The 257832-nt window shown below is 42.8% G+C and overlaps 11 protein-coding genes across 17 annotated transcripts; 4 read left to right on the forward strand and 7 right to left on the reverse strand.

Annotated features, from left to right (window-relative positions):
- Positions 1 to 347: 347 nt before the first annotated feature.
- On the reverse strand, positions 348 to 23272 carry api5 (apoptosis inhibitor 5). Of its 2 annotated transcripts, none has more exons than XM_084334271.1 (14): positions 22960 to 23272; positions 21733 to 21894; positions 20769 to 20862; positions 20576 to 20641; positions 19379 to 19530; positions 17202 to 17408; positions 15823 to 15927; positions 15372 to 15461; positions 14881 to 15065; positions 12996 to 13089; positions 7450 to 7506; positions 6602 to 6681; positions 6209 to 6318; positions 348 to 1046 (listed from the first exon to the last, which is right to left on the reverse strand). In XM_084334271.1, exons 1-14 carry the CDS (start codon positions 23032 to 23034, stop codon positions 967 to 969), a joined length of 1557 nt encoding a protein of 518 aa, XP_084190397.1. In that variant the 5' UTR covers positions 23035 to 23272; the 3' UTR covers positions 348 to 966. The 2 variants fall into 2 exon arrangements, with proteins under 2 accessions (XP_084190397.1, XP_084190396.1); XM_084334270.1 differs by having other exon boundaries at positions 6179 to 6318.
- A 2081-nt stretch (positions 23273 to 25353) lies between these two features.
- Positions 25354 to 54885, reverse strand: samm50 (SAMM50 sorting and assembly machinery component). Of its 2 annotated transcripts, none has more exons than XM_084334879.1 (15): positions 54746 to 54885; positions 53804 to 53914; positions 52912 to 53013; positions 49913 to 50000; positions 49090 to 49196; positions 46859 to 46989; positions 46426 to 46513; positions 42484 to 42612; positions 41385 to 41456; positions 41195 to 41281; positions 39974 to 40044; positions 39251 to 39318; positions 38191 to 38337; positions 26869 to 27010; positions 25354 to 25694 (listed from the first exon to the last, which is right to left on the reverse strand). In XM_084334879.1, the coding sequence occupies exons 1-15, from the start codon at positions 54764 to 54766 to the stop codon at positions 25649 to 25651; spliced, it is 1410 nt and encodes a 469-aa protein (XP_084191005.1). In that variant the 5' UTR covers positions 54767 to 54885; the 3' UTR covers positions 25354 to 25648. The 2 variants fall into 2 exon arrangements, with proteins under 2 accessions (XP_084191005.1, XP_084191004.1); XM_084334878.1 differs by having other exon boundaries at positions 38191 to 38344; positions 39249 to 39318.
- Positions 54886 to 66850: 11965 nt separating this feature from the next.
- On the reverse strand, positions 66851 to 71730 carry uqcc6 (ubiquinol-cytochrome c reductase complex assembly factor 6). Its single transcript, XM_084334434.1, has 3 exons — positions 71592 to 71730; positions 70762 to 70897; positions 66851 to 67377 (listed from the first exon to the last, which is right to left on the reverse strand). Exons 2-3 carry the CDS (start codon positions 70867 to 70869, stop codon positions 67258 to 67260), a joined length of 228 nt encoding a protein of 75 aa, XP_084190560.1. The 5' UTR covers positions 70870 to 70897; positions 71592 to 71730; the 3' UTR covers positions 66851 to 67257.
- Positions 71731 to 72052: 322 nt separating this feature from the next.
- tdg.2 (thymine DNA glycosylase, tandem duplicate 2) lies at positions 72053 to 86632 on the forward strand. Of its 3 annotated transcripts, XM_084335434.1 has the most exons (11): positions 72066 to 72150; positions 72283 to 72489; positions 73522 to 73862; positions 78008 to 78207; positions 78382 to 78451; positions 78962 to 79097; positions 80391 to 80473; positions 80596 to 80690; positions 80792 to 80966; positions 81493 to 81618; positions 86160 to 86632. In XM_084335434.1, the coding sequence occupies exons 2-11, from the start codon at positions 72434 to 72436 to the stop codon at positions 86252 to 86254; spliced, it is 1377 nt and encodes a 458-aa protein (XP_084191560.1). In that variant the 5' UTR covers positions 72066 to 72150; positions 72283 to 72433; the 3' UTR covers positions 86255 to 86632. The 3 variants fall into 3 exon arrangements, with proteins under 3 accessions (XP_084191561.1, XP_084191562.1, XP_084191560.1); XM_084335435.1 differs by lacking the exon at positions 86160 to 86632 and adding an exon at positions 84462 to 85769 and having other exon boundaries at positions 72053 to 72489; XM_084335436.1 differs by lacking the exon at positions 86160 to 86632 and adding an exon at positions 83949 to 84022 and having other exon boundaries at positions 72053 to 72489.
- Positions 86633 to 88335: 1703 nt separating this feature from the next.
- tdg.1 (thymine DNA glycosylase, tandem duplicate 1) lies at positions 88336 to 110944 on the forward strand. Of its 2 annotated transcripts, XM_084335432.1 has the most exons (11): positions 88336 to 88473; positions 89132 to 89203; positions 91521 to 91687; positions 92739 to 93103; positions 95415 to 95484; positions 101101 to 101236; positions 101941 to 102023; positions 102131 to 102225; positions 102682 to 102853; positions 103750 to 103920; positions 109943 to 110944. In XM_084335432.1, the coding sequence occupies exons 2-11, from the start codon at positions 89148 to 89150 to the stop codon at positions 110074 to 110076; spliced, it is 1449 nt and encodes a 482-aa protein (XP_084191558.1). In that variant the 5' UTR covers positions 88336 to 88473; positions 89132 to 89147; the 3' UTR covers positions 110077 to 110944. The 2 variants fall into 2 exon arrangements, with proteins under 2 accessions (XP_084191558.1, XP_084191559.1); XM_084335433.1 differs by lacking the exon at positions 89132 to 89203.
- A 6631-nt stretch (positions 110945 to 117575) lies between these two features.
- Positions 117576 to 119458, forward strand: LOC311245153 (tripartite motif-containing protein 16-like). Its single transcript, XM_084334953.1, has one exon. It carries the CDS (start codon positions 117613 to 117615, stop codon positions 118837 to 118839), a length of 1227 nt encoding a protein of 408 aa, XP_084191079.1. The 5' UTR covers positions 117576 to 117612; the 3' UTR covers positions 118840 to 119458.
- A 3765-nt stretch (positions 119459 to 123223) lies between these two features.
- Positions 123224 to 176812, reverse strand: LOC311245189 (patatin-like phospholipase domain-containing protein 2). The gene is made up of 10 exons (XM_084335000.1): positions 176511 to 176812; positions 155984 to 156216; positions 145323 to 145388; positions 143195 to 143407; positions 140831 to 140891; positions 136833 to 137030; positions 135234 to 135372; positions 129958 to 130059; positions 129125 to 129226; positions 123224 to 125165 (listed from the first exon to the last, which is right to left on the reverse strand). The coding sequence occupies exons 1-10, from the start codon at positions 176686 to 176688 to the stop codon at positions 124793 to 124795; spliced, it is 1665 nt and encodes a 554-aa protein (XP_084191126.1). The 5' UTR covers positions 176689 to 176812; the 3' UTR covers positions 123224 to 124792.
- A 917-nt stretch (positions 176813 to 177729) lies between these two features.
- Positions 177730 to 198818, forward strand: LOC311244643 (uncharacterized protein). Its single transcript, XM_084334265.1, has 7 exons — positions 177730 to 177951; positions 185009 to 185133; positions 187680 to 187746; positions 188974 to 189130; positions 190659 to 190804; positions 194247 to 194357; positions 197045 to 198818. The coding sequence occupies exons 1-7, from the start codon at positions 177799 to 177801 to the stop codon at positions 197213 to 197215; spliced, it is 930 nt and encodes a 309-aa protein (XP_084190391.1). The 5' UTR covers positions 177730 to 177798; the 3' UTR covers positions 197216 to 198818.
- A 766-nt stretch (positions 198819 to 199584) lies between these two features.
- On the reverse strand, positions 199585 to 206477 carry LOC311244641 (sulfide:quinone oxidoreductase, mitochondrial-like). Of its 2 annotated transcripts, XM_084334263.1 has the most exons (10): positions 206365 to 206477; positions 205840 to 206051; positions 204729 to 204899; positions 204484 to 204537; positions 203939 to 204133; positions 203603 to 203812; positions 202512 to 202695; positions 201375 to 201442; positions 200883 to 201061; positions 199585 to 199679 (listed from the first exon to the last, which is right to left on the reverse strand). In XM_084334263.1, the coding sequence occupies exons 2-10, from the start codon at positions 206035 to 206037 to the stop codon at positions 199622 to 199624; spliced, it is 1317 nt and encodes a 438-aa protein (XP_084190389.1). In that variant the 5' UTR covers positions 206038 to 206051; positions 206365 to 206477; the 3' UTR covers positions 199585 to 199621. The 2 variants fall into 2 exon arrangements, with proteins under 2 accessions (XP_084190389.1, XP_084190388.1); XM_084334262.1 differs by lacking the exon at positions 199585 to 199679 and having other exon boundaries at positions 200791 to 201061.
- Positions 206478 to 209250: 2773 nt separating this feature from the next.
- On the reverse strand, positions 209251 to 214695 carry LOC311245266 (uncharacterized protein; the record flags this gene model as incomplete). Its single annotated transcript, XM_084335102.1, has 2 exons — positions 209251 to 209341; positions 213618 to 214695. One exon carries the CDS (start codon positions 214693 to 214695, stop codon positions 214045 to 214047), a length of 651 nt encoding a protein of 216 aa, XP_084191228.1. The 3' UTR covers positions 209251 to 209341; positions 213618 to 214044.
- Positions 214696 to 221627: 6932 nt separating this feature from the next.
- On the reverse strand, positions 221628 to 226812 carry pclaf (PCNA clamp associated factor). Its single transcript, XM_084334609.1, has 4 exons — positions 226694 to 226812; positions 225667 to 225750; positions 224546 to 224753; positions 221628 to 222017 (listed from the first exon to the last, which is right to left on the reverse strand). Exons 1-4 carry the CDS (start codon positions 226737 to 226739, stop codon positions 221978 to 221980), a joined length of 378 nt encoding a protein of 125 aa, XP_084190735.1. The 5' UTR covers positions 226740 to 226812; the 3' UTR covers positions 221628 to 221977.
- Positions 226813 to 257832: the final 31020 nt, after the last annotated feature.

Raw genomic sequence — 257832 nt, forward strand, 5'->3', positions numbered from 1 at the left:
TAACACATTTAAACAAATATTTTAAATAATATATATATACACATCACTTGACAGCCATAGGCTTGCATTCTTTTAGCATTTGATGGTAAAAAATGTATAATATATTTGTAAATGTATAAATTTATGTATATTTGGTATCTTTTAGTGAATACATCTATAAAATCTGAAATGCTAACATGTAAAAGACCAGGAACGATTCCAGGTGATTATCATGATATGCAAAGGCCTTATGTGCCACTAGGCACGAAGTGGATAGGTAACAGCATTTCATATCGCCCTGTCCTATTAAAGAAAAACAAAGAATCACCAATGCCACTGTAGTTGAACTATTAAACACACAACAAAGCTGAGACTTCCATACAAGTTTATGATAAAAATTCAATGAAAACAGCATCATTAATTCGTACAAAGTAGCAAGATTCAGCTGATCCAATTAAAGCTCTAAAAAAATGAAGATTAAATAAAAAGGTAGAAAGAATGCATTCATAACCATGTTGCAAAACAAGTTTTTTTTCTTTTAAACCTACAACAATCAAAAATATTGATCAAGTACAACTTGGCAGTCCTTTGTTCCACAAAAATACTCAATAATAATAATATAAAACAAAAAACAAACAAACAAGGATTTCCTATCGCCTTGGCCGAGTAGAACGGGGGGGGAGGGGGGTCGCTGAAACACCAGGTAGAAAAGTCCCGAGCCCGTTTTCCGTGAAGCAGGTTCCTACAGGGGTGGTAGTGTGTGTGTGTGTGTGTGGGGGGGGGGACACAAAAAATCTACTTCTTGGACAAATGTGTTTGGAAGGCGAAAGGAGGGAGATATGTGGACACATGTTAAAAGAGAAGAACGAGCCGGGGGGGGGGGGGGGGGGGGGGGTAACCTTGGAACGGCAAAGATCCTGATGTGCTGCAGTTCAGTGAGTGTATTTGTGTGTGTGTGTGTGTGCATGCATGCGTGATAATGAGGGCTCAGTATAGCCGTCCTCGGCTCCTGCTGCCCCGGCCTCCGAAGCCTCGTCCCCGACCGCCTCTGAAGCCTCCGCGCTGCTCTGGAATGAACACATGAACACAGCAGTTCAGCACAACCTATACTGCTACTGTGTCCATCATCAAGTCAGTTCAGCACAACCTATACTGCTACTGTGTCTATCATCAAGTCAGTTCAGCACAACCTATACTGCTACTGTGTCCATCATCAAGTCAGTTCAGCACAACCTATACTGCTACTGTGTCTATCATCAAGTCAGTTCAGCACAACCTATACTGCTACTGTGTCTATCATCAAGTCAGTTCAGCACAACCTATACTGCTACTGTGTCTATCATCAAGTCAGTTCAGCACAACCATCTATACTGCTACTGTGTCTATCATCAAGTCAGTTCAGCACAACCTATACTGCTACTGTGTCTATCATCAAGTCAGTTCAGCACAACCTATACTGCTACTGTGTCCATCATCAAGTCAGTTCAGCACAACCTATACTGCTACTGTGTCCATCATCAAGTCAGTTCAGCCCAACCATCTATACTGCTACTGTATAATCAAGTCCAAAATCCTGAGTCTACTGATAATTGATTACAACAGCACGCATGGCGATAAATAGGCCTTGTGTACATGTGCGAGGCTTGTGGCTAGCTAATATATGCTTAGTGGCTCGCCCATGTGCTTTGGATGCATCGCGATTCGGACGTGGACGATTCTGCATCGATTCTGTGACCGAACATAATAGATTATTATAGCCTACTAACGCTGATGTGTGACTTTAGGCACATAGCGCACATTTATGCATATAATATAACGTAGAACAATTAGCGCAAAATTGCTGTGGTGGAAAAAAAAATTAGTAAAAGTTAGACGTTACCTACTTATTGGTCACAGGAGTCTTCAATAACGTTTGTATGCTAATCGATTTTGTGAATCCATTTGTTGAAACAACATGCTGCTATCTTAACTCAATCTGCGCCAACAATGAGTTTACTCGTTATTGGGCACCATGCGTTGAACACCAACAACGGGTAAACTCGTTATTAGATCGTTTGATCTTTTTCCTTTGATCCCCAGTCTACAGACTTGCCCGGAGCGCTCGGAATCATTTTGGCACAGCCACATACGCTGGAACGGCAATGCCGATCGAATATCACCAGATGGCAGTATCGTCTACCATTTGAACTCGGATAGGAAGGCTATGAGGGGTATAAGTCTCATTGGCAATGAATGCACGAGACAGAGGCTCGCTATGTGGGGGAATAGCTCTTCCAAAGCAATCGCAAGCAGATCCGCTCGCCTCAAAACCTAGTGTCCAGTAAACAACGTGTAATTACATTCTGGCTAAGGTAAGAACCCCCTATGTCTATTTTACCGAACGTGGAACATGTTTATGTAACGGATCGCAGTGGCTTGCTGTACAGGTCATAACAAGGCTTTTTCTAACGATCGGATTTTTGGGGTAAGACTACACCCCCCCTTGTGAAGGTACATATGTACATGTTATATACCTTTGATTTGGGAGTATTTGGGGGTTCAGGGAATCAACCAGAATGAGTCGGGCTTATTACACATAAAGCGTCCTATCTCGCTATCTATGGAAAAAGACTGGATTCTTTCGGAAATGAGCTATGTTCAGCGTGTAATAAACTACAAACTACAGTGTGTAGAAACGAACGCCTCTTTACATGTTGTACTGCAAATAGTGTCTGTCAAATGAGCCATACAATTTTCCCCATAGCTATAATATAGAATATTACAAATAGCTCCACAAAGATCATGAATTATCGTGAAAACGGTCACAAAAAGCTGGCCTACTGACCGCGTGGCAGATAAAGAGTTAACGTTAAGCTAAGCATGCATAACGTGACCTTTGTAACGTTAATTAACTTGTGTTCTGCTGGGAAAGACCGTTCATCACTGCATACAACTTGGTTTAATCCAAACGTTTTTTTAAATAATTTCTTTTAATCCACTTTTTCTCCCCATTTTTCTCCCATCCCAATTTCGTATTTCCAATTCTTCCCTCCCCTGTCTTGAACGTTGCTAGACTATGCCTCCCACTGGTCGGCTGTAGTGAGGATAGAAGCCTTGCATCACGTGTCCCCTCCGGTACATGAGGAGGCAGCCTGTCGCATCTTTTCACCGCAGCAGCTCGAACTCTGTGGCGAGGAGTAACACGTGGGAGGCTCACGCTGCCCCCGATACGTCCTGTTTTCGCTGCACCGGCGTCACCCAACCAACCTGTAGGAGTCGCTGTCCACAACGTCCAATCCCCACCCACCGGCTTTCCCCACCCTCTAACACTGCCAATTGTGTTGGTATGACGGCTGGCCAAGCCGGTAGCAACGCTGAGAACTGGGCTCGATACCAGCATCTCCTGCGTTAGTGGCGAGCGCCTTGCCCACTGCGCATTAGAGATTAGACATTAGAGGTTGAGTAAATATCTAAAGATAAGTTAGATGTCAATGTTTTGGTTTGTTGTTTGTCTCACTATGCAATTAAATGATACACTGAAATCTACACTCTCTCATCCTGCTTTCCGCAACTCCTATACTTCCTGAGTAACTTGCCCAACACTGCTTAATGGTTGTTTAAATACTTTACATGGGGCACGTATAATCCACAGGGCACATTTACGCACACTGTGACACTGACATAATATGAGAAAGTAAACATTACAGTTCTACTTTATAAAATGCTAATTGTAAATATGTTTGTCAATGTTAATAATATGCGAAAGTCCACATTACAGTTCTACTTTTGTTTTGATGTGAAAAGTGATGCTGCATAAGATGACTGCACTTAGCACTGACTGAGAAAGTAAATTCATTAATTGTACTGCCCATGAAATTGGCATTCATAGTCCTCTAGACTCAGAGAGGTGCAGCTGAGAGCGTCGTTTCTTGACTCTCAGCTGAGAGCGTAGTTTCTTAAAATTGTCAAGCTACGGGCGCCCAAGTGGCGAACCATGTAACGCGCTGTGTCGCGGCACGGCCGACCCGGGTTCGATTCCCGGTCCCGGCATCATTTGCCGAATGTCTTCCCCCCCCACTCTGTCTCCCGTTCTTCCTCTCTCTCTCTACTGGACTGCCCAGTAGTAAAAAGCGATAAACGCTAAAAAAAAAAATCTTAAAAAAAAAAAAAAAAAAATTGTCAAGCTACAATATTATAAAATACAATTTATTATAAAATCCTGTCAGGAATTGTGCCTCAAAGCATGAATGAACCGGCATTTATCGGCATTTCTAAGCACTTTAAACTTACGTGAACTATAGCGCACATAAAGTCACGGAAACAGCTGTTAAACAGCTGTTCTTGGAGGCGAACTTGGGTAGATAACTGGCGTAGATAAGGGGGGCGTACTAGCGTAGGTCAGTGGCCAATCAGAGCGCAAAACGCGAACGCGGAAGCACGAACCGGTTGGTATTCAATGACAATGACAATGGACACATAGCAATAATATAAAATGTAGATTTAGCTCTACAAACAACCTCACGCACAGTGAAACGTTATGAGAAGAGTGAGATTAGACTGAATGTGTTAAGTAAAAAACGAAATCGTATGGTAGGGGGGGGGGGGGGGGGCAGAGTGCATTTGTTAGCATTGCTCTATGGTAGACAACCTGGACCCGGTGTGTTTGTGTTAGCATTGCTCTACAGTAGACAACCTGGACCCAGTGTGTTTGTGTTAGCATTGCTCTACAGTAAGGCTGAGCCCGAATGTTGGAACGTTTGTTTGTTACGTTAACATTCAAATTCTAAATCAAATAAAAAAAAGAAAAAAAAGAAAATTCATTTCTTTTATGAGTCTATTCATTCTGTTTAAACCAATGGGGGTTTTCTTCACAGTTGCAGATAAAGATTAGGCTACACTAATATGATAGTATTAAAAAGAAAAGATTATTATTATTATATTCATTAAAGAAAGTTTATTTAATAAAAAATAAATACTAATTTAATCAGATTAATCACTTTATTCAAATTGGGGATTTAGTTTGAGGATATTTATAAAAAAAAGAATAAAAATATTTCGATAATTTTTTTACATTTAAAAAAATAAAATTAATTCAAAAACGAAGGTTCGCGGTCAGGTGGCGTAGCGGAGATTGTGCTCGTCACCAATGCAAGAGGCTGCGGTCTCGACTCCCGGAGAGTCAGCATTGCCTTGGCTTGGGCTGATCGCTATACTAACTCGTTTGGCTGAGTTAGGGGGAGGGAAGCCGTGGGTGGGTCCTGGGCATTGTGGACAGCTCGGTCGGGGCGCCTGCACAGCGAGGGTAGGATCTGGAGAAAGGTAGTGTGACCTTCCACACGTTACACTCTCCCGGTGAGAATCTGCGCGGCCAGGCTGGCTGCACATGCGTCGGAGGAAAGCATGTGACAGTCTCCGGCCTCCCGGACCAACAGTAGGGGGGGGTGCGCAACAACCAGGAAGGGGGTTGGGAATTGGCATAACGACTAACAGTGGGATGGGAGAAAAATCGGAAAAAAGGAGGGGAAAAAGATAATAAAAAAAACGAAGGTTCCAGCGTTCGTTCGAAAATCCCTGACGAAGTTCGAATCCCAAAAACAGGCTTCGGGGACAGCCTTACGGCTCGGCTCGGGCACATACAACGCGCACAAATTTCACGCACGGGTTCCTAGCGGGATCGCGCGCCTGGCCAGACACACAGAGTCCGACTTCAGAGCACGCTGCAGCGCGGAGCCCTCCATAGAACCAGCAGCAGCACGAGCTCTCTCTCTCTCCCTCTCTCTCCCTCTCCCTCTCTCTCCCTCTCCCTCTCTCTCCCTCCCTCTCCCTCCCTCTCTCTCTAGAGAGAAAACAAGAAAGAAAGAGAGGGGGAGAAAGAGACTGGAGAGAGGGAGAGAGAGAAAGAGAAAGAAAGAAAGGCAGGGAGAATAAAGAGAGAAAAAGAGAGCTGTACTGTACCCATTCTGCAATCTGTTAATAAAATTTTCAATCAATCAGTCGCGTGGCGCACGCCTCCCGCGCCGCCTCGAATCCAACCAGAGCGGAAAAGATAGCTTGCCACCCGCGATGCGCGCTCCCGCTTGCGGCCAGTGTGCACAGTAGCGTCCGTTAACATGGGAGCAGAAGTGAAGCGGCAGCCGCCCGCCCGTCCGTGTTCATTCGTGTGCTGTGTGCCTTGGGCGTTACTCTACAGTGGACGACGTGCCACCCCAGTGCCGCTCACCATAGTTGCCGATGGTGGCGCTGTACTTGCCGCTGGGGGGGTTGTAGATCTGCCGCGCGTCCCTCCTGGGCAGGACGGGGAGCTGCTTCTTCATGGCGCCACCTGAGCCCGGCAGCCCCTCACTCGACGGGCGCTTTGGTCTGCATGAGAGAACATAATGGTTAGAGAGAGACACGCCACAGAGCAATGGTGGCATTCAACAAGACGACTGTCAATGGCGAGGTGTTATGATTATAGCTACACACCGACAACAATGAACCCACCTGAAACAATTTCACCTAAAAAAAAACTAGTCTAATCCTAATTTCTAGTGTTTCCAGGCCTCTTTCCACCGGACCCACTCACACATGGATATAAAGTGAACTTCAGGTATCTAATAGAAGTCCATTCAGTGTGCTTTGAGGTAGTGAGGAAATGACTCACGCTACTGCCTCTGCCTTCTGGACAGGCTTCCAGGACAGGGTCACCGTGCTCTTGTATGATGGAGGATTGTGGAACAGATCCTGAAAGGAAAGATATAGGTAGAAATATTGGTATGATGCAATAAAGATCCTCTCTTTAAACTGAATACTTTTTAACCCCAAAACTGTTAACCCTTTCACTGCGACAATTCACAGAAGGTTAACCCTTTCACTGCCACACAACAGCTGGTTAACCCTTTACTATCACACAACCGACGGCGACCGGTTCCGTCGTGTGGCAGTGAAAGGGTTAATGTCCCCGCCGCCAGCGAGCACTTGTTACATAAAAGGGAAAGAATGAATACAATTCTCCTCGAGTTTCCCCTGAACGGCATGTAGTCAGCATTCCTCATTGGCGTCAACAGAGAACGCCAATAATGCTATGATACCATTTTAGGGCAATTGAATGACATGTGTAAATACTGTACTGGTTCGAATATAAGACAACCCTGATTATAAGATGACCCCTTTTCTTAAAAGGCAAATATTTGGGAAAATACATTTTTATTAAGACCAAACACATCATTATATTTGATGTAGGCTGTTATTTTCATAATATTTTGGTAAAATCCTCTTTTATAAAAAAGAAAGGGGGCTTGTGGGACAGTCCCAGCTCCAACCTCTGTGACACTTGTTCTCAACCTCCCACCAAGGTGTGGCACCGCACGGCCAAGAAGGCGGCATCATTAATGATTGTATAATGACATTTAAAGTCTAGACCCCAAAAACAAGACGGCGGCCCGTTTTCAGATTTATTTTGTTGTCTTATATTCACCACAAAACGGTAAGAGAGTTCTAGGCTCCGTCTACCTTGATGAGAACGTTGATGTTGTTGGTGATCTTCAGAGCCACCACTTTGATCTTGTTCTGAAAGCAGACAAAAGAGAACACATTTTTAGCACACCAGAAGATAGTACACCCAACAAGCTACCAGAAGATAGTACACCCAACAAGCTACCAGAAGGGATAGTACACCCAACAAGCTACCAGAAGGGATAGTACACCCAACAAGCTACCAGAAGGGATAGTACACCCAACAAGCTACCAGAAGAGATAGTACACCAAACATTATCGTCCAATATCCAACCTACCATTCATTAGTAAAGTACTTAAGATAGTTTCAGTTCAAATAAATTCCTTTCTTGAAGAAAACAACATCTTAGAAGAATTTCAGTCAGGATTCAGAAAATATCATAGCACTGAAACTGCCCTCACCAAAATGATCAGTGACCTCAGGCTAAACTCTGATGAGAATAAGATCTCCATCCTTATCTTGCTAGATCTCAGTGCAGCATTTGATACAATCGATCACGATATTCTAATCGATCGTCTTGAAAACCATGTCGGTTTCTCAGACCATGTGCTGGGCTGGTTTAAAACATACATCAGAGGGAGGAAATTCTATGTTAAACTAGGAGATCACATGTCTGATATATACGACAACAACTATGGAGTTGCACAAGGGAGTTGCTTAGGTCCTTTACTCTTCTCCCTTTACACGTTACCGCTGGGTGATATCATCAGAGAACATAATGTAGATTTCCATAGCTATGCGGATGATACACAACTGTACATATCTGCTGAACCAAATGATAAAGCGATTAGCTCCATTACAGACTGCTTACTGGCAATAAATAAATGGATGAGTAAGAACTTCCTGAAACTAAACGAGAACAAAACTGAAATTCTAATTATCGGCCCCAAAACTAAAAGAAACATTAATAAAGAACCTGGGAGGACTAACCCCTTGGATCAAATCTGAGGTTACTAGTCTCTGGATTATCATAGATTCAGAACTGAACTTCAATTCTCATATTAGCAAAGTGACGAAAACATCGTTCTTCCATCTCAGAAATATAGCAAAAGTACGACCATTTATTAATCAGAACGATGCTGAGAAGCTAATTCATGCATTCATATCTAGCCGGTTAGACTACTGTAATGCAGTTTTCACAGGTCTCCCTAAGAAAACCACAGAGAGGCTTCAGCTAATCCAAAACTCTGCAGCCCGACTGCTAACTAGAACCAAAAGGAGAGAGCACATTAGTCCAGTCTTAGCTGCTTTACACTGGCTTCCTGTAACATTTAGAATTGACTTTAAGGTCCTTCTCCTTACATACAAAGCTCTAAATGGACAGGGACCTAGCTACATCGCCAACACTCCCAGAAACAGTCAAAAGAGGATCGGTAATGCAGCCTTTATCAACTATGCCCCAAAACTGTGGAACAAACTACCCCAAAACATCAGAGAAGCCAACTCGCTGGACATCTTTAAAAGACAGCTTAAAACCTATCTCTTTGCTCAGGCATTTCACTGTGGGGTAATGCAGGCAAATATCTGAAGATAGATATCTGCTACCACCTAGTGGCAAGGGGAAATATTATTATAGAAACATCAGGGATATCCTGACACAAATTGTACTTACCTGCACTATTCTTACCCTGCCTACTTTTATACACTGCCTATCAAATTCATGTGTCGGTTATCACACTTTTTACTTCTTACTGATGACTATTTTTAAACTGAATCATTTTAAACTATTTATTATTTGTATTACTGAATCAAACTGTAAACAGAGCTATATTTAAACTATTTATTATTTGTATTACTGAATCAAACTGTAAACAGAGCTATATTCTTACCCTACCTACTTTCATACACGTCCAATGAAATTCATATGTATGTTAGAGTGATGCTCTGTTGTGAGGAGAAGATGACTTTTGACCTAAATCTAGCAAAGTTGTTTACCATTCCAGTTAGGTACATCGTGCCAAGGTTGATTCTCCTAACTGGGCCATTTTCATCTGCTTGAACAATCTTATCACACTTTTCACTGTAACCTTGCTATTTAATTTTTTTTATTTTTATGCTCGCTTATGCAAGTATTTTTTACTGTTGTATGTCCGTTCTATTTTATAATTTTTAGACTATTTTTAAACTTAATCATTTTAAACTATTTTATTATTTGTATTACTGAATAGAGAGCCTATTAGGATGTTAGATCCTAATGTTAAACACTGATTTACCATACCTTGCTATGCTCGCTCATGCCTGTATTTTTTTCTGTTGTGAAGCACTTTGAACTGCAACCTCTGTATGAAAAGTGCTATACAAATAACGTTATTATTATTAAACAAGCTACCAGAAGAGATAGTACACCAAACAAGCTACCAGAAGGGATAGTACACCCAACAAGCTACCAGAAGAGATAGTACACGCAACAAGCTACCAGAGGGGATAGTACACCCAACAAGCTACCAGAAGAGATAGTACACCCAACAAGCTACCAGAGGGGATAGTACACCCAACAAGCTACCAGAAGAGATAGTACACCAAACAAGCTACCAGAAGGGATAGTACACCCAACAAGCTACCAGAAGAGATAGTACACCCAACAAGCTACCAGAAGGGATAGTACACCCAACAAGCTACCAGAAGATAGTACACCCAACAAGCTACCAGAAGGGATAGTACACCAAACAAGCTACCAGAAGATAGTACACCCAACAAGCTACCAGAAGAGATAGTACACCCAACAAGCTACCAGAAGAGATAGTACACCAAACAAGCTACCAGAAGGGATAGTACACCCAACAAGCTACCAGAAGAGATAGTACACCCAACAAGCTACCAGAAGAGATAGTACACCAAACAAGCTACCAGAAGGGATAGTACACCCAACAAGCTACCAGAAGAGATAGTACACCCAACAAGCTACCAGAAGGGATAGTACACCCAACAAGCTACCAGAAGGGATAGTACACCCAACAAGCTACCAGAAGGGATAGTACACCAAACAAGCTACCAGAAGATAGTACACCCAACAAGCTACCAGAAGAGATAGTACACCCAACAAGCTACCAGAAGAGATAGTACACCAAACAAGCTACCAGAAGGGATAGTACACCCAACAAGCTACCAGAAGAGATAGTACACCCAACAAGCTACCAGAAGAGATAGTACACCCAACCAGCGTTTCCGTTAGCCGGTAATTACCGTTATTTGACCGGCAAAATATGTTGAAGTCCGAATATTTAAATCTCTCCGGTCATAATGTCCGGTGAAAATAATTCCTCTAAGCACAATTTTATTATTTGAATTGTATTAAAATAGGCTAAAATTAAATAGCCTATGCGATGAACGAAACAATCATTACATTTGTTTCATTGTTGCTTCACTCTGATAAAGCGCGGATGGCGCCGCTCGGATGTGAATCTTTTTTTCTTTCTTTTTTTGAGCCTGCCTGGCCACCATAACGACAAACAGGTATACGAGCGAGAGAGAGAGATGGCCAAACAAGCTAAGCTTAACAAATATTTCATGAAACCAAGCACAAGCACTACTGCCCGGAGAAACTGGACTGCTAAATAAAGATTAAAGATCTAGTGTTGATGCTATGATGCTTCCTCCTCATCGTTGATTGCCTGTAGTAGCTGCATCTAACGTTAGTAGCTAACGTTAAAACTAACCTAAAGTTAGTTGTTCACCAACAATCTCAACATTTGTTTTATCATTAGCTCAAAAACACAGAACCGGACAACACAAGTTGTCCGCTCATAGGTTCTGCTAGGATAATAACAACAATACTTCCGGTCGGTGGGTTTCAAAATAAAAGAGCAAAGTCTAAAACACCGGAAAAGACGTTTATTTTGTACAGCGTTTTCCTCCACGAGTACTCAAGTACATCATGTGATCAATCGATCTGTTTTTTTTTGCCCATCCCTAGTTTATCCTGTGCTGAAAAGTCTCCATTCCAATAGAGATAGTATATATTTGTGTTTATTTGATTATTGTTGAGCTATATTTTAATCGAGAGTAACTGGTAGTGTAGCTTACTACATTTTCCAAGTAGCTTGCCCATCACATAATCCGCGAGCCACAGTAAACAAACGCGAGCCACAGTTAGGGTGACCAGGTGTCCCGCTTTTGGTTGTATACTGCACAGCCATTTTACCTAATGTCCCACGTCCCGCATATTGAGAGGATGTCCCTCTTTTCGAAGCAAAAAATAAAAACATGGGTCTAAAAGCCCCTTCCTACAGTAAACGTAGCAACCCGCCTCTTGTCCACACACATTGCTCTGCTCGTTTTATCATTGCTCTCACGGAGATAAAACTGGGAACAAGGTTACTCTGCTTCTGACGCTACCTCATATCTGATTGGTTAGGTAGTAATTTAGGATATTTAAAATGTCTTCCAATGTTAAATAAAGGTTTATTGCACTTTGAAACGGTTTCCTTGCATTATTATGCTATTATCATTATATTAGTAAAAAAAAAAGTTGATTGAAAACTTTTGGGAAATACATTTCTCAAAAAAATTATTTCTCTCAAAACCGCAATAATATCACTTATCGCAATAATTTCTGGGACAATTAATCGCCCAGCAAAATGTGTTATCGTGACAGGCCTAGGTGATATGTTGATCGGAGCAGTGTGTATGTTTAATAATAATCAAACACGCTGAAACTCACCGCAGCTTCCTCTGACCGCTGGGTGATCAGCGTGGAGCAGAAATATCGCTATTATGGGATGTTGTTATATGCGATCCATTTCCAGGTTGTATAATGCTATATACGTCCAAATCATGTTGTTTATCGAGTTATTGGCAACGGATCGCTATCCAGTGTGTCGAGCTGGAGTCCCGCTAGCGATAGCGAGTGGCCGGACGGAATATGGGTGAGCACCACTTCCGGCGCGTCACTTCCGGTTTTGGCGATTCGCCGATCGGCCACCAGATGGCGGTCTGGAACCGTTGGAGAGTTGAGGAGATCCACAGCAAGTCTCAAGTCTCCGTGGGTGAAATATGATTGCCATGACAGATTTTTTAAATATTGATCTCAAAGACGCTGTAAGACGTCATTGGCAGATTACGCATGGCGGAGAATGACGTGTTAAGTCGTCCTTGGCGATTAAAGGGTTAAGGGGGACATACTAGGGGTGTAACGATGCATCGATTAATCGAAATGCATCGATTCTAATGTGACGATTCAACTGCATCGATTTGAAAATGTTAGAATAGATTATAATCTAAATTAATCGAAATAAAACATCTTGTATGTTTTTTTTTGGTGCGTATCGTTTTTATTGACCTATAGTCCATTCATGCCGAGTGAATCATTTCCCCCAGCCACATTTGTGTATTGAAATTTTTTTGGGTAATTAACTGATCGAAAATTAATCTACCGGTAATCGTTCACTCAACCAAATACACAAAGACATCGCAAAACCCATTTTCCATAATATGTCCCTTTTAAATGGAAGTCCACTCAAGTCTGCATTTCCCCCTTGTATGTCTCACAAGCACCAGCGATGGATCTGTGTCATGAGTTATAAGTGGGGAGAAGTTAAGTTACCTCGTCCGTCTTCAGTGCGTCTCCCGTCTTGCCCTGCAGTGTAACTCTGAGCTGCCTGATGTAAACCTGCAGGCCACGGGCGAAGTACTGTAACCTGTAGCACCATGGAAACAAAGACAAACACCTTGTCACACACAACGCCAGTTCATGCTGTCCCGATTCACATAAGGTATTTCTCAAAGAGATTAAAGCTAGCGTGTGCACTCCCTCTAAATAATCTATTAAAATATTGATTAATAAAAAACCAGATCAATATTTAAAATATATATATGCTATATTGTGTCGAGTGTGTTGGTCATGTTAAATAAAAATTACATGAATGTAACTGCTTTGTGGTCAATTCTTAAATGTAATGTAAATGTAATATTTTTGAATAATGCACCATGTTAGAGTTCCTTGTACAATTTACAGCATTAATTCCGATAATCTTTCATATCCAAGCAAATTGGTATTGTAACTGGAATATCCCTAACCAAATGATGATAGTGATACACCTCTGGTGGTCAAAGGGTATGGTCTTGTTTGTCTAACAGTGATACACCTCTGGTGGTCAAAGGGTAAATGGTCTTGTTTGTCTAACAGGGATACACCTCTGGTGGTCAAAGGGTAAATGGTCTTGTTTGTCTAACAGGGATACACCTCTGGTGGTCAAAGGGTAAATGGTCTTGTTTGTCTAACAGTGATACACCTCTGGTGGTCAAAGGGTAAATGGTCTTGTTTGTCTAACAGTGATACACCTCTGGTGGTCAAAGGGTAAATGGTCTTGTTTGTCTAACAGTGATACACCTCTGGTGGTCAAAGGGTAAATGGTCTTGTTTGTCTAACAGTGATACACCTCTGGTGGTCAAAGGGTATGGTCTTGTTTGTCTAACAGTGATACACCTCTGGTGGTCAAAGGGTAAATGGTCTTGTTTGTCTAACAGTGATACACCTCTGGTGGTCAAAGGGTAAATGGTCTTGTTTGTCTAACAGTGATACACCTTTGGTGGTCAAAGGGTAAATGGTCTTGTTTGTCCAACAGTGATACACCTCTGGTGGTCAAAGGGTAAATGGTCTTGTTTGTCTAACAGGGATACACCTCTGGTGGTCAAAGGGTAAATGGTCTTGTTTGTCTAACAGTGATACACCTCTGGTGGTCAAAGGGTAAATGGTCTTGTTTGTCTAACAGTGATACACCTCTGGTGGTCAAAGGGTAAATGGTCTTGTTTGTCTAACAGTGATACACCTCTGGTGGTCAAAGGGTAAATGGTCTTGTTTGTCTAACAGTGATACACCTCTGGTGGTCAAAGGGTAAATGGTCTTGTTTGTCTAACAGTGATACACCTCTGGTGGTCAAAGGGTAAATGGTCTTGTTTGTCTAACAGTGATACACCTCTGGTGGTCAAAGGGTAAATGGTCTTGTTTGTCTAACAGTGATACACCTCTGGTGGTCAAAGGGTAAATGGTATTGCCAAAGTGCATAGTAGGGGTGTAACGATGCGACCCGATTTATTTCGATTGCGATTATTCAGGCAACGATTCAATGCATCATGAAATCTCTTCATTTGACCACGATTCGATTCGATTAATTTCCCATCAGTTAATTCCCCAAAAAAATTTAAATACACAAATGTGGCTGGGGGAACTGATCACTCAGCATGAATGGACTATAGGTCAATAAAAACAATACACAAAAATAAACATTTTTTTTCTCGATTATAATCTATTAACATTTTCAAGTCGATGCAGTTGAATCGTCACATTAGAATCGATGCATTTCGATTAATCGATGCATCGTTACACCCCTAGTGCATAGTATAGACCATAAGAAGAGTTAGTATCCAACAGAGTTCCGTGTTTTTAGGTTGAGAACCACTGTCCCTTGAGAATCCCGCCCCCAACACACCTGATCTTGAAGTCTTTGACGCGCTCTGCGTCCACCTTGTCGATGAGGAAGTCCGGTAGCTTTTTGCCCAGCTGGTGGAAGCCGAAGAGAAGACACTCCACATAGCTGAACTGCAACTTGGGCTCCTCCATGGGAGTGTTCTCCCCATTCTCTCCTTCCTCTGCTGGAGGCAGGGGCATGAACTCCTACTCACCCAGTGAGTGAGAGAGAGGAAAGAGATAAGACAGAAAGAGAGAAAGAAAGAGTGAGGGAAACAAAGACAAATACAGATAAAGAAATGGAATGTTACACATGTACTTAATGCAGGTCTGGTACATACAAATACATACTGATAATATAACTATCAAACCCTTGCAATACACGTAATAGCAATCATTCTGAAGTATCTTATGCGTTTGTGATTATCTAAATTCATAGACCACAGGACAGCAGCTTCTGTTGGCAGGCAGCATTATAAACTAGAGCAGAAAGACAAGCCTGTGTTTTCTCACCAGTAGCTTGGTAAACAGCATGGTGAGATTGGCCTCCAGCTTCTCCATGTCCCCACAGTATGGACTCATCTCAGCCAGCAGCTTCAGTACCTGCACACGCACACACCACGTTTGGAGACATTGCATATTCATTCCCAAGCCCCTAAATTCTCCTAAACTATAAGAATTCCACGGCAAACATTAAACATATTTACCAGATTGAGGCATACCCGATTAAATCTCTATGTGGCTGGCCAAAGCGTTCTCGCTCAGAAATATCGGCAGTAGAAAGGTGCTAATTTAGTTTTGAAGAACTACAACAATGGAGTTTCCTGATCGTCGTCTCTCAACAAACTTCTCACTCTCTCTTTCACCAGATAACAGAGTAACCAGAAGTAAAAGCCCCCCCCCCCCCCTGGAACTCCCTCAACCCCCAGATCCCAGGTTGAGAAGCAGCAAGAAAAGCACTGACCTCCAGCTGGATGTCCAGTTCAGCCACAGGACTGGCCAGGGAGCTGAGGTTGGGCAGGACGTGTTCACAGAAGTAGGTGACAAAACGCGTGGAATGGACATTTTTCTAGAGGGTGGTAGAAAGAAAAAGGGTCAACAAAGTTATCTCATTTCCAACACTGGTTAAATGTATTGTTACACGCTGGGGGGGGGGGGGGGGGTACATGTTTATGGGTGTTTCAGTGATGTTTAACTATGAAATGGGTCAGTTCTGACCCTAAAAACATAAAAGCACTGCAGGGTTAAATGCATTATAAAAATAGGTGAGGTTTGGAATGATAATACAATTAGGAATTAGTTAACACGAACCTAAACTAACGTTACAACTAACCTAAAGTTAGTTTAGGTTCGTGTTAACGTTAGATAATGTACAAAATAAACTTATTTCCACTGCTATAGACGTCGCTCTTTTATTTTGGAACCCCCCGACCGGAAGTTATTACCCTCATTATCTGCTCGAGTGTCCGGTTGTTGGTTTTCGTTAGCTACAGTAGCAGCATATCAACACCAGCCATGGGAATACTGTTTTCTAAAATGGGGAGGCTTTTAATCGTCAACGTAAGAGGATTTTAAGTCATGGTATCCATAAACTTCAATCGGTTCGGATCCTTTGAATGAAATGAGAATGTAAACAAACACAGCGTCACGTTAGTACTGACTGCGCCCCAAGAGGAGTGGTTAGGCAAAAAATTGTTCTGAGTATATTTGCTTAGAAAACGTAATTGTCGAATTCAATTATTTTTTATTTCTCCACGTGGTAAATACACAGGTCACAACATGTTTACAGGAACGTTTTGGAGTTGTATTTAGAGTGTATTTCGTGACTGTAGGGAACAGGTCTGGCCCACTTCCAGTGATGAAGCTAAGCTACGCTAACAGAGCGGCTGTTCCCTAAGCCTAATGCACGCACAGAGAAGAAAAAGGTATGTATCTTCTTGTCTAACTCCAGGGAAGATGGCAAATAAGCTAATTTCCCAAAATGTTGGCGTTTTCCTTTAAGTGAAGATAGGTGAAAGTTAGGTTTGCACTTCAATCCCAATAGGGAAATTCATCTTGGTTTGATACTTTTGTGTAAAATAAAAACAAAGCTTAATTGAATGATTTCCTTGGCGTTTCTAGTTTTTAAGAGAAAAAAATCGATTAAAATCGTAAATCGGATGTGGTATGAAAAAATCTGAAATTTTATTTTTTGGCCATATCGCCCAGCCCTAATATACGTATATATATTATTATTATATATTTTTTGCATTCGACTAAGAGGTTGGCAGTCGACTACGGCTCCTTTCGATTCATTAGCCGACTAGTCGGGGTCAGCCCTAGTGTTGTTGAGCCTTCACTCACAGAGAAGAGGGGCAGGCACTGTCGCGTGCACTGCAGCAGGCGGTCCACTATGTCGGGGTCAGCCGGGTTGAGCGCCTGCTCCAGGAAGGCCTGTTCCACCACCAGCTCCACCAGCTGCTGCCGTCCGCTCACCGTCTGCAGCGCCCGCAGGCCCGACACCACTCGCATCAGCAACACAAACTCCTCGCCGGTCACGTCCTCCAGCACCTGGTGGTTCAGAGGGGTCAGTTGGTGACATTGCTTTTCTTTCACCTCCTCGGGAGGCGTGGTGTCAACCTACTATATGGGTCAGTGGCTTTCAAACAATGGGTTGGGACCTACTTCTGGGTGCCTGCATTTAGACAGGTGAGTGACCCCCCCATCCCCCCAAAAAACTTTGAAAAAAGTTATGATAATTTATGTCATTTATGTTACAACTTTTCTAGAACGCAAAGTTGCTTTACACTAAGGGGTGGTGGTAGTGAGACAAAAACAGACAAACACAAAAATGATTGGAGAGGGGGGGGGCTAAGAGATGAGGCAGTAAAGAGATGGGTCTTGAGGCAGGATTGGAAAACTGCATGAAACAATCAAGATGTGTTTTAAGTGCAGACGTTCAGCTTTAATTTGAGGGTCAAGAGTAGGGGAATGTTACAATACTGGACTTTGCAAAGGAGATTCAATTCTCAGCAGTGAATGGTTTATATTGCCTAGAAAACCTGAATACCACAAACTAGTAACTACACATAGAGGTGACTTCCCAGGCTCCGCACACAGCCAGATTCAAACGTTGATAAAGTAACCGCTGGGCCTCTTTGGAGGCAACACAGCAGCATGGCTGCACGGCACAAAAGAAATTAGCCAATGATTGAGACCCTTAAAAGTTTTAGCTCTTGTGGTGTGCAAGTTTACACTTTGGTCTTACATTTTCCCCATTCAGCTAACATTACTTACAAACAAACTTTAAAACAATGTTTTTCTCATTTTGTGATTCACTGATCTGGTACCGTCACCATCTGGGGGGGGGGCTGGTTTCGACTCATTTCTATGGTCCGCGTTACGCTATGATTATTTGATTGGTTGAATCAGAATTCTTGCCTTCCATTTATTTTGGGACCATTTTGGGCTATGAAGCTTCAGCAGTAATCATCATGGAATAATGGTGACCAAGTGATGCAACTATGCACAACGTGCTGGGCCAAACATGAAGACAGAGAACCAGTGTTAGATCATACGGAGGCGTCTGCGACGAAAACGGCAAACTGGTGCTAGATCAGACACATGTTGAAGATGACCAACTGGTGTAACGGGCAACACTAGATTCACGTGAGCGGTGACGCCGTGACGTAGCCTCAAACTCGCCAGAGAATAATTGGAAATGCCGCCACGCGTTAAAGTGATAGAACTGGTGCTAAATTGGACACCTCAGGCAACACTGGATTTACATAGCCTCAAATTCTGACAATGTTTGGAAGTTAAGAGATAACGCTACCGGTTCTGTGTTGTTGGACGAAGTAAAGATGCAAATAAAAGAAACCAGCAAAGTCGACAATTAATATATATACATGTATGAGTGCGCACGCCTGTGTTTCAGAATAATGTGGCCTGTCTGTGTTAAATGGCCCCACAAATTCAAAATAGATGTTTTTAATTTCCTGGAAAACAACAAACTAAACGATATACATTTGTGAATGCGCATGCTTATCTTACAGAATTTCACAGTAGCAGCTCAAAAGGTTAAGCTATGCTGAAGCCATTGGCGAGCAACATAATTGAGCAGTGTTTCTACAAGGCAGGGCCTGACGGTTCGCAAAGCTTGTGGTACATTCGTGTGTATGATGTCATACGAGACTAATGCATCAGAAATATTTTTCTATGGAAGTCACAACTGCAAACAATTGCCTGGCTTGTTTTGAGGAGGTCAGCTAAATGCAATACCATTTTTCTCCTGTAAAACCACGGTAGGGTGCGTTGCACGCCATGAAGACCTGCAACAGCCTGCATCAGACATCAACACAAGAGTGTGTTTCCAGACAGTGAATGGGCTTTGACTTCATTGAGACCATAAAATGTTTGCGTGAGCTTTTGCACCCAAATGACGGGTATACTCAACACAGAGCACAGACCCCTTTGCGCTGATCTCGACACATGATCCCTCCAGCGAGAACCACAAAACTACTTCTCCGCCGGCAACGCACCTTCTTAGTCTCTGTGAAGACGTAGTCGTCCACCTCCTTCGTCATGACGTCCTCCGGCAGGCTCTTCAGTTTGGCCGCCAGGAACTTGATGGCCCTCTCCCTGACAATGTCCTCCCCCTGCAGGATCTGCGAGAATAGACCTCCGAGAGTTCCTGGGAGAGGGAGGGGACGCAAGTTAGTGCAGAAGAGACACGGGTTGACCTGGATCACAATCACTAGTACACAACTGGCTGGGGCGACAGTGGCTCAGGAGGTGGAGCGGTCGGTCATATGGTAATCAGAAGGTTCCTGGTTCGATTCCGGCTCCTCCTGGCAGCGTGTCGAAGTGTCCTTGAGGAAGACTATGTCAAGACTACAGTGTCCTACACTTACATCAATATACAATATGTCACAGTAGTGGGTCTAAATTAGAAAGCCGTATGAAGAGAGGATTGCATTGAAATGGTGCATGATGAAAACATTGTTGAGGTTATCGCTTAATAGAGTTGAAATCCTGGCATAAAAGTTAAACACGCACCAGCCAGGCAATCTTTTCTACCTGGGTTGACATGCTACATGGTAGCCCTCTAGTTTTAGAGTTTAAACCAACTTTCAATATCAGGGTTCAAAACTAATAAATTGCACAACTTTGTTATTTAGAATAAGTCTGTGAGTGTCACTCTGAGAGTCAAAGCCAACATTAGCAGGCTAGCTAGTTATCACGGCTTGGTTTATTCTTTGATGTCAGCTTGTAATCTGGCTCCAAACATGCACTATGGTTGCAAGTATATTTGCTTGGGCATGAGAAATAGATAAATGCAGTCAGAATCATCATAAGATCATCATCATGATTTTAAATATGACTAGATGTTTAAGCCTTCGCTCGCCAATAGCTAAAAGATTCTCAGTGGTCCCGTCTCTGATTGTAATGGCATGGAGATCCAACCCTATGTGATGGATATTGTGAGAGTAATACTTTCATTTACCTGTACATTATTGAAATGTTGACAATTTGCGCCATGGCGGCTGGCTGCAGTGCATTATGCCGACATGATCCTTTTTTACAATATGGTGCCGACTGAAACCTAGGCCCAAACTAAATTGGCCACGGTGGACGAGTTTCACATCGTCCTATCACAGCACTGGTCAAGATGAACCAGTTTCACATCATCCTATCAGAGCACAGCTCTATTTGGTTGAAGAGTGTGAAACACCTACCCCTGGCGTCAATCTTGAAGATGGAGATGAGCGCCGTGTTCACTTGGTTGAATTCTGCAGTGTCGTCTGAAAGCACACAAATTGTAAAAGATTATTTTAATAACATGAAGTTATCAATGAAAGCTCAGGAAATCAGGTGTCCAAATCGGCCCACAAGAAATCTCTCAAATGACTGAGCAGAGAAATGCATCACCTGTTTGTAGGAGCTGGGTGAGAATATCTGCCACCCTGAGGATGTTCTCGCCAGTTGCAAATCGCGGGAGCTCCTTGATGGCCTGCCGCCGAATCTATACAGTGAAGAGCAGAGGAACAAGCAATCATCAGTAGATTCAACCACAGCCTTAACCATTCATCATGTAAACATATAGTGGCCACTTGTAGTGCTTGCAGGGCTGCTCCTGAGGGGAGGGAACAGAACCCCCAACCCTGGCAGTGTTGGTGCCATGCTATATAAATTTAACTACATGGGGAAATTGAACCCTAGCCTTGTATAGGGTGCTTACTCCCATAAGCAGCCTAGAACGCTCAAATGTTTGTGCCATTAACCTATTTCTCTCTAGCCAAACTGTAGTGACTGGTTTGTTTGTTTGTGTGTGTTGGGGGATCAACGTCTCCATTTAAAACTATCCTCAGAGTCTGACCGGCGAGTGTGCATATAATTCCTTTTTGGACAGCCGTTTCCACGGTTTGAACGTGGATGAAGAATTTTACATATACATGCACCTCTCTGAGAAACTTTTAAGGAGACGTTGGATGAATTGCTCAAAGTTTGCCTTTTCATTTGGAACCTGGCAAAGTGCCATGCTCTACTTGAGCTACCGGGGGTATGGACCTGCTATAAATGGCTGCATTTATATAGCGCTTTTATCCAAAGCGCTTTACAATTTGTTCCTCACATTTTTACCCATTCACTCACAAACCGATGGCAGAGGCAACCATGCAAGGTGCCAACATGCTCATCGGGAGCAATTAGGGGTTAAGTGTCTTGCTCAAGGACACTTCGACACGCTGCCCAGGAGGAGCGGGAATCAAACCAGGAACCTCCGGATTACCAGAAGACTGCTCTACCTCCTGATCCACTGTCGCCCCCACACACGTTACTTCCACACACCATCCACTGAGAGCAAGCGGCCACACACCAGAGCGTTACCACTTACCGACACGTCTTCATCTTCACAGAGGTCCAGCTGGGCGTTAATGGCTGCGTCAGCCAGTTCAGGGAAGCTACTGAAGAATTTGGGGATGAACTGTGCTGCCAAGCGCTTCTCCTTAGCTCCCCCCTTCACCCCATCCAGGATCACCTGATAGGCGTCTTTGTGCTACAGACAAAGGAAGGAACCCATCAGTATACAAACATTAGTGCTCCGTCAGCTATGCAATACTGTTTTAATTGGACTGAAAATATCGCATTTTGTTAGGGTGCCAATGCCATTGAGTGAACCTTGTGATGACCTTAGGATGGTCATAAGGAAAAGGGTTCTGTTCCTACTCAATTCGTATTGGCCAATATATGATATTTTTACACTGCCTACTTGCCCATATGTGCATGTCCAGAGTTAATTATATTGTTATATATATATTGTTTACACTGCCTATTTTTACTTCTCCACTGTACTGTACTATAATTATATGACCTGCATCATGTCTTCTACCTGTGCCTCCCCCTCCCCCATGCTGCCTCAATTTCCCCAAGTGGGTCAATAAAGGAATATCTTATCGAATGAATGAAAACTTTCTTTAACAGATTGCAGAATGGGTACAATACAGTACGGCTCAATACACACAATTGTTAAGGGGATGCAGATCAGAGAAAGACGTTTGTCTTGTTTACATCAGGGTCCCCCATTTTCAATTCATAGTGAGTTTCTGTATATTCTATTCATCTTAAGTTTCTGTTCACATATCATTTTGATTGGCTGAGAGTAGACCTCAAATAGAGAAGGACTGGCGTTTTAGTTACTAGTTATCCTGTGATAAGTTAACAGTAAGATCAAAAGAGACTATCATCAACTCAAAAAATGAAAAGCAAGAGACATGTTTGAGTTTGCTCTTCAGTATGATCGGTAGCTAAGGCTAAGCTAGCTTGCTAGCTAACACTACTAGCTTAGCATGTCCAGAGAGTTAGCCGTTATGTAAGGCAAGCTAGCGACAGCTGCGGTAACGTTTGAGTAGGGTATATCTGCAGAGCCGCAAGCCCAACATTCAAACCTAGTCCAAGCCACCAAGCCCCGCCCAGACGTTGGGCTTGCGGCTCTGCAGATATCCCCTATTGTACCGTGTACCTACCTCAGCCTCTACCTTAGCAGGCCATGTAGACACTAGCTAACGCAACAGAAATGAACTGGGTCTGAATTTGGTTAGAAAACAAGACTGTGTTTATTTACCTGGCTAAGGTTCTCCTTACTAGCATCAGCAAGGATCCCATAGTTGCGATACAGCTCCTCGATGGTGACCGCCATCAGCGTGCGTCGGGCTGCGTGCTAAGATAACAAACAACGCTAAATATATTCCGCAGATATACCTTCTTCACGGGGGTCACTTCTTTCTTCGTTTTAAATGACTGCAACACGCAAACAATATTATATTAACGCTACGGCAAACCTGTAATTTGGAAAAGGGGGACGGGGGAAAGGAAATGTCGAGAAAGCTGTGAATAAAAACCCCGCTGTCCGCTCCGGCGACGTTCACTAGCCTGGCTCGCTACGGAAGGACTGTTAACGACGCATGCGCACGTTTCATGAAGCGCGCCGCTTGTACCACAATAGTATCCAGCTGCAGAGCCGCAGAGCGACGCTCTCAGGACCGGCGGCGTCTATTCGAAAGGCAACCGGTTTATGCTTCCGCGTTCGCGTTTTGCGCTCTGATTGGCCACTGCTGTTTCTGGTCGCACCAATCGTGTTACGGCAAGTTCTTTCACTGGTTAAGCTTAGGCACTCTTTCGAAGTTGGTTAAGGTTAGAGTTAGTCTTAGAGCAGGGCGATAGAACGCCAGCCCTGATTCCAAACTCTAACCAACTTCGAAAGAGTCGCCTAAGCTTAACCAGTGATAAACTAGGCGTTAGGTAGTTTGCTGCTGGTCGAGGCGGAAATGGGCGTCACGCGATTGGGGCGCACATGTCACACGACCAGAAACATCAGTGGCCAATCAGATTCGCAAAACGCATAAACCGGTTGCCTTTCGAATAGACGCGGACCGGCGCTCTGAGGACCCCTTCACACTGAATGAATGAATGAATGAATGAAAACTTTATTTAACAGATTGCAGAATGGGTACAATACAGTACGGCTCAATACACACAATTGTTAAGGGGATGCAGACCAGAGAAAGACGTTTGTCTTGGTTACATCAGGGTCCCCTGAACATAGATGCAAGTGTGAGTCTTTCACCTTTTACATATCTAGATTTGGCATGGATTGCTTGTTTAGATCACTAGCATGGCTAACAAATGCAAATATATTGTAGTCTATATGCTAAACTAATGTATGTACAGTATTATATAAACAGTAGTACAAGTATGAATACACTACAATAAACCAATAGTCAGTGGCTTAAATCCCATCCCAATGTTAGTCGTATGCCAATTCCCAATCCCCTTCCTGGTCGCTGCGCACCTACCCGCCACAGTCAGATCATCTGGGAGAGTGGAGGCTATCACGTGCTTCCTCCGACACACGTCCAGCCAATCAACCGCTTCTTTTCACCTGGCAGCGCGGATCCTCCCTGAGAGGGCGTAGCGTGTGGAAGGATCACACTATCCCACTCGGGTCCTATCCGCGCTTAGCAGGCGCCCCGACCGAACTGTAGGAGTCGCTGTTTACAACGACCCGGACCCACCCCGCCAGCTTCTCCCACCCTCTAATACTGCCAATTGTATTAGTGTGAGCGGCCAGCCAAGCTGGTGACAACCCCGGAGCTGTGAGCTGGATTCGAACAGGCGAATCCAGCTCACAGCTCCGGGGTTGGTGACGAACGCAATCTCCGCTACGCCACCTAACCGCCCTAGGGTCCCCCATTTTCAATGCATCATAACATTTGACATACACGACATACAGATAGACAGTGGTTACATCCAGACATTTATGACATACAAGATATACAAATACAGTACTGTTTAAGAGAGTTTCTAAAAGAGAGTATATACATTTGAGGGGGAAGAAACTGTACATTGGAGGGGGTTTGGACATTTGCTATTATAGTATATTCAAGGCCTTTGAAATAGTTTTATACCCATTTCCTGAGTTCTTTAGTTTAGACGGTTCCTTGTTGCTCATATTGGATTCTTACCCAGCATTGGAATCCTGTATTTCAGTATTCTGAAATAATTACAATGACTACAATTGGTGATTGGTTACCCAGATAGTTTGCAATATCTATTATAAACAGGGTTTACCCACAAACCTCCCTGCTTCAGCACATAACTGTTTTAAAATCAGATTTCTTTATTTTAGTTGTCATATTTATTCAATGTCTGTCTCAAATAATTGTTCCCGCTTTACTTTTACGAGTGTTTTGACCCGTTTTAACTTGCCTGTAACCTCGACATCATTGCAAATGAGGGAAAACCTTGTCGATTATTTCTAGAGTAAATAATGGTTTTAAATTAAATTAAAAGTAGCCTACCTCAAAACTGTACTTAAGTACACCGCTTTGAGTAGTAAAGCTTAAGTTTCTTTACACCCCTATAATTTCATGTCTGTGATACATCAAGACGGGCAGAATGGCTGAAAAACAACAGAGATCGTGCATAAGAGACAAAAGCACACAAACGTCAGGGGGAACATAATTTATTATTGTACATTATAGTTCAGATCACATTTACATTCGACTCCAATAAGGGCACTAACGGTGGTCTCCCCTGCTCTCCTTCTATATGGTGTATCTATTTCTATTGCTTCAGTCCTGCATTGTTTGTACATGTATATCGTTTTTTCTCTCCAGTTTTTCTTTTTTCAAATACAAAAGTTTGGTCGTAGTGGTCCCACTCCCAGCGATGTTATGGTAAGTACGTGCAGGAAGCGATTCCCTTTTCCGACCAAAATGTCCCTCACAATGAAAATTCAATAAAATTAGGTATCACAGGAATCGGATTCCCGCTCCAAACTGGACTCCATCGCATATCCTGCAACGAGAGGGGAAAAAGTGATACTTAAGTTAGTTGTTGTATGCATTATAATGCATAATAGATTCCATTCCATAATAATTCTCCACAGTGTAGTAGTATGGACGTGGCGGAACTGCTTTTTCAAAGTAATGCTAGTTTGACAAACTACATTTTTGTGAGAGTAGTTAAGATGTCATTTAACTTCTTTCATTGTGAAGTAGTTAGTAGTTTGGTTAACTACAGTTTTAGAATCGCTTCCCCAACAGTGGAAATATATAATACTGTACTTCTGGATCCATGTACAACTTCTACTATTAATTTCCATCCATGTCTCCTACAACTACAAGCCATTAAAATCTCCACGTTGAACTTTATTCAATATTGTTATTAAATCCTGACTGATTTTAATGGCTTGTAGTAGAGTAATACCGTAATGTTAGCAAAAATTATAATAATAATGATTTTCACAAAGGTGAATTACTTATGCCTAGTGACTTTCAAACTACTTTCAAGTAGTTTCCACCCCTTTTCAACATCAATAGCAGTGTGACAGGTATTTAGTAAGGTAGGGTGAATTCTGCAAAAACACACCATAATACACCTACGAACACAACACGAGTTAAACACTGGGACAATCTCCAGTAATGGAGAGAAGTAAAAATTAGACTGGTATGGTCATTTACATTTAGTCATTTAGCTGCTGCTTTTGAACAAATCTGGCCCACTGCCTGATATGAGTCTGACATCCCTGCTTTAATATTGAACCCTTTCAGGTATAGGCTTTTTTTTGTCATGTTTTCACTGAATTCTGTCTTGTAGAACTCCATAGGTTTCGATGACCAGCGGCCATTGGTTCATCATCTTTAGAATGTTCAGTTCTCAGAATTCCATCTCATGTGCGGAATCGTACACCCTTGATGTAGCGAGGGCTTCCCTCACCAGCCCCTCCCCTACCTGTCTCCCCTCTGGACTCAGCAGCCCCTCCCCCTACCTGTCTCGACTCTGGACTCACCAGCCCCCCCCTAGCTGTCTCCACTCTGGACTCACCAGCCCCCCCCCCCCCCCCCCCCCCCCTACCTGTCTCCCCTCTCGACTCACCAGCCCCCCCCCCCCCTACCTGTCTCCGCTCTGGACTCACCAGCCCCCCCCCCCCTACCTGTCTCCGCTCTGGACTCACCAGCCCCCCCCCTACCTGTCTCCACTCTGGACTCCCATAGGGATGCAGTAGTTGATCTCCAGCCTGGCGATGTTCCCGAGCCGCAGCACGACACCCGCTCCATACGACCAGCGGATGCACTCCGCCAGTCTCTTCAGGTGCGCTCGCGGGCCCTCACCTGGGGGAACAAACACACAAATAAAGGCTCAACCTCAACAATTAATCTAATCTATTTAGTATTCTAGTTTTAAAAGAGTTTTGTTTGTTTTTAACCTATTCATTTGAAAGGTGCTATAGACTAGAACATTTTTACGTAGACTAATCATTATTTAAGAAAAAAAAAACTTTTATAAAAGGAATAAAAGCATTGCTTTTGTAACAAATAAATGATTGATTGTTGGCGGGTACAAAGTGAATGTTGTTTACATGTTGTGTGCATAAACCCCTCCCTACTTCCCATTACCCCACATGGAACGCACCTGGTTGGATAAATGTGCTGCTAGTTGAGACATGCTGACATGCTGGTGCTCTAGTGCAGGGGTTTCCAATAGGCGGCCCGTGAGGAATTTTAATTTGGCCCGGCAAAGTTCTATTAACACATTGGACGCCAGACCCGAGATAAGTCGGGTTAACTCGCCATCGCTTGAGCGCCAAACCTGAGAAAAGTCGGGTTTTGGTCCTTATTTATTTTATTCGCTGAGCCTGATATTATCATTGGGAATGGGTCTGAGATCGCAAACGTCTAATACTGCCGCCTAACGCCTTGCGGCCGGTATTGCACATCCTTGGAATCTCTCTGGCTCCGCCTGTACGGAGATCTAAAAAGTCCGGTCCAGGTTTTCCTAGTCGGGCAGTAGTAACGTTTATAACACATGGATTGGGGATAATCAAGCACCGCCGATTCATGTACTTTGGTGGATTATGTTGGCAACACGATCGACATCAATACTTGGAATGGCGATCAGATAATTGGAATATTCTTTTTGCAGTACATCCTAGTCAAGGTAAGTGCTATATGGTATCAATCTTGCGTTGATCCGAGCATGCCTTCGTTGTGATCCTGTAGTGTTATGTAACGTTACTCCACAACGTATGCCGTTGGTGACGATCGAAGCATAGAAACCCCCCCCCCCTTTCATGCATGCATGATGAAACATAATACCGATAATATAGCGTTGATTTCAGATTGATTGTTGATCCAAGCGAGGAATGGCACGGTTTCTAGTGACATGCACTAAACGCTGTTTAGCGGCGTTTCCTGGGATTACACAGAATTACTCTAAACTATACTCTTATTCACCATGGTATAAAGAAATTATCAGTTTTTTGCATCTTGACCGGAAGAAACTCAATGACAATCGACTATATTATTAGATCCATAGCTATAATATTTAATATAGTTTTAGCACTGCAAACACCGGCATGTATCCCCATTCATTAAAGCTCTGGCACACACGGCCATACGGCCCACAGCGACCTCTGGCGCTGAAAGAGTTAATCAAAGACTTGTTTTGAATTTTTTTTTATTATCTTTTCCCCCTTTCTTTTTCCGTTTTTCTCCCCTCCCAATGTTAGTCGTTATGCCAATTCCCAATCCCCTTCCTGGTCGTTGCGCACTCTACCCCCTACCGTCGGTCCGGGAGGGCGGAGACTATCACATGCTTCCTCCGACACATGTGTACCCAGCCCACCGCTTCTTTTCACCTGGCAGCGCGGACTCTCACTGGGAGAGTGTAACGTGTGGAAGGTCACACTACCTCTCCCAGATCCTTCCCTTGCTGTGCAGGCGCCCCGACCAAACTGTAGGAGTCACTGTTTACAACGACCAGGACCCACCCTCGCCAAGTTTCCCACCCGCTAACACTGCCAATTGTGTTAGTATGGACGGTCGGCCAACCCGGAAGCACCACAGCTGGATTCGATCTCACTGTCTCTGCGGTGGTAGACAGACGCTTAGTCCGCTGCGCTACCCGGCCGCCTGTTTTGACATTTTCAAAAGGTGTTTGAAATGTATGCTAATTGTTACGTTCGAAGCGGTCCTGCGTATCTAGTTCCCATTTGGTTAATAGCCTGTTTTTATTTGTGTTAAACAAACGAGTGTTGTGCTTCTCTGCCATGGACAATTACATTTTTTATTTCATAAAAGTCTAGACCTGCGTTACAGTGTTTCCAGCAGTTGGCTATAATTGTGCAAATTTGATGCTCCTTCATATAACAAATTTTTTTATTTATTGAATGTTACATTTGGACTTGCATTTCATGCAACTGAAATGACAAGCTGTTCTTCTCACGTAGCCTATGTCTGCATTTTGAGTAGGGAGAGGTGAGGGGGTCGGGGGTGGCCCGCCAAGTAATTTGAATCCTAGAAAGTGGACCGGGCAGAAAATGTATTGGGAACCCCTGCTATAGTGGGTTCATCTAGCATCTAGTGGCTCAATGTTATCTATAGCACCGTTAACTTGTCTGTAACACGACATCATTGCAAACAAGGGCAACCTTGATGATTCTTCCGAGTGTAAATAATGTATTGAAATTAAATTAAATTTGTTCTATGATACAGTGTCGATATTCATTAGTGTTTCTGTTGATCCTTTTTCATTCTTTTTACATTTATTTTATTGTAGAACAGAAAGCATTCCGATCCCAAAGGATTCGTCTGGATCAAAACGTTGTCTGTTTTTAGTAGCCGAGTTCTATTTGCAAGGTCAGAAAAGTGAGTGGGATCTTTTCCTTTTATCTTTAGTCTAATTTAACCCTTGCACTGAAGAACCATATACAGTAAGTCCATTTAGAAATCTTTTGGACAGCCGGTTCAGAGGTTAATCTAAATTACTTGGAGTGTGGATGTGATATATCACAAGAAACGACTCAACATCGACTGTCTGTCTGATAATATGAGTGAACACAACTTACCATCGTTAGATATTAAAGTTTGAAAATGTAAAGTGTCACAGCCAACTAAGTGACACTGGGTATGACATCCTGATCTTATATATGATTATGGGGAAATGTCTGTAGATTCTTCCTGGACAATGGAATAGAAACACGTTATGTGTAAACACATGTTAAAATGCCACAAGTCAACGAGTGACACTTTGTATAATATTCTTATGTTTATTATATATGATTGGAGCTATGTATATGACCTGTATACTATTTATACACTTATAAATCTATGTTACAGTTAATGTGCAGTCGGAGTAAAGAGCAGGCCTGAGCTGAGAGCAAGTCGGCACAGTTTAAACCTGTCCTGTCTGCATAGAATAAAACCAATGATTGGTACAGGTGTATTGTATATTTATATATATATATATACAATATATACAATGCAATATACAATAGTATATTGATGTATTACAGGTATGTAGTATGCAGTACAGATATATGTGTATTGTAGGAACACAGGCCAGTTATTCCCTCTCAATACTGACTACAGCCCAGAGGAATGTACAGGGGCCTCTCTGCTCAAGAAGGGACTTTCCACAGCAGAGAACAAAGGGAGTCTGTTCCGGCGAAAACGTTACAATTACTTTCGAGTTACGACCTAGTGGAGTAAAATGGGAGGAGAGCCAGTCCCCACGAGCCGTGCATTGACTGGCTGGTGAAATGACATCACGGTGACAGCGCTGTATTTGGACCAATAAGCAGAAGAGATCTGGGGATTTATAAGGGCCAACTGGCGAGATCACAGTGGGATTTTTACACGGAGAAGGAGAGAGAAGAAGAATGGTGCCTACAGACTTCTTTGAGAGATTTTGAAGTTTTTACCAGTGTGTGACTTGGAAGACCAAGATGCAGATGACATGTTTTGTTTTTATATAATCTTTTAAACTGTAATGGATATTTTTTATTTAGTCTTTTTCTGTAACTTCATTGAAATAAAGATGACTTTTTATAATCCATTGAGTTCTTGGACTGATCCCTGCCAGCAAATACCAGCCGCGCCCTGATTTCCTCTGAGGTGACTATGTCCTGAAATACAGATTGAATCAATTGACTGGTTAATGCTTTTCAGCTAAAATATATAGATTTATATATGTATATGCTATGTACTGATAAGAAATACTAAGCATATAGATGAGTGTTGTTTGCGGGTTCCGTTGACGGAGGAGGAGGAGGACAGGAGGGGCCAGGGAGTGCAAACAATGATTACGTGTTAGTACAGTGGTAATACTTATTAAAAAAGTAGTAATACAACCAAGCTTTCAAATGAGCAGTATTACAAGCCCTTTCGTAAAATGATGATAATGATAATAATAATATTATTTTTATTACATGATATAATAGTTCTCCTAAACAAAATATTCGGTTTATTTCAAACAAGAAGAGATTAACAACTCTTCATGATTACATTTCATATCAACTGGATATCACAAGACCAGTGACTTGAAGTAATCTAGACAGAAATAGTAAATTGACTCGAGAACTTGGCGAGTTTAGCACCTCGCCGGGGGATATCGAGCGGCCGCAGGTTTATATCTCGAGTAGGTGATTGAGATGTATAGAGGCGACCTGTAGGATTCAACATGGCGTCCCTGGGTTAGGGCTGAGATCGGTAAGATAACAGCCAAAATAAAATAAACTAGAAATATTGAAAAAGAAAAAAACGGAGAACCGAGTTTTAGAATACACCAGTCAAAGGATATTGATCTGTAGGGCCCTCGATGGAGAGCAGTGGCAAATTAAAGGCATCTGCATAGTGGGGGCATTGCTGGTGGAGCGGTTGAGCCCGCAAAATTGGATTAAAAAAAAAAAAAAAAAAGGGGGTAAAGAAAACCCTCTCTCTAAAATGTCTGGCAGTTTAGAGAGACAGAAGCGCAGTCAAACGACCGTTCACAGAAAGGCGAGCTGGATGGCTACCTAGCCCAAAGATACCGTATGTGAGCATGGGAGACTGGATGTGAAGCGCAGTCAAAACGACCGTTCACAGAAAGGCGAGCTGGATGGCTACCTAGCCCAAAGATACCGTATGTGAGTATGGGAGACTGGATGTGAAGCGCAGTCAAAACGACCGTTCACAGAAAGGCGAGCTGGATGGCTACCTAGCCCAAAGATACCGTATGTGAGTATGGGAGACTGGATGTGAAGCGAAGTCAAAACGACCGTTCACAGAAAGGCGAAGCTAACTAGCACTACATCGGCTAACAAGCCAGTGCTAACACCAAGAGGAGCTAGCACGAGAGAAGCTAGCTCAGGAGGAGCTAGCACGAGAGAAGCTAGCTCAAGAGGAGCTAGCACGAGAGAAGCTAGCTCAAGAGGAGCTAGCACGAGAGAAGCTAGCTCAGGAGGAGCTAGCACGAGAGAAGCTAGCTCAAGAGGAGCTAGCACGAGAGAAGCTAGCTCAAGAGGAGCTAGCACGAGAGAAGCTAGCTCAGGAGGAGCTAGCACGAGAGAAGCTAGCTCAAGAGGAGCCAGCACGAGAGAAGCTAGCTCAGGAGGAGCTAGCACGAGAGAAGCTAGCTCAGGAGGAGCTAGCACGAGAGAAGCTAGCTCAGGAGGAGCTAGCACGAGAGAAGCTAGCTCAAGAGAAGCTAGCACGAGAGAAGCTAGCTCAAGAGGAGCTAGCACGAGAGAAGCTAGCTCAGGAGGAGCTAGCACGAGAGAAGCTAGCTCAAGAGGAGCTAGCACGAGAGAAGCTAGCTCAGGAGGAGCTAGCACGAGAGAAGCTAGCTCAAGAGGAGCTAGCACGAGAGAAGCTAGCTCAAGAGGAGCTAGCACGAGAGAAGCTAGCTCAAGAGGAGCTAGCACGAGAGAAGCTAGCTCAGGAGGAGCTAGCACGAGAGAAGCTAGCTCAAGAGGAGCCAGCACGAGAGAAGCTAGCTCAAGAGGAGCTAGCACGAGAGAAGCTAGCTCAGGAGGAGCTAGCACGAGAGAAGCTAGCTCAAGAGGAGCCAGCACGAGAGAAGCTAACTCAGGAGGAGCTAGCACGAGAGAAGCTAGCTCAGGAGGAGCTAGCACGAGAGAAGCTAGCTCAAGAGGAGCTAGCACGCCAGAAGCTAGCTCAGGAGGAGCTAGCACGAGAGATGCTAGCTCAGGAGGAGCTGGCACACCAGAAGCTAGCTCAGGAGGAGCTAGCACAAGAGAAGCCAGCCCAGGAGATGCTAGCCCAGGAGAAGCTGGCACGGGTAGCTCAGGAGAGGCTGGCGCGGCAGATGCTAGCCCAGGAGAAGCTGGCACGGGTAGCTCAGAAGAAACTGGCGCAGCAGATGCTAGCTCATGAGAAGCTGGCGCAGCAGATGCTCGCTCAGGAGATACAAGCACACGAGACGCTAGCTCGCATGTTGAGACATCTCAAAGGACTAGAGATCCCCGAAAGGGCCTCAATGGACCAACTGATGGAAAGAGAAGTAAGGACCCCCGGTCAAGATCCAGGGTATAAGATGGTGGAGAAACTAATCGCACAGGTGCGAGGCGGGAGCATGTCTCTCAATGATGCAGCAGAATCAGTCATGAATGGAACACCTATGCAAGGATCATGCTCACTGCTTGAAAAGCTACTCAGAGGAGTCCCAGGGGGTAACCCACTGGCAGCCCGATGCGCAGCATGGTCACAAGACCAGCTACGTATCGAATGTATGCTGTATGACCAAGTTAAAATGCTATCTGACAAAAGGGGGGCCTCCCAGGAGTTCCCCCCGAAAACAACCAAGGACAGAACAGGGAAAAAGAAGTACCAATACCTACCTGCAGACGAGTGGGCCGCACTAACCCCAGAACAGCAAGCAGAGGTGAGGACAACAAGGGAGGAATTCAAAGCCCGGAAGGAGAATCAATAGTATCCTTACCCTCTGGGGCCCTGACACAAGTGACTCAAGCAAGTGCAAACTGCACTTGACATACAGCTCATCTGTCAAGAGGAATAATATAAAGTGTTATTGTCATTTAGGAAGAAACATGACATAGAATACTACAAAAGTTTTGTATATATTCTAAGTATAATATATAAAGATGTCCGTCCTTGCTCTAAACCCAGAGTAAAGTAAAGTGAATTTGTAATCTATTTCATTCGGAAGGGATTTCCTGACAGCAACCATTTGGTGGGTTAGCACCCTACCAGCCATATCAGCTGCATGAGATGTACACTCACCAGCACCTATGGGTAAAAAATTGAGACTCTGCAAACTCCCATCAAGCTTAGCACCTTGACGCGGGGGGACAGAGCGAGCATCAGGGTCTCTGTATCCGACGGGCCTATCAGATTTGTGGGGACTTGGAAGCCTCAGCATACAGGACGCTGTGGTGCTTGGGCGGCCAAGTCACTGGTTTATAGGTCTGTCAAAACGGATTGGAGGTTCCGGGGCTAAGGACATAAGTTCAAGTGAGTTGGGCTTTATACTATTTAAATAGGTATCAAAAACCGAAAGAATATGAACCGAAATGACTGCTGTCGGGTGCCTCTGGAGTAGAATTAATTACAGATTTGAAAAAAACCAAACGTAGAAGGTTCTACTCAAAGAAAGAATCACACTTAAAGTATATTTCTGTGATAGCAGTAAAAGTTTACTCACGACTAAAAAGTTACGTAATGTTTTCTTACAGTCAAAAGACGTAGAAGGTTCTACTCAAAGAAAGAATCACACTTAAAGTATATTTCTGTGATAGCAGTAAAAGTTTACTCACGACTAAAAAGTTACGTAATGTTTTCTTACAGTCAAAAAACGTAGAAGGTTCTACTCAAAGAAAGAATCACACTTAAAGTATATTTCTGTGATAGCAGTAAAAGTTTACTCACGACTAAAAAGTTACGTAATGTTTTCTTACAGTCAAAAAACGTAGAAGGTTCTACTCAAGGAAAGAATCACACTTAAAGTATATTTCTGTGATAGCAGTAAAAGTTTACTCACGACTAAAAAGTTACGTAATGTTTTCTTACAGTCAAAAGACGTAGAAGGTTCTACTCAAAGAAAGAATCACACTTAAAGTATATTTCTGTGATAGCAGTAAAAGTTTACTCACGACTAAAAAGTTACGTAATGTTTTCTTACAGTCAAAAGACGTAGAAGGTTCTACTCAAAGAAAGAATCACACTTAAAGTATATTTCTGTGATAGCAGTAAGAGTTTACTCACGACTAAAAAGTTACGTAATGTTTTCTTACAGTCAAAAGACGTAGAAGGTTCTACTCAAAGAAAGAATCACACTTAAAGTATATTTCTGTGATAGCAGTAAAAGTTTACTCACGACTAAAAAGTTACGTAATGTTTTCTTACAGTCAAAAAACGTAGAAGGTTCTACTCAAGGAAATAATCACACTTAAAGTATATTTCTGTGATAGCAGTAAAAGTTTACTCACGACTAAAAAGTTACGTAATGTTTTCTTACAGTCAAAAGACGTAGAAGGTTCTACTCAAAGAAAGAATCACACTTAAAGTATATTTCTGTGATAGCAGTAAAAGTTTACTCACGACTAAAAAGTAACGTAATTACAGTCGAAACCTAAGTAGAAAAAATAGGTACCAGGTCACCTCAACCAGAAGTAACCTAATGTTTACTTAAAATCAGAATAAGTCCTGCTACTAGGACGGAAATGGAACCGGCGTAATAATACAGGCTGGTGTTATCAGCAGGAGCTGAGTCTATAAGAGGCTACATAGCCTGAATCTACAAGCTGGCTAACTAGCCGGAACTAATACCAGACATAAACAGTAACTAACTACCCAGTCTGGACAGAGACAAGCACAACACAGGGTAGACCCCCTGTGCAAGAAGGAAGTGGACGGAAACAACAGTCCGAAAGATCTGTGAACAATGTGCGCTGGTAAAGGTGCGCTGGTAAAGGGACAAAACCTGAATCAGTGCCACACTCCTAGACGGGGGGGCGGTCCCCCGGAATCAGCGAACGACGCAGCGGATGGCAAGAAGGAATATACTGACTCAGGTCAGAAATCGGAACTGGAGGAAGACCGGGATAGGTCAAGCTCCAGAGCATCCTCAAGGTCCTCATCTAGACCTCCTAGACCTCCCAGACCTCCCAGACCTCCTAGACCTCCCAGACCTCCCAGACCTCCCAGACCTCCCAGACCTCCTAGACCTCCCAGACCGGACAGAGAGACATCGGCCTGGACCCAGGTTACAGGGCGACGAGAGCCCTGAATGGACCTGAAAGAGAGAAGAGAAATTAGTCCTCTGTGGACTGTATCTGTGATGTCCTGCGAGACCTACGGACAGGGTCACATGACCAGGCCAACCACACGTCAATAGAGGACTGCTGCTACAATTCTCGGGGACCCGTGGGGGTCGCCCGAGAAGTGACAAATCAACCTACCTCAAACTATGGGAGAGATCCAAGAGGTCAGAGGGGGCGACCCCAAGATGACCAAGGTGACCAAGATGACCAAGATGACCAAGGTGACCAAGATGACCAAGACGACAACAGCCTGGGTGCATCGGCCGGGAACAACAGATGCAAGTCTTCCCGCCGGATACCAAGCAACAACGTGACCCCTATCCTGTCGAGCCGTCCTGCCAGGGAACAACAGATGCAAGTCTTCCCGCCGGCTACCAGGGTAACAAGGCACCAAGATGGCAGAGGGGGTGTGGAGAGTCACAGCCACGTGACCCCACAATCGCCATCTCGTTCCCCAGTACAGACGCTATTAAGACAATGGAAAATGACCGACCAGGATGACAGAGGGGGTGTAAAGTGTCACAGCCAACTAAGTGACACTGGGTATGACATCCTGATCTTATATATGATTATGGGGAAATGTCTGTAGATTCTTCCTGGACAATGGAATAGAAACACGTTATGTGTAAACACATGTTAAAATGCCACAAGTCAACGAGTGACACTTTGTATAATATTCTTATGTTTATTATATATGATTGGAGCTATGTATATGACCTGTATACTATTTATACACTTATAAATCTATGTTACAGTTAATGTGCAGTCGGAGTAAAGAGCAGGCCTGAGCTGAGAGCAAGTCGGCACAGTTTAAACCTGTCCTGTCTGCATAGAATAAAACCAATGATTGGTACAGGTGTATTGTATATTTATATATATATATATACAATATATACAATGCAATATACAATAGTATATTGATGTATTACAGGTATGTAGTATGCAGTACAGATATATGTGTATTGTAGGAACACAGGCCAGTTATTCCCTCTCAATACTGACTACAGCCCAGAGGAATGTACAGGGGCCTCTCTGCTCAAGAAGGGACTTTCCACAGCAGAGAACAAAGGGAGTCTGTTCCGGCGAAAACGTTACAATTACTTTCGAGTTACGACCTAGTGGAGTAAAATGGGAGGAGAGCCAGTCCCCACGAGCCGTGCATTGACTGGCTGGTGAAATGACATCACGGTGACAGCGCTGTATTTGGACCAATAAGCAGAAGAGATCTGGGGATTTATAAGGGCCAACTGGCGAGATCACAGTGGGATTTTTACACGGAGAAGGAGAGAGAAGAAGAATGGTGCCTACAGACTTCTTTGAGAGATTTTGAAGTTTTTACCAGTGTGTGACTTGGAAGACCAAGATGCAGATGACATGTTTTGTTTTTATATAATCTTTTAAACTGTAATGGATATTTTTTATTTAGTCTTTTTCTGTAACTTCATTGAAATAAAGATGACTTTTTATAATCCATTGAGTTCTTGGACTGATCCCTGCCAGCAAATACCAGCCGCGCCCTGATTTCCTCTGAGGTGACTATGTCCTGAAATACAGATTGAATCAATTGACTGGTTAATGCTTTTCAGCTAAAATATATAGATTTATATATGTATATGCTATGTACTGATAAGAAATACTAAGCATATAGATGAGTGTTGTTTGCGGGTTCCGTTGACGGAGGAGGAGGAGGACAGGAGGGGCCAGGGAGTGCAAACAATGATTACGTGTTAGTACAGTGGTAATACTTATTAAAAAAGTAGTAATACAACCAAGCTTTCAAATGAGCAGTATTACAAGCCCTTTCGTAAAATGATGATAATGATAATAATAATATTATTTTTATTACATGATATAATAGTTCTCCTAAACAAAATATTCGGTTTATTTCAAACAAGAAGAGATTAACAACTCTTCATGATTACATTTCATATCAACTGGATATCACAAGACCAGTGACTTGAAGTAATCTAGACAGAAATAGTAAATTGACTCGAGAACTTGGCGAGTTTAGCACCTCGCCGGGGGATATCGAGCGGCCGCAGGTTTATATCTCGAGTAGGTGATTGAGATGTATAGAGGCGACCTGTAGGATTCAACAGAAAACATTGTTCCTCTGAAAACGTAAAAACAGACGTACCTGTACAGTATATGATTCTTCGTCTGAGGTACTTGATTTTAACCACCATATACTGTAGGTAATAGGTATTCAATGGAAGCGAACTAGGAACCTACCGTAGTTCAGGTTACACAGGTTCCCGGCATTGAGGAAGAAGTGGGTTCTGAAGAGGTCACCGAAGCCCCCTCTGCCAGGCCGGAATGGCAGCGGGGTGTAGAGGTGGAGGCCACCCGCCCAGTATGCTTCTCCTCCGAGGTAGTCACCTGCCATACCAGTAATACCACCACACAACATCACACACGTGAACATGCTAGGGACACGCCCATAACTACTTCCTCACTGCCGATACCCTTTCTGAGTACTGACTCCATCTAATATACTCTTACTGAGCAGTATAAACTTCAGTAGTAAAATACACGCCCATAACTACTTCCTCACTGCCGATACCCTTTCTGAGTACTGACTCCATCTAATATACTCTTACTGAGCAGTATAAACTTCAGTAGTAAAATGTCATTCGACAAAATGTATTCAGATGTCACTTAATACAATTTACCAGAAGAAGCATTTCACTACCATTGTACTTCTTCTTTGCCATTTTCATGCCTCATGACCCCCATTGACTTCCGCTACTAGTAAGAACATATGATAGAACTCTTTGCAGAGGACTTATATGTGACTGATTACTACATTGATTTATATGGGATTACTACATTGACTTATAATAGTATTGCTAACAAATGCTAACAAAAGGCTGATGGTTATTTCTCATGTTTCATGGTTATTTCATCAATAAGGTAGGCCCAGAGCTTGGTATTAAGTATACAAATGTCATTATCTATACCGTAATCATAGAGGCAGTTCAGCAAAAAACAATGCTGATTTATTTTGCACATAATCTCACACACATCCCTAAAAGACAAGGGGCTAGATCCACAAAGAATGGATTGCACGGAGCAAGTTGCACCCTTACTTAAAATTCATTATGAATTGAAAATGGGGGACCCTGATGTAAACAAGACGAAAGTCTTTCTCTGGTCTGCATCCCCTTAACAATTGTGTGTATTGAGCCGTACTGTATTGTACCCATTCTGCAATCTGTTAATACAATTTTCATTCAATCAATCACCGTGCAGATTGATTGATTGAATGAAAAATGTTCATAGAAGGTCTCACCTTCACTCTGTGGGCCCATGCTGTACATACTGAATCCTCTGATGCTGGTGGGACCGCCAAGATAGAACCTAGGACACACACACATAGAACTACTCACACGCTATACAAAACACATAACAGTATTGAAAGAAGAAAGCTACATCCCATGATGTCTGTATTCACATGTACCATGCCGTCTGTATTCACATGTACCATGATGTCTGTATTCACATGTACCATGATGTCTGTATTCACATGTACCATGCCGTCTGTATTCACATGTACCATGATGTCTGTATTCACATGTACCATGATGTCTGTATTCACATGTACCATGCCGTCTGTATTCACATGTACCATGATGTTTGTATTCTATTCACATGTACCATGATGTCTGTATTCACATGTACCATGATGTCTGTATTCACATGTACCATGCCGTCTGTATTCACATGTACCATGATGTCTGTATTCTATTCACATGTACCATGATGTCTGTATTCACATGTACCATGCCGTCTGTATTCACATGTACCATGATGTCTGTATTCACATGTACCATGATGTCTGTATTCACATGTCACATGCTATTCTCGCATTAAAAACTCAAGACAATATAAACTTCAATCCAATAAATGACCAATAAACAAAGCCAGTAGTGGGGCAACAGTGTTCCAACAGAGGGGGCCATAGTGGGCTTGTGCATTTAAGTGAAACGAGAGGTCCACTGTGTGTGTCATGTACCTGTCCGCTATAGAGGTTGGCTTGTCGCCGACGGGCAGGAGCATTCCACCCCACATAGAGGCAGACAGCACCTGGAGGGAGACAGAGAAGCAGAGGAAAGGCTGTCGTCAGCATGTGGAAATCAGTGCAGCCATAAATATCTGGCTTGTTAAAACGTAGTTTGCATCGAGTGTTGCTGTGCCTCGTTACTTCCAACACCATGTTGTTTACTGTGTTCAGCTATTGTGTTTGTAGCAGCCATGGTCCTCTGGTCTCTGCATTTCTCAATGCACCCCTCCACACACAGCTGCATACTGTATGGCACTCCATTAAAAGGAACACAGCAACATTATGGGAAATGTGCTTTCGGTCTTCTCCAGAGTCAGACAAGAAAATAGATACCCATTTCCGATTAAATGAATGGAAGAGGATACGGAGCCGCGGCTACACGTGGTTTTGGCCAACAGCTAGGCTAGCTGGTCCGTATCCGCTGCCGTTAATTTGTGCTAAGCTAGGCTAGCTTGCAGCCTAGATAGCTTTCTACTGAACGCACAGAGAGGAAATTTGTATCCATCCTCTTGTGACTCAAGAGAAGATGGTAAGTGCATTTCCCATAGTTACCATGTTGCTTTAACCCTTTCACTGCCACACGACAGAAGGTTAACCCTTTACTATCACACAACCGACTGCAATGCTCCATCATTAGCATCATTAGCTCCGCATCCGCGGCGCTAATGATGGAGCATCGCCGTCGGTTGTGTGATAGTAAAGGGCTAACCTTCTGTCGTGTGGCAGTGAAAGGGCTAACCTTCTGTCGTGTGGCAGTGAAAGGGCTAACCTTCTGTCATGTGGCAGTGAAAGGGCTAACCTTCTGTCGTGTGGCAGTGAAAGGGCTAACCTTCTGTCGTGTGGCAGTGAAAGGGCTAACCTTCTGTCGTGTGGCAGTGAAAGGGTTAACAGTGCTGTACTGCAGGACTAAATGTTTAAGTGGAGTGATACGCCTACCATCTATTCGTTGTCATGCTGTCATGTGTCTGTGGTAACGTCACTGTGAAACCTTGTAAGTTGTTGATATGCCTTCCATCGTCACAATAAGAAATTCCTGTACATTTGTTCGATTTAGCCAATAAAGTGTTGCAGATTCAGTTATTTTTTTATCTTCTGTCGTTTTTTTATAGGTCTATTGTTGCGACTGTTCCATTTTGAATGAGCACATTTTAATGCACAAAAGACAAAACTCACCGAGTCCCAGAAAAGACTCTTGTTCATCTGGATCTCAAAGTCCTCCTTGAGGAAGCTGGCGTCTCCCCCGGTGTAACCAGCCAGCTCCTTCACAATGAACCACAACACATGTTAGCCTGATGCACACGCACACGCGGTTGATTTGGTCTGGGGGGGAAAGCTTTGGTGTTGTTGGTGGATCACCACAGACCTGGTGGATCTTTAGGAGAGCACCTCTCCTGGGCAGGATGGAGGAGTTTCTGGTGTCAATGACCATGGCATGCTAGGAGAAGACAGGTTGATTAGAAAGATCAATACGGTAAAAGGACCACAGGTTATCTCAGGTAGCCCTCTGTCTATCTGGCCCTGGCCCTCTCCAAGGTTTAGATGTTGATGTTGTTTCCTTGACAACAATGTGGAAATCTGGCGCCCACAGGGCAGTGCCACTGCAGCGCTGGGACCTGGGCTGCATTCGGTTCCAGGTTAATGCTTTCTTCTCGTCATTGTCTTCCCTCGAGTCGAGGAGGGAATCCCCATTTTACATTCCCTTGATCCCCAATTTTCCCTGTATAAAGTATAAAGTGCATCCCATAATCCAACGCTCCACACGGCCAAAGAGCAGTATGATGGCTAGCAATTGTGCATATTAATGAGTAGGATAGCATTATGGCAACTTTCAGTTTTGACACTGCTTTATTTAAAGTTAATTCCTTGTCTGTTCGTATGCTGCACCACTTAAAGGCGATCAGGTTGTAATTTTTTTTTAAGCGTAATATTGCAAATATTGTAATAAGATCTAAGGGCTGTTCAGTTTCCACTAGTGTTCCCTTGTCCCTCTTCCTTTGCAGAGAAGCACATGGGTTTACTTGTTGTATGTTAGAAATATCGTCACCAGAGGGCTCTCTAAAGGGAAGACAACAAGGGGAGGGAGTGTGCCAACTTGGATTAGAATGCAGCCCAGGATTCTATTGAAGTGAATGAGACATTTAGAACCCCTCAGTGGTCGTTTACTTCAGTGACCAAACATTCATCTTATAAGAACCTTGCCTGGTTCTCCCCATTTAAGAAAATGAATGCTACTTTCTATGTTGGGGGTATGTGAATTTGAGCTTACTCTACTGTTGTTTCCCATGTTGTAAGTGGCTCTGGATATGAGCTTCTGCTAATTGCCTAAGATTTATACTACGCTTAATTGACACTTAATAAATAAAGTTTTTATAACGTAAAAACATAAATTCAGTGTCTGATAGTAATTAGTTAAAAACAAATGGGTGAAAGCTAGCCGGCCAGTGAACTCTGAGGCCAAATACCGAGAGCGAGGACTTGAGCGTGTGTCCACTCTCCTCCCGAACAGCGAAGGAGGCTGTGCGAGCCAGGCAGCTCAGCTCTCTCCACACGCCCTCCCACTTCAGCGTCTGGCTGGTCTTCCACACAGGGAACTGTTGGTGCACAAAGCAGATGGAACAGGTCAACATGGGTTAGTGCAATAGGGCTAAACCATTAATAATAATAAAAGAAAATATTATTATATAAAAAAAACGCATCGCACGTCGCAGCACTTTGCTCTTGTCTGTCGGCTACGGGCTGCGTTTTCGCCGATCAACCAATACATGAAAGTTGAATTTGCCGCCTTTCGATCGTCACCGCACTCAACCTATTGCGTGCTTCGGGTCTCGAGTTAGAAGAAACATCCGGCAAGCGTCATTTGACAAGCCTTTCGGACGAGTGACGTCCGGTTGTGAACAGTCCTGAACTGACCAGTGACCAGTCACCGCTGATGGCGAAAATGATTGACCACCGTTGTAGCCAAGGAGCGTCTGCTCCGAACGCGATCCCAGACGGGCGCTCAGAGTGGGGGAAGGTGACACAAGAAGTCGAAGAAGTCCTTTGTTTTGACTCAAGAGGCGAAATAAAAGGCACTGGACGGCCATTTTGGATAATCACGCTGAATTATTGCGGTACACACATTACAAAAACCTTTGTGAAATACTAATTTTCCGTGGGATTTTTATAAACTTTGGACCTGTATGACTATAAGACTTCAGGCTATGGAACAGTTATGTTTTCCAGCTCCTACCTCTCAGCTGGAACTTAAAAACAGGCATCTGGCAACCAGTAAAAATAAATGTGAGTACACAAAACTTTTACTTCAAACCTCTGTTACTCTATTTCATTAGCACTCAGTGATTTTTCTTTATTGTGTAAGAAACTTTGGAATGTTACCTTTCAAAAGAGAAAAGGTCCTTTGCGCTATACATACCGGTATATATTATTCCTAAAATTGCCAAATAACTGTTGGTCTGGTGTAGTAGCTAATAACCTTTAACCTTTGACCTTTGACAGCCAGGTAATCCCCCTCTCCCCCTCAGTCACAAATCTGGGGGTTCGATTTGACCCCCACCTGACCTTCAACATCCACATAAAACACCTCTGCAAGACCTCATTCTATCACCTAAAAAAATATATCAAAACTCCGTCCCACTCTATGTCCATGCCTTTATCTCCTCAAGACTGGACTACTGTAACGGACTCTTCATCGGGATTCCTGGCAAGAGCATCCAAAAGCTGCAATACATCCAGAACAGCGCTGCCAGGATCCTGATGAGTCCGTAAACACGATCACATAACACCCATCCTCCACTCACTACACTGGCTCCCCGTCTCATCCCGGATCAATTACAAAATCCTGATGCTCTCACCCATAACTGCATAAACGGACATGCACCCCTCTACCTTCAGGAACTCATCACTCCACAATCCTCCACCCGCACCCTCAGATCCGCAGGTAGCCTGCTCCTTCAGGTCCCCAATACCCGGCTCTGCACCATGGGTGACCGAGCCTTCTGCACGGCTGCACCACGCCTGTGGAACAGCCTCCCCATCCAGCTGAGGGCACCACAGAGCCTGGACTCTTTTAAAGCAGGCCTGAAAACCTACCTGTTCAAAAAGGCCTTTGACTGTTAGCTTTTTATTTTTATTTTCTTGTGCTGCTGTTTTTTTATTTTCTGTTCATACTATGTTTTTAATTAACTATGTTCTATTTTTATCTTATTTTTATTCTGTATTTTATTTGTTTTACTAATAACTATTTAATTTTTTTTAACTGTTTTTAACCCTGTAGTGTAGCACTTTGGATCCCAGCGAACAAAAAGTGCATTACAAATTCAATCTATTATTATTTATTATTATTATAATAAACAACATTTAGCTGCTTAAACGTATGTATAATTATTCATTGATTCACTCATATACCAAAATCCATTTGAATTGAAAATGTTTGCTTTTCGCATCAAATATTGATATGCGTTTAAAATGCATTTAATTTAGATTAACTACAAACTCTCAAATGAATTAGATTAATTAGTCCCACCACTAATATATATATGAAATAATATAAATATATATTTTTATATATACATATGGTGTATAATATTTAGACTCTCAAAATCTGCTGTACTGTATATTACAATATAGACTACTGCAAATTTCCAAAAGGTTATAATTGTATATCAGAGAAAAAGCCTCTTTCACCCTCTCTTTGGGATGTTTCAGAATCTTCTACAACACTGAAACAAGTCTGAAACACTAACACGTTTTCATTCTAAAATGCATAACTTTTGCTATGTTTACGCCTAGGTCCACACTACTCTACATACTACACACTACTAAGCGTTTTTGAGTCCCTAACACCAAGACATTTGAAGATGCTGCTGGCCCGTTTCGTTTCAGACTTTTTGAAATGATGAAGCAGACACTCGCATTCGCTTCTAATGCCTTCAAAACATTATAGCCAGGCCACAACATTATAGCCAGGCCAAAACATTATAGCCAGGCCAAAACATTATAGCCAGGCCAAAACATTATAGCCCGTGCTTGATTTGTAATTCAGGAAGTGTTGGAACAGACAGGGTGGTGATCCGGCGGGTCATGGGGAGAAAGAAAGTTCAGCTGTGCTGAAGCTAAACAAGAATGACATAATAAACAACGCCATGTGCAGCGCACCAACAAGACATGACAATGGAGCCAAGTAAACACTATATGCCCACAATGATGGCATTTGTAATTGGCCATACTCCACCGGCCTGGCCGTGTGGCAATAAAAGGAACTTGAACTTGAACTTGATACTCATTTCACCGCACAAGTGCCCACTAGCTGTGGGGCTTACAGTGATGTGCTCGTCATCAATCATCCTTCTTATCATTCATCAGCACTACTCGGAGGATGGCAGTGAAAAGCATGCATACCTGGGGGCGGCTGAGTGGCGCAGTGGGCAAGGCGCTCGCCACTAACGCAGGAGATGCTGGTATCGAGCCCAGCTCTCGGCGTTGCTACCGGCTTGGCCGGCCGTCATACTAACACAATTGGCAGTGTTAGAGGGTGGGAAAGCCGGTGGGTGGGGATTGGACGTTGTGGACAGCGACTCCTACAGGTCGGTTGGGTGACGCCGGTGCAGCGGAAACAGGACGTATCGGGGGCAGCGTGAGCCTCCCACGCGTTACTCCTCGCCACTGAGAGTTCGAGCTGCTGCGATGAAAAGATGCGACAGGCTGCCTCCTTGTGTACCGGAGGGGATACGTGATGCAAGGCTTCTATCCTCACTACAGCCGACCAGTGGGAGGCATAGTCTAGCAACCTTCAAGACAGGGGAGGGAAGGATTGGAAAAATATACGAAATTGGGATGGGAGAAATGAGGAGAAAAAGTGGATAAAAAAAAGCATGCGTACCTTTCTGTTAATTTGTCCAAAATAGCCCAAAAAACAGCCATGGAGCCATCAGCCTCTTTCTGCTTTGTAACGTTATTCCCAGGGTTCCTTTGATAATCCATGACATTTGATAATCCATGACCTTTGATAATCCATGACATTTGATAATCCATGACAATTGATAATCCATGACCTTTGATAATTCATGACCCATCACCAGCCTGTTGATTCTACTACTTTGGCCTGCAAGGGTGCGACTGGTTTGAAAAGCTCAACAAATGCGACTCTTTTACATTCCACCAGTTTTCCACCGTGTTGCCTATTCCACACAGTTTCCAGTAGGCATGAAACTCATGTAGTATTATAATTTTACCACTCAATAGCTTTCAATTGTCAATAACGTTGGGGAATAGTCATTAGAATGTTTCGTTTGCTAAATTAAAATCTAATATGAGAGATTGTGCACCTGAAAGAGTTAAAGGAGTTACACAGGAATTTACTTTTAGGTTGTGATTCTGTCAAACGTTTCCCTCAAAAAAGCTCTTACACTAATTTCTGTAGAGACGCCCCGATCCGTCTCCCTCACTGAACTCCATGGGAATTGGCCTGTGACTTTGTACAAGTTGACTGAGAAACTGTGTGTGAGAGAGAGAGAGAGAGAGAGAGAGAGAGAGAGAGAGAGAGAGAGAGAGAGAGAGAGAGAGAGAGAGAGAGAGAGAGAGAGAGAGAGAGAGAGAGAGAGAGAGACATTTCATTACCTCAAAAGATCCTGAATACCTTCCTAATAAAACAACATTTCCTTACCTCAAAATATCCTGAATACCTTCCTAATAAAACAACATTGTATTACCTCAAAAGATCCTGAATACCTTCCTAATAAAACAACATTACATTACCTCAAAATAACCCAATGCCAGATATTGACTAACTGTAAAACTGCAAAAACAAAAGTATTACTTTTGACTAGAGTCCTATCTTACTTGCGTTCAAAGCGTCCTGGCTGAGGCTTGAAGAAGGACAGACCATAGGAAGTCTCTTTGGTACCGTAGGAGAACTGGAAGGTAAGTTTTTCTGCCCGACCCAAAACATTGGGCAGCTTGAGGCCCAGCACCTGTAATGGGAGAGGTGAGCTAAGTCAGTGACTGAATGGCTGGGAATAGCTCAGATTCTTCTGTGTTTGACATGTTTCCAAATTAAACAGAAGGGGCTTGACTTTGATATTTACTTAAAAGGAACACGCCAACATTATGGGAAATGCGCGTACTGTCTTCTCCAGGGTCAGAAAAGAAAGGTCCTGGGCGCGTCTATTTTTTTACCAAACGGTTCGTGCCTTTTGCGAATCCGATTGGCCATGCACGTTTCTGGTCATGTGACATGTGCGCCCAATCGCATGACGAGCAGTGTCTTAGCCCATTTCCGCGTCGAACAGCCTGCAAACGACCTAACGCCTAGTTTATCACTGGTGTTAAGCTTAGGCGACTCTTTCGCAGTTGGTTAAGGTTAGAGTTTGGAATCAGGGCTGGCGTTCTATCGCCATGCTCCAAGACAAACTCTAACCATAACCAACTTCGAAAGAGCGCCTAAGCTTAACCGTCCAAAGAACTTGCCCTCACACGATTGGGCGCACATGTCACATGACCAGAAACGTCAGTGGCCAATCAGATTAGCAAAACGCACGAACCGTTTGGTAAAAGTAATGCCGCGTCCTGGGCGGCTAGGTGGCGCAGTGGGCAAGGCGCTCGCCACTAACGCAGGAAATGCTGGGTTCGAGCCCAGCTCTCTGCGTTGCTCCCGGCTTGGCTGGTCGTTCATACTAATACAATTGGCAGTATTAGGGGGTGGGTAAGCCGGTGGGTGGAAGTATCGGGGGCAGCGTGAGCCTCCCACACGTTACTCCTCGCCACTGAGATCGCGCTGTACAGGTGAAAAGATGCGGCAGGCTGCCTCCTCGTGTACCGGAGGGGACACGTGATGCAAGGCTTCGTCCACATTGCAGCCGACCAGTGGGAGGCATGGTCTAGCAACGTTTGAGACATGGGAGGGAAGAATTGTATAATATGAAATTGGGATGGGAGAAAAATAGAAAAATGGGGAGAAAAAAGTAGATAAAAAAATAAAAGAAAAGAAAGGTCCTTTTTTGAAAGTAAAGTAAACATTGAATTTCTAAACATCTTAAACATGAGGACAAGAGCTAAACCTACAATTCCTCTTCCTAATCTCTGGTTTTAAGGAAAACATACAACTTCATTACTTACACATATATATATATTTAAATGCTCAAAATTGTATCATTGTGAACATGAGTGCCATGGGTTCTTATGTTCACATGCACGTCATGATGTCAGTTACATGTCATGACAAACTAATAAAAAAATCGCGATTTACCCGGTGGCTACAACAACACATAGTGACTTGCAAACCGCAGTCACGTAAGGGGCTAGTAGTCACTGTGTGTTGTTGTAGCCATCGGGTAAATCGCAATTTTTTATTAGTTTGTCATGACAAACCAATTACATAATCCAACATATGTGTAAAGGCACAACATATTCCAGTTAACGGTATATTTTTTTAATGATTTGTTACGGCGCAATCAATACTTCCATGCGTTCGGGACCTCCATGTTTTGGGGGTATTCATCAGAAAAATCGGATCCGGGATTCGGCTCCCATCAGTCGGGCAAGAACTGCGGGTTTTCAGCCTCTCTCCTCTCTCCTAGAGCTTAAGGGGGAGCCGCGCTCGGCCAATCAGAGAAACGCGGAAGGCGCTCGGCCAATCAGAGAAACGCGGAAGCGCATGTTGGTTGCCTAAAGTGTTCACGCGTCCAGGCGAGCAACGCGAATGCCTTTAGCAAAATTCACATATCGCTCCATAACGCAGTTACCAGGAATTAGCCAGGATCACTCTGAAACTATACAATATTCACCATGGTATAACACGCGAACGTATACATGAAAACATTTATTATTTTATACATGTTGGACGAGGGATAGTTACTGTCAAATGAGCCATAGTATTGTCTCCATAGCTATAATATAGAATATAGATATAGCCCTGCAAACACATGTGACGCACAGTGAAAATCCCTATCTTTTAAAGCGTTGAGTACAAGGATGGATAAAACGGCTGGCCGTGAATAAATTCCATTCGATTCAAATTAAATGGTTTCAATATAATTAAAAAGAAAAAAGGTCCAGCCATCAGTAGGCCTCACCATGCTTCCTTCGTTATTTCCAACCATAGTGTTGTAGCTGCCAGTCATCCGTCTCAGCTCAGTCACTTCAAACGTCACGTCCAGACCATTAGGAAGGGCATCATCACCTGCAAAAAGACCAACTCTTTGTTTGGGGGGGGGGTCCCTAGTGAAAACCACTCCCTTACTCAAAGGTAGAATCTGTAATGTCGTCAAACAGTGACGTCTGGGACAAAGAGCCCCGCTTGGTATCGCACTTTGCATGTTTTGTTTTGGTCTGATGTGTGGGTTGGAGTTTAGTAACTTATTATTATACTGTGGATTTCTCCAGACCTCTTTTGATAGACCCTGATGGCCAGCAATAACAACCCCTCCCCTATTCACACTCAACTCCAACCCACACATCAGACCAAAACTAAACATTTAACCAAACTGCAGTACCAAGCGGGGCTTTTTTGCCTAAAGGTCTACCTTTAATGTGTGGTACAAAATGACTATGTTGTAAGTAACATTATTAAAAAGACACCTTGGCTTGGTGAAAAGGTTGCTGCATCAGCACCTAAGTTTAACTAGACAAAAAATAAACGTTTAGCATTTCACAATGTAATCAATGGGTGCTGCTAGCAGCAAGCTAGCTTGTTATGTTACAATGTCCAGTACCCACTGGGTTCAATGAAAAATACTAACAATTCTACAATGCTGTTTTAGGGCAGTTGAATGGCATAAATATATGTTTTAGCCAGAACATTTTTAAATAAGACTACAAATTTAAAATGTTAAGATTGATAAAGAAAAAATACACTTCTATAGCCATATGACATATAGCATGTCTGATAGACAGTACCTTGTGAGGTATCGATGACAACTTCTACTTTTCTGAAGATACCAAGATGTAACAGCTTCTGTCTGGCTTCGTGGGATTTCTTCATCACCTAAAACGACAATGTTGAACCAAACCTTATTTCTCCTGATGGCTCTGCACATTGGAACAAGAATAACAGAGTTATATAAAATGTAATGAACATGTTATTCTCCCAGAGATGGTGTAGTGGTTAAAGTTAATCATCTAAAAGACAAGCGTGTCACAGGCAATAATTATGACTGACATACTGAAATAGTTTTAAGCAATCGCAAAGATAGTGAGATTGTGACGAATCTGTAGATACCAACCACGCCATGCTAGCTTACTGGGAAAGAGGGTAAATATGTGTGAGATTGTAGGTAGTTTAGTTTAGTTTATTTGACAATTATTAAAATACATTACAACAAGTCATGCATCCTAAAATCATCAAGGATAGCACAAAAAAGTCAGACTTATTTCCATTGTGGTCCTTGGTCTCAGCAGCACATAGTATTTACATAAACATGTATTACACATATTATCATCAGCCTACAGTATATTGCTAAAAATAGAATTTTAAAGTAAAATACATTATTAATATAATATATACAAAATGTACAGACACACTACAACTACACTACATTAAAACAGGAAGCTTCCTGAGTTACTCAGGGACATTTTCTAGAAGCCATTTCCTAACGTTCACCTTGAAACTATACAGGTTCAAGCCCTGTTTGGTGGTCAAAGGCAACTCATTCCACTCCTGTGTGAGCAAATGGGCACTGTCCCATCTTTGTTCTACACCTTGGAGGATGCAGGTTTGCTAAGATAGATCTCGTTCTGTGGCTGTGTGATTCCCTAACACTAGGAAAATAGTTGCTAAAATATTTGGGGGCCCTGAGGCCTGTTATTGATTATTTTGTGTACCATGTTGAGCCTAAGCTTGGCTACTCTGGCCTCAACTGGTAGCCAGTTGAGCTCCTGAAAATGACTCCGCCCAACGTGATCACGAGGGCCTAGGCCCATCACAACCCTGATCAGCTTATTCTGCGACACCTGTAGTTTCTTCTTTAATGAAACTGACAGTCCCCCAAACCAGGATACACTAGCATAATCAAAATGACACTGCACCAGGCTGTTGGCTAGTAGTCTAAGGCTTTCCCTGTTAAGCAGATTGGCCTTTCTAGCCCAAAACATGGTGCAGGCATTTACTTTACCCAGCACCTGTAAGGCCATTCCCTCCCCCCACAGACTGTCATCCAGCCCAGGTACTTCACTGCTGTTCTTGCTGCTATAACTTCTGACCCTAATTCTACCTTGAGTTCAGGATCCTTTTTTAATCTGGGCTTAGATCCGAACAAAATAGACTCTGTTTTGCCTAAGTGAAGTGAGAGCCTATTGTCAGAGAGCCAACTGCTGACCTTAGAGAGTTTCTCTCCTAGCATTATTTGGAGTGTACTCAGATCCTTATGGGAGATGAGCAAAGCTGAATCATCTGCAAATAAGAATAAATTACAAGAACATGCATCTCTCCTATCATTTATGTACATTGTACAATAAAAATAGCAATGGTCCTAAAACACTTCCTTGCGGCACCCCACAAACTATTGGTTTGGCATTCGACATAAATCCATTGACCTCTACCCTCTGGTCCCGGTCTGTCAGATATGAAGCAATCCACTTTACAGCTGTATCATTCAGGCCCAGAGCTTTCAGCTTATTAAGCAGGAGTATACCATGATTTAGTGCCAAATACATGTATATTAGAAGGCTTTGTTCATGGGACCACAGCTGCATGGACCACAGACGAAGCTAGGAGCGATCTATTAATAGTCCCTTCATTTTCCTATAGCATTAGCAGCAGCAAAGACCGAAGACTCGGGAGCAGCCAGAAGAGGTCACCCGTGTGAGGTGAGGTCTATGAATCAGCTTTTGTTAATTGATTGATTTTTTTTTATTGAATAGTTTATTGATTTAGAATGGAAAATCACACATATACATTTGATCACAATTATGAACAGGTATACATTTCTCCATTTACCAATAGGATTCGAATAAACACAATAAAGCCATAGGCTTGTTTCCATTGTGGTCCTTCATCATTGGTGTCAGTGGATTTATGTACTGGTGTGTGGACGTGGGTGTTTGTAGTGTCTGTATGTCAGGATGTGTGGTATAAAAACAAAAAATACATACAATAATATTCCATTTTATAGACATTAAAAGAATAAAAAGGAATAACACTTATTAAAAACCCTTTGTTCACTACTCCCAGCTTCTGCTACTTATGATCCACCTCTTTATAGCTAATTTAAAAGTGGAGAAGGGGCTTAGTTATGGGCTTCAACTCCATTGGTAGGCTATTGCATTGTACTGCTGCTGAATATAGGAATGAGTTTTGGCCTATTTTTCTATTGCATCTCACTGGGACGATGTCTGTAGGGCTCCCCCTGGTGGCGTGTCCATGTACATCCCTTACCATGTTAAAATATCCTCTAAGATGGAGTGTTCCTTTACAGGGAATGAGGGAACTATGGCCATTTTCACAATTCAAACATGTAATTCCTATGGGCTTAGTAGACAGTCCAAAAAAACAACAACTCCCAAATCCAGTGCTTAAACTCAAATGTGTGATGTCATCAGGTAAAGAGTCTGAAGCTGCTCCATAGACAGTGGGGAAAGTCAGAACTAAGAACACTACAAAATAAAGCTCATTTGGATACAAAAAAAGAAAACAAATATTCTGTGGGTCCACAAAATCTCCAATTCATTGTCAACAGAGCAGCTCCAGAATTGATACCCGATGACATCACACATTTGGTTCCGACTTCTCTGGTTTCCTGCCTTGGAGAGAGAGTAGCTCATGTTCACAAATATTGATTGAACTTTCCCAGGCCGTAGAAATAACATATTGGAATTATTGATTTGGGTGGCATTCCCCTTTAAAAGAAAACTAAATACAAATCGTCTGCTCCACAACTGTGCTTTCCGGACACACTCACGTCAATTAAGTTCTTAGCTCGGAAGACTCCGGCGATCTCGTAAGTCAAGAGGTCCTCCTTGGTTCTCCCAAGTCCGTCTATGTGGACACGTTGAACTATGACCTGAAAAACAGTATGAATTTACAAATCACTGCATTTACTGACACTGGAAGCGCTTTATAATGCAGAGCGGAGATGGCCTCCTCCACCATCCTAGAGATAGTCCATAGACCATATCAAAGACCAATACTTATTTGTGAAAACGGTTGTGATGCCAAAGTAGTCCCTTTAATTTTCATGAACTGGTAAAAAAAAAACAAGAAACATCATAAATTAATGTTAACAGGCGGCTGGGTGGCGCAGTGGGCAAGGCGCTCGCCACTATCGCAGGATATGCTGGTATCGAGCCCAGCTCTCTGCGTTGCTTCCGGCTTGGCCGGCCGTCATACTAACACAATTGGCAGTGTTAGAGGGTGGGAAAGCCGGTGGGTGGGGATCGGACGTTGTGGACAGTGACTCCTACAGGTCGGTTGGGTGACGCCTGTACAGCAGAAACAGGAAGTAGCGGGGGCAGCGTGAGCCTCCCACGCGTTACTCCTCGCCACTGAGTTCGAGCTGTCTGGTGAAAAGATGCGACAGGCTGCCTCCTCTCGTGTGGTGACACGTGATGCAAGGCTTCTATCCTCACTACAGCCGACCAGTGGGAGGCATAGTCTAGCAACGTTCAAGACAGGGGAGGGGAGAATTGGAATTACTAAATTGGGATGGGAGAAAAATAGAAAAATAAGGAGAAAAAGTGGATAGAAAAGAAAAAGAAATGAATCTTAACATCTTGATCGCTCGAGACCTTAGAAACTGAATAGTCGACTATTAATCAACCATGATGGAAAGGCCTGAGCGCGGAACAACTTACATCTTTGTTTTCAAGAACCTCCTGCTTTGACTCCTGCTCAATCTCTGGTGTCTCGATGTCATCTGCATGAACTCCCAGCTCAGGCCCCCGCATGGGGAGGGGGTCGAGGCTCTGCAATACAAGACAACATACTGCTCAACAAATGCTTACTGTGCCAGGCTGGATTCCCATCTGGACCAACATTATATAAAAATGGGGTGCATAGCAGAATTCCTTATTAAACTAAAACAACTGTAATAATATCCGATTGTTATTTGGGGGCAAAATACACAGGGCATTTGGACTTGCACATAAGCGAAAGCTATTCAGCTTGCAACTAAGTCACTGTTGATTGATTGATTGAAAACTTTATAACAGATTGCAGAATGGCTACAATACAGTACGGCTCAATACACACAATTGTTGTTAAGGGGATGCAGACCAGAGAAAGACTTTCGTCTTGTTTACATCTTGTTTTTAATTCATAATGAAATGTCTGACCAGATCACATGGATCCCTTTGGGACAAATCAAATATTTGGATTTGAAGCATAATGCACTTAATCCAATGTATAAACTAATCTCTGCACGATCTGAACGCATAGGGTCACGGATTTTTGTTTACCTCAATATGGGGTCACTTGCCATAACATAGTGAGAAGAACCCCTGTACTCTGCAGTAAATGCTACGTTTTTATCAAAGTACAACTGTTAATTTCATAAGTATGTTGACCACAGCAAGGTATTAGCATCCATACCCACTGCGAATGAAGTTTAAAGTGTCACTTTAGCTGTCAACTATTTCGCTGCCTTGTTGCAGAAATAGAAATGAATTGACTGACTCGTCAATGTTGACCAAACAGGCCTGTTTGACAGCAATAGCTACAGTAGTGTTGCGAAACTGTACTACTGTACACAGTAAAGGTCATGCTTTCATTTTCATATTTAAAGTACTTATTCTTACCCTGGCATGAACGGTGCCCATTCTTGGCTTTAGGGGGTGGTGTACTTCGAAATGTATGGAATATATTCGCTGAAAATTAGGAGTTTAATTCAAAATCGGTCGGATGGAAGAATAGCTTTGTAAATCGGGGACGCCATGACACCTTGTGGCCACGCCTTCACTGGATGTGTTCAAGACCTGAATGCTGCACAACAGGTTGCATTTTCTAAATTAAACCAAGGAAACTTGAATTAACTTTGAATTAAACACAGTAGCCTCTATGCATAATTATTCTTATTTTATTTGTCACATACACAATTACATTTTCAACGTGGGGTTCTCAGGACTTTCAAAACAGTAAGATTTTTACAGACAAGAAACAAAACTAAAATTGGCATTTTAACAACTGAGGGAGGGAGAGTGACAGAACAACTTAGAGGGTTCCCTTTTTCCATTCAAATGCATGCAGATTTATATGTGTTGCAGTTAATAATAAATTAAACTATCAATATAGAAATATAATTTAGATTCGAGGAGCCATAAATGAGTATATTGCAACAATACAAAACATCTTATCACAATATAGATATATCAATAAGTGAAAGAAAACAAAATAGTTTTTTTTTTTGTTAGATATTTGCCCAGCTTCTTTCTTGGCCTTCCTTCCTGTAGTCAGAGAGAGAGAGAGAGAGAGAGTGAGAGTGAGAGTGAGAGTGAGAGTGAGAGTGAGAGTGAGAGTGAGAGTGAGAGTGAGAGTGAGAGTGAGAGAGAGAGAGAGAGAGAGAGAGAGAGAGAGAGAGAGAGAGAGATCCCATTAGGTGAAAACCTATAATGCAAGTGAATAAATTCTTGGTTCCATCATAATGATCCACTTACGCCGCTATTTTGAAAGTAGCACAGGATATCCTGTTGTCCTCCACCCCACTAGGACTCTCATTAATGTCGCTGATCCCCATTGCGGTTAATGCTGCAGGTAAAAAATACATATTATAGTATATATCCAAATAGACCACCCATACAACTAAAATAAAGGCTAGGCAGCCTATGTATCCACCATGCTGTATTATGGCATTTTTTTCCCCTGCATCCACTACTGAACAAAGGGGATTAAGGAAATGCATGGATCAAAATAGTGAAAACTGTAGGACAATGATGAATTATATACTTTGACATACTAATTTGAAGCCAACACTCTCACCCCTACACACGCTCACACACACACACACACACACACACACACATCCATGTACACACCAAAGAGTTATATTATTAAAACACACACACACACACACACACACACACACACACACACACACACACACACACACACACATACATGTACATACATACACACAGGGTCACCCATGAGGGTGGGGAAAAGTAGGACACTTTCTTGGCCCCCCTGAAGGCCAGCAATAACCATGTAAATATGATATTATGAGTTAAGCCGGTTTGGGGAGAGGCCCATTCACTGAACTTTTTCAGGAATCCGGCCATTTATGTGTTTGGGCCTGACACACACACACACACACACACACACAGAGGGAAATCCTTGTGCTCACCCTCTTTGTACTGGGTATAAGTGATGTGTCCTTGCTCGATGGGGTCCAGTATCCCAAAGATAGCATCCAGGTTGGAGTCATTGAAGAGAGCTTGGCACCCCAGAGACTGATCCCGTCTATACTGCTGCAGCTGCTCCAATTGCGTGATGAGAAACTCCCTAGGATTCTCTGCAAAAACAGCAGTTAAAGATGTAACTTCCCCCGAAATAATTGTGGTTTAAATAACAATGTGCGCAAAATTATTGTTCTATGCTCTATGAAATTAACTCTGACCTGGTCTGGAAAACAACAGCATGCTCGTTAAATGATCCACGAGTTGAATAATTTTATGTTTTTTTAGATAATCTGCAGCTTCTTTCTCTCTTTGCCTCGCCATGTTTGCAAATTTGCCTAGATTGGTTGCTAGGATACGCTGTCAACGCTCCCGTTGTCCCCGTATTCCCCCGTGTTTCCCGGGATTATCCCGTATTTAAACCTTTCCTCCCGCCGTCCTCCCGTTAAAATAACTTCCCGTTTTCTTTTATTTCTGAAAAGCTGTCAGGCAAAGTGGGGTTGTTCCCAGAGAGCTCACTCTCGGCCGTGGTTTCTCAGTGTATAATGTATGGTGCTCTCTCCCTCAACATGCGAGTAGGGTGAGACAACACCATTCTTTAGTCCAAATAATACCCTACTTTATACTATATTATTGTCATTAGTTTAATGTAAAGTCAGTCTTACATTGGCACTGCTTTAATGTTGCATTTACCCATAATCCATTGCTGTATTAGATGTCAAAGTCAACTTTGTCATTTTTCAATTTGTGCAAGACATACAGACAATTCAATTACGTACCCCCCTTCCCACGGTGTATATAGAAAGAGACAATAAACACAAAAGTAACATAGGACAATATACAACACACAGGACTATGTACAATATAAACAGTACTTACAATTTAATTAATTAATTAATTAAATAAGATGTAAAAGAGAACTTACCGGTAGTGTAAATATTCCTTCATTTGTGTCAACGTTATAAAAATCCTATTGTATTCAACAAATTAATTATGATACACCACAATGTGCCCTTTCTATCTATTCTAAATCTATGGCCTTGCGATTCCACGGCTGCGCAGTGCCGACAAGAGCAGGCGTTCCATCTCCTCTACAGAAACACTGACACACTTCCATTCATTTAATGCAGGGATGTACACAGCATTTCACTTTCAACCAGGTATCTGATTCATTTAATGTAGCAATTAGTAGTAGTGTGAGAAGGATGTGCAACACAAGTAATAAGACAGGAATGAGAATAGGACATTTGTGCAATAATACAATGCAATAATACAAGTAATAATAATAACAGGTATATTATGTACATAAAGTTTACAAGAGCATGGTAGACATGCTAAGGTCCTGCGATAGTGCAATACACAGTTAGCTACGGATTAGGCACTGGGTCTTATGTACACTACTATACAATGCTATGCTATACAATCTACAGTTATACTATGTGTCCTTATGCTAGCTTGCTATATCCTTCTGTTTACTATACAAGAACCACTCCCGTTCGTATTTTTTAAAGTGACCTTTTCATTGTGTAAGGTGACCGTTGAGTGTGGGCGTGTGCAGCATGTGTGTGTGTGTGTGTGTGTGTTCATGCTAAAGTGACTGTTAGTGTGTGAGCGTATACAGTGTGTGTGTTGTGTGTGTGCTCATGTGTGCTTGTGTGTGGAGAGTTCAGTGTTCAAGACTCTGATGGCCTGGGGGAAGAAGCTGAGCCGAAGTCTCTCTGTCCTAGTTGCTGGTGTTCGCAGGCGTTTGCCTGACCGCAGCAGCATGAACAGGCTGTTGTTGGGGTGATGAGGGTCTTTCCTTATTCTGCAGGCTCTGGATTTGCACCTCTTGTTATATAATGCCTGCAGGGGTGGTAGTGCAATGCCCGTGGTACGCTCGGCTGAGCGCACCACTCTCTGTAGGGCCTTCTTGTCCTGTGCCGTGCTGTTTCCATACCAGGCAGTGATGTTTCCAGTCAAGATGCTCTCTACAGCTCCGGAGTAGAAGGACTAAGTATATCTTTCCCGATACTCTGAACTTCCTTAACTGTCTCAAGTGGTAGAGGCGCTGCTTCGCCTTCTTTACGACTGAGTCTATGTGTGTTGTCCATGTCAGGTCTTCTGAGATGTGGACCCCCACGTACTTGAAGCTGCTCACCCTGTCCACGATAGCCCCGTTTATCCTCAGTGGTGTGTGTGTCCCCTGCTGTGTTCTCCTAAAATCCACGATCAGCTCCTTGGTTTTACCAATGTTCAGGAGCAGGCTGTTGTCCTGGCACCAGCGTTCCAGTACCTCAACCTCCTCCCGGTAGGCCTTCTCGTCGTTGTCAGAGATCAGCCCCACCACCACTGTGTCGTCCGCAAACTTCACTATGGAGTTGGAGCTGAACTTGGCCACACAATCATGTGTGTATAGTGAATACAGCAGGGGGCTCAGAACACAGCCCTGGGGGGACCCGATACTCAGGGTGATGGTGTTGGAGGTCTGACCCCCCACCCTGACCGCCTGGGGCCTTTCACTCAGAAAGTCCAGTATCCAGGCGCTCAGAGCGGGGCTTAGACCCAGCTCGATCAGCTTGTCCACCAGTCTGATGGGGACTATGGTGTTGAACGCTGAGCTATAGTCAATGAACAACAGTCTCACATAGCCCCCCTTCTGGCAGTCTAGGTGAGAGAGGGTGCTGTGCAGTACTTGGGAGACCGCATCGTCAGTGGACCTGTTTGGCCTGTGTGCAAATTGCATAGGGTCCATATCACTGGGGAGGGTGAATCATGTTTTGAAACTGAGCAGATTCTGAAAAAGTGGGAAACCGATTATAGTAGCCTATATGCTTGTAGTAGTCTATTAAAATAGTAGAAACTATTAAAGAAACTAGTCACCCTTTATTTGATGATGGTTTCCTGATAGAAATATGTAAGTTAAAATGTGAGGCCGAACTTGGGATGAGCAATAGCCCTACAGGTTGTGAATTATTAAATAGTGACATTACGTTAGACGAGGTACAGAGTGTAGTGGACAGAGCGAAACTGAAGAAAGCCATGGGTATTGAGGAGTTGTCTAACGAGGTCCTTAAAACTCCCTATCTGCTGAATGTATTAGTGTTTATATCAAACTTGTTTTCACACTGGCACCATCCCCTCGATATGGAACAAGTCCATTATTAAGCCCATCCCCAAATCTGCAAAAGCTGACCCTAGAGTATACTCAAGTGTTCGTATAATCTTTAATTAAAATAAATCTTTAAGATTAAATAAATACTTAGAATATAATGAAATGTTGGTGGATGAGCAGAATGGGTTTGATTGACATGATTGATCATGTTTTTGTTTTATCATCGGTGGTGAGAGCCAGATTGGACGAGGGCAAGAATACATTTGTTTGTTTTGTTGACTTTAAAAAAAAACTTTGACTGGATTAATAGAGAGCTTTTGGATTATAAGTAAATTTGTTCTGGTATTGATGGTCTATTTTATAAGGCTATCAAAAGCCTGTATAAGGCCCCATCTGCCTGTCTGCAGCTGAATGATGTTAGGACCGGCTGGTTCCCCACTCCATTCGGTGTAAAACAGGGAGATGTGCTTTCTCCCACTTTATTCACCCTTTATGTTAATGACCTGGCACAAGAAATTAAGCAAGCCAATCTTGGTATTCCAATATATAATATAATCCTAAATATTTTATTGTATGCTGATGATATTGTTCTGTTTGCAGAAAATGAAGCAAATTTACAAAACATGTTGAATATTATGAGTTCTTGGTGCATGAAATGGAGACTTGCAATTAACAGTGAAAAAACACAGATTATGCACTTCAGGAAAAAACATGAACAACAGAGTAACCATCAATTTGGACCAACGCCCCTGATTTACACACGTTCTTATAAATATCTTGGTTTCACCTTTAATGAGTATACATGAGCTTCATAGAAGGAAGGAAAATAATGTCTGAGTCAGCAGGAAGGGTGCTAGGGGGTGTGTTGAGTAAAATGAAAGTGTGCACTGACCTTGGGGTTTCAACATTTACACAATTATTTGATTCAATGGTGGGTTCTGTTTTATTTTATGCTGCTGGAGTATGGGGTTTTGATGATGCACCTGAATGTAATGCTATCCAGAACCGGGCCATAAGATACTTTTTAGGAGTCCATAAATACACACCAAAAGGGGCTATAGAAGGGGACATGGGGTGGGACTCTTGCTTGGTCAAGCAAAAAGGGAAATGGTGAGGTTATGGAACTGCCTGGTCCAGCTGCCAAATGACAAGGTGACAAAAAAGATTTTTAACTGGGACAGAGCACACGGTCATCCCTGGTCAAGAGAGATGTCCATGATATTTTCTTCTACTGACTTAAGTATGATTTTTATGAACAATCTGCAGTGTAAGGTTCACATAATTAAAACAAAATTATCAACAATCCATCAGGATAAGGGGAAGGTGGAGATATGGAAAAAACCTAAACTTAGAAAATATGTTGTAATTAAAAATGAGTATTTTACTGAACCTTATGTAATGTTAAACTTAAAGAGAAGACGGAGGTCTCTGTGTGCCCAGTTGAGGTCTGGCACCCTGCCATTGGCTGTGGAAGTGGGTAGATTCCAAGGTAAACCTGAGGAGGAGCGGTTGTGTGTTCCATGTGATCTGGGAGTGGTGGAGGATGAATATAATTTTGTTTTTTTATTGCCCTTTGTACACCGCTTTGAGGAGGGCTTTATTTGAGAAAATTCAAATTGTAAATCCGGATTTGTTTTGGCAGTCTGAGAGTTGTATGTTGAGTTGTTTTTTTGTGGAGGACATCTTCAGTTTTGCAGGATTTTTGGAGAAAGCATGGCACTTGAGACAAAACACACTATATCCTATATAATTGTATTTGAATTCCTCTTGTTTCTTTGTTTATATACATTGCGTACAGCTTGTGTTATATTACGTTTTATTGTATTTTCTTGATCTTGTGGCCATCTTGGTCAATGTCATTTGTCAAGTAATTGGTCAAGTATATTATTATATACTTATTGTTATGTGTCTTGTAAGCCCATATGGGCTGGGCATACACCTGTATGTAAGACACGAAAATAAAAAACATCAAATCAAATCAGTAGTTCACCCAGTCCTTGGGTACATACAGGTTTTGACCAGCAGATGGCAGCAATGAGGCAGCTCAGCAGAGAGCAGCTGTCAACAAACATCCTAACAGAAAATATATACATACGAGGGGGAGGAGACTACATTGGGAGGGGGCGGGGGAGGGGGGCGGGGCGAAATCTCCTGTTTTTTCAAATCCCAATGTTGACAGCTATGGATACACCACTGCGTGCACTTCAGCAGACAGGTGATAAACAGGGCATCATTCTGTCAAAAGCAAACACTCTAAACTAAACAGATATTGGTAGTATCGTGTGCCAGTTAATAATCTATAGATCGAACCGGTGCGAGTTTCAAACCAACGTTTTTCAAGATTTGGTCAAACGAAAGGCTACAATTTAGGTTATCCTATAACCCTAGTTATATGAATACTGGCTGAGCTTTTCGCTCTACCTTTGGGATTATATTCGTTGCCCATAGCACCTAATGTGCTTGATGAAAAAAACGTCCACTTGCACCTTTACATCTACCACGGCCACGCCCGCCCCGGGTCCCATAAATCCCGGGGCGGGGCCCATACTTCCTTCTTCCGAGTCTGAATTTCACGTGAGAAAAAACAGCCAAGGGTCCTCAGGGCACAACGTGAGTGGGACCGGCCGGCTGTCACAAAACAGTCACATCTAGGGACCTCAAAACCTACTCTAGAGAGGCCTTTAACCTAGAACTGGAAAGCATGGACTGGTCAGATGCGCTCAGTGGTACACAGGTTGAAGAAACATGGCTTGGATTCAAAACCAAATTCACAACAATACTTAACAACATGGCACCCCTAAGAACCACCAGGGTTAAAAATCACGCTGAGCCATGGATGCACACTGAAATACTGACCGCTATGAAAGCCAGAGACAAAAAATGCTCTGAACTTCATAAAAGTCAGACAAAGCTTACCAAAAGCTCAAACAGTGAACCACGTGGTTGAACTAAACATTCAAAGAAACAGACTAAGAAATGACGTAAACACCATGATCAAAACCGCAAAAAAAAAAATCATCAATGACAAAACTGAGGAAAACAAAAACAAACCCTGCAAACTTTGGAAATTACTCAACAACCAACTATGGCTGCAGCAAAAAACTAAAAACCAGATTTACAAACATAAACATAAAGACAGAAAACACTCTAATCACAGACAAACTGGATGTGGCCAAATACCTAAACATATTCTTTACAAACATAGCCACAACACTGGTTAATAAACTAACACATAATAGCATACTACAAAAACCTAGGGGTCCGCAGAGACGACTTCAAACTGGAAATGGTAACAACAGATGAGGTACTCAAGAAACTGAGCGCCCTCCAACCTAACAAGGCCACTGGCCATGACAACATCCCCTCCAAATTCCTCAGAGACTCAGCAGCCGCCATCACCCCAGTCATCACACACATAATAAACCTCTCCATAAAACAGGGACACGTCCCCAAGGACTTCAAAATTGCGAGAGTGACCCCCCTGCACAAAAAGGGAAGCAAATTAGACCCAGACAACTACCGCCCTGTTTCTATTCTTACCTCCATCTCGAAAGTCATGGAAAAAATTGTTCTCGAACAGGTCGAAAAGTACCTAGCGTAAGAAAATCTAATCTACGAATTCCAATCTGGCTTCAGAACATCCCACTCCAGGCGGGTAAGTGGCGCAGTGGGCAAGGCGCTCGCCACTAATGCAGGAGATGCTGGGTTCGAGCCCAGCTCTCGGCATTGCTACCAGCTTGGCTGGTCGTTCATACTAACGCAATTGGCAGTGTTAGGGGTGGGAAGCTGGTGGGTGGGGATCGGACGTTGTGGACAGCGACTCCTACAGGTCGGTTGCTGCGCCTGCGCAGCAGAATCAGGAAGCTACGGGGGCGGTGTGTCCCTCCCACCCAGACCCTCGCCGCTGAGAGATCGCGCTGTGCAGGTGAAAAGATGCGACGGCTGCCTCCTCGAGTACCGGAGGGGAGGCATGGCCTAACAGCGTTCGAGACAGGGGAGGGTAGAATTGGACAATACAAAATTGGGATTGGAGAAAAATAGAAAATGGAAGAAAAAGTAGATAAAAAAAAGAACATCCCACTCCACTGACACATTCCTTCTCTATTCTCTATTTGACCACTCTGGTGGCGGGATACAGGAGAAGTCCCGGTACTCAGGACTGCATGGGAGACAGATCTCCCAGTCATGTCCATGAGGTAAAACCTGACAAAGGGGCCCAGGGAGGACCAAGAGGCCGCAGCACAGATGTCCTCCATGAGACCCCCCCAAGCAGGGCAGCAGAGGCTGCCACTCCACGGGTGGAGTGTGCCCTGACGCCTGCGGGGGGAACCTGTCCGGCCAAGGTGTAGCAGAGGGCAATGCCCTCGCACAACCAATGTGACAGGCATCGTTTGGACAGCACCTTACCCGTGTTAGGGCCACCGTAACAGACAAATAGTTGACTGGTAGCCCTGAGGTCCTGTGTGCGTCTAAACTATACCGCAAGCGCACAAACAGGACACAACAGGTGAAGGCTCCTCTCCACCTCACCTGTGTGAGGGGGAGGGTGAAAAGCCTGTTGCACAATATCCCTGGAGCGATAAGGACTCCGGATATTTTTTGGCACAAAGGCTGGATTGGGCCTCAGAGTAACGCTGCTATTATCTCCCTGTATAGACAAGACACTCGGGCTGAACCGAAAGAGCGCATAACTCACCCACTCGTTTAGCGGAGGTGATGGCCAGAAAAAATGCCGTCTTGAAAGACAGCCGATCCAACAGCGCCGGTTCAAGAGGTTCAAACGGGGGCCCCCAACAGCCTTACCAGGACTAGTTGGAGGTGCCAGTTTGGAGACAGAGCACGTTTAACAGGCTTGAGGCGCCCAGCCGGACACGTCTCACGAGAGGGTGGCTGAATAATGGTTTGCCCTCAAAGCCTATATGACATGAAGATATAGCTGCAGCATATACCTTCACTGTCGAGGCCACGAGCCTATCAAGGATAGACTTGAGGAAGGACAAAACCGAGTTCAGGGGACATGACACCGGGTCCAGACCCTCAGCCTCAACCCTAAACCGCGGTAGTGGACGGAGCGCACGCGTTCTGGATGGTGTTAATCACATTAGTGCCAAGACGCATCCTCTCCAAATTCAACCTCTCAGCAGCCAAGCCATTAGACTAGAGGCTGCCCCAGGACAGGTGGTTGAAACGCCGAGCCGTGTGCCTGAGAGAGGGCCTGCGGCGACCATGGGATAGGCCACGGCAGGGCCACTAGGAGTTGAATTAGGGCTGGGAACCACAAGGCTGCGCCCCGGTCCGGCGCAACCAGGATCAAAGTCCTGCGCTCCTGACGTATCCGCTCCAACAGCAGGTTTATCAGATGTATGGGGGGAAACGCATATAGAATCCCGGGCGGCCACGGGTATGTCGAGAAGGCATCCACTCCCAGAGGGGGGTTGTCCTTCCGACTGACTGAGAACCACAGGGGGCACTGGTGGGACTGACTGCTTGCAAATAGGTCCACAGCGGCCTCCCCGAATCGGTTCCAGATCCGTCTGACTACGTCTGGGTCCAGTCCCCACTCGTCTGGGTGGAGACCTCCTCGTAACATAAAATCTGCACCCACATTCTCCTTGCCGGGAATGTAGAGAGCCCTCAGGCTGAGCAGATTGTGGGACGCCCATAGCCAGAGTCTGACAGCCGCCTGGTGGAGACGGGAGTTGATATACGCCGCTGGCGCTGTGCGGTCTGTCCTGACCAGAACGTGCCTGCACATCACATGAGGGCAGAGCCGTTTGAGGACTAGAAGCACTGCCTCCAATTCCAACACATTGATATGTAGGGTAGGCAGAGCAGGCCAACTGCCTCCTCCTACCGCATCGGCCCGACATGTCCCCCCCCATCCTGTGAGGGAGGCATCGGAGAAGACCGTCACGTGCGACGTGCTGCTGCCCATGGGGACACCGCCGGTAAGGGTCCCCGGCTTCCTCCAGTGGTTGAGGTCCCCTACCACTGAAGTGGGGACTAGAGTATAAAGAAAAAAACATTTTGAACTCAGTTTGTTTATTCAAAATCATGTCTTGACTCATTAGCTACAACATATAATGTTATATGTTGGAAATGATCAAACCAACAACATTTCTTCCTAAAATACATTCATAATTAACTATTTCCTCAATCACTGGACAAAACCATGCAAAAAGTCAACATTTGCAGAGCTTCACTGGCCATTTAGCTTTGGAGGATTTTGAAATGATGATTTTTTTTTTTTTTTTTTGTTATTTCTATAAATGAAAATGCAACACGTTTCTTGAAAGCAACGGTGAAATTGGGGTGGTTGGTTTTTAATTCGTAAGAGAAAGAAATGAGGACAACATGGAGACAATATATACATAATATATATTGAATATCTCTGGAATCACTGTCAAATTAACTTAGTTATCAGGATGTCATAATACATGTTTACTATATACATTAAGCCTTTCATCACTTGCTCTTTTGACAATGCTGTGTCTTGATTGTCCCGACATAACAGGATATGTCACATGCTTCAGCACTTCCACAAGCCTGGTGCTCTCAGAGTAGAACCAACCAGTAGCAAGGAGTCTCTGGGGCTGCTCATCTATTACCAACAGACTTAAACACCATATGAACTTGTATCATATGAAGTCAGTGAACTACAGCCCCCTCAGCATCGACGGGGCACCGGTTGAGAGAGTGAACAGTTTCAAGTACCTCGGAGCCCACATATCCGAGGACTTGACATGGACCACACACATTGACAGTGTTGTGAAGAAGGCACGACAACGCCTCTACTTCCTCAGGCGCCTAAGGAAGTTCCAAGTCAGTCAGAAGATCCTTAGGAACTTCTACTCATGTACAATAGAGAGCATCCTGACCGGCAACATCACCTCCTGGTTTGGGAATAGCACTGCACAAGACCGTAGCAGACTACAAAGAGTGACACGTTCAGCCGAACGCACAATTGGAGGGGGGCTTCCCACCCTCCAGAACATTTACAACAAGCGGTGCAAGGGGAAGGCTAAGAGAATTATTAAGGACTCGAGCCACCCGAACAACTGCCTCTTTGAACTGCTGCGGTCAGGCAAGCGATACCGGAGTCTTAAGGCGAGCACAGAAAGACTCAGAAGAAGCTTCTATCCCCAGGCCATCAGGCTGCTAAACGAACAATAAACACTATGCAACAACCATCAAATGCACACAGCACACACACCCACATGCACACACTCACTCAAACAAACAACACACTGCAGCACCCACTCTCCACACTTTAGATCACACAAACACACTTTACACTTTATATTTATTGATAAAGGATTTGCACTACAACTCGTACACCTACTGTGAATTGTACCTAAATTGCACCTCGTCCCATTTCTGCCTTGCACTATATAGTATTGTATATTAGTACACTGCACAGTATTGTATATTGTATGGTAACTACGTCTATTCTGCATCGAACATTGTACATATGTCTAAACTGAACACTGTGACCTCATTTTTTTACTTCTAATTTTACTATGTTATTTTATTTCATACTTATCTTGTCTTGCACAGTCTCTGGAGCGTAACAGTAAGAAGCATTTTGTATAAAAGTATTCTGTACTTCTGTATGACAAATATTAAAGAAACTTGAACTTGAAACTCTGGTAAAACAGCATCAAAGTCCTTATCCTTGAACAGATGAATGCCAACCAAGCTGCAAGTTACTCCATTTCTGTGGGTTCCATCAGAGAACGCTAACAAAACAATGCCCCCCCCCCCTCAATGTACAGTATAGTCCATTTGATTCAGTGTCCTTCACTGAGGTCACATGAATTATAAATCAGTCCAATTTCTGTTCAGATTTCAGCTGCTCCATGGCAGCGGCGGCCTCTTCTCTGGCTTTATACCCCAGCAGTTCTGTCCTCAGCTCCCCAGGCCTGGGTGGAACATCTGGTATACTCTGACAGAGAGAAAACACAACAGCAAACGTTTACGATGTGTAGACCAGTGAAACTCCATGTCGGCATCGCCTGACAACATTTTACATTTCCTTAGCTAACATTTTTCTGTAAATTATTTGGCATCAGCTGCACATCTCCACCAATTTGACGTTCGAGTATAAATTTAACTTAATACTCATCATGTATGGCACAAACTCTACATAGTTGTGGATGACTTGTTCGCATTCCGTAGAAATATTGTTTTGATCAACATATGGTGAACATTTGAGACAGTCCTCCACACAGTGCGTTCAGAAGATAAGAGTAGGAGAATGGATGTAGCACTTGGGTCCCGTTTGTATCTACAAGTGGTCTTTAGAACAAGCACAAATTTGCAATAGCTGCGATACATGCAGGTATATGCATGCTTGCATTAAGAGTTAACACACACATAAGGGCGGCTACGTGGCGTAGTGGGCAAGGCGCTCGCCACGAAATCTGGAGACGCTGGGCTTGCCTGTTCGAGCCCAGCGCTCCATATTTGCTTTCAGTTTAGCTGGTCGTCCGTACTAATACACATTGGCCGTATTAGGGGGTGGGAAACTGATGGGTGGGGATCGGGCGTTGTGGACAGCGACTCCTACAGGTCGGTTGGTGCGCCTGCGCAGTAGAATCAGGAAGTGTCGGGGGCAGCGTTACTCCTCGCCACTGAGAGATCGAGCTGCGCAGGTGAAAAGATGCGACTGCTGTTACCTCAAGTACCGGAGGGGACTTGTGCTATGTATGACTTAGTCCACATTGCAGCCGGCTTGTGGGAGGCAAGAAACAGCGTTCGTGACAGGGGAGGGTTGTGCGCCGGCTCTAGTCTTCCTGAAGTCCAGGATGAGCTCCTTGGTTTTCTTGGTGTCGAGGGCCAGGTTGTTGTTGTCACACCACGCCGCCAGGTGCTGGACCTCCTCCCTGTAGGCCGACTCATCGCTGTGTTGTCTGCAAAGTTGATAATGGTTCAGGGGTGGAGGAGGTGAGATTGTCTATCCTAACAAACTGGGGTCTGTTAGTTAGGAAATCGAGTATCCAGTTGCAGACAGATGGGTTAATGTCGAGGTCCTTGGTTCCCACGAGGTCACCAAGTTTGGAGATGAGTTTGGAGGGGATGATGGTGTTGAATGCTGAGCTGAAATCGATGAACAGTGTTCTCACATGGGTGTTACTCTCCTCCAGGTGGGAGAGGGAGGAGTGTAGCACTGAGGAGTAGCATCCTCTGTGATCCTGTTCTCACGGTAGACAAATTGGTGACTGGCCAGTGAGGGTGAGAGACCAGATTTGAGGTGAGCCAGGACCAGCCTCTCAAAGCGCTTCATGATAATGGGGGTGAGTGCAACAGGGCGGAAGTCATTGAGGCATGTAGCAGAGGAGTGTGGTTTTAAAGCATGCTGGGACAACTGCCTGAGCTAGTGAAGGTTGGCGGTTAGCAGGGAGGGCAGCCTTGGTGAGGGAGAGAGTGGGGGGTTGGCGGTTAGCAGGGAGGGCAGCCTTGGTGGGGGAGAGAGTGGGGGGTTGGCGGTTAGCAGGGAGGGCAGCCTTGGTGGGGGAGAGAGTGAGGGGTTGGCGGTTAGCAGGGAGGGCAGCCTTGGTGGAGGAGAGAGTGAGGGGTTGGCGGTTAGCAGGGAGGGCAGCCTTGGTGGGGGAGAGAGTGAGGGGTTGGCGGTTAGCAGGGAGGGCAGCCTTGGTGGGGGAGAGAGTGAGGGGTTGGCGGTTAGCAGGGAGGGCAGCCTTGGTGGGGGAGAGAGTGAGGGGTTGGCGGTTAGCAGGGAGGGCAGCCTTGGTGGGGGAGAGAGTGAGGGGTTGGCGGTTAGCAGGGAGGGCAGCCTTGGTGGGGGAGAGAGTGAGGGGTTGGCGGTTAGCAGGGAGGGCAGCCTTGGTGGGGGAGAGACTGTGAGGGGTTGGCGGTTAGCAGGGAGGGCAGCCTTGGTGGGGGAGAGAGTGAGGGGTTGGCGGTTAGCAGGGAGGGCAGCCTTGGTGGGGGAGAGAGTGAGGGGTTGGCGGTTAGCAGGGAGGGCAGCCTTGGTGGGGGAGAGAGTGAGGGGTTGGCGGTTAGCAGGGAGGGCAGCCTTGGTGGGGGAGAGAGTGAGGGGTTGGCGGTTAGCAGGGAGGGCAGCCTTGGTGGGGGAGAGAGTGAGGGGTTGGCGGTTAGCAGGGAGGGCAGCCTTGGTGGGGGAGAGAGTGAGGGGTTGGCGGTTAGCAGGGAGGGCAGCCTTGGTGGGGGAGAGAGTGAGGGGTTGGAGGTTAGCAGGGAGGGCAGCCTTAATGGGGGAGAGAGTGAGGGGTTGGCGGTTAGCAGGGAGGGCAGCCTTGGTGGGGGAGAGACTGTGAGGGGTTGGCGGTTAGCAGGGAGGGCAGCCTTGGTGGGGGAGAGAGTGAGGGGTTGGCGGTTAGCAGGGAGGGCAGCCTTGGTGGGGGAGAGAGTGAGGGGTTGGAGGTTAGCAGGGAGGGCAGCCTTGGTGGGGGAGAGAGTGAGGGGTTGGAGGTTAGCAGGGAGGGCAGCCTTGGTGGGGGAGAGAGTGAGGGGTTGGAGGTTAGCAGGGAGGGCAGCCTTGGTGGGGGAGAGAGTGAGGGGTTGGCGGTTAGCAGGGAGGGCAGCCTTGGTGGGGGAGAGAGTGAGGGGTTGGCGGTTAGCAGGGAGGGCAGCCTTGGTGGGGGAGAGAGTGAGGGGTTGGCGGTCAGCAGGGAGGGCAGCCTTGGTGGGGGAGAGAGTGAGGGGTTGGCGGTCAGCAGGGAGGGCAGCCTTGGTGGGCGCCTCCTGGTTGTCCCTGTCAAATCGGGCATAAAAGTTATTGAGCTCATCAGGGAGGGAGGGGTCAGTGGTTGGGGGGGAGAGTTGTTGGTGGGTTTATAGTTTATAGTTAACCGGCTGTCCTTTGGGTTATGACCAACCTTTCCACAAAATCTTGTGCAAGTCTGTGAATCCATTTGGAAGTTATGTGCCTTTTTGTGATAGGCCACTCCCGTTGCAACGCCCCCTTTCAGCCAATTGGCATAAACACACACAGGGCTTTCCCTAAACAATGGTATAGACAGTGCGCCATGTGTTTTGTTTAAAAAAAAAAAAAAATTGTGTAACGACCAACCAACTGACAGAGCGACCTATGGCCGGAGCTGATGGCCGCAGCTATACATTCAGGTTTGAAGTCAATAAAGAATATTGATAAGATGAGTGGCTCAGTACTAGTGAAGGGTTTCCACCCAGAGTGCCTTGGAGTTCTTTTAAAATGACTCACCTTTACAGAGTGAAAAAACCTTTACTAGTTCTGAGACACTCTGATAGTTGTAGTTCTTAATTTGGGTGGTGTTCCCCTTTAAACTGCAGGCAAAATAGATCACTTTTGGACTGTAGGCGGCCTCACCAGATCAGGTCTGTAGTACTGGTGGACAGCCTGTGCCCCTGCAAACATAGCCAGGATACTGGCCCCCAGCATCCTCAGGTAGCGAGGCCACGACACGCCGGCTGGCATCTCCACAGACGGATGGGTTCCACTGAGCCTAGAGGAAGAGAGGTCATGATTAATAATTACCCAATAAGTACAACTATAGTCCAATTAGTAGCCTTGGGACACTAGCTTGTAGCAGAGGTGGTGTATTAGCTTTTTTAATTTTTACATAACATAACATATTCCATTTGGTGGATGCCTGTATCCAAAGCAGCATCAGTCCCCAGTTGGCCCCCAGAACCCCTTAGTCTAGTCATGGAGCCGTGTTCTAACAATGGAGCTCCAAAGGTCATGGAACCCCTTACCCACTGAGCTCCACACAGGACACATCTTTGTGTGTGATTTTATTTATTTGAGACCTATTAAACTAACTGTCTACTACAGTCAAATGGGAAAAGTAACTCAAAACAGCAACCTATAATCAAATCTATGCACGTGATTTCAGAATCAGTGCACCTTTAATAAAGCAAACACCTCCAGACATTTTAACATGGTAGGTTACATGGGAGGATGAGCAGATTACCATCTCCTCAGTCATGCACATCTAAGGTTTAATGTATAGAACCTACACATTAAGTGGGTTGAGCAAGACTTTTAGTTAACATGTCTGAGCAAAATCACAACAACACTGCCTGGTTGTTGTACATCACAACAAGCTAGCTAGCTTAATCTGGCTAATACTAGTTATTGCCAGTTTATGACCCACAGATCATTATTGGCAGTCAATTAATAAATAGCTGTGTTACCTTGCTTTCTTTTCAGACAGGGAAGAAACAAATCCAATACATTTCAAGTCGTTCACCAACAGAAACCCATATGATGAGAGTATGTCATTGGAGCACAGCACACACTAACAGGTCACTGTCCTTACAGCCTGCTTGTCTTGGTTTTCTTCTATGGATAGTATGTTGTTGGATCTGCCGTGAAATCATACTCTGTCGCCATCTAGTGTTCATTTTCTTCTGTATGAGTTCGAACCAAAAAGACTCATTGTTGGTATTAATTGCGTTTATTTAGCTACTCGTATACTTTACTGAAGAATAAATGGTTATTTGTTTTCATTGAAATGAGAATGAGGTTTTGTGTTTAAGACGTCAAAAACCCCTATTTATTCTTAGTACGAGCAGTTCACACTCCAGCCCGTGGGTGGCGACACTCAAACCCGTCGCTCACAAGCGGCATATCACAGACGAGCCGATGTGATGAATCGATGTTTAAATGGTCTTTGTTTTGGGAGCCATTGTAGCCCCTCTGTCTCTCCATTTGAAATAAACAAAAAAAGAGGAACATGTATAACAGTAACAGGTACGTCTTATCATAAATAAATTCCTTTATTTATACGTTCGATTGCCTCCCCCTGCAATTTAAAACCAGGTTCTACTCGGGACTGTGTAGCCTAATGTTTTGTTTGTGGTTGGTAATCAATCCTTCCTGTAGTAGCTCCTACCATCACCAGTCTTTGTGCTGGGGTGGTGATAGCAATCATCAAATAGACAGACAGTCTTCCTCCCGTCTATGCCGTCGATGACAAAGAAAGGCACATACTCACTGTGACAGCTGGACGAATAGTAATCGATCCACGTAAACCATGGAAGAGAAGCAATACACGTCAATGACAGCTCCTACGGATTATCTCCAGCAGTGGTGAGTTGTTGTCCATCCCAGGGAAACTTTCCTTCCTTCCGTGTGACGTTTTCATCTTAAATCATGCATGGAATTAAATTAATAAATGTCATTGCAGCAACTGTTATACATACATAGGCCTACACAACGGCTCATAGCCTTTTCCAAAATGTATACAGAAAGCATGCCCCCCTTTGCCTGCAGGCCTATGATAGAGTCGACTTCATATTAGGAATCACAATGCATTGTGAACTTTGTCTGTCAACATAGTTATCCTAATAATTTTACCCATTTGTTTAAGTATGCCTCTTTGTTCCATTCTAAATGGCATTACAGGTTAATTGATGCTTGAAAGAACAACTTTTAACTATTATTATTGCTGGTGCACAGGTTATGTGCTGCTCACACTAAAGCCCTTGTGAAACTGCTTAAACCTAGCCGGATTAAGCCTGGCTGGTTCCCGGCTGCATAATCGACCTGTATATGTATTATGTGCTCGCTTCATATCACAGCCGGGCAAATGAACACAGACTGAAATTAACTTTTGATCTCCCGGGCGACAGTATGTCATGTGATTTCATTTGACTTACTCGGAAGCATTTTGTATTACCTAAACATAAAATCCGGACCACATATTGGTCAAAAGCTTACCCCAATGTTGTCGGTCCAACTTCTCAAAATCTCAATAGAATTTACTGGGCGCGGCCTGGGTTTGATCATGTTCCGGTAATATAAAATTCTTCTGAGTAAGTAAAAGGAAATTACATGACATACTGTCGCCTGGGAGATCAAAAGTTCATCTGAGTCTATGTTAATTTGCCCGGCCTGTGATATGAAGCAGGCATACTAGGGTAGTTGTACATATACAGCCGGGAACCATCGAGGTTAAGTGGAGTTTCACTTATGGTGCAACAAATGCAATGCAATGCAGAGAGAATACAATGCCGTGTTAAGAGTAGCTACAAGCAGGTAGGCATGGACAGGCCTACTGTGTGACCCCTACGTTCCAATTGAAAAAAACACATTGTGATGTCTCTCCGTTTCTCTCTCCAGGTACCAGTCGTACCAGCAGCGGCCCCAGGCTCAGCATGTGATGCAGTACCACAACATGGGCCAGTATGAAGGGTCCAGAGAAGAACCGGTGATGACCGAGCTCTCTGTCCACCAGGAGCAGCCTCATCACCCAGGCTTCGTTTCACACCAGAACCACCCCACGCAGCAAAACTACCATCACCAACACCAACAACACCACCACCACCAGGAGCTGGACTTCCAGCCGGACTTCAGGGGCCACCAGGAGCCCCCCGCTGTCCAACATGATCCTCTTCGCGAGTTCACAGAGCTCCAGGAACCCCGCTTTCACAACCAGCCTCAGTCCGACCATCCAGCCCAAGGTACTAGTGTAGCTTCGGAATCCCCAAAGCCCTTTTTTATTTTCATCAAAAACAATGAATGTACAGGAATTTGTAGGGCGGCTACGTGGCGTAGTGGGCAAGGCGCTCGCCACGAAATGCTGGAGACGCTGGGCTCGTCAGTTCGAGCCCAGCGCTCCACATTTGCTTTCAGTTTAGCTGGTCGTCCGTACTAATACACATTGGCCGTATTAGGGGGTGGGAAACTGATGGGTGGGGATCGGGCGTTGTGGACAGCGACTCCTACAGGTCGGTTGGTGCGCCTGCGCAGTAGAATCAGGAAGTGTCGGGGGCAGCGTGAGCCTCCCACGCGTTACTCCTCGCCACTGAGAGATCGAGCTGCGCAGGTGAAAAGATGCGACTGCTGTTACCTCAAGTACCGGAGGGGACTTGTGCTATGTATGACTTAGTCCACATTGCAGCCGGCTTGTGGGAGTTTCAAGTTTCAAGTTTCTTTAATAGTTGTCATACAGAAGTACAGAATACTTTCATACAAAATGCTTCTTACTGTTACGCTCCAGAGACTGTGCTAGACAAGATAGTATCAAATAACATAGTATAGCATGTAATTTAGAAGTAGAAAAGTAGAAAATGAGGTCACAGTGTTCAGTATAGACATATGTACAATGTTCGATGCAGAATAGACGTAACTGAGTTACCATATAATATACAATACTATGCAGTGTACTAATGTACAGTACTATATAGTGCAAAGCAGAAATGGGATGAGGTACAATTTAGGTACAATTTACAGTAAGGTGTACGAGTTGTAGTGCAATCCTTCATCAATAAATATAAAGTGTGGGGAGTGGGTGCTACAGTGTGTTTGTTTAAAGTGAGTGTGTGCTATAAAGTGTGTGGGGTGGGTGCTACAGTGTGTTTGTTTAAAGTGAGTGTGTGCGTGTGGATGTGTGTGCTATGTGCGTTTGATGGTTGTTGTTGTGTAGTGTTCATTGTTCGTTTAGCAGCCTGATGGCCTGGGGATAGAAGCTTCTTCTGAGTCTTTCTGTGCTCGCCTTGAGACTCCGGTATCGCTTGCCTGACCGCAGCAGTTCAAAGAGGCAGTTGTTCGGGTGACTGGAGTCTTTAATGATTCTCTTAGCCTTGCCCCTGCAACGCTTGTTGTAAATGTTCTGGAGGGTGGGGAGCCCCCCTCCAATTGTGCGGAGGCAAGAAACAGCGTCCGTGACAGGGGAGGGTTGAATTGGATGATACGAAATTGGGATGGGAGAAAATATAGAAAATGGGAGAAAAAGTGGATAAAAAAAAAAAGAATGTACAGGAATTTGTCTCTGTGACGATACAGAAAAGAGATAGCGACAGTTGACAGAGTTTCACAGTATGAGAATGTAGTCACACATAGTACACTGACAGCAGGACATCAGCGCACACAGATCAAGGGGCAGGGGTCGTGTAGCCCTGCAAGTGTTTTCAGATGCTGACTCGAAACGTAAAAGACTTAAGTTTCTGTAGTGATATGTATATTTTTACGGCATTGGCGTATGTGATACATATATATCAGTATATTTGGTTTTTGAACTTGTCATAACACCTTTCATAACACCTTTTATAACACATTTCATAACACCTTTTATAACACATTTCATAACACCTTTCATAACACCTTTCATAACACCTTTCATAACACCTTTCCCTTTGAGGAAATGCACTGAATCGCATGTCGCTCTTTTCTTTCTCACTTTTCTCCAGACACGCACCTTTCCAAGAATTATTATTACAACTAGAAAAAAATGTATGATGGTCGTGTGTGGCCTTTTCTCTCCAGACGCGCACCGTTCCAAAAATTCCAGTTCCACTACATTTCGGTTCAAATTAAGAAAATAATAATTGTAGGCAGTAGGCACAGAATTAACATAATCTCAAAATAAGATGTAAATAAAGTGCTGTGTTTTATACATACAATAAATACGTTGGTTGGCCTATCACTAGTATATGTAACTACACTGTACGTTAAGTTTCTAGGCCCTGCAAAAAAAACAAATAAGCTGATGGGTACTCGTATTACTACAGAAATATGTTAGTCCTTTACATTATTTTACTACTGATGACGTAACAAGGGGTGTCCCATTTTCTAGGTAAAGATTTCAACCCCTTCCCCTTGTGTCTCAGTTCTAAAGTGCCACTATCCAGTCGAGGACACTCCAAAACTAGGAGTAGGGGGAAGGGAATTGGGATTGGGCCTATGTATCACTCTCTATGTGGTGTCTATATTAGACAGTTGGACTATATGTATCACTCTCTATGTGGTGTCTATATTAGACAGTTGGACTATATGTATCACTCTATGTGGTGTCTATATTAGACAGTTGGACTATATGTATCACTCTATGTGGTGTCTATATTAGACAGTTGGACTACTATATGTATCACTCTATGTGGTGTCTATATTAGACATTTGGAGTATATGTATGTGGTGTCTATATTCGACAGTTGGACAGGACTACTATATGTATCACTATGTGGTGTCTACATTCGACAGTTGGACAATATGTGTATCACTCTGTGTGGTGTATATTAGACAGTTGGACAATATGTATCACTCTGTGGTGTATATTAGACAGTTGGACAATATGTATCACTCTGTGTGGTGTATATTAGACAGTTGGACTATAGGTCTCACTCTCTATGTGGTGTCTATATTCGACAGTTGGACTACTATATGTATCACTCTATGTGGTGTCTACATTCAACAGTTGGACTATATGTATCACTCTCTGTGTAGTGTATATTAGACAGTTGGACAATATGTATCACTCTCTGTGGTGTCTATATTAGACAGTTGGACTATGTATCACTCTATGTGGTGTCTATATTAGACAGTTGGACTATGTATCACTATGTGGTGTCTATATTAAGACAGTTGGACTATATGTATCACTCGCTGTGTGGTGGATATATTACAGTTGGACTATATGTCTCAGTCTCTAGTGAGATTAAGGTAAGGGTCATTTTAGGTTAGGGTTAGTTGTGGCGTCTCTAGTGAGGTTAAGGTAAAGGTAAGGATTCGTTTTTTATAAACAAAATGTGTATAAAGATGTGAATTGAATCCGATTATGATATAAACCATCAAGTGTTCACTGTATTAGAGCCTTATTAAAAGATTATTGGCCACACAACTGACTGGGAATGTGCAAATATCCGGGGAAATATGCAAAATCACACTTTTCCCACATTTACCATAATATGCAGTATATACTTTAGTACTGTTTACACCAGTGTCAGCAGTATAACATACAGTATATAGAGTGTCCAGTAGTGATATACTGTAGTACTGAGGTGATATACTGTAGTACTGAGGTGATTTACTGTTGTACTGAGGTGATATACTGTAGTACTGAGGTGGTTTACAAAAGAGAACAAAGCTAATGGTCAAGTCCTGTCTCTAAAGCTAACTATCATGTTCTGTCTCTAAAGCTAACTGGCATGTCCTGTCTCTAAAGCTAACTGTCATGTCCTGTCTCTAAAGCTAACTGTCATGTCCTGTCTCTAAAGCTAACTGTCATGTCCTGTCTCTAAAGCTAACTGTCCTGTCTCTAAAGCTAACTGTCCTGTCTCTAAAGCTAACTGTCCTGTCTCTAAAGCTAACTGTCATGTCTTGTCTCTAAAGCTAACTGTCCTGTCCTGTCTCTAAAGCTAACTGTCATGTCCTGTCTCTAAAGCTAACTGTCCTGTCTCTAAAGCTAACTGTCCTGTCTCTAAAGCTAACTGTCCTGTCTCTAAAGCTAACTGTCATGTCTTGTCTCTAAAGCTAACTGTCCTGTCCTGTCTCTAAAGCTAACTGTCATGTCCTGTCTCTAAAGCTAACTGTCCTGTCTCTAAAGCTAACTGTCCTGTCTCTAAAGCTAACTGTCCTGTCTCTAAAGCTAACTGTCCTGTCTCTAAAGCTAACTGTCATGTCCTGTCTCTAAAGCTTATTGTCAAAAAAAAGAAAATGTGTGACATTTCTCCTCTTCTCTTCTCCTCTCCTCTCCTCTCTCTCCTCTCTCCTCTCTCCTCTCTCCTCTCTCCTCTTCTCTCCTCTCCTCTCCTCTCCTCTCCTCTCCTCTCCTCTCCTCTCCTCTCCTCTCCTCTCCTCTCCTCTCCTCTCCTCTCCTCTCCTCTCCTAGCTGCGACACCAGGGAAGAGGAAGCGAGGGAGGCCCCCAAAGCAGAAGTTGGAGGAGGGGGAGGCGCAGGAGGAACACGACCAGAACGAGGCCCAGAAGAAGGCCAAGAGGGCTCTCAACCGCTTCAACGGCATGTCAGTGGCTGAGGTCATGGCCAAAACCCTGCCCGACGTGATTACCTACAATCTTGACATTTTGATAGTGAGTTACCTATTGAGGATTGGCAAATACATTTTGATTCAGCGAGGTGAAATGATGCAGCTCTGAGGGAATTCTAGTTGTACACACGTGCATCTCAGAGTCTCTTAGTCGCAGGGAGGGGGAAAAAGGTATTTGTCTCTGTTGCTATGGTAACGGCTTCATGTTTCTCCTCAGGTTGGAATCAACCCAGGACTGTTATCAGCCTTCAAAGGACGCCATTATCCCAACCCAGGAAACCATTTCTGTACGGTGCAGTGCAATTTCATTGCATTTAATTGACTGCGCTATGCTATTATGTACAGCATATTAATGGTAGATCCCTGAGTGCAATTACCAACATGAATCTTGAATGTCATTTCCACGTAGCATTTTTGCTAGATATGTTTTTTAAAGTCTGAGGGCATTAACAACAGCTGTGTGCTGTTGAAAGTGTGGAAAGTCCACATGGACTTGTAGTTATATGCCTGCATGAGTTGCCGATTTAGATTTTCACATCACTCAGCATATCAAGGCTTGAGTTCCCGAAAGCATCTCCTCACTTTTAATGTATATTAATGGTAGATTACCAAGAATCCATCCATCCATGAATCATGAATGTAGGTAAGGGAGGCACTAGCTAGAGTGTGAAACTCAGTCAAACGTCTCTGGATCAATAAAGGTTACAAGAACAGAATGCCAGGTCCTCCCTTTTCAGTTTGATGAAAGTGAAAATTAATGTTTTTTGCCATTTGACATATTTTTTTTTTGTCACCAGGGAAGTGTTTGTTTCTTTCTGGTTTGACTGCTGAACAGCTCAACTTCATGCACGACCAGAGCCTTCCTGAGAGCTACGGCATCGGCTTCACCAACATGGTGGAGAGAACCACGCCTGGCAGCAAGGACCTCTCCAGGTAAATCTGTATAAACGGTTATTTGTCCTGTCTCTAAAGCTAATAGTCATGTCCTGTCTCTAAAGCTAATTGTCATGTCTTGTCTCTAAAGCTTATTGTCATGTCCTGTCTCTAAAGCTAAGTCATGTGCTGTCTCTAAAGCTAACTGTCATGTCTCTAAAGCTTATTGTCATGTCCTGTCTCTAAAGCTTATTGTCATGTCCTGTCTCTAAAGCTAAGTCATGTCATGTCTCTAAAGCTTATTGTCATGTCATGTCTCTAAAGCTAACTGTCATGTCTCTAAAGCTTATTGTCATGTCCTGTCTCTAAAGCTAACTGTCATGTCCTGTCTCTAAAGCTAACTGTCCTGTCTCTAAAGCTTATTGTCATGTCCTGTCTCTGAAGCTTATTGTCAAGTCCTGTCTCTAAAGCTAACTGTCATGTCCTGTCTCTAAAGCTTATTGTCCTGTCTCTGAAGCTTATTGTCATGTCCTGTCTCTAAAGCTTATTGTCATGTCCTGTCTCTAAAGCTAAGTCATGTGCTGTCTCTAAAGCTAATTGTCATGTCCTGTCTCTAAAGCTAACTGTCATGTCTCTAAAGCTTATTGTCATGTCCTGTCTCTAAAGCTTATTGTCATGTCTTGTCTCTAAAGCTAAGTCATGTCCTGTCTCTAAAGCTTATTGTCATGTCCTGTCTCTAAAGCTAACTGTCATGTCCTGTCTCTAAAGCTAACTGTCCTGTCTCTAAAGCTTATTGTCATGTCCTGTCTCTGAAGCTTATTGTCAAGTCCTGTCTCTAAAGCTAACTGTCATGTCCTGTCTCTAAAGCTTATTGTCCTGTCTCTGAAGCTTATTGTCATGTCCTGTCTCTAAAGCTAACTGTCATGTCCTGTCTCTGAAGCTTATTGTCATGTCCTGCCTCTAAAGCTTATTGTCATGTCCTGTCTCTGAAGCTTATTGTCATGTCTTGTCTCTGAAGCTTATTGTCATGTCCTGTCTCTGAAGCTTATTGTCATGTCCTGCCTCTAAAGCTTATTGTCATGTCCTGTCTCTAAAGCTTATTGTCATGTCCTGTCTCTAAAGCTTATTGTCATGTCTTGTCTCTAAAGCTTATTGTCATGTCCTGTCTCTAAAGCTTATTGTCATGTCCTGTCTCTAAAGCTTATTGTCATGTCCTGTCTCTAAAGCTAATTGTCATGTCTTGTCTCTAAAGCTTATTGTCATGTCCTGTCTCTAAAGCTTATTGTCATGTCCTGTCTCTGAAGCTTATTGTCATGTCTTGTATCTATATCTAAGCATTTTTTTTTGTCACAGCAAAGAGATCCGTGAAGGGGGCCGGCAGTTACTCGAGAAGTTGCAGAAATACAAGCCACTTATAGCAGCTTTCAACGGGAAATGTAAACACGGCACATTAAACCTTATTTTACCATTTGTTTGATTTGAAATAGAAATATTGGGTATTTTAGTTTGTGAAACTTAAAAAGTATCATAAACATTCTTCTCGTTGTTTTTTTGGCAGGCATTTATGAAATCTTCTGCAAAGAGGTCTTCGGTGTGAAGGCAAAGAATCTCGAGTTTGGCGTACAGCCATACAAAATTCCAGAAACTGGAACGGTAAGGTACCTCTGCTGCCGCCAAGAGTCGAGTAATCCTGAAGACGGATTGATCACACAAACGTACCTAGAATCTTTGACGCCATTGCATTGTCTGTACAGGTGTGCTACCTGATGCCATCGTCAAGCCCGCGGTGTGCCCAGTTTCCCCGTGCTCAGGACAAGGTGCATTTCTACATCCGTCTGAAGGAGCTACGGGACGAGATCAAAGGCGTGGTGAAACCCACCAAGGAAGTGGAAGAGACAGAGTACTCCTTCGACCTGCAGCTGGCAAAAGGTAAACGATCAAGAGTTCAAGACCGACATGCAGTTGTTTAGACAGCGCTGAACAGTGTCTGGGTCGTTACACATTTGTAACAAAGTGTAATGAATTAAAAGAAGTAACAAATTATTTTACTTATATTACTCCCTGAGAGAAATAATTAGTGACACTACTTTTGCGTTGCACCCTAAAACGTTATGCAATGCATAGGCAGCCACGCTTAGCCTGTTGGAGTATCACAACACTGCAACTATATTAATATTCTCATCAGGTAGCACACCTATAAATACTAAATCATGAAGATTTGGTTTGTAATGTATCATCTTTTACAAATGTGGTTACATCTCTTTAAGATGATGTCTCCTTCATTTTTCCCTTCCTTCCTTCCTTCCTTCCTTCCTTCCTTCCTTCCTTCCTTCCTTCCTTCCTTCCTTCCTTCCTTCCTTCCTTCCTTCCTTCCTTCCTTCCTTCCTTCCTTCCTTCCTTCCTTCCTTCCTTACTCCCTTCCCACCCACAATTTGTATTTGCTCTGTTGCAACAGAGGATGCTAAGAGGCTCGCTATCAAGGAGGAGCAGACGGACCCAGAGTATGAGAACTGTGGCGGGGCGCACGGGGAGGCCAGGCAAGGCACCAGCCACTGCACCATTCCCCCCACCAAAGACACAGGTGAGAGCTATGATTACAGAGTCACTATGGTGGGAACGTCACAAAGCTGCCTTCTATATAGACAATCACTCCGGTTGACTGTGTGTGTTGGGCGGAATTCTTTTTTTTTTTATAAAAGATGGTCTAGAAGTCCTGTTGTGTGAAAAGCTGCTACGAAGAATACCACGACCATCATGAGAGAAACCTTCTCCCTTCTGTTTCTACATCCCATCCTCCCTTTTTGTACATTTAGCCGTTTTAGTCATTTCTCAGTACAAATTGATCGAAGTAACCCACCAAAAATAGTGACCGGCATCCGTAGCAACACATAGTAACCATTTCCCCACCGACTCCCCAAGCCCTATACCCTTGACATCATCATCACAACTCATTTTATTGCCTATATTTATATATTTCTACTATTACCCTGCCCATACCTGTACTTCCCCTCCCCCTTCCCCTATGCTGCTATGACGCCTGAATTTCCCCAAGATCAATGAAGGAATATCTTATCTTAACTATGTCTGTATACAAGGGGCGTGTTAAGTAACTGAGTGCTCGCAGTGAGGATGCTCATCATGAGTGCATTTTGGAATCACTGAGCACTGAGCAACTGCCTTTAATGACCCATCCGCATTTGACAGATGTAAGTGCATCTGTGTAGGATCCATTTCTTCCATATACTGAGCCTAGTCAGAAAGTGCTCCGCAACGGTCTCAGAGTGAGCGGAACTGAGCAACCCCGTTAAGTGAGTGAAGCTGAGCCGCTCGGTTACTTAACGCACCCAATGTCTTCCTGAAACCTTCCTGACTTTTGGTGGGTATGGACGCACAGTCGCACGCACACACACACACACCCCGTTGCACTTTTCATGCTGTTGTGAAAATTGTGTTTCTTATCTTGAGGTTGTTGTTGTTTTGGACCAACCAAATATGGGTGATATACCGATATATGGTATCCTTTGAACTATTTATCTGGTGTTGTATTTGTAGCTCGCTCGCAGACAGACACTTTCTGAAATGTACACACTGATTTTGAAAGGGGGGGGATTACAACTTTCTAACAATACCTTTACCATTTCCCTCCTCCTAATGTCTAGTGAGCTACAGTATGTTCTGCTGAAGATCAAGTGTTGCCAAACTGTTTCTTAGATGTTTTTGGACATGTATTTGACACCCCTCGTTTGCGGCCAAAATGTTGTTGTTGTTTTAGTCAAATATGACTTTAGGCCAGTATTTACATTTTTACTGAAAACATCAACATATTGCAACATATGCAAATGATCCATTGTGACTTCTGACTGAAAATGACAGAACACGTAGATAAGTGTCTACAGTATATGTGTGTATACAGTGTATACAGTATATCTAGGCTACTAGAGCTGGTCTATATTATGGCCAAAATATATCACAATATTTTTTTTTTTTTTTTTGACAGTATAATGGTTTTTGTATAATATACAGTATAATGGTATTTTCCAGTACAAATTACAATGATATGACATCTTTATTACGTCGTTATCTTGTAATACAATTGTCATGGTGCCATTTCATTCAAAATGGTCTATTTTCTTTAACTATTTTAATACAAGGAAACAGGGGTGGGAATCACGAGAGGCCCCATGATAGGATATCATCACAATACTTATACTCATCAGCCGGCACGGTGTGTCGTTCCACTGCTATGCTGACGACACCCAGCTGTACATCCAGATTTTACCATCTTCACCTTCATCACCCCCCACACTGACCGCTTACAACACACACACTGTATACGCTCACACACTAACAGTCACTTTAGCATGAACACACACACACACTGCACACGCTCACACTCAACGGTCACTTTACACAATGAAAAGGTCACTTTAAAAAATAAAAAAGAACGGGAGTGGTGCGACTGCTGTTACCTCATGTACCGGAGGGGACTTGTGCTATGTATGACTTAGTCCACATTGCAGCCGGCTTGTGGGAGGCAAGAAACAGCGTTCGTGACAGGGGAGGGTTGAATTGGATGATACGAAATTGGGATGGGAGAAAATATAGAAAATGGGAGAAAAAGTGGATGATAAAAAAAACTGTAGATTGTATAGTATTGTATAGTAGTGTACATAAGACCCAGTGCCTCATCCGTAGCTAACATTGTACTGCACTATCGCCTGACCTTAGCATGTCTTATCATGCTTTTTGTAAACTGTATGTACATTATACCTGTTATGTCTTATTCTTATTACTTGTATTATTGCACAAATGTCTTTTTTTTTTATCCACTTTTTCTCCCCATTTTCTATTTTTCTCTCATCCCAATTTCGTATATCCAATTCTTCCCTCCCCTGTCTTGAACGTTGCTAGACTATGCCTCCCACAGGTCGGTGTAGTGAGGACAGAAGCCTTGCATCACGTGTCCCCTCCGGTACACGAGGAGGCAGCCTGTCGCATCTTTTCACCGCAGCAGCTCGAACTCACAGTGGCGAAGAGTAACGCGTGGGAGGCTCACGCTGCCCCCCGTCACTTCCTGCTTCCGTCGCACCGGCGTCACCAAACCGACCTGTAGGAGTCGCTGTCCACAACGTCAAATCCCCACCCACCGGCTCTCCAACCCTCTAACACTTGCCAATTGTGTTAGTATGAACGACCGGCCAGCCGGTAGCAACGCCGAGTGCTGGGCTCGAACCCAGCGTCTCCTGCGTTAGAGGCGAGCGCCTTGCCCACTGCGCCAATCAGCCGCCCTTGCACAAATGTCTTATTCTCATTCCTATTCTTATTACTTGTATTATTGCACAATCGCTGCGGGCATGACCTCCCGCATTTCACTGTATGCTTGTATGCCGTGACAAATAAAACTCTTGACTTGATTTGACTAAGGCGTGGAAGAACCACAGGTTTCTACAGGTCAACGGCTCCAAAACTGAAGCCATGCTGGTCGGTACCCCACACCAGGTCCGGTCATCCACCATCACCACCACCACCTCCTTCTCCGGCCAGGACATTCCTCTCTCCACCCTTGTCACTAACTTGGGCGTGAAAATGGACCCCCACCTCACATACGAGACCCACATCAAACACCTCTGCAAGACCTCTTTCTTTCACCTCAGGAACATCACAAAACTCCGCTCCTCACTCACTCTGGCAGATTCAGAGAAACTCGTCCACGCCTTCGTCTCCTCCAGGCTGGACTATTGTAATGCACTCATCATCGGGATCCCTAGTAAAAATTTAAAAATTGCAATCCATCCAGAATAGCGCTGCTAGGATCCTGATGAGGGTGCGCAAACATGACCACATCACCCCCCCCATCCTCAGATCACTACACTGGCTCCCCATGGAACACAAGGTCTCCCTCCTCACTCACCAGTGTGTACACGGTGGTGCCCCTGCCTACCTCAAGGACTCCTCACCCCCCAGTCCTCCTCACGCTCCCTCCGCTCCGGCACAGCCTACCTCCTCAAAGCCCCCAGGACTAAGCTATTCACAGAATGGCTTTCTGTCTACAGCCTGCCGGCTGTGGAACTCTCTGCCCAGGGCCATCCAAAACTCCCCCACTATTGCTGTCTTCAAGAGGGGTGTGAAGCGACATCTGCAACAATAGGTTGCAGAGGGAGCTTGGCCACCACTCTTGAAGAACAGGAACATGACATGCTGTAATGAGGCTCTTTCAGAAAATTGTGTTGTCTATTTTATCTAGTATCTATCTTATCTTCTTAACCCTTTCTTTGTGATTTATTGTATTCTTCTTGGGACCATGTTGGAAACAACATGTTATCCTTGTACCCCTTGTTTTTATACTATTGTATAAATTGTATGTACTAAATAAAAATCAAATCAAATCAATCAAGCTGCACACCATGGGCGATCGAGCCTTCTGCTCGGCCGCACCCAGACTGTGGAATGCTGTCCCCAACTACCTGAGAACAATTTTAAACGTGGACTCAAGACCTACCTTTTTAGAAAGGCCTTTTTTGTTTTTATGTCTTATCATTATGTTGTTCTGCTATGTGTTTTTTTTTTTTTTATATATCTATATTTTTATTTTATTCTTTTAACTCTGAGATTTTCAGGAATGTAGGGTGCATTACAAATGAAATGTATTATTATTATTATTACTAGTCACAGTATTGTAATATGACTATATTGTGATTTATTACCCTTTATCAATTGTAAGATGTCCCCAACTGAAATCTGCAATAAAAACATATATACATCATCTGTTTTATCTAATAAGATAACATTTTCAGTCTGTTCACCTCATTCCAATAATTTTTATTGCAGTAAAATGGGATTGTCAAGCAATTTTTTTCAATAAAAATTATATATATATATATACTCATCATTTATTTATTTTTAAATATCAATACTTGTCATCACTATCCATATATCGGCATGCAAAATATAGCTGTAGTTTTCCTGCTCCCCTACAAGGAAGTATTTATTTTCTTAGAAATATACAGTATGCATATGTTTTTACAATATGTTTCTATAATATATATATATTTCATGGATGATGGTATTGTAAAAAATCCACACTCGACATAACTAGCTCATCTTTCTTCTGCTATTTCTCAGGATTGGACGTTAAAGACCATGTTGTTGGCCAGGTGGCGTGTGACCAGTGGATGGCCCAGTCGTTTGCTGAACAGATACCGGACATCAACTGTTAACAGTAGCAACGTACCTCAACCTCAGCTCGGAGCTGAAGCCTTCTGACACACCACAGAAGAAGAAAACATAATAAACCCCATTGGGTGAAAGGGTTCCTGATGAAGCATCATTATTCATGCATGTTACAAAGAGGGAAAACTGGCCCACCGTAAATTTGACTTCCATTTCGGAAAGTCACTGAAAAATACAGTTAATGTTTTCTGTGTTTTTTTTGTTTTTTTAAATAACTATTTATTACATTTCATACAGTATGTCCGGTGTGACTTATTTTTATAATTTGAGCGAATGGGATTTTGTGGTTTATCACTTGTATAAGCGTAATTGTACTCTGGAATTTCCAATTTGTTATTACAGAGCTATTAAATCAACTGGCGTAAGCACTTGTGTGATTTGTATTGCACTTGGTTTACATTTTTTTCTTTAGATCTGATGTGTTGGTATAGGGGAGAGGTTGCATTGCTGGAACCTCAGGTTCTGCCAAGCGAGGTCTGGACTAATTCACAGTATAAGTTACAATATAGCTATATATATACTGTATATATATATGAATATTATATAATATACGACATTCTAGCTGTATAGTAACTTATTATACTGTGCATTTCTACAGACCTCTGTTGGCAGCACCTGAGGCCAGCAATAGCAACCCATAGCTGTCGATCTGAAATGATGGATGTACTAGTAGTTAGACAATGTTCAAATAAGGCCTGGGTTCAGGGAAACTGTCTTTTAAGGTAGTGAGTTTTGTGTGATGTTGGGGAGTTTCAGTGGGAACCCAGTGTTATAGCTGGAAATGACAACCACTCTGCTGGTTTCAGGCCTTGGTGTGGGCCTTCTGACCTGCCTGAAACATTTGATTGATTCAACATTGAACCCTTAATAGTTAACAGAACACACCAACATTATGGGAAATCTCTGTGCATTCAGTAGAAAGCTATCTGGCTGCAAACTAGCCTAGCTTAGCACAATGACCTCCCCTGGAGTTTTAAAGTAGACTACTGGTAGAGGGGTAATGTAGCTCATTGGTTCTCAAAGTGGCGTCATTGATGGGCTTTCCAGGAGGTCCCTAGAAAAATTAAGAATAGACAAATGTCCTCGATAAGGAACACAATGTGTATGACTATTCTGGTCATAGGTTTCACTCCTGTTATCTCCCCACTGACATAAAACGTATGTAAAAACAAAAAAGAAAATACATATTTAAAAGCAAAAATCTTATCAGATGGGGACCCTGAGACAAAATATTATCAAATGGGGGGCCATAGTATTATTTGGGTCGATTTAGGGGTTCTTGAAAAAAAAAGTTTGTCAAATAAGTATATAATTGATTGATTGATTGATTGAAAACTGTATTAACAGATTGCAGAATGTACAATACAGTACAGCTCAATACATACAATCGTTAAGGGGATGCAGACCGGAGAAGACTTTCGTCTTGTTTACATCAGGGTCCCCCATTTTCAATTCATCATAACATATATGACATACACGACATACAGATAGACAGTACTGCTACATCTATACATTTATGACAGTACTGTTTGTGATTGTGATACAAAAAGAGTCCAGAAAAGAGAGTATATAGTTATATACATTTGACTTAGAAACTGTACATTGGAGGTTGGGTAGGTAGGTGGGGTGGGGTTGGGTGGTCACTGCTAATGACTACGGGATAAGTATCCCTGGAGAAGATAAGGTCCTAGTGCCTTGCTCAATGGTTTCTTATCGACACACACACAAGCGCATAAATTGCCACGACTGCGCAAAACCGCAAACATGACCTACGTCAACGTGCTAGACTGAGAGCCAATGGGAAGCAACCTCGCGGAGTTTAAACGTCTACACAGATCATACCAGTACTAAACTAGGGGTGTACACCTTTTGACTGTTTTCAGTTTTGTAGTAGAAATCACGCATGGTATATTGCAATTACAGATACTTACAGGTTATTACGATATGACGGTTTGGCACCGTTTTTAAACATGTACTTATAATGCGACTTTCGCCTTGAAAACGAAAGATGTATTTGTTTTAACTCCCCTAAATATCTCACTTGGTATCTCCCGGTGTCAAAGTTGACGTCAGCTACGCCGCTGTCATGTCTCCTCTTTGTTGCTCGCTGCGCCTCTAGTCTCGTAACTAATCGTTAAGCGCGGGTTTGATTAAATATAATCAAGTTTCCGCACAGAAGACTTGAATTGAACGACAACTGTATCAGGTAACGTTATGTGTAAATTTTCAAAAATGGGACGATTTCTACGTCCTTTTTGTGGCGGCGCCGAATCTCCTCCGCGGAAGCGGAACGATTCGACTCCGCTCGGCTGCCTGTGTGTTAGCCAGCCAGCTAGCAGCCGGTGCTAATGTTAGAGCTAACACCATTATGCGTTTTAGTAAGTCAACCAGACGACATCACCCGTTAACTGCTACAGTCAGAATTAACAATACAATTTATTTTACATTTGATTCAAACTGCAGCCAGTGTGTGTACACAACAGAAGCCTGGTATAAAATAGTAGGCACCTAACTAGCCTTTAGCTTGTTAGCCTCACGTTAGCCATGCTGCAGGAGCCATAACAGGCCATTGATTGTTGTTATAGATCCCTTTTTATTGTCAACGATTATTTGTCATCACTCTTTTGTTTCGTTCTTTTTATCTTTTAGCATTCTATTTTAGTCTTTGAATGAATCACTTTTGTTGCTTTTTGCCTTTCTTTTGTATTGGTACATGATTTGGTTTTTAAATGTAGTTTTCTTCTTAGTTTTGCCCTGGCACATGCATTCAGTTTCATACACTGCCAGACTCTTTGATTTGCCAGTATATATATATCACCCAGCGATGTGTCCTCAACGTGAATATATTGATCTATTTAATAAAGTTAACCCGCCCTAAAGATGGAAGAAAGGCTGTATGGATCACTGCCTGTCCCCTCGGAATATCTCCAGCAGTGGTGAGTCCCTCTCCCACCCCCACCACGACGTGGCCCCTGCAGGCTCCAAGGCTCCACTCTGAGTGGCCCCAAGTGTTATGAAAATGAAATGAAAGCATGTGCTCCCAATAATTGCCCATTTAACTTTTGTTTTGCCATTTTTTTTACTCTGTGCCTGCAGAGTATACCATCTCCACTACTTTGTGTTTATACTAACTACAGGAGAAGATCATTTTTTTTATTTTATTTTTTTACCAGATTGGGATTTTGCATCATGTAATTTTCACATTTTGATTGATCAGAATAATTTAATACATTAATTATTTGCAACATTTTTTTATGGTGCTAAGCTAACTATTGTCAAGAGTCGACTTAAGAATGTGGCTGGCTGGCAATGAATCTGGTTGGCACTTTAAATGGCATGAATATGAAAGAGTGCCTTTTTCTGGTTGCTGTGTTCCACTCAGTTGAGAACTAAAGATTTGTTGGAGAGGTTGATTGATTGATTGATTGAAAACTTTATTAACAGATTGCAGAATGGGTACAGACCGTACAGTACAGCTCAATACATACAATTGTTAAGGGGATGCAGACCAGAGAAAGACTTTCGTCTTGTTTACATCAGGGTCCCCCATTTTCAATTCATCATAACATGTATGACATACACGACATACAGATAGACAGTAGGTGTGTAGCAAGCAATGGCCATAACAACATATATCCCATTTTAAGGAGATTGCAAGACGCTCTGCTGTACTCTGAAAGGGAAGCAGGTTGGGTGAAAATACCATAGCCCAGAAAACTAGCTACACAATCTGACACGTTATTGCATTTGCAGGTGACTGGCCATGCACAAATTAAGTGACCAGCGGGTAACTTAAATTATGGAAACTCATAAGATCCCTAATTTTGGCATGGCAGGTCACCTGAAAATGCAGCTAAAATATTATAAACATTGCAGTTTCCAAGCAATCAACTAGTCAATATTGCAACTTTGCGCCGTCGGCACAACCAAGGTAGTGTAATAACAAAGTAATTTCACGTCTCTTTACTTTACGTCGCACCCAATTTGCGAGCAATTTGTTTTCTGGCCTATGGTATTTTGACCCAGAACAAGTTGTGTTGACTTGGAGGAGAGGAACAGAGCTGTGTCTAATGATAATGTTGGGAAACATTGATGGGAAATTTCAAATTGTCCTCTGGATTTGACCCATCTTAACTATTTTGAGCAGTGGGCGGCCACATAGTGCGGCGCCTGGGGACCAACTCCAGTTGTAATGCCAGTACCTTGGTCAAGGGCAATGGCAGGAGTATATACCTACTCCTCATACATGTCTTTTTATGGTGTGGGGGAAACCCACGCAAACACGAGGAGAACATGCAAACTCTACACAGAAAGGCCCCCTGCTGGGGTTTGAACCCAGGACCTTTTTGCTGTGAGGCAACTACAAGTCATCAACACTGCGCCACCGTAATGAACAGTCCCTCTGGGAAACATTTAAAATAAAAGTTCTTATCAGTAGTCCACTGAGCTGAAACCAACTACAGGACAGAAACAAACTACAGCCAGACAGTATATTACAATTATAGGATTTTCTTTAGGTGTTCTTGTCACTTTTGACGCAATGTACTGTCCTCCCTCTTTGGCAAATTCACCCTACAAATGTGGGCCCTGCTCTAATTCAAAGCGAATGGCTGCTGTGGATCCTCTTCCCCGTGTGAGACATGTTACAAAAGCTGTATCTGCTTTTATCACACATTCATACTGGGATATTCAACAAATGCAACAAATATTGAGGAGCACTAGTGGAAAATTGAATGTATGGGATTTGTCAGCAGGTCCCACACTGCAGTCTCGCTCATTATGTGGTTGGTTAGTATTTACCACCTTCAAAAGAAAAAGTCAACTCTCGCTCACACTCTATCACCTGCATTGACTTATTAAAATGAATGTTGACGTTTCAGTCACATGGACCTTTCTCATGTAAACTTTCACTTGAATAAATCAATGCAGGGGTAATATTTAGTGTGGGGGAGTTGACCGTTGCAAGGTCCTATAGTTAACATTTTTGCGTACATGTACCCTACTTCCCATTTCCCCCTGTGGAATGCACCCGATTGAATAAGTACATTCTAGTGTGACATCTAGTGGCTGAATGTTATCTATAAACCAATGCAGAGGTGATATTGTCTGTGTGCGGAAGTTGGCTTTCTTCTTTTGGATTTGGATCTTCAGGGGAATTGTGTCCCTGCACCACAGAAGTGCTGCTTTCTGTTCATCTAGCTTTATTTATCACCGCCTGCCTTCTCATGGCCTCTCTGCCACCCTCCTCCTCAGGATCCGGTCCACCCAGCAGCTCCAGGCTCTCCAGGCCCAGTATTCAGGCTTCAGACCCCACCTTCAGCCTCACTACCCAGAAGGCCCGGTGCAGGAGAGGGCTGTAGCACCCACGGCTGCCCATCAAGAAGAACCCATGGAGCAGGAGGCTGTCAACCCAGTGAAACGTACGTATGGCTGCATCTTTTAATGCCAGTGTTTCTCAAACTCTTCTCGAACACCCAGGGTTTATTATTAAGTCCCTGTGTTGGTTATCTAGTATATGAAAAGGCTTCTCCCTAGTATTGGGTTAAATGGAAGTGATATGTGAAGGTCACAGTGTTTGCGTGTTGGTATCCAAGACAGAGAGACAACTGTTTGCTGGTCCCCAGGCTCAAACGGGCTCGGAAACACTGCTTTAATACTGCATTTAGCTGTGTATGCCTTTCAACTAGGGATGTCCGATATTATCGGCCGACCGATATTATCGGCCGATATCGGCAGTAAAATGTGATATCGGAAAATATCGGTATCGGTTTAAAAAAAATAACAATATTTGTTATATGTATCCAGTGAAATGATTAGTTACCTGAAATTCAGTTTTTTGGACGGGGAAACCCTGCATATATCGGTATCGGTTGATATCGGTATCGGAAATTAAGAGTTGGACAATATCGGAATATCGGTATCGGTAAAAAAGCCAATATCGAGCATCCCTACTTTCAACCTTAGCTGGATTTTTGATTAACAAGATTTGCATTCGACATGAGATCAGTGTGCTAGCTAGCTTGTTTGAATGATGTTCTGTGTGACTCAGTCATGTTAAACATATGTGCCTCTCTTTTTCCTGACTTTGCATTGGCCTCTAGATAGTTGGGATCTAGGGCTGCCCCTCACTAAAGAAATTACATTTTATTGACAAAGCTGTGAAATCTTAAATTGTGAAAATGATTGTCCTTCTGTGACTGAGTGCAGTCAAGCAGAATAACCTCTTTAAATGTTTCGTGTTTATTAAAGATCAACGCATGTGGGATGCCAGAGATGTGATTATCATTATACAGGAAATTACAACGGATTTAACAGACTAAGATCCTAAACTGATTAGTGGATTCATGGACTTTCATTCAATCTTTATTCATACTCGATAATACACTGAGTAATTAAACTAATTTACAGTGCCGTCGAGAAGGGACAGCCTTTGAACGTTCCCCTTCTTACAAATCTTTTCCCCCCCAACAGCCCCAGCCAAAAAGAGAGGCAGAGCAGCACAACCCAAGGAGCCAAAACCTCCAAAAATACCCAAGGAGCCAAAACCTCCAAAAATACCCAAGGAGCCAAAACCTCCAAAAATACCCAAGGAGCCAAAACCTCCCAAAATACCCAAGGAGCCCAAACCACCCAAGGATCCCAATGCGCCCAAGGCCAAGCCAGGTCCTAAGCCCAAGAAGGGCAAGGAGGGAGAGGCAGACGGCAAACAGCAGAAGATAGACGAGAGCTTCAAGAAGGTGAAGAGGAAATTTGACCGCTTCAAGGGAATGTCTGAGGAGGAGGTCATGACCAGAACCCTCCCGGACCTGCTGGACTACAACCTGGACTACGTCATAGTAAGATTACCCATCATCAATTCACCTGGGCTCAGACGGCAGGCTGGTTTCAGTTGGGGCTGGGCGATATAACGATAACGATAATTATCGCGATATATTTTAATAATCGATATCGAAAAGAAAAAAAATCGAAGAAAGAAACTGGACAGACTTGTCTTTCTTGCCTGCAACTTAAAGTAATGGCTTTGCTTGTCCAAATGACAATACTGACCAAATTGAGATTTATTTTTCTCTTGTCCATTTATTTTGTTTGCTTTCTAATTTAAAATACAGTTTGAAACCGTCTGTACACAGTAGGCTATGTGTGCTAGCAGAGCTAGTCTCCAGTCATGAGTCACGGTGCACATGTGTGGTGGTTTGTCCACCAAAAAAGTGCCAAAAGATAGAAAAGAAACTAGCAGAGCCAGAACTGTTCAACTCCCCTGGAGCCACAGCCAGCAGAGAAGCCGGTTTACTTTCGCTTTCAACCCAGCTGCAGCCTGAGAACTGGAGTGTGAGGGGATGTAACACTAAAGATGGCGGCAACAACAAAGAATTGCTGCAAAATAAACATACATAATGTTGTTAAAAAAAAAAAAAGCTCTTATTTTTTTTATCGAGTGATATGATATTGTTATCGATATCGTAGGGCTGGGCGATATAACGATAACGATAAATATCGCGATATATTTTAATAATCGATATCTAATATCGGATTTTTTTTTTTTTTTTTTTTTTTGTGACCTGCAACAGGGCAGTTTTAAAACCAGAGACAGTGGACAGACTTGTCTTTCTTGCCTGCAACTTAAAGTAATGGCTTTGCTTGTCAAAATGACAATACTGACCAAATTGAGATTTATTTTTCTCTTGTCCATTTATTTTGTTTGCTTTCTAATTTAAAATACAGTTTGAAACCGTCTGTACACAATAGGCTATGTGTGCTAGCAGAACTAGACTCCAGTCACGAGTCACGGTGCACATGTGCAGTGGTTTGTCCACCAAAAAAGCGCCAAAAGATCGAAAATAAACTAGCAGAGCCAGAACTGTTCAACTCCCCTGGAGCCACAGCCAGCAGAGAAGCCGGTTTACTTTAGCTTTTAAACCAGCTGCAGCCTGAGAACTGGAGTGTGAGGGGATGTAACACTAAAGATGGCTGCAATGACAAAGAATTGCTGCAAAATAAACATACATCTGTTGTTACATTTTTTTTTTATATAAATACTTATAACAATTCGATAATTATCGATATCGAGAAATATAACATTATCATATCGTTATCGCGATATGATTTTTTTCCATATCGCCCAGCCCTACGTTATCGCGATATAATTTTTGGCCATATCGCCCAGCCCTAGTTTCAGTGCAATTTTGTTGCTAGGGAACAGGTTGAACCCTAGTTTATTTCATATAGGGAGGTTCTGTCTGACATCACTTTAGTTTCCCGCGCGGTCCACCCGTATAGGGATTTATCATTGGGAAAATGTATTATTGCCTATCGTAATAATTCTGCCTGTTGAACATTGGCAAGCTTTCCATTTTTGCACAAAATGAGTTCCCTTCTATCACTAACATTATTGTTTAGGCATTTTTGGTTGAAATAAAGTTAGTTATAAGGTTTTGAATTTGTCGTTAAAAAATAACTACACTTACCAGTAGAATGCCTGTCGCCAGGAGTCTATGCTGTGGTGACGTCAGTCAGCAGCGCCAAAGTGAAGTGTAGTTCCTCAGTGAACGAAAATGTAAACATTGTTATTTAGCTACTTTTAGGATTAATTGCGAGTTTTTTTTCATGTTGAGCTATAGATTGTGGATGAATATACACAGAAAGGTACATCAACATGCCAATGTTCATGCTTTATTTGTTTTAAACGAGACGATTTAGAAATGGGTCCACTGGAAATACATTGCCATTTCACGGAGGGTGGATCGCGCAGGGAAACACAAATGATGTAACCACTACACCTCCCTATTGGCTTTGATATTAGCACTACGACTATAAACGTTGGTCCATTTAGAATGTTTATGTTGTCTATAAACCTTTTCAAACTTAATCATCATTCTAATATTTATTTCCTGTTAGTGTTTGCTAATACAACCGCTGACAGGAAGTGAACATGGGTCCAAGCTATTGCCTAGCAGCAACAGACTTCCATTGAAAAAAGTTTGATTAATCAGAATCATGTTTACTGTGTCGAGTACATTGCACATACAACAAGGAATTTGGCTTGGTGCTTGCTCACACAAAGACTAAAACAATACATCTAGAATTATGTGGAAAATAATTATTGTCATTGAAATGTTAAGATATTAACTCTGTTGTTGCGGTTTTTAGATTGGGATCAACCCAGGCTTGTTGGCAGCTTACATGGGAAAGTGGTTCCCGGGCGGCGGAAATCATTTTTGTAAGTTGATGCTGTCCTGACTGCTCCAGATCCACAAACTTCACCTTTCCCTGTCTGTCATGCATTTGGATTAAGCCCAGTATGCCAACACCACTGGCAGCAGGAAATACTATCTTGTTGGGTAGAGCAATTCATGACTGGCTAGGCTAGTGAATTTTCTTCTTTATACTTTGTTTTATTTTCATATTTCATGTCAATAACCCTCTCATTGATACACATTCAGGCTGTGGACACCCACTTGATAGGATTCAAGGACTTGATAGAGTCAGTCACTCTTATTCTCTCTAGTGAATGAGTGAGGTTATATGGTACTGCTTACAGTATCTATCCATTGGTTTGGGGTGAGGTCTACTTCCTGGTATACTCTTCATACAGTACTGCTTACAGTATCTATCCATTGGTTCAGGATGGTTGTATTGGTTGATGTATTTCCTGAGATAGCTGCTATATTTTGAATTCTAATACAGGCTTCAATAGAACTGAACGTGATGATTTGTTTTTTTAGTTTCCTTGGTATACACTACTGTGTTTACAGTATCTATCCATTGGTTCTGGGTGGGGCCTACTTCCTTGTATACAGCACTATTTACACTATCCATTGCTTCGGGGTGGCAGCTACTTCCTGGTATACAGTTTTGTTTATACTAGTAGTATATCAAGTTGTTTGGGGTAGTGGTTAGTTCCTGGTATACTTTCTTAACTCAATGAGCGCCTAGGGGTCGCTGTTTACCTTCTGGTTAGAAGGCCATCGCTGTAATGAAATGGGGAGAATGCCGTTTTTGCGAGTGCTAAAACTATATAAAATATTATAGCTATGGATCTAATAATTGTCAGTGAGTTTCATCCAGTCAACATGCAAAAAACAGATAATTTTTTCATACATACATTTCCGTTTTATACCGTGGTGAATATGAGTATACAGTGTTTCCCACAGGATTTTCAGAGACAACCTCCGACCCTCTAGGGGTCCGGGGGCATGCCCCCCCCCCCCCCCCCCCATAACTTCTTTTTTGTTGTGCATTTTAAAGTTAAATGCATCAATCTGGTGCACTTTGAGAGCAAAATAAAGAGGCTAGATCTATGATGAACTTTTTTTTTTTTATATATTTTTTTTATTATTGCAAAACAAAAAATTATTAAAAGTCAGTACTCAACACACAATGCATAATGAAACTTTCAGTAAAGGTGGTTATAATATATGCAAGTACAGAAACAGGATAAAACAAAAATAGTCTATAATAACATTTTAGCCGTATACAGTGTATATCCAGCGAAATTACAATTATATAAATGTTAGTATATAATATACCCCTAATACCTATTTTCTAAAACCCTACACACATATGCTCCAGCTCAAACCCCCCCTCCCAGACCCCCTCTTGGATAGTACCTCCATTATCCCTCACTCCTAACCAGACACCACCATTATAAGCTAGCTTTTATTCTCTCCACCACTTCTAACCACATTGACATTTTGGATTCATTGAGCCCCAGAATTCTTGCTGTAGATATTTCTTGATATATCACATCAAGATATGTAAGAAACCACACTTTTCGGCAAATTTTTTCCGGTTGAAACCAACGTGATGCGATCAGTTTTTTTAGCTACTGTGATACCCGATAAAACCAATCTTTTTAGTTGTGGATTCACTGCAAACTCAAAAACATCATTCAATAGTAATACCGCGGGGTGTACAGGTATATTCCAAAATACGAGTGTTGATCTATGATGAACTTTGTGCTCAAAACACAAAATCGACTAGACTAGTGCTTCCCAATCCTCTCCTCGAAGCACCCCAGCCGGACAATGTATTTGTTAAATTCCACCACCAGCACACCTGATTCAACTTAACTAGCCCTTTATTAGTTGAATCAGGGCCCTATTCCCCGTACCTGGTTCAACTAAGTCGATCAAAAGTCCCATTATCCAGATTCAATTAACCCGATGTTTGAATCCGGGATTTTCCTGTTCCTCGAACGCTGATTCAGTCTTGTTCATTCGAACCAGACTTGAGACTCAGGATAATTGCGCGCGGCCGCCTCAGCTGAAAAGACAGCAGGTGTCGATCGCAGAAATCCTGATTTTCTAACGGCATTGATTGATTGATTGATTTAAAACTTTATTAACAGATTGCAGAATGGGTACAATGCAGTACGGCTCAATAGCCTCGCCGACGAGTTAAATGCATAATCTATAGGCTAATTTTAAGTCCCTTATTACCCCAATCAATCAGATTATATTTCTTTAAACGTGCCTGCTGGCAGTAGGCTTATGGAATGAATAATCAAATGAGATCTTGCTAGCGAAAATAATTAGTTCAACTCTTTCAGAATAAGGATACGGCTCTCTTGTCCATTGATGGATGTATATGGTGGATGTTTTATTTGTCTGGCACCGTGGTGTGATGGTTGGTCCTTATGCCTCACGCGGACGACCCGCGTTCGAATCCCCCCTTTTTCTATTTTTTGTTTTTCTTTTTGCAATGTAAATGCTTCAATTTGGTGCACTTTGAGAGCTATATAAAGAATGACATCCTCAATGCATGTAGATTTATAATATTTTAACTTAAAACTAGGCTACTTTTGCGTATAGTCATTAATATTATATTCCAAAAAAATTATATTGGAAACGCGGGGTTTCGAACTAGGGTCGTCCGCTTGACAGGAGTGAGCACTAGCCGTTGCACCACTGTGCCAGACGGGATATATCCATTGTGTATCCATCAATGGACAAGAGACCCGTGTTTCGAATATTTTTCTTTTGAATGAAGTTTTATCTCTTTATTCTCAAATGCATTAATGTGACGTCAACGGCTCATTCAATTGCTCAAATCCGTCAAACAGCGCATCTCATCAGACATTTTAATCCCAGTTACAATATCACAATAACGTGTGAGTGATGATACAATTCAACAATCCTCAGATTCCTCGTAATTCATAATCCACAAATACCACAATCCACGCATTGACACTTAAATTTTATGCTTGAATGAAACACAATCCGGGCGCTCCGTTAAGCAAATCTACAGCGGAGAATATATGAAACTAATCAGAGCCAAACGGCCGATAGGTTTCATTCATTAAAAATATCCCTGCGGGATTCACATTTGCAATGCGCCGTTATTAAAGTAACCACATGCAGCGTGTATCGCGACTCCGAGCGCCGTATATGACGTGCATTATTTTATTTAGGACAAAGTAAATCTATAGGCTGAATATGATTTATTATCAGCATTTAGTTCTATTATTATACATTTCAAAAGCCCCCTCTAGGAAAACGAAGCACAAAAACATAATTCAGAATGGTATAATGGGATCTAGACTGTGAGAAATATTTCAGGAAGCGAGCTGGCATTTCTTTGCGAGGGCGTGGCCATGGTTCATCCAGCTAACTGAACTTAACCCTGCTCCGGACCAGGTTCAAACTTTCTGATCTGTTACCATGGTGATTTAGAAAATCCGACTTCGGGGAACGGAAAGGTCCGGCTTAAGTCAAGCTATGCTGAAAATTATCCGGCTAACTCAGTTAGCCAGGTACGGGGAACGGGGCCCAGGTGTGCTGGTGGTGGAATTGAACAAATACATGGAACGGCTGGGGTGTCTCGAGGAGAGGTTTGGGAACCACGGGACTAGAGCATACATTTGAGCCATCAAAGAAATGAAGCAAAAGTGGTTACCTGTGTTGAACTGGTTTATTTTTTAGAAAATAAAAAAAATATAGTGGATTACTATTACGACTACTACCACTGCCAATACTACTGATACATCCCTATTGGCAAACTTTATATATAAAAAAAAAAAAAATCTTTTTTGTTTTATATTTTTTTTTTTTTTGGTTCATTATACAACTGTGGCAGGACTAATTGGACTGTGCAGGCCGCCACAGTCTAGGTCATTAATGGGAAACCCTGGTATAGTTCCAGAGCGATTCTGTCTAATCTCAAGAAACTAGAGCAAACCGCGCTTCAATGCATTTCCTTAGAAATCGTGCCATTTGTCGCTTGATTTATGAATCGTTCTGAAATAAATGCCAGATTATCGGTATTATGTGTCCTCATGCACGAACAGAAGCGGGGGAGGAAAAGTCGCTCCTCCGTGTCTTGGTCGGCGCCAACGGCACGCACGCGCACACACACACACACACACACACATGTTGTTATCGTTACGAAAGAAACATCGGATTAACCCAAGATTGGTAACATAGAGTCCTTACCTCACATCTGATGTCCTGCAAAAAGAATAATCCAATTCCTGATCACCATTCCAAATATTGATCGCGTTTATTGATCCAACGTTTCTCCACAAACGCATGAATTCACGGCTCCAGTGTCCCCCAAACTCTGTTATAACGTTACTGCATGCCCGAGAAGGAAAACCTTCTAATACCGCACAGCCCCAGCCAGAGGGATTCCAATGATTTGCAATACCGGCCGGAAGGCGTTAGGCGGCGGTATTGGCCTTTTGCGAGCTCGGACCCATTCCCAATGATAACGTCAGGCTGGATGGATGAAAAATGAATGGATATAGCGAATAAAATAAATAACGATTAAAACCCGACTTTTCTCGTGATTGGCGCTCAAGCGATGGCGAGTTAACCCGACTTTTTTTTGTGAATGGCGCCCAATGAGTTAATACAGTACTTTTTACAGTATATCTTTTTGTTTGGGGTATGGCTACTTCCTGGTATACTCTCTTCATACTTCGCCGTAGACTAAAAACACACTACTTCAATCAATATCTCAAATGAAAAAAGAAAAAAAACACTAACCTTCTTACTGTCCTGTACTACCATGCTCTCCTCCTACTATACTATGTCTTATGTCTATGCACTCACTCAACACTGCAGCACCCAAGTTTCAGCACTGTTTGATAAACATTGTTACTCAGCTGTAAGAGTTGTACCCTTCCTGCTGACTTGTCGTACAGAACTTCTAAGTCGCTTTGGATAAAAGTGTCAGCTAAATCAGGGGTTCCCAAACTTTTCAGGCCGGGACCCAGAAAATAAGGCGTTAGAGAGCCGCGGCCCAATGCACATCGCAGGGCTTTTTTTTTATAAAATAATTTGCCAGGCGAACGATTTTTTAAGCCAAATATCACTTCAATCCTATTAAGTTAGTTCAAGTTAGTTATTCATTTATATGTGCTATTTATGAGAGGGCTAACTTGTTGCAAAATGATAATAATAATAGCCTCATTAAAATACTATTGTTGCTTCGGTTGTTTTCAGCGTTTTATGTGCATAATCTGTTATTTAGTTTGAAATGTTTGTTGAAATAAGTAGATTTTCCGTTTTTATTTATTAAGTTAATATAAAACCATATAGTCACATTTTAGAATACAATAGAATAGAATTTTAGAATACAACTAGAAACACTGTCCTGCTTCTAAGTTCAGTGGCCTGCCAACATTTTTTTTCTTTTTTTTTTCTTTTTTTAAATCATCTCATGGCCCTCACGTGGCTGCTCGCGGCCCACCTTTGGGTTGCGACCCCGACTTTGGGAACCACTGAGCTAAATGACCAAATGTAAATTCATACAGTACTTTACAGTATCTATCCATTGGTTTGGTGGTGGGGGCTACTTCCTGACTTTCTTCTTATTCTTCTTCTTCTTCTAGGGAAGTGTCTGTTCCTGTCTGGTTTCACAGAAGTGCAGCTGAATCACACCCACGACACCACTCTGCCAGTCAAGTACAAGATAGGCTTCACCAACATGGTGGCCAGGGCAACACCGGGCAGCAAAGACCTCTCAACGTAATTAAATAGAAACAACTAGGCCATTCATATCCTGCGGCTGCCCACTGTCTGATTGTTCAGGAATGTGGTGTTTGATGTGAATGAGAATTTTCCATTTGTTTCCTCATCATTGAAATGCCAGCAAGTCAGCTGTACAGTCGGCTGTACTGCCATGATGTAAATTATGTTACGACTCGACTACGTGTGATGATGAAGTACAGTATTGTAGCAGAATTGTTATTGCTAAAGTATCTCTTTATTATAAGAGACATTTTGTGAAAATGGCTACACAGGAAGCTGTGTGTATATATATATATTAAACTGTATGTGTGATATTTCGTATTTTATATGAATTGGTTAAAGCTACTATAGATAACATTAGGCCACTAGATGTCACACTAGAGCACCAGCATGTCATTTATCCAATCGAGTGTATTCCATGTGGGGAAATGGGAAGTAGGGAGGAGATGCATGCCTGCGACATGTAAACAACAACATACATTTTGGACTCCATCTTTTTAAATGATAAATTCATTAATCGGTCGTTTTTGAGGGGGAAAGGCAATACTTTAATTCAGCAGTTTAAAAGAAATATATCAAATATATTTATATTGCATACAAATGTTATCTATATCACATTTAATAATATATATATATATTTAAATGTAGCTATATTATAAGCATCTTGAATATTAACTTTTCTTTTTCTTTCCTGTCATAAGCAAAGAGCTACGCGAAGGAGGCAAAATCCTTACAGAGAAATTGAAGCAATACAAGCCTCTCATAGCAGTTTTCAATGGAAAATGTAAGTAGTTCTCACCCTCGGGGGGGGGGGGGGGGGGGGAAGTTTTATCACAAAGTTGTCAAAAAAATACTCAAACCTTTTCTGATTTTTTTTTCTTCCTTTTGCAGGCATCTATGAAATGTTCTGCAGAGAGATGTTTGGCAAAAAGCCAAAGACTCTTACGTTTGGTTTGCAGCCACACAAGATAGAAGACTGTGATGTGGTAAGTGGCACGGTCCTTTAACACATGGGGATATTGTAATCGTGTGTTTATGTTTCTAACTGAGATAACTTGCACATTTCTTATCCTATTTGGCTGAATCCTGCTGGGTAGGTCAGTCAAATTGATCGAACAAGGTTGAGGTGGAATAAGATAAGATAAGATTATCCTCTAGTCTATTATACACACTAATTATAATATTGTGTAGACTCATTGTTATATTGTATAGTCTGAGTAGACTCATTATAATATATTCTAGTCCGAGTAAAGAAAACATACATTATTTAAGACAAACTTATTCCAAAGGAACGTGGGAACACATTGCTGTGGTTGTGAATGTAGAGTCTGTACAATCAAGCAGGTGAGTTACTGGAAGCGGCTGTGTAGAGTGTTGGGGTATAGAATGCTGTGGGATTGTGGGTACTGTAGTTTTGCCTGACGGTGTCTCTGCCTACGCAGGCTCTGTACCTGATGCCCTCCTCCAGTGCCCGCTGTGCTCAGTTCCCTCGTGCCCAGGACAAAGTGCACTTCTACATCAAGCTGAGGGAGCTGCGCGACCAACTGAAGGGGGTCAAGAGAACTAATGAAATCGAAGAGCTGGAATACTCCTTTGACCTGGGACTGGCCAAGCGTAAGAACCAGCAGCTCCTTGAGCTACATCAGAATTCGCTCATCACCATCACCTTGGGGTGTAGCCATATCCCATTCCATACACATTTCGAGGTTGCAATTAGACTCCTTACGCGTTAAATGTATTGATACTTTTTCAGAGCTTCTTCTCTTCAACTGTGTGTTTCCTACTCTATGCTGATGAAACGCAGGCAGATGCCTAGTTTATTTTACAGAGGAAAAATTAGGCCTAGGGAAGAGAATGAGAACCGTCAACAGTTTTAAATTTCAAAACACTATTGAACATGCATTTGTCCTGTATTGAGATGGTTACACCCCTACTACCACCTGACCAGGAGATGAGGGGAGGGAAGCTAAAGTGAATGTTTAGTTGAATCAAAGGCGTAGGTTAATTTTGGTTAAGGTTAAGTAAAGGGTATGTGAGCATTTAAGTGCTCTAGGAGAAGCGATCCGATTGGAGAATGTGAATGAGTGATTGATTGAAGCCTTTTTGATATACTTGGCCTGACAGGTGGCTCATCCATCCCTACTGGGAGTTTGGCACTAAGGAGGAGAGTCATTTCAGTAGTAAAACCTTCGCATGTGTTGTGCTACTACCTCTGCAATACAAAGCTACCGGTAAACACCCTGTCCTGATGAACCTGCCCATCTCTCCATCAGCCAAATAAATAAACAAGTATCCAAAATCGGGGCTTAGGCCACTGTGGCAGTTTGTTTAAATGGTCGTCTGGTAACCTGAAGGTTCCCGGTTCGATCCCAACTCCTCCCCGGTAGCGTGTCGAAAGTGTTTAGTCGCTTGTGACAGCCCACTGCCCCTCTGTGGTTAGGAGGGTTAAAATGCAGAGAAATCATTTCCCCTCCGAGACCATAAAGTACTAATTACAATTCCGTCACCAGAGGATGCCAAGAGGATGGCAATAAAGGAGGAGGCGTACGACCCTGGTTACGAGGACGCCTTTGGAGGAGCGTACGTAGAGGGAGGACCCGGGGGAAGCCAGGCTCAGGACCAGGCCCAGCCCCAGCCTCAGACCAACGGTCACTGTACATTCTCATCTGCTGAAAAAACAGGTAACCATACACACTATTCTGATTACTACATTCTGCACCAACTGACTGTATGGTGCCTATGCCAAGTCTGCATAGTCTGTGATGCCAGAGATGCTGTGATTAGTGCTTGGAGGTGTACTGTGTTTTTACAATCCAAACAATTATTTTCAATGGTACTGTATATTCTTTATATTTATAGCACATTGCAGCAGTGTTTATAAAGAATCTACAACGGAAATCGCATGAAAATGAATACAATTAACCTCCTAAGTCCGATGGGTCCGGTACTGGACCCACAATGACATCACGCCATAAATCCATCTCTACAGACTGTATGAATTAATATAGCGTTTTTTTCTTCTTCAAATGTAGCCAAGAGTAAAGACCCTAACCCTGTCATAACGGCAGTCAAAATTTATATTTTCATCATTACGTTTGTTTACCAATGAGTTTAACTGTTATTAGTGAAATATACGATTATAGAAATCGCAGGGCATTCGGTCGGAGACCGGCGCATATTGATGGGAGGAAGTGGCACAGCCAAAAGTGAGTGTAGTCTTTTGAAGCAAGAGACCGAGGGCTTTCGATGGGCTTTCAAATTTAGAAAAACTACACTACCCAGCTCATGCCAGCCCCTGTCAATCATCTGACTTCTGGATTAACTTTTTTATTTCTGTTATTTTTCGGGATAATCTCCCACAAACCTGAATGTTATTGCCATAAAACAGAACGCAGTTCGTTTGTCTAACTTTCTGTGGACGTCGAGCTAAAAACGGCATTGCAATCTGATGAAAAATGTTGGAGACATTTACATTATAAAAAGGTAACTGTACTTACAGTAGATTTCATTCACATTTTCTTCTGCACACCTGCCCGATCCATAGATGTGCGACTTGGCCACAATAAGGTCATTTATAGGCCTGATCTTCTATATTCTATGATCATATTTATAGAATATACAAAATTCAAGACTACAAAAACCCCTGTAAATCATCTGCCCTTTATTAATTTGCTTAGATTTTTTGTACACGTGATCCCAAGAAGGTGCTGAACGAGCTCAGTGGCAGTTTTAGTATGGTGTTATTCACCGTCAAAGATTTAAAAAAAAATCTATTAAAAAAAATTTTATAAAATATTTGATATTCTCCTTTTGGTTCATTACAATTTACTCAAGCCTAGTAACAGACGCAATATATTTCTGACACTGGGAAGTGGGAATACATTCCCTGAGATCCATAGATGTCCCTAGATACCAAGAACATGCAAATTACCTTGTAGAAGTGGAGCAATCTTCCATTTACTTAGGTATGTAATTTTAGGCAGACTTTCAGAAAATAGGGCTAGGGCTCAAGAGGTTAAGCCCTAGCGATATTTTCAAAAAAGTACATACTAATACTAACATACTAGTAAATGGAAGATTGCTCTACTTCTACAAGGCCATTTGCATGTTCTTGGTATCTAGGGACATCAATGGATCTCGGGGTATGTATTCCCAGTGTCGGAACTATTGTCTGTTACTATGCTTGAGTAAATTGTAATGAACCAAAGGAGAATATCAATTATAATTTTTTTCCCATCTTTGACGGTGAATAACGCCATGCTAACATTGACCAGACATGAAAAATTGGAATATGCTATTTGAAATATGAATATAGAATTTCAGGCCAATAAATTACCTTATTATGGCCAAGTCATACATCTATGGATCTCCTCTTTCCAATGGCAAAATCTGGATTTAATACCACCAGGCGCTCGTTACAGGGCAGCAAAGACCACGAATGAAATCTACTGTAAGTACGGTTACTTTTCTATGAGAAAGGATTCTACCGATCAACAAATTGAGTTTTTTTTTTTTTGCAGACATTCACAGAAAGATAAAGAAACGATATACGTTATATTTTATGGCAATAAAGTTCAGGTTTATTCGACCAGTGAGATATAATCACAAAAATTACTTTTTAAATTAAAATTTTAGAATTTAACGTCAGACGGCTCCAAGTTTGACATGGGCTGGTGTGAGCTGGGTAGTGTAGTTTTATGGAATTTCGATGTCTATCCAAAGCCCTGGGTCTCCTTTCTAATTTCCTCGCGTCTATCATCCGGTTTCCGATGCAATGCGTGGAGAATTCTATAAACTCATATTTCGCTAATAAAACTTAAAATCATTGGTAAACAAATGTGCTGAAAACATACACTTTGACTGCTGTTTTTTTTTATATTATTATTATTATTATTTATTGATCTTTTTCCCCCTCCTTTTTCCTCCCGATTTTCTCCCATCCCAATGTTGCCAATTCCCAATCCCCTTCCTGGTCGCTGCGCACTTAACCCCCACCGTCGGTCTGGGAGAGTGGAGGCTATCGCATGCTTCCTCCGACACGCGTCTAGCCAATCAACCGCTTCTTTTCACCTGGCAGCGTGGACTCTCACTGAGAGGGTGTAACGTGTGGAAGGATCACACTACCCCCCTTAGATCCTATCCACGCTGAGCAGGCGCCCCGACCGAACTGTAGAAGTCGCTGTTTACAACGACCCGGACCCACCCCGCCAGCTTTCCCACCCTCTAATACTGCCAATTGTATAAGTGTGAACGGCCAGCCAAGCTGGTGACAACGCCGGGAGCTGGATTCGAACAGGCGAATCCAGCGTCTCCGGCGTTGGTGACGAACGCAATCTCCGCTACGCCACCTGACCGCCCTTGACTGCTGTTTTGATAGGGTACAGGGGTGTCAAACTCATTTTCACAGAGGGCCACATCAGCATTATGGTTGCCCTCAAAGGGCCAAAGACCGTATATAAATGTTAATGTAATGTAAAATAAATGTAGCTACTCATTTACATATTGTTAAACATGTTGTTTCTGTATTTATTACTTATTCAAGTTATACATATTGCTTATGCATTTGCATAGATGTAAAAATATATGTTAGCTTATGTTATTTTAACAAATAATTTTAGTTTATCAGAACCCCATATTACTCCATCAATCAATGATCAAACCATTCAAGTAAATAACAAAGAAGAATATCATCAAATACAAGCTATGACATTAAGTTTGTTCAAAACCTTTTTGTCAGTCAAGAGGGGCAGAACTAACAACTGTGAGCTGCAAAGAACACGTGGGACAGATGTAGCAGATGTTACAAAAACAAATGGCTGCACACAACCTTGCAGAGGCCATACATCCAACTAATGGAAGATAGTTTAATTAACTTTAATTAACAGATTGCAGAATGGGTACAGTACATCTCAATACACACAATTGTTAAGGGGATGCAGACCATTGTATTTTGGGCTGTAAAATTGTCAAAGAATGTCTGAGGAGTAAGTGCTTTTGGCTTTTTTCCTTTGTTACTTCATCAATACCTCAGATGTTCAACATACATGTATGTGTAAGAATGTGTAATAACTAAGGCTGTCGAAGTTAAAGCTTTATTAACTCATTAACCCACAATTATTTTAACGTCGCTATTTTTTAACCCAAGATTAATGTTTAAAAAAAAGAAAGAAAAAAAATCTTTTTTTACCAGAGCTCTTGGGGGCCACATCAAATGACTTGGCGGGCCACATTTGGCCCACGGGCCGTGAGTTTGACACCTATGGGTTAGAGTCTTTACTCTTGGCTAAATTTAAAGAAACTCAACATTAATTAATACGGACTATATTTATCTATTTATGGCGTGAAATTAATCCATGCCCAGTACCGGGCTTAACACTTTGTCCGCCAACAACGTCGTAAATCGTTATTGCCCGCCATGTGTTGAACGCCAACAACGTCGTACACCGTTTTTGGGATCAATATTTCATTTTTTCGCCATGGCATTCATAATTCATCCAGCCAACCTCCAGACTCCAGCGGGACCCTGTATGAGATTGCAACGCCTCAATACCGCCGCCTGGTGGATGGTCGGGCGAGTTACACTCTCGCAAAAACCGGAAGTGCCGCTTGGTGCGTCGAGGAATTCCCTCCGGCAGTCACATCTTGTTACAGGACTACAGACAAACACTGGCGTGCATTTGGATCGCTTCCATAACGCAATAATCAATATGATTTCGGCGTTTATTGCGCCATACAAACCGGAAATGGATCTAGGCGATCGGCGTCAAATAATTGGGATCTTTTTCTTCCAGTCTCATCGGCGAACGGTAAGAGGACAGTAACGTTATTTTCAGCCCGATTGTGCGTTTCTTTGTTTGCAAACAGTCTGATCAATATATCAAACCCATACTACATAAAGCCGTTACTGACGATAAAGGAATAGACGACCCCCGCCCCCCCTTTCCTCCACGCATGATGAAGCATAATGTATACCGATAATATACATTTGAATTTATTAATATAGCGTGTATAGGAAAGAAACGGCAATCGATAATCTATCAAATGCGTTTGGGCCTATAACTAGCGTTTTTGGAATTACAGCAGAAAAGCTTATAAACACTTATATTCAAGACGGTATTAACACTAGGGATGCACGATAATTATCGGGCCGATATCAGCAATTATGACGTCATCCCGATAAACCCGATAACGTTATTGATAGCTCCGATAATATATAATTAATTTTTTGGTTAAAAGAAATCCGGTGTGGGTGAATTGGGATGAAGGGCGCTTGTTTTTATTATAGCCTCCTCCCGTTTTGCCAGTACTGTGGTACGACTGATAGCGTGTGGTTTAGGAAGAGGGAGTTTTTCACAAATCCAGCGCTCCTTTTCTTGGCTGTGACGTCACGTGACATTCAGAGGCAGCAGATAGTCAACAAAGATGGCGTCGTCGGACTTTTTCAAAGTTTCAGAGGAAAACAGTTTGCTTGCTATTTGTAACAAATGCAGAAGTTCCACGAGGAGGGAAAGGGGCAACAAGCTATAACACATCCAACCTAATAAGTCACCTGAAACATCACCACCGCTACAATGGTGTATTAAAATCTGACTACGCCGAGCAACTAAAGGCTAAGCTAATCCAAAACCAGCTGCAGACCGGCGCGGCTTGTACCTAGGCTATTGACGAGGCGTTTGCAAAATTAAAGACGTTTGACAGAGATGATTTGTCTGGTTTATTTAATTCTTTTTGAGGCGTGCTGTCTTATAAATGCCAAGTAATAGTTGTTTAATGGACCAAGACCACAACAGTCTCCTCTCCTATAGCGTCAAATGTTTTATCTGCTGACAAAGCACAATACCTGTTGGTTTTTAGTTCACTCATTGTTCAGGGATTGATTGATTGATTGAAAACTTTATTAACAGATTGCAGAATGGGTACAGTACAGCTCAATACACACAATTGTTAAGGGGATGCAGACCAGAGAAAGACTTTCGTCTTGTTTACATCATGGTCCCCCATTTTCAATTAATCAGGGAAACGCATTGTTAATGACATTCACGGATTGTGAATTTTGTGATTGACTCAAATTATATTTATTTGGAAAAATAAATATAGTCACTTTATTGGAAGACTCAAAACTGTTCTCTTGGCTTTGTTTTGTTCATAGTAGTAACGCTCATGTCATGATAAATCTGGTTAGGTCAAAACTACAGGAATATACATTTAAAAAAAGAATGTATAATACAATAAATATCGGTTATCAGTATCGGCTTGAGGAGCATAAAGTTATTGGTATCGGGGTCAAAAAATCAATATCGTGCACCCCTAATTAACACAACAATGTATGAATGAAAAAGTTAAACGTTCCTACATCCGGAACGATAGATAATCGATGTTGAATGGGCCATAGTAATGTCAATATAGCAATAAAATTTAAAAAGTTATAGCCCTGCAAAGAAGGTAAACATCTCCATAGGCTTTCAACGGTGGCAGACTGGGTACTTTGATGGGTACAATGGCTGGCAGTCAATGTGTTAAGGGGTTAAATACCATTGTCAAAATAAGAAAATATTTTGGCTGAATCACCGAGCCCTAGTAAGTGTCATATCCACCCTAGGGAGTATGCACATCCACCCTAGGGAGTATGCAGTCAGTTCAGTCAGCTAACTCGGGTGGATCAGCACAGTGTCTCAGTCTACTGTTGTCCCCTCCCTGTTCCAGACACGGAGGACAAGGCAGCCTCGTCTCAGACGGCCCCCACCGCAGAGGGCCAGCTCCCGGATGGACAGTGGATGACCCAGTCTTTTGCGGATCAAATCCCGGACATTGGTGGACCTGCAGCGGCCAGTGTATAAGGAGAGGGCGGGACTTAAAAGCCCTGTGTGGGCGTTGCAAAGAACCTCAACAACCTTTTGTTTCCTCGACCCCCTCCTCGCAAGAAGCTGCACCTCACTCTGAAGACTATTCTCAAGTTATAGATGCCCCCCCTTTTAATTAGTGATTTTAGTGGAATATATACACATAATAGATGAACTTGTAAAAATTTCTAGAGATTTTTTGCAGAATATTGTCTGCATTTCTTTTACTCTATTTTATTTTTGGGGGGTGGGGTCTTGTACATGCGTGATTGCCCATCACGGCAGTCTTTTTTTAAATATGTGAAATCAGGGACTTTAAACTGATACATGATTGTCATTGGAAGAACTCATGTATTTGAAACATTTCTGTTGCTTTTGTACTGGACTGTACTGCACTGTGATGCAGTAGGTGAAACACATTCATGTCTACTGTTCTGACAGTAGAAACCGTTCTGGCAGTAGAAACGATAGAAACCGTTCTGGCAGTAGAAACGGCCCGAGATAGAACTTCTCCCGACGAAAACATCTGGTGAAACGTGTCAAAGCATGATGCTGTAGGTACGGCTTGGCGGCGAGGCCTACGACTAACTAGTGTTGTAGTTCTTCTAAATTCTCAGTGCCTTGAACTTGAACTCTGGGCCAGGCATTGAGAGATGACTTGACGGCACTACTAGACGCATCGTGGTCACGAGTGACTCAACGGAAGGCATTTCTCAGCCTCATGGAATATCAACACTCGAAATGGGTGCTATTTTAATATTTTTTGGAATTCTAGAATTGTGTTTTGTCGTTTATGAAAATGTCATTCACATGAGGTTTATGATGAAACTTGTTTGTTAATTAAAAAATGTTGTGATTTTCTACATGATTTGTTTACCCTGGCTATTCATTTGCATTCTTGTTTTCACAAGAGTTGTAAAATTAGTTTTAGTTATAGCGATTTGTCGTTGAGATTTGGATTACTTAAAGATTTAAAAGGATGGATTCTGGGCAAAATCACCAGGAATTTGTCCCTTGTTCCCCATATTAATTCATATCCTTTAGTACAGGGTGTCCGCGGATCCTTAAAAAGTCTTAAAAAGTCTTAAATTGGTTTATCAATAATTAAGGCCTTAGTTTGTCTTAAAATGTCTTAAATCCATTTTCAGAGGTCTTAAAAATGCCATAGAAAGGAAAGATAAAATGCCATGTCATGTTTTATTATGAAATCTGGGGAAGTACGGTTAACGGGAGATAAAGTCGGGAGTTTTTATTGACCGCGTTGTAGCATCACCCAGACCGGAATGGGGCGGAACCAACACGGGTCCTTATGTTGGCCGGGAACAATTTCAGTGGAGTCTAGCTAACGTTAGCAAGGCGAAGCGGAAGCGATAACGTTACGTTTAGTTTAGCATTTGCACTCGTTAATATGGGAAAGTGCCAATTTAACGAGAACTGGCTGCGCCATGGTTGGTCCCAGTCAAAGACCATTACGAGGCCTGCTGCAACAACAAAAAAAGAGCAGTCGAGTCGCACATGCTGAGCAGCGCTAAGCGTACCTCTGCAAAAACGGCGCCTGCAAACTACTATTTCGAATTTCTTTTCGGCCCCGCCATCTCAGGTAGGACTATAACATCTGCACCAACAGAAGTCTGGATAACATGCGGCTCCACGCCAACACTTGAAGCTGAGGTCTTAACTTGAAAATAATCTATTCACGGATGTAAACAAGGACACGTTTGTGTTTATGTTCGATGAGTCACCCACTATGTATTTTTTCCTCCCACCCACCCCCTCCTAATGTACAGTATCCTCCCATCATATGTATGTTAGGATCTATGGGTAACAGTACTGTATATTTGCATATCTTATATGTCACAAATGTAACAGTACTATATACCTGTATGTCCCTATGCCATAAATGTCATGTATGTTGAGTGTCATAAATGTCACTATGAATTGAAAATGGGGGACCCTGATGTAAACAAGACTAAAGTCTTTCTCTGGTCTGCATCATCTTAACAATTGTGTGTATTGAGCCGTACTGTATTGTACCCATTCTGCAATCTGTTAAACAAAGTTTTCATTCATTCAACCAAACCACAAAAACAAAACGACTGGATGAATAAATGAAAAACTTTATTAACAGATAACAGATCAATACACACAATTGTTAAGGGGATGCAGACCAGAGAGACTTTCGTCTTGTTTACATCAGGGTCCCCCATTTTCAATTCATAGTAACTGTACTGTTACATTTGTGACATATGCAAATATACAGTACTGTTACCCAGAGATCCTAACAGAAAATATATACATATGATGGGGAGGAGACTGTACATTAGGGGGGGGGGGGGGGCGTTGGACATTTACGGTGCCCAGTTTCTAATTGCAGCCTCCCGTAGGTGCTCTTTAAGAGCGGTTTTGAATGTGGGCAGGGGTAAAGTGGGTTTTAGGAGTGAGGTTAAGCAGTAGTCTGACCAGTTTGTTTTGTGATGTTTGTAATCTTGTTTTTAGGGCCTTTGAGGTGCTTTGGTACCATGAGGTGCAAGCATAGTCGTAGTACCCTTGAATGAGTGCTCCTGTTAGAGTCTTCAGGGTATTCTTGTTTACCAGAGAGGAGATCCGGCACAAGAATCTAGTTTGTTGGTTGACTTTTTTGATACCCTGGGGAGGGTGGTAATAGTTATGTGTTCTGACAGGTATCAGTCCTATGGTGATAATCATGTGTTCTTACAGGTATCAGTCCTATGGTAGTATGTGTTCTGACGGAAATGTGGCTGTTGCACTTGCTGCTTGGCCCCTGGTATATTTTGTATAGCTATATTTGCTATTTATGTTTGGTCACCCCTTTGTTGAAATTCATCCAATCCAGTTACTCCTTTGAGTTCAAGATTTTTAAGTTTCAAAGTAATTTTTTAATAAACATCTTTGGACCAACGTGTCCCTAAACTTAAACTAATTGGTGTCGTTGCATGATTTTTGCCATTTTGTTATTGTGAAATTGGTATTAAATTTAATTCTGAGTGGCATTAAAAAGTCTTAAAAAGCCTTAAATCTGACTGGGCTAAACCTGCAGATACCCTGTAGTAAGTCTTCATAAATGTTTTTTGTGTTGTCATTCTATAACACTTATTCATTTTTTATTAGCTCAGGAAAGTACTTTCAATTATTTCCCCCACATGTTCCTTTACACTTTGAGCAGAATCTGTTTAGCATCTGTAGATTATTCCATACAACTATTCCCCATGAATCAATACTTGGGCCTACAGTAAAATAGAAACATTTGATTGAATACAATGCTTTGGTCAAACACCCTCAGACACACTGCAACCTAAATGATGTAGAATAGTCCCAATTTCAGTTGACTGATTCGTAATCTGTGCTGTTACCTTACAGATCAAATGTTAACAATAGAGGGGGAAATGGACCCTATTCATTCTTTCCATATAACATGCAGCTACAGATCAGCCCTTATTTCTGTGGTGTGAAAGATATAACTGGTTTTCATTATGGTTATAACAAAAATACAAAATATGTAAAGTACGTAGGTAAACACCTTTTAATTCTGGCAAAGTGGTGTTTATATTAGTCTTTTAGACCGAATCTGTATTAGACAGAGCTAGCCGATAACTAGACCGAGTTGAACAGCGGCCTGGCTAAGACAGATGCAGCACCAAGGCCACATTCCTTAATAGAAACATCGAGAGAGAGAGAGAGACGGGTAGAAAATAAATGACAGACAGTGGTAGATCGCTTATTAGTTTCTCGCTACCAGAACAGACAGACACACAGAAGAAGAGCAGAGCCCCCTCCTATTTGGAGGGGGGGGAGCGGACCATGAGAAGAGAGCTAGCAAGCTAAGAGATAGGCCGCACAACCAAGAGAGATAGAACTTATTCATTTAGATTCTTAACCTTTTAAAGACTTTCAATTTGTTTCATGTTTCATTCATTTTATGATGAATTGAAAATGGGGGACCCTGATGTAAACAAGACGAAAGTCTTTCTCTGGTCTGCATCCCCTTAAAAATTGTTTGTAGTGTGTGTGTGTTAGGATGCCTTTTGGCTGTGTGATCCATCCTGGGTCTTACCTTTTTGCTAGTAGCAAATCAATGTGAGCTCCACTGGCAGAATACAGGGGATCAACAGGTAGGAGGCCATTGTGTCACCTGGAACAGCAGACTGCCACCAGCATGCCTTTCCCTGCAGGCCTCAGTCACACAGCACTGCCACTGACACACATACACAGATGTTTATTTAGGCCAACATTGGTGGCACTGCATTGACTTGAAATGAATCCCCCCCCTAACCCTAAAATCCAAATTTTCCAATTGAGGGGAGCCTGTGTTTTTTGTCCCCCATTGGAAAAGGGAAATAAATCATTTGGTTGGGGAGATATGTGTCCCCAATTGTATAGTTTAAGTCAGGAAGACACACATTGGAAAAACTAATCAAACGTTGACCTCTGTGATGTAATGGACCTCTCCATCCCTAGCATCCACTATATAGACAAAGTTATTCATAGTATTCAATTGCCGATATCTTGGTCACAATCAACAGGTGATTGTAATCAAATAGCAGGTGATTATCATTAAATGACAATCGTGGCCAATGAGCTGTGGCATTGTGCTATATTGTATGGCACGTCATGGGAATACTAATATAAAAGATACATCTTCCTACAGCCTACATCTTTATACAGACATTTATACACACTATCTGTGTCAAGAATATAAAGAATATATACAGTAAGTGTACTTTTACACATTGTGTGGTATAAAAAGGATGCATCTTGGAGGCATGACTCCATTGCGATGTATCTGTAATGAAATTACATTTCTTTGTCTCTATAAAAGTATGTTTTAAAACTCATTGATCTGAGTTTTAAAACCTCTAGTTAGATTTTGTTAAATAATTAAAGGTGCTTTTTAATTCATAATTATTTAATGTAGAGTAACCATTAAAAGAAAGTATAGGTGTAGGTTGTGGAATAAAAGTATAGGTTAATGAATTTACCATTTAAAAAAAATGTGCGGATCCAAAATGAATGTTGTTGTTTACATGTTACATGCATGTCTCCCCTCCCTATATTTTCCCATGTGGAATGCACCTGATTGGATAAATTACATGCTGTGCTCTAGTGCGACATCTAGGGGCTGAACGTTATCTATAGCACCTTTAACTCCAAACTTGGCACACCCTCCAATAAAACAACACAACCATCTTGTTGAATCTCATTCCATACCCCTTTTAATGCTGACTGGGTTTTCTATGACACGTGGACCCAGCCACCGGTGATGTTCAGCAGGAAGACCCTGTCGACTGCAGTGCGTTCTGGGGGGATGATCCAGTCTCTTCAGCTGCACTCACCTCGTCCTCCAGCTCACAACAAGCAGTGGTGGTCGGGTCGGGTCTCTACCACAGCCACCAAACAGGAGGAGAGGTATTCTACTCTGAGGAGATCTGTGGTAGAAATGCCAGTGATATTTGAATTTAAGTTGCACTACGGGAGGGACTACAACTACATTACAGTATATTACACTACACTACATTTGGGGGGGGGGGGATTTGAACTTCAGAAAAGTAACAACTAGAAGAATGCACTGTCTTGTTATTATTATTATTACAATACTATTAGTATTGTGTTTGTCTTGTTTTGTGTATAATAACTAGAAGAATGCACTCAGTGGAGTGCAGATCTCCGCCAAGCACTATTGAGCTTTGTATGTATGTATGTGAAGCTCTATAACGAAGCACTATTGAGCTTTGTATGTATGTATGTGAAGCTCTATAACGAAGCACTATTGAGCTTTGTATGTATGTATGTGAAGCTCTATAACGAAGCACTATTGAGCTTTGTATGTATGTATGTGAAGCTCTATAACGAAGCACTATTGAGCTTTTTTTTTTTTTTTTTTAGCTACTTTTTCTCCCCATTTTCTATTTTTCTCCCATCCCAATTTCGTATTATCCAATTCTACCCTCCCCTGTCTCGAACGTTGTTAGACCATGCCTCCCACTGGTCGGCTGCAATGTGGACCAAGCCTTGCATCACGTGTCCCCTCCGGTACACAAGGAGGCAGCCGTCGCATCTTTTCACCTGCACAGCGTGATCTCTCAGTGGCGAGGAGTAACGCGTGGGAGGCTCACGCTGCCCCCGATACTTCCTGATTCTGCTGTACAGGCGCACCAACCGACCTGTAGGAGTCGCTGTCCACAACGTCCGATCCCCACCCACCGGCTTACCCACCCCCTAATACTGCCAATTGTATTAGTATGAACGACCAGCCAAGCCGGAAGCAACGGCGAGAGCTGGGCTTGAACCCAGCATCTCCTGCGTCAGTGGCGAGCGCCTTGCCCACTGCGCCACTTAGCCGCCCAGCACTATTGAGCTTTGTATGTATGTATGTAAAGCTCTTATAACGAACCGCCACGGATTCTGAGGGTTAAGTCAAAACTCGTCCTAACTAATTATTGCAAGTTTGCATTGTGTTTTCGAAGAGATCAACAGAAAGCTAAAAGAGTCTTGACAAAGGCTGGGGGTGAAAAAACAAGCCGCTGGTGGAATACAGTATAAAATTACCCCTTTCTCTCCGAAGTCTTTCAAATCCTCCAGCCGAGGTGTGTGTGTGTGTGTGCGTGTGTGTGCGTGTGTGTGGTCCAATCTCTCTCTGTCTCTCTTGAATGAATGAATGAAAACTTTATTTAACAGATTGCAGAATGGGTACAATACAGTACGGCTCAATACACACAATTGTTAAGGGGATGCAGACCAGAGAAAGACGTTTGTCTTGTTTACATGGGAGCATGTCTATGTTCCCCGGGTCCTATGTTCCCCGATTGATTGATTGATTGAACATTTTAGACCACCAGCCCTGATTCCAAACTCTAACCTTAACCAACTTCGAAAGAGGGCCTAAGCTTAACCAGTTCGAAACAAGGCGGACATTAATAATTAATAAAATAATACAAATTAATACAAATTTCAATCAATTAATCAATCAATCGGGGAACATAGGACCCAGGGAACATAGGGATGATCCCGTTTACATCAGGGTCCCCCATTTTCAATTCATAGTTAATCAACAGCCTGTTTGAGCTCTTTGAGTTCCTTCTCTAGTCTCGACTCTCTGCTGGACTTTCTGCTGACTCATACCAAGCTCTTTCTGTCTCTCAGTCCTCTCTGCTGCAGCTGAGACTGTATCATGGCCTTTGTGCTCATCTACAGTACATGATGCTGCATATTGTATTATGTCTAGTCTAGTTATGCGTATCTTGAGACGTGTTTCTTGGGGCTTTGCTGGAACTTCCTATAAAAAATAATTGGAGGTAGACTGATGACAATAGAGAGGTATGATGACGAGCAAATGGGAAAATGTCTTCTAATCTATGAATCCCAGCAAACTAGACACTGCCTCTTTAAAGCCACTCCTCCTCTGAACACAACTGTAACCAGGAAGCACCCCCCCCCCCTTCCACATGAGGCTCTTGTTCTGAGGAAACGAAACTAACTCGAGTGTCAGTAAGTTTACTCTGTCTGAGTGAAAGTAAAATGGCGCAGCACCTCAAAAAGAAGAAGAATAAGAAAATGGCACAGCATGGAGTTCAGTTGGACCAGGAGCAGTTCTGCTGTTCTATCTGTCTGGATCTACTGAAGGAGCCAGTGGCTATTCCCTGTGGACACAGCTACTGTATGGGCTGTATTACAGACTGCTGGGATCGGGATGATCAAGGAATCTATAGCTGTCCTCAGTGTAGAATGACCTTTATCCCGAGGCCTGTTCTGAAGAAAAACAACATGCTGGCGGAAGTGATAGAACAACTAAAGAAGACAGGACTCCAAGCTGCTCCTACGGATCACTGTTATGCTGGACCTGGAGATGTGGCCTGTGATTTCTGCACGGGGAGGAAGCAGAAAGCAGTCAAGTCCTGCCTGGTATGTCTGACCTCTTTCTGTGAAACTCACCTCCAGCCTCATTATACTGTAGCTCCATTAAAGAAACACGAGCTGGTCAAAGCCTCCACACAGCTTCAGGAGAACATCTGCTCTCATCACCATGAAGCCACGAAGGTTTTCTGTCGTACCGATCAGCAGTGCATCTGTTATTTGTGTTCCATGGATGAGCACAAAGGCCATGACACAGTCTCAGCTGCAGCAGAGAGGACTGAGAGACAGAAAGAGCTTGGCATGAGTCAGCAGAAAGTATTGTCACCGGAGCCCAAGACCAGAGCTGACTTCTTACAATATTCCTGTCAGATCACACTGGACCCAAACACAGCACACAGACACCTGTATTTGTCTGAGGGGAACAGAAAAATAACATGTAAGTTGGCAGAACAGTCATATCCTAATCACCCAGAAAGATTCACCGACTGCTGTCAGATTATGGGTAGAGAGGGTCTGACTGGACGCTGTTACTGGGAAGTGGAGAGTAATTATCCACAGGTTTCTGTAGCAGTCTCATATAAAGACATCAGCAGAACAGGGAATACAAACGATTGCAAATTAGGATATAATCCCAAATCCTGGGTTTTAGAGAAGATCAAGCAAAGTGATTACAGATTCATACACAATAACATTGAAACTAAAGTATCAGGGCCCTGTTTCTCCAGAATAGGAGTGTACCTGGATCACAGTGCAGGTACTCTGTCCTTCTATGGCGTCTCTGACACGATGACCCTCCTCCACACAGTCCACACCACGTTCACTCAGCCTCTCTATGCTGGACTCAGGTTTTACTTTGTCGGACGTATTGTTGAGCTGTGTGAACTTAAGTAGGACTGAAGTTAAATTGGGACTTTTCTCTGGTGATTCTGGAATTTGTCACATATATATTTTTTAATACATTTATTTCTAAGTCAGAATCTAGCTAATTATCTAGGAAAGTAAATTAAACTTTTTTTTGTGATTTCCCTATTAGAATATATTATATATTTGAAGGATTAGGGAGTTGTTAAGGGTTAGTAAATGTTGATTATGGAGTTAGTTGTTAAGGGTTAGTAAATGATGTGCACCCTTTTTTTCATGAAAGAGGATCAAATAAAGTTTTTTTTATTTTATTTAGAAATTACCAGTATACAAAAGGCTTGCATCTCGTCATGATCTGAATTGTAATCGGGTGAGATCAAAAGTCTCATTGTAGGAGCCATTAATTATGTATTTTTATAATGATGTCTGTGTATTATGTCTGTTTTATAATTTGTAGCCTATATCAAGTTTACCACTGAGCAGTGTAGATTAATGTGGTAGGTGGAATCTATAAGGGTACAGGTGCAACAGGTCTCAACAGCTTGCACACGAGAAAGCCAGGCCAGCCATCATATCACTGCATAGGTTTCATTTGCAATATACATTTATTAATTTGTAAGGATTATTCAACTGAGTAACTTTGTTGTAAACTGACTGAAATCTTCATTAAAGATTCATTAAACTCAACAGTGAATACCGCCTGGACATCTACTCATTGAAGCGCCCCACACCCAGCAAGTGGCTAATTGCTGTTCAGGATTTCACTACAGTCAGTGTTTATAAATGCATAGCAACTGATTATGTTACTGTACAGCCTACTTCACTCTCAATTTACTAGAGGCTTTATTTGACCTCTGATACATAAATTAATACAGAATATAGACAGTTTCAGAGTGACAACAATAACGTTCTATAAGGACCCTAATGCAATAGTTGACAGGAAATACATTTGGGGCCAAACTGTTCCCTAGCAACATAATTCCAGTGAAACCATCTAGGTTGAATCAAAATGTTGGAAAAGGTGGGATTATATTAATAAATTAATTAGGTTGTTTATACATTTATTTACAGATTTGAAGTAATGCTGTATTTAGTTATCAATTAATTAGACATCCACATGCAGTGAGGTAAGCAATAACATAATTATATCTATATATATATATAAGTCTTCAAAATTCATGCTAGTTATTTGGGAAATAACATTTTTATATGACCGTGAGCAATGCATTGGTGAGAGGCACAGCGAAGAGCATCAACGTAGCTGTATATCAGCCACCTGTTCATTACAAAAATGCCAACATTGTTTGATTTGCTTTCTCTTGCCCATGTCTAGTGGAATATAAACTGCTTTCAGATCAGTGTCGGAGGTACAGTACAGGCTGCCCTCAACTAAAGACATTATAGTAGTCAGGATTTGCCTGATTAGAATTTTGAGAACGGAGGGAAAGTTCAAAAATAAAATAAAAAAAGTATATACTGTCCCCCTACATTCTCTAAAATGATATACCACAACATTCTGTAAAATTATATACCCCTACATTCTTTAAAATGATATACCCCTACATTCTCTAAAACGATATACCCCTACATTCTCTAAAACAATATACCCCTACATTCTGTGAAATTATATACCCCTACATTCTGTAAAATGATATACCCCTACATTCTGTAAAATGATATACCCCTACATTCTGTAAAATGATATACCCCTACATTCTGTGAAATTATACACCTACATTCTGTAAAATTATATACCCCTACATTCTGCCACTACATCTGACAACATTTAGGCCAAACGTTGAGTGCCCTCCTTGGCTCCTTTTCCCTCTTGGCCTTGACAGGATCAGAAGTGGTATCAACTCAGTCACTGGCTCTGTGATGCTGTCCTCTTATCACCCCTCTTGCTGCTTCACTATCTTTATGGTGAATGGTGGTTCAGGAGGTAGAGCAGTCGTTTGTTAATCCAGAGGTTCCTGGTTCGATTCCCGTTCCTCCCAGGCAGCGTGTCGATGTGTCCTTGAACAAGACACTTAACCCCTAATTGCTGCCAATGAGCAGGTTGGCACCTTGCATGGTTGCCTCTGCCGTCAGTGTGTGAGTGAATGGGTAAAATATGAGGAACAAATTGTAAAGTGCTATAGATAAAAGTGCTATATAAATGCACCATTTACCATTTATTTGACCATTTATGGAAGAGAGTGAGCGAGAGAGAGGGAGGGGTGAATAAAAAGTAGCTACATTTGTCAGGATCAAGGAGGTAAAGAACTGATTTTTGTCTGGCTTCTCCCCCTTAATTATTGCACAAGTCCGCTGAGTAAAAAGGAACCCAAGATGGAACATGTGAGATGTGTTTTTGATTTGTTTTGTTCCCTTTATGTCATATCATGCTGATATGTCAAGTCAAATTACTGTCAAATTCAAGTACAAATTGTATTCAGATTCTAATTCTGATGTGCTGCACCTGGCGCCACCAAGGCTGGGTGCCACACAGTGGTTGCTGAAAGAACCAACCTCCACCCCACACCACAAGGCACCCAGAGTCCCTGAGAGACTCATGGTTTGTCAGGACCGGGGTTTAGCCCGGGGCTTCCGCATTTCCCTCCAAACCCCTCAACGGGCACTTGAGTGGCTTTTCCGGACAGGGCCCTATAGCGGGGCTTCCTTCCAAACCTCCCCAAGGAACACGTCTACGAAGGACCTAAAGCTCCCTACAAGTGCAGAGAGGAACTGGTCCCACACACTGTACTGTTGTGGCTGTGCATGGTTCTTCCACACGCTACTGAGGCTTCTGACTGTTTATTAAATTAATAAATTGTAAAATTGGCAATATGTCTCGTTTTTTTTCCTTGTTACTGATAGACTTCAATCATCCAATCCACCAAACAAGAGTCAATAACAACTGCAGAATAAGCTGTTTGAATAAGATTTTTCACATTTTTCAAGGGAGTAACCCACATACTCCGCTGTGCTGCTCATCCCACAAATGCATGTTCCTTACAAATGGGGCACCATTTATAAGGTAAATAAACAGGCTTTCCAACGATATAAAATGTATTGCCAAGAAGCATTGTTACAACAGAAATAATCTACCAACCACAAATTTCCAAACTTTATGTTTATAATACTTCTGAATTATTATGATGGAAGTGTATGGTGGCCATTCCCATGCATATTCAATTATGTCTCATAAGTTCTTGCAGTAATTTGGGGGTTGATTTTGTTACACATACTGTATTTGGTGTAAAATCTTAGTTATTTCTTTACCAGTTGAGAATTGATCAAAAATTGTCAACCCCCCCCCCCCCCCCCCACACACACATTAAGACACCAAGAGCTTGAGGAGCATCAAACCCATACATTCCCTGAATGCCCTACTGTAGGTCTCTAGTTTGCGGTTGTAAAGTGTCATGAGGCTATGATTATCCTAAAGGTCACAAATAGCTAATTGTATAGTGAGGTCAAGTTTCAAAGAAATGTCTCAAATATCACACATGCATACAATTGTCTCAGTTTTCCAGTCTTATCCAACCTATGCAATTCCAAGACTGTTTAGGAACCCCAGTATGCAGACATATTCAAATAGACTTATATACACACATTTATACTACATGCAAAGAGCTGCATACCCATAGAACCCATTTTTATTACGAAATTGCAGCTGTATATTATCCTATTATCAATCATTCCAAGTTCTCATCACAAGATTAGATACCCGAAGGGTGCGGCTGGGTACTGTAGCACAGTGGACTAAGCACTCGCCTACCACCGCAGAGACTCTGGGAACTAATCCAGCTGTCAGTGGTGGTTCCTCCGGCTTGGTCAGTCATTAGTAGCGTTACGTTCCCCCAGTGAAACTCCTCGCTTGTCAGGTGAAAAGAAGCGACTCCACATGTATCGGAGGAGGCCAGGGGTGTAAAAAGTACCCAGAAATTATACTTAAGTGAAAGTATGGGTACCGTCTCAAAATATGACTCAAGTAAAAGTCAAAGTATCTGGCTAAAAACACACTTGAGTAAAAGTAAAAAAGTCCTACTTTTAAATGTACTTAAGTACTAAAAAGTAAAAGTACATTTTTCTTTTTAAAGGGATAGACCAGGGGTCTCAAACTCATTCCATCGTGGGCCAAGTTTTCATTTTAATTATACATTGCACCAGGTGAGTTAGTTGAAGAGGTGAGCCAATTAGTGAAATCATCAGCTGGTGTTTAGGCAAGGTTGGAATGAAACCAAGCATACACTCTGCCCACAATGAGATAGACAATGCTGAAATGAAAGAACAGAGGACACTTTTTTTGCATTACAATTATTTAATGCACTTCTCCATTGAAGGTAAACTAACATGGACGGCATTCACATCACAGCATGAATAATATCACAATATTAAAAACAGAATGGTGTATCCTGAATAATATCACAATATTAACCACAGCATACTGGAGTACCCTGAATAATATCACAATATTAAAGATAGAATACTGGAGTAAACAGTATTCTGGAGTGTCCTCCCTCAAATCATATGATCTTACATCATCGACAAAGGTCGTTGGGCCTTTAATGTTCTGGGTTATGTCATCATGTCCTGCTTTTGTAAACATTCTACCTTGAATATTGTTTGATGAAGATAAACACAACCTTTCCCACAGAGGTCTGTTAATGTTAATATGTTACAGAGCTCGAAGGGAAGCTGATATCACTGATTTGTAGATCAATAGTAATTATGTAATTATGATCTTATGGTATAGAAACTATACATTTTCTACTACAGTACCCTGAATAATATCACAATATTAACCACAGCATAATGCAGATCTGACTGTCTATTCTTCTGATAGCAGGTGTTTAATCAAAGATCCCCGCTTTCTAGTGTTGCACAAGGACCAATCAACATGGGTATGGGCGGGTTCATTTTCCATTGATGGGGATTTGATTGGCTGTTTACCTACGGTCACAGGATTAATAACGTTAACGTTAGTTCGGCCAGATAAACAATTTAAATATACTAATTAAAATGGTTGGACCTGTGAGATTTGTACTTTGTAGGTCTGCATTTTAAATGTAAGGAGTAAAAAGTATGTTTTTTTTCTCTGAAATGTAATGGAGTAAAAGTACAAAGTATACAAACCTAATAATACTAGAGTAAAGTACAAATCTCCCAAAACAGTACTTAAGTATTGTAACGAAGTACAATTACTCAAGTACTTTACACCCCTGGAGGAGGCATATACCAAGAGGTGAATTCACTTCTAAGTAATGGGTCTGGATGCCTTTTAAGGGGAGTGAGTTTACTTGCAGTACCGCTACGTGCCACAGTCACTTCACAACACATGAAGTCCATCGTGACTGTGGATATATACTCACGGACCTCCGTTACATTAGTAGCGTTACGTTCCCCCAGTGAAACTCCTCCCTTGTCAGGTGAAAAGAAGCGACTCCACATGTATCGGAGGAGGCATGTGGTCATTCTACACCCTCCCCAGGCCGACAGTGGGGCAATGCGTGCAACGACCAGGAAGGGAATTGGCATAACGACTAAATTGGGATGGGTGAAAAATACAGAAAGCCCAAAAAGAAATAGAATAAAAAAATAAATAAAGATTAGATACTCATCAGATATTTCTAAGTCCTTATTATTATCATACAGTGTCATAACATGTGTGCATTTGTTCAGGTCCCTTATCAGTCTAGTGGGGAAGGGGAGTAAGATGATGCAGGATGGAGGAACAATGTTCATCTGACCAAAAGAGACATGAAATCTCATTTGATTGAGACAGAAACCGATTGGAGATCTGGAAGGCAGATGGCATCTTAGTCCCTTGATCAAATTAATTAATTAAGCAGATAGCTTCATACAAATATGTTTTTGATATGGCAACATACAAAAAACAGACTGCTGATTCTTATATAGTACATGGCAAAAGATTTCATGACACAGCCCAGTGATGGCAAAACACTGCAAATTCAAAACATGCTTTTTATTTGACCAATTATTGACAGAACACATCACCGTCCTTGAACAAAGAACCGTCGTCGGCTGGGTCGTCCGAGGGCCCCGGGCTCGAGCTTTGCTCAGATATGGTGTTTCGTATCCAGCCCACGGCCCTGCCCAGGTGGCCCCAGCCCCCACCGTCGGCCTTGGCGGCGTCACACTCTGACTCTGGCTTAGGGCAGAGCCATGGCTCTGGCTTAGGGGTAGTAGGTGTAGAGGGCGGAGTCATGACAACCGAGCCGCTGTGCACATCCCAGTGGAAATTGTCGATGGAGGTGGCTGCAGGGGTCAAAGGTTGGAGGTTTGGATCCTCCTCTCCCGTCCGCTCGAGCCCAGAGGGGAGGCTCGCACATCTCCGCAGCGGAGGCTCGCTGGAAACGGAACAATAGTATAGATCTGTAAGATCCACTAAAAGACACACTTGTCGGCACTGCTAGACTAATACTTATTATCCTTAGCTGCCAGAGGTGTGCCATTCCTGCTGACTTGTTGTACACACAATTTTTTATTTTTTTTATTTTTTATTATTGGTTTATTTTTTGCTACCGAGCAGTCCGGTAGAGAGAGAGAGAGGAAGAATGGGAGATAGACGGGGGAAGACATTCGGCAAAGGTCGCCGGGTCCAGGTGGCCGTGTTGCACTGCAGCGCTATGAATGAATGACTTTTATTTATATAGCACCCTTCACAGCACGAATGCACAGGGTGCTTTACACTACAGCTTAATATAAAAAACACAATAAAACAAAATCAGAAATAAATGACAACAACAACAGACAGTAGTTAAAAAAACAGTGAAACCAGATAGAAAAAGTAGAATAAAAGAATTTGGATAAAATCATGAGTCACTAATTAAAACAAAACTATAGGAACAGTGAGGACAAGAAAAAGAAAAAGTGCCTATGTATGACCAAAGGCCTGTCTGAACAAATGTGTTTTTAGTTGTTTTTTTAAAAGAGTTTTCAGAGGGGGCAGTTCGCAGGTCCAGGGGGAGAGAGCGTTCCAGAGCCTTGGTGCTGTCACCTCGAAGGCTCGATCACCGAGATGCATCCAGCTGCAGAACCACAGCACCAGCAGGCTGGGGTCCCGCAGGCTGAGGTCCCGCTCGCTTCCATTGGCTGATTTGGATCACGTGACCATCCCACCCAATGGCTGAATTGGAGTGTTGCACTGCGGGCATTGGCTGATTTGGGTCACGTTGCACTGCGGGATTGATTGATTGAAAACTTTATTAACAGATTGCAGAATGGGTACACGTGACCGCCACAGGCCCTGATTGATTGATTGAAAACTTTATTAACAGATTGTAGAATGGGTACAGTGACCGATTGATTGATTGTTTGATTGATTGATTGAAAACTTTATTAACAGATTGCAGAATGGGTACAGTGACGTCACAGGCCCGGATTGATTGATTGATTGAAAACTTTATTAACAGATTGCAGAATGGGTACAGTGACGTCACAGGCCCGGATTGCTTGATTGATTGATTGAAAACTTTATTAACAGATTGCAGAATGGGTACAGTGACGTCACAGGCCCGGATTGATTGATTGATTGAAAACTTTATTAACAGATTGCAGAATGGGTATAGAGGTGTGATAGGTGTGAGAGGTGTGAGAGGTGTGATAGGTGTGAGAGGTGTGATAGGTGTGATATCTATCACACCTATCACACCTATCACACCTATCACACCTCTCACACCTATCACACCGATCCCACCTATCACACCTATCACGCCTATCACACCTATCACACCTATCACACCTCTCACACCTATCACACCTCACACCTATCCCACCTCTCACACCTATCACACCTATCACACCGATCCCACCTATCACACCTATCACACCTCTCACACCTATCACACCCCTCACACCTATCACACCTATCACACCTATCACACCTCTATACCCATTCTGCAATCTGTTAATAAAGTTTTCAATCAATCAATCAATCAATCCGGGCCTGTGACGTCACTGTACCCATTCTGAAATCTGTTAATAAAGTTTTCAATCAATCAATCAATCAATCAATCAATCCGGGCCTGTGACGTCACTGTACCCATTCTGCAATCTGTTAATAAAGTTTTCAATCAATCAATCAATCAATCTTTTTCAATCAATCAGTCTAACAGGACCAGAACAGAGCATTCACCAGAGCTATACGTGGTTCGCCACCCTGGCGCCCTGTTGTATACAACTTTTAAGTCGCTTTGGATGAAAGCGCCAGCTAAATGACTAAATGTAATGTAAATGTAAGATCAACTCTCTAAATACTGACTGCAACTAAATGCCACAAATAAAATCCATTGAGAGACTGCCATCTAATGGTAAAATGCACGCTATTGCTATCTGCGTTTGGCTGATCTTGGTTTCACAAGTACCTACATCACCTGGCACCAAGATAGCAATAGCATGCATTAGATGGCAGTCTCTCAATAGAATTATTTGTAGTGTATGTGCCAAATAAGGGCTTGATAAATGTCTTTATTCTTGAAGTTGTTCAATGGGCAGGTACAGTTCGGGTAGTTGTTTAATGGGATGGTTTGTTGTCAGAGTCACATTAGCAGCAATAACTTCACCATGACATGGTATTCATCTTTAGCCTAACCGGCATGGTTTATTTCACATATGCACCACATGACCTGCTCTCCGTGAGAGCTAGAGTACAGAGAGAGAGAAAGGGGGGGGGGGAACATCCCCTTATATTAATTACTTGACGTCAGTCATTAGACCGCGTCTCATCCTGCCGACAGCGCCCTCTCGCCGTGGACAAGTATAGTGCAGTTACATGCAAACATACATCAATACTTTACTTAACATGGTTTCACTGGTGGTGCCTCCCTCAAACCTGTCCAGTTGAGCCAGTGTGTCCCTCTGCCTTTTCATGGACAATCTAGCCTGATTGACAAGGTACACATCCCAATTTCGTATCGTCCAATTCAACCATCCCCTGTCTCGAACGCTGTTTCTTGCCTCCCACAAGCCGGCTGCAATGTGGACTAAGCCATACATAGCACGAGTCCCCTCCGATACCCGAGGTAGCAGCAGTCGCATCTTTTCACCTGCGCGGCGCGATCTTTCAGCGTCAGGGGTCTGCGCTTTGGAGGGGCGCCGCCCCCATCGCCTCCTGATTCTACTGCGCAGGCGCACCAACCGACCTGTAGGAGTCGCTGTCCACAACGCCCGATCCCCACCCATCAGTTTCCCACCCCCTAATGCGTGTATGCTTTTACCAACCCAGTTGTGTTTCCGGGTTCCTCTGATTGGCCACTGACCTATGCTATTATGCCCCCCTTTACACTCTCGCCTGAGACTCGCTGTGAAGCACCAGCGGGGCAAGGCGGTGGTTTCTCCCCAGCTCCGTGCGCCGCGCTGCTGCCGGCTTGTCTCATGACTCGGTCCAGCTCCAGCAGCAGCGGCCGTCTTTCGCCTGCGGTATCCTCCCTCCAGGCCCCCGAGGCGGCTCGTTCTTATTATTATCCCCCATTGTTCAGGTCGACATGGTCGCACAAACACGTAGGTCTGTTGTTGTGTGTCTTCGGTTCGACTACTGTACATGGAGTAGTGGGGGAGAAGTAGAGGAATATTTTTAAATAGCAAGAATTATCGACTGGCAACTCTGTGCTCGTCAGACCTGCAGCTGCTGGTACTGTATGGAGAGAGAGGCGGGGGGTCTCATTAATTCTTGCTATTTAAAAATATTCCTCTTCTTCTCCCCCACACTACTCCATGTACAGTAGCCGAACCGAAGACACACAACAACAGACCTACGTGTTTGTGCGACCATGTCGACCTGAACAATGGGGGATAATAACAAGAACGAGCCGCCTCGGGGGCCTGGAGGGAGGATACCGCAGGCGGAAGACGGCCGCTGCTGCTGGAGCTGGACCTCATGCCGGCGGTAGCGCGGCGCATGGAGCCGGGGAGAAACCACCGCCTCGCCCCGCTGGTGCTTCACAGCGAGTCTCAGCGAGAGTGTAAAGGGGGGCGTAATAGCATAGGTCAGTGGCCAATCAGAGGAACCCGGAAACACAACTGGGTTGGTAAAAGCATACACTCCCCCCTAATACTGCCAATGTGTATTAGTACGGACGACCAGCTGAACTGAAGGCAATGTGGAGCACTGGGATCGAACCCAGCGTCTACAGCATTCGAGGTGAGCGCCTTGCCCACTGCACCACGTAGCCGCCCTAATACAGTGTGTCTTTTGTACTGCCGTCAGCAAGGCAAACTCCTGTACATTCATTCCATTTGGCAAATAAGGGTTTCCGATTTCAATGTTGAATTCTTTAGTAAAACTGCAATAGCATTGCGGTTCACATACCTCTCAGGCTCCTTGCCCTTCCAGGCTTGTTTGTAGATGAGCCCCCCTCCCGGATGCTCGAGCCCAGAGGGGAGGCTCGCACATCTCCGCAGCGGAGGCTCACTGGAAATGGAACAATAGTATAGATCTGTAAGATCCACTAAAAGACACACTTGTCGGCACTGCTAGATTAATACTTATCCTTAGCTGCCAGAGGTGTGCCATTCCTGCTGACTTGTTGTAAACAACTTATAAGTCGCTTAGGATGAAAGCACCAGTTAAATGACTAAATGTAATGTAAATGTAAGATCTGACTGCAAACTAAATGCCACAAATAAAATCCATTGAGAGACTGCCATCTAATGGTAAAATGCATGCTATTGCTATCTGCTTTTGGCTGATCTTGGTTTCACAAGTACCTACATCACCTGGCACCAAGATAGCAATAGCATGCATTAGATGGCAGTCTCTCAATAGAATTATTTGTAGTGTATGGCTGGCTATGTGCCAAATAAGGGCTTGATAAAAACGTTTTTATTCTTGAAGTTGTTCAATGGGCAGGTACAGTTCGGGCAGTTGGTTTAATGGGATGGTTTCACTGGTGCCTCCCTCAAACCTGTCCAGTTGAGCCAGTGTGTCCCTCTGCCTTTTCATGGACAATCTAGCCTGATTGACAAGGTACACTCTAGGTCGTACCGTGGATTGGAACCTTGTACATTGTTAATACAGTGTGTCTTTTGTACTGCCGTCAGCAAGGCAAACTCCTGTACATTCATTCCATTTGGCAAATAAGGGTTTCCGATTTCAATTTTGAATTCTTTAGTAAAACTGCAATAGCATTGCGGGTCACATACCGCTCAGGCTCCTTGCCCTTCCAGGCTTGTTTGTAGATGTCTCCTGCCATGCGATACAGCCAGCGCATGTCCCCCGACGCACCAGGGATCCAGTCCACCAGTCTAGAGGGCATCATCATATGTCATCATAACATCACACTAGGGCTGTCCCCGACTAAGGATTTGGATAGTCGACTATGATTGGACGAAATTTGCCGAAAAAATAAAATAAAATAAAAGTATAATATTTTTTATTTATTTATTATTTTTTTTTTTTTTATCATTCCATTTGGGCTGTGGGGGTGCTTAATGACTGAAGGAGTCGACTGAAGGCTTCTTGTCCTCTGCAAAAGCATGCAATTGGTCTGATGGATACATCTTGATATTTGTCTAGTCTAGTGTGTTGTGTTCATTAGATGGGTGAAATCCTCTTTCAGTGCCTCTGTGCCTGTTTTCTTAGGCAGTTAGCCTCTGGTATGCGTGCCATTAGCGTTAGCCACGCTTCTAGGCCTCTTTTCTTTTGGAAAGAATGATAAAAAAAAAGAATACAAAAAAAAGAGAAAATTATAATTTTTTATTTTTTTTGTATTCGACTGAGAGGTTGGCAGTCGACTACGGCTCCTTTCGACCGATTAGTCAACTATTCGACTAATAGGGGTCAGCCCTACATCACACCACATCTGGGTTAGGCTAAATTACAGCAATACCTCAACAAATTAACACTATATGTCTGTTTAGCTGTATGTCTATAGGGAATGCCATGACCGCCTAAATGAAACAAAGTATAGGTTAAAGGAACGTGCCAACATAATGGGAAATGCGCTTACCATCTTCTCCAGAGTCAGTCAAAAAGATAAGATACCAATTTCCTCTCTGCGAGTTCAGTAGAAAGCAATCCGGCTGCAATCAATCAATCAATCAATTGTGATTGTCATATCTCATGTATTGTTATGTTTTGTGTTGTCTTTCTGTGTGGACCCCAGGAAGACTATAGCTCGCCACTTAGGTGGCAGCTAATGGGGATCCTTTTAAACAATAAACAATAATGATATCTGCATTGCGTGGGGAAAAAAAGCACTCACAAAGGTATGGAACGTACTAAACAGAACACAGTATTTATTGTTTATTTACAATTATTTCTACAAAAATAAGAGAATCGATGAGAAATTATCCAGCCGTGTATGCACAGTCAATTTCGCAGAGTATATTTTACTCAAACTGAGTATACATTTGACTCAGTTTGAGTGAAATGTACTGTGTGTTGAGGGGAAGCAACGTCTGTCTTGCTTTGACACAGACAATTTAAACAGACAAGACACATATATCCCTATTATAGCTTAGAGCTGTAGTACATTGCGCTGAGCATACCATTGCACTATATTCTGTTTACATAGCCCACTGCACCTCACTGTATATCCTGTGTATATAGCCCATAGCTTGTGTAGATTGTTCTTACCATTGCACATTGTTTGCACTTTACAGTACATATTGCTCTATATATACTGTGTTTCATTGCAACTAATTGTTGATTCTAAGCCTACAGCACATACTACCCCTAAGGCTGCTATCCTTATATACTTTTTTTTAGTTTTTTTTATCAACTTTTTCTCCCATTTTCTATTTTCTCCCATCCCAATTTCGTATCGTCCAATTGCACGTGTCCCCTCCGGTACTCGAGGTAGCAGCCGTCACATCTTTTCACCTGCACAGCGCGATCTTTCAGCGTCGGGGGTCTGCACTACTTTCCGTAGCTGCATTTCTGCAGACCCCTCTCTGATTGGTTGAGCCCATTTCTGCAGACCCCTCTCTGATTGGTTGAGCGAAGCCCCTCTCTGATCGCTATAGTTTGTCACAAACAGCCTGTCACAAGCAGTAGAGATGTGTCGTAGCAATCCGAAGTGACATTGACCACCAGACTCTTTCTCTTAAGGCATTAACTGGGTTAATTAATATAAATGTTATATTGTAACTGTCTAGTTACACATTGGTTCCGAAACATGTATGTTCCAGGCTGCAATTAAAACTTTGAATCTGAGAGTGCTGGACCGGCTTCCTGCTTTCGTCTAGTTAGGCATTAACTGTGTTAATCTAAATGTTACATTGTAACTGTCTAGTTAAGGCATTAACTGTGTTAATCTAAATGTTACATTGTAACTGTCTAGTTAAGGCATTAACTGTGTTAATCTAAATGTTACATTGTAACTGTCTAGTTAAGGCATTAACTGTGTTAATCTAAATGTTACATTGTAACTGTCTAGTTAAGGCATTAACTGTGTTAATCTAAATGTTACATTGTAACTGTCTAGTTAAGGCATTAACTGTGTTAATCTAAAGTTACATTGTAACTGTCTAGTTAAGGCATTAACTGTGTTAATCTAAATGTTACATTGTAACTGTCTAGTTAAGGCATTAACTGGGTTCATCTAAATGTTAGGTATTGTCACACCAGGATCAGTTGGTATGATGAAACACATGTTATTATATGTTTGATTGAAATGTTGTGTCTTACTAATAATAACTAATTCCTTGGTCAATAGAAGTCTCTGTGATACTTTCTGAATATGATTTGGGAACATCAAATGGGCAGGGTTATAATAGAAGAAAGACAGTGTAAACAATATAATTAACTCTGAATATAATAATGAGGAAAAAGAAACAGGATACACAACAAGCAAGGTGCATGAGATGAGGTTATATGTAGAACATGGTACAGTTACAGTAAGTTGGGAGTGCGTCATGGTACAGTTACAGTAAGTGGGGAGTGTAAACACTAAACAGTGATTCAAACCCCCTCAATGTACAGTTTCTGACAGCTGGGCTGTGTTGAACTTGTCACGTGAAATAACGTTATGTGTTGTCACGCGAAATGTGCATAACGTTATGAATAAACCGCGAAATAACATAACGTTATGTTACGTACAGTTTCTGACAGCTGGCTGTGTTGTGAAATGTGCATAACGTTATGAATAAACCGCGAAGTCACGCGAAATAACGTTATACGCGAATCTGGTAGTACATTTCTTTTTATCTTCTTGATATGATAACATTACGTCCGCCTTTTGCTCAACCAATCAGAGAGGGGTCTGCAGAAATGGGTTCAACCAATCAGAGAGGGGTCTGCAGAAATGAAAGTAGAGACGCTGGAGGGACGCCGCCCCCGTCGCTTCCTGATTCTACTGCGCAGGCGCACCAACCGACCGTCGCTGTCCACAACGTCTGATCCCCACCCATCAGCTTCCCACCCCCTAATACTGCCAAATGTATTAGTATGAACGACCAGCAAAGCTGAATGCAATGTGGTGAGCGCCTTGCCCACTGCACCACCTAGCCGCACCTATCCTTATATACCTAAAGATATAAACGTTATACGATATGCAAAGAGACAATGATAATATGTGGTGTATTGTGTAATAAATAAATTAGTTGACCTCGCATTGTGCCAATATCTCTCCGAACTCCTCCACTTTGTTTACCTTACCTGTATATAAATGCCTGTATATAAGTACATTAACACTTTGAGCGCCAGAGGTTAATTCCGTATTAGTCCCTTGAATGCCCAAATCCGCTCCAATGTTAACGTTAATATCGCCTAATCTATGTTTTAAATTATGGCTATGTGTCTAATCTGCCCGTCGCTTATCAAAGACTAATTTTCCAGTCAACATTGTCAAGGCAGATAATTTTTTTATCGCTTCATTTCCATTTGATAGCATTTTGAAAATCACTCGTTTTCGTGGAAAAAACAACCCATTCTATGATAATCGTCTTTTACTGGAATATTCCAGAACGTTGTCATTTGTCGGCCTATTTATGAATCGTTTTCAAATAAACGCTAGATGATCGATAGTATATGTGTGCGCACGCACGCTCGTGCCGCGCACTGATAATCGCTGCTCCTATTTCCTGATGGCTTTTACAGTGAAACAGCAATATCACATATAGTGGAAACGCTTATATCTCCGTGAAAACTAGTCTGATTATCCTAAGACTGATAACATATATTCCTTACCTGACATCAGATGGTATCCAAATGGTATATTCCAATTCCTGATCACCATTCGGAAAAAATCGATAATTGTATTGATCCACCGTGTGTACAGTAGAACACATGATCCGCGCGGCTCAGCGGCTCCAGAATGAACTCTGGTAACCCCGGCTGCATCAGTGAGACGTAAAATGTGGAGTCAGAAATCCGTTAACCCATTCAATTTCATTGAGTCCAGTCCAAAATGGTGATTTACCATCTGGGAGACGATAGGGGGCGCTTTTTTCACATCTGAGAGCCTGGGGTGACTGGAATATCCAACGGTAGGCTCGCTTGATCGAATATGATTTGAGATCGCTAATAAAAAATAAAAAATACGAGAATTCTCGTGAGTGGGCATTCAACCAGCGGGGGGTAAACCCGAGAAAACTCGGGTTGGGCAATCAAAGTGTTAATATGAAACGGTACATTAATATGAAACTGTGTTACACCGTACAATCAATAACACTTACTCGAGTGACTGACGGACATTTCCTGATAGCGTTGTTTTCCCCCCGGGATATATAGGAGGGGCACCGGAAGTTATGTTGTTGTCATGGTTACACGCGAGAGAACAGCTGTGTGGACATAACAAGCATTTTGGACCTGTATGTAACGGTTGAGTCTGGAATTAAATGACACAAAAGAAACATAAAACTCTCCTCATTCTTCAATGGCGGTATGACAGAACGCTACAATATTATCTTTGATAGGCCTACGTGCGAATCTGTTGTACGGTCTATCTGTATGTCATGTAAGTTATGTCATATATGTTATGATGAATTGAAAATGGGGGACCCTGATGTAAACAAGACGAAAGTCTTTCTCTGGTCTGCATCCCCTTAACAATTGTGTGTATTGAGCTGTACTGTATTGTACCCATTCGGCGGGACCGGGGAACATAGAACCTTTATTTCGGGAGTGGGGAACATAGGACCCTTTCTTTGAAAAAAAGCGGGGAACATAGAACCCGGGGAACATAGGACCCGGGGAACATAGGGATGACCCCATTAACTTGTGCTAAGCTAGGCTAGCTTGCAGCCGGATAGCTTTGTACTGAACGTCTTCTTGTCCGACTCTGGAAAAGATCTATAGGCTAACGTGCATTTCCCATCATTTTGGTGTGTTCCTTTAAGTAAACAGAGCATGTTTCAATACAGTTGAGTAACATAGTCCTTCACAAACGAAAATCTAAATAAAAACCTCTGGGCGAACTCTAGCATGGCATTACCTCTGAGCTAGTTCTAGTATGGTCTCTCTAGTATGGTATTACCTCTGAATTAGTAAGCAGGCCGATTCCAATGGCAGGGTACAGGGCATCAGCAGGTAGGAGGCCATTTTAATCGGCAGGAACTCCGTCATCTTGGACAGCAGCCCACCAGCATGCCTTTCCCTGCAGGCCTCGCACAGCACTGACAGACAGACAGACAGACAGACAGACAGACAGACAGACAGACAGACAGACAGACAGACAGACAGACAGACAGACAGACAGACAGACAGACAGACACACACACGTTATAGACCTGATTGAAGCATACTACATCCTATAAAGAGGATTCACACCTCAAACATCCAACTAATAGTCTAACACTACGTCATTGGCACTTTCACGCAAAATATTGGAATTTGTCTTTCTGCATATCAAGATACACACAAACATTATGCATATGAATTAGTCCAGATGAGTCAGCACCGGGTGGCCTGCACTGCAACAGCTCTGGAGCAGTTTGGGGTTTAGTGCCTTGCTCAGGGGCACTCCAGCAGTGATAACAGGCACTGTGGATGTAATACCAGCCACGCTCCAGTCATCAGCTCTCAGCTATATGACATTATATAAATCATATTACAGTAACAGAGTGACCATTGGTTGTTAGGGTTTCAAAGTCCTTTTAAATTAGTTTCAAAATCCTTTTAAAAATGGGTTTCATACCCTCCTCGCTAGGAGACTTATTCTCTTTAAATGGATACACCCTTCCCCAACTACTCACAACAGATGGATACATGAGATACTACATTGCGTTACGCTTGAGCGAATCACATTCTCCCTAAAGGGCTCCCTTGAAACATTCCATGTGACCTGGCAACCATTTCTGCAACACATCGATACCCTGACTATCAATGAAGAGACTTAGAAAGGATAGAGCTTTACACTTCTAACTGCACTTCCTTATTTTTTATTATTATTTTATTCCTATTTTCTAATCCTCCCCCCCCCCCCCCCCCCTCCCTTCCCTGTCCTGGTATGTATGGGTGTGAATGAGACCCCCAGGGGCTGGGTGGGTAACTGGGGGAGGGAGAGGGGAACGGGAGACGCAGCTGCAGAAGGTCGAACTACCCAAGAATTACCACAATACTATAGGCAGGGGTGGGGGAAAGAGTGAAATAATCTCATTGATTACTTTCTTCCACAGCCACAGCCGTGCTAGATAGTTTTCGTTCTGTGTTTTTAGTTCCTTCTTTACTTCTTTTTATCTAAATGTTTGTGCATAATACAGATGGGTCTGATTGATATTATTATTGTTTTTTGTTTTTCTTTCCCAGTAGCATCTATGCTGTATGTTTAGAGGTTTTGCAGATGTGTTTTCAACAACTCCGGTGTGGGGGGGATGGGGTGGGTATGATGGAGGGGAAGGGGAAATGAAAGGGGAAGAAAAGAAAAAAAGATGGAAAATGAATGATGTTGTTGTCAATTGTAAATGTACAAATAACTTTTCCTTTTTAAGAAATTTATATAAAAAAAAGAAAATGGGTCCAAAGTCCTTTTAAATCACAGTTTCCTGGTTTCAATCTCTGAGGCCAGAGAGAAAATGTCCCCGGAGGCAGAGAGGGGTCGGGGCCGGAGGAGCTCTGTTCTGCGACGTGTTCTCACCTTTTTTAATGATGACTGGGAGGTTTTCTATGAGACGTGGATCCAGCCACTGGTGATGTTCAGGAGGACGATTCTGCGGTGTGTTCTGGGGGGATGATTCAGTCTCTTCAGCTGCACTCGCCTCGTCTTCCAGCTCACAACAAGCAGCTCTGAGGTTGTCGTCCACCTCACTGGTAGAGGGACCTTCGCTTGGGAGATCTGCAAAAGTCATGTTTAATAATGAAGAACGAAGGGCGATAAGTGTTTTAGAGTAGACAGCGATACATTGCTTGATGTGTTGGCTCCATACTCTCATTACTCTGAGTGTAAGATCATGAGTCAGGACTCTTCACATGACAGAGGTGGGGGCAGCGGTGGCCGAAAGGTTAAAGAAGCAGGCTAAAAAAATAAAATAAAATAAACCTGTGAAAAAAAACTTCTTTCCATCCCTAGTAGAGAGGTTTTCTGCAGAGTTCTCCAATGGATTGAATCAGCAATTGACAACAAACTGAGGGAAGAGCAGGCGGGATTCAGGAAAGGTAGAGAGGATGCATTGATCAGATCTTTGCACTGAGAAACATAAATCGCCTCGAGTGGAATGTCCCGTTGTACATCAATTTCGTAGACTTTAGAAAGGCTTTTGACAGAGTGCACAGGGAGACCCTCTCTAGAAGTTGTTGAGGTCATATGGAATCCCTGAAAAGATTGTCACCTTGAGAAGTCTGTTCTATGACCATTTTGAATGCAGTGGGATCATTGACAACACTGGATGGCCGAGGAAGATCTGCTGCATCTTCTGGCCCAACAAGATTCAAGATTCAAGAGTGCAAGATTCAAGCGTGCATTCAAGATTTATTCATCACATACATACCAGGGCATACAGTTAAATGCGGTTGGCCATGCCCGCTACGATTGTGCAATAAAACAATAATAATAATAATAATAATAATAATAATAATAATAATAATAATAATAATAATAATAATAATAATAATAATAATAATAATAATAATAATAATAATATAATAAGATAACTAGAATATACATGGTAAATAGACATGTTAAAGGGGAACTATCTTATAAATAGCCTTTTCCAGTGTTTAGCATTGTTTTCTAGCAATGTGGGGTTGTACCAACACTGTCTATGTCTCAAATTCTTATTTTGGCGGATTGCTCCAGTTCAGATGAGACAAGATCCTCCCCCACTGAACCAAGCCATTCTGAATTTTGGTCCCCTGTGACGGAAGCAGTATTATTTGCATAATGTTATGCGTACCTCCGCCCCTTCTGTGGTTTAGTTCCACCACTCACAATCAACAATTCACTCAACAACAGAGTGAGTGGGAATAATGTGGAAGCGGTTTCCCTGTCACTGACACTTCCTCAAAAGAGAGAAAAATAGAGAGAGAGAGAGGGAGAGAGAGGGGGAGAGACAGATAGAGAGAGGGAGAGAGAGGCTCTCATACGGTGCGACTCGTCTCGGAGCGATCTCTCCTCTGTCTCTCCCGCTGCATTTACACACTCGCGAGTCGAGCCGCTCGCACACGCGCGCGCTCTCGGAGCGATCACTCCTCTCTCTCTCCCTCGTTCTCTCTCTCGCATGTATCACGCTGTATCACGTCAACCTGTTGCAAAATATCCGTGCAATAATATTCACGGTGGTATATATTGTCATTTAAAACAAGTTACCAATGCATTGTCACGTGGGATTATGCCCCCCCCCCCCCGCTGCGAAATTAATTAGTCCCTCTCTATCTCTCTCTCTCCCCCAAAAGGTATCTGCCAGTGCAGTGCAGTGGGTGACTGTCACTCAAAGCGCATTGCGAGTATGGGCGGAGCCCAGCCAAAAACAGCTTGGAATCTTGAAGGGCAGAAACTGCTGCTCTACAGTACTTGAATAGAAATACGAAACAATGAATTTTTTTTTGAAAAAAACCTTACAGATGTGGTTTGTATAAAATTGCCTAAATAGCGAAAGAAATAGTATATATACAGATAGTTCCCCTTTAATTGTGCCTTGTTAAGTAACTGACAGAGTTGTCACGTTAGTGCATGAAAATATTGCATCACGTTCAAGGTCATAAAAAACGTAATTTGTAATATTTCGTTCCAATTCTTTTTTTATGAATACCACTATGAACCTAACTCATTATCTATCAAAGATTCAAAATATTTCCGTTTGTAGGGTTATGGTTAGGGTTAGGGTTGGGGTTAGGGTTAGGGTTGGGGTTGGGGTTAGGGTTAGGGTTAGGGGACTGTTGAGCAAGTGTTGGGGTGGGCACGGGCACAGGGATGGGATTTTACCTTTTCCTAATCTTTCTGTCTGGGTAACCCTAACCCTAACCCTAACCCCCTAATGGCAAGAAATAAACCACTATGGACGGTTTGAAAGCTAATATTGTTAACTTTTGTGTTAGAGGGTTTCAAAATCTAATCTTTTCAAATTCTGTGAATATATGGAAAATAGGCAAACGGACACAATTTCATGACATAATAATCAACACAGCCATCGTTGTACACAGAAACACAAAAAATATAGGCAAAAAACACAAAATAGTCGCTAAGGGGGCAGAAGAGTTAATAAATCGCTTAAAGGCACTGGATCCTATGTACACTCCTACACAATGTGCAGTTTTAAATTCTATGTCCCTATTAGGGGTGTAACGATGCATCGATTCTAATGTGACTATTCAACTGCATCGATTTGAAAATGTTAGAATCGATTATAATAGAAATTAATGGCAATTTTTTTTTTTTTGTGTATTGTTTTTATTTACCTATAGTCCATTCATGCTGAGTGAATCAGTTCCCCCAGCCACATTTGTGTATTAAATTTTTTTGGGGAATTAACTGATAGAAAATGTATCGAAAATGTATCGTATTGAATCGTGGTCAAATGAAGAGATTTCATGATGCAATGAATCGTTGCCTGAATAATCGTAATCCAAATTAATCGTTGTGAGGTTGCATCGTTACACCCCTAGTCCCTATGCTATACTTGCTGTTACTAACTATACTATGCAACAATCACAACAAGTTATTTTCTTAAAGTGTCCTTTTTCCTTCCTTTAAAGTGTCCTTTTCTTGTGTGTTTAAAGTGACCTATGGTGCGTTTGTGTGTGTGCGAGTGCAGAATGTTGTGTTGTGTGTGTGTATGTGTGTGTTCATGTGTGCTTGTGTGTGGAGAGATCAGTGTTCAGTGTTCTGATGGCCTGAGGGAAGAAGTTGAGCCTTAGTCTCTCTGTTCTTGTTGCGTGTATACGGAGGTGCTTGTCTGACCGCAGCAGCTTGAACAGGCTGTTGTTGGGGTGGTGACAACATACCCAAATAAGGAGCTGCGCTGCAAAACTGGCTGCGATAGTGTGGTCCTAGAAATCAAACGCTGGCGGCTCAGATGGCTATAGGCCACACACTCAGAATGGAGTAGGGCTGACCCCTATTAGTCGAATAGTCGACTAATCGGTCGAAAGGAGCCGTAGTCGACTGCCAACCTCTTAGTCGAATACAAAAAAAATATATAAAAAAAAATATAAAAAAAAAATATATATATATATTTTTATCATTCTTTCCAAAAGAAAAGAGGCCTAACGCTAAGGCTAACGCTAATGGCACGCATACCAGAGGCTAACTGCTTAAGAAAACAGGCACAGAGGCACTGAAAGAGGATTTCACCCATCTAATGAACACACTAGACTAGACAAATATCAAGATGTATCCATCAGTGGACCAATTGCATGCTTTTGCAGAGGACAAGAAGCCTTCAGTCGACTCCTTCAGACATTAAGCACCCCCCACAGCCCAAATGTAATGACAAAAAAATATATATATATATATATATATATTTTTTTTTTTTATAGTCGACTAATAGTCGACTAACGGCAAATTTTTGCCAATCATAGTCGACTATCCAAATCCTTAGTCGGGGACAGCCCTAGAATGGAGCATCACAGAGTACTAGCGTTCTGAACATTTATCATGGAAGGTTTAGCGACGATGTCGGTACGGAGACGCAAGCTTACCAATCTGCTGGAGGAAGCGAAGAGCATCTATATAGCCGTTGTTGCAGATTTCAGCCATTTTCTGTCAAATACAAAGCAATATTATCTCAATGGCAGCAGATAACTGATTCAGCAGGCTGTATAAATCAGATTGGCACATCCAGGTACTTTCGCGGCTGCGCCTACTTTTGGAGGGAAAACAGACACTGTTCCTATATTGACACCATTGTATTTGGCCTGTATGAAAACTGTTGGCAGAACGCCTACATTGTTTGAAACAGCTCTGAACCTACTGTATGTCGACGATGCCCAGGGCCAGCTCTGATCCTACTGTATATCGACGATGCCCAGGGCCAGCTCTGAACCTACTGTATGTCGACGATGCCCAGGGCCAGCTCTGAACCTACTGTATGTCGACGATGCCCAGGGCCAGCTCTGATCCTACTGTATGTCGACGATGCCCAGGGCCAGCTCTGATCCTACTGTATATCGACGATGCCCAGGGCCAGCTCTGAACCTACTGTATGTCTACGATGCCCAGGGCCAGCTCTGATCCTACTGTATGTCGACGATGCCCAGGGCCAGCTCTGATCCTACTGTATGTCGACGATGCACAGGGCCAGCTCTGATCCTACTGTATGTCGACGATGCCCAGGGCCAGCTCTGAACCTACTGTATGTCAACGATGCACAGGGCCAGCTCTGAACCTACTGTATGTCGACGATGCCCAGGGCCAGCTCTGATCCTACTGTATGTCGACGATGCCCAGGGCCAGCTCTGAACCTACTGTATGTCGACGATGCCCAGGGCCAGCTCTGATCCTACTGTATGTCGACGATGCCCAGGGCCAGCTCTGAACCTACTGTATGTCGACGATGCCCAGGGCCAGCTCTGAACCTACTGTATATCGACGATGCCCAGGGCCAGCTCTGATCCTATTGTATGTCGACGATGCACAGGGCCAGCTCTGATCCTATTGTATGTCGACGATGCCCAGGGCCAGCTCTGAACCTACTGTATATCGACGATGCACAGGGCCAGCTCTGATCCTACTGTATGTCGACGATGCCCAGGGCCAGCTCTGAACCTACTGTATGTCGACGATGCCCAGGGCCAGCTCTGAACCTACTGTATGTCGACGATGCCCAGGGCCAGCTCTGAACCTACTGTATGTCGACGATGCACAGGGCCAGCTCTGAACCTACTGTATGTCGCCCTAACCCTAACCCTAACCCTCGACATATATATACGTTATTTGATCGTTGTTTCTTTTATTCGAGCCTGTGTCCATAGGGAATGAGTCTGAGATCGCAAAAGTCCAATACTGCCGTCTTGTGGTATGTGGCCAATGTTGCACTCCCTTTGAGACTCTGTGTATGACTGTGTGTCGATGAAATTCATCCGGGCGGACTTTTCTAGTAAGCTGGACCAAGGGCTTTACCAGATCGCATTGAATAGTTTTCGGGACCCCCGATTCATTATGCTGTGGTGGGTTATGTCGTGGCCCAAATGGACATACGATCTAACAGATGGCAATCAAATAATTGGAATATTCTTTTTGGATTCTCACCGGCCACAGGTAAGAGCAATTTAACGCCAATTACAGCTTGATTGTGCCTCGTTTTCATAGCCATCGCCCTGATCAGCGTATGCTGTTGTACTAACGAATGCCGTTATTGACAATCAATTAATCAGAAACGACACCACCCCCCCCCCCCCCCTTTCATGCATTCATGATGGAACATAATATACCGATCATATGCATTTGAATTTTTAATTGTATCGTGTATAGGGACGAAATGCCAATGGATTAAGTATAATATGCGTTGCGGCCTATTACTAGCCTCCCAGGAATTACCCTAAACCGCTCTAAAACCATACTTTTTATTCACCATATAAAAACAGATTTCTTTTTCTTTTTCACATCTTGAACGATAGATACTCTATGCCAAATGGGCCATAGTATTGCATCCATAGCTATAATATATATATAGTTATAGCCCAGCAAACAAGGTGAGCGACTCCATAGGTTTAATGCGTGGCAGCACATAGTCATATCCCGTTCCCAGCGTGGCGATCAATGAGTTAACTGAATGTTGTTGTTAAAGCGCTTCTGTGGCTGACCATGGCTATCTCGTCCCTATAGCCCTGCTACAGAGAAATATCCGTCTTAGAGTTTAACACACACAGGGTCCTTTAAACTCCAGTCTATTACTATTACACTCCAGATATTTACATACATGCCGTTATAACCATATGAAAACCAGTAACATCCTTCAGTGGTTTATATTTACAAAGTATACTTTCAGAAAACATAATTAGGTATAATATTTTAATAGATTTTAATTTGGGATCACCCGACTGTTGCCCCGGTCAGTGTCTCACCTCGGTCTCTGGGGGGAAGAAGGTGCTGGCGACTCTGTACATGTTGTCCACGTTGACCTGGACGCTGACGTTGTTGAAACGAATCTCGTGGAAGTTGAGCGTGCTGCTCGCACGGGGACACACGTCACTCTCCCCGGAGTACGGGGAGAAAGTCACCGTGTTCTTGAGGTTGCAGCGTGGCAGGTTGTCGCTGATGGCTCCGTCCACGTAGCGCTGACGGGGAAGACGTCGTGAACCTCAAGACTTTCACAGTGATACAAATCTACATTGTGTGACCCATTTCTGCTTTAGTTTTGCTACGAAACATATCTTAACACGGACACACTCATTGGGCCTCATTCAACAATACTCTCTTATTATTTTTCTTATATTCTTGCTTACCTGTCTGTTAAGAGAACAATAAGAAAAGCCACTGCCACATTCATCAAGCCGTTCTTAACGTCGAAATCTGTGCGTACCCAGGAGATTTGCATGATGAATCCCACTCATTCTTAAACTCAAAAGCGTGTTTGCGCTAAATTCATTTGCATACAGACACGCCCACCATTCCCTTATAAGGCGAATGAGGCGTGTGTAAAACAGCCGTGGTTCGCCATCTGATCCCTGTCTGATATATTCAACAGGAAGCGCTTTGCGATCTCAAAATGACACACACACACACGTCTCACGACTTGCGACTCAGTGCATGTGTGTGTGTGTGTGTGTGTGTGTGTGTGTGTGTTCCTGTGGGTCGCTCATCGCATGTGTGTGTGTTAATCTGATGACAAATAAAGACTTATACTTGTACTTATACGTACTGTATAGTGCAAAATAAATCGTTCCAGCAAAGTAGGCTTTGTCAATACTGAACGACTCGTCAAGAACCAATCGCGACGCGCAGTATACTGATATATATATGCCGCTGATCCATATGCTCTCTCTGAAATGTCCGTGGCTAAAACTCAGAGTGCGCTCAGAACTTTAGGTGTGGAGCAGAGTTGTGATTGATTGATTGAACATTTTATTAACAGATTGCAGAATGGGTACAATACAGTACAGCTCAATACACACAATTGTTAAGGGGATGCAGACCAGAGAAAGACTTTCGTCTTGTTTACATCAGGGTCCCCCATTTTCAATTCATCATAACATATATGACATACATGACATACAGATAGACAGTACTGCTACATCTATACAGAGAAGAGAAGAGAGGAGAGGAGAGGAGAGGTTGTAAATATGCGTTATATGCGTACAGCCTGGGCAGCCAGCATCTAACTGTTCTAACAGCAATATATAATCCATTTCAGAAGCAGAACGCACGCAATAAGTTATAATAATAATAATAATAATAATTGAAAAGTTCTGAGTTTATAAAGTCATATTTGGGGGTACTGTATTTGGGGGCAATTGACCAATGGTTTGCTTTCAACCCATGAACTCCTTCCTCTCTCACCATTTTATATATATTTTTTTATTTTATCTACTAAAACTGTATTGTATTATATTGTTTGTTTTGTAAAGTGTCTTTGAGAATTAGGAAAAGTGCTATATAAATCTTATGTATTATTATTATTATTATTATTATTATTATTATTATTATTATTATTATGAATGGTAGGCTTTTTTAAATGTTTCTCATCTGGGTAAGAGTTTCTTATCTGGGTAAGAGTGCTCTCTTTGGTCTTGCCTGAGAGAAAAGCAACAATAAGAAAACATTGCTGAATCCCAGGTAAGAACAAAATAAGAGGAAATGCTAGTTAAGAACGAAATCTGTTCTTATATCGCTTCATGAATGAGGCCCAATTTGAGTGTAGTAGCAGCAGTGCAGAGAAATTCCATCATGAAGTTACATTGCAAGGCTCCTCCTTCTAACCAATCAGAGAAGCTCAAAGGAAATTTAGTCAAAACTGAGTGATTATCTGCTTAGATTCCACCACTAAAAAGTATTATATTGACGAAATTCCCTATGAGCTTCTCTGATTGGTTAGAAGGAGGAGCCTCTCTGTGAAACACTCTGTGTCACTCACAGTAGACTGACTCAAGGTGTCCATGTTAAGATATTACAAAGATATATGTTTTGGTGAATCTTTTTTAAGGAAAATAAATGGTTAAACCTAATAAAAGTGCAAAGGTGTTATCAACTCACCACTCCGCGAAAAACGGGAGGAATCACACCACAGTAGAAAGGGATGAAGCAGCTACATATGATAGCCTGAGAAGGAACACATCACTATTAGATAAACTAAGAAAAATAGTAGACACTTTTTATTAATTTTGTTAGTTTGTTTCTCAGATCTGGGTCGGACATAGTTACCACGGGTCTTTGTCTCAGGTAAGCACATTTAAAAATCACAAAGTCTAACCAAATAAGATCAAAATCTGAAATTATTACTATTACTAGAGAGGTGCGCTCAGCAGAGAGAAAATCTCCACCAGGCGGCAGCCATCAATTAACTTTCTAGTGGCATACATGTTAGGCGGGGGCTTAAGTGTAGGGGGCGGAGCAAACATAGACCAATGAAAGCAGATCTCCTTGCAGTACTCTTATTACACTAGTACACACTATTACACAAATCTTTAAAGGTCCCATGTTTTGCTATTCCTTTCACTATTTGGGCCATTTTAAACAATTCCTGTGAGTCTATGGAACACATCTGTAAGGTTTTTTTCAAAAAAGTCACCCACACAGCGTGATATATACGAGAGAGAGCGAGAGAGAGAGAGAATGAGCGAGCGAGAAAGAGAGGGAGAGAGAGAGAGAGGATAGATCGCTCCATGCGTGCGTGTGCACTGTGTGAGCGGCTCCTCGCGATTGTGTGTAAAATGCAGGTGGAGAGAGAGATGGAGAGAGAGAGAGGATAGATCGATAGATCGCTCCGTGCGCGCGTGCGCTGTGTGAGCGGCTCCTCGCGATTGTGTGTAAAATGCAGGTGGAGAGAGAGAGGGAGGGAGAGAGAGAGGATAGATCGCTCCGTGCACGCTGTGTGAGCGGCTCCTCGCGATTGTGTGTAAAATGCAGGTGGAGGGAGAGAGAGAGAGAGAGGGAGAGAGAGAGGATAGATCGCTCCGTGCGCGCGTGTGCGCTGTGTGAGCGGCTCCTCGCGATTGTGTGTAAAATGCAGGTGGGGAGAGAGAGAGAGGATAGATCGCTCAGTGCGCGCGTGTGCGTGTGCGCTGTGTGAGCGGCTCCTCGCGATTGTGTGTAAAATGCAGGTGGAGAGAGAGAGGGAGGGAGAGAGAGAGGATAGATCGCTCCGTGCGCGCTGTGTGAGCGGCTCCTCGCGATTGTGTGTAAAATGCAGGTGGAGGGAGAGAGAGGATAGATCGCTCCGTGCGCGCGTGTTTACTGTGTGAGCAGCTCCTCGCGATTGTGTGTAAAATGCAGGTGGAGGGAGAGAGGGAGAGAGAGGATAGATCGCTCTGTGCGCGCGTGTGCGTGTTCACTGTGTGAGCGGCTCCTCGCGATTGTGTGTAAAATGCAGGTGGAGAGAGAGAGAGGGAGAGTCTGGAATAGGGAGACCGCTTCCGCATTATTCCCACTGCTCCATTGTTGAGCGAATTGTTGATTGTGGGCGGTGACTACAACCAGATCAGTGCCTTGCTACGTAGGATAGCGAGTAAATTCTGAATGGCTTGGTTCAGTGGGGGAGGTTCTTGTCTGAGCTGAACTGAAGAAACGGGAGTAGCTAGAGATTTCACATCTAGTCAGTGTTGGTACAACCCCACATTGCTAGAAAACAATGCTAAACACTGGAAAAGGCTATTTATAAGACAGGGAACCTTTAAAACGATTTGGGTTGAATAAACCTTTAAAACTAAGTCAATTGACACCTCCCACAAGTCTCTACGACTAATGGTGGATTTCCAAAAAATTTGGAAATCAATTAATAATTTGTTTACAACAGTAGGTTCATTATGGCATGTTGTAATCAGGTGCCAGAGAGCTGATTACCAGCAAACCTGTGTAGTGTCGCCAAATACCAACATGAAACAAAGCCTGAGTGGTCCGGTACGAGATTGATATCACGCCATAAATCCATCTCTACAGAAGGTATGAATTAATGTTGCGTTTTTTTATGTAGCCAAGAGTAAAGACACTAACCCTGTCAAAACAGCAGTCAAAGTGTATACTACGATTGTTTACCAATGATTTTTAACTGGTTCTGCGCCAAAAACGAGTATACTCGTTATTGCCGTCCAAACGTAAAGCGCCAACCACGAGTATACTCGTTATTGGATCCTTTTTTCTTTTATTCGCTATTGCCATTCATAATTCATCGGGGCAGCCTGTGCATGCTGTTCTGAATGTGTCTGAGCTGGCAGACGGTCAATACCGCCCTATTGCACTCCATTTGAAACTATGTAGTTTGTTTTCTGGGCTGAGCTGAGCCGTGCAGGCAGGGTCTAAATACTCCGGCAAGGCAGGCGCTTCGAACGATACATGGACTAGGCCCCCCCCCCGTTCATATGCAATGCTGGATAACATGGGAAGGACTACCGCGACCAGGATTTGGAATGGCGATCAGATAATTGGATTATTCTTTTTGCATTACATCAGAGACAAGGTAAGGACTCTATATATCCAATCTTGCATTGATCCGATATTTCGTTCTCCCGCGATTGAAGCCGTCTGTGTGGAATGTGTGTGTGGTGTGTCCCGTTGGTCACAGCACGGCACGAATGGGCGCCCCGCTCCTAACCAGCTTTCATGCAGGCGAAAAATGACAATGTGATAAGTGAATTCCAATAAAACGCCTTTTTCTCGTCTTTTCCTGGAATTACTCAGAATCACTCAAACTATACTCATATTCACCACGGTATAAAACGGAAATGTACGGATGAAAAAATAATCAGTTTTTTGCATGTTGACCAGAAGAAACTCACTGACAATCGACAACGTCATTAGATCCATAGCTATAATATTTAATATAGTTTTAGCACTTGCAAACACTGCATTCTCTCCATTGAATAAAGCACTGGCACTGACGGCCCACAGTGCCCCCTGCTGACTGGCAGTCAATGTGTTAAGTCTTGAGTGAAATACAGTAGGAGTTTATAGAAATCTCAGCGCATCGAGTGTGAAAAAGGCGCTAATTGACACGAGGACTTGGCGCAACCTAACATGAGTGTAGTCTTTTTTATTTTTTAAGATTTATTTTTTAGCATTTATTGCTTTTTTCCTGGTCAGACATGACCGACAGATGAGGAGAGGGTGAACGGGAGAAGAGGCGGGGAAGACATGCGACAAATGTCACCGGGAGCAGGAAGCGAACCCGGGACGGCCGCATAGGTGTGCGATGCACTAACGTGGTGCGCCACGAGGGCGCCCCCTGAGTGTAGTCTTTTGAGAGAAGAGACCCATGGCTTTCGATGGGCTTTCGAATAAAAAAGAAACTACACCTCCCAGCTCATGCCATCATCATCAACCTTTATTTGTATAGGCAGGTTAGTTAAAGGGGAACTATTTTACTATTTCCTTCACTATTTGGGCACTTTTACACAATTCCTGTGAGTCTATGGAACACCTCTGTAAGGTTTAAAAAAAAATTCATTGTTTTGTATTTCTAATCAAGTACTCAAAAACAGCATTTTTCTACCTCAAGATCTTAAGCCGTTTTGAGGCTGGGCTCCAACCACTGTGTGGCCTGGTGGCTGGTGCCAACTGCCACACCAACTGCCACATTATTATGCAGCTGAGAAATCTCTGACATCACAGATATGTACATTTTCAGATGACTCAGTTCAGTGAGGGTGAATATTGTGAGAGGAGAATTGGAAGTGCCAATATGAGAATTAGAGACATAGATCCTATTAATATAAGTCCACATAGCTAGGAAACAATGCTAAACACTGAAAAAGGCCATTTATAAGATAGTTCCCCTTTAAGAACAAGTTCTTATTTTCAATAACGGCCTATTTGGGGGTAAAAAGCCCCCTAGGGGAAAGGGGATGGGGGATAAAATTAAAATAAAACACAAAAAGGCAGGACATACATACAGAGCAACAACTGAACTGAACAACAACAACTGACAGGCAACAGAACAATAGTGGCAGCATGGTGTTAGCTCACAGAGAAGCAGCTACATGAGTGCTCTAGGGCAGTGGTCACCAACCTTTTTAAGCCCAAGATAACTTTTTTTTTGGTGAAGGCAAGATCTACCTATTGAAGCTAAGTGCAGCATCACTTTTCACATCAAAACAAAAGTAGAACTGTAATGTGTACTTTCTCAGTCAGTGCTAAGTGTAGCATCACTTTTCACATCAAAACAAAAGTAGAACTGTAATGTGGACTCTCAGGGAAAGATCAACATTTTAATTTTCAGGGAAAGATCTACAGGGAAAGTATCAAAGATCGACCAGTCGATCGCGATCGACGGGTTGGTGACCACTGCTCTAGGGAGTTTGTTAAAGTTTCCTTAAACAATCGAATTGAAATAAACGTTTCCATATTTAAGGTTTTTTGTAGTGTGTTCCAGCTATCAGCTGCCGCGTACTGAAAGGAGGAACAGCCTTGTGAGGAGTTGGCATGGGGGGCGTTTACCAGGATATGTGTGGCTGACCGGGTGTGGTAATTCGGGAGTGGACGAGGGTGGACTAGGCGAGTAAGGTAAGGGGGAGTACGGCCTATAGGGATGGGCGTGACCGATTACTCGTAGCTATGAGAAAAATCCAAAAAAAAATCGAAATTATAAATATTTATGATTTTTTTTTTACATATCTTTTCACATGTATGTGTAAGATTATAACTGTTTGTTGGTTTCCTTAAACATATATACGTGAATGAACAAAAATAAGTTAAAAAAAAAAGAATAAATATTTTTTTTCCCTTTTCGAGTAATACACGATCAATCGAGTATAGCATGCGATCAATCGATCTGGATTTTTCTTTAAAATGCCCATCCCTACGGCCTAGAAGTGTTTTATATACAAAGGCCAGCCAGTGGATGTTGCGTCTAATTTCCAGGGAGGGCCAGTTTACTAGGGAGTATAGCTCGCAGTGGTGGGTCCTGTAGGGGGCATTGGTAGCAAAGTGATATAGGATATCTAAGCGCTCTAGATCTCCTTTACGGGCCAAGCGGTAGATTACATCGCTAAAGTCAAATATCGGCAGGACAGTCATCTGGACCAGGTGAGTTTAGCAGATGTAGTGAAGGAGGAACAGTTCCTATACAGAAAGCTAAGCCTTGCTTTGACTTTGACCTGCAGTTTAGTTGATTTGATTTGATTGATTTGATTTTTATTTAGTACATACAATTTATACAATAGTATAAAAACAAGGGGTACAAGGATAACATGTGAAAGTCTGTCGACTTGTTTCCCAAGAAAAATACAATAAATCACAAAGAAAGAGTTAAGAAGATAAAATAGATACAACAAGTAGATAAAATAGACAACACAATTTTCTGAAAGAGCCTCATTTCAGCATGTCATGTTCCTGTTCTTCAAGAGTGGTGGCCAAGCACCCTCTGCAACCTATTGTTGCAGATGTCGCTTCACACCCCTCTTGAAGACAGCAATAGTGGGGGAGTTTTGGATGGCCCTGGGCAGAGAGTTCCACAGCCGGCAGGCTGTAGACAGAAAGCCATTCTGTGAATAGGAACCCTTTCTAGGCTCATAAACTGAGAGCTGTCCAGACCGTAACTGTCGTCCGTGGACCTGGCCACGCAGGACAATACGAGAGCATAAGTTAGGTTAGGTGTTCAGAGAAGGAGAGTTTGGTATCGATCCACACTCCCAGGTATTTATAGGAGGTGACCAGTTCAAGCTTTTTGCCATTGGCGGCTACAATGGTGTCAGTCTGGGAGGCACCCTTGTGGCCGAACCACATGACTTTGGTCTTGCTGGTGTTTAGGACCAGGCAAAGGGCGGAGAAACCAGCTTGGATTTTTAGAAAGCTCTCCTGGAGAGTTTTCAGGACAGCATCCGGGGAGGGACCAGAGGTGTACAGAACTGTGTCATCAGAGACGGTATCCCACCAGAAATGTACCTCTCTTGTTGGGACATAATTGGACCCTTATTACTAAATATGATTTTATACTCAGTCAAGGAGGGGAACTTCCATAAGAATGACAATATTGCACTCATAACAGTCCTCCTCAAAAAAGACAAAGACCCCACCGAGTGCGGTAGTTACAGACCTTTAAGCCTCCTCGGAACCGATATCAAACTGTACTCTAAGGTATTAGCCATCAGACTACAAAAGCATAGGACGTCTTTAATTCATCCGGACCAAACAGGCTTCATAAGAGGCCGCCTGATCACTGATAACATAAGACGATTACTACACGTACTAGATGCTAACAAGGAAGACAACACACCTAAGGCGATGCTGTCCCTGGATGCAATGAAAGCTTTTGACAGGTTGGAATGGTCGTATCTATGGGCAGTATTAGAAAGGATGGGGTTAGGAAAAGGATTCATTGATATGATTAAAGTATTATACAAAGACCCATCGGCCATGATTACAACAGGTACAATCACCTCCGAAATCTTTCCAGTATCACGGTCTTCCAGACAGGGTTGCCCCCTTAGTCCCGGACTATTCGATCTATCATTAGAGCCTTTAGCACAATATATAAGACAATCCCAATCCATAGAACCAATCGTAATCAAGGGCACACAACACAAAATTAGTTTATATGTGGACGACGTAATACTGTTCATGCAAAACCCCAACACCGCACTGCCTCATCTTCTCAAGTTGATTGAGGACTTTGGAGATTTATCGGGATTTAGGATAAATTGGCCGAAGTCGGCCTTCCTCCCACTTAACGCCCCTGCAAAAAGAAATATAACCCTCCCAGAAGAGATACCGATGGTAAAACACTTTAGATGTTTGGGAGTTGAAATATTCCCTACCATAAGCCAAACGGTGAAGCACAATTACATAAAAATCCAAAACAAAATCAAATACGACCTTGTCAGGTGGTCAAAACTTAAAAACTCAGTACAAGCACGGATATCAATAATTAAGATGGACGTCCTACCTAGAATCAACTTCTTCAGCTCAATGCTACCGTTACCCCCTACAAAGGGTTACTGGAAAGAATTACACTCCTCCACATCCAAATTTATTTGGAATAACAAACCACCACGTATAAAAAGATCCACCGCACAGAGAAACAAAGCAGACGGTGGTATGGCATTTCCAGATTTCCACCACTATTTTAAGGCATACACTTTAAGACCACTGACAACATGGTTTGATCCCCAAGCATCAGTATCCTGGAGAAATTTAGAAGAAAATATAGTAGCTCCACATAGGCTGAAGGACATAGTGTACACCAAATTATCAATTAAGCAATGCGAATGGAAATTTGGCCCCATAATCACTCATGCAATCCGGATATGGCGTGAAACACAAAAAAAAGACTCTCCCACATAAATGGCATAATCATACTCCCTTATTCAATAACAATGCACTCTTGATTGGAAAACAACCTATAAGATTCCCTAGATGGGAAAAGCAAGGCATACACACATTAGGAGATGTTTTCAACAAACAGGGTTTTTGTAGTTTTGATGAGATATGCAAAAAATTTAATCTCACCAAGTCCTCATATTATTTTTACGCACAGTTATTGGCATGTTTGAAGGCTCACAGTGTTCCATTAAGGATACCAATTGTACACCACAGATACCACAAATTCTTCTATGAAAGAGAGACATCGAGAGGTTTTGTTTCAGATTTTTATCATCAATTACTAACGGCCTCGTATGAAACCCTACATCTAGACTCAGTCTGGAGGAGGGATATACCAGACCTGGAGATAGACTTTGACTGGCAAGAAGCCTGGGCAAATGTACGCCTTGCATCAAGGAACCCGGACCATCAACAAATCAATCTTAACTATATTCACAGGACATACTTAACTCCTATAAGACTGAACAAAATGGGTCTTAAACAAGACTCCAAATGCTCCTTATGTACAAATGGGGACGAAGGGACATTTATGCACATGTACTGGGACTGCCCACCAGTTAAGATATTTTGGAAAGAAGTGACCCAGCAATTGTCAAATCTCTTAACTCTGGATATACCTGTACACCCCTCTGTATTACTGGTGAATGATGTCTTTGAGCATGCAGTACCTCCACAGCTAAAGAGATTGGTTTTATCCGGTATCACAGTGGCTAAAAAGCTGATAGCATCACGATGGTTTCAACCGGAAAAAATGTGCCGTAAGGTCTGGATTCTTACATATCTCGATGTGATTTATCAAGAAATATCAACAGCTAGAATTTTGGGTCTCAATGAATCCAAAATGGCAATGTGGTTAGAAGTGGTGGAGAGAATAAAAGCCAGCATATAATGGTAGTGTCTGGTTAGGAACAAATTATAATGGTTGGATTATCCAATGGGGGGTCCGGGAGAGGGGGGTACGAGCTGGAGCATATGTGTATTTGTATATCCTATTGTGTGTTGTCATGTTTGTTTATGTGTTTGTTTAAAAAATAATAAAAAAATAAAATACAAAAAAAAGAACTGTGTCATCAGCATAGAGGTGAATTATATATTATTGTTGAATTATATATATATATCGTTTATATAGATGGAGAAGAGGATTGGAGCTAGTAAGGAGCCTTATTGACGCCAGCCCCTGTCAATAATCGGACTTCTAGCGTGAACTTTTATTTTCTCTTTATTTTTGGGATCATATCTCACAGGTGGAACAAACCTGGATATTATTGCCATAAAACAGAGTTAGTTTCTCTTCCTTTCTGTGAATGCAATCTGATGAAAAATAGCGGAGCAATTTACATTATAAAAAAGTAACTGTACTTACAGTAGATTTCATTCACGGTTTTTGCTGCCCTGTCAGGGGCGCCTGGTGGTACTAAATCCAGATTGAAAGGGGAGATTTGGCCCGATCCATAGATGTGTGACTTGGCCATAATAAGGTAATTTATAGGCCTGATATTCTATAATCATATTTCAAATTGCACGTTTCCGGATGGCAGAATTCAGTACTGCATTTACAAAACCTCCTGTTAATCATCTGTCCTTTATTCATTTGCTTAGATTATTTGTACACATGATCTCAAGAAGGTGCTGAATGAGCTCAGTGGTAATTCCTCAAGGCCAGGTCAATTTTAGCATGGTGTTATTCACCGTCAAAGATGAAAAAAGAAAATTTATATTCACCTTTGGTTCATTACAATTTACTCAAGCCTAGTAACAGACACAGTATTTCTGACAGGGAATACATTCCCTGAGATCCATAGATGTCCCTAGACACCAAGAACATGCAAATGGGCCTTGTAGAAGTTGAGCAATGTTCCATTTACTTAGGTATGTATTTTTAGGCAAATTTTCTGAAAATATGGTTAGGGCTTAAGAGGTTAAGAGATAAGTTAGAGAGAGAGGTGTGTTGTTATCAACAGCACTAAATAGCATGGTTGGAAGAGAGAGTACAAAGGTATACAAGAAGATGAAGATAAAAACTATAATAATAAAATAAAGATAAGAAAAACAAGATTCTGTTTAATCAATAGAACATAAGAGGGAGTGTTCTAGTGAATAACAGCACATTGTAGATCACCAAAGCTGTGATGTTATTAACTTGAACTACCATCTATTATGCTTTTATACAACAAGTTACAAGTTAATTCCACTCTGTATATATGCGTTGCTAAGCAACTCGTAACGTTATAGCAAATAACACATGGCTCTCGGCCAATCAGATTGCTTGATCAGAACCAACTGTTGTATAAGTTACATATTGATACTGCCACATTGCCAGGTCAGCTGGGTCAGTGGGCAAAAAGGACGGGCAGAAGAATGACATTGTGTGCAGAACATGGAGATACAGACTCAGAAACCTCCGACTTTATGAGTTGACGAGGACCGACCAAACAAGATTCTTCTACAAGTTCCAACCACCACTGAATCTCAAATGAGGAAGACGCAGTGTTGTCTTCTGGGTTGAAAATGGGTGGAGTTTTTCCGAATTTGCCTCTAATGGCACAGTAGCACTGGCAACACTTTGGTTGTATAGACCTTTCCTGCCTAGTATGGCAGAAATCAACGGTCTTTTCCTTTACCCTTTACCAATAACTTTGTCCTTGGTGTGCATGTGCATCATGTCCTTGCATGTGGGGTTAATGGGAAAATTGCGTTTCACCAAAAGATTTTGGGCTAGATCCACAAAGAATGGATTGCACGGAGCAAGTTGCACCCTTACTTACAATTCATTATGAATTGAAAATGGGGGACTCTGATGTAAACAAGATGGAAGTCTTTCTCTGGTCTGCATCTCCTTAACAATTGTGTGTATTGAGCCGTACTGTATTGTACCCATTCTGCAATCTGTTAATAAAATTTTCATTCAATCAATCACTGTGCAGATTGATTGATTGAATGAAAGTTTTATTAACAGATTGCAGAATGGGTACAATACAGTACGGCTCAATACACACAATTGTTAGGGGGATGCAGACCAGAGAAAGACTTTCGTCTTGTTTACATCAGAGTCCCCCATTTTCAATTCATAATGAATTGTAAGTAAGGGTGCAACTTGCTCCGTACAATCAATTCTTTGTGTTTTGAGCTGCCCGAAAATACTTCACCCCTGAGAGAGCGATAGGGGTGTGTAGGTAGGGACTGCTCACTCCATGCATCTCTATGGTGCAGAATCAAACACATTAGCAAGCTAGCTACCGTTTTGTTTTTGTTTTAGTCAAGGGTGGGTGGAGGTGGAGGGCTTTAGAGCCCCAGGGACAGGAGTCCTTAGATTCATAATCCGACACACTGAATAAAGCCATTATCTTCCCAGAACAGAATATTCAACTTCTTATCCCCCGTACCTGAATGAGCTCCTCTCTGGTGTCGAACTCTGACACTATGACGTTCTTCCCATCAGACACTCTGGTGAGGGACACACACAGCCGTCCAGAGACGCGGACGTGAGCGTCTTCTGGCAGGGTGCTGATCATAATGTCCCGTACCAACTGCAGCAGGTTGAAGGCAGGGTGCAGGGGACCCAGCTTACGCCGTCTGGCCTCTTTGCACAGGGACATACATTTTACAGCACCTATTTCTGCACAGAGAAAAAACAGTCCTCAAGTTATAAAGAGCAGACAAGTTTGCACGGTGGAAACCACTTGTTTTCTAAACCGAACAATTGGAAGCCTTGTGACAAAAAAAAATATGAACAATTTGAGCCGATATCTCACATTCATTCACACATAATTGCATTTGGATTGACTTGACGACTGCATTTAATGGGCTGTCCAAAATGTTTTCAAAACATACATTCAATTGTTCTAAAGTAATGTCACATTAGCATTTCCCACACAGCTCTTAAAAAAGGACCATACTGTTCTAATTCTGTTTCCTACATGGTCTCCGTAAGAACCCGTACAATAATGTTAATTAGTTGCATTAGTTGTTTGTGGACTAGTTAGCGGATATCCTTTACAACTGACTAACCCGAGTAGATTATACAGTATAATGTTTTCAGGAAAGCAGATTGGATATCTGAAATTATTTGATTATGTTGGTATCCAGGGGGATGGTTTTAGTCATCATTTTCACAACAACAACAACAGTTCCAAGTTATTTTACATCAACATACCTTCTGTAAAAAAATAAAATACAATGACATTGAAAAACACAATTTTCATTTTGTACCGAATTTGAAAAATAAGGTTTCCCACAGGTTGGAGTTTAGTAATACTGTGAATTTCTCCAGACCTTGGCAGAGCCAGAGGTGTGGGCAGTAATAACAACCACTCCCCTATCCCCACTTATTTGGACACATCAGTCCAAATAAATTTAAATAAACAAAGTGCAATACCAAGCAGGGCCTATAGAGGTCGCTTTTTGACTGCATTACAGATCAACTTGTTCATATTCACAAATCGAAACTATGCAGTACAATGTCATAGAAATAACATGTGAATTATATTTTAGGATGGATTTCCCCTTTAAGTCTTTTAAGGAAGGTACAAAAACAGAGGCCTATTTTTCATTAGTATCACTATTTTACTATTGTTGGCTTGTTGCAGGACTAGTTTTAAGGGCTTAACACCAGAGGTTCCACTGTAAAATAGCTCTTGCATAAACAAAGGTCCAGCACTCAAACTGGATGTTGCATGGAAGTTGCATTTAACATTATCTTCGGTTCAAATAACAAACTCAGCAAGACCGACGGCTTCTCAGTTACAGTGGGTGACAATATTGTCACAAGGAAAGATGAAATTACCTACCTGGGTTCCATCCTAGAGGCTAATCTTTCCTGTGACAAAATGGCATCCAATGTAATAAAAAAGGTCAACCAACGAACTCGATTCTTGTACCGGATCTCCTCTCTGGTAAACAAGAATACCCTGAAGACTCTGGCAGGAGCACTCATTCAAGGGTACTACGACTATGCTTGCACCTCATGGTACCAAAGCACCTCAAAGGCACTAAAAACCAAATTACAAACATCTCAAAACAAACTAGTCAGACTACTGCTTGACCTGACTCCTAGAACCCACCTCACCCCTGCCCACTTTGCCAACCTAGGATGGCTTAGAGTAGACGACAGAGTACAGCAACTTGCAATGAGCCTGGTCTACAAGATACACTACACGACCAATGTACCCATGTACATGTCAAAATACTTCCCAAAGGTCAGTGAATACCACGATCACAACACCAGAGGGAGCTCCACAAATCATGTTAAACCCAGATTCGGCTCAAACAAGGGACTAAACACGTTTCACAATTATGCCACATCAATGTGGAACGCCATACCCAAAGCTGTAAAGGAATGTGAATCACTACCCACTTTCAAAAACACTCTCAAAGAACACCTACGGGAGACTGCAATTCGAAACTGGCCCCTACAAATGTCCTAACCCAGTTGTACAGTAAAGACCAAGTATGGCCTTGTCAGTATTCCAATGTACAGTGCCCCCCCCCACCTCCAATGTACAGCCCCACCCAACCCCACCTACCCAACCTCCTCCAATGTACAGTTTCTATGTCAAATGTATGTCAGTATTCCAATGTACAGTGTACAGTGTGTGTCCCCCCCCCCACCGCCAATGTACAGCCCCACCCAACCAACCTCCTCCAATGTACAGCTTCTATGTCAAATGTATATACACTCTTTCTGGATTTTTTAGTATCACAAACAGTACTGTATTTGCAAATCTGGTATGTCATAAATGTATAGATGTAGCAGTACTGTCTATCTGTATGTCGTGTATGTCATATGATGAATTGAAAATGGGGGACCCTGATGTAAACAAGACGAAAGTCTTTCTCTGGTCTGCATCCCCTTAACAATTGTATGTTTTGAGCTGTACTGTAGTGTACCCATTCTGCAATCTGTTAATAAACTTTTCAATCAATCAATCAAAACAGTTTGACATATTATGTGAAACGAGGAGGGGAAATGGAGGATATGTCACTATACTGTCATTTTGCATCATCATGCACTCCACCAGTGCAACCCGAGCATGTGCCGTGCCCCCATCTCCCATTGAGTGTCTTACTGGTGACTCAAGTCTCCAATATAATTTGCCTTGTATAAATAGATATAAATAAATAAACTTCCGACCCATTTAGAATGTATATTGTCAAATTAGAAAATATCTATAGGCCTCTATATGTAGCCTGGTCCTAGAACTCCTAACCCTGTTACCCTATTAAACCCTGTTTAAATAATTAAACAATGAATGCAATATTACACTGAGAACTTTTGTGTACATGCAAGATAGTTGCATGATGTGAATTAGGATGTAAACAAACAAAGTGGACTGACTGTCCTATCAGCAACTTTGTTTTAGAGTGAATTGCCTCGGTACATTTTTGGTAATAGCCTTCCTGACAAAATAACTCACTCACCTGGGTATAAAAAAATAACTCACTCACCTACGGGTATTCCACTGGTAAGCATAACAGCTATGAGCGCACCTGCCGATGCGCCATATACTTTGGAGGCGCCTTGAATGAGGTGAGGGGCCCGTTCAAAGATGCAACTCAAGGCACCGATATAGTAAATTCCCATGAACCCACAACCTGCGAAAGAGATACTCCACCCCTTCTCCCAGTCAAACATCTTCTCATGTGTAGGCCGCCTAATTAAACACCTGCGATCCAAGTGCCACCTGTCAAGAGATTATGCCAAACTCTTGAGATATCTCCAAAGTTATGGAGGCATTACTACTTCACCGAGTGAATATCAAGCGACCCTCTCTCACATCACTAACAATTAGCATCCAAAGGTGAAAGAATATGACAATAAAATATTGTGTAATTTTCTCCAAGAAATGCTTCTTCTCCTATTGGCTGAAATGTCACATGGCTCAAAAGGGCAACCAGAGCGTGATAACAGAGCATGGGGTCTTTTTGTTTTATTTTCTGGGCTTTGTTAGGAAACCGTGAGGAGAGAGACAGGATCATACGGTAGCGTAGCCTATGGCTACACAGGGAAGGCTGGGGGGAGTGAGGGAATTGAGGAAGGAGAAAAAGTGGGAAAGGCAGGTAGAAAGAGAGCACTTTCCTTAGAAGGTGACCGGTCAGCAGAGGGGGAAGGGTGGACTAAAATATTCAAAATGGGTAGTAGTGAAGGGTTTGTCGTTTTGTTTAAACTAAAAAGTCAGAAATCGGAGGACACCGCTGGATTTAGAGCATTTAATCCAATAGCACTATCTAAAAGTTTGGAGGGACTGATAAAAGGAGGCTTCGAGACTAAGATTTTGTCAAACGGCATATTGAGAGTTTGTTGCAAGAATAAGGAGCAGTTCGATTTAGCTACGAAGGTGACAAAGGTGGGTGTGGAGACAATTATGAATTATCCCTAGAGAGAGACAGCAGGGGCTTAAAGGAGTGATTTATGGGATTCATGGTGCGTTGTCTAATGAGGAAATAAAGGATAATATCAAGGGAGGAAATGTCACCGACGCCTTCAGATTCAAGGCTTGCAATGCAGAGGTTCCTAAATGCTGTAACTGTGGAGGGGAACATGTAGCAGCGTTTCGTGGGTGTGAGCATGTTGTCCGGGCCAAGCGAGTCCAAACTGTGAGGGATCAGAGCAAGGTGTCATATGCCGAGGCAGTTAAGAAAGTTACGAGTGAGAGAGAAAGGAGAAATGTGGGGGTGAAGTTGAACAGTGTAGTGCAGCCTGTGCAGGCGAGTCAGCACTCTGATCTTATTCTGCCTGACATGTTTAAGCATTACATCACACGCAGGAGTGTGTTATGAGAATTAGAGCATGCCTAGGGATGGTTGTTAGGCCCGAGGCGCAGCTCGGAGGTGCAGCTCGGAGGTGCGCTGTTTCAAAGCATGCCATCTAAGAATGAAGTGAGCGTGTGTTATTGGAATGATTGATTGATTGTTTGACATTTTTATTAATGTCTGCCTTGTTTCGAACTGGTTATAGGGCTGGACGGTATGGTCTAAAATTTATATCACGGTATAATTTGAAGCATAGACGGTAACGGTATATATCGCGGTATATACATTTATCTTAAAATGGCTAACGTTGCCCCGTTGCTGCGCTAAAGCAAGTCTCCTCTTAGCCTCCTTAGCCAAATTGAAATGCCCAAACTATATGACAAGGTCCGTGAGCAAGTGGAGAAAAGCTCAGTACAATTAAACACTATGCAACGACCACTGCAAACGTTGAGTGAATCGTCAAGTAACGTTAACATCATTGCTACTGCTGTGACTAGTTGCTCTAGTCTACCGGTCACAAGGTATGAAGGTATAATCAAAATCCATACCGTAGCGCAAATTCATATTGTTTATACCGTATACCGTTTATACCGTCCACCCCTATTTGGCCCTCTTTCAAAGTCGGTTATGCTTAGAGTTTGGAATCAGGGCTGGTGGTCTATCGCCCTGCTCTAAAGATAAACTCTAAGTATAACCGACTTCGAAAGAGGGCCAAACCAAAGCATAACCAGTTCGAAACAACAAGGCTTTAAAGCATGCCGTCTAACAGTGAAGTGAGCGTGTGTTATTGGAATGATTGATTGATTGATTGAACATTTTATTAATGTCCGCCTTGTTTCGAACTGGTTATGCTTTGGCCCTCTTTCGAAGTCGGTTATGCTTAGAGTTTGGAATCAGGGCTGGTGGTCTATCGCCCTGCTCTAAAGATAAACTCTAAGCATAACCGACTTCGAAAGAGGGCCAAAGCATAACCAGTTCGAAACGACAAGGCTTCAAAGCATGCCGTCTAACAGTGAAGTGAGCGTGTGTTATTGGATTGATTGAACATTTTATTAACAGTGAAATGAGTGTCCTTTTGACGAATGGTATCTAACAACACACTTCGCACGATTTATATTTAGTTTAACAATGAGTCATGACCAACCAATTACATAATCCAACATTGTGTAAGTGTGATGCCCACTAGAAGTGGTATCACGTTAATATCATTAGATTGTGTCAAAACGTTGTGAACATACTGGTACAGTATTACTTCCATCAGAAATAAGGTAGAACAGTCATGTCATACTTAATGGACAACATTAATATAATTTGGTCAATAGGTGGCAGTATAGGACTTGTGTTCAGTAACTTCGCCTTCTAGGGAACCTTACCTCCTAGAACCCACCTCACCCCTGCCCACTTTGACAACCTAGGATGGCTTAGAGTAGACGACAGAGTACAGCAACTTGCAATGGGCCTGGTCTACAAGATATACTACACGACCAAGGTACCCATGTACATGTCAAAATACTTCCCAAAGGTCAGTGAATACCACGATCACAACACCAGAGGGAGCTCCACAAATCATGTTAAACCCAGATTCGGCTCAAATAAGGGACTAAACACGTTTCGCAATTATGCCACATCAATGTGGAACGCCCTACCCAAAGCTGTAAAGGAATGTGGATCACTACCCACTTTCAAAACCTCTCTCAAGGGACACCTACGGGAGACTGCAATTCAACACTGGCCCCTGTAAATATCCTAACCCAACCCCCTCCAATGTACAGTCATTTACCTAGTATGGTTTTGTCAATAGTCCAATGTACAATTTTGTTTGTTTGTACAGTGTCTCCCCCCCCCCCCTCAATGTACAGTTTTGCTTGTATATACAGTGTGCCCCCCCCCCCCAACCACCTCCAATGTAGATTACCCAGTATGGTTGTCAATATCCCAGTGTACCCAACCCCCCCCCACCCAACCTCCTCCAATGTACAGTTTCTACGTCAAATGTATATACTCCCTTTTCCTGACTCCTTCTGTATCACAAACAGTACTGTATTTGCAAATCTGGTATGTCATAAATGTATAGATGTAGCAGTACTGACTATCTGTATGTCATGTATGTCATATATGTCCTGATGAATTGAAAATGGGGGACCCTGATGTAAACAAGACGAAAGTCTTTCTCTGGTCTGCATCCCCTTAACAATTGTGTGTATTGAGCTGTACTGTATTGTACCCATTCTGCAATCTGTTAATAAAGTTTTCAATCAATCAATCAAAACCCTGCTACCTACGGGCGCACGAGGCGAGCTGATTCTCACAACTGAGAGGATTCAGAACCAGTAACATCATGTCCGCGCCTCCTTTTGTCCATGACTAACTACAACCTGTTTTATAGGTGGGTAATACATTACAAAACACACATAAAGGTTAACAATGATGCATGCAATGTCGAGAGCCCAATGAGGTGATGTTTGAGTCAAGTTTAAGAAGTTTAAGACGACGAGTAAAGTGGTTTAGAAGTTGACCGCCAATTGATGACGCCGTGTCTCGTGGCACGTTAAATAGAGTGTTGAAATACAATTCCCCATTCATCATTAAAGTGTCGGAGCTAAGTATCTCCAAGGGGGTTATACAGGTTATGTTTGGGAAATATGTACTGTTTGAGTTGAAATGCTGTTTGGTAAATGAATATTGACATATTTAGTATAAGTGTTAAAAGCGGGTTTAGAGGACTAGAATTAGCCAACGCTAGCTAGAAGTTAGCTAGGTACTAGAGCCGCCCCTTGTGTTCTCTCTCTCTCTCTCTCTCCCTCCCTCCCTCTATCCCGCTCTCAGTTAAATGTAAATATAAATCTATTCCTTTGGGTTTCACCATGGTCACGGTTTAGCAACTCCTAGTAAGGCTGAGATCAGCCATATACATATATATAAATGCACTTTCGATGCACATTGATTAAAGGTTCAAACAAACTTGAGTTGGAACGCAAATGAGTGCCACAGAGGTGGTGAGGTTATTCCTGTGCACTATAGAACAGTGGATATGACTGATGATAAACGAATGATGATAAAGGTAATAGCTATTGATGATGTAAGGAATTGTTTGAGACAATTAGAATGACAGTGTTTTATTAAAAGAAGACGGATATGATGTTCTCTTCCAATATGCCTAGACTGAGATTAACAGGAGAATGCTCCCTTTTCACGTGCTTATATTTAAGACACCAAATATGCATAAAGACATAATTAATTACAATGTACAGTATATAATGCTGGATGACTACATTTGAAAGTAAAATGCTACTGAAGTGAACCAGGGTATCCTAAAAGGGTAGAATCTGTACTGTAATGATGAATATGCCTTTGAATTGATGACGAGAAAGAAAATATAATTGAATGTATTAAAAAGTAATGTAAGATAATTGAAATAATTGATTGTATGATATTATAATGATTGATTGAAGATTCTTATGAATAAATGAGTGCTGTTGTAATAAACAACTGAGAGGATTCAGAACCAGTAACATCATGTCCGCGCCTCCTTTTGTCCATGACTAACTACAACCTGTTTTATAGGTTGAACATATATCTGCTATCAGGTGCCATATCCTGGTACCTGTAACATAAGCAACTAACACATTCCAGGTTTGATATCAGAACAGGGAGGGTGTCATGTATAGATTTAGTTATAGCATCGCCAGAGTTAGCAGGGAAAGGGGGGTGGGAAACCATTGAAGAGAATACATTAGGAAGTGACCACTTTCTGATAGTGGTGGGTTTTGGGCATGCCTTGTTAGTGGAGGAAGATATGAGGCCAAGGCCACTAGATTATAGGAAAGCTAGATGGGATGAATTTGCTGAGGGGTGTATAAGGGGACTGGACAGTGTTGAAGGGGACGGGACAATAGATGAGTGGAACAATAGCCTATGTGGAATGATAAGGGATAATGTGAATCACTGTATCCCTAGGAAAAAAGCTGTAAAACGAAAGAGTGTTCCATGGTGGAATAAAGGGTGTGATGAGGCAGTGAGGGAAAGAAATAGAGCCTATAGGGTGCTAAGGAAGTATCCAGGGCCGGAGAATGCTATAGAGTACAAGCGGTTGAGAGCAGTGGCCAGGAGAACCATACAATCAGCTAAGAGAGAGTGTTGGAGGCGATACTGTGGAAGGAAGGCTGGGGGAGGATACAACAGTAGGGGAGGTGTGGGCAGTAGTCCGGCGAATGTCGATTGATTGATTGATTGAAAACTTTATTAACAGATTGCAGAATGGGTACAATACAGTACAGCTCAATACACACAATTGTTAAGGGGATGCAGACCAGAGAAAGACTTTCGTCTTGTTTACATCAGGGTCCCCCATTTTCAATTCATCAGGACATATATGACATACATGACATACAGATAGTCAGTACTGCTACATCTATACATTTATGACATACCAGATTTGCAAATACAGTACTGTTTGTGATACAGAAGGAGTCAAGAAAAGGGAGTATATACATTTGACGTAGAAACTGTACATCGGAGGAGGTTGGGTGGGGGGGGTTGGGTACATTGGGATATTGACAACCATACTGGGTAATTTACATTGGAGGTGGTTGGGGGGGGGGGGGCACACTGTATAAACAAGTAAAACTGTACATTGAGGGGGGGGGGGGAGGAGACACTGTTCAATCAAACAAAATTGTACATTGGACTATTGACAAAACCATACTAGGTAAATGACTGTACATTGGAGGGGGTTGGGTTAGGATATTTACAGGGGCCAGTGTTGAATTGCAGTCTCCCGTGCAGTCTCCCGTGTCAGGGGTTGTTAAGTGGAGAAGCGTCCCAGTTCTAGAAGAAGGGGGAGTGATTGCTACAAGTGATGTGGAAAAAGCCAGTATGTGTGTAAAAAAGTTTCAGGAAGTTCATAGCGGGGTTAATATTGGGGAGGAGGGTATTAGGATGAGGAACGAGGTAGTAAGAGAGCAAATGTACAAGCTTGAGGTGAGCCAGGATAATGTGGATGCCAGTAATTTGTTCTTTTCATTGGATGAGCAATACAGAGAGTGGGGTCAAACAGTGCCAGGGAAAGATGGCCTAGCCATATGAGGTGATAAAAAAATTGGATGATGTAATGTTGGAAGAGATACTAGCGCTCATAAATACAGTGTGGGAGGAAGGTGTTATCCCGGTGGAATGGAAGCATGCTGTAGTCATCGCTATCCTTAAACCAGGAAAGGTAGTCACTAAACCAGGTTCCTATAGGCCAATTGCACTCATGGCTGTTTTGTGTAAAATTATGGAGCTTACATATAAGCTGGAGAAGCAGGGAAGGTTCAGACCATTCCAGAGTGGATTTAGGGTAGGGAGGGGTACACTGGACGCTGTGCTGTAAGATGTTCGAAGATGTCACTGCAGCGCGCCAACAAAGGTGTAAACAAAGATGGCGGCGGATGCTTTCCATGCACAGTTTGAATTGCTGGCCCATGCAGGGGGTTGGTCAATTGAACACAAAGCACTGTTTGGTCATTGTTACTCAGCTGAAAGAGTCGTACCCTTCCTGCTGACTTGTCGTACAGTCCAGAACTTGTAAGTCACTTTGGATAAAAGCGTCAGCTAAATGTCTAAATGTAAATGTATGCCCTAGGTCAGATGCAGCATGCAGGTGTTATTCAACCTTCCACCAGTGCATGGGCCTCGCCTGTAGTCATGGTCCCCAAGCAAAGGCCGGATGAATGGAGGTTCTGTGTGAACTACAGGCCCCTCAACACTCACTAAAAGGACTCCTACCCCCCAAAAAAACAACAAAGTATATTGTTTTAAGGAAAGCAGATTGGATATCTGAAATTATTTGATTATGTTGGTATCCAGGGGGGTGGACATCAACAGGGTTTAGTCATCATTTTCACAACAACAACAACAGTTCCAAGTTATTTTACATCAACATACCTTCTGTAAAAAAAATACAATGACATTGAAAAACACAATTTTCATTTTGTACCGAATTTGAAAAATAAGGTTTCCCACCGGTTGGAGTTTAGTAATACTGTGCATTTCTCCAGACCTTGGCAGAGCCAGATGTGTGGGCAGTAATAACAACCACTCCCCTATCCCCACTCATCACACATCAGTCCAAATTAATTTAAATAAACAAGGTGCAATACCAAGCAGGGCCTATAGAGGTCGCTTTTCTTTTTACTGCATTACAGATCAACTTGTTCATATTCACAAATCGAAACTGAAACATAGAAATAACATGTGAATTCTATTTTAAGATGGCTTTCCCCTTTAAGTCTTTTAAGGAAGGTACAAAAACAGAGGCCTATTTTTCATTAGTATCACTATTTTACTATTGTTGCAGGACTAGTTTTAAGGGCTTAACACCAGAGGTTCCACTGTAAAATAGGCATAGTTCTTGCATAAACAAAGGTCCAGCACTCAAACTGGATGTTGCATGGAAGTTGCATCTAACAGTTTGACATATTATGTGAAACGAGGAGGGGAAATGGAGGATATGTCACTACTGTCATTTTGCATCATCATGCACTCCACCAGTGCAACCCGAGCATGTTCCATGCCCCCATCTCCCATTGAGTGTCTTACTGGTGACTCAAGTCTCCAATATAATTTGCCTTGTATAAATAAATATAAATAAATAAACTTCCGACCCATTTAGAATGTATATTGTCAAATTAGAAAATATCTATAAGTAGGCCTCTATATGTAGCCTGGTCCTAGAACTCCTAACCCTGTTACCCTATTAAACCCTGTTTAAATAATTAAACAATGAATGCAATATTACACTGAGAACTTTTTTTGTGTACATGCAAGATAGTTGCATGATGTGAATTAGGATGTAAACAAACAAAGTGGACTGACTGTCCTATCAGCAACTTTGTTTTAGAGTGAATTGCCTCGGTACATTTTTGGTAATAGCCTTCCTGACAAAAAATGACTCACTCACCTGGGTATAAAAAAATAACTCACTCACCCATGGGCATTCCACTGGTAAGAACAGCGGCTATGAGCGCACCTGCCGATGCGCCATATATTTTGGAGGCGCCTTGAATGAGGTGAGGGGCCCGTTCAAGGATGCAACTCAAGGCACCGATATAGTAAATTCCCATGAACCCACAACCTGCCATAGAGATGCTCCATCCCTTCTCCCAGTCAAACATCTTCTCATGTGTAGGCCGCCTAATTAAACACCTGCGATCCAAGTGCCACCTGTCAAGAGATTATGCCAAACTCTTGAGATATCTCCAAAGTTATGGAGGCATATTACTACTTCACCCGAGTTAATATCAAGCTACCCTCTCTCACATCAACGACAATTAGCATCCAAAGGTGAAAGAATATGACAATAAAATATTGTGTAATTTTCTCCAAGAAATGCTTCTTCTCCTATTGGCTGAAATGTCACATGGCTCAAAAGGGCAACCAGAGCGTGATAACAGAGCATGGCTGTCAGAGGGCGAGTGACACTGACAGCAGACGGTCGCTCGAGCTCCTAGCGGCGTCTCGGCGGAGTTGTGTGGTCACTGGTCACTGGTCACTGGTGGTTTTTCAGCTTTCTTTATGCTCTGTTGTGTTGTTTTGTTGGGTCTTTTTGTTTTGTTTTCTGGGCTTTGTTAGGAAACCGCGAGGAGAGAGACAGGATCATACGGTAGCGTAGCCTATGGCTACACAGGGAAGGCTGGGGGGAGTGAGGGAATTGAGGAAGGAGAAAAAGTGGGAAAGGCAGGTAGAAAGAGAGCACTTTCCTTAGAAGGTGACCGGTCAGCAGAGGGGGAAGGGGGGACTAAAAATATTCAAAATGGGTAGTAGTGAAGGGTTTGTCGTTTTGTTTAAACTAAAAAGTCAGAAATCGGAGGACACCGCTGGATTTAGAGCATTTAATCCAATAGCACTATCTAAAAGTTTGGAGGGACTGATAAAAGGAGGCTTCGAGACTAAGATTTTGTCAAACGGCATATTGAGAGTTTGTTGCAAGAATAAGGAGCAGTTCGATTTAGCTACGAAGGTGACAAAGGTGGGTGTGGAGACAATTATCCCTAGAGAGAGACAGCAGGGGCTTAAAGGAGTGATTTATGGGGTTCATGGTGCGTTGTCTAATGAGGAAATAAAGGATAATATCAAGGGAGGAAATGTCACCGACGTCTTCAGATTCAAGGCTAGGGGGAGGGAAACTTAGCAGATGCACCAGTCCTGTTAACATTTGCAGACAGTGTGTTACCAATCAGGGTGTTTATAGGGAGCATGTCGTATATCGTGCGAGAATATATAAGACCTCCGCTGCGCTGTTATAAGTGCCCGAGGTTTGGTCATATTGCTGGAGTTTGCAGGGGGAAACGGAGGTGTGCTAAATGTGGCGAGGATCACGATATTCAGGCTTGCAATGCAGAGGTTCCTAAATGCTGTAACTGTGGAGGGGAACATGTAGCAGCGTTTCGTGGGTGTGAGCATGTTATCCAGGCCAAGCGAGTCCAAACTGTGAGGGATCAGAGCAAGGTGTCATATGCCGAGGCAGTTAAGAAAGTTACGAGTGAGAGAGAAAGGAGAAATGTGGGGGTGAAGTTCAACAGTGTAGTGCAGCCTGTACAGGGGAGTCAGCACTCTGATCTTATTCTGCCCGCCACGTCTCAGTCTGACATGTTTACATCGCGTGCAGGAGTGTGTTATGAGAATTAGAGCATGCCTAGGGGTGGTAAAGTTGCTGATAGGACAGTCAGTCCACTTTGTTTGTTTACATCCTAATTCACATCATGCAACTATCTTGCATGTACACAAAAAAAGTTCTCAGTGTAATATTGCACTCATTGTTTAATTATTTAAACAGGGTTTAATAGGGTACAGGGTTAGGAGTTCTAGGACCAGGCTACATATAGAGGCCTACTTATAGATATTTTCTAATTTGACAATATACATTCTAAATGGGTCGGAAGTTTATTTATTTATATTTATTTATACAAGGCAAATTATATTAGAGACTTGAGTCACCAGTAAGACACTGAATGGGAGATGGGGGCATGGAACATGCTCGGGTTGCACTGGTGGAGTGCATGATGATGCAAAATGACAATAGTGACATATCCTCCATTTCCCCTCCTCGTTTCACATAATATGTCAAACTGTTAGATGCAACTTCCATGCAACATCCAGTTTGAGTGCTGGACCTTTGTTTATGCAAGAGCTACAGTATGCCTATTTTACAGTTTCAAGTTTCTTTAATAGTTGTCATACAGAAGTACAGAATACTTTCATACAAAATGCTTCTTACTGTTACGCTCCAGAGACTGTGCTAGACAAGATAGTATCAAATAACATAGTATAGCATGTAATTTAGAAGTAGAAAATGAGGTCACAGTGTTCAGTATAGACATATGTACAATGTTCGATGCAGAATAGACGTAACTGAGTTACCATATAATATACAATACTATGCAGTGTACTAATGTACAGTACTTTATAGTGCAAAGCAGAAATGGGATGAGGTACAATTTAGGTACAATTTACAGTAAGGTGTACGAGTTGTAGTGCAATCCTTCATCAATAAATATAAAGTGTGGGGAGTGGGTGCTACAGTGTGTTTGTTTAAAGTGGGTGTGTGCTATAAAGTGTGTGGAGTGGGTGCTACAGTGTGTTTGTTTAAAGTGAGTGTGTGCGTGTGGATGTGTGTGCTATGTGCGTTTGGTGGTTGTTGTTGTGTAGTGTTCATTGTTCGTTTAGCAGCCTGATGGCCTGGGGATAGAAGCTTCTTCTGAGTCTTTCTGTGCTCGCCTTGAGACTCCGGTATCGCTTGCCTGACCGCAGCAGTTCAAAGAGGCAGTTGTTCGGGTGACTGGAGTCTTTAATGATTCTCTTAGCCTTGCCCTTGCAACGCTTGTTGTAAATGTTTTGGAGGGTGGGGAGCCCCCCTCCAATTGTGCGTTCGGCTGAACGTGTCACTCTTTGTAGTCTGCTTCGGTCTTGTGCAGTGCTATTCCCAAACCAGGAGGTGATGTTGCCAGTCAAGATGCTCTCTATTGTACATGAGTAGAAGTTCTTAAGGATCTTCTGACTGACTTGGAACTTCCTTAGGCGCCTGAGGAAGTAGAGGCGTTGTCGTGCCTTCTTCACAACACTGTCAATGTGTGTGGTCCATGTCAAGTCCTCGGATATGTAGGCTCCGAGGTACTTAAAGCTGTTGACTCTCTCAACCGGTGCCCCGTCGATGCTGAGGGGGCTGTAGTCCTTGACCCCCGACCTCCTGAGGGGACTCAGAACACAGCCCTGGGGGGCCCCTATGTTGAGGGTGATGGATGAGGAGGTGCAGTTGCCTGCTCTCACCACCTGGGGTCTGCCAGTCAGGAAGTCCAAGACCCACTGGCAGAGGTCATAGTTCAAGCCCAGGTCCCTGAGCTTGGCTATGAGTATGGAGGGGACTATGGTATTGAATGCCGAGCTGTAGGCGATGAATAGCATTCTCACATAGTTCCCCTGCCTCTTGTCCAGGTGTGAATGATGCTGCTGTGTGCAGCACATGGGCTATGGCGTCCTCCGTGGACCTGTTGGGGCGGTATGCAAATTGCAGGGGGTCCATGTTGATGGGGAGGGAGGAGCAGATGTAGCCCTTTACTAGCTTCTCAAAGCACTTCATGGCTATGGAGGTGAGAGCTACAGGGCGGTAGTCGTTGAGGCAAGCAGGCTTGGATTTTTTGGGTACAGGGATAATAGTGGACTTCTTCAGGCAGGTGGGGATGACAGCCTGTTCTAAGGACAGGTTAAATATGTCAGTGAATACCGGGGCCAGTTGGTCGGCACAGACTTTTAGGACGCGGCCGGGGATGCTGTCCGGACCTGCTGCCTTCCTGATATTCACTTTTTTAAAGGTCCGCCTCACCTCATGCTCTGTTACCCTGAACACTGAGTCTCCATCAGCAGCAGACCCCCCCCCCCCCCATTGCCGTGGCTTGTGGGCTGGTGTTGTTATTACCAGCATCAAACCTTGCATAGAAGGTATTGAGGTCATTTGCTAAGGAGATGTCACTGTCAGTTTGAGGGAGGCGCCTTTGTAGTCTGTCATCGTTTTGAGCCCCTGCCACATAGCTCTAGAGTCAGCCTGTTCAAACTGGAGTTCAATTTTATCCTTGTAGCGCCGTTTGGCCTCTGTCACTGTCCTCCTTACGTTGTATCGCGCCACCTTGTGGTCATTCATGTTGCCTGCCACTAGGCCGTCGTTGTATGCTTTGGTGCGCGCTCTCAGAGCTTCACGGACGGATTTGTCTACCCAGGGTTTTTGATTTGGGTAAACTCTCATTTTGGTAGTGGGGATTGTTTCTTCCACCATAGTACGAACATAGTCCAGCACTGTCTCCGTGTAGACATGAATGTTATCTGTGTCGCGGAACACGCTCCAGTCTGTGCAGTCAAACGCAGCCTGGATCGTTTCCTCTGACGTCAAATCCCATTTCTGCACCTCTCGCGAGACTACGGGAGTGCTTTTGATTCTCTGTTTGTACTTTGGTGAAAGGAAAATGGACGCGTGATCTGACTTACCAAAGCCACTAGCAGAATGAGCCTCTGGTGTTAAGCCCTTAAAACTAGTCCTGCAACAATAGTAAAATAGTGATACTAATGAAAAATAGGCCTCTGTTTTTGTACCTTCCTTAAAAGACTTAAAGGGGAAAGCCATCTTAAAATAGAATTCACATGTTATTTCTATGACATTGTGCTGCAGTTTCGATTTGTGAATATGAACAAGTTGATCTGTAATGCAGTAAAAAGAAAAGCGACCTCTATAGGCCCTGCTTGGTATTGCACCTTGTTTATTTAAATTAATTTGGACTGATGTGTGATGAGTGGGGATAGGGGAGTGGTTGTTTTTTTTTGATCCACTTTTTCTCCCATTTTTTCTATATTTTTCTCCCATCCCAATTTCGTATCATCCAATTCAACCCTCCCCTGTCACGAACGCTGTTTCTTGCCTCCCACAAGCCGGCTGCAATGTGGACTAAGTCATACATAGCACAAGTCCCCTCCGGTACTTGAGGTAACAGCAGTCGCATCTTTTCACCTGCGCAGCTCGATCTCTCAGTGTCGAGGAGTAACGCGTGGGAGGCTCACGCTGCCCCCGACACTTCCTGATTTTACTGCGCAGGCGCACCAACCGACTTGTAGGAGTCGCTTGTTCACAACGTTCGATCCCCACCCTTCAGTTTTCCCTCCCCGTAATACGGCCAATGTGTATTACTGCGGACGACCAGCCAAACTGAAAAACAATGTGGAGAGCTGGATTCGAACACGCGAATCCTAGCGTCTCCACACTGGTGGCGAGTGCCTTAGACCACTACACCACCTAGCCGCCCTAGGGGAGTGGTTGTTATTACTGCCCACACATCTGGCTCTGCCAAGGTCTGGAGAAATTCACAGTATTACTAAACTCCAACCGGTGGGAAACCTTATTTTTCAAATTCGGTACAAAATGAAAATTGTGTTTTTCAATGTCATTGTATTTTTTTTACAGAAGGTATGTTGATGTAAAATAACTTGGAACTGTTGTTGTTGTTGTTGTTGTTGTGAAAATGATGACTAAACCCTGTTGATGTCCACCCCCCTGGATACCAACATAATCAAATAATTTCAGATATCCAATCTGCTTTCCTTAAAACAATATACTTTGTTGTTTTTTTGGGGGGTAGGAGTCCTTTTAGTGAGTGTTGAGGGTCCTGTAGTTCACACAGAACCTCCATTCATCCGGCCTTTGCTTGGGGACCATGACTACAGGCGAGGCCCATGCACTGGTGGAAGGTTGGATAACACCTGCATGCTGCATCTGACCTAGGGCATACATTTACATTTAGTCATTTAGCTGACGCTTTTATCCAAAGTGACTTACAAGTTCTGGACTGTACGACAAGTCAGCAGGAAGGGTACAACTCTTTCAGCTGAGTAACAATGACCAAACAGTGCTTTGTGTTCAATTGACCAACCCCCTGCATGGGCCAGCAATTCAAACTGTGCATGGAAAGCATCCGCTGCCATCTTTGTTTACACCTTCGTTGGCGCGCTGCAGTGACATCTTCGAACATCTTACAGCACAGCGTCCAGTGTACCCCTCCCTACCCTAAATCCACTCTGGAATGGTCTGAACCTTCCCTGCTTCTCCAGCTTATATGTAAGCCGATCTGTCACCATCCTCTCCATAATTTTACACAAAACAGCCGTGAGTGCAATTGGCCTATAGGAACCTGGTTTAGTGGCTACCTTTCCTGGTTTAAGGATAGGGATGACTACAGCATGCTTCCATTCCACCGGGATAACACCTTCCTCCCACACTGTATTTATGAGCGCTAGTATCTCTTCCAACATTACATCATCCAATTTTTTTATCACCTCATACGGCTAGGCCATCTTTCCCTGGCACTGTTTGACCCCACTCTCTGTATTGCTCTGCGTAGTTCATCCAATGAAAATAACAAATTACTGGCATCCACATTATCCTGGCTCACCTCAAGCTTGTACATTTGCTCTCTTACTACCTCGTTCCTTATCCTAATACCCTCCTCCCCAATATTAACCCCGCTATGAACTTCCTGAAACTTTTTTACACACATACTGGCTTTTTCCACATCACTTGTAGCAATCACTCCCCCTTCTAGCTATGAAAGCCAGAGACAAAAAATGCTCTGAATTTCGTAAAAGTCAGTCAAAGCTTACCAAAAGCACAAGCAGTGAACTCCAAGCCCACGTGACTGAACTCAAACTAGTAAGAAACAGACTAAGAAATGACGTAAACTCCATGATAAAAACTGCAAAAAAAAATTTCATCAATGACAAAACTGAGGAAAACAAAAATAAACCATGTGAACTTTGGAAATTACTCAATAATCAACTAGGCTGCAGTAAAAAACTTAAAACCAGGTTCTCAAACATAAACATAAAGACGGACAACACGCTCATCACAGACAAACTGGATGTAGCCAATTACTTAAACACTTTCTTCACAAACATAGCCACAACACTGGTAAACAAACTACCCTCCCACTCAGGGCAGTATGGGGTAGAACACATAGTAGCATACTACAAGAACCTAGGCGTCCACAAAGACGATTTCAAACTGGAAATGGTAACTACAGATGAGGTACTCAATAAACTGAGCGCCCTCCAACCGAACAAGGCCACTGGCCATGACAACATCCCCTCCAAATTCCTCAGAGACTCAGCAGCCGCCATCACCCCAGTCATCACACACATAATAAACCTCTCCATAAAACAGGGACACGTCCCCAAGGACTTCAAAATAGCGAGAGTAACACCCCTGCACAAAAAGGGCAGCAAATTAGACCCAGGCAACTACCGCCCTGTTTCTATCCTTACATCCATCTCGAAAGTCATGGAAAAAATAGTATACGAACAGGTCGAAAAGTACCTTGCGGATAAAAATCTAATCTACGAATTCCAATCTGGCTTCAGAACATCCCACTCCACTGACACATGCCTTCTCTATTTGAACAACCACATCAAGCAAGAGGTGGACGCGGGCAAATACTGCGGCATGGTCATGCTAGACCTACAAAAGGCCTTCGACACTGTCAATCACACCATTCTGATTGACAAGCTAAAAGCAATTGGTTTTGATAGTTTATCAGTGAGCTGGATACAATCCTACCTGGAGGGGAGAGAACAGATGGTGGAGGTAAACGGTACCCTATCCCCCCCCCTCACAGTGAACTGTGGTGTTCCACAAGGAAGCATACTAGGACCACTACTGTTCCTAATTTATGCAAATGACATGTCGTCAGCTTGTGACTGCAACTTGTTCCTGTTTGCGGACGACTCAGCCCTGCTGGTCTCTGACAAGAACAAGTTACAGGTTGAAAAAACCCTCAACTCGGAACTAGGCAAAATCTGCATATGGCTCGCCGACAACAAACTATCATTACACATGGGTAAAACAGAGTCCATTCTCTTCGGTTCAAATAACAAACTCAGCAAGACCGACGGCTTCTCAGTTACAGTGGGTGACAATATTGTCACAAGGAAAGATGAAATTACCTACCTGGGTTCCATCCTAGAGGCTAATCTTTCCTGTGACAAAATGGCATCCAATGTAATAAAAAAAAGTCAACCAACGAACTCGATTCTTGTACCGGATCTCCTCTCTGGTAAACAAGAATACCCTGAAGACTCTGGCAGGAGCACTCATTCAAGGGTACTACGATTATGCTTGCACCTCATGGTACCAAAGCACCTCAAAGGCACTAAAAACTAAATTACAAACATCTCAAAACAAACTGGTCAGACTACTGCTTGACCTGACTCCTAGAACCCACCTCACCCCTGCCCACTTTGACAACCTAGGATGGCTTAGAGTAGACGACAGAGTACAGCAACTTGCAATGGGCCTGGTCTACAAGATACACTACATGACCAAGGTACCCATGTACATGTCAAAATACTTCCCAAAGGTCAGTGAATACCACGATCACAACACCAGAGGGAGCTCCACAAATCATGTTAAACCCAGATTCGGCTCAAACAAGGGACTAAACACATTTCGCTATTATGCCACATCAATGTGGAACGCCCTACCTACAGCTGTAAAGGAATGTGAATCACTACCCACTTTCAAAAACACTCTCAAAGAACACCGTCCTACGGGAGACTGCAATTCGAAACTGACCCCTACAAATGTCCTAACCCAGTTGTACAGTAAATTACCAAGTATGGCTTTGTCAATATTCCAATGTACAGTGTACAGTGTCACCCACCCCCTACCCAACCCCCCCCCCCCCCAACCACCTCCAATGTGCAGTCCCCCCCCCACCCCCCCACCCAACCCCACCCCACCTACCCAACCTCCTCCAATGTACAGTTTCTACGTCCAAATATACTCTCTTTTCTGGACTCTTTTTGTATCACAAACAGTACTGTATTTGCAAATCTGGTATGTCATAAATGTATAGATGTAGCAGTACTGTCTATCTGTATGTTGTATGATGAATTGAAAATGGGGGACCCTGATGTAAACAAGACGAAAGTCTCTCTGGTCTGCATCCCCTTAACAATTGTATTGAGCTGTACTGTACTGTACCCATTCTGCAATCTGTTAATAAAGTTTTCAATCAATCAATCAATCAATCAATCAATCAATCAATCAATCAAACTCACTCACCTATGGGTATTAAAAAATAACTCACTCACCTATGGGTATTCCACTGGTAACAAGACCAGCTATGAGCGCACCGGCCGACGCGCCATATACTTTGGAGGCGCCTTGAATGAGGTGAGGGGCCCGTTCAAGGATGCAACTCAAGGCACCGATATAGTAAACTCCCATGAACCCACAACCTGCTAAAGAGATACTCCACCCCTCAAACATCTTCTCGTGTGTAGACCGCTGTCCGCCTAAGTAAACACCTGTGATCCAAGTGCCAACTGTCAAGAGATTACGCCAAACTCTTGAGATATCTCCAAAGTTATGGAGGCATTACTACTTCACCCGAGTGAATATGCCAAGATATACCCATCTACTGTACATGTCGAAATACTTCCCAAATGTCAGTGAATACCACGCCCACAACACCAGAGGGAGTTCCACGAATCATGTGCAACCAAGATTCGGCTCAAACTAACAAGGGACTAATTAAACACATTTCGCAATTATGCCACAACATTGTGGAACGCCCTACCCACAGCCGAAAAAAGATGTGAATCCATACCCACATTCAAAACCGCTCTCAAAGAGCACCTACGGGAGGCTGCTATTCGAAACTGGCCATATGTTATGATGAATTGAAAATGGGGGGCCCTGATGTAAACAAGACGAAAGTCTTTCTCTGGTCTGCATGGCCCTTAACAATTACACGTATATTGAGCCGTACTGTACTGTACCCATTCTGCAATCTGTTAATAACGTTTTCAATCAATCAATCAAAACCGTAAATGTCCCCCCCCCCCCCCCCCCCCGCGCTAATGTACAGTCTCCTCCCCATCATATGTATTCTCTGTTAGGATCTATCTATGGGTAACAGTACTGAATATTTGCATATCGTATATGTCACAATTAATGTAACAGTACTATATACCTGTATGTCATGTATGTCCCTATGCCATAAATGTCATGATGTCATTATGTTGTGTATGTCATAAATGTCACTATGAATTGAAAATGGGGGACCCTGATGTAAACAAGACACGTCTTTCTCTGGTCTGCATCCCCTTAACAATTGTGTGTATTGAGCTGTACTGTATTGTACTATTCTGCAATCTGTTAAATAAAGTTTTCATTCATTCATTCTCACATCACCGACAAAGGTAAAAGAATAATGACAATAAATGCTTCTTCTCCTATTGGCTGCAATGTCACATGACTCAAAAGAGCAACAGAGCGTGGTAACAGAGCAAACCCTAATTAGACGTTCTATGTTCAGGTCTGACTGCACACTTCACTCACACAACAACAGTCTTGTGTGTGTCCCCCTCCAAAAAAATGAAGATACCAGTGGTGGATTTTGGCGCATACAACCTAAACGTAAAGGATGTTTTGAACGACCAGCTTGATGCTATAAGTAAGGAATTAAAAACAGCTTTTACAGAAGTTGGTTTTGTCTATCTGAAGAACACTGGAATTTCTCAACAAGAGGTAAGCAGTTACGTGGATTAACCACCGCCGTGCCATTCTTGATAATGTAGTAGAACACTAGCCCCTTTCGTGACTGTGACGCACCGAGTGAATCCGCAGTCACTTGCTCCTCAATAGGAAACCAACGTATGTTGACCATGAAGGACTGATTCTGTACACCTGTACAAACAAACACTGTACATTGGATTATTGACAAGACCATACTTGGTAATTTACTGTACATTGGAGGGGGTTGTGTTCGGACATTTACAGGGGCCAGTTTCGAGTTGCAGTCTCCCTTAGGTGTTTTTTGAGAGTGTTTTTGAAAGTGGGTAGTGATTCACATTCCTTTACAGCTTTGGGTAGGGCGTTCCACATTGATGTGGCATAATTGCGAAACGTGTTTAGTCCCTTGTTTGAGCCGAATCTGGGTTTAACATGATTTGTGGAGCTCCCTCTGGTGTTGTGATCGTGGTATTCACTGACCTTTGGGAAGTATTTTGTCATGTACATGGGTACCTTGGTCGTGTAGTGTATCTTGTAGACCAGGCCCATTGCAAGTTGCTGTACTCTGTCGTCTACTCTAAGCCATCCTAGGTTGTCAAAGTGGGCAGGGGTGAGGTGGGTTCTAGGAGTAAGGTCAAGCAGTAGTCTGACCAGTTTGTTTTGAGATGTTTGTAATTTTGTTTTTAGCGCCTTTGAGGTGCTTTGGTACCATGAGGTGCAAGCATAGTCGTAGTACCCTTGAATGAGTGCTCCTGCTAGAGTCTTCAGGGTATTCTTGTTTACCAGTGAGGAGATCCGGTACAAGAATCGAGTTCGTTGGTTGACTTTTTTTATTACATTGGATGCCATTTTGTCACAGGAAAGATTTGCCTCTAGGATGGAACCCAGGTAGGTAATATCTTCTTTCCTTGTGACAATATTGTCACCCACTGTAACTGAGAAGCCGTCGGTCTTGCTGAGTTTGTTATTTGAACCGAAGAGAATGGACTCTGTTTTGCCCATGTGTAATGATAGTTTGTTTACTTTGTTATCAGCGAGCCATATGCAGATGTTATGCAGAAGTGACTGTGGATTCACTCGGTGCATCACAGTCACGAAAGGGGCTAGTAGAACACCTAGTTAAGAGGAACAATATATATATGGCTGATATACGAGCTGGTTGCTATGATCTAGTTGTGATTGTGATGACGGTCAAGTATGTGGTTACTGGTGGGATGTCAAGGTCATATGGGCCCGTAGGAGTAAAAGTTTTTTTTTAAATTTATGGTCCACTAAGCTTGGGGCTCCTTGTAGGAGACAGGGTCGGGAGAAGGAGTAAACAAGTGGCTTGATTGATTGAAAACTTTATTAACAGATTGCAGAATGGGTACAATACGGTACAGCTCAATACATACAATTGTTAAGGGGATGCAGACCAGAGAAAGACTTTCGTCTTGTTTACATCAGGGTCCCCCGTTTTCAATTCATCAGGACATATATGACATACATGACATATACAGTAGGCCTACTGCTGATACATTTATGACATACCAGATTAGCAAATACAGTACTGTTTGTGATACAAAAATAGTCCAGAAAAGAGTATATACATTTTAGGACATTTACATGGGCCAGTTTCGAATTGCAGTCTCCAGTATGTTCTTTGAGAGTGTTTTTGAAAGTGGGTAGTGATTCACATTCCTTTACAGCTTTGGGTAGGGCGTTCCACATTGATGTGGCATAATTGCGAAACGTGTGTAGTCCCTTGTTTGAGCCAAATCTGGGTTTAACATGATTTGTGGAGCTTTGATTGATTGATTGAAAACTTTATTAACAGATTGCAGAATGGGTACAATACAGTACAGCTCAATACACACAATTGTTAAGGGGATGCAGACCAGAGAAAGATGTTCGTCTTTGTTTACATCAGGGTCCCCCATTTTCAATTAATCAGGACATATATGACATACATGACATACAGATATACAGTACTGCTACATCTATACATTTATGACATACCAGATTTGCTACAGTACTGTTTGTGATACAAAAAGAGTCCAGAAAAGAGTATATACATTTGATGTAAAAACTGTACATTGGGGGAGGTTGGGTAGGTGGGGTTGGGGGGCTGTACATTGGAGGTGGTTCGGTGGGTGGGGTGGGGGGGGGGACACTGTACAACTGTACGAGCAAAACTGTACATTGGAATATTGACAACCATACTTGGTCATTTACTGTACATTGGAGGGGGTTGGGTTGGGACATTTACATGGGCCAGTTTCGAATTGCAGTCTCCCGTAGGTGTTCTTTGAGAGTGTTTTTGAAAGTGGGTAGTGATTCACATTCCTTTACAGCTTTGGGTAGGGTGTTCCACATTGATGTGGCATAATTGCGAAACGTGTTTAGTCCCTTGTTTGAGCCGAATCTGGGTTTAACATGATTTGTGGAGCTCCCTCTGGTGTTGTGATCGTGCTATTCACTGACCTTTGGGAAGTATTTTGACATGTACATGGGTACCTTGGTCGTGTAGTGTATCTTGTAGACCAGGCCCATTGCAAGTTGCTGTACTCTGTCGTCTACTCTAAGCCATCCTAGGTTGTCAAAGTGGGCAGGGGTGAGGTGGGTTCTAGGAGTAAGGTCAAGCAGTAGTCTGACCAGTTTGTTTTGAGATGTTTGTAATTTTGTTTTTAGTGCCTTTGAGGTGCTTTGGTACCATGAGGTGCAAGCATATTCGTAGTACCCTTGAATGAGTGCTCCTGCCAGAGTCTTCAGGGTATTCTTGTTTACCAGAGAGGAGATCCGGTACAAGAATCGAGTTCCTTGGTTGACTTTTTTGATTACATTGGATGCCATTTTGTCACAGGAAAGATTAGCCTCTAGGATGGAGCCCAGGTAGGTAATTTCATCTTTCCTTGTGACAATATTGTCACCCACTGTAACTGAGAAGCCGTCGGTCTTGCTGAGTTTGTTATTTGAACCGAAGAGAATGGACTCTGTTTTGCCCATGTGTAATGATAGTTTGTTATCAGGGACCGAAACTAAAGCCCGCCGCCCGCCAGGGGCGGTCTGTTTTTACCTTTGGCGCATGACACTTCGAGGGCTGCCCGCCGTGTGGCGTGTAGACGTGTAGTTCATAACGATACTCTTGTGCGAGTACAGATTATAGCCGCTCTCGTCTTTTTTTCTCCGCCGCGAGATCGTTAAAAACTACAAGTCCCACATTGCACTCAAGTCAACGGTCCAATCACAGTAGAGTGACGTGACTGGTTTCATGAGAAAGAACGCAAATGACCAATCGGAAGCTCTCATTTGGCTTGTTTACTTCCGTCTGCTCTAGTCTATATCGGACCTCCATGAGCTAACGTTACTGTTTAAACAATGACCCAGTCAACTATTCACTTTTAGTTTAATACATGACGAGGCATTGTCTAACGGTATCTAGCTGGCTAGCTACTGATAGCTGCTGATATCAACAAATGCTCCAGCAATAGTCTACTCGAGTGCATAATACCTCCGTTCCCTCGTTAGCTAGCTTAGCTAGCTCACGTTAGATGCATCTGTCCCAGTAAACTAAATTGTCTTAACGTTATCTACCGGGCTAGCAGTAGCTACAGATAGCTCCTGATATCAATGTCTTATAACATTGATTGAATGCGTATTCTAGCTGAGGGCATGTTGAATGTGATTTGACAAAAGAACCGTAACGTTAAATAGGGTCCAGCTGCATCGCCGGAGAATCCTTGCATGCTGAATGTAGGGTCTAGCTGAATATAGGGTCTAACTGCAGGGCCGGAGAATCCTTGCTGGAGCTGGAGGCTACTCAAGTATACACACAGACAGTGGAGCTGTTTGCAGATAGCAAGCATTTTGACTTATTGCGTGGTGGCGATGTCTCGCAGATAATACAACTACAAGTATGATTATATAATATATATTTTATTTAAAAATTTTTTTTTATATAAAATATATATATATTTTTTTTTAATCAAAAAAATGTTGGCAGGTAAGAAATATGCTTGGCGGGTAGACTCTTCCCATCTACCCGCCACTGGCCGGTGAGTCAAAAAGTTAATTTCGCTCCCTGTTTGTTATCAGCTAGCCATATGCAGATTCTGCCTAGTTCTGAGCTGAGGTTTCTTTCAACCTGTAACTTGTTCTTGTCAGTGACCAGCAGGGCTGAGTCGTCTGCGAACAAGAACAAGTTGCAGTCACAAGCTGACGACATGTCATTTGCATAAATTAGGAACAGTAGCGGTCCTAATATGCTTCCTTGTGGAACACCACAGCTCACTGTGAGGGGGGGGGGGGGGGGGTAGGGTACCGTTTACCTCCACCATCTGTTCTCTCCCCTCTAGGTAGGATTGCATCCATCTCACTGATAGATGATCAAAACCCATTGCTCTATCAGAATGGAGTGATTGACAGTGTCAAGGGCTTTTTGTAGGTCAGCATGACCATGCCGCAGTATTTGCCCGCGTCCACCTCTTGTTTGATGTGGTCGTTCAAATAGAGAAGGCATGTGTCAGTGGAGTGGGATGTTCTGAAGCCAGATTGGAATTCGTAGATTCGATTTTTTTCCGCTAGGTACTTTTCAATCTGTTCGTAGACAATTTTTTCCATGACTTACGAGATGGAGGTAAGAATAGAAACAGGGCGGTAGTTGCCTGGGTCTAATTTACTGCCCTTTTTTTGCAGAGGGGTCACTCTCGCAATTTTGAAGTCCTTGGGGATGTGTCCCTGTTTTATGGAGAGGTTTATTTGAAGGGACTGTGGACAGAGTTTGAGGCTCTGCGCCTCTGTAACGGGGTGCTACAGAGCGGGTGGAAAGAGCCTGCGACGGTAGACTGTAGGTGGTGATTGCTGAAGCACCTGCGGGAGGCAGTACTACAGGCTGTACATGGGGCCTCAGGAACCGGACACTTTGGGGTAGGGCTGGGTGATATAACGATAAATATCACGATATATTTTAATAATCGATATCGAATATCGAAATTAAAAAAATCGAAAAATCGTTTTATTTTTTTTATTTTTTATATATATATATATATATATATATATATTTTTTTTTTGTGACCTGCAACAGGGCAGTGGACAGACTTGTCTTTCTTGCCTGCAACTTAAAGTAATGGCTTTGCTTGTCCAAATGACAATACTGACCAAATTGAGATTTTTTCTCTTGTCCATTTATTTTGTTTGCTTTCTAATTTAAAATACAGTTTGAAACCGTCTGTACACAGTAGGCTATGTGTGCTAGCAGAGCTAGACTCTAGAGCCATATGAAATCCGTTTTATTATTTTCCAAATTCCATTTTATTTTTTCCCAAATTCCATTTTTTCCGTTTTAATATTTCAGAATTCTGTATTTTGCCTTTTATGCTCATTTTACCATCAGAAATAGTGTCTAATAAGTGGGAATGAATAAATGTCCACAATTGAATAAGATATAACAGTCCATTTAATGTTTTTAAGTGCTTCAACTCAGAAATACAGTTCAATTTTACACAATATTTTTCAATTAATATTGTGACAAAATAAAAATACATATTTCAAGTGTAAACAATAGATACAGCTAGCTACTACTGATATTATCACAATGACAATGTCAGTAACCTAGCTATATCTATTATATTGTGATGAAATATAGTAATGCATAATCTAGGCACCTTTAGTTTCGTTTATTTTGTTTATAAAGGACAGTGTATAATGGCAATCGTTTGCATTAAACAAATGGATGAGTGCACCAGATTTAGCAAGAAGCTATCATTTCCATCTATAGTCCTATGTACTGTAACGTTTCATAGCTATTTAAGTTTATTTAGATTATAAAGGGCAGTGTATAATGACAATCGTTTGCATTAAACAAATTGATGGGTGCACCAGATTTAGCTAGAACTTCTAGAAGCTATCATTTCCATAGATAGTCCTATAACGTTACATAGCTATTTAAGTGTATTTAGTTTATAAAGGGCAGTCGTTTGCATTAAACAAATGGATGGGTGCACTAGATTTAGTATTAAGTAGTAAGTCACAATAGTGTCGCAAGTGTTTTTGCGGGTCCAGTCCACGGAACGTTGACAGAATTAGCAAAACACCTTATCACCGGAGGCATAAAAGTCATTAGGATACTGTTCTGCTCTGAATTGAGGGCTTATTGTGGAATTGTTTAGCTTCTTGACGAACAATCTGAACAATCTTCTGAAGCAGCCAGACGCTTGAGCACCGCGGCTGTGTTGTGTGTAACACGCTGTAGCGTCCCCGCCTCCCCGGTCGCGTGTGCACCAAACGTTCCACCCAAAAACGAAATTTCAGTCCAGATTAGGCCAAATTCTGCAATATTCCACGTTTTGCAGTTGATTCCATTTTTATTGGTTAATTCCGCGATTCCGTCCGCGATTCCGTGAACGCGGATTTCATATGGCTCTACTAGACTCCAGTCACGAGTCACGGTGCACATGTGTGCGGTGGTTCGTCCACCAAAAAAGCGCCAAAAGATCGAAAATAAACTAGCAGAGCCAGAACTGTTCAACTCCCCTGGAGCCACAGCCAGCAGAGAAGCCGGTTTGCTTTAGCTTTTAAACCAGCTGCAGCCTAAGAACTGGAGTGTGAGGGGATGTAACACTAAAGATGGCGGCAACGACAAAGAATTGCTGCAAAATAAACATACATCTGAAAATGTTTTACTTATAACAATTTAGATAATTATCGATATCGAGAAATATGATAACATTATCATATCGTTATCGCGATATGATTTTTTGCCATATCGCCCAGCCCTACTTTGGGGACACAAAGACTCACTGTCACCTCCACCAGGGCTTTTACCGGGGGCAACGCAAGTGAGATGTAGAGGACTTCTGCTGGCGACAGGCCCCCCAGAAAGGTCCCACACCCTACCATCAACAATTACCTGTTTGCTCACCAATGGAGAGGGTGGGAGTTGATGTAATGGGCCCCTTTCCATGCTCAGACAAGGGAAATGGGTATGTATGTACTCACGGTTACAAAATGGCCGGAGGGTATAGGGTATAGGCTAGTATGCTGGTTGACATGGTATTCACAATCGCGCATTGTCTTTCTCTTGCCCCTTCACCAGGTGGACCGTGTTATGGACATATCCAAGAAATTCTTTCTGCAGCCAGATGAAATGAAACTGCCCTTCAGTAGGCAGACTTTTGCCAATAGCCCAAACCACGGATGGGTGTCCTCAGAGACCGAAAGGCATGTATATGCACTCCACTTAGAGCAGTGGTTCTCACCCGGGGGGCCCCAGGCGTCGTTGATAGGGTGATACCGATATTTTCCGATATCACATTTTAATGCCGATATCTGCCGATAATATCGGACATCCCTACCATTTTACCATTAGGATAGGTTCGTCCTTTTAAAACATTAGTATATAACATAAAGGAAAGAAAATTAATAAATATATATGCACATATAACACCACACCATACATATAAACATACATAGGCCTACCTTCCCTTTACCTGGCATATCGTGCAGCGAAGGGAACGGCTCCCTCCTACCTCCGGTCAATGGTCTCTAACTACACACTCTCAAGACCCCTCCGCTCTATGTCTTCTGGCCGCCTCAGACCCACTCCTATCTGAGCCTTGGGGGGGGGGGGGTCATCAAAGAGAAGCGGGCTATTCTCAGTCCTTGCTCCAATGGTGCAATGGTGGAATGAACTTCTCACCACAGTTAGGACAGCCGAAACCCGAACAATTTTCCGCCGTCGACTAAAAACACACTACTTCAATCAATATCTCAAATAAAAAACCTCCGTACTGTCTTTTACTATCATGCACTTTGCTACTAAATAATCTTCCTTGCCTATATTACTACCTACTATGCTAATGTCTTTACTACTATTCACTCCAGACTGTAGCACCTAAGTTCAACACTGGTTGATGAACATTGTTACTTAGCTGAAAGAGTTGTACCCTTCCTGCTGACCTGTTTGGATAAAAGCGTTGGCTAAATGTAATGTAAATGTAATATGTCACGCCGGTCTGCCATCATTACAAAAATAACCAACATGGCATTTCTTAAAAAACAACATAGTGCCTCCATCATTTCCCTGCCACCATGGAGGAAGTGGTAAATCCATACCTAAATACAAAACGGGCACAATGGCCGATACCATGGCAAAACAAACATTTCTATCAAACTACCATAATACCTCTTTGTAATATTGGTTCCATTATAAACATAGCGGAACACATAACGCACACCACACAAAGGAATGTATCTATTCCCACTTTGTAAATGCAATATACAATTTTTAAAGGGATATTTCACTTTAGTATGTGTTAAAACATCATTTATCTACAAGTAAACTAGCAACCACTGCTGTCCCTGTCATCCTCTGTCAACACCACTATTCCTCCCAGGTGTCAGGCTCCTCATTCACTTCCATACATTTTGGGGAGCTAGTCTACTGTAAATATTGTACTTTTGAACTATAAACAAATGACTGCTGTGCAAATTTCAGTACACATGACCAGTCAAAGGTACATGTTTGTTTTTGGCATTTGATGTGTGTGTACATATTTATTATCTTTGAAAAATAAAAGTGAAATATCCCTTTAACCATACCCATATATACTGTAGGTTTACCAACAAATGTCTTGATGACTTATTTGAACATTTTCCACAGCATTGATAAGCATTTCTATGGATTGCTTTTTAGCACCATTTGCTCTTGCAATTGACTATTCTAAGCCTGCAACATTGAAAAAGGATATTTTCCATTTATTAACACGTTTGTGTGGAGGTTTTGTTGGATAAATTTTTTTCAAACTTGATCTGACAACTCAACAAAGTATCAAACTTCTGGATCTAGATCTCCAAAAACACTTAGGCTGTTGAAGTGTTGGGTTCTCTGAAGAAGAAAACACTTTTTTCAGACAGAATCTGATGCAAAAAGGTTTATTTGTGCTTCACAAAAGTTTCACAGCAAATGAGACCCGAGTCAACCCCGGTGCTGAATGTTTGCTGTCTGAATGTCTCTTTTTATGCTCAAAAACTGCCACTCCTTTTGGGAAGACCACAACCTATTTTTCTTTTTTTAATGCACCAATCATACTTTTGGAAATAAGGGTGTCAAGGCACAACTCTCATGTTTGTACAATATAGTCTGTACCTGCAGAATATTGGACCATAAATCTGAGTTGTTTGACACACTTATTTCCTAGACCGTTCAGCTGGTTGTTACTGCCTGGCTGTTCCCTCCCCAGACCAACACTAGGGCAGCACAACGACCAGGATTTCATTTGCATAATGAAAAAATTGGGGGATGGGAGCAAAGGCAAAAAAGGAAACTAAAGAAAAGAGATATCTGCCATAGAGATGTCTGCCGTCATTCCAATACAATGTAATTGCATGGCACTTGTTGTGTGGCACAATTTATTTATATTATATATAATAATAAATGAATCTGGAAAAAATCCAGAAATCATGACCGGACTCAAGATAATCCAAAAACCTTCATTTAAGAACTACTTTCTACCGAAGTTCACCCACCATACATTATTAATGATCTTTTTAATAATAAAGACTATGGAGGTTGAGGCCTATGGTATATTCTTGGGAGTCACTCTCAGAGATTTCGTATCCTGTCGATGTTGAGTTGGAAAAAGCCAATGGATACTGATTACAGTTTGATGTGGGTAATGAGTAGCTATACATTTACCAACCCTGTGTATATAACAAGATAAAACAGTGATATATTCTGCATTTTAAGAGAATCTCTGCATTGACAGGTTAAACCCACGTCGGCCAGGAGACCTAAAGGAGTCTTTCAACACAGTGTCTCTTAATCCAGACATGGTAAGGATGTTGCCTCTCATACAGTGACTTTCATTACATTACATAGTCATTTTAGCTGATGCTTTTATCCAAAGCAATTTACAAATTGTATACAACAGTGGCGGCCGGGTAGCACTGCGGACTAAGCGTCTGTCTACCACCGCAGAGACACTGGTATCGAATCCGGCTGTCAGCAGGCCGGTCGTCATACTGACACAATTGGCAGTGTCAGTGGGTGGGAAGCCGGTGGGTTGTATCCTGGTCGTTGTAAACGGTGACTCCTACAGGTCGGTCAGGGCGCCTGCACAGCGAGGGAGGGAATTGGGGAAGGTAGTGTGAGCCTCCCACGCGTTACACTTCCCCAGTGAGAGTCCTCGCTGTCGGGTGAAAAGAGGCTGCTGGCTGTCTCCACACATGTATCGGAGGACGCATGTGATAGACTTTAGGGCTCCCTAGACTGGCAAATACAGGCAACGACCGTCGACCAGGAAGGGGAGGGGGGAATTGGCATAACGACTAAATTGGGATGGGAGAAAAATGGAAAAGAAAAAGTAGATTAAAACAAATTGTATACAAGTCAGCAGGAGGGGTACACCTCTACCACCAAGTGCATAGTAGTATAGACATTGGCACAGTGATTTTAGTAGTTTAGTATTTTCAGTAGGGCTGTCCCCGACTAAGGATTTGAATAGTCGACTTTGATTGGCCGAAATTAGCCGATAGTCGACTATTAGTAGACTATGAAATTTTTTATTTTTTATTTTTTATCCCATTTGGGCTGTGGGGGTGCTTAATGTCTGAAGGAGTCGACTGAAGGCTTCTTGTCCTCTGCAAAAGCATGCAATTGGTCCACTGATGGATACATCTTGATATTTGTCTAGTCTAGTGTGTTCATTAGACGGGTGAAATCCTCCTTTCAGTGCCTCTGTGCCTGTTTTCTTAGGCAGTTAGCCTCTGGTATGCGTGCCATTAGCGTTAGCCGCGCTTCTAGGCCTCTTTTCTTTTGGAATTAATGATACTTTTTTTTTTTTTTTGCATTCGACTAAGGGTTGGCAGTCGACTACGGCTCCTTTCGATCGTTTAGTCGACTATTAGACTAATGGGGGTCAGCCCTAATTTTCAGGCATAGGTGACTACTGAAGCTACATAATGAACATTATCATTATTATCAAGTTCTTCAGCTGCATTTGACCCATCCTAACCACTTTATTCTAATCTACTCTACTGTTTCATTTGGTTCTGTTCTAGAAATGGCCGTTGGTGGCTGGTGTGACGGAGTTCCGCGAGGTCCAGACGGCGACCTTCCTGCGCTGTAAAGAGCTGTCACTGCGGGTGCTGAGGGTGATGGCCCACAGTCTGGGAATAGAGCCAGACGTCTTCCTCAGTGCACATCGCTTCGTAGGGAGTACGTCCCCAGCAAACATTTAATGGTCAATGGGGGACTGTATTAAACATGGCTGCTCCATAATGATGCCATCACTACAAATCATCTTTTTCTGTTAGCCAATGTTAGTAGTCAGCGACTATATGTTGCAGCTAAGGTTATTCATGGCTGTACGAAATAATCGGTCTGTGCGATGAATGAGTTTACTGCGGCAGCACTCGTGTGAGAAAAAAGAGAAGGAAAAAAAAACAGTTTTCTTTTGCATGTGAAGTGAGAGTTTGTGTGAAGTGAATGTGCCTTGCTATTCTACTCTATAGTGCGATTAGAAACCGTGTCCATACATCTGACACCAAATCCCACAATTTCTAGCAAACAATCCCCTAGCTCCTCAAAGCCGAGCGAGCTATCTATCTATCTGGGACAGTCACAGTGGGATTTGATGATTTGATGATGCTATCGATCACGACATCCTAATCAATCGTCTCGAAAAGCTTATTGGGTTCTCTGATTGTGTATTGAACTGGCTTAAAACAGAGGAAGGGAGTTTTATGTTCGCCTAGGAGGAGGCCATATGTCTGAGAAATATGAAAACTGCTACAGGGTTGCACAAGGGAGCTGCTTAGGTCCATTACTTTTCTCTCTATATGCTACCACTCTGTGACATCATCAGTATAGTGTTGACTTCCACAGCTATGCGGAGGATACACAATTATACATGTCCGCCGAACCAAATGATTGAGTGACGGGCCATAAACTCCATTACCAACTGCTTGTTGGCAATAAACAAATGGATGATGAACGATAACTTTCTTAAATTAAACAAAGACATATTAACCGAAGTCCTACTAGTTGGCCCCAAATCTAAAAGAGAGATGCTAACCAAAAAACTAGGTTTAACTCCTTGGATTATGTCATTATTATGTAAAGCACTTTGAACTGCAATCCTTGTCTGAAAGGTGCTATATAAATAACTTTTATTATTATTAAGGGGTGGATTTTGTGTGCCCTGTATGCAACATCCATGTCCTTTGCCAGTCACATGCTGTACCTGTTTAAGTGATGAACTGCACTACTCGTGGTGGTTTTTAGAGATTTTACACATTTTCTACTCTTGCTACAAGTTTTTGGCCTGTGCTTCAAAACGATCAACCTCTGTAGAACCACTGATTTAAAAAAAAGTTATAAATCTTTTTAAATATACTATTTGGTCGCAAATGTTAGCACCAATGGTTGCTAACAGCAAAAGAGGATGTTAGACTCTTGGTCAAATCTAAATGTGGTGGACTCGCGGGCTCACAGACTTCAAAGCACGTTCTCGTTGAGGTCGAGGAGGGCATAGGGTCAAAATAAGTGAGTCCATGAGGGTTCAAACTTCTGATTCGGAATCTATTTCATAACATCATCCAGCATCATAGGATGCTGACGCTGTACCACACAGTTGATGTTGACTCTGTTGATTGAGAGGAGTGGCGCTGTTGTTCCAAATGCTCTTCTTACTCCGAATTGTCACTCAGTGACGAGGATGTTCTGTGTCTCTGGTGTAACCTAGGCGATGAGAATGGCTCCACGCTCCGCTGTCTGTACTACCCCCCAGTAAGGAGTGATGGTGTGAAGAAGGAGCAGCTGCGCTGTGGGGAGCATTCGGACTACGGCAGCGTCACTTTGGTCTTCCAGGGCCCAGAGGGAGGCCTGCAGGTACACACACACGCACACACACACACACACACACACACACACACACACACACACACACACACACACACACACACACACACACACACACAACCCCCTCCAATGTACAGTTTCTTCCCCCTCAAATGTATATATTCTCTTTTAGAAACTCTTGTCTGTAAATAAACAGTATGGTATATTTGTATATCTTGTATGTCATAAATGTTATGATGAATTGAAAATGGGGGACCCTGATGTAAACGAGACGAAAGTCTTTCTCTGGTCTGCATCCCCTTAACAAGTGTGTGTATTGAGCCGTACTGTATTGTACCCATTCTGCAATCTGTTAATAAAATTTTCAATCAATCAATCAAACACACACATACGCACACAAACACACACACACACACACACACACACACACCTTTGATTGTATACCTGAAGACTGGTCAAAAGGCTTCAAACACTAACCCTATATACCTACCCTAACCCTCTCAATAATGATAGAAAAACCAAACTCCTTTACACTTTTTGTTAGGATATCTTTAAAGCATGTAGCTGGCTTATTCTTCCAACAGTCTCTAAGCAAAACGAATGAACATACTCAGGCCTACAGCAGATGATGAAAGTAGAGCGTTGGGTCGCTTTCACATAAATAGTTTGGTGGAATTCGGGGGGTGAAGTTGCAACATTGTTGCATTCTTCATTTGGTTCGGTTTGCTTAACACTGCAATTTGTCAAGCGCACCAAACTTTCTGAACAATGTCACCCGGTCGAAAAGGGCGCTCGTCTATTGGATAAATATAGAATCCCAAAAACGGGCCTCGGGGACGGCTCTACAGCGCACACACACACATACACACACCACATTATTCTGAGGAGCAGCCCAGCGCACATACATACACACACCACATTATTCTGAGGAGCAGCCCAGCGCACACACACATACACACACCACACTATTCTGAGGAGCAGCCCAGCGCACACACACATACACACACCACATTATTCTGAGGAGCAGCCCAGCGCACATACATACACACACCACATTATTCTGAGGAGCAGCCCAGCGCACATACATACACACACCACATTATTCTGAGGAGCAGCCCAGCGCACACACACATACACACACCACACTATTCTCAGGAGCAGCCCAGCGCACACACACACACACACACCACATTCGAACACATCGAAAGAATAGAGAGTGGAAAACCCCTCCCCTTCAGGAGTGAAATCCGCGAAACACAAACATGCAGCAACATCACATTGTGAAAGGTTGTGGAATTTCTGCTCTCCTGGAGAGAAGAGATGGAAGAGAGCCAAGTCGGATGATTGGAGAGAAAAAAAACTAAAACACTTTTCCTTTGCCCTTTCTTCCCGTGTCCTCCGTCTGTGACTTCACTGGGTCCTAGTTAACAAAGGCCTCCACTCACGTCTCTCTCACACACACACACGCACGCGCACACGGCACACTCCGCTGACAGCAGGGACTCTCTCTCTCTCTCTGTTTCACAGTGAAGTAGAGCAGGCGGGACAGCGCAGCGGTGTTTGTTTTGTTTCCTTCTCCCCAAGATGCACAGTTTATCGGGTCACTTCCTATATTTGGTCGATTGCGTTTGGTCCGATGAGCATTCACACCACAAAAGTACACGCACCAGGGTTCACTTGGAAGTGAATCGAGACCTACGTTTTCAGGCGGACCAGAGTTCGCTTTTTTTGGTCCGCACCAGAGTTCGACTGAGCTTTCACAACACCCCAAACCAAGCGGACTATCGGAGGAAACAAACTGGTGCGTTTAAAGCGGACCAGACAGCTCTGGTGTGAATGCGACCTTAAACTCAAGTAGTTCTTAGAAATTGCTTTAAAATAGGGCGGCTACGTGGCGTAGTGGGCAAGGCGCTCGCCACGAATGACGGAGACGCTGGGCTTGCCTGTTCGAGCCCAGCGCTCCACATTGCTTTCAGTTTAGCTGGCCGTCCGTACTAATACACATTGGCCGTATTAGGGGGTGGGAAACTGATGGGTGGGGATCGGGCTTTGTGGACAGCGACTCCTACAGGTCGGTTGGTGCGCCTGCGCAATAGAATCAGGAAGTGTCGGGGGCAGCGTGAGCCTCCCACGCGTTACTCCTCGCCACTGAGAGATCGAGCTGCGCAGGTGAAAAGATGCGACTGCTGTTACCTCAAGTACCGGAGGGGACTTGTGCTATGTATGACTTAGTCCACATTGCAGCCGGCTTGTGGGAGGAAAGAAACAGCGTTTGTGACAGGGGAGGGTTGAATTGGATGATACGAAATTGGGATGGGAGAAAAATATAGAAAATGGGAGAAAAAGTGGATAAAAAAAAAGAAATTGCTTTAGAATATATTTTGCCCAGATTAATGCAAAACATGGTGTGATATAAATGCACATATGCTGCATCTCTGAACTGAAGTTTGCCAGGCTGAAAGCTCTGTACTTTACTCTTAGCATGCGCCGTCCCGCATATGGGACGTTTTTAGGACTATTTGCCCACCGGCACTTTGGCGACCCCTAGTGGCTTGGGTGTGCATATTTTGTAATACAATATATATATATATATCGAATTGAAGGCTTATTTGTTGCCTGTCTATAGCGACAAAATCCGTTCAGCGGTTCTCGAGTTACATGCCGGTATTTGAGGCTTGTGCAAAGTACACGGTACTGCGCAAAGTACCACTCCCGACTCTTGGCGCAGTAGTTTCATCAATCTAGATCCGATCTCGAAAATGATTGTGGAGGGTTGTAGCCAATGAGTGTGGCTTTCCAATGATACTCCACCTGGGGATGTATGAATCAGGTGAAAAACTAACGAGCGAAAGCAGGAAGAGAAAAACAGCCGAATGAATTGAAGTCTATGAGAAAACTTTGATTGATTGATTGATTGAAAAACTCCTGAGATGACTGAGTACACAGTTTACCAAAATCACTCCGAATCACTCATTTCTGAATCGATCTTTATGAAATATGGACATGTACTACATAAGGCTTCAGGCTATGGATCTCAGGAGTTTTTTTTAAGCCATACCACCTTCTGGGGAAATACTACTAACTACTACAGAAAAACTTGAGTAATATGTTTTTCTACAACTCAAGTTCAGACCTATGTTACTCTTTCATTAGCACTAAAAGTGAATTTTCTTTCTGGAATCAGAAACTTCAGAATGCCATCTTTCAAAAGAGACCAGGCTCATGCATGTGCTATAAGTATAAAGTATGTTGTTTTGGTTTGCAAAAAAAGTATGCAGTCCTCAAAAACGAAAACTAAAATGGCCAATTTTTGGGGCGCAGGTTAAGAGGTTGACTTTTGTCATTGTTGTAGAGGAGAAATCTTCATGTCGTAGCAAAAGGCCTGTTGTCATTCTGAAAAAGGTTCCATTTTTCTTCCATATTTCTTTAATTGAATGTCTTTGTGTCTTTTTGCTGGCGTGTTCTCCTTCAGGTCCTCAATCGGTCAGGAGACTACATCTCGGCTCCCAGCATCCCAGGTACAGCCCTGGTCAACATTGGTGACCTGATGCAGCGCTGGACCAGCGACACCTTCATCTCCGTTGTGAGTTTAACTCTAAACACTAGGGGTGTAACGATGCATCGAAATACAGTAAGAATCGGTACAATAATGATGGTTCACAATCGGAAAGTAGATTCTCCAAACCTTTTATGCTCTCACTGATTTGATAAAATTCTTCATGCATGCAGAGGAAACATTCACAAACGTTTTGGCTCGTGCCTTCTTCAGTGTGCAAGCTCAATACTTGACATTGTCAAGTGTCATTGTGTCGTATTTATAAACGGGTTGGCCCAGCTGCAGTTCAGGGTTAAAAGAACACGCCAACATTTTGGGAAATTAGCTTATCTTCTTCTCCAGAGAGAGACAAGAAGATAGATACCAGTTTCCTCTCTGTGTGTTCAGTAGAAAGCTATCTAACTGCATGTCAGCCTAGCTTAGCACAATGAATGGAAGCGGACATGGCCGGTTAGCCTTCGGGAGAGGTGTTAGTTGGACAATGCCTAGGCTAACCGACACTGTCCGCTTCCATTCATTGTGCTAAGCTAGGCTAACATGCAGTCAGATAGCTTTCTACTGAACGCACAGAGAGGAAACTGGCATCTATCTTCTTGTCTCTCTCTGGAGAAGACGGTAAGCTAATTTCACAAAATGTTGGCGTGTTCCTTTAAGTGTTGGAATCTAACCAGGAACCTTCCGATGACCAGATGACCACTCTTATCTCCTGAGCCACTGCCCCCCATATTGTCTCCATGTTTGGATTGAGGATTGGACCTTTAAAAGTACATTAAATGGATAATTCAGATTTTTTTAACCATAGCCCTATTTCTTACTTACCGTACCAATAATGTTGTTGACTGGTAGAGTCCATTCTCAACACAATCTATGCTGTTCCTCGTACTAGCTCAGGATAGTTGGCCGCAAAGTCAATGGGGTCAAGCTCCTGTCTGCCGCTTGTTCAGACTAGACCTTTACCCCCTTGACTTTGCATTGCACTTTGCATTGGTTTCATCATCATCATCAAACCTTTATTTGAATAGGCAGGTTAATTAAGAACAAGTTCTTATTTTCAATAACGGCCTATTTGGGGGTAAAAAGCCCCCTAGGGGAAAGGGGATGGGGGATCAAATAAAATAAATAAAAATAAAACACAAAGGAACATTATTAAAAAGGCAGGACATACATACAGAGCAACAACTGAACTAAACAACAACTGGCGGACAACAGAACAATAGTGGCAGCATGGTGTTAGCACACGGAGAAACATCTACATGAGTGCTTTAGGGAGTTTGTTAAAGTTTCCTTAAACAATCTAATTGAAATAAACGTTTCCATATTTAAGGTTTTTTGTAGTGTGTTCCAGCTATCAGCTGCTGCATACTGAAAGGAGGAACGGCCTTGTGAGGAGTTGGCATGGGGGGCGTTTACCAGGATATGGTTTGTGGCAACAAATCAATAACATTTATTTGTATAGCACATTTAAACATGACACTTGTCAACCAAAGTGCTTCACAGTGAGTCGTGTAGCTAAAGAAAAGAAAGTATTCCTAAAGTATAAATGAAAAATATAAACAACCAACAGACAAACAAAAAAAACAGAACAACACGTCAAAGCAAACAAGGCAAGAGTCAGAGTGAGTCAGGGAAGGCTAGGGAATATAGATGAGTTTTGAGCTTAGATTTAAAAGACTCTGTATTGATACGGTAAATAAGAAATAGGGCAATGCTTTAAAAAAAATCTGAATAGCATGTTAATGCAGAAACGGGGAAACAGGAAGTGAGTGACAAAGAGGCTTAGGGAGAATCGTTCTTTGTAGTTATTAGCATGCTAATGCTAGGTGGTAAGAATGATTCTGCTAATGCGGAAAACAGGAAGTGACAGACGAAGAGGCAGAATCGCACCTCCTATAAGTCTCTACAACAAACGGTTCATGAGATATGAAAGGGGACAGGGCTTATTTCAATGGACAATGATGGAAATTAATTCATGCATAAATGTTTTTAATGCATAGTTATAGCAATATGTTCACTATGGCATGTCCATGCTGTAAACAGGGGCCGGAGAGCAGATTTCCTGAGGCTCTGAGCATGTGTAATGCCGGCGGCTGGGTGGCGCAGCGGACATTGCGCTCGTCACCAATGCAAGAGACACCGGGTTCGAATCCGGCTGTCGGCGTTGCCTCCGGCTTGGGCCAGCCGTCATACTAACTCAATTGGCAGAGTTAGCCGGTGGGAAGTCGAATGGCGGGGGCAGTGTGAGCCTCCTACACGTTACTCCTCGCCAAATGACAGTCCACGCTGGCAGGTGAAAAGATGAGACTGGCTGCCTGCACATGTATCGGAGGGGACATGTGACGGGCTTCTATCCTCCCTACAACCGGCCAGTGGGGGGCACATGCGAGCAACGTTCAAGACAGGGGAGAATTGACACGCCTAAATTGGGATGGGAGAAACATTGTAAAAAAGGAGGAGAAAAAGTGGATAAAAAAAAAAGTAACGCCATACTGAATCTACTGTATCAATGGCCAATGATGGAAATTCATATAAAAAAAGGGTTGTCATTGACCTATCTGCTAAATATTCCAGGATTTCAGGTCCCTGGCCTGCTGTCAGCCTATGTGCAAGGTTTCATACTCCTCTGACTTTTAGTTGGTGAGATATGCTGTCGGAGACACACACACACTGCAACCAATCGCTTAATCGTTAATGATTTATCTTCTCCTCGCTCTCAGGTCCACAAGGTTTTGCTGCCTCCTGCTGGTGACTCCAGCACACGACAGTCTCTGGCTTTCTTCCTCCAGCCAGATGACGAGGCACTGGTCACCTGCTTAGACGGCTCCGACAAGTACCCACCGGTCACGGGAGGCGCCTACCTCATCGAACGCTTCACTCAGTCTTACTGAAAACATTTAACGCTGTCCATCAAATCCATCAGTATAGTTCCATGTATTTTAATCATATTGGGTTTTTAGATCACCTGCGAAGGCTTTTAATATAGACAAATCTGCGCTTTGCACCTTTTTAACATTTGTACGATGAATATATCTGTTGTTTTGACAGCAATTGAGTGTAATGTGAATTCAAACCTATGTACACAATACAGACACTCCAGAACATGCAAGCTTCAATCACTTTAATGTTCTCATTCAAATCATGTACAGAAATATGGGTGTATCACCCACAACATTAGGGACATATCATGTAGGCCGCCATTCATTGGGGTGGGGGGGGGGAGGAGTGATGAACCAGCACAATGGAAGTATATCAATATGTGTAACCTTGTCTCTCCCCATCAGTTCACAGTGAACGTCACACACATATTAAGACATTTGAGATGGGATAGATGTGTCCTGTTTTGGCCCTGTCCATTTCGGAGAGGAGACAAAGGATCACAGTCAGACTCTGTATGAACTGCAGTTCTTAACGTGGTGTGGAGAATGCAACTGATGGACCATTCCATATTCAATTATAGAAGAATTACTGTTAAATAATATTTGGACGCACACACATTCACAACCCAATATCCTTACAACCACTGGTTTGAAACCAAAGTGCTAACATTAAATTAAAACATTTAAATAATACTATGCTTGTTTGATAATGCATATATCTTACAATATAGACTTTAAAGCAGGCAACGACACACAATAGTGGCAATAGAACGTAGAGTGGTATTGGTTCATGTTTTTAACTAAGCCTGCTGTTTATGATTAATATGTTCTATCATTATTTAGTCTGTCCACTCAGTGTTTCGGTTTATTGCAGATGGACATTTATTTTTAACATTTGTTAGCAATGCTAGTGCAAGTTGATGGAGCTAAAAGAAAAAAGAGGAATAAATAAAAATCACATGCAGTGCATATTTTATTACATAGAATAAAAAGAAATTATAGACCGGGGGGCAGCAGCAGCGAAGGCTCTATCACCCCTAGTTTTGAGCCTGGTCCTAGGCACCTCCAGCAGCAGCTGGTCAGCGGACCGTATGGCTCTGGATGGGGTGGGGTGATGCAGGAGCTCAGCTAAATACAGTGGAGCCAGCCCATGTAGTGCTTTAAAAACGGTCAGTAATAGTTTAAAATCGATACGGAAACGGACTGGGAGCCAGTGGAGTGAAGCCAGGACTGGTGTGATGTGGTCACGTTTTCTGGTACCAGAGAGAAGACGGGCAGCCGCATTTTGTACCAGTTGCAGGCGACGGAGCAGCGACTGGTCAATGCTAGGGATGCTCGATATTGGCTTTTTTACCGATACCGATATTCCGATATTGTCCAACTCTTAATTTCGATACCGATACCGATATCAACCGATACCGATATATGCAGGGTTTCCCCCCAAAAAAACTGAATAATTTCAGGTAATTAATAATTTCACTGGATGCATTCAAAAGGCTTTCTAAATGTAAGCATTATCTGTGCAAAATATGATAATTAAAAAAGTAAAAATTAACATTACATATCTCTTGTTGTTGAATTAAACCAACATGCATACTTTTGACAATAAATAAAATAAGAATTGGTTCTTACTTGCTTGCCTGGGTAAATAAAGGTTAAATAAATGTAAAAAAAAAAATATTGTTTTTTTTTCTTTCTTTTTTTCGATACCGATATTTTCCGATATCACATTTTACTGCCGATATCGGCCGATAATATCGGTCGGCCGATAATATCGGACATCCCTAGTCAATGCCAACATACAGCGCATTGCAGTAATCCAGCCGGGTCGAGATAAAGGCATGGATCACCCTCTCCAGATCCTTCTGAGAGAGGTATGGTTTGGTCTTGGCCAGGAGTCTGAGGTGGAAAAGGCTGTTTTAACCACAGAGCTAACCTGTTTATCAAATAAAAAATGTCTGTCAAAGATTACTCCAAGGTTTCTGACAGAGGAGCGGATATTAGAGCCCAATAAAATAAATAAATAAAATGATCTCTGTTTTGCGCTCAATTAAGTTGAGAAAATTTGCATTGCCTTGCCTTTTGCAGGGTAACCAACCAACAATCATTGGAATGGGTTTGAAGATATATCATATATTTATCTATCCTGCTCACAACCTTCAACCAGCATATATGTCTTAAAATTAAGATGTTAAACATTTATTTTTATTAAAAGAAAAACACAACATAAAAGCTATTTATCAAAAAGACTTCTATTTCTTACACTGATTGGACGTTTAAGTAAATAAATTGAATAGTTGTGGCTGTTCGTGTGTTCAGGGAACGCAGTGCTGTTAATATGGGGAACACAAGTAAAATGTGTGTAAAGCCACACGTGTACAGTTGTTGTTGTTGTTGTTTTTGTTGTTGTTGTTGTTATTATTTCATTCCAAGATGAAAGAGTTTCCTGTATGGTGCCGGTCCACCCCATACGCCCCTGAAGCAAAGGAGGAGAAGAAGAAAAAGTAGTCAAAACTAGTCAAGGGTCTAAATTAGGGGTGTGCAGAGACGTCTGTATCTGTATCTGTGCAAACAACTAAATTATCTGCATTCGGATTCGGAAATGGGTGTGGTTTATACCAGATAATCTTTTTAATGTATAACAATTATTGCACAATACAAAATGGGAACAGATGCAATCAAATTAACAAATTAACATTAGATTAAAGGAAGTCACGTTAAATACAGCAAATGTATTTTCCAACCAAATATTCATTGGAAATGCAATTGTTGTGCCTTAAAAGCATCAAATTGATTTAATATGGACATATAATTCATTATGAATATATATTTATACCTCCTCATACTATACTTGTCATCTGTACTTGTGCTCTCTGGCGTGAGTAAAGGCTGCTCTTAGTGTCGTAATGGAAATGAGAGGCGGGGAGTGCGCTGTGCATCTCGGGTTGGTTCTGAAATAGCGCACACTCCAGCGCACGCGCAATAAATATAATTAATTTCATATGCATAACTCATGAGGACGATTTAAGACAAGCTTTCTCTAGGCTTTTGAAAATGTAGGGGAGCCCTTGCTCTCATGGAGCAGCAGAGATATTAAGAGAAAACGCCTGCCTTTTTCTTTCTCTCATTTGACGCACGACTTTAAAAATATGATTACTGATATTTCCGTGGATCCAAAACGAAGAAACGGGGCAGTCCTACAGGTCCTACAGGTAGTTTTGATGGCAGTCCTACAGGTCCTACAGGTAGTTTTGACGGCAGTCCTACAGGTCCTAAAGGTAGTTTTGACAGCAGTCCTACAGGTAGTTTTTGACGGCAAACAGATGGTGCTCTTAGGCGCGCTGCATCAATGGAGCTCATAACGTAACATAAAACATTTAACTGAATAATAATAATATTAATATCTACAATAAAAAGATTTGTGTCCATCTCATTATCTGTGCTTTCCCGAATTCATATTCTGACTCATCCCTAGTCTAAATAGATTATTTCACTGTATTATGAGGACTAGATGTATACCTCCACAGGTCCAGGAGCAGTTATGTACATACCTCCACAGGTCTAGGAGCAGTCATGTACATACCTCCACAGGTCTAGGAGCAGTCATGTACATACCTCCACAGGTCTAGGAACAGTCATGTACATACCTCCACATGCCCAGGAACAGTCATGTACATACCTGAGAAACCCATGCCAGTAGAGGTGAGGCATCACATCGGCCTTCATATGGTACATGATTCTTCTCTCCTTGCTCTGGTCAATTGGGAATGTCTCTAGCGGTTGGCCACTGTAATCAAACTCAGCCAGAATAACTGTGTTGTAGCTTGTGACCAGTGGACATGAAGTGTAGCCATCATACTACAAACAAGAGAGAGGATTATGTGGTAGCAGCAATAATAACTTCACAATAATAATACAATAATACCTTCACAATAGAATGTTTTACATTCTTCAAGATTGAATAGTGTGAATTATTGTTAAAGGAACACGCCAACATTATGGGAAATGCGCTTGCAGTCTTCTCCACAGTCAGACAAGACGATAGATACCAATTTCCTCTCTGTGTGTTCAGTAGAAAGCTCTTGGGGCTGACAGCTAGCCTAGCTTAGCACATTATGGCCAATTTCCCATAATCTTGGTGTGTTCCTTTTAAGTGTAATGTGCCACTCACCACCTTATCTGGCTTGTCGCCTTTCAATACTTGGGTGATAGTTCTGTGTAAGACAGCAGACTGTGCAGCTGAAAAATAAAATGTCATGTTCCCCCTTGAAATGTTTCCATTTCCTTAAAATGGAATGACTAAATGTAAAATGCTTTTTTTCCTTTCTTTTTCCCCCCTTCAGAGGCAATTAAGAGACATAAAAAGTCAATACATCCGACACACAAAATGGGGAAACATGGCAACAGTATACCATCATTCCATTTATATTGAAAACCAAAATAGTAAAACGTTATGGTGCAGTGAAGAAGGTAGGCCTACAGTCATCAGATTGTGATGTCAGGTGTTGCCTGGCTGATCTAGTCGGCAAATCATAGAACGTAACTAGAAGAACACACTATGGAGACCCCACAAAGACTTACCAATCTCACCACTTTGCCATTACTTTAACGCTCAAACCTATACTGGGTAGATGACAGAGGCGAGAGTTGCCCATATTGTCAATCTCAACAGACGCTGGAAATCCATGTTTTATGTATCAGCAATGGTGAGTCGTACAACGAAACATATTTGTCAAGTTTGGTGCAAAAAAACATTAATGAATAATGTGACATTCACATTTCCACAACAGAGGCGCTTCGCTCGCCAATTTGTATAGTGCATTGCTTGAGCACAAAATAAATTAAAAAAATCTCAAAACTGACTCAAAACACCACTAATTTTTAAATGTATTTGAGTAGGCTAATATATCATGTAATGTAAACTATCATGAATTCATCAAGCAGTCAATTAGTTTGAACACATTTCAATCAATCCAGTAATCACCTTTCAAGATATCCTGTTTACCGACACACAAACGGAAGCCAAAAACATAATCTCCTAATGTACATAATGTATCCACAGCAAACAGACATGGAATAAAGCCAATTTAAGCATCACCCCAGATTTGATGGATGGGGGGGGATATTTGATTGTTCCATCAGCATTTTGTGTGCTTAACATATTGTGCAATAGTGTGGCTGCACACAGTATTCCTTCATAATCAAAAATAAGACAAAAACACAATGGGAACATCAAGAGTGAATCGATGCCGTATGATTGCACTACTTTGCAACAATTTAAAAATGTATGAGTATGAAAATCACGTACCCACAGCTGCACCTGTTCTCGGTGTGGGCAGGTTGGTACAGTCTCCGATCCCAAACACATTAGGGTATTTCTTGTGTTGCAGTGTCTCTTTGTTGACATCCAACCAGCCAGCCTCATCAGCCAATGAGCTGCCTTTAATCGCCAAACTGGGACCCATTGGCGGCGTGACATGAAGCATCTCGTACTGATAAGAATTTTATAAAGACAAAAGCTTGATATATTTTAGCTTGTAAAAATTATCTTGTAGAATTCAAAGCTGCAATAATAATTTTCTGACCACACTTTTCCCATTTTCAAAACTTCTTGTGAAGTATGTTGTTATTCCATAATTTATTTTCTTCGCTAACAAAATCCAGACCATACTTCAGCTCTGCCTATTGCAGTTGATAAAACATTGCATTGAAAAAAAATGTTGTGCTGTCAGAAGAGTAATATATATATATACAGTATATAGTAATTCATAGGTTAAGTATTTAATATTCACTATTGGCCAGTAACCGTGTTCAAATCCAGAAAATGCCCAAGATAAAGTCGTATTGAAGTTGATAAATGTAGTAATCTATGCATCTTTTTTTAATGAATCCTGATCTCTTAAACAAGAGCACAGATTGTGCTAGCAAGGCAGTGTTATGTATGTATATGATGTATTTACAATGATTACTATTCGGCAAAACAAGACAAGTCTTGCTGCCCTCTAGTAGTCAGAAAACAATTATTGCTTTAACTTAATGCTGCACTGGGGAAATCATATACTAATATGCTTAAATAATCTATGCCACAAATCAGTATTGTCCCCCATTTGCTCATCACAGCATCCAGTTGTTTAGGTTCAGTTGTTTAGGTGCTACTAGGTAATCCACCTTGCCTATATTACTACCTACTATGCTAATCTGTTTATACTACTATGCACGCAAGACTGTAGCACTCAAGTTCAACACAATTTGATTAACACTGTTACTTACTTAGCTGCCAGAGTTGTACCCTTCCTGCTGACCTGTTGTACAGAACTTGTAAGTCGCTTTGGATAAAAGCGTCAGCTAAATGACTAAATGTAAATGTAGGTATACAATTTATGAGAAATAACAAAATACCTCCAACACTTTGGTTTCTCCTGGATTGTCAAGATTTTCAAACACAGCTTCGCGCTTGTCCGCGCGGACCTCAACAAGGTTGTGCCTGAGATTCACCTGTAGGTCACGACTCTTCACTATTTCCCACAGTGAGTCAGCATATTTCTTGACCCCAAACAGCACAGGAAGTGATGTGTTGTACACTATATTAGCCTTTGCCCTCCTTCCCGTCTTAAACCGAAAGAAACACAAGAGCAAATCACCATAGGGCTACGTTAACCAATTACATATAAAATTGGTTAAACATTTAAACCCAATTATTAGAGATGAAAAGACATCTCTAATTTTACGATGTACCTTCCTCAGATAAGCATCCGTCAGGTACATGATCTTCTGTGGCGCTCCAGGACACTTCACAGGAGTGTTTGGGAAAGTGAACACAGCGTTACCCTCTCGGAAGTCCTGCAGCGCTCTCCACGTCTTTTCCACAGTTTCGACTGAGTAATTTGATCCGATCTTTGGGTGTCCAAACCCATCTGGCAGACCTTTGATCTATACATTAAAAGAATATTGCTCAAATCTGATGGTTGAGACGGCTGTGTGTAGACAACTAGACGACAGTCCATCTGACAATTGAGTACCTCAGACAAAGATCCATGTAAGTCTGTTTGATGTTTTCAGAAGAACAATGTTTTCAAACTTTATTATCTTAAAGATGTATGAGTATTGTGTCCATTGATAATTAAGGACAGTAGAGGCCAAATACTTTCTGGTGATATATCACATTCACACTCCAAGTGATTTGGATTGATTTTACAACTGCAAATACATGGGCTGTCCAAAAATTTAATTTTGTTTAATTATTGGGGAAAGAAAGTGCTTCCAATAAAATGGTACATTACCCTCTCATAATGGAGTTGCAGACCAAGAGCCACAATCAAATACTCATAGGAGATCTGTTTAGAGGACAAAAGTGTTTCGTAAGGCAAAAGATAAGAGGATAAGGAAAAAACTGATTTAGAGGAAAGGTGCATGGTGTCTTGGTCATCATACTGATAAAGGACATTTTATAATTGATAAAGAAGATAATTTATAACATCATTATAAATCCAATCAGAAAACAGAAATCAATCAAGAGTAAACACACCTCCAACCCATCGTCTGTGCGGACAGTGTTTGTGTCTGGGTTGATCTCCTGGACTCTGGATTTCACCCACTTCACTCCAGACGGCACAAGGCTGGCAGTGGGACGGCCCGATGAAGCCAGAGTTTTCGCTCCAGCACCAACCAGTGTCCATATTGGCTGATAGTAGTGCATCTATAGGAAGGTCGTGTAACATCATCAAGATGACCATGATATTGATATATTGAGATGTAGTAAATAACATCTAAATAATGTCTTGTATTCCCAGACAGCTAAAAAGCAACGTAGTAAAGCAACGTAAGAAGACAAAACTAATGTTGAAGATTAGGTTAGATCCTTCTGTTATTTGTATTTCAGATTTATTTTGGTCAGGACAGAATGAATGAATGAAAACTTTATTTAACAGATTGCAGAATGGGTACAATACAGTACGGCTCAATACACACAATTGTTAAGGGGATGAATGAATGAATGAATGAAAACTTTATTTAACAGATTGCAGAATGGGTACAATACAGTACGGCTCAATACATACAATTGTTAAGGGGATGCAGACCTGAGAAAGACGTTTGTCTTGTTTCCATCAGGGTCCCCCATTTTCAATTCATATAGACATATATGACATACATGACATACAGATAGTCAGTACTGCTACATCTATACATTTATGACATACCAGATTTGCAAATACAGTACTGTTTGTGATACAGAAGGAGTCAAGAAAAGGGAGTATATACATTTGACGTAGAAACTGTACATTGGAGGAGGTTGGGTGGGGGGGGTTGGGTACATTGGGATATTGACAACCATACTGGGTAATTTACATTGGAGGTGGTTGGGGGGGGGGGGGGGATGCAGACCAGAGAAAGACGTTTGTCTTGTTTACATCAGGGTCCCCCATTTTCAATGCATAGTGACATTTATGACATACACAACATACATGACATCCTGACAGATACAAACAACATTGACATAACACCCCAATGCCTTGTATTGCACAGTAGGCATATGGATAGATTCACACTCATTTACAATACCAGTTGGATTTTTAATTTATATCAAAAATACAAATAGGTATATATACGTAGATTAACAATTAAAAAGTACAACTTGCCTCACTAGGCTCCACAATAGCCACATTCTCGGCTCCCAGCTTTCTCTTCATTCTGGCACTCATTGCTATTCCACCACTTCCTCCTCCAAGCACAAGCATTTTATAATGCTCTTTGGCAAAAGCATGGCTGGTAGTGTGAAGATGACAAACGCTGATGCCCTTTGAGTGGACTTGCTTCATTCGATGCAATGCAGCCATTCTGTGTCAGTGCTCTAATGACAAATACATTTGTTATTACGGTATGTTTGTTGATTAGCTAGGCTATTCAGTAATAACTCATGAGTCATGATAAACAGGACAAGAAAAGACAAGATATACATTAGAGAATTTGCTCAAAGGGGATTCCTTTAGCCCCAAAAGTACAGTACTTCCTGTTGTTAGTGCTACGAATAGTGACCCGAATAGTGCAAGTAATCATAATAATATTTTTGTGTCACACAATTCACATTTTGAATTATAGTTCAGGAAACAAAAACAATTGAGCTTTTATGGCTATATCAATTTGTTGAAGCTACCCCAAATTACCTAATTCATTGACCTGGACAAGTTAGTTCCGTTCTAGCCGCTTCCGTTGTAGTTGTGGGCAACGCGTCTCTGGCGTGGTCATTATAGACGGTCACGCAATCGGTGCGTCCAAGGTCCTGCTGCCGCCACCTTAGTAATGAATAACAAGTTCAGAAGTGTACAGCTGCAGTACTCTCTTTGACCACAATATGTCATTTGTCATTTACTCACAGTCCCTCACGTGGCGCATCAGGTTATGTTTCGACTGTTCAAATCAAAAAATTACAATGGACAAGTTTTACTTGAAACTACACAATCCTGCTTTGTTATCGAATGCAATGAGTAAACACTGTTCACCGCTACATTTTTAGAAATGGAAGATACAGGTGTGTAATCTCATTGACTAATAAAATTATTAAAAATAATAATAATAATAATAAATTATGTATATATATAAATGGTAAATGGTGCATTTATCCAAAGTGCTTTCCCATTTATTTTACCCATTCACTCAGACATTCACACACGAAGGGCAGAGGCAACCATGCCAGGTGCCAACCTGCTCATCGTTTCTCAGTTTCGACTGAGTAATTTGATCCGATCTTTGGGTGTCCAAACCCATCTGGCAGACCTTTGATCTATACATTAAAAGAATATTGCTCAAATCTGATGGTTGAGACGGCTGTGTGTAGACAACTAGACGACAGTCCATCTGACACTTGAGTACCTCAGACAAAGATCCATGTAAGTCTGTTTGATGTTTTCAGAAGAACAATGTTTTCAAACTTTATTATCTTAAAGATGTATGAGTATTGTGTCCATTGATAATTAAGGACAGTAGAGGCCAAATACTTTCTGGTGATATATCACATTCACACTCCAAGTGATTTGGATTGATTTTACAACTGCAAATACATGGGCTGTCCAAAAATTTAATTTTGTTTAATTATTGGGGAAAGAAAGTGCTTCCAATAAAATGGTACATTACCCTCTCATAATGGAGTTGCAGACCAAGAGCCACAATCAAATACTCATAGGAGATCTGTTTAGAGGACAAAAGTGTTTCGTAAGGCAAAAGATAAGAGGATAAGGAAAAAACTGATTTAGAGGAAAGGTGCATGGTGTCTTGGTCATCATACTGATAAAGGACATTTTATAATTGATAAAGAAGATAATTTATAACATCATTATAAATCCAATCAGAAAACAGAAATCAATCAAGAGTAAACACACCTCCAACCCATCGTCTGTGCGGACAGTGTTTGTGTCTGGGTTGATCTCCTGGACTCTGGATTTCACCCACTTCACTCCAGACGGCACAAGGCTGGCAGTGGGACGGCCCGATGAAGCCAGAGTTTTCGCTCCAGCACCAACCAGTGTCCATATTGGCTGATAGTAGTGCATCTATAGGAAGGTCGTGTAACATCATCAAGATGACCATGATATTGATATATTGAGATGTAGTAAATAACATCTAAATAATGTCTTGTATTCCCAGACAGCTAAAAAGCAACGTAGTAAAGCAACGTAAGAAGACAAAACTAATGTTGAAGATTAGGTTAGATCCTTCTGTTATTTGTATTTCAGATTTATTTTGGTCAGGACAGAATGAATGAATGAAAACTTTATTTAACAGATTGCAGAATGGGTACAATACAGTACGGCTCAATACACACAATTGTTAAGGGGATGAATGAATGAATGAATGAAAACTTTATTTAACAGATTGCAGAATGGGTACAATACAGTACGGCTCAATACATACAATTGTTAAGGGGATGCAGACCTGAGAAAGACGTTTGTCTTGTTTCCATCAGGGTCCCCCATTTTCAATTCATATAGACATATATGACATACATGACATACAGATAGTCAGTACTGCTACATCTATACATTTATGACATACCAGATTTGCAAATACAGTACTGTTTGTGATACAGAAGGAGTCAAGAAAAGGGAGTATATACATTTGACGTAGAAACTGTACATTGGAGGAGGTTGGGTGGGGGGGGTTGGGTACATTGGGATATTGACAACCATACTGGGTAATTTACATTGGAGGTGGTTGGGGGGGGGGGGGGGATGCAGACCAGAGAAAGACGTTTGTCTTGTTTACATCAGGGTCCCCCATTTTCAATGCATAGTGACATTTATGACATACACAACATACATGACATCCTGACAGATACAAACAACATTGACATAACACCCCAATGCCTTGTATTGCACAGTAGGCATATGGATAGATTCACACTCATTTACAATACCAGTTGGATTTTTAATTTATATCAAAAATACAAATAGGTATATATACGTAGATTAACAATTAAAAAGTACAACTTGCCTCACTAGGCTCCACAATAGCCACATTCTCGGCTCCCAGCTTTCTCTTCATTCTGGCACTCATTGCTATTCCACCACTTCCTCCTCCAAGCACAAGCATTTTATAATGCTCTTTGGCAAAAGCATGGCTGGTAGTGTGAAGATGACAAACGCTGATGCCCTTTGAGTGGACTTGCTTCATTCGATGCAATGCAGCCATTCTGTGTCAGTGCTCTAATGACAAATACATTTGTTATTACGGTATGTTTGTTGATTAGCTAGGCTATTCAGTAATAACTCATGAGTCATGATAAACAGGACAAGAAAAGACAAGATATACATTAGAGAATTTGCTCAAAGGGGATTCCTTTAGCCCCAAAAGTACAGTACTTCCTGTTGTTAGTGCTACGAATAGTGACCCGAATAGTGCAAGTAATCATAATAATATTTTTGTGTCACACAATTCACATTTTGAATTATAGTTCAGGAAACAAAAACAATTGAGCTTTTATGGCTATATCAATTTGTTGAAGCTACCCCAAATTACCTAATTCATTGACCTGGACAAGTTAGTTCCGTTCTAGCCGCTTCCGTTGTAGTTGTGGGCAACGCGTCTCTGGCGTGGTCATTATAGACGGTCACGCAATCGGTGCGTCCAAGGTCCTGCTGCCGCCACCTTAGTAATGAATAACAAGTTCAGAAGTGTACAGCTGCAGTACTCTCTTTGACCACAATATGTCATTTGTCATTTACTCACAGTCCCTCACGTGGCGCATCAGGTTATGTTTCGACTGTTCAAATCAAAAAATTACAATGGACAAGTTTTACTTGAAACTACACAATCCTGCTTTGTTATCGAATGCAATGAGTAAACACTGTTCACCGCTACATTTTTAGAAATGGAAGATACAGGTGTGTAATCTCATTGACTAATAAAATTATTAAAAATAATAATAATAATAATAATAAATTATGTATATATATAAATGGTAAATGGTGCATTTATCCAAAGTGCTTTCCCATTTATTTTACCCATTCACTCAGACATTCACACACGAAGGGCAGAGGCAACCATGCCAGGTGCCAACCTGCTCATCGGGAGCAGTTGGCAATGGGTAAATGGGTAAATGGCAATGGGTAAACCCCATTTTTGGGTTTTTTTTTTTGCAATGGGTCTGTTTGATTTAGTTGTGCCAGTTTGTCAGCATTCACACTTACTATTGACAATCAATAGACCACTGCACTTCCGTGTTAAATTGAGCTCATGGGAGAGAGAGCGGGGGGGAGAAAATGAATGAGTGTGGATGAGAGCCTTGACATTAAGTGGTCGTAGCTACGGCTGTGGGGGGTGCTGGAGTCATGATCCAATAGACTTTTATACGCCGGAGTCTCCTGAACAGGGAGAGACCAGTCCCAAGTCGATCAGCACTTTCTCGGCCGAGCTGTAGACATTTTTCCGCACCTACTCCCGAACTCCGCATGCGCTGTCTGACTGTACGTGGGGAAGAGGAAGAGTTCTGAGGACCAGCACTGGAGCCTGATGATGCGATCGGTCCGCCAACCAGTTGCAGAGTGGCATCACCTGTTGATCTGAGCTCTAGCTCAGGAGTGAAGCTAGATATTCTATTGACCATAATGTAACAGATGGTACCGTGAAGCGCGGTCACGAAGGGCTGGGGTGAGTAGCAGTGCTATGGGTTAAACTCACTCTCATCCTCAAAAGACAGATAGACACGTTGCGAAGCAGTGAGTTCACCTCTTGGTATAGCGGTCTGTGCTGTTGCATGCGGCGTGGGAGACCCGTGTTCGAAACTCCCTCGGGGCATCGAAGTTTAAGGTGACGATGTCACAACCGTTACATATATACACAACGGCCATTTTGCTCTTATGTCATGCTCAGGTTGGGATTCCTTTCCACCCATCTCATGTCACCACGTACAGCATCCTCAAATAACAAATGTAGTCCCTTGACATCAGATAGTCCACTCAAAGGCACAAGGGGGGTATGTGAGATAGGTAAACACCCCAATGTGGTTTTCTTACCATATCCTTATATACAGGGTAAACTTTGAACTTTTGTGCCTTTGAGGTGAACTTTGTGCTCAAAACACAAAATCGACTAGACTAGTGCTTCCCAATCCTCTCCTCGAAGCACCCCAGCCGTTCAATGTATTTGTTAAATTCCACCACCAGCACACCTGATTCAACTTAACTAGCCCTTTATTAGTTGAATCAAGGTGTGCTGGTGGTGGAATTTAACAACTACATGGAACGGCTGGGGTGTCTTGAGGAGAGGTTTGAGAACCACGGGACGAGCATACATTTGAGCCATCAAAGAAATTAAGCAAAAGTGGTTACCTGTGTTGAACTGGTTTATTTTTTAGAAAATAAATAAATATAGTGGATTACTATTACGACTACTACCACTGCCAATACCACTGATAGATCCCTATTGGCAAACTTTATATTTAAAAAAATTGTTCCATTATTATACAACTGTGGCAGGACTAATTAGAGGGCCGCCACACAGTCTAGGTCATTAATGGGAAACCCTGTGACATGTTTGTTTTGTGATGTTTGTAATTTTGTTTTTAGCGCCTTTGAGGTGCTTTGGTACCATGAGGTGCAAGCATATAGTCGTAGTACCCTTGAATGAGTGCTCCTGCTAGAGTCTTCAGGGTATTCTTGTTTACCAGAGAGGAGATCCGGTACAAGAATCTATTTTTTTTTTTTTTTTTATTACATTGGATGCCATTGTCACAGGAAAGATTTGCCTCTAGGATGGAACCCAGGTATGTAATTTCATCTTTCCTTGTGACAATATTGTCACCCACTGTAACCGAGAAGCTGTCGGCCTTGCTGAGTTTGTTATTTGAACCGAAGAGAATGGACTCTGTTTTGCCCATGTGTAATGATAGTTTGTTATCAGCGAGCCATATGCATATTCTGCCGAGTTCAGAGCTGAGGGTTTTGTTCAACCTGTAACTTGTTCTGGTCAGAGACCAGCAGGACTGAGTCGTCCGCGAACAGGAACAAGTTGCAGTCACAAGCTGACGACATGTCATTTGCATAAATTAGGAACAGTAGCGGTCCTAGTATGCTTCCTTGTGGAACACCACAGCTCACTGGGAGGGGGGGGGGGGATATGGTACAGTTTACCTCCACCATGAAGTGAAAGATTAACCTTCTGTAGTGTGGTAGTAAAAGGGTTAAATGTATTCAACAGAGTTTTCCTGTAAACAGTTATTTTGTTTATATTCACATTTCCACCCAAGTAGATGTTTCTGTCGTGGTTTATATGGCAACCGGTTTGATACGAGGCGCCATTTTTAAATAGTTCGTTAATAATCAATGTGCCATATCAACATTCAGGTTAACGTTAAGTTTAATTATGACACCAAACTTCAACATTTTCTCCCAACAGATATGTCGTTTTATTCCATCCATATAGGCAACGTGCATAGCAACAGTTTTAATAAACATCTCTCACATACATTATACACGAGCGCTGTACAAGAAATGCTGCCGTCCTCGTGAAAAGCTTGGACACATTCAGCCTCGTCTGCCTCATCCTGGAAATTCTTACTGCGTTTGGTCTCAAACACCATTTAACACTCGACGTTCTCAAATACCCTTTAACCCTTTCACTGCGACAATACAGAAGGTTAACCCTTTAACGACCACACTACAGAAGGTTAACCCTTTCACTACCACACTACAGACGGTTAACCGTCTGTAGTGTGGTAGTGAAAGGTTAACCTTCTGTAGTGTGGTAGTGAAAGGGTTAAACACTCGACGTTTGGCTAACAGCATTTTCAAGACATAAAGTCCAGACAGTGCGCTCCTTCTGAAACACAAAACCCCACTCCTCTGTCCATGAGGAACACCTGATCCTTTACTTTATATTTGATTAGAACCTTGACATGAAAGTGGTTGTAGCTACGGCTGTGGGGGTGCTGGAGACATGATCCAATAGACTTTTTTATATACGCCCGAGTCTCCCGAGAGAGACCAACCCTGCAGATTCGTGTTCAGGAGACTCGGGCGTATAATAATAAAAAGTCTATTGGATCATGTCTCCAGCACCCCCACAGCCATAGCTACAACTAGGGATGCACCGATCCGATATTGGTATCGGCCGCCGATATCAGTAAAATAGCTGGATCGGGTATCGATCAAAAAAAATAAAAAAATTTTTAATAATAAATAAAATAAGAAATAACCATTCAGTACATTTATATCTATGCGTTAATTTGTTACATTTAGTTTCACTAAGTTAGGAAAGTAATGTTTTAAGTCAAGCCTGATGTTGCCTTGCACAATGATCCCAGTCTCTTCCACACAGTGACAGTGAGGCATACAGTTTATTAATTGAATGAATGAAGTTTATTTTCTGTCTTTGTTTACAACAAATCAAAAACACACTTGTGATCCTTTACAATTAAAAAAAAATATATATATGTGGATAAATATATATATATGTTTTTACTTTTTTGAAGAAAAAAAATTGGACAATGGGTATCGGATCGGTATCGTTATTGGCCGATACCCAAACCCAGGTATCGGTATCGGGACTGAAAAAGTCGGATCGGTGCATCCCTAGCTACAACCACTTACATCAAAGCTCTAATCAGTAGGCATTCTGTAGAAATGTGTGCATTGAAATGTCTGTAAAGTCTCGACTACATTGAAAATGAGGGTGACCTCAATTGTAATTTCGAGAATAAATAAAGGTTGATGATGATTCATTTTATGCCCCCCGCGCTCTCACATGAGCTGAAAATACTGTGAAGTGTTGCATGGTCTATTCTCTGATTGGCTCTGACCCTGATATAAATAACAGACCAATGGCTGTGAAAGAGGTAATAATTTGGCACGTGGATGAGAGGGCACTTCAACATATATATATTATATATATATAAAAAATTCAATACAAAAAAAAGCTCTCTTACACACTTATTGCTGGCGTGCCATTGGTTAAGCTACCGCGTGCCTAAGGTCGCTGACCCCTGTTCTGTAGCCCATGAGCTGAATAAACGTCCGTCCTCCTCATAGCTTTCCTTTGCTCTCAGAACATTCACACCCGTGTCAGGTTTCACTTTCCCTAACCGACAGGCAGTTAGTTAGCTGGTTAGATTTCGAGGAAGATCATATATATTGACCAATTCATTTGAAGCACGAGGGCGCGTTGACGTACACCACGCCTCCGGAGCACCCTCTCCGTGTTCCACCTCACCCGGCGCTCGTAGCGCGTCGGAAAAACACGCGACGCACAATTCCCGGGAGACCCCTTCCCTCCCGCCGTGCGCCATAGTGTGCAGTGCAGTAGTTCATCAAACCAGCCATCATCAACATCCCCAGTGGACACGTCTAAAACGACTAGATGGTCTTGTCCTCCAGGTGGCTCCTCATCAGGTGCCTCATCAGGTGGCCCTTCTGTCCAAAGCCCTTCCCGCAGACGGAGCAGCTGAAGGGCCTCTCGCCCGTGTGGACCCTCATGTGTATCTTCAGGTACCCCTTCTGCCGGAAGGCCTCGCTGCACACCGAGCAGCTGAAGGGCTTCTCCCCCGTGTGCGTCTTGATGTGCCTCTCCAGCGCCGCGATGGAGGTGGACCTCTTGCCGCAGAAGCTGCAGGTGCTGTGCGCCTGGAAGTGGATCTTCAGGTTCTCCGCGGGCTCCAGGTGCTTCCCGCACAGGCCGCAGTCGCTCGGGTGGACCTTGACGTGGCTCATCAGCGACTTCTTGTTGGGGTACGACTTGCCGCACACCTGGCAACACGACGACGACGGGATTTGATTCTGATTATTCTGCAGGCCGTGGAACAGGTCCAGGGACGTCTCCAAGTTGCCCATGAGCGACAGGCTCTGTCCCGCCAGCGGCGCCGTCGTCGTGTTGTTCAGCGTGTTTAAACGAGACTCCCCCCCCGCCGCCGTCTCCCGCCACACGTCCTCGTCGTTGTCCTCGTCGGCGTCCGTCTCGGAGCCGTCCGAAATGACAAGCAGGTCGGCGTCGTCGTCGTCGTTAGTCATCTCCGAGTCACCGGCCGGTTCCGATGAGCCGCGGTCCTCTCCGGCCGGTTCTGTCTTAACGGTGGAGGTACCGGCCAGAGGCTGGGCCGCGTAGCGCTCCTTGGGCCACCACGGGCGAGGCTTCTTCTCCTCCTCCCGCTCGCTCTTCACCGGCACCGGGGTGAAGGTGAACTTGATGACGTCGGCCCCCTCCTCCTCTCCCTCCTGCTGCAGACCCGGAAGCTGCTCTCCTCCCCGGTGGGTCCAGAGTTCCCGCTGCTCCTCTTCGATCTGTGGATGCTCTGGCTCCTCCTGGCCCCGACCAGGGCTCCACTCCTCCTGGGGCTCGAGAGGAACCTCCTCCACACAGACATCTAGAGGAGGAGCAGAACATCAATACAACAGACATCTAGAAGAGGAGAACATCAATACAACAGAACAGACATCTAGAGCAGAACATCAATACAACAGACATCTAGAGGAGAACATCAACACAACAGACATCTAGAGGAGAACATCAACACAACAGACATCTAGAGGAGAACATCAATACAACAGACATCTAGAAGAGAACATCAATACAACAGACATCTAGAGAAGAACATCAATACAACAGACATCTAGAGAAGAACATCAATACAACAGACATCTAGAGGAGAACATCAATACAACAGACATCTAGAGGAGAACATCAATACAACAGACATCTAGAGGAGAACATCAACACAACAGACATCTAGAGGAGAACATCAATACAGACATCTAGAGGAGAACATCAATACAACAGACATCTAGAGGAGAACATCAATACAACAGACATCTAGAGGAGAACATCAATACAACAGACATCTAGAGGAGAACATCAATACAACAGACATCTAGAGGAGAACATCAACACAACAGACATCTAGAGGAGAACATCAATACAACAGACATCTAGAGGAGAACATCAATACAGACATCTAGAGGAGAACATCAATACAACAGACATCTAGAGGAGAACATCAACACAACAGACATCTAGAGCAGAACATCAATACAACAGACATCTAGAGGAGAACATCAACACAACAGACATCTAGAGCAGAACATCAATACAACAGACATCTAGAGAAGAACATCAATACAACAGACATCTAGAGAAGAACATCAATACAACAGACATCTAGAGAAGAACATCAATACAACAGACATCTAGAGAAGAACATCAATACAACAGACATCTAGAGAAGAACATCAATACAACAGACATCTAGAGGAGAACATCAATACAGACATCTAGAGGAGAACATCAATACAGACATCTAGAGAAGAACATCAATACAGACATCTAGAGAAGAACATCAATACAACAGACATCTAGAGGAGAACATCAATACAACAGACATCTAGAGGAGAACATCAATACAACAGACATCTAGAGGAGAACATCAATACAACAGACATCTAGAGGAGAACATCAATACAACAGACATCTAGAGGAGAACATCAATACAACAGACATCTAGAGGAGAACATCAATACAGACATCTAGAGGAGAACATCAATACAACAGACATCTAGAGCAGAACATCAATACAACAGACATCTAGAGCAGAACATCAATACAACAGACATCTAGAGAAGAACATCAACACAACAGACATCTAGAGAAGAACATCAATACAGACATCTAGAGGAGAACATCAATACAACAGACATCTAGAGGAGAACATCAACACAACAGACATCTAGAGAAGAACATCAATACAACAGACATCTAGAGGAGAACATCAATACAACAGACATCTAGAGGAGAACATCAATACAACAGACATCTAGAGGCGAACATCAATACAACAGACATCTAGAGCAGAACATCAATACAACAGACATCTAGAGCAGAACATCAATACAACAGACATCTAGAGGAGAACATCAATACAACAGACATCTAGAGCAGAACATCAATACAACAGACATCTAGAGGAGAACATCAATACAGACATCTAGAGGAGAACATCAATACAACAGACATCTAGAGGAGAACATCAATACAACAGACATCTAGAGGAGAACATCAATACAACAGACACCTAGAGGAGAACATCAATACAACAGACATCTAGAGGAGAACATCAATTACCACAGACATCTAAAGGAGAACATTAATACCACAGACATCTAGAGGAAGGGCAGAACTACTAGTTAAACTGGTTCCAGAGTCCAGACTAACCTTTACCACTGATTAAACTGGTTCGAGAGTCCAGACTAGCCTTAACTGGTTAAATTGGTTCCAGACTAACCTTTGCCACTGGTTAAACTGGTTCCATAGTCCAGACTAACCTTTACCACAGGTTAAACTGGATAATGGCAGCATCACAACATGTAGCAGCTAGCCTAGCCCCAATATTTGCCATGATACAATACAGTAATGTAACAGCCTATTTGACTACAACATGTCAGATGTTATGGTTATCCAGTATTGTAAACGGTACATGTGATCTGTAGATAAAAACATGCTGGTTGGACACCCAGACATATTTAGTGATGTTACCGGCCAAGGCGGCCAGTATGTCAGTGATTACAATGCAAACGATGAACAAAGTCATAATCCTCTATTGAACGTTTTCTATCAGATGTGCAGCGGTTTCGAGCTAGTTTACCCAAATAACAACTAACTAGTTCAGCTGCCTTCTGTTAACTAGCAGTCTATGTTACAGATTTGGGATAAAATAACCATTTTGGTAAAATGTGAGATTATTAAATAGGTTTTCAATGTAATTGTGCTGCCTTGGACCAGTTTGTTTCCTGATGTTGCTACAATATCTATCAAAACAGCGAACATTAAATGTCACGTCAGTGCGTTTAGAAAGTTAATTCATTTCTGCTGCTGAATGGTAAACAATCGAAAATAGCACGACGGTGGTCTGCCGTTGCCATGGTAACCAGGGAGCGCGGCCGCGTAGCACAGCACACAGCGGGGAAACCCAACGGGTAACGATAGCAACTAGGCCCGGTCTGAATGAATGAAAACTTTATTTAACAGATTGCAGAATGGGTACAATACAGTACAGCTCAATGCACACAATTGTTAAGGGGATGCAGACCAGAGGAAGACGTTCGTCTTGTTTACATCAGGGTCCCCCATTTTCAATTCATAGTGAACTGCGTGTACTCGTCGTGCTCTAACGGTCGAATGTGACACAAATAAAGCAGAACCAGATATTGAACAACTCACCTGCTTTGCGAGACTTTAGTTGAGTTGGTTTCAAGGCGAGCAGATCCAGAAGTGTCCTCTGCCGGTGGATCTCCTCCTCGTACCGTGAGACGGTCCGTTCAAACACACAGAAGATCTCCTCCGCGGCTTCGCGGAGTCGCTCGTTGACTAAAGCTTTCAGCATGTTGATGGTCGCCATGCCAACCGAGAGGAGGCGATGAGATGAAACGCGACAGCGACGAGAAGAAAACACCAGCTTTATGCCACCATGGAGTTATAATATAGAAGGCTGTCTGGCACTGCAGCAACAACAAAACAAAACATTAATGGCGAGTCGACCCCGAACGAATTGCGCAGGGGTTTGACGTCACGTGGCCTGCATGACGTCAAACTCCTGCGCCAGTTTGACTTCTGCTTTGAAGCACAGCAACTTTGCACCATTAGTGTTGCATTACTGCCCCCTGCTGGGGTTAATTAACTCCTACACTGTTCAGTCAGTCAAATAGGTTAAACAATCTATCCCGATTATAAACGTGTCATCTAATATCACCACAAACCATGTAATGTGATTTAAAACAGTTATATTACCACAAACCTTGGAATCTCTCCTGATTTAATGCCATTGTCACAGCATCATTAAAAACCTGCAAAGTCTCCCGATTTAAAAGTGTGCACTATAGCCAGGCTATACTACAGTAACTGCATTGTTGAATGAATGAATGAATGAATGAATGAATGAATGAATGAATGAATGAATGAAAACTTTATTTAACAGATTGCAGAATGGGTACAATACAGTACGGCTCAATACATACAATTGTTAAGGGGATGCAGACCTGAGAAAGACGTTTGTCTTGTTTCCATCAGGGTCCCCCATTTTCAATTCATATAGACATTTATGACATACACAACATACATGACATTTATGGCATAGGGACATATAGGTATTTAGTACTGATACATTTGTGACATAGGCGGTATTCAAATATACAGTACTGTTACCCCTAGATCCTGACAGAGTATATACATATGATGGGGAGGGGACTGTACATTAGGAGGGAGTGGGTGGGTGGGAGGGAAATATACATACGGCGGGGAGGGAATATATACATGCGGTGGGGAGGAGACTGTCTATTAGGAGGTGGTGGGGGTTTTGGGCATTTACGGTGGCCAGTTTCGAATTGCAGCCTCCCGTAGGTGCTCTTTAAGAGCGGTTTTGAATGTGGGCAGGGATTCACATTCCTTTACAGCTTTGGGTAGGGCGTTCCACATTGTTGTGGCATAATTGCGAAACGTGTTTAGTCCCTTGTTTGAGCCGAATCTGGGTTTAACATGATTTGTTGAGCTTCCTCTGGTGTAGTGGTTGTGGTATTCACTGACCTTTGGGAAGTATTTTGACATGTACATGGGCACCCCGGTCGTATAGTGTATCTTGTAGACCAGGCCCATTGCAAGTTGCTGTACTCTGTCGTCTACTCTAAGCCATCCTAGGTTGGCAAAGTGGGCAGGGGTGAGGTGGGTTCTGGGGTTCAGGTCAAGTAGTAGTCTGACCAGTTTGTTTTGTGATGTTTGTAATTTTGTTTTAAGCGCCTTTGAGGTGCTTTGGTACCATGAGGTGCACGCATAGTCATAGTACCCTTGAATGAGTGCTCCTGCCAGAGTCTTCAGGGTATTCTTGTTTACCAGAGAGGAGATCCGGTACAAGAATCTAGTTCGTTGGTTGACTTTTTTTATTACATTGGATGCCATTTTGTCACAGGAAAGATTTGCCTCTAGGATGGAACCCAGGTAGGTAATTTCGTCTTTCCTTGTGACAATATTGTCACCCACTGTAACTGAGAATCCGTCGGTCTTGCTGAGTTTGTTATTTGAACCGAAGAGAATGGACTCTGTTTTGCCTATGTGTAATGATAGTTTGTTATCAGCGAGCCATATGCAGATTTTGCCTAGTTCCGTGCTGAGGGTTTTTTCAACCTGCAATTTGTTCTTGTCAGAGACCAGCAGGGCTGAGTCGTCCGCAAACAGGAACAAGTTGCAGTCACAGGCTGACGACATGTCATTTGCATAAATTAGGAAGAGTAGCGGTCCTAGTATGCTTCCTTGTGGAACACCACAGCTCACTGTGAGGGGGGGGGGTAGAGTACCGTTTACCTCTACCATCTGTTCTCTCCCCTCCAGGTAGGATTGCATCCAGCTCACTGATAGGCTATCAAAACCAATTGCTTTTAGCTTGTCCATTAGAATGGAGTGATTGACAGTGTCGAAGGCCTTTTGTAGGTCCATTATGACCATGCCGCAGTATTTGCCCGCGTCCACCTCTTGTTTGATGTGGTCGTTCAAATAGAGGAGGCATGTGTCAGTGGAGTGGGACGTTCTGAAGCCAGATTGGAATTCGTAGATTAGGTTTTTTTCCGCCAGGTACTTTTCGACCTGTTCGTAGACTATTTTCTCCATGACTTTCGAGATGGAGGTAAGAATAGAAACAGGGCGGTAGTTGCCTGGGTCTAATTTGCTGCCCTTTTTGTGTAGAGGGGTCACTCTCGCAATTTTGAAGTCCTTGGGGACGTGCCCCTGTCTTATAGAGAGGTTTATTATGTGTGTGATGACTGGGGTGATGGCGGCTGCTGCGTCTCTGAGGAATTTGGAGGGGATGTTGTCATGGCCAGTGGCCTTGTTAGGTTGGAGGGCGCTCAATTTTTTGAGTACCTCATCGGTTGTTACCATTTCAAGTTTGAAGTCGTCTTTGTGGACCCCTAGGTTTTTGTAGTATGCTACTATGTGTTCTACCCCATAATGCCCTGAGTGGGAGGGTAGTTTGTTTACCAGTGTTGTGGCTATGTTTGTGAAGAAGATGTTTAAGTAATTGCCTACATCCAGCTTGTCTGTGATGAGCGTGTTGTCAGTCTTTATGTTTATGTTTGAGAATCTGGTTTTAAGTTTTTTACTGCAGCCTAGTTGATTATTGAGTAATTTCCAAAGTTCGCGGGGTTTGTTTTTGTTTTCCTCAGTTGTCGTTGATGAAATTTCTTTTTGCGGTTCTGATCATGGTGTTTACGTCATTTCTTAGTCTGTTTCTAAGAACAGGACTGACCATTAGGGTTTAAGAATAGAGGATTAAGACATATGTGATCAAACCATGGGTTTTCTTGTCTACAACTCAAGACCCTGCTGGGATGTAAAACTGAACAGCTCTGAATCAGATAACAGACCCATATCCTAATCAAATCACCATGGCTACCGTTGAGTTGTTTCACTATTCAGTCTTTGGAGCAACTGCAGGAGTCGCCTCTTGATGACATCATCACTCTGGTCTCTGGAGTTAATCTTCACAAATGGAAACTGAACAGTATTCTAGAAATAACATGATGCACAATATCAGGGTATCTACAGGTTTCTCAAAGTTACATTAAAGACTTTTAATATCCATTTAAGAGCTAAATTTAATACAAATTTCAATATTACTAGCAAAAAAAAAGTGCCACTGAACTGGCGGCTGCACTCACCCCAATTTGAATCCTCACACATTCCATAAGAGCTGTCACCAGACGCACCAAGCTCCCGGTAGCCCCACACAAAACAACAACCACTTGAATACCCCCCCCCCTCCCCAAAATAAATGTAATACCTGGACTTCAATACCTTTAAGAAACTATGAATTTAATACCCCACAGATAACCCCAAGTGGATTTTTCCTTTAAAAACAAGATGGCCACCACATTGAATAGCAGCGGTTACAGAAGAAAGTGCTACAGAATTCAAACATAAAAGTTTATTGAACAACAAGCATTATTTATATACAAGGATGTACATTAAAAGCCCATTCAGCCGCTGGCGAACTGCAAACTGGGACATTCATTTAGTTAAATTCAGCAATGACAGCATTTCCCCCACAGTCTGCTTAGAGAACTTGAAACAAAGATAATCCCCATTTTAAATTAGGGTGGGGACGTGAGGTCTCTACTAAGGTTAAGGTAAGGGGTTTAACTTTTAAGGTTAGGTAACCTTTCAGGTGAAGATTATGACGAGGTCCTTTGATGCCAACGCCAAATTCACCAAAACCACAGCGCGGGGGGGAAAAAAACTACTGTACATCAGTCATGAAACTCATTCAGCGTCTTCATCTTCAATCGCCAACGGTCTGGATCTGAAAAGGAACATAAATGACATCAGACACACAGCAAGAAAAATTAAGTAAATACTTTACTCGTTAAAGCCTTTCACTACCACACTACAGACTGTTAACAGGCTGTAGTGTGGTAGTGAAAGGGTTAACCGTCTGTAGTGTGGTAGTGAAAGGGTTAACAGTCTGTAGTGTGGTAGTGAAAGGGTTAACCGTCTGTAGTGTGGTAGTGAAAGGGTTAACCATTTGGTAGTGTGGTAGTGAAAGGGTTAAAGCCTTATACTTAAATGAATGGAAGCGAATGAGCCTCAATGAGGAGCCAGACAGCTGGGAGGGAATGATGGCGTCGACAGCAGTGGTCACTAATTTACTAGTACATTACTTTAGATATTAAAAGATGCAAGACTGCCGATTTGTCACATGTTCTACAATAGTGCAATATCCCTTTAACTACCGTAGTTTATGATTTGAACATAACATGATTGAATTGAACCCATCCGATAAATGCAGGCATTCATAAAGCCGATAGTGACTCCAAGAGACCACAGCTCTCCCATTGGCCAGAGGCAGCACAGAGCGCTGCTCTCCCATTGGCCAGAGGCAGCACAGAATGCCTTCTAGCCGTGACCGACTAGCGTGAGCACAGCTTAGCTAGCAATATATATCCTGGCGATGTGGCAGTCCTTGACAATCAGCATTTTTCTCCATACAAGATTCCAACTTCCCTACATACCAGAAACAATACTGGTGCAACAAGCAGACTTCAGAAGTGACGGATGTCCCCGGATTTAAAAAACACAACAGCATTAAGGTTCAACATGTACAAACGTCAGTGTGTGTTCAGTATCTTTAAATGGTTCAACATGTACAAACGTCAGTGTGTTCAGTATCTTTAAATGGTTCAACATGTACAAACGTCAGTGTGTTCAGTATCTTTAAATGGTTCAACATGTACAAACGTCAGTGTGTGTTCAGTATCTTTAACACTTTGACTGCCGGGACACGTCTTTAGACGTCTTTGCTGGCCATGCTAAAGTTGCCGGGGGACGCTGTACAGCGTCCTTATATCAATATTTCAAAAATCTGCGAGCGGATTCATATTCCCCCTCCGCTGGCCTGAGATCAACCAGCAGGACCCACTGAGCTCTCTGGCGGTTCAGGAGCTCCATCTGGTGGCCGATCGGCGTAATCGCCACACAGGATCTTGAATAGAGGTTGTCATGACGACCGTAGTACTTCCGGGCGCTCGCTATGGTTCATGGGACTCTGGCTCGTCACGCTACACGGTGATCGATTGGCAATAACTCGATAAACAACATGATTTGGACGTATATACCATTATACAAGCTGGAGATGGACCGGGTAAAAATATATCCCATAATGATAAAATTTCTACTCGACGATGATCGCCCAACGGCGCGCGGAGACTGGGGTGAGTTTTAGCGTGTAACGTTACCGTCTTAGATACTAACTGCTATTATCAACATTTGACCCACATTAGATGATTGGTATAACGCTGCCCACGGAATTATAAACGCCCCCTCGCCCATCCGGTCAACATCAGATGACGTGTAGTAACTTCTAGAAGTACGTCTAGTTGGAATTTTTTATATCGCGCTGATTGCCATCAAACTGTATTTCATCATCAATATAATGCATTTGGGGCTATATATCACGTTCTGGAGAAGCTGCAGAAAGAGATGAAAACATACTTATACATTAGACCATACTTTACTATGAATATGTGAATGAAAAAGTTTAACGTTGCTACACAATGAACAATACATATAGGACTTTGAATGGGCCCTAATAATGGCAATGTAGCAATAGAATTTAAAAAGTTATAGCCCTGCAAAGAAGGGGACTTTCTCCATAGACAAATAGCGCTGGCAATCTATGGTATATCATTCATTTAACCCAAGGCAACCAAAGTGTTAAATGGTTCAACATGTACAAACGTCAGTGTGTTCAGTATCTTTAAATGGTTCAACATGTACAAACGTCAGTGTGTGTTCAGTATCTTTAAATGGTTCAACATGTACAAACGTCAGTGTGTGTTCAGTATCTTTAAATGGTTCAACATGTACAAACGTCAGTGTGTTCAGTATCTTTAAATGGTTCAACATGTACAAACGTCAGTGTGTGTTCAGTATCTTTAAATGGTTCAACATGTACAAACGTCAGTGTGTTCAGTATCTTTAAATGGCTCAACATGAACATAGTTCAGTGTGCATCAGTATCACTGCGACGACAATACAGAAGGTTAACTTTCACCGCCAGACGGCAAAGTGGGTTAACCCTTTCACAACCACACTACAGTTAACCTTTTTCACTACCACACTACATAAACCGTCTGTAGTGTGGTTAGTGAAAAGGGTTAACCTTCTGTAATGTGGTTGTGAAAGAGTTATAAAAGGTACGTTCTAAAAAAGAAAATTGATTTCCCTAAACAAGTACTCGAGCAATTGGGGAAGACATGACCGGTGCCCATCGCCCCCTAACGGGCAACACGCAGCGCTCCAGTGTCTCCGTCACACGGCTCGACGACATACTTCCTGGATGACTTCGACACGCCGCTGCCTCCGGCCTCCTCGCCGTCCTCCACCACCGCCACAGGGGCGGGCAGCTCGTTCTCCTTCTCAGGCAGCTCGTTCTCCTTCTCAGGCACCGGGCCCCCCCCGAAGAAGGTCCCGATGCCCTTCTGCCAGGTGGGAGTGGGACGCACGAACACGGGGTTACCACCTGCGTATTTGCCCTTTGCTGCGAGAAAAAAAAAATGTGAGAGTGGGGCATAAGTTGTAAAGCGCTTTGGATAAAAGTGCTATATAAATGCACCAATTATGTGCAATAATATTGTATATAACGCATAAATATATATATACGCCCACCTGCACATAACAATTTTTACGCTGCTGGCCAGTATGACTTACTACCATAGTGTCTTTATACCCGTATCACTGTAATACATACTAATACTGCAACTCTGTACATACATCTCATTAGCACGGTTACTCTAAATCTAAATCTTTCAAAATGTTCAGTTGCTATCGCTATTAGCTCTATCTTTAATTTTTCAAAATGTACAGTTGCTATTGCATGCACTCATCTGTGTTTCACCACACACATGAGTGCATGCTTACCAACTGTCCGTCTGCAACACTACTATCACCGACATCTAAGAAGGGAGATCCCCCCTTGAACGGCCCTTCTAAGGTTTCTCTCCTCCACACTGCCTGTGGAGCTTTTTTTCCCTATTGTTAGGTTTTAGTGAGTTTTTCCTTACCTTCGTGTGGGGTATGTCTGGGAGTGCTTGCATTCTTTCATTTATTTGCATTCATCTAAAAAATGTTTGGACCCTATGGTGTTCTTGTTCTGTTCTTGACTTATTGTTATGTTGTCTTCTTGACTTGTTTAAAGAAGACCTGTACGGCCCATGGGGACATTAACGTGTGTTGTCGGGCCCTATAAATAAATTTGATTTGATTTACTCAGTAGTACCAATTTATATATTTTATATACCCAGTTTAACCACCTGTACATTGTATATCACTATTGCACTTTACTGTTACATTTGCACTCTGGTTGGATGCCAAACCTATTTTTCATTGTGTACCTGTACACTTGTGCTGCATGCTGCAAATATATACGTTTGAATGGAATCTTAAAGACTCACCAGGCGTTCCTGGCTGGGCGGCGTTCGAGGAGTTTGCTGAACTGGAAGCACCCAGTGACTTCCTGGGTGCCTGAGCAGCGACGGCTGGGGAGATAGAGAGAGAGAGATAGGCGAGGAGGAAGGCAGACAATGTTAACCCTTTCACTGCCACACGACAGCCGGTTAACCCTTTCACTGCCGCCCGTACTACCAAAACGGTTAACCCTTTCACTGCGACAAAACACAGAAGGTTAACCCTTTCACTGCCACACGACAGCCGGTTAAATGTAACATTGGTGGTTAATGTTCCACAAAGTCTTACGACGAGGACTGAAGTTAGCCTTCATTAATAAAAAGAGACCCGTGCACCTGTTTTGACAGATAAACCATCGTCAATCAAGCAGTTTGATTTGTTATCCATGCTTTTTGCCTCTCGTCATTTCTGCATGTACAGTACACTCGACGTGACTGTCAATTATTTTACTTCATCGATCCATGGGATCCAGCGTGTCAGTAAAAACGTCACAGGGCCAAAACTCCCAATATTATGTTATGGTTTGTTTCCCTCTCTCTCCAGGGCCTAAAAACTGGCGCCAGTTCTGCCACAACAACACAACACCCTGAACCACTACTACAGTAAATAGAAAACACTAAGACAAATTCATAATGTTGATTGATAAAATATACAAATTGTGTTTGAAAAGGAATAAATCGGGAGAGCAAGTCTGTGTGGTGGAGAGACAGGCGTTTACCAAAACTCCCTGTTGGCGGGAGTCTGTTTGTTAGTCATGTCGTGTGTGTTAGCTTTAACTTAGTCACTTAGTTAGTCACTTATTTGGGTAAGAGTTACTAGTAACGTTCGCTGCAATGTCAAGTATTAAACAGCATTAAACAGCTCGTTATTTAGAGAATATCACATAGTAGTCAGGTGAGATTTGGCGGCGCAGTCTTGAAGGTTTGCTCTGATAAACACTCACTACTAGTATCAGAAATATGACATTCAAATGATCAGCGATGACTTAAAGTAGTTTATATTGAAGAACGTTACCTTTTCTGTATGCCCCGGGCACACTGTCTGCTTTAGTCCTCACCATGTTGACCGTGATGTCTGTCTCTGTTGTTCGTCTCTGCTCAGCTGCCGCGACAAACTGCTTTTTCCCGCAATAATGCACATCACCTACGGAGAGCGCGGAGGTCCAAATGTATCTTATTCTTCTTCTTCAATGGGTTAAATGGCAGATCGCGACCACAAAAGGCGCATACCGCCACCTACTGTTTGTTTGATTGATTGATTGATTGATTGAAAAGTTTATTAACAGATTGCAGAATGGGTACAGTACAGTACATCTCAATACATACAATTGTTAAGGGGATGCAGACCAGAGAAAGACTTTCGTCTTGTTTCCACCAGGGTCCCCCATTTTCAATTCATCATAACATATATGACATACATGACATACAGATAGACAGTACTGCTACATCTATACATTTATGACATATCAGATTTGCAAGTACAGTACTGTTTGTGATACAAAAGTGTCCAGAAAAGGAGTGTATATACATTTGGCGTAGAAACTGTACATTGGAGGAGGTTGGTGGGGTGGGGTTGGGTGGGTTGGGTGAGGGCTGTACATTGGAGGTGGGGGGGGGGGGGGTGGGGGGGGGGGTTGGGTAGGGGACATACACACATTTTACACTGTACATTGGAATGTTGACAAAGCCTTACTTGGTCATTTACTGTACAACTAGGTTAGGACATTTGTAGGGGCCAGTTTCGAATTGCAGTCTCACGTAGGTGTTTTTTGAGAGTGTTTTTGAAGGTGGGTAGTGATTCACATTCCTTTACAGCTTTAGGCAGGGCGTTCCACTGTACAATCCATTCTACAATGTCCTCTTCCTCCTCTTCTTAGGAATTAAAAGTAAAACCCAGCAACTGCAGCAGATAAAGCGAGAACCCGGTAAAGAAAATTAAACAACAATAAACAAACAAACAAAATAAATTAAATAAAATTCAAATGCTACCCCCCAAACCAATTGAAAACACAAACCCCAAAACCAAATCCTGCACCCCTTTAGGGAGCATGTCTATGTTCCCCGGGTCCTATGTTCCCCGCTTGATTGATTGAAAATGTTAGACCACCAGCCCTGATTCCAAACTCTAACCTTAACCAACTTCGAAAGAGGGCCTAAGCTTAATCAGTTCGAAACAAGGCGGACATTAATAATTAATAAAATAATAAAAATTTATAAAATGTTCAATCTATTAATCAATCAAGCGGGGAACATAGGACCCGGGGAACATAGGGATGATCCCCCCCTTTACTGCCCACCTCATCCCTCAACAATCTGCCCAACGTCAAATCTGCACCCCCCCTCTCCCTCACCCGATCCCACAAGACCCCCCTGGGCCAGGCCCAATCAATTCAAGGGACCCGTGTCGCTGGGGCCCGGCTCCGTGTATAGAGGTCATGGGATATGGGGGAGCCCTATCTCTCGGGGTGGATGGCGGGAGGGGGGGGCTCTTATGGGGGTCTGAGCTACTGAACTAGCCTAAGAATTCAAGGCACCCATGTCACTGTATTGTTGTATGTTTGATGTTGTTTAAGGTACTGTCTAAATGTTGTAAGTGGATAATTGTAATACAAATTTAAGTAAAAACAAATATAAAAATTCAAATAAACCGGCAACGATATGGACAACACAGCATTAGCATTGGTTTTATTATAAAACCAGAGACAAGCGCCTCTCTCTATGGTCTATCATTACGCAACCTGACATCACATTTAACATGTTAAGAATTTTATGAGCGAACACATTTCGTTAGATTGGATTTAATGCTACCTAATGTCATATACATTTGTTAAGAGTAAAGGTAAAATGTCCTCAGTTGTGCAATTATGTACTATATATATATATCAATGTGTTCTCTGTATATATCATACATGCAGTAATGTTGTTGTAACACTATGGGGCGCTCTAACTAAAGGTAGAGGCGCACATCTGTTTCACCATGCTGAGCTTATAAAAGGGGTGTGTCCACCTGCTCAGCTCTCTCTCATCCTCTCAGCTGCACCTTGGAGTAGCAGGTGCACGCTGCAACAATGTTTATGACCAATGTGAAATAAACCAAGCCAAAAAGGCTAAAGAGTTCATCGTCTCTCATCGATTCCTTTACTCAGAATGCAACGCAAAGATAAGCTGCAGTCATTATCTTAACATAATTGAATCGACTACAGTTGAGGGGGGGAATGGCTCTTTTGTTATTTTTTATGTTCTCATGTCAACAGGAACCACAAAGCAGTGAGGTAAAGATGACTATTTCAGCACTTTTGTTTGAAGACATTTAAGAATGTTGTCGGGACAGAAAATGGCAATTACTTAGACAACACATGATAATACGAGAGTCTGATCAGGGGAGGAAAGTAATTGCGTACTTTCACTAAGTACTGTACCTAAAGGACGATACCAGTCTTTACCCTGTGGGTTCCAAGTCATTCTGCTCTGGCAAGAAGTCTCCTTCTGTCTTGTGTTTGAGTCGACTGTAGGCTGCAAGCTTCACTGGTAGTTGTAACCAGTCACTTCTTTGCAACATCACAGCAGAAAGCTTAACAACCTGATGAAAAAGGTTAACAGCTTCACTGGTAGTTGTAACCAGTCACTTCTTTGCAACATCACAGCAGAAAGCTTAACAACCTGATGAAAGCTTAACAACCTGATGAAAAAGGTTCACTGCAAGCCTTAGCGCTCCATTCTGATTTAACCGTGACCCTGAATTTCCCCAAGGGGATCAATAAAGGAATATCTTATATCAAATTCCAGTGTGAACTGGTCACTGCTCCTGAACTGACCCGCATGTGCAAATGGGACAATAACGAAGATGGAAGTAAACATGGAGGACGCTGAACTCGGTCTTCCATGTTTGTATCCACTGACCACCTCCATCACAGCGGTCTTCCATGTTTGTATGCACTGACCACCTCCATCACAGCGGTCTTCCATGTTTGTATCCACTGACCACCTCCATCACAGCGGTCTTCCATGTTTGTATTCACTGACCCCCTCCATCACAGCGGTCTTCCATGTTTGTATTCACTGACCACCTCCATCACAGCGGTCTTCCATGTTTGTATCCACTGACCACCTCCATCACAGCGGTCTTCCATGTTTGTATTCACTGACCACCTCCATCACAGCGGTCTTCCATGTATGTATCCACTGACCACCTCCATCACAGCGGTCTTCCATGTTTGTATTCACTGACCACCTCCATCACAGCGGTCTTCCATGTTTGTATTCACTGACCACCTCCATCACAGCGTCTTCCATGTTTGTATTCACTGACCACCTCCATCACAGCGGTCTTCCATGTTTGTATTCACTGACCACCTCCATCACAGCGGTCTTCCATGTTTGTATCCACTGACCACCTCCATCACAGCGGTCTTCCATGTTTGTATCCACTGACCACCTCCATCACAGCGGTCTTCCATGTTTGTATTCACCGGGTGACTCCAGCCAGTGCAGGATTGTGACTAATGTAAAATCTAGAGTGACATAAAAGTTGCATGAATTCTGATATGACTGTTCAGACTGGAGTCACATTGCAAAGAAATCTGACCTGTATCTGATTTAGGACCATAATATGAAAGTGGGCCAAATTCGAAAAGATCAGATTCAATGTGATTTGTGCTGTTCACACAGATCCGAGTTGCATAAGAGCACAAAACAAATCTGGCCTGCAGTCTGACCAGTCCAGCCCCCACCTGCAGTCTGACCAGTCCACCCCCCACCACCAAACAAGAATGGCGACTATTTTCATTCTCCAGTTGATAGTTGAATGACTGAGCTTGAACTTGATACAACAAGAAAAAGGACTAACACTAGACAACAGGCAAATATGAGTTTTTATTTTATTAATTTTTTTAACTTACGTTATTTTAATTTTTTCAACAACATAGACAATACACTTCAACATACAAAACTATAAAGACATAAAAAAAAAAAGAAAAAAAAGACAAAAATGAGAAAAGAAAAAAGGGTGACATGGATCCTTCGGTCCATTCTATGTTTACATTGTTTATTTACAAAATATGGGGTTTTAAATTGTATTTTGTGGCTGTAAAAAGGTTTTTATAAGCACTAGAGTAAAACAGATCTATATTCCAATTTACAATGGATTAAGATATACTAAAATACTGTTATCTACAGAACAAACACTCCAATAATGTAAGTGAATGTACATAGATATGGTCAAAGTAATGAAATGCAAGCTAAGTATTTCCATTTTAGGGTACTTTTGCAGTTTAACTCTACTACTGCAAAAGGAAAATATCCTACTTTTTACATTTACTGTACCTGAATCCTGCAGTTACTAGTTGCTTTGTAGAAAAAAAGAAAAAAAAATGCATACAAAGCGTGATTAGGTTGATGAGAATCAAGTTCAAGCTTGCCAACTGTAAGAGGAAGTAAAATCAGAACTACCACACGTAGACCACAAAATGTACAGGTCAATGCATGAAGGACTCAATGAACCAAAGCACGGAAACAGAAGAACGTCATTTGGAATGTTTACTTTTGACACTTCAGTACATTCAGTATTCATTATCACACCAAAGTATTTAAGGCACTGCTCTGTTCTGTAAAGTAATTCAGAACTGTTCTATAAAACATCTAGGACTGAACTTTGTAAGGAAACTCAAAGTAAGAAGGAGCTGCCCTGTTGTTTGGACTATTATATAAAGTAATTTAGAACTGATCTTTGTAAAGAAACTCAAAGTGAGTTGAGCTGCTCTGCTGTTCTGTAAAGTAACTCAGAACCATATCCTGTAAAGTAACTCAGGAGCCCGCTTCAACCAGATTATTGTAAATTAGGCAATTTTATTTAAATTGTATTGAACAATTTTTATTGCCCTGTAGTACTGCATCATTTACTGTCTATTCTATTTTTATTACTGCCTATTTTAAAACTGAACCAAGCCGTAAACAGAGAGGCCTAATGGGATGTTAGATCCTAATGTGAAAAACTGTGATTTGCCTTACTTCGCTGCTATCTTTTTTAATGCTAATTGTAAAAAGTGGGGAGATTGTTAAGCCTCAGCGGAGATTGAACATACATAAGCTAACTTGTGATCTCAATATACCAGGATTAGAGCGGTAGGCCTAGATCACATATGGAACGTGAAACTGTTGTTTTTCACATATGTTCAATGCTGTATCTGAGTCGACATGAAACCCAGGGTAGAGAGGCTGAGTGAATGTGGTGTGGACTCTGTGGAGCAGAGTCACGGTTTGCTTTGAGACACTGTAGAAGGTCAGAGTTCCTGCCTTGTGGTTCAGATAAACCCCTATTCTAGGGGAAATTGGCCCATGAATCTCAATCTTAACATCATTGTGAGAGAAAGTGAGACTTGAGCCAACCGACAAACTCCAAGACAGGTCATTTTCTCCAAAACGGCATCCATATCCTTTTCTGCCAATGGTACGATATGCTACTGCTATAGATACGCCACCCTCCCACTCCACCTCCCAGTAATGGCATCCAGACAGACCATTGTTACACAACACCTGTCTGCAGCTATCAAACCTATCCTCACGGTTACCACAGGGGAGGGCCTGGCGGCTCCAAGTGGCCTTGGTACAATGCTCATAAATGCTGTGGTGTCTGAAAGCTGTGTAAACATCCATTGTGGGCTGACAGAAATCTGGATTGAGAAAGAAAAAATAACCGTTTCAGTCAAGAGGAAATGGGACACACTGTGTGTTTGTGTTCATTGATGTACTTGTAGAAGGCATACTTACATTGCAATAGGTCTTTTCTGTTCATTCTCTTCATCTGTTCATTCTCAACAAATGTCTTCTTAACTGTGAGGAAGAAAGACACATTCAGAGTGGGAAGATGGCGCCATAATGTATATCAATTTTCCGTTTCTACTGGCAAAGATGCACTCAAGACTGTACCTGTTCTTGCCAGAGCATCAAAGTCCTTCTTGAGGGAATCTTCCACATGTTCACCGAGCTGAGAGACCAACGTCTTTGCATCCTCAAAGTAGGTGTGTGAGGCGACAGTGAGTTCACGCAAATCTCGAGGAGGATGGAGAGATGGCAGAATCTTAAAGAAATGTATGGAAAAAAGGGACGTTATTTACATGTCACAGTTCATTCTCTCTCTCTCTCACTCCCTCTCTCGTAAAATCGTAACTTCGTATTTCCCAGTTAGTCGTGTTATTCTGCTCTCTCTCGTATTGTGCTCTAGTCTATTGTTCTTCGACCGCGTCTAACCCTTTTTCTCATCCTTCCCCGCAGTCCTACAGTACCTGGCTCTTCACCCTGTTCTCTGGCTCCCGACAAAGACGTGCTCTGACCCCTGCTTGCCTGATGACTCTCTTTGCCTTTCCCGGAACGTATGAGGACCTGTACCCGCTCTGACCCCTGCCTGGCTAACTCCCCTGTACCCGCTCTGACCCCTGCCTGGCTGACTACTCCGTTCCCGTGTATCGACCCCTGCCTGTCTGACTCTCCTGCCCCGCGCACGCCCCTGGACTGTACTCCCTCCGTGTATCGACCCCTGCCTGTCTGACTCTCCTGCCCCGCGCACGCCCCTGGACTGTACGAGTGCTCCCTCCGTGTATCGACCCCTGCCTGAATACCCGACCATTCTATATTTATTAAAAACACCCAAGACTGGGTTTGAACAAGACCTGTCTTATCTTTGCTCGGTACTGCATATTGGGTTCAATACCCCGAGACGTAACAACATATTACATTTCAGTTCTGCTACTCTATGTTGCCAATTGATAGAACAATCGTCATTCCCATACCTTTATATACACATACATATAAGTCCTACCCCAAACCCACAACAAATACAAAAATAATACTCTATTTGGTACTGTACTTACTAAATGTTTAGGACTCGTAAATCGCTATGGGCAGAGAAAAAGTATATAGTTGCATCCCTATTTATTATAATTGATTATTTCTCATGTCAATATTTTAGCTGCCTTAAAATGTCAGAGCTAATTGATCTGCTTGTGCGCAAGCTTGGACACGTCAGGTTTTAGAGCTCAGATCTTGGACACGTCAGGTTTTAGAGCTCAGATCTTGGACACGTCAGGTTTTAGAGTTCAGATCTTGGACACGTCAGGTTTTACAGCTCAGATCTTGGACACGTCAGGTTTTACAGCTCAGATCTTGGACACGTCAGGTTTTACAGCTCAGATCTTGGACACGTCAAGTTCAAAGTGCTTCACAACAGTGAAAAATGCAGGCATAAGCAAGCATAAAACAGGTAGCAAGGTAAGGTAAATCACTGTTTCACATTAGGATCTAGCATCCCAATAGGCTCTCGGTTTACAGTTTCATTTAGTAATAAAAAGAAAAAGCGATTTGCGATTTGATTCAGTTTAAAAATAGGCAAAAAATTTGGGTGGAGGTAGGAGTCCTGACCGGACTTTAAACACTTCTTCTTTCCTTCCCTTCTAAATGTTTTGTAATAACGATGTTTTCCAAAACGTGTGTTGCTGCAATACATTTAGGATACGACGCGTGTTGTGTGTGAATTGTCTTGTCACTGGTATAGCTTCTCTCTCCATAGAAATCGGGTTGTTGTTTACATGTGTAAAAATGATCTGGTTAGTTGTGATGAGAACATGTGTGTTCATGTAACGTGAACTCACAACTAAGGGGGTTAATTAACCTATGAAGCTATGCTTAGTGACATGTGATTGAGGAATGATTTCTTTTCTCAGCCTGTAATGACAATGAGCAGTGTGTTCACATATCAACAGGGTTACCTGTTCAACTTGGTCGTATCAAGGGTAAGGAAGGAGGGGTGATCCCCCCGGTTTCCCTGGGGCTGCCCCACCCTCCTCTCAGACATGTTGTTTACAATATATTGTGTCACTGTGTTTGTGGGGATACGATGTAACCCTCAGCTTAATTGCTGGGGTTGTGTTTTCCGCTTGAGAAACAATTTTTTCCTAAAGAAAAGATTGTTTGGTCACTTATCATGTGTGCTTAGCAAGGCCTGTGGCCAATACATAAGAGGATTCTGTATTCTCTCGTTATGAAAAACGGCGTTCCTCTGTAGCAAGAGTGTACTTTTGCCATTTTCTGTTGTGATGAAGGGTTGTGTGTGAGGCTTTTCGATGCTTCATGTCAGGCTATGACTGTGTCATGCTCTACTTGTCATTACATCGTATCATGGGTGTGGGGTCGTAAAGGGGTGAACTGGTAATCCTTTCCTCCCCTTTTCTGATTGGTCAGGGGCGTGTGCACCGCGGAAATTCCCCCGCCATAGAGTACGTCACTGAGCGCGTCTCTGTTGGTAAGACTTCCGTGGGTTGTTCAGGTCCATGTTATGGATCTGTTTCAGGGAGTTGTCAGAGTTCCTCCTCACGAAGCTCCTCCTCGGGGAGAAGTGCCTTCTGTGAGTTCGGACTCTCCTTCCCTGTGAGGGAGCCTCCTCAGAGTTTCAGAGCCTCCTCCTCAGATTGTCAAGGTGAGTAGAACTTCAAAAAGGAGTTCTGCTCTATTGTGTGTATTCGATTCATTTCGATTATTGAGTGTGTATTGGTTCAGTGCCTCCTCCTCGGAGAGCCCTAAACCCAAGTGTTACATAGCTCAATGTTGCAATATATTCTTTTCAATCTATACAGCTCGCGTGGGAAGTCTCTCTGGGGATTTCCGTCTCCTCCCTGAGGCGAGGGTGGTGGGATGTAAAAATGTAAAAAAAAATACCCTCAGCTGCGTCACGTGGGATTCATGTCAGTCTGTGTTTCTTTCTCTTTTTTAAATAAAAAAGGAAGGAACATGAAGCACGACGGCTCTGTGTCGTTCTTGGAGGAACAATGTTTGGTGTCTTGCTAGACTATCCATTGATGTGTTTGGGTCTCGACGCGTACATAGTGCTGGCTTGGGGTGTTTCTGTTAAGAATCACGCAGGGGCTAAGTGCGCCTTGGTTGCTCGTTATTAAAACAGCGTTTTTAATAGGGCAACTGGGATGGAGTTTTGTCTCTTCCGAGCGCCAGTTTACTAGGTTGTCTCAATGAATTCTCGTTCATATCTGGGGGATGTTAACGGAATAGATCAGAACATAGGTAGAGGGGTCTCACGCCCTTGGGGTGGGCCACTGAGCGCGGTACAAATGGGATTGTCTGGGTGGCGCCCTCTTTTCATGTTTTAGATCGACACGCATACCTACCCCCTCTCCTGGAGTGGGCATGTCGGCGTGGTTAGGGCACAGGACTGGTTCTGGTCGCGCTGGTCCAGGTCAGTTAACCCGTTGTCCGCCGGGGACGCAGATCTGCTGTTCTGGTACCCTGAGGGACTTGTGCTTTTTTCGGGGGGAAAAATGCCAGGTCGGCCCGGGTGTCACAGGGTTAGGCGTTATGGAGACCCTTTGTTGGGTACATGTTGTACTCTGCACTATTGTAATGGCTTACGGCCATACCAACCTGAATGCGCCCGATCTTGTCCGATCTCGGAAGCTAAGCAGGTTCGGTCCTGGTTAGTACCTGGTTGGGAGACCGCCTGGGAATACCAAGTGCAGTGAGCTTAGGGCTGGTTCTCCATTTTTTTCGCTCCTCTCTCACGCGTGGCGAAGAGGGGGTTGTTAGGGTGGTCTTTTGGACCTCGTCTGGTAACCCTGTGTGCTTCCCGAGCCGCCGGGCCCGGTCCGAAGTAATGTTTCGTCGACCCGTAGGCCTGGAATAACCCTTTTTTGAAAACTGAAACACTTGTACTGCGGTATAGCCAGTGTATACCCGCAGGTGTGTTTGAGTTTTTTCTTGATGGGTTATAGCAGGGGTGGCCAACCTTTTTTGAACCAATATCTACTTTTTTATTTACCACCTAGCCCGAGAGCTAGCAGCCAAAATTGTATATTGTAAGCAGTCATTTGAGGCTTTATAAAAGCAGCATAATGAACACAAATCTGTCAGTGCCGAGTCCGACCTCATCTTAAATAACAAACAGCATTGCTTGTTGTAGTTAACAAGGAGAGGAAGAGTTGATTTAGCAAAAAAAAGATTTTTTATTTTTATTTTTTTTATAATCAAATTTTATTAATCAAGATCTACTTGAAATCAGCCCGCGATCTACCTGTCGATCGCGATCGACTGGTTGGGCACCACTGGGTTATAGGAACAACCACCGCATGTGGTACCAAGAGGGTGGTTGATTCCCTGGTGTGTTGGAGCAGAGTCAACTCCCGGGTTACCCGGTTGAGTGTTCCCCTGCACGTTCATGACGTCTGCCAATCATGTCAGCCTTCTCTGGCTCGACCCCTCTGGGTGGGTTTTTTTTAATGGAGGCTTTGTCATGGTGATCAACAACGCCAGCATACGCCCCTTCCGCCGGGGGGGCTGTTTTCAGTTGACTCCTTTGGCGCCTGTCTCGTCCGCAGTGCTCTAGGCTCAGGTTACAGCCTGCTGCCTGGTTTCCCCGGTGCGCTGCCTGCTTCCGTTGGTTGAACTTTTTGAGTGCTTACGGCCATGCTGACTGCCTGTTCTGCAGGGTCAGTGTGCCAGGCGGTGTACTATTGGGGGGAAAGGGCCCGCTCTTGGAGGGGCCCTATCCGAATACGCTGGCGATGTGGGGGGCGGTGTCACTAAGTGACCGCCTGGTGGGGTCTTGATGCCTGGCGTCATTGACCTCTCCAGTCCCTTCAGTGGGTCTGGGTCTTCCTTCGCGCTCCGCTGCTACAGCCTTGCCACAGGGTTGGGTTTGCTCTTGACCCCGTGATTTTGGGGGCAGTAACGAGGGTTGTTCCTTCCGTTCGTTCCCTGGTGGCATGCGGGTTGTGCGTGTGCGTAGTCGTGGGGTCAAGCCACGGTCTGCTCACCCTGTGCGTTGAGTTGCTTGAGTTCTTCTTCGCACGGTCGGATCCGTCTCCCTCCCGTAAGCCTCCAATAGGGAGGGTATCCTCCATTAGGGAGGGTCGGGGGGCTCGGCCCTCCCCGGTCTGATGGTTGTGGGGGGCCTCAGCGGGGTACATTTGTCGAGCTTTGGCTCCCGCTCAGCTCCTGTTATGCAACAGATGCTGAGCGGAGCCATAATGAAATAGAACGTAAGGTTATGTATATAACCAAGTTCTATGAATTATGGTGACGCTCAGCATCAGGACGCCGCTGCGGCCCTTGATCTTTCATTGTGGTGAAATTTGTTGGGAAGGAGATGAGTGTGTGGCCCCACCCCTGCTTATGTAGGCAGCAGATGGGGGTGTGGTCAGACGGATGTTGGTATGTAAAGGTACATTTTGAAATTTATTCAGTGCATATCCACTGAAGCGAGATATTATGCAACCGATGCGGAGCGTCACCATAATTCATAGTAGGGGTGCACCGATATATCGGTCGGGTATCGGTATCGGCCGATAAGTGCCTTGTTGACTGCTATCGGCCTATAATCTCAAATGTGCCGATAGCAGTCGCCGATAAATAAGCATCAATTTGTGTAGCGTCAAAAGGCAAAAAAAAAAAAAGTTCACTCGCGACCTACCTGCACAACGCCCGCCGTCCCCCACACACACACACACACAAGCTACTGCATCACAGTTACTACTTATGATTAACAAGGCATTCGTTTTGTGGCATTAACGTTATATAGTTAGTGTTACACGGACAATAACATCAGCATATTATTATTACCCATAGCAGCAAGGCATTACTCCGAGTCCGTTCATAGCTCAGTTCCATTCCGTTGCTCATTCCGTACCCAACTACCCACTACTAGTTAGTTAGCACCATCCAGGCATCAATGTGAGCTCCCGGTACGGTAGCTAGTTAGTTAGCACCATCCAGGCATCAACGTGAGCTCCCGGTACGGTAGCTAGTTAGTTAGCACCATCCAGGCATCAACGTGAGCTCCCGGTACGGTAGCTAGTTAGTTAGCAGTGCACCATCCAGGCATCAACGTGAGCTCCCGGTACGGTAGCTAGTTAGTTAGCACCATCCAGGCATCAACGTGAGCTCCCGGTACGGTAGCTAGTTAGTTAATAACGTTATATAGTTAGTGTTACACGTTCAATATAACATCAGCATCTTATTTACCCGAACACAGCAAGTAAGCAAGGCATTATTCCGTTCATAGCTCCGTTGCTCATTCCGTACCAAACTACCCATTCTGCAATCTGTTAATAAAGTTTTCAACCAGACAAATGTATAGAACGGCTTTGTTTTATTATAACATTTGTTGCAGTAAAATCATTATGTCTCATTTGGTCATGCAGTGGAGCGCTGGTCGGCGGGCCGGGCAGCTAAGGTATTAGCTACGTTAAGTTTGTTGTGATGTGCTCTCGAGTGAGTCGCAAGCAGATCAATGGCGGCATGCCCGAAAGTAGAAAATGAATAAACTCTTGCCGATTGGTGGTAAGAACAGCAGGAGGTGGGTGCTAGCGGTGTGGCGTAATTGGCCGAATCGACTGTCAATCAAAATGGTTCCATTGCATTGGTTGAAAGCTCTGGTTGAGAGAATAGTATCCCGCTGCAGGCCGCCAGAATGGTTCCATTGCATTGGTTGAAAGCTCTGGTTGAGAAAATAGTATCCCTCTGCAGGCCGCCAGACGATACTGGGAGAGAGATAGTGATACCATAAACATATTTCTTGATGTTTCCTTTTTTTAAGTAAGTAAAGAGGCCTACAAATCAGCGTTTCCGTTAGCCGGTAATTACCGGTTTTTGACCGGCAAAATCTGTTGAAGTCCGACATATTTAATCTCTCCGGTCATAATGTCCGGTGAAAATAATTCCCTCTAAACACAATTAGATTATTTGAATTGTATTAAAATAGGCTAAAATTAAATAGCCTATGCGATGAACGAAACAAACAATCATTAAGCAGCCGGTCTAATAATGACATTGTCTTGTCAGCGCGAGCTGGCTGCTGATATATTTGCGAGAAGCATCCATCTGCCGGCCGGCAGGGTGCAGTACTCCAATTCAGCCATTGGCAATTCAGCTGTTGGGTGGGGGCGCTGCTGAGCGGTTTCCAGACCGGACCTAAAAACACTGCTGCTCCATGCTTCACGTAAATATATCAGCAGCCAGCTCGCGCTGACAACAGAATGTCATTATTAGACCGGCTGCTTGGTGAAGCAACGATGAAACAAATGATTGTTTTGTTCATCGCATAGGCTATTTAATTTTAGCCTATTTTAATACAATTCAAATAATCAAATTGTGTTTAGAGGGAATTATTTTCACCGGACATTATGACCAGCACCAAGTCGTTGGGAGGTGGAGATATAAATCACGCAAACCCACGATAATGTTCAGTTCTTCGCTTGATATAATTAATATAAATGTCCAATATAACGGAATTCGTTAGCTCATAAAAATGTGATTATAACAGACTGCTGTTTATTAAGGTCGGGCAGACTGCCCACCGACACCTCAAGTCGGCAGCAGCACGAAGTCTCGAGGGACTTATTTTATTTGGAATATATTAATGACTGTATATACGCAAAAGTAGCCTAGTTTTAAGTTAAAATATTATAAATGCCTTGATGATGTCATTCTTTATATAGGCATATCAATTGTTTTTAAGCTCAATAAACTGACCGGAATTTATCCCATTTGTCCGGTAGATTGAAATCTACCGGACACTCAGACCTGCAAAAAAAAATTCTAACGGAAACCCTGCTACAAATACAAACATACACATACAAATATACAGTAGTTTCATTTAAAAAAAAAAAAAAAAAAAAAAAGAAAAAAAATTACAAATACTTATATACAAATATACAAATATCGGTATCGGTCGATAGTGTTAGTTGAACAATCGGTATCGGTATCGGTGGCCAATTTTCATATCGGTGCATCCCTAATTCATAGAACTTGGTTATATACATAACCTTACGTTTTGAATTACAACAGAGCAGCGCTCTTAAAATTACAGTGCATAGGAGGCAGTGAGATCAAATTTGCATAGAACCGACACATGAATTTGATAGGAAGTGTATACAAGTGCAGGTAAAGTACAATTTGTGTCAGGATGTCCCTGATGTTTAATTTAAATGCCTGAGCAAAGAAATATGTTTTAAGCCGTCTTTTGAAGATGTCTAGCGAGTTGGCTTCCCTGATGTTTTTGGGCAGTTTGTTCCATAGTTTTGGGGCGTAGATGATAAAGGCTGCATCACCGATCCTCTTTTGACTGTTTCTGGGAGCCTCTAGTAGTCCAGCAGCTGATGATCGCAGTGTTCTTGCTGGTGTGTAATTTATTGGAGGGTTGGCGATGTGGCTAGGTCCCTGTCTATTTAGAGCTTTGTATGTAAGGAGAAGGACCTTGAAGTAAATTCTAAATGTTACAGGAAGCCAGTGTAGAGCAGCTAAGACTGGACTAATGTGCTCTCTCCTTTTGGTTCGAGTTAGCGGTCGGGCTGCAGAGTTTTGGATTAGCTGAAGCCTCTCTGTGGTTTTCTTAGGGAGACCTGTGAAAAATGCATTACAGTAGTCTAACCGGCTAGATATGAATGCATGAATTAGCTTCTCAGCATCATTTTGATTAATAAATGGTCGTACTTTTGCTATATTTCTGAGATAGAAGAACGATGTTTTGGTCACTTTGTTAATATGAGAATTGAAGTTCAGTTCTGAATCTATGATAACCCCAGAGACTTGTGACCTCAGATTTGATCCAAGGGGTTAGTCCATTTTTGTTTGTTTTGGGGCCGATAATTAGAATTTCAGTTTTGTTCTCGTTTAGTTTCAGGAAGTTCTTACTCATCCATTTATTTATTGCCAATAAGCAGTCTGTAATGGAGTTAATAGCTGTATCATTTGGTTCAGCAGATATGTACAGTTGTGTATCATCCGCATAGCTATGGGACCGATTCCGTGGCCGTCCGGGATTCTGTACGCTTTCCCCCCCCCTTACACCTGATAGCTCAGCTGTTGGGGCGGGTACGTCGGGAGCGCTGGACTTGGTCCTGGTCGCGCCGGGCCGGGGCTCAGCTGTGTGGTCCCCGGCCCTGATTCAGCTCTTGGTGGCCCCGCCGTGGCCTGTTCCGTGGTCACTGCGGGCCCTCTCTCAGGCACGCGGAACTCTGTTCTGCCTCCTGTTCTGGGGTAGCCTCTAGGCTTGGCTGCTGACAGTGTGAATCTGGTGGGGATGCGTCTTGACTATTCTGTGGTTAATGCTATCCGGTACGGATGCGCTCCGTCCTCTACCGCGGTTTACGCTGGGGAGTGGCGTATGGTCGAGTGTGGGGGCGGAACATTGTTCAACCACCCTCTCATGGAACATTCCTGCTTGGCGCTCTGCGTCTCAAGCCTGTGGAACGTTCTCTGTCTCCGAGTGGGTCCTCCAACTGGTCCTGGGCCGGTTGTCGGAGGCCCCGTTTGAGCCTCTTGAGCAGGCGCCATTGGATCTGCTGTCTTGAAGACCGCGTTCTTTTTGGCCATCACCTCCGCTAAACGCGTGGGTGAGCTGTGTGCTCTCTCGGTGCGGCCTGAGTGCCTGTCTATTCGGCCGATAGCGGTGCGACTCTGAGGCCTAATCCAGTCTTCGTGCCAAAGAATATCCGGAGCTCTTTCGCTCCAGGGATATTGTGGTTCAGGCGTTCGTCCGCTTCCTCATGCTAGTGAGTTGGAGGCGGGCCTTCACCTGTCGTGTCCTGTCCGTGCACTGGGGGTTTACCTCAGGACTCTGGCTCTCAGGGCTTCCGTTCAACTGTTTGTTTGTTACGGTGGCCCTTGCGCGGGTGAGGCGCTGTCCTGTCACATTGGTTGTGCGGGGGCGTTGCCTTTTGCTGCACGTTGGCTGGACAGGTCCCCCCTCGGGCTGCTGCCCTGTTAGGGGGGGCCTCGGTGGAGGACATCTGTGCTGCGGCCTCCTGGTCCTCCCCGGGTCCCTTCGTTAAGTTTTCCCTCGTGGACATGACTGGGGGTTCTGTCTCCCAGGCGGTTCTGAGGTCTTGGACCGCTCCCGCGTCCCGCCTTTGGTGGGCTAGCAGGGGTGTGTAGGTGTGTGCCACGGGGTGATGTGTCACACGTGGTCTCGCCTGTGCTGTGCGTTTTTTAGGAGTCTCTGGTTCCCCCTTTTTCGCACTTTGGTGGAGTTGACTGCCTCCCCCCCCTTCGTTAGGACGGGCGGGTGGACGGGACTCCCCTCCTCCCTGGTAGTGGGGCTTACAGACCCTCAGGGGGTACACTTGTCGGGTCACGCGTCTGCTCCGCCCCATATCTCATAATGGCAGGAGCGAGACGCGATGACCAGTATGATATATAACGAAAGGTTATCCTATAACCTAGTTATATGAATACTGGCAGAGCGTCTCGCTCTCAGCACCCTGAGGTCCCTTGGTTGGATTTTCAATGTTGGAAAAAAAATGTCCCAGAGGAAGGTAGAGTGTGACCATGTCCGGCGTCTTATAGGAGGACGCTGGGGCGTGGCCTGGTCAGGTGCATGGGTGCAAATTGTTTGTTCATGAGCACAGTAGGTGCTAGGAGATAAGAGTTCTCATAATGGCAGGAGCGAGACGCTCTGCCAGTATTCATATAACTAGGTTATAGGATAACCTTTCGTTACCTCGCGGCTGCATCGCTGAATGCGTGTCCTACACAGTCACATAAGCCAGGTTAGTTTCCTAAACAGTATTGGGAGTTGTATAAATTGTGGACACAGTATATAAAACCTAACTCTTCTGCTAACCCAATTGCATTCATGCGAGGTGATGAGAGTAACCTTTTCGATGTGACACCGTATCGACCCAGTATATCGACGAGCTGAATTATCAGTAGAATCCGTCCAAATAAATCAGTTTTTATTTGAAAAAAATTTAAAGTTACTTTATCGTGTACTCTTTCACACAAGTTAGTGGTCAATTAAAGAGTTTGTCATTTAAATAATTATGATGTTACCTGGAGGAAATGAATAGGATCCTCAGTTTGCGAAAGCCGGTCAAGCCCAGCGACACTCTCACTCAGCTCAATGACCCTCCGGTCCAGGTGTCTCTGCAGCTGATCAACTTGACTCAGTTCAGCTTGCACTTGGGCGACGATGAGGTCTTTCGTCTCGGATCGCCTTTTCTCCACCGAGGCCATCAGCTCAGTAAAGATAGTCTCACTGGCATCCAGTGCTGCTTGAGCGGAGAGCTGCAGGCAACATACAGACAACAAAGAATGTATGTGTATTTTGTTAGGGAGAATGTAGTATTCAATGCAGTCCAATAAATGTGTATAGTTGAATGTTTCTTGTAGTCGTGTGGGTCTGTGGGTCTAATGAAATGAAAACCTAAGGAAGGTCAAAGATATCTTGGTAGCTAATGGCTGAGGTGGAGCTCAAAATCAGACTGACCCTAAGACACAAAGCAGCCCAGGGCAGGAAGAGATGGAAGGACCTTGAGTTAGTCTTACCTTTTAGAGGTATACAAATACAAATACTACTACAACAACAACAACAATTATGGTGTAATAATAATGTGCTTTTGTTTTGCTTTTACTATATATATATTTTTGAATAAAAGAAAGGTATATATATATTTTTTTAACCAAGCAAGTCAATTAAGAACAAATTATTATTTACAATGACGGCCTGTCAAGAGGACAAAAAGGCCTCTTGAAGGGTAACCAAGGAAACTATAAAAGAAGGAAGGGTCATCACTGTCACATGTAACAGTGCCAAGCCAAGTGTGGCTTCAGTTTGGCCGACATTGAGTTGAATGGGATCAGCCATCTCCTCGTTTATGACCTGTCATTTAAACAGGTTATTACCTCGGATGTCAGAATAGTCTGCAATTTGTTGCTTTGTTAAACTAGCTAATGTTTGATATATTGGTTGATGTATATTTCCTCAGATAGCTGGTATATTTAGATTTTTAATACAGGCTTCAATAGAACTGACACCAATGTCTGGCACCAAGCAGAGCGTAGAACACTGGTGTATTGTGATGTCATGAGCAGTGATGCCACAGATTACTTGTACAAATTATCTGATTACTGATTACTCCTTTAAAAAGTAATCTAGTTACTTTACTGATTACTTGATTATCAAAGTAACTTAGTTTCTCTGCCAATACACTTTCAGTGCCAACGACGAGATTTCTCATTAGTTCATGCCAACCGTTGAGTGCCAGCCGACGAGAGGTCTCGTTCTCATTAATTTTTCATCAATCTAGCCTCACGTTACCAGTGGGGATTGTCTGAACTTGAACAGGGAAAATACCGCCCCCTATCGTCTCTCCGGATGGTACTGCACCCCTTTGGATGGGATTGAATGAAACGCATGGGGGAAAAAAAAGTCCTGCTTCCACATTTTACTTGTCAGACAAGTAACCGGAGACGATCCAAGTAATTGCCCACCACCAGAACAGCGGAGAATATGTGTTTCAAGTACCCAGCGTTGGAACAATAAACGCAATCGATATTTGGAATGGCGATCAGGAATTGGAATAATCTTTTTGGAGAACATCTGATCTGAGGTAAGGAATCTATTACACCAGTCTTGGGATAATCGGAGCTATTTTCACCTATATATCAGCGTGTGCCATATGTGTGTATGTGTGTGTGCGATCAGAAAATAAGATAATCGATTTTTCAGCCCGCTTCTATAGCGTGCATAAGTACACATATACTATCGATAATCTAGCGTTTATTTGAAAACGATTCATAAATAGGCCGAAAAATGACAACGTGTTTTGTGTATTCCAGTTTATTCCAGTAAAGGGCGTTTATCACAGAATCTTTATTTTTTTCTGAAACTTTCAAAAAAAAGAGCGTTTTTCAAAATGGTATAAAACGGAAATGAACAGATTAAAAAACAATCCGTTTCGACAATGTTGACTGCAAACAAGTCATTGATAAGCGACGGCCATATTAGACACATAATTTAAGATATAGTTTATGCGTTCGCAAATATGAGAGCTCTGTCATTGAAGTGGGTGGTGGCACGCAACGGGGTTCCGGGGCACCGCATGGCTGGCACGGAAAGTGTTAACAATTGTGTGTATTGAGCTGTACTGTATTGTACCCATTCTGTAATCTGTTAATAAAATTTTCAATGGATGGATTATCCAAGGGGGGTCCTGGGGGGGGGGGAAGAAGAGCGAGTAAGAGCATATGTATTGTATTGTATTGCAAGTATAATGTATATATATCTCGTAAACTACATTTATATTGATTCAAATATTGGAATGTATAATCCTGTGATTTATTGTGGATATTTACTGTAATGCTTGTGTGTCTAGTTTTATGTCATGTAAAAAAAATAATAAAAGAAAAATGTCACAAAAAAAAATATCAATCAATCAATCAAACCTTGAATGGATCCACAGCCTCCTTTAGCTTCTGCAGATCCTTCTCTCTCCGTGTGATCTCTCCCTTGAAACTGCAGCTTGATTCTTTCTGCAGAAGCATACTCACTTAACTCATCATTCATGTCACTCCAATACAACAGGAAAAAATACATTTGAAAAACTAATACTCAAGATAATCCCCAGACCATGTTGTGAGTAGTTTCATGTGGGAACTATTCTCTACTGTAGTACACCCACAATACATACTCAGCTCCATTGTATTAAGAGTTGTAGGGCTGACCTTCGAATATTTTTTTGGAATTCGAAGCTTCGGGGCAGAGATTCGAGATAAAAAAATCAAATAAAAAAAAAGAATTATAAATATTTTTTTTATGTTGTGGGACTTGTACAGCACTTTGTTCATCTTTGTCGGTGCTGTAAAGTTTAAACCTTTTTAAATCTTAGACAAACAAAACACTTTGCTTTCATGAAATATTGTAAGCAGTCATTTGAGGCTTTATAAAAGCAGCACAATGAACACAAATCTGTCAGTGCCGAGTCCGACCTCATCTTAAATAACAAATAGCATTGCTTGTTGTAATTAACAAAGAGAGGCAGAGTTGATTTTGCACATTTTAATTCGAATTTTATTTTCATATTCGAAGCCCATGCCCATCGAACGAAGCTTCGAAGTATTTAACACTTTGACTGCCACTCACGGCTAATCTCGGGTTTACGATAGTTACGTTGAAAGCCACTCACGAGATTTCTCAGATTTTTTTTTTTTTTTTTTTTTTTACTTCATTTTTTAGCGTTTATCGCTTTTTCTGGTCAAGCATGACCGACAGAAACAGGTTGAATGGGATATAGATCAGGGGAAGACACTCTGAGAAAATACGGCGAGTCCGGGAGTCGAACTCGTGTACCCCAGATCCGTGACGAGCACGGTTGTCCCCGACGCCGAAATAGCGCCGAGATACGCGGTGAGCTACGGGAGCTCCCCTGATTTCTTATTTTTTTAGCGATCTGAAATCATATTGCATCACGCGAGCCTATCCTAGCCTACCCAAGGGCCGCCGGCGATCAGATGTGAAAAAAGCACCCCCTATCGTCTCCCAGATGGTAAATGGACTTTTGGAATGGACTCAATGAAAATGGATGGGGGAAAAAAATTATTCCAGTCCACATTTGCCAGTCCACTGATGCAGCCGGGGTTACCAGAGTTCATTCTGGATCCTCTGAGCCCCGTTGATCATGAGTTCTACTGAATACATGTTAGATCTATACACTTATCGATTTTTTCTAATGGTGATCAGGAATTGGAATATACCATTTGGATACCATCTGATATCAGGCAAGGAATCTATGTTATCAGTGTTAGGATAATCAGACTCGTTTTCGAGGAGATATAAGCTTTTTTCTAATATGTGCTCTATCGGTTTCACTGTAAAATCCATGAGGAAATGAAAACGGCTATTATCAGCGCGCGAACGTGCGTGCGAGCACGTATACTATTGATCATCTAGTGTTTATTTGAAAACGATTCATAAATAGGCCGACAAATATCAACGTTCTGGAATATTCCAGTAAAAGGCGATTATCACAGAATGGGCTGTTTTTCACCTGAAAACGGGCGCTTTTCAAAATGCTCTCAAACGGAAATGAAGCGATAAAAAACCAATCTGCCTTGACAACACTGACTGGAAAATGATTCTTTGATAAGCGACGGGCAGATTAGACACATAGCCATAATTTAAAACATAGATTAGGCGATATTAACGTTAACATTGGCGCCGATGGTGGCATTCAAGCACTAAGTCGTGCGCCCCCTGGTGGCACTGAAAGTGTTACGACAGCCCTAGAGTGATGGCAGAGATCTATACGTTTTGTTTTGATTTTGGTTGACCTGTCCCTTTAACCTGTTAAATCCTATTTTCTGAAAATCCGCCTAAAATACATAAGTAAATGGAAGATTGCTCCACTTCTACAAGATCCATTTGCATGTTCTTGGTATCTAGGGACATCTATGGATCTCAGGGAATGTATCCCCAGTGTCAGAAATGTTGTGTCTAGGCTAAGGCTTGAGTAAATTGTGATGAAACAAGGAGAATATAAATTATGATTTTTCTTTGCATCTTTGATGGTGAATAACAGACCAGACATGAATAACTGCCACTGAGCTCGTTCAGCACCTTCTTGAGATCACGTGTACAAAAGATCTAAGCAAATTAATAAAGGGAAGATGATTAAACAGGAGGTTTTGTAGATACAGTACTGAATTCTGCCATCCGGACACATGCTATTTGAAATATTATTATAGAATATTAGGGATGCACCGAAATTTCGGCTACCAAAAGTTTTCGGCCGAAAATAAGAGTTTTCACCGAAAATATAATACCGAAACAGAAACAACCTGTAACCTAACGAGTGTTGTTGTGATGATGTCGCGCTGTCGGGAGTCGCGCTGTTTCTATGTAAACTCTGCGCGCAACGCGTCCAATAAATGCGTCTTTAACATCCTTATTTACTATATGCCCGTCACGGTTAATCACTGAGTGATCTAATATGCATATTATTCAGAGCGAGAGGGGGGGGATAGTGTTTCTCACATTGACGCTGTCTGTCGTTGATAATATAATCTTTCTCGAGCATACACGTTGCGCGTCTACTGTGCCGAGTCAAGAGAGCACATTCAACTGGGGACAGGAAAGGTGCGCTCAGTAAAGCACAGATGTCCGCCGCGGCAGCCAGAGAAAAGATGGAATTAATGTGCTGTATGCATTCAGAAGTGCTGAATAAATGTTTTATGGACCCATAATAGTGATTATTTATTATTTAAGTTAAGTTTTGCCATAATCATATATTTTTCCATAATCATAATGTTCCACAACATTGGTAAAAAAAAATCTATTCTATGAATCATTTTCGGCCTTTCGGCATTCGGTTTTCGGCCAACTGTTTTCTATTTTCGGTATCGGTTTCGGCCAAGAATTTCCCATTCGGTGCATCCCTATAGAATATAGAATATCAGGCCTATAAATTACCTTATTATAGCCAAGTTGCACATCTATGGATCGGGCCAAATCTACTCTTTCCAATGGCAGAGTTCAATTTGGATTTTGTTTCACCAGACGTGCAGCAAGAACCGTGAATGAAATCTCAGTTCCTTTCTTATAATGGATATGGCTCCGCCTTTTTGAAACGGTTTGCAATGTGGATTGTTGCTAAACGTTCACAGAAGGTAGACAAACTAACTGCGCTCCAATCTATGCCAATAACGTTCAATTTTGTGGTAGATAATCCCAAAAAATAAGAGAAATACAAAAAGTTATTTGATTGACAGAAGCTGGCATGAGCTGGGTAGTGTCGTTTTTCGAAATTCCGACACTTATTGAGAGCTCCGTCTTTCCTTCATCATAATGACTACAACAAGATGGCCGCTCGCATTTATTTCCGGTCGAAATTCGCTTGTATATGAATACAATTCCTAAACAGATATTTCATTAATAACACTTTAACCTGTTGGCTATTGGTAAACAAACGTATTGCTTACATTATGACTGCTGTTTTGACAGGATTAGGGTCTTTGCTCTTGGCTACATTTGAAGAAAAGAAAAACATAACATTAATCCATACAGTCTCTACTAGACATGGATTTATGATGTGATGTCATTTTGGGTGTGGCTTGAACGCCAATAGCTTTCCTCCTCTAGTCATTAGCAATGAAGGTTTTTGAGAAGTTAAAAAAAACACTACTATGTCTTTTATTGAGGGTAAATTAGATCCCCTTCCATTCGCATATCAGCCAGGTAAAGGGGTGGAGGACGCTATGCTCTTCATCTTGGACATTGTGTACAAACACCTGGAAACACCTGGAGCTCATGCTAGACTTTTATTTGCAGATTTCTCTTCTGCTTTTAATAAAATGCAGCCCCACATTTTAATTGAGAGGCTTGACTCTTATTTTAATCTCACACACCAGCATGCTGATTCTAAATTTCCTCACTGAGAGGGTGCAGCAGGTCTTTGTCAATGGGCAGATGTCCAACATGTCGATTTCCAACACTGGCTCCCCCCAAGGTTGTGTTTTGTCTCCCCTCTTATTTATTATGTACACGGACAGCTGCAGATCGCTTCATGACCAAAGGCATCTGGTTAAGTTTTCAGATGACACTGTCCTTGTATCCCTACAGCAGCGCTCCGAGACTGATCATGGACCTGTACTTCATGACTTTGTGAAATGGTGTGATGAGAATTACTTGGACCTCAATGTCTCTAAGACTAAGGACATGATAATTGACTTCAGACACAAGTTGCACAACCCGATCATCAAGCCAGTGTAGTTAGTGTATTCACGACGAGGACGTCCAGATTGTTGAATCGTACAAAATACCTGGGAACTGTGTTTGACTGTAAACTGAAGTTCAACTTAAATACAGAGTCCATTGTCAAAAAAGGTCAGCAGAGGATCTACCTGCTGAGAAAGCTGAACTCTTTTAATGTTAGTGCGAAGATCCTGAGCACTTTTTATAGTTCTTTTATTGAAAGCCTCTTAACTTTTTCCTTTATCTGCTGGTTCAGTGGCCTATCTATTAAAGATAGGAACAGCCTACAGTACAGTATATTGTGAAAGTGTGCTCCAAAATAATTGGAGTAAAACAGAGACACCTATGTTCTCTCTTGACTCGACTTGTGGTCAAGAAGGGGACGAGCATCACAAATCAACCTCTCCACGCTCTGTCTCAGCGGTTTTCACTGTTGCTATGACGTTCCACCAAGTATGACCAACCGTTACGCCAAATATTTTGTCCCCTCGGCTATCAGACTTTTAAACACAGACAGTAGTCATTTTAAGTAGCCTTTACACTTAGTTGTCCGTTTTAACTTTTACTGGATTGTGTATTACATGGAATGTTGTTGTTGCCGTGCTGTCATTGAGATGTTTTGTTTAGTTGTTTTTGTTACTTGTTACTTGTGAAGCTACAAATATGAATTGCCCCACGCGGTAGGGCACGCGGGATCAATAAAGTTGTCTGAATCTGAATGAATGTTCTCAGCAACTTGTATGGCAATCTGGAACATTCTACCTGATGGTGAATGGCTCCTGGAGTCACCTAAATCAGTGTTTCTTTTTGCACTATGGGTCAAGAATGTTCTCAGCAAATCTTGTGACAGGTCAGGAGATACGCTCATATGAAAATAGAACGTTTAGTTTGAGCACTAAAGGAAAGGTCATGGGGGTCACCAAAATAAAGATGATTCTTCCCCTTGGGATCATGAATGTGCATAGCCCCTTTCGTGACTTTCGGTTTGCAAGCCTGGGGCTTTTGTGACCGCAGTCACTGGCTTTCGCATCGGGATCATCCAGGAAAACAACAACCAAGCGTGATCGCAGGGCTCGGGGTGTGTCAAAAATATATCAGATCTGAATGTCAAAGATACCCAGCGTACAATATGGGTTTAACACAGCTTCACGATGGGGTCTGGAAGCTCGGAGTTGCTAATAAACAGTTTAAAACATTGTTACTCGACGAGTGGTATTTACAGACCGAACGTCCATCTCCGCCGTTGGTGTCACAGCGCATGCGCACCAGGCAGCTAATGCCGCGTTCACGTTACGTGGGAAGAAGCGGAAGAACCAGCTTCCGACTGGGAAAAACCATTCACGTCAGCCTCCTAGTGGTAATTCCTACTAGGACATATGGGATTTTTTTATAGACCCCGATATCTCCCACTTCGCGTCACGAATTGCGGAAGTATGGATGTGGGCGTTTCATCCATGATAGATATATATAGAGTCAAAGCGTGAAGGCTTCCTAGTTGTAGCAACGAGATGTCCTCTGGTTCTTCCGCTTCTTCCCACGTAACGTGAACGCGGCATTAGCTGCCTGGTGCGCATGCGCTGTGACACCAACGGCGGAGATGGACGTTCGGTCTGTAAATACCACTCGTCGAGTAACAATGTTTTAAACTGTTTATTAGCAACTCCGAGCTTCCAGACCCCATCGTGAAGCTGTGTTAAACCCATATTGTACGCTGGGTATCTTTGAAATTCAGATCTGATATATTTTTGACACACCCCGAGCCCTGCGATCACGCTTGGTTGTTGTTTTCCTGGATGATCCTGATGCGAAAGCCAGTGACTGCGGTCACAAAAGCCCCAGGCTTGCAAACCGAAAGTCACGAAAGGGGCTAGAATGTGCACAGTATGGCAATACAACCATTGCTTTTTTAGATATTTTGAGATAAGTATTGAAGATTTGACCTGATGGGGGCACTAGAGGAAATGTCATGGGGTCACATGGTCTTCTTGGGAGTCATGGATGTGCACAGAAAATCTCATGGCAATCTGGTCATTATTTTGAGATATCAATGTGGTGAACTGGCCCCTGGTTAGCTCTCAATATCAACGCTCAAATGGGCTACAATTCATACATGGTTCACTCAATATAGATCTAAAAACACCCTAAAATGCAAGCTCAATTGTTCAATTTCAAGTCCAATGTGCTGGAGTACAGAGACAAAACAGCAAAAGAAAATGTTTAACCAATTAAAGAAACTGATTGTATACCGATCCTAATTTTTTTTAATTTAGATGTGATCATCCAATCCTGCATTTAATCAAGATTACAGTAAATGCTTAGTTTTTTTTCTCAAAGTTCAAAGCAAAGAATCTGGATAGTTTCAGGATGACCGTAAAGAGAGGTGGGTCTGGGATTGATAAAGAAAAATAACAGGCCTTACATTTTACAGAAATGCACCGCAACAAATGTAAGGATTAAAAAAAAAGAAAAAATTTATCAAAACAGATGTGTAGGTTATTTTTTTTTTATTAGGATGCTATGCCATTTAGTTTACTTGTATTATTCTGCCCTTATATAGGCCTATAGTCTGCATTCAGTGGTAAATTTAAGTAAATCACAATGCAATGTAGTTCACTATACTTTATATTTTGAAAAACTGTCTCAAATTCAGTGAGAAAAAACTCTTTAACCCATCTAAACTCTGCAGATAGTAGCCTAACTATACCTACCCTTTTCTCGGCCTTTGCATCAGCTGCCGAAATGATGTCGTGCCCTTTGTGTTGGTCTATAATACACAGAGGACAGATGCAGGTCTGGTCGGTGCGACACCACACCTCCAGCGGCTTGCTGTGCTCGGGACAGAGCCTCTCCTCCACGTGCTCCACGGCCTCCACCACCTTGTGCCTCTTCCCCGCCGGGAGGAACAACTCCTCGTGTCGGTTGAAGTGAGTCACGCAGTAAGACGACAGACACTCCAGACATGACTTGTCGGCTTTGCGCTTCCTAGTTCCGACGCACAGCGTGCATTTAACCTCCCCGGGACCAGCTTCTTCGAGAACGGAAGGAGTCGGTTCCACACCTGTCGTGTTGATTAGTTTCTCCACCATTTCAGCCAGTATGGGGTTCCCACCCACCACGGGCCTGGGCGTGAAGGTCTGCCTACACTGAGGGCAGCTGTAACTCCCCTTCTCCTCCTCCTCCTCCTCCTCCTCGTGATCCCAGCAGTGTTTGATGCAGCCCATACAGTAGCTATGTCCACACGGTATGGTGACGGGCTCCTTCATTAGAACCAGACAGACGGGACAGGTGAATTGTCTCTGAGCCACGGAGATGCAGGTCTCCTTCTCCTTCTCCTTCTCCTTCTCCTTCTCCTTCTCCTTCTCCTTCTCCTCCTCCTCCATCTCCATCATGGTGATGAATTGAAAATGGGGGACCCTGATGGAAACAAAACGAAAGTCTTTCTCAGGTCTGCATCCTCTTAACAATTGTATGTATTGAACTGTACTGTACCCATTCTGCAATCTGTTAATAAACTTTTCAATCAATCAATCAATGGTGCACCTTTGAGACCTGAGGCGCATGGTGCACTGTGACCTGAGGCGCGTGGTGCACCTGAGCGGAGGAGTAGACGAAAGAGTTTCGCTTTCGGTCCTCAGGAAGTGTGTGGTCATGTACAGGCATGTTGGAAGGGGGGTGCACTCCCTCTAGTGGCAGCTTCAGTTACTGCACAACACGTTTTTTTTTATATACTGTAACATTATAAGTTTCTCCTGCTCAAAGCACTTCACCATTACACTGACTGTAGACAATCATACGGAATAATCGTTATGTTATCGTAACAGTAAAGTGACATGTGGGCGGAGACATACTAGACATTATATAGACTAGGGAGGTTGCAAGTGCGAAACGGAAGCCCGTTCCACCTTCACGGTGATTAACAGTTTAACTTGGCCATTAGTCATCTTCTCATGGTAATTGATTTTTTATTTTGATTGATTGATTGATTGTAAACATTTTATTAACAGATTGCAGAATGGGTACAATACAATACGGCTCAATACACACGGTGCTGTGGTGTTCCACAAGGAAGCATACTAGGACCGCTACTGTTCCTAATTTATGCAAATGACATCGTCAGCTTGTGACTGCAACTTGTTCCTGTTTGCGGACGACTCAGCCCTGCTGGTCTCTGACAAGAACAAGTTACAAGTTGAAAAAACCCTCAGCTCGGAACTAGGCAATGTGAGAACTGGAGTCTGGAGCACAGCCCAATTGCTGAATACACGAGAAGAGAAAGGGAGCGGTTTCAAGGGTGTTTAATTGAATAGAGCAACACAGGAATTGGGGGGGGGGAAATAGAACAGGGTTAATGTTCTGTCCTGTGGCTGCCACGGCGGCAGTGAGCGAGCAAGCGGTCCTGGTGCTTGTCGGGGGAGCTGCTGGGGGGGCAGCGGGTGAATAGGGGTTCCTCTCGGGAACAGGTGACGTCCAGACAGGGACGGCGGTCCTTTGGGGCACAGGAGAGAAACGGGTTAGAGTAAGCCAATACACGGAGGGTATCTAGCAGTAGAGCTTGTGGCAGAGACGTCGTACCTGGGCAGTGGTAATTAATACCACGACAGCTTCTGGTCAGCGTCGAGGTGTAGATATAGTCCCCTCATCAGAGGAGGATAGGGTGCAGCTGGGGAGAGTGGTGTGCTTGCCCGTGTGTGAATTAGGGGGATGGAATACAGCTGGGTGAATGAGGGTGAAGGAAGGGGTGACTGAAGAAAGAGAGGATGATGAGGAGTGCGCAGTGGATAGAGAGGGGGATGAAGAGGAGCGTGTGGAGGACGTGAGGGGAAAAGGAGGGGGAGTGAAGTAGGCCCGTGCTGTGATTATGACAGGCAAAATCTGCATATGGCTCGCTGATAACAAACTATCATTACACCTGGGCAAAACAGTCCATTCTCTACGGTTCAAATAACAAACTCAGCAAGACCGACAGCTTCTCAGTTACAGTGGGTGACAATATTGTCACAAGGAAAGATGAAATTACATACCTAGGTTCCATCCTAGAGGCAAATCTTTCCTGTGAGAAAATGGCATCCAATGTAATAAAAAAAGTCAACCAACGAACTCGATTCTTGTACCGGATCTCCTTTCTGGTAAACAAGAATACCCTGAAGACTCTGGCAGGAGCACTCATTCAAGGGTACTACGACTATGCTTGCACCTCATGGTACCAAAGCACCTCAAAGGCGCTAAAAACAAAATTACAAACATCTCGAAACAAACTGGTCAGACTACTGCTTGACCTTACTCCTAGAACCCAACTCACCCCTGCCCACTTTGACAACCTAGGATGGCTTAGAGTAGACGACAGAGTACAGCAACTTGCAATGGGCCTGGTCTACAAGATACACTACTACACAACTAAGGTACCCATGTACATGTCAAATTACTTCCCAAAGGTCAGTGAATACCACAACCACAACACCAGAGGGAGCTCCACAAATCATGTGAAACCCAGATTCGGCTCAAACAAGGGACAAAACACGTTTCACAATTATGCCACATCAATGTGGAACGCCCTACCCTCAGCTGTAAAGGAATGTGAATCACTACCCACTTTCAAAAACACTCTCAAAGAACACCTACGGGAGACTGCAATTCGAAACTGGCCCCTGTAAATGTCCTAACCCAACCCCCTCCAATGTACAGTAAATGTCCTAACCCAATAATACATGAGACCCTCTTCTTTGGACCAAGTAAGGTTTCGTGGATAATCCAATGTACAGTTACCCCCCACCCCCCCACCCCACCCACCCAACCACCTCCAATGTACAGTCCCCCCCCACACCACCTACCCAACCCCACCTACCCAACCTCCTCCAATGTACAGTTTCTTCGTCAAATGTATATACTCTCTTTTTTAGATTCTTTTTGTATCACAAACAGTACTGTATTTGTAAATCTGGTATGTCATAAATGTATAGATGTAGCAGTACTGTCTATCTGTATGTCATGTATTATATATATGTTATGATGAATTGAAAATGGGGGACCCTGATGTAAACAAGACGAAAGTCTTTCTCTGGTCTGCATCCCTTTAACAATTGTGTGTATTGAGCTGTACTGTATTGTACCCATTCTGCAATCTGTTAATACAATTTTCAATCAATCAATCAATGCCTTGCTGGAAGAAAGATTCTAAACATCCTGTGAGAAGTTGACAGTTGGTCAAACCATAGATATATATATTTAACACTAGACGGCTCAAGGTGGAGTCTCCTGCGTAGGTCAAAGGCGGCCATCTTGCTTGAGTGGACTAATGCTTTTAAGGTGATCTGCACAAACAAAAATGCTCTTAACTCGCTGAAATCTTGGCGTATTTACAAACAGTTTGGTTTATTACAAACGTTATTAACATGGCTATGATTCTTGCTTGGAAGAATAAAAAAAAATGCATTGCAGTATGCAGTATGATAACTACGTAACTAAATCTCTGACGTTTTTAACAAACCAAACGGTTGAAAATTTAGCACACTATGGTTATTTCAATAGTACATGCACCATAGACATGCATGTTATGAGTGGGCGTGCTCCACCCACGCAAGATGGCCGCCATGTGGCACCGTCGGTCTCCGTTGGTCAGCGGGGGGGGGGGGGGGGGGGGGGGGGGGGAGTCATCTAGTCTTTATATTAGTGCTGTCAGGCGATTAAAATTTTTAATCTAATTAATTACAGGTTTTGTAATTAATTAATCTAATTAATCGCATTTTAATCGCATATTTATATTTCATATTCATATAAATATTTAAAATTCAAGGACATTACATTATTGTAGCAGGTGACTGATCAATTAAATACACCAAGAAGAATGCTTTAGAAATCAATTTTATTAAATAAATAAAATAAATAAAATGAAAACATACCTCTCAATAAGGTAACATTTGTTGCTGATACAGCTAACAGTTTACACTAAGCTACAGTATCCTCAAATCAGGGTCTACTGCAGGGTCTACTGCAGGATCTAGTGCAGGGTCTACTACAGGGTCTACTGTATGCATGACATCTATTCCTCAGCTTGTTTACATTGTCTGAGTGTAAGGCTGCCCTCTTCTTTTGGACTATGTGACCTGCAAGTGAAGAATGCTTTAGAAATCAATTCTATTAAATTGAATAAATAAATAAATAAAATGAATGAAAACATACCTCTCAATAAGGTAACATTTGTTGCCGATACAGCCAATAACAGTTTACACTAAGCTACAGTATCCTCAAAAATCAGGGTCTAGTGCAGGGTTTACTACAGGGTCTACTGTATGCATGACATCTATTCCTTGAGCCAATTGCTAAGACAAACAAGCTTCAGCTTGTTTACATTGTCTGTGTGTAAGGCTGCCCTCTTCTTTTGGACTATGTGACCTGCAAGTGAAGAATGCTTTAGAAATCAATTTTATTAAATTGAATAAAATAAAATGAATGAAAACATACCTCTCAATAAGGTAACATTTGTTGCTGATACAGCCAATAACAGTTTACACTAAGCTACAGTATCCTCAAAAATCAAAACAGCCCACAGCAAGCTAGTGTCTGGGGGCATGACTACAGGGTCTAGTACAGTGTCTACTACAGTGTCTGGGGGCATGACTACAGGGTCTAGTACA

Source organism: Notolepis coatsorum (genome assembly GCF_963971535.1).
Source record: "Notolepis coatsorum genome assembly, chromosome: 18".
In the NCBI taxonomy this organism is placed as follows: Eukaryota; Metazoa; Chordata; class Actinopteri; order Aulopiformes; family Paralepididae; genus Notolepis; species Notolepis coatsorum.

Excerpts from the sequence above, each read along its gene's own strand:
- api5 (XM_084334270.1), bottom strand. The coding sequence starts at position 23,034 with ATGGCGGTCACCATCGAGGAGCTGTATCGCAACTATGGGATCCTTGCT. Across the intron at positions 17,409-19,378 it reads TCTTCACAGAGACTAAGAAG|GTGCTGGAGGACGTGACCGG; the intron begins GTGCGTTGCCGG and ends CTGAACCACCAG. Across the intron at positions 7,507-12,995 it reads ACGCACTGAAGACGGACGAG|AACAAGATCAAAGTGGTGGC; the intron begins GTAACTTAACTT and ends GTCTGCTTTCAG.
- samm50 (XM_084334878.1), bottom strand. The coding sequence starts at position 54,766 with ATGGGCACCGTTCATGCCAGG. Across the intron at positions 50,001-52,911 it reads GAGCTAAGAACTTAATTGAC|GTGATGAAGAAATCCCACGA; the intron begins GTGAGTGTGTCC and ends TTGTCGTTTTAG. Across the intron at positions 42,613-46,425 it reads GCGTCTCTACAGAAATTAGT|TTCCCTGTGTGGAAGACCAG; the intron begins GTAAGAGCTTTT and ends GTGCACCAACAG.
- uqcc6 (XM_084334434.1), bottom strand. The coding sequence starts at position 70,869 with ATGCCAGCCGGCGTGTCGTGGCCTCGCTACCTGAGGATGCTGGGGGCC. Across the intron at positions 67,378-70,761 it reads AGTACTACAGACCTGATCTG|AGTATACCAGATGTTCCACC; the intron begins GTGAGGCCGCCT and ends TCTCTCTGTCAG.
- tdg.2 (XM_084335434.1), top strand. The coding sequence starts at position 72,434 with ATGGAAGAGAAGCAATACACGTCAATGACAGCTCCTACGGATTATCTC. Across the intron at positions 78,208-78,381 it reads ACAATCTTGACATTTTGATA|GTTGGAATCAACCCAGGACT; the intron begins GTGAGTTACCTA and ends GTTTCTCCTCAG. Across the intron at positions 80,474-80,595 it reads AGCAGCTTTCAACGGGAAAT|GCATTTATGAAATCTTCTGC; the intron begins GTAAACACGGCA and ends TTTTTTTGGCAG.
- tdg.1 (XM_084335432.1), top strand. The coding sequence starts at position 89,148 with ATGGAAGAAAGGCTGTATGGATCACTGCCTGTCCCCTCGGAATATCTC. Across the intron at positions 102,226-102,681 it reads AGATAGAAGACTGTGATGTG|GCTCTGTACCTGATGCCCTC; the intron begins GTAAGTGGCACG and ends CTGCCTACGCAG. Across the intron at positions 102,854-103,749 it reads TGACCTGGGACTGGCCAAGC|AGGATGCCAAGAGGATGGCA; the intron begins GTAAGAACCAGC and ends TTCCGTCACCAG.
- LOC311245153 (XM_084334953.1), top strand. The coding sequence starts at position 117,613 with ATGGCGCAGCACCTCAAAAAGAAGAAGAATAAGAAAATGGCACAGCAT.
- LOC311245189 (XM_084335000.1), bottom strand. The coding sequence starts at position 176,688 with ATGTTTGAGGGGTGGAGTATCTCTTTAGCAGGTTGTGGGTTCATGGGA. Across the intron at positions 145,389-155,983 it reads CCAGAGAGGAGCTCATTCAG|GCTATCATATGTAGCTGCTT; the intron begins GTACGGGGGATA and ends GTTCCTTCTCAG. Across the intron at positions 137,031-140,830 it reads TCGCTTCCTCCAGCAGATTG|ATCTCCCAAGCGAAGGTCCC; the intron begins GTAAGCTTGCGT and ends TGACTTTTGCAG.
- LOC311244643 (XM_084334265.1), top strand. The coding sequence starts at position 177,799 with ATGAAGATACCAGTGGTGGATTTTGGCGCATACAACCTAAACGTAAAG. Across the intron at positions 185,134-187,679 it reads GTGTCCTCAGAGACCGAAAG|GTTAAACCCACGTCGGCCAG; the intron begins GCATGTATATGC and ends CTGCATTGACAG. Across the intron at positions 194,358-197,044 it reads GCGACACCTTCATCTCCGTT|GTCCACAAGGTTTTGCTGCC; the intron begins GTGAGTTTAACT and ends CCTCGCTCTCAG.
- LOC311244641 (XM_084334262.1), bottom strand. The coding sequence starts at position 206,037 with ATGGCTGCATTGCATCGAATGAAGCAAGTCCACTCAAAGGGCATCAGC. Across the intron at positions 204,134-204,483 it reads TGCAACTCCATTATGAGAGG|ATCAAAGGTCTGCCAGATGG; the intron begins GTAATGTACCAT and ends TTTAATGTATAG. Across the intron at positions 202,696-203,602 it reads GAGAAACCAAAGTGTTGGAG|TACGAGATGCTTCATGTCAC; the intron begins GTATTTTGTTAT and ends AATTCTTATCAG.
- pclaf (XM_084334609.1), bottom strand. The coding sequence starts at position 226,739 with ATGGTGAGGACTAAAGCAGACAGTGTGCCCGGGGCATACAGAAAAG. Across the intron at positions 224,754-225,666 it reads CGCCCAGCCAGGAACGCCTG|CAAAGGGCAAATACGCAGGT; the intron begins GTGAGTCTTTAA and ends TTTTTCTCGCAG. Across the intron at positions 222,018-224,545 it reads GTGTCGAAGTCATCCAGGAA|ATCCAGACCGTTGGCGATTG; the intron begins GTATGTCGTCGA and ends GTTCCTTTTCAG.